Below are 286,241 nucleotides of genomic sequence, written 5' to 3'. Positions count from 1 at the left end.
GGAAGGAGGTGACAGGCAGTGGCTGGAGGAGTATGATGATGATGATGATGATGATGATGACGCAGCATAATAACTCCTGACAGATGAGAGCTGCTGTCATGGCTCAAATATGAATATATTTTATGTAACTCTTTACATCCATCGCTGCCATGATTTTTAATGACTTCTCATTTGAGCAAGCTTATTCACGCATAATTTTAATTTCAAAACACCGCCATTGCTCAATTCTCAATATTCTGTTCATGTAAAAAAAAAAAACAACTTAAACTTACAAACATTTGGAATGGAAATGCAGCCACTGTTAAAATAAAGCCTTGAAGTTTTTTTTCATAAATTGATGAAAAGTTTAATTACACACATGCTGCAGGACAACAAAGATGAATGAAGCAGATTAAACGTGCACAGCCTCTCCTGCTGGCCCTCCCTCTGTCCTGCATTAAGCAGAAGAAATTTTAAATTAAGTCCACGTAATCTCCTCAAACTCCGATATCTGTGCCTTAGCGTTTACAATTTAATATGTCCTCTGCCTCTGTTGGACCAGGACTTTAAAGCAGTGCTCCCAAGTTTGACACTGAGGGGGTTTAAACATGGCAGGGAAGTTGGCAGTGCCACGTAGTCCTTTTCCTAGAGCCTTGTTGCGAAGAGGCGAGTGTCAGAGGCTGAATAGTTAATTAGCAGGAGAGTCAGTTTGGGTACGAACGACAGGCCAGATTACGCTGGGAGACTGGAGGCAGGAGGAAGTGCCAAGGTTTGAACTCTGGTAGTCTGTCGAAGGAATGACGGCCAAAACCGCTGAAACACAACCTGAGACGGAGAAAATAACAACCCTACGTGAGAAAAGATCCGATTTTTTATGTTTGCAGCAATATCCTCCCTTCTGGTGTCAGTCTTAAATGATTCATATCAAACTAGTTTCAGTACAAGACGAAGATAATCTGAGAAACTATAAAGTTTAGTTTCAACATGATGACTTAATTTATTAAGAGACGGTGGCTCTCTGAACCAACCTGGTGCTACGTGAAATAGAACTGACTTCCTTTGTTAAATCTGGGATTAATCACAGTTTTTTTAGTTTAACTTTAATAAAACCAGACCTGTCGACTCAAGAGATTGGTCAAATATATCAAGTAGGCTAAAAGACGTAAATAAGCAAAATATCACTTTCTGATCTAAAGATATTCAAGCACAGATGAGCAACAAGGTCAGTAAACGTGTTTCCACCAACCTTCTTTTTGTCGCATTGAGGAAAGGTCGATGGAAACAGCTAAATTTTAAATGGCTTTTTCTGCAAAAAATGTTTTATGCTTGAAGTTTTGGGGTTTTTCAAAAAGGTGAATGTGCTAAAGAGGAGATGGAAAAACATTTGCTTAAAACGTTCTGACGTAGCGAGCCTTTTCCTCTCATGGCTCCTGAGCTGTTTACGGATGTATTTACTTTCTCTGCGTCTCCAAACAGCATCTGACATCACCGAAACTATTTGACATTAAAGAAAATGTACAACTTACCCGATAGCAACACTTTCCTGAAACTTCTCTCAGTTTTTCTGAGATGTGTCGTCTGTGCTAGTTAGCGATCGCTACTTCCTGTTTGCTGCAGCCATACATAACGTTAACATCTGATGAAATTACGCTTTATGTCCATTCACTCCAACCCTAGAGATGGAAACACACCCAAGTGGCTTTTTATTGGTTGCATTTAAAATTTTGCTCAAAATTCGCATGACAGTTTGATAGAATCTTAGATAGTGACATCTATCAGTGTGGAAAAACGCAGAACGCCATTTCTAAAGCTTTGAACGCAGTGAGAGCCAAAATCCACAAGTTTATGGAACCGAAGAAACAAAAGAATTTGATGAAGATTCATTGAAACTGGGCTGCTTTCTTCTTCGGCTTCTGTTTCTTCCTTCATGGCGGCTGACAAACAGCTTAACTCAGCATTACCGTTACCAACTGGTAACGCTGAATTACCAGCGTTACCAGTTGGTAACAGTAATGCTGGTAGGTTTATCATCACAAAATGTTATAAAATCCTATCGTTAAATAAATCCATATCCTATCATATAAATTAGACTATAGAATGTGACTTTACTTCCTGTAGCTCAACAGCCAGAAACTGAGACATTAAATAATTAACTACCTTTTGGTTGAGAAATATAATTATGAACTAATGTGTAATATTAGTGAGTCAGTCAAGATTATTATCAAATATCAATGCAAATAGACAAGATTTTCACCAGGAAAAAAAAGCACCTATCATTTTTCTTTCATAATTTTCTCCTTCGTCTTGTTGTTTCACATCAATTTCCAATGAGAAAAACAGCAAGACTTGTGATTGTAACCTGACAAAATATAATGAAGCTTAAAGCAGCATCATGTGAAACCTTTTCCTGTACCTCAGGAAAGAGAAAAACAAAGCGTCGTTAAAGTCAGCCCCATAATTTTACTTTGATTTATATTTATTTCATTACGTTGCGTCGTCTCCTTCGCTAACAAACTGGCAAATGCATCTTGCTACCAAGGTCAGTGCCTGCAATGTCCTGCTGTTGCTACGAGAAGGAAGGGAAAAATAATGCAGTCTGATGTCAGAACAAGCAGATATCAGTCCACATGTTGATTTGGCACGGCAAAAAAGAAAAAAGAAACAACGTTGGTCTCGTAATTGGCCAGCCTGGACCAGACCTTTTCAACAACAGACAACCTGATTTCTCACAGCGGGAGCATCTGAAGTGTAATGAATCTCATTAATTCCAGAGGAGTTCCTGACGCTGCCGGAGCAAATCTTGGAAATGAACTCGCTCGCGAATCAGCGGGACCTTCGTCCAATTAGATCACACCTGTGCACTTCCTGGGTGGACACGTCAAAAACACGTCGCATGAGAAAAATGTCATTTTCACAGCTCTGTTGCGCTGGGCTTGTAATCTAGATTTAGAGGTTACCTCCAGCTATTGTTTTTCAAGGCAGCCTCGTTTCATGTGTCCGAGTTCGCCGGAAGCAATATCCCTCTTTGGAGAGGGATCTTTGTGATAGTTTTGTTATCGTCGTTGTACACCTGAGACATACTTTTAAAATGACTAGCAGGGTTTTTTTTGTTTTGTTTTTGGGGGCGGGGGGCTAAGGGTTAACTACAAAGAATAGATTGCAATGTTAAAACCTGAGCTTTCTCCCTGAACACTTACGATGCTTAAAGCTACAATTTGTTTTTGGGATGTGTTCACTGGCTTTAAAGAAGTTGACTCTCTTGCCTTCATATCCTAGACCAGTGTTTCCAACCCTGGTCTTCAAGGCACACTGTCCTACATGTTTTAGAGGTTTCCCTGCTTTAATGTGCCTGATTCAACTGATTGCAGTTCAACAAACGCCTGATAATCAGTCATCAATTGAAATCAGCTGGACTGAAGCAAGGAAATACCTAAAACATGCAGGGCAGTGTGGCTTGAGGAACAGGGTTGGGAAACACTGTCCTAGACATTTGCATAAGAATTTAAGAAACAGGAAGTGAAAACATTTAAATTCCTGACAATCTAATATTGTTATTATGTTTCAATGGGTAGGCTGACCAGGCGATTTTGCCCCAGTATGCATTTCACCAAAGCCACATTTTCAATTTTGAAAAAACTCTTACTTTTTGCTATAAAGTTTTGGCACTGGGATGAAATGGTTTTCTTTTGGCCGTATCAAAATTAGCTGCTGAATATTAAGCAAAAGTTCACCAGCTAAAGCTAACACACCTGCAGTTTATATTGAGAGAAATTCCATCCATTATCTGGCAATCTGCTTCCATTCTGGTCCATAGTCTGGTCATTTCTCAAACTGATTACAATAATTCTCGCTTTCAAAAATTCCACCTTGTGTCCTTGTTTTAAAGGGGCAGTGTTATGTAAAATTAACTTGTTTGAGCTTTACGTCATGATGTAATGTTATTCCCTCACCAAAAGTTTACCTGGAGTGCTGCCTTGGGAACCATTCAGCTGTCCAAAACGCCTGGGTGGATTTAGCTCCGCCTTGAAGGACGAAGCTCCTCCTTCCTGAAGGCAGAGTTTCAGAAAGAGCAGGAGATTTTAAAGAGACAGGTCCAATTTCAAAGCATTAAATTACAAAGTCAAATTTCTTTTGAGTCATATTTGCTACATACAGTATAGCCTTTTTATAACAACTGATGTTAACATAGTGCTAAAAAATGATACCATGGAAAACACATAACGCTGGCCCTTTAAAGCTAAGAGTTACAGCTGGCCTCTCGTCCATCCCAAAAAAATATCTTCATTGCTGCTGTTTTTACTTAAACTGTGGGAGGAATGAAAACGACAAAAGTTTTGATTTCATGCTTTAACAACAGAACAGGAACACCCTGTTTGATCAGCGGTCCTCTGACACCAAGACAGACGGACACCAAGACAGACGGACACTGAGACAGAACTCCAGTGAACGAATGAGGCCTTCAGGGGAATGAGGAACGGATGAACACAAGAGTAGAAAAAGGAGGAGGAGATCGATGTTTTATCAGCGTTCCCAGACTCTAAAATCCCTTTGGCTCCACATCAAGATACCTCCGGCTTGGCTCTGTTGTTTTGGGGGTTTTTTAAGTCCTGTAACAATTGATTTTATTCTGCGATTAATTAATAGATTTTCTGGTTGTAATTGTCGACAGATTCCCACACACACACACACACACACGCTCTGTGGGTGTCTGTGCACAGAGTGAGGGGAGGAAGATATGAATGGAGGCAGGAATGCGGAGTCGTTTATAAAGTGATTAAGGAGTTTATTTTTTTCTGTTCTGTTTAAGAAAGAAGAAATTGCTAATGCAGATATCAAGAATGAGGGGAAACAATTAAAAAGAAGCTTGGGAAGAGGTTCTGCGTGTGTGAAATTTTGCTAATGACATTTCAGTGAAAGAGGCAAAATGTCATCAGCAGCTAATTGATTAATTAGCCATTTAATGATAGCAAATGTGTTGCTTACATATTCTTTCAGTACGAGAACCAACAGCTCATAGTTATCACATTCTGAGGCATCCAAGAAGAAGAAACTGATTTAATATTACCAATATGAGCCACTTAATGTTGCCAATTAAAGTAATTTTAATATCAGACAAAGATAAAAAAGTGCAGTTTTGAAATGATGGGTTGATATATTAAGGGAACTTATACATTTCCAATCATTTTGACGAGTGAAAGAGCTTCACGCTAGAGTCACATTCAGTCATTCACAAACACATTTATATGGTGGCAATGTGGGGTTAGGTGCCAGTGACATGTGGAAGCGAACCTACAATCTTCCGATCGCAAGACGACTACTCTACCCACAGAGCCACAGTTGCCTCTGACTTCTGACTTATTAACTTAACAAAACTATGAGAAAATGAGATGAACACATTAAAAGACTGTCAAGCTGAAAAAAAATGGCTTCATGGCAAACCCAGTGGCACTATGTTTACATGTGCCCAAGCAATAACTTGCACAAACAAACTATACTATAAGATAAAGATGGTCCAAAAGCTGGAGTCTGTTATTAAATCTGACATGTTTTTTGTTTTTTTTACCCTCTTCAAACACTGTTCTCATTTTTCATTTTAGACGATAGCAAAAGCTTTTACCTCTGCCACAGTCACCCCTGGGTGATGTTACCATAGAAGCCTTCAGAGCCAATAAGGCAGAAGGACTTTCATATCCTTCGCAAACAAACAACAGGGAAGTTGTCTCCAGTCTTTTTTGTTTTTTCCCTGAGTTTGTCCCCTGTGTTTACCTCCGCCTCCACAGTCATCTCACCCTTCCCTCCGAAGGCCTTCCTCCGCCCACTCCTCTCTCCAGACCCAGATCCTTTATTTCCTCTCTCTATCTGTCTGCGGCAGCTCCGACTGGACAGGCGGTGAGGCCCACCTCCTCACGCCTTACTCCCCCCCACGCTCAGGCACAAGCACGACTTTCTTTCAAGAGTTCCTTTTGTTAACCTGAGAGTATGAAATATAAATACGGCTCATAACAACGCGCTGATGTGAACTCCGTGACGCCGTAAAGCGTGCCGCGAAGAAGTTGGCGCCTTAACATCGAAGAGTCTGTGGGCGCCGGGAGAAAGGAAAGCAGGGAGCGAATCAATCAGAGGGACATCAGGTGAAACTAAACAGACGGGGCATAAAATTGGATTTTTCTCGAGTAAGCAAAATGGGGAGCTTTTACTTCTTCTTAATATCAAACTGTATGAAAACGTTCTGCTCGATAAGAGCATGTAAGTTTGTTCTGTGTCGCAAAACTACTCCTGGTTTAAAGAGAATCAGCTTTGCTGTACAGGAGATTTAATTAAATCTAAGCACAGCGGTGGAAAGCAAGTCCCATAAAATCACATTTCAATGCAGAATTTGAGATTTGGTTTATTATAAAGGTGGATAAGCTCTTGTCGAAAGTCTGTAGTTTCCCTCAAGAGATGAACATTTTATGCATTGGGGGGAAAAAAACAACACTGCAATTTTAAAATGTTAATGTATTCATGTTCAGTGTAGAATTATCCAAATGAAACTTTTTCAGTCTAAGTTTTTTTGTTTTTAATGGGATGATCACTAGCTGTACTAACTGTAAATTAGCCCTTTTAGCCTAGCGCTGTTGGGACATGCCAAGGCAGACGCTAACATTAGCATAATTAGCAGCTGACAGCTAACAAGTCTTGTTATTTTCACAACCTTTTACCCGCTATTTTATAAATATATGAAAAATCTTTGACATTAATCCGTGAACATTTCTTTTGAAAGACTTTAACATATAAACCTGATGTTCTAACATGGCCACACCTTTAAAATGTGCTTCACAGCAAAACAACTGTCCAGCGAACTCGGCCGTTTGACCTGCAGACCATCATGCGTGCTGCACGTTAACACGCCTTGCAACGGTAAAGCTCTAAGATGAAAATGTGCAGGATCGGCACTCTGGCTGGATGTTCGCAGCATCATTAATTAAACGCTGACAAATGATCAGACCACCGCTTCCAATTTGTCTTGCTGGTTTTCGAGTTAATGAGCCTTTTTTTTTTCTTTATATTGCTTAATTTACAACATAAAGCCCCACACACAGTGGAGTCATTCACATACACATGCATGCGTATATATACAGCACAAGCCATTAAGTTAATTAACCAATGCATCTTTTTTTTTTTTTTTTTTTAGAAAAGGCATATCCATCACTGTAGATATACATTTACTCACAAGAGTCAGCAGACAATGACTTCCAACCACAAAGGCTTTACAACAAGTCTATCATGTTTGTGAGACGAGAAATCTGGGGGGAAACACAACGAGCACGAGAAGCTGAATCTCTTGAAAGGGGCCGAGTCTTCTTGCCGTGGATTATTATGTCCGCCGTAGCGGTTTCACACCTCAACCGTTTATTGGAGTGGAGGTACAGATGGTACGGATGGTATGTGAGAAAGAGACTTTAAAAACGAGAGTTTAGGGAGCTGGAGAGGGAGCGTCGGCATCAGGGGGGATTTTTCTGGATCAATGGAGCTGCAGCTGTTGAAGAGGAGCGATCGATGGTTTAGCAAAAATGAACGGCAAGAGCAAACAGAAGAGGAGACGGAGAAATGATCAGAAAGATCATTTGGTAATTGGAGAGGTGGGAAGAAGCAAGCAAGCACTGGTATTAGAATATAAACTGCTCTCTTGTTTTTGCCCTTACCAAACCCAACAGATCATTGTCGTTATAGATTACATCAGGAAACCTTAAATTTCCCCAAAGTACAATCTACAAAGAGGAAGCCATTCTAACCATTCACGTTTCTTCCTGCAAAGCAATCAATATGTTGGGAGTTTGTTTGCTGTAAGGTAAATGTTCAGTACTGTCAAAAGGCCCATTGACAGTCATTTCATTTGGTATCAGGACTGTTAAGTCTAGAAAGCCTCTGTAGACTCTTAATGAAGAGACAGATGTTACAGTTCAGTAACATCTGTTGAGGGATGGGTGCGTTCCCAGAACTGCTTAGAATTTCATCCATTCATATTAGAATGGAAACTTGGTATATCAACCAAGTTTCAGCTGAAGAAAAGGAACCCAAGCGCACCATGCCTCCAGCACAATGTATCATTGCGGGTATTCGGATGTTTTGGTGATGCTATATGTTGTTTTGTGCCAGACAAGCCTATAGAGTTGCTGTCTTAAACTTGACGTTTCATCGTACCACAACACGCCCTCTCTCAAGGACCTGGGAGATTTTAGCTGGGCCTGAATATTTTCTTTGGAAGAAAATACTTTTGTCTTTCAGTTATTTTCCTTAGCCTAAGCATGAGGAGATTTATCACATAAACTTTCCTACAGGGTCCTACAGGGTTGCTTTCTGCCTCTTAGCAGCCTCCTTTACCTGATTAAGCATTGAGTTCTTGATCATTTTGAAACATGTCTAGTGTTTGTAATGTCTCTAAACTCTAATTTGGTGGTTAAGAACGTCTGGTTCGCTTGGGGAGGTGTGAATGTGAAATTGAACTCTGATGCGGAACAAAAAACTGAACACACTAGCGAACAAACCTTGGTCTTGGTTCAGTTAAAGTGAATTCTGATAAAGTTCGAATGCGTATGTGGATGGAAAAGCAGGAAGTAGAGTACTTCATCCTCGATTAATACAAGCAAAACAAACGCGAGAGTGTAATGCTAGTAGTTTCGCATGTTTGCCGAAGAGAAGAGAAACCCTGGCACCACTAAAATCTAAAGCTATTCCAATTTAACTCAGGTTTAGTGAAGAAGGAAGTTGCACTCATTTCTTCTTCAGAGCTTTTTGTGTCGTTTTGTGCTGTGGTTCTTGGTGCAGCACCACCACTGAAAATGTAACAAATGTTGCAAATTTGATTTCTAATCAAAGAGTCTACCGGACGTGTGAAAACACCCCTAGTGTGGCCAAGTCAAAACCTAGACTTACTATAAATCAAATTCATGTATAACCTAAAACACACTTGTCATATTCGAAAACCTCTCCAATGTAGTTGAATGACAATTCCTCAGTGCTTTAAGGCTCACATACTCTTGAAGTCAGTTGTTGCCGCTAATGGTGCCCTGACCGGCTAATACTGGCCAAGAAGTCTAGGGGGCAATTACTTGTTTGAACTTGGGTTCGCTTTTTCCGTAGGTGGATGAAATCGTCATTTGAAATCTGCTTTCTGTGTTTATTCAGGTGATCCCGCTCGGACATTAAAATGTTTTAAAATCACCCTAGAGACTCGCTTCTGTCGTTAGAAACTAAATGCTTTGTACTTTTTCAGAAGCTTCCTGCAGAGCTCCACTAAAGTGCAGCGATTCCACTCTGAGATGCGCTCACACCAGGTCAAACTTTCTCAAGTCTTTGCACTTCAAAGGTGATTGGTGCGCAGCAGTCAGATCTACGTATCAAAGTTTTAGAAAATGCCTCATGACGTGCTATTTCTGCTACCCCTTCGTCAGGATTTAAAAGCTGACTTAACGGAGATAAAGAAGCTGAGAAGGAAGGATTTTCACACAGGCGAAGGCCCTATATAGGCCGGGATCCGTAGTGAAACCCATTGAAGGAAGGTCAGCCAACAGTAAATATGATGGGATTAGATTTAGTAGCTTATCCTGCCAAGAAATGCTAAAGTAAACTCTAAAACACGACACAATTGCCTTCCGTTCATTCCCTGCATGCGGAGGGAGAAATGAGGTGTGGGTGTGCTCTACTGGGCAGGCAGCAGACGACATCTTTAGAAGTACGCAGATCCCCCCCATTCACTGCAGAGAGCTCAGAGAAAGGAAATTAGGATGTAACGTGATTAGAGCAGGTTGTAATACCGATGATCTCATTTGACGGCGAAGGATCAAACCAGCATGAGATGGAAGGGGGAAAAAAAAGTCTATTCTTCTCTGGGCTCCTGTACGCGGTGATGAGATCAGGCTTTTTGTCAGCGCCACGGTGACGACAGCTCTTACAATGCCGTCTGTTGGCGCGCCGACTAAACTGAAGCCAGGAGGTGAGAGCTTCAGTCGGGTACCTGCAGCTTCAGAGCCTCTCCCAGGCTCCTTCGTCCCGTCTCATTTGAAAGTGGATTAGAAAGGGAGAGATAAGACGATAAAGCAGGTGCCTTCTCTTCCTCCCGATCCCTTCTTATGTCATTCAACAGTCCTGCTGGTACATCCTCTGAACAGAGGCCTTCATTTTTCCATCCCTTTGTCCATCACTTTGATCCAGTAGAAGGGATAGGAGAAAATATTTGATTGATAGAATCTTATTCATTCTCTTTCATTGTTCTCCTTTTTGATGTAGAGGCTCTTATAAAACCTAAATGAAAGATATGTTCCTTCTTATAGTTTGACATTGTTTCACCAGGTCCTATTGAGAGGTTTGCATAATGTCTTATGCCAAGTTCACCCAGCAAGAATTTCATGCTTGATTTTTTTCCCCTTTTGACGGCCTTAAAGGCCTTATCATGTAAAATCAAGTGCGACGTAAACCAATTTCGATACGACCAAAAAAAGGACCTCATCCCAGAGACAAAACGTGAGTCTTTTTGGAATTGGTGTGAAAAACTGCTGTGCTACTGTATGAAAAAAATTGTTGTCATCAGAAATGTAGCTTCTTAAAGCATGTAATAGGGGAATGTAAGGCAAAACCAAACATTCAATATTTTTGACAAAATCATAGATGATCTTCAGGAATCAAATGTCCAGCGAGCTCAGAACATCCGGATGTAAAAGCACCGCAGGTTTATCTGGGATGCCTCAAATGGAGACAGATTTCTCTAGCGTTGTAAACATGGCAGGTGTGGAAAGTCCCTGTTGCTGCAACATTTATTTCATTCCTTTCTTCTCTCCTGTGACCAGATGTTTTCCAGTGGGCAGTGAAGGGATGATCTTAGGTTCAATCTGCCGTGACTTAGCCATCCTCCGGTCTCTGTCATCTGCTCCAGGCTGATTGCTGGTTGGTTTATGGCGGAACAGAAGTGAGAGCTGAGATTTTCACAAATCCCTACTTTTTACTTTTTCTTAGTGTTGCTTATGGATTCATGTTCAATGCAACAAATGACTTTAAAAAATGACACAGAAGAGCAAAATTGAGGAGTGCAATTAGACACATTTACCAGCTGTTGCACTGGTTAAAGCTAGTTTCCATCTTACAGGTTTTGATCAGTTATTGCCAATACCTTTTCACATGCCGCAATACTCCAATAAGCGTTTGCATTGTTCTGGCTGCTTCTCTGCTTTTCCCCCCCTGCATTCGGTCATGTTATTTCATGGCTTTTATACTCTTGACAGCTCAGTTTTACGACTTTGTCAGGCAGTATATCATAAGAAAAAATAGCATCCCCTCCGGTATCTAGCTGAAGTCAAAGAGCAGGTAAGTGCAGCTGAGAGACAAGAAGTATTTTATTTTAATGCTTAAGTTTGGAATGGGCTTTGAAAACGTGATGAAATACAGTGAAACACACAGTTCAACTGTTGTTCCTCACTTGTAAGCTGCTTCTGATAAAAGCGATTGCTATACAAGTAGCTGTGATATCAAAGGAACCCGCTTGTATACATTCACTCCCAGCTGTACGATAAATATCACATGAAGTTTGATGCTCACCAGAGGCTGATACAGTCATAGTGAGATTCCACTAAAGAAACAGTCTCGGTTTCCTATGTTATCTGTATTTTACAGCTGGTATTCATGTAACTGATACTATTATTATCCCCATCTGCCCAGTCAGAGTAGCGCTTGTTAACGCTCGGTTCTCTTTTAACTTACTGACAGGTGCTTCAGGAACTGCCAGACTCATGATGCAGCCACTTATGTTGCCTGTTGCTGTTTTCAACTTGCAGCCTGGTTCTGTTGGACTTCAATGCAGTATTGGACACTGTTGACCTTGACATATTACTCAAGTGACTGGAGAACTGGGTCGGACTCTCTGGTCCACTATATTACTGGTCCCAGTCTCACATAAAGAACCAGGACTTCTTTGTGCCAATCGGTAACTTTTCATCGGAGCGGACCAAAGTTCCAGGCGGAGTACCCCAAGGCTCAATCCTGGAGCACCTCTTATTTAATATCTACATGCTACTGCTAGCTCAGGTTATAAAATGAAATAAGATTAGCTACCATAACTACTCAGATGATACACAACTCCATATTACAATATTACCTGGTGACTCCAAACCTACCCAAGATTTTTTTCCTGTTATTTGCCATCTGGTATCAGGCGAGAGAATGGGAGACCTTTTTCTAAGAACCCAAACTCCATTTGACCTTTCAGTTATTTAATAGTCTCCTATAAAATTTCTTTATTATCTTCTCTAATAATGCTGAATCAAAGCTAATTGTCCTCTGTTGTTCGAGGATTAGGAGCGGGTAGAGAAAAAAGCCTGCTAATTAACTCTGTTATAAGATTGGACTTGAAATAAACAGATTTTTTATATATATATATATAAGAAAGTTACCAGTTCATCAGTTCAATACAGGGATCAGAAAACTGGATAATCATATTGCTCGGTTGCTTCACAGTTTTCCAACAAATGCTCTCAGAGCGATTAGTTTCTGTCGTAAGGTAACAGTTTATTCAGGCTGAATCGATGCAGAAATCAGCGCCTTCATTCCTTACGACAGCCATGTGAGTTAAATGTGTAAACGGCGTGACCTGGCTTCATCAGGCTCACACTGTGATACAGTGGTGCAGGGAGCATGAGACATCATTTTCACACAAGATCTCAGTGAGTAACGGATGAAACTCTGGCTTGAGATCATTGTTGTGACACTGAATCAGCCTAGGAAAACGATGCCACAGCAAATATCCACAGTATATTCATTATCAACGGTATCTAAGTGGGTTACTCACTTAGATCAGGAAGATCCAGTTTCTCTGAGCAGAATGAAAAATGCTGTTGACCATTGCCAATTTCAGACTATTTAAGCTAACAACAAACAACATGAGTAGTCTATGAAGTAAAATATAAACATAAATGTGTGTAACCCACATAAAATGAGGGTGCTTCCTTAAGGAACAGAAGTTAGAGAAGCGAGGTAGTCTACTTCTGAACAACCAATCAGAATGCAGACTGTCACTGTAGGTCCCGCCCTTCTTCCCCGTGTCTGCAGCAGTGTTGTGTGTGTCGTGAGGAGGAGACTGCTGAGCTGTGCAGTGTGAGAGTCCGTTAAGACGGAAAAACCACTCGATACAAACTTGCAACAAACCCTTTTGCAAATACTGTAGATTTGCCGTTTATCATCCAACTTCTGAGCCGGAAGTAGCTGAAGTGAGTAAACAGACCTTGTTTCAGTTTTTCTGCTGAGCATTGTTAGAGCTACCTCGCAAGCCTGGTTAGCTCTTATTGGTAGTGATGGGTAAATGAGGCGTCATGAAGCGTTTCGACCCAAAGCAAAACTGTATTGATACTGTGTCGATACTGCTTCACTGAATACTGACACCTGCTGGACATTAAAAATCCTTACAGGCAGCGTAGTATCTGTCAGTATCCCACTCTGTCCCTCTCTCACACTTCAACCCAACTTCACACAGAACTACCTTCCAACTTTGAGAGGTCATCTTGTTCCATCAAGTTACAAAAATAATTTAAAAACATAGATGTGAAACACAGAACTCCCACTGAACAACTCACAATTATTTTAAAAGTTAAGAGAAATATTAACAAAATAAAATTTTAGCAACCTTACAAAAAAACCAACATAAAAATAACACACAGAAAAACATTAACCCTGGTCCTCCAAACGGGATGGATCATCTTCCTCTGTAAAGGAGGGATCAGTCTGGTTGGAAGCATCTTTTTGCTCTGAAAGATTTTAGAAAAAATAAAATAAAATTTTAAGACGAAGACAAAGGGGCAGCTACTAAATACTTACTCTTTTTTTTCTTATTGTAATTGGTTTATAAAAAAAAATAAAAACAATAAGCCATCCAAGATCTAAAAATACTTTTTATACACACTAAAACTACCACATGATGCGAATGAACATGTTAACGGAAGACATAAATAAAACCTATAACCAACATTCTTTAAGATTCACACACCTACCATCAGCATAAAATGCCAGGGTAGACTGAATATTATCTCCGGTGCAGCTGAAAGGTTTGTTCAGTTGTTGTTGGAGGAACCGAGTCTTTTGTTTTAAGGGCTTCAGCTGCTGCTCCTTCCATGACATCAAGCGCCAGTTTGAAAGCCTGGCATGATTTTTGGAAAATGTTCTCCCCGGACACCCCGACATCAGTACAAAGGTACTGCAAATAAAAAACATTATTCCTTGTTATTAAGTTGGTGTTAAGAGATTAGTGGGGGTTTTCTGGTAACGAACTGCTACTTAGTATAAATCAGATTTTTGCATTTGTGTTGAATGTCTGTTTAATAATATATTTACTATTAATGACAAAAAAAATCACTTTTCTGCAAAATTCACCAACTGCATAATTCTTAAGTAGCATAGATAAGTAGTATTTCAAAAGAGATTATGTTTTGTAAAAAAAAAAAAATAGTATTTGTTATTAATTTGGTGTTAAGAGATTAGCTTTTCTTCTGGTAACGAATTGCCACAAAGTATAAATCAGATTTTTACTTTTGTGTTGAATGTCTGTTTTATGATATATTTACTACCGCACCAATGACACAAAAAAAACATTTTAATTTTACTGCAAAATTCACCAAATGCACAATTCTTAGGAAGTATAAGTAGTATTTCAAAAGAACAGAGGAAATCTTATGTTTTTTGAACAATAACAATATTTATTGTCAATCTGTTGCTAAGAGACGAGCACTTTTTCTGGCAACCAAGTGCCACGGAGTGAACATCTGATTTTTACTTTTGCAAAATTTACCAACTGTACATTTCTTGTCTAAGCAGATACATTGTATAGATAGCTGACCTGTTAACTGGTCTTCTATGTGAAGTTTAATGACTGTTGTTGCTCCCTGCCATCTGTCCTTCAATCCGTCCGTTCAGTGGAAACTCTGGTGCTTTGGTCCTTTGTCCTTAAATACTTTATAGGCTGGATAGCCTAAGCTCTCTCCAATCAGGCATGCCAATAGTCGCATTTTTGAAACCCAACGTCTGTGTTTATTTTCTGTGTTTTTTCTAAAATTTAAGGTTTTAAAACGCAGCCCGCTGTAATATACAGCTGAATACCCAAAAGAACCCGTTCTTTTGGGTATTCCTGTGTTGTCGTGGCGACTGTTTACTGTGTATTATTCAAAAAGAGTGCTCTGAGTCAAATTGTATCATGTGTGATTAGTTTGTTATTTTAAATTATACATTTTTATTTTTATGTGGCATAATAATGTCAAATATATGGATGGATTAAAAATGTTGCCCAAATAATAAGACATTCAATCAGAGTCACACAATGAAGACAAATGTGAATTATTTTTACATAAATAAGGCAGTAATAATATACAATATTTCTGATAAGTGATCAGATCAATCAGCTGCATACAAAACAACCTGTGAATATAGTTTAAGTTTACATTAGCATTTTGGCTCATTTTAGCTTATACACTAATTTTAACATACTGAATGGAGTAAGTCCATGTTACGCAACATGCTTGTGACTCTACATGCTATTGAGTACGCTGTAGCTTACTTTAGCACTGATGCTAATTTTTAGCATCAGAATGCTGCGATCCAACACTTTGGCAGGTCCCGTTTAAATTTCCTAGTTATTATTATTATCATATATAATAATAATATATTTATATCTAAATCATACATGCATCATCGTATTTGCACTAAACTTGTTAGGATTGATCTTTGTTAAGAGCCCAATAACTTGACATTTCAATTCAACTCCACCCTCTGGGTTTTTCCAACAGCTATGTCTCCTTAACGCACAGGTTTTGCCACAAGTACAAAACACTGGGATGAAATGGCTTAATTACCTCCTCCTTGTGTAGATCAGTTCTCCAGAGTCTTGCTAATGACCTAATTATTCTGTTCAGGTGTGGTGCAGCAGAGGCACATCTAAAAGTTGCAGGACTGCGGCCCTTGAGGACTGGAGTTTGAGACCCCTGCCTTAACTCATCACCCAATCTGCAGCAGATGTTTTGTGCATCGTCACATCGGTGTGTACCGCCTGGTGGACAGGTATGGGAACTGCGTGAGAGCATCACCGGTGGTGAGCGGGTGGCAATGCTGGAGCTCCCGCAGTCACCATGAGGCCGAAGCGGCGCTGAGCTCCGATGGCCTCCAACGCTGCTTGCAGCTTTAATCGGACTAGAAACTAGACCAAAATTAATTGGTAAGATTTCGTGTTTTTGCAGTGAAAGATTCCTGGATTTATTTTGGACAAAATAAACACAAATCTAAAGGGGAGGAAGGGACAGAGGGGTAAGGGGGGGCAGACTATGCCCATGTTGTTGCAAATATCTTTTCTTTCAGACGTTGATGATTATGTGCAAAAAGCTTTATTCCTCACTGATCTACCCATCCAAGCTACAGAACATGAACCACAGTGATCCTATAAAGCTGAAGAAGCTGCCTCCATCTTCATTAGGGGGCTGATGTTCAAGTCTGCATGAAGGTGGAAAAAGAAAAGATGAGATTTGGTGTGAACGCGAGTCCCTGACTGCAGGAGTCTCCGATTCCTGGCCATCATCTCCATCTCTTTCCCTCAGAATCCTTTAAGAAGCTTCCATGCCAATAACTTTGCTCTGCGACAGTCTGTCTTTCACCTCTGGAAAAAAACAAAAACAGCGGAGGAACACGCTTCTGCCACGGCGCGCACAACAACCAAAGCAGCTCTCAGAAACTCGTGTTAGACCGTTTTCCTGCTGCGTTTAAAGCAAATACCGAAAAAAAGAAAAGAGCAGCTGCAGCTACTTGTTGTAACAAGGACACAATGACAAACAGCCAGAGTTTTAGTGCTGCTTCACAGGTGGAGTCTGGCTCATGATTGCATGCAGCTGCACAATTCAGGAAAAGTGGTCAGAATATGATCCAAAACCTTTCTCTCTTTTTTTTTTTTTGCTAGCATAATTTGTTTCAAGAATTTAATTCAAGAAAAGGGGGAAACTGATTTCTGAGAAACCAAGAATATTGTGTAGGATTTGTGGAAACTGCAGGGCCGGATGAAGCCTATTTCAGGGCCTAAGCAAATTTTCACTTGCTTCATCCTTTAAGAAGCTTTCATGCCAATAACTTTGCTCTGCGACGGTCTGTCTTTCACCTCTGGAAAAAAAACAAAAAACAGCAGAGGAACACACAAAAAATGTGTGGTGCCATATATTTCGCACAAGTCGGCATGTATAAAAATGAATGGGAGCGTGAAAGTTTGCCTAAATTTTTTTTTACCTACTGTGAAAATGAGCGGCAGCCGCGGCGCTTGTTTACAACAAACTACAAAACGCCGAAATTCACCTAAACACACTGAAACCTGGATTCATTCAGCGTTATTTAGACCAGACATTCTTAACCACATTTGGGCCGCCAGCGCCACCTACAGATCAACACGTGGGGGATCGGTAGGTGGCCAAGAACTCCCAGGTTTTTGACCTGTTGGGCCGCGGTGTAGACATAGAACATTAATTTATAAATGCACAATTATCACACTTAATATAATAACATAATTACGTCGCATTAGAAACATGACACATTTTCACAATTACAACACTATTTAATAAAATAATAAAGCAAGGCTCTTTTAAAAAATCTTGCATTTAATACATTCACAACAGATGAAGGGAGTGGGCTCCATGTTTCATTCCTTTAAAAAAAAAAAACAGCCTTTTGTCCAGCATTCCTGTTACATGGTGTAAAACAACCTTTTGACGTATGCCTTGTATTAAAATTGTGTAAAGTTTGGCAAAATAAAAGTTGACTATATAAAACAATTGACATTTTAGATACTACAATGTTTCTAAAAAAGCTCAAGATGGTAATTTCTACCTTATTTTTAACCAATTGCCAACCTAATGCTATGTGCATTCTGGTAATATTTGTGTATTTTGAAACATTTCAGAGCGAGACGGGCTGCCCTATTGTGGACTGATTTTGGTTTGCAGGACCACACCATGGAGCAATATGACACAGTGTTAATGATTTGAGGGATTCATTTTAAAGGTATATAATGTAAACATATTTTTATAACACGCGGTCTGTGTTCAGTCTGCTGAGACCACGCCAGCCAGCCGTCCATAGTGACTCCCAGAGGTCTAGTTTCTAGGCGGCTCTAGGCCATTCTATGGTTAAGAATGGCTGGTCTAAATAACGCTGAATGAATCCAGGTTTGAGTAATGGCTGTTCCATTTATAAACAGGCCTTGTGGCTCAGTTTTTATTTTCAATTTGTTCTAAATGTGTTTAAAACAAATTTTTTTGTATGTGTCCAGTTTACAACATGCTGAATTTCACAGGCCAAGGTGCTGGACAGTGACTCAACAGATAGTTAATCACAGGCTTAATGAATCAGTATGGCAAAGTGATTCACATTTACAAAGTTAAGTGGGAACCCCCACACAGACTCCCTCATGGTCATGCACTGGATTATGGATTACAATCCCCCCTCACTTTTGACAATGATGCAAGAGGAACGCGCTGGCTTTAATCTGCAGTATTTCCCAGCAGATTAAAGACATAGCAGTTCAACAATAAGTGTATGAAACCTAAAAATATTCACATAGAAAGACTCCTGTGTGCTTTTTGATCTACGGGAGGAAATATAGCAGTTATTTGCCCGGATTAAAGTCAAACGTTAAGGAGTGGAAACTTGGATCTTACTGGAATAATGTGAGAACAGCAGAATGTCTAAAGCAAAAAGACGGTTTACACTGGATGGTGTCTTTTGTGCTTAGGTAACAGTGTCATCAGAATAACATTAACATAATCCATCAACTTTCCACTGGTTGCTGTGGAACTGCTATGGGCGGAGCTAACTCTAATCTGTTGACCAACCAATAGAGGAAATCATGTAATCTTTGAAAGTTGTGTAGTAAAGGAGACAATCTGGATGACAATCTTATGCTTTTCTCCAATAAGCTCAAGTGAATCCTCCAATTTTGGCCATCCATATCACCCAGTGCATCAGTGAAATGATCCAATGGACCTAGCTTTATGATCAGCTTTATGATCAGCTGTACAGTTAAGGGCTTTTTCAGCACTTCAGTCTAGCAGTACGTCGCTATGATTTGGTTATATTTTTCAGCATATGTTGGTTCTACCAGACACCCTGAGACACAGGTGATTAGACAAAAGTTGTTAGGTACAATTTGCACCATGAGGAGTAGTAAATGTCTCCCATAGGCAGCATCCGACTCTTTAATAATGTTCCAGGCATCACTTGGAATCAGCATGAGGAATTAGTTGAGAGCGTGTGTCTTCTGCCAGAAAGAAAAGATGGCTCCTTTAGAGTCTGAAGGCTGTCTGGTCAGAACACTCTGGTGGCAGATTGATGGGAACTGGATGGTTTGTTTCTAGGCCACAGAGACCATTCTAGTGATTGATCCTCAGATGTCTGTGGCCTACGCCAACCTAGAGATTTCAGCTTAGAGCTCCAGTTTCCTCAAGTTGCTTCCATTGTTGTCACGGGACACGTAAATCTCTGCGCTGTAAAATTTACAACGTTTGTCCTGAAGCATGGATGAAACTGTTTGAGTTGTTCTGGGTCTTGCTGAACTTTTTTGGTGTTCTGACACACACACACACACACCCCCACACACACCCACACACACACCCACCCACGCACACACACACACACACATTTGCATGGCTATCTTTGTGGGACTTTCCATTGACTTCCACTCATTTCTACCGACTAAACCTTACCTTTATTCTAATCCTAAACAAAACTCAATTCACACCCTAGTCCTAAATCTGACCCCTGACCCAAAACCAGCGTTTCCCCTCCTGGGGACCAGGCTTCGGTCCCCACAAGGAGCAGTGGGTCCCCACAACGTAGTATGTGTCAGAAAAATGGTCCCCACAAGGCATTACAAACAAATGCACACACACACGCCTGCATATATGAATTCTACTTTGAAAAAATAATTGAAAATACTAAATCTCAGAAAACATAATGTGATAAAAAGTATGGCAAAATATTTGGAAAAAATATGAAAAATAATTTGAAAATATTAAAGCTGAAAAAATAGCAAACAGCAGAAATGTAGGTTCAGTCATTGCATTGCACACTGTATTTGCACTTTTCCACTTTTTAAATGCATTTTTCCTAAATCTCAATTCTTTGGAAACATGTCCTTTATTTGCAACAACACTGGAACAAACATCTCTCAATAAGAAAGGCACAAACAGTCCGAAGGGGTATGGAGCAAATTTTTTTTTTTCACAGGTCAATTTGGAACGCTTAACAAATAAAAAACATTATTTAAAAACAATTTTTTGTGATTACTCAGGGTTATGTTGAAGATCTGAAACTGAAGTGTGAGAAAAAGAATAGCAAAAAACAGAATGATGACATAACGGGACAAGTTTTTTTCTTTTTTAGGAAGCACCTAGCGAAACTAAACGTGGAGAGCATAATTTGAGCAGGACTGCAACAGAACAGGGTAGAGGGAGAAACAGTGCTGCTGATTCTCAGGTACCATCATGACGAGCACGGTTTGGGGATTAGAGAGTAATTTCAGGGACGCCGCGTCCTCGGAGAAGTGAGAGCTGTGTGGGTGGAGGGGGTTTATTAACATTCAGGCGGAAAACAAATTTCTGACTGACACTCTTCTCTTTTTTTCCACCCAGAAAGTCATTTATATCAGTTCTCCTTCTGCATCTAAATTAGCAGCAAAAAAAGAAAAAAAAACTTAAATATTCTAGGTCATTTATGGGGTTGTGTTAAATATTCTTGTTTGAGCGAGAACCGAGTCTGATCAAACGTAGTGTCAAAAAGGAATTAGCTTCTTTCAAGTCAAGTCTAATAGAGTTTTTTTTTCTGTTTGCAACTGTGTGCAATAACATAATTGCAACTCCTGAGATTTGCTACAGAGGGCTAAAGTGGGAAGGATGGATGTAAGGAAGCCTGGATGTATTTAATCCAGAGCCACCAGGGGGGCTCAGAAAGAGCTTCACTGCAGCTCAAACTGTCCCAGATAAGGCTTGGTGCAATGGACGCCTGATCGTTACAGGAAGCTTCAAGTCATTGGTAAAAACGGAGGAAATAAACAGCTGACAGAAAGCCGCACCGGCTACCAGAAAGAAACGTTTCAGCGCGGCTATCGCTGTTAGCTAAGCAGTCAAGATAGCTAAAAGAAAACAGATGGAACACACCTTTACAAAAAAATCCCACGAAAATCACGTGACTTTCACGTTTTCACATGTGACTTTCACATGTGACTACATGAAAACCACAAATGTGGTTCACACAACTTTTTCATTTGAATGATGTCTGAAAGATGTGAATCATATGTGAAAGCACATGTATACGTGTGATTTTGGAACGTTTCGTGGTGAAATCACATGTGAATCACATATGATTCACATGTGAATCAGACAGTTCCACGTGTGATTTACACATTTTCACATGTGAAAATGTGTAAATCACATGTGGAAATGTGTGATTCACATGTGGAAATGTGTAAATCACATGTGGAAATGTGTGATTCACATGTGAAAATGTGTAAATCACATGTGGAAATGTGTGATTCACATGTGGAAATGTGTGAACCACGTGTGGTTTTCATGTGGTCACATGTGAAAGTCACATGTGATTTTCATGGGATTTTTTGTAAGGGTGACCCATGTATGGCGGCCTCTGTCGCATCTCTTTCCCGCTTTCACAACCCTCTTAGTGTAATATATATATATATATATATACATATATATATATATATATATATATATATGGAGCTAAACAAGGAACAGATTGCTGATTAGAAATAGGTTGTAGGTATGAGGGGAGAGAGAGACAGAGAGGGAAAGAGAAAATGGCACAGGGTCTAAGGGAGAGTACACAACCTGGGTATCTAGGAAAATGAATCTAACACCAACAAGTAATTAGCAAATAACATAATAAAACTACAGGACTGAACTAATGTAAAATACACTGCTCAAAAAAATAAAGGGAACACTTAAACAGGTGTTTAACACTTAAAGTGTTCCCTTTATATTTTTGAGCAGTATATAAACAAAGGTGATCTAATCAAAGAAAGAGACTAAGGAACACAGAAAAATGGAACTAGAATGAAATAAAAACACCTAAACAACCCAGGAGCCTGACAAGATTAGCTTCTGGCTATGTGAAGAGCTACGCATTATGTAGCTTGACTTGCTTAAACTCTGGCATCAATAACAATCGACTCTGATGTTCTTTGCTTATTAAGAGCATCAGATGGATTCAGTCTGCAAAACTAAACGCTGTTTCTTTTTTCCTTCAAAGTGGCATTGGCTCATTAGAGGCAGACTTACAGGCATGCAGATAAACTAACAGTCGCCCATATAACCTTATTAGCACATTTGATTGTATCCCATAACATTGTCCATTCTCTCCAGAGGCTCATTATGCGTGCTTAGTGTGCAATTAGCATTCCCAGAACTGACTGAGGCTTAACAAGGCTAGACCAGACTGCCGATCGTCACACTGGTGGAGATCCAGGATGAGGCAATGGAACGGGAACGGAGGCTTGTTGGAGTTCGAAACTTGGTTTACAATGGTGGAGATCAGAGTTTTATAGTCATAATAAATGTTATTGTCCATAAACAGGAACGTTTGCACCCTTAATCCAGAACCAGCTGTTTGTATAAATGTCCTTTAAACTTTAAATGGAAGAAAGTGTTTGTTAATGGGAAATAAGAACAACTAAAATGGTTATTTAGTGTTCTTCTAATTTTGTTGTCAATGCCGTTGCTTTTCGACATTCTGAACTCTGCAGGACCTTGGATGCAGCTCTTGGACTGAAGTTTGTCTAAGAAGTTTGCAGTCTGACTTTGACGGACCTTTCTATGAACATCCAATTCTGGGAAGAATGATTATTGTCTCTTTTCACTCTTGAAAATACTGGAGGCAAAACTAAAATTCAACTGATTTTCACATTACACTGAAAATAAAAACTCAAGGAAGAAGAGTTGTTTAAAGATGACAGAAGGTCACTTTGCTCTTGGTCTCTTTTGGACTAGCCGTTAGCTTCAGCCTCCTGGACCAACTAAAATAGTTGGTCATGCTAACCGAAAATAGTCTGAATCAGTCTGTTGATTTTTGTATGGCAAGTTGAATGCTGGTAAATTAAATGCCCAAATGATAAGAATGTCATAGGCTGCCATTTGTAAAGTTACACAGTCAAAAATTAGCAGCAATAATTTGGGCTATTTATCCAGCGAGGAAGGAAAAAATGGGGTTCATTCTTCAGTCCTACTTTCACCATGTTATTCATTCATTTATAAATTTCACAGTTTCAAACTATTTAAATAGCTAGCTAAATATGTAGCGATGCAGCATTAAAGGGGACGTAGGTTACACGGATTTGATGAGAAAATGTTTAAAGGATTGAGATTTGACTCTGATTTAGAAAAAAAATAGTCACTGTGGACATTTCTGTTTAAAGGTCCAGTTGAAAAGGAAATTATGATTTCCCTCCAGGCGTCTTTAGGAATATATTTGTGCTACATTAACACTTGGATCATTGGAGATGAGTTACTGTTTTCTAAATGAGGTGAAAGCTAAGGGTCAAAAAAACATGTGCATTTTGATGACTGTTAAAATCACAGTGCCATCTAGTGGCCTGGTATGACAACTACAGCGGACTTAAGGTGTCTTGGCAATGCCGTCTAAATGTACAACTTTTTTCCAGTTAACAACATTCTTGAGTAAACATAGCTTTAATTTCCACTGTATAGAAGCCGACAATATTGTAGAAATTCGGCATGAGGGTGTGAAGTATTCCCCTTTCTGCTTGGTCAGCAACATAATCCCTCGAGTCACAAGTGAAGGCATAATTTACTTTTCTGAGGAAAGGGGATGAGTTTACAGTTTGCATGATTGTTGATGGAATTAGAGCCATTACTCTCCGGGGAAAGTAAAAAGTGAGTTACGGCCGAGCGCAGCTCTCTCGGATCCGTCTTCACAGGCTGAAACTATTTACTCTCTCCGGTTGGAATGTATGGACCCGCTGTCAGACATCCAGCAAATATGTATCAGCATGTCGCCACGACCGCGCCGCACATCAACAACATTCTACAGCAAGAAAGCAATCCGTTCCTGTCTGTCTTCTTGTTTTGAACCTAAAGTGATTTCTCTGCTTCTCTAGGCCCTCAGTTCTGCTTCCCAAATCCAAGTGTTCCACCCAGAATGGATTTCTATGGATCTTAGTGCTAAGACATAAAGCATATCCCTTCATTCCTTCTGGCTCTGGTGTCTCTCAATATAGGAAATCAGCGGCTTGTGCTCCGAGGATAGATTTTTAAAATGTATTGAGTTCACATTTCAGCAAACCGCCGATCGTTGCGATCACCGAGGCTGAAAAACGATGAGAAACACCTCAAAAGTTTCATCTTTTAGATCAGGAAAAAATGCATCAGAACAAGTCTGAACATCTCCACACGTCTTCTTGCTTTCAGTCAGTCCCTAAGTAGAAAAGTTTTCAGTTCTCTGTATGAACCCCGCTACCCCTACTGCACTCTTTGTTCATTCACTGAACACACACAGCGTTAATTAGACGGAGGCCCAGTATGTTCCCCAGTCCCAGGGCTCGGGCTTCATCATGCGGCTTCTTTGTGTGTCTGTGAACATAAATCTCATCTCCTGAGATTGTTTTATTTTAATATGGCCTGAACTGAACTGAGCTACACGTGTCAGAGCAGTGATGCGAACCTCTGAAACATTAAACCATTCAGATCTAAGGTAGACATGGGGAAATGAGGAGTTTCTTCTGTCATGGCTCAGAATGGACATGAAACTGGAGTTGAACACTTCATTTAAAGGGAAACTTATTATGTAAAATTCACTTTCTACGTGCTTTTGTACTTACATTTAGGTCTCTACTACTTATAGAAACAGTCCAGACACTTAAAGGGGCAGCGTTATGTGTTTTCCAGGCAGATAGCATCATTTTATTCCACAATCAAGTAGCTATGTTAACTTCCATTGTCAAATAAATACTCTTTATATCAAATATGACTTAAAAGAAATTTGATTTTGTAATTTAGTGTCTACTTAAAAACTTCTGCTCTTCCTGAAACTGCGCCTTCAGGAAGTCATCACAACATGGCTATTGTTTCCGTTTACAGCCTGAAGTGACGGATGCTTGCCACCAATCTGAGCTGGGATCTGCTCAGGCATAACTCATCGCTTGCCGACAGCCGTGGCCTTCCATTGTTCTCAGAACCAATTAAAAGCAGCTCGCAGAGAGAAAGGCTGCCTCATCTGATATCATCCGTCATGGTAAACATTACCTGCGCTGTACCGCCGAACGCCACTGTATCTGAGCCGGGGAACTGATGACCGCGTCTCCGGAAGACGTTTTGTTCCCACCGCCGCATACAACGGGACAAACAGGAACAACAAACAGCACTCAGACAGCCGCCAATTAGCCAGATTCGACGGGTTTGTTGGGGTTTTTGATGACAACGTTGATGGATTAAACGTGGCGGCGTTTGTGCGGCGGCGCGTCTCCGTTGGTGTTTAATGGGTTGTAAAAGCACAGTGGAGATCTGTCTCTTCACACCAGAACCAGAGCAGAATATTAAAACTCTGTTAGAATCTGTGGCACATTCGCCTCCGCCTTCTCAAGCATGAATGATTTAGAAGTGAGGGAAAAATATATGCATGTAACCTTGTACAGTTGCAGCTCAAGCTTGTCTCTCTACAGTCAGCGAGTGCTGCATTGAGACGCTGCAAATATATACAGAACACCTTCCAGCCTGCTGTTTTAGGTTATGAACATGTTTTTCCAGAGAAAGAGGAAATGTTTCCTGGAGTTTAAGTTACCTCTGCATGTTACCCTCACAGTTGACATTCATTCTGCTAATTAGACCCAACTGTGTTCACTCCAGTCGTCACATCTCGGTAGCTGTGTTTCCATTACAAATGTGCGCAAAACTTTGTCAATATTCGGCTAATGTTATAAAAAACACAATTTCACAATTGCAGTCTCACCACTAAATAAGAAACGCAATTAAAATCACATGTGAAGAAGTTTGTTCAAGCGATAAGTCAATAAAAAAACATGCAGCGCTATCATCCTCCCACTACTTCCTGTTGTTGTCTTCTTCGTGGGTTTTGCCAGTGGCAACATCCGGTTGTTGATCATGTGACCTGTGTGACGCAGAAGATGTATTTCCATTGCAACTTTGCAAAATAAACCATACGGTCAAAAAAAAAATATATATATATATAAATAAGCACCTCATCGTAGCGCAAAAACTTTTCATCAAAATTTTTTTTTTTTTTTAAATTGGCGCGTTTTCATTCAACTAATTTATTTTCAAAATTATCTAGTCAATGAAAATGCAGCTGGTTTCTGTCATTCTCTGCTGGATTTTACTGTTGCAGAGAGAGTCTTCAGTCTGAGGCTTTTTCTACTTTCATATTTGCCATGTTATGTAAATTTTGGGAAAACTTTTAAAAAGTCGCAAAAAACAATTAGGCGAATTAGGCGTGTTTCCATCTACTGGTTTGAAGCGAATCAACCAGGCCATCCGAAGTGTTATTTAATCAGATGTTGACGCCAAGCAAGGCTGTTAAAAATGCATGATGTCAAATTTTTTCAGAGTTTCATGCCTCTGGTAAAGTACAGACCAACCAGTGATTGAGAGCGTCCCACCCAGAGGTTCCACTAGCCTTCTTCCATTTTCCGTCATTTTGACATACGCTATGAAAGAAAAAAAATTAACTACATCATAATTTATTTTTACCTGTCATTTTATAAAATAGAAGCAGTGACATATTCGAATGGATTTCATTTTCATTAGGTTTTATAAACATTCAACAAGCTGAACAGAGAATCTACATGGTGAATTCACGGATCAGGCAGATGAATACGTGCAAGTTACAGTTAAATTATGCCATTTCATCAACTTTTTCTAAAGCAGTACCTCCTAAATGCGCATTAATAAAAAAAACATGGCTACAGACCGCCACAGGAAGTCCTTCCTGCTTACAGCAACAAAAGAAAACTCTATAGTGAGTTACAACAACATTTAATTTCCCTCTTGGATTAGTGACATATTTTTGATTTGAATTTGAGTGTAATTGAATACTCATTGTTTACTACTGCAGCAACAAGCAGATGCAGCATCCTGAATCACCATGAACAGTCTGGAACTCAAGACATGAGTCAGTAGAAGTCAAAGGAGGACTTGTTATCCTCCTCACCAAAGACGGAGCAGTCTGCTGGTTTTTAAGCCTCTTTCTGCAGCACTTTGATGCATCTGAGGGGAAGTTTGGCCTTGTTTTAATGATGCTGACATGTTAGTTCAAAGGAATCGAGAGTAGGAAGAGATCTGACTGAGAAGTTCTACGAATCTTGCTTTCATGTTAATGCGGTGCCAAATTTTAAAAACGCTAATACAAAAAGTTCTGAATCATCAACAGGCACACTGCTTAAACTCAGGTAGGTCAGACACAGAGTTTCATCTCGTCTGCTGGAGTTCAACATGGCAGGAAGCTGGTGTGGGGTTACTGGGATGTACATCTGGAAAATCATTTGCATAGAGAAGAAATGGTGAGTCCCCAATGTCCACAAAGAAGGGTGTGTTGATGCATAGCAGAAAAGTGAAGGAGTTATTTAATCTGAAGTACAGTATTAAAAACCCCTAAAATTAAATACTTGATTTGGGAACATTGAATTAAGATGGAGACGACTTTCAGATCCCTCCCTGCTATGACTGGCTCTAATCAGGAATCTGGTGTCAGCGGCATTAACCATCCACCAGAGATCTCATTAGAGAAAAACCCCGTCAAGATGGACCTTCGCTGAGGAGGATCTTGTGTGGACAGCAGAGGTCCAGAACTTTAGAAATAAAGCGCTGCCTATTTGTGGGTCAGTATTTTCCATATTCTGATTTTTCTGTGGAACGTAACTCTAAAGGTTTAGAGTAAAATTTGTGGTTAGCTGACTTTTTCATAGTACACATGTAAAATATTTTAAAGAAAACCCAGCTCGGGAAGCTGAAATACTGAGACACAATGCTACTTGGCACACAATGGACTGGCATATGCGAAAAGGCCAATCCAGGTGCTGATTGGTTGCACCTCTTAGGGTGGAGATAGACTGTGGATGTTAGCTCCTGCAGTAGCGCTGAAAGGGAAGACTATCGATATCAGCATTAGCAGTAAGACTGTAGATGTTAGCTTCTGCGGTAGCGCCAAGACAGTTTAAACGTATTAAAGCATAAGGTTTAAGTTTGGAACATTAAAATTGGCAGTTTTACGCGTTTTGAGCTAGCTTTGTGCCAAGCTAGCTAAAAATTCTAGATTGGTGGATTTTAGTTACTTGCTATGGTCGCTAGCCCCAGTGAATACACTCCACTGTTTTCCAATGAAGATTGCACCAGTTGTGTCTGAATAAATTATTCAAGAATTGTTCTCTAGCATTAGCCTCCATAGAAAGTGCTGAAGGTTAATGACCCAGCATTTGGTAACCAGCTATAGCCATATAGCCCTGATTGCTAACATGTATCTTAGCTGAAACGTTGCTAGCAATGCAGCTGTGTCAGAGCCAGTGAGAGAAACTCTGCTCCACTTGTGCGTGGCAGTGAAACCCCGAGGTGACTGAGTGGAAGAATGCCTCAGTTTGCCACCTGACTGTGCTGAGACACACCATCTGCTACCATAATATGCGCGCGTTGCGTGGAGCAGAGACGATACTGAACGTGTTTGCCCACATTCGAATATTACATATTCAGATAATGTGCTGCATGCCGCATCTGTGTAGGTGTGTGTGGAATGTGTGGCTTTAGGGAAGTCGTGTCTTTTTTTTCCCTGTTTCCGGGGAAGAAACACGGAGTACTACAGAAGTTTCCACTGACCTTGCAGATTGGCAGAGGAGACGAAGGAGCAATGGTATTTAGGAACTCAACAATGCCTGAGGGGCAGTCATTTGTGATGTGTGTGTGTGCGGGTGCGGCTGTGTGTGTGTCAGCTCACACCATCTGTTGTGTTCACTCTGGGGACCGTAGCAGCAGACACTTCTGATTCTCCACACATACTCCTGTAGAGGTGGGGGTGTAGGTGGAGGGGAGGAGGGTGCTGCTCTCAATAACAAAAGCACAGATGTGTTTATCAAAATCGGTGATAATTGAATATCTCGGAAGAAACTTGAGACAGTAAATACGATGCAAGAAAAAATAAACCCAGGAGCTCGTACAGTACTCAAAAACATTTCTGTTTGTTTGTGCCAAGCAGATGTAACGACGCCTCATCCTCTCCCAGGATTAATTTCTTCAATATTTAAGTTAATATAAACACTGCAAGAGAAGACAGGCAGCATGCTTCCCGACAAACAAGATGGCTGACTTGTTTGTTCAATTTAACAAGAAGCCAGAGGATTGTTTCTCTGGATTTTAGCGCGACCCGAGGAGCAGGGCTCACAGAACGCTCACAGGGCGCCTGCAGGGACCGCAAGGTGCTAAAGATAATTATCCCACAGTCAGACATCCCTCTGCACTAATAACAAGCCGGGTCTCACACTTCCTCCATGTGTCTGCATACCCAAACAGACTGCTGTCGTTATGCACTCTGCATTGGCCTCTCTGTCCCTCCGGGTTCAGAACAAACAGCTTCTCAGTGATGTCATTCACAGAGAAAGAGCGTTTACTTCAGGTTCAGACCTTCATTCATTCACGTCCCGATAGGCAATTAACTTTACAGCATAACAACAACACACCAACAATTAATGTTTAGCCATGGGGCGCACTGCAAAAACACAAAACCTCACTAAGTATTTTTGGTTCAGTTTCTACTGCAAATATCTTAGTACACTTGAAATTAGATTAAACTAACATAGAAGTGACATTTCAGCAAGAAATAGGGGCTTGTTGTAAGTCAATAATTTATTGATGAAAACATACCAGTAGCACTGGCAGATTATGTCACTTATAACATTGGTCATAAGTGAAATAATCTCCTAAGTAAATCTCCTATTTAATCAATATTGCAGTTTTTTTATACTTAAAATAAGCTCCTATTTCTGGCTGAAAAGTTACTTCTAAATTAGTTTTGTACTATGATATTTGCATTAGAAACTGAATGAAAAATACTTTGTGAGGTTTTGTGTTTTTGCAGTGTATATGCTCCTGCTTCAACAAAATGTTTGCGTTTCGCTCATATTAGGTTGTAAGGAAGGAATATTAGAAAAGAAATAAGAAATGTTAGCTTTCCAAGATGGTTTTCATGATGTGTATTACGGGTCAGATTTGGTGTTTACCTTATTAAAATAAGGTAAACACATTAAAATAAGGTATTTCAGAGGTTCACTATATCACTGTATTCACTGTTCACCAGCTAAGATATTAGATAAAATTACTAACATTACTTTATCTAATCATTTCACATTTCTCATGTGCATCACTCATTTCGGCATGCTTAGTGCTTGAAACTGAAAGGGAGACTGACGACAAAACTTACAATGTGATTAACTGAAATTATAATTATCTGACCACTTGGAATCACTGTTAGAGAATGGAAATCTAATTCCCAGATGGTTGCTTACTCGTGTAATACAGATTCTTCAGAAAACATAAAGAGACATTGATGTAACTGAAAGTAATACACCCGCTAATGACGCAGCAGAATGATACATCTTCCACACCAGTAGATGTGGACACTACTGTGCAAAATGTAAATTGGGAAGAAAAGTCTGAAATGTATGTCATATTACTTTTGCCGTGTTATATATTCTCAAATTGAATAATCACCTGACCATCAGAGAATGATAGTTTAGTGCTCTATACCACAGGTGTCAAACTCAAGGCCTGGGGGCCATAAACTGAACTCTGATAACAGTTGTGTGTTAAGAAATTATTTTATCAGTCAAATCAAATAATTTTTTATTTGGGATTCATTTTTATAGGACCAAATTACATCAATGTATAAAGATGTTACAAATTGTTACAAATTTAAGACGCACAAATTGAACACGTAGAAATTAAAAGTGTCTTTTTATCGATACATCCCATCATAACCAGACCTTTATAGACATTCATAATCTTCAATGGCTTAAAATGAAAATGAGTTTGACACCCCCCGCTCGATAAAGTCTATCCCTGTCTTTCTGCTGGGGTCTCTCACAGCGTTCGGCATGACGAGGTGAGCAAACCTTCATCGGCGTAGACGGAGCACACGCACAGTGTAAAGAGAGATTAAGTAAAACTACTGGGTGTTTGTTGTAACTTTATGCTGTGATGTTGCATTTTATATCGGGTGACAATATTAAGAAAATATGTGACTGCTATTTTAATGTTGCCTATTCCAGTGATCATATCAATTATGATTAACTCTCAGTTTCCTAACTCTTTCCATTCCTAACTCTAACCAGCCAGAATACTGTTGTTATGCAGAAACTGAATGCATATCAGTTGAAATATAGCCAAGTTTTCAATAAAGGCAGACCTTTGTCATTGCAGTACTGAACACACTAGTATTGAAGTGACTATGGTAAATTAATGTATTGTGTGAATATAATGTAACAATGAAATACATGAGCTGGCCCATAGTTTCCTTTGAAAAAGTACCTTCCAGTATATCTGGAAACCATCTAGCCGTCGCAATGTGGTGTTTACGTTTAATTCAACCCCTCGCTGCTTGGAAGATGCTTTAAAATAAAAACAGATTTGAAAAAGAAAATCTATCAGAGCAGAAAGTTAGTTTCCTGTAAGCCAGACTTTGTTGTCTTTCAGGAGGATGGTGTTTATGTGCTGCGTGTCGACGGATCATTAGATGTGTTGTCCCCGAGTTGAGCTGGGTCACGATGAACTCTGCAAGGGGAAAACACATCAGCTCCAAATTCTGGATTGCTTCCCAGAAAGTGAATGAAGAAGGGGGCCAGTGGAATTTAAACGTTTTGAAGCCGTTGTGTGTCAGGGATTGAGATTCCGATGGACCCAAGTTTGCTCGATATTCTGTGGAATTTGGTACGGATGTGAAATTAATTTTAGATTTTCGGGTCTGTTTGGTAGAGTTTTTATTTAACTGCACCGCTTTGCAAAAGTATCTACACCTCTTAGACTTTTCCCACATACTGTCACATTACAAATTAGAGTTTAGATCAGACCTAAAAAATAAGATCTGACCTTAATGCATAGGCTGCCCCATGACTTCTCCACTCAGCTCCTCCAGACTAGCCAGGAACAATTAGCAAACAACTGGTGGGACTGCGCATCTGCTGAGCTCATTATAGGAACTATTTATCAATGAAATGTTGGTAAAAATTTTGTTAAAGTGTAAGAATAGAGGAGCCATCCATGTTGTGATGACTTACTGAAGGTGGGGTTTCAGAAAGAGCAGGAGCTTCTTAAAGAGACAGAGACCCAATTTCAAGGTGCTAAATTACAAAGTCAAATTTCTTTTGTCATAGTCATTTTTATAACTGAAGGCAACAGGTACTTGAATCTGCTAAAAGATGGCACGAGACTCACAGTCTACCTTTAAAAGATCAGACCACTTTTACAGGTAGACCTGCGGCGATCAAAACAACAAATACAGTAAGTGAAGCACTAAAAACAGAAGCTCGCGCACACAAATGGATTCAAAGACATATATACAAGCAAATACATGTTTAATTCATAGCTCTAACTGAGTGGGACTCATCTGTTTTGAGAGAGGCGGCTTTTGCTGTAGGACCCCTACGCTGACAGAGAGCCAAAACAATCTTCAAAATGAATGTTAGCACAAATGCACGAGTACACAGAGACAACGTTTCAGCAGCGCCACACACAGAAAGAGGAGCTGAGATCTTCCCATTCTGGGAGAGCTGCAATAACACAACTCAGAGACGAGGGATCAGGGGGGCCAAGGAGGCGTAAGATAATGATTTAACTGGATTGGGCTGGTGTCGGGGGACTGCATTCAATTCAGAACACCACAAAAAAAAGACCCAAACGAAGATCTGGGCTACATGTCATGTGATTGAAGTGTTTTTATGGCTCAAAGTGCTCCGGAGTACACACATGATGATTTATACATGGCTGCTTTTTAATGTAGTATTCCTGCTGCTATTGTTCCTTAAACTCCCTCAGTGATGCTCTCTGGTTCACATTGAGCTGCTGTCAACAAGCAGTGATAGCATCTAAAGTCTTTCAGTAACTCAGTAACTTCTGACCTGTTTCCTGTGTCTGGAGGGAGTCGAATCAATTCACTCATCACTTGCAGTTCCTCCTCTTGCTTCTCAGCTGATTTTTAACAATCAGCCAATTAGCACAAACGGCATTTCATGATAAATGTTACTCCTTTGTTGTCATTGTTAGCCTGGATACTTGCTCATCGTTGCTCAGCCTTCCACCATGTTAAAATGGCTAAATATGCAGGAAGCAACTTGCTGAAATGAGTTTCATTTTAGGGTACATGTTCAGTGTTGCCAGATTTGGTGTGTTTCCACCCAATTGGGCAGCTTTTGAACACATTGGGCTGGGAAAAAAACAAACAGTTTTGGATGGGTTGTTAAAATTTGGGCTGCTTTTTACAACATTTGGCGTAGTTTTTATAAAGTGTTCAGAGAAAAAATTCTTTCCAAATAGTTCTTATTACGTGGCAGAAAAGCACAAGACTTTTAATGAATTCAATTTCTTGCACTTGTCTTAAATACTTTGTTTTGAAATCTCTAGAATGTGTCAAACATGACATCATCCATGATTAGTTATTGGTTAATCAGGTGTAACTACGTCGTAGCATTGTAAAACAGAAACCCCAGGGCAACTTCCTGATTTTAAAGGACTTGGAACAGAGTTCAGTCCTTTATAGATTGGTTCTGGTCAGAATGTAATAAAGGATGACCAAGCATGTTGTGAATTGTCACAACTCTATGAAAGCAACCAATGACCTAAAGGACATATAAGATTGGACATTTATATATGCATAAAAATATATGTTTGTTGTTATTAACATGAGTTTTTGGGGGGATTTGGGTGGGTTTTACATTATGCTTGGGCTGGACACTGTCAATCAGACCTGGCAACCCTTAGGATGTTCTCAGCCTGAACAGGAAACATGTTGGAATGACACACAACTTTTTATGAACTGTGTGACGCTCAGAGACATCTGGAGGAGCCAGCTCCTCCTACCACTTCCTGTCGTCTTTTTGTCATTTATGCCTGTAGTAACATCCGGCTGTTCATCACGCGACTCGTGTGACGCAAAAATTGTTTATATATAAACAAAAACCACAATAGTGCAAAAACATTTGATGAAAAAAAAAGTTTTTTGTTTTTTTTTACGTTGGCGTGTTTCCATTGAGCAGATTTACTTTCAAAATTTCAATTTGCAAAATTCTACACTTAATGGAAATGCAGCTAGTTGGTGTCAAGCAAACTGTTGTTGAAATTTCCTACAACTTTCTACAAGAGTTGTGTTGTTAACGCCATCAGCTAACAGTCAAAGTACCTGAAAAGCACAGCCGTTTGACAAACTGCAATGCCCTTCCATCCAAAACGTAGGCACCCAACAATCTCGTCAATCATCGGAAAATGTCCTTCGGCGCCTTAGAGGAAATCCCCGGCTTAGTGAGCAAAAGTCCAAGCTAATTCCACTCAGTTCTGCTGCTGGGGAGGTGACCAGCACTGAAAATATTCCCAGCGGAGATAATCACAAACCCTGGTTTACACGTAAGCCCTTAAATAGAGGCTGCCTTATTTGAATGGGAGTCTGAGATTACACTAGGTCATCTCCTGCTGGAAACCAGAAATCACACACAACCTATAAATGCATCGGATTGGTCCGTCAAAGTGTCCGGGCCGAGCCGTCTGCCTCTGAGGGAATGTGTACAGATAACAGTTTGGGAAATCGTGTGCCAGTCCACGAATGTGGCGACTCAGTGAGCGTTCTCCAGCATCATCTCATCGCAGCCAGTATTCCCTCACCTCCATCACCCCACACAGCAGTGGAAATGGAGGCTGCCGCCTGGCTTCCCTCATCGATTTACGGTTCAGACAAAGTGCCAGAGATTCAGACTGCGGTGCATCAGCAATTCCACTGCCAGGAGAAGGAATTAGAAATAAGCCGTCGCCCTGCATCGCTGCACTGCACGGACACAGTCTGGAGAGAAAAGAACACTTAATGCAGCGTCCAGTCGTGAGAAAATGTAAGTACAGAACATCGATGAAAAGCTCTCATTTCAAAGTCGGTGTCTATTTTTAGTTTAATACCTTTTTATCTCGCCGATAAGGTAAGATGTTTAAAGCAAAGAGTTGGTTGGCTCTCTTCAATATGAATCCCAGAACCTTTAAGTTTCTGATAAATGCTTATATCACCCTTAATTAAGAGTTTTAATAGACTGTTTCAGTTTTTCCATATATACTACACCTAGTAAGTTAAGTTCAAGAATAACTTACACCACCAACCTCTTAAAGCAGTTGTATATAAACCACACAGTATGAGTTTTATTGAAGTTTTCATCATCAAATTATGTAATATACAGGAAAACTAATCAAAAATGTGGTGAAAATGTACACTCACTTGAACACGTGATTATGTGCACCTCTCTACTACCATCTTGCCTTCAAAACTGCCTTAATTCATTGGTAGCTGTAAATTTGCTTGCTAAACACAACCACATTTACAAAAAATTAATTTGTTTAGCAGAAACACGTCAGTTTAAAAGAAACTCCCATTTTTACATAAAAGGTTTTTGCGCTAGGACCAGGTGTGTCAAAGTTTGTGTATTTCACAAAACTGCGAGGGAAACACTTTTTTTGCATCACTCATGTCACATTATCAACAACCGGATGTTACCACGGAAACGATGGAGATGACAACAGGAAGTGGTAGGAGGAGGATGGCGCAGCATGGCTTTTAATGACATCATGCGAATAAACTTATTCACATGTAATTTTAATTTTGTTTATTTAAGGGAAACGCCACAAGTACAAAATTGTATTTTTTCCGTACACATTCTGACCAGTGATACAGTATATTTGTAAAGAATTCAGTTTGTAAAGAGCCTGAACTTTTTAAACTGGTAATGGTTGTTATAGATAGTGGTAACAAGTGGAGAAATATGCAACTGGTTATTATTGGCGTCATGCTGATGGCCATAAAGGCAGGTGTGTATATATGGTTGCTACAATGACCAGCTGTGAATTACTGAGCGAGGGGAAAAACATGAACAGATTGTTCTGTGGAAGTCTCCGAGTAGGCTTTCCACTGGACATTGCAGTAAAATAAGTTGTTAGAAACATAGAGGATGTTAATTCAAATCTGTCAATACATAAACAAGAAATATATCTCGAGTCCTGGAGAATGAAGAAACATCTGATTACCGTCACCGTAAACGTCCATAATCTGGCAAAGACAGTGAGCCGGTCTGGTGTTCTGTACATTAAGCACCGATTAAATGGTTGAGTTCTGCAGAGCTGCATGGAGAATGAGGAGCAGACTGTGGCCAGCGTGCAGCGTAGCATCAGCAGACATGAAGTGTAGATGGATAAAGTAAAGAAAAGCAACAAATAGGAGAAAAATACCCAGCAATCATGACAACTGGAAACTCCAAAAGTCAGTGACATCAGAAAGCAAAGATCACCAAACAAAAGGGATGTCTTACAGACCTGCTAGACACAATCGCTGGCATTTGTTGGAGTCTAACAGGGTTGCTATGTGAATTGGCATCCGGCAGGGTAGTTGTGTTGTCCAATTGTCTAATATAAGTGAAGCCCCCAGAAAACAGAGTGTTGAAACCAGTGGGTAAACAGAGGGACTTGAAGGTTACGCTCACTCAGTAGTCTGAAGTAATAAAAAAAAATTATTTTTTTTTTGCCTAAATGCTTCCGGTATCTGATTTTTTCGCTATACAGTGCGACTGGTGATATCTGTGGCTGTGGTACCATCGTTCTATGCAGGCGACAAGGCAATGGGTCTTCTGTCAGGTTTCCTGATACTGTGATGAATGTCTGATTCAAAACCCAACGCACTGAGGGAAGTGGTGGAAACTACCACCACTAGTCAGCCTGAACACAAACTAGTGGACAGACATTATTGCCAACCGAACAGTTATGCTGACCTCTTAAGGGTAACTCACACCAGCAGTGTCAGACATGAAAAAATAGACCCTTATTTGTACTGAACAACCAGCACTGGCGGACTTTAGCATGATGCTACTACCAATGCAAGCTAAAGGCACAGGCTGAAGCACATTGACTGACGAGAGGCAATGCTAGCAAGTTGCTCAGCTAAAGAAACATCCTGCTCATCTCCCAAGTGATGCTTATTCTCCTGAATCAGAGGGAACACTCAGACTGCATCATCAGGCAAGAGAAACACAATTTTATTTTTTGTTCAGGGCTAAGCTAAGCTAAAAGTATGTTGTTTGACTTGTATGCTCTGTACAACCCTCAGCAGCTTTAATGGCTTTACTATTACTATTACTCAGTCCTTAATTAAATGAGAACCTTTTGAGTACACACCAAAAAAAACTGTTAGTTTCTGTGTTTTCAGATTACAGAAACCTCTAAAGCTAAATTCGCTGGCAAACATATGCAGATGTGGACACAATTCGTTTTATGTTTTTTGCCTCATAATGACTGTTAAAAAATTAGCACAAATTTAGTGGTGTGTTTAAGTGTCTCTACTCATTAACAGCAGATGAACTGTGGGGCATGACTGCTGAATTATTTTGACGGTCAAAAGGGCTGTAACTTGTGCCACTATAATTTAAAAATAATGACAAAATTATGTGGGTTGCTCAGCTTCGGGGTTCTTATATAGTAGTGGCTGAAGGATCAGGGCGCGTGTAATCTGTTTTTTTTTTTTTTTTTTTTGCCTGGCATTTGAGTCTAATTACTTCTCAAAAAACTAATTAGTAGCTATTTATTGAATGAGCGTACACGCTCTATATTTAGCCCGGGTTTGTCCCTCGTTCGCTGGGTTTTGTCGGTGGAGAACACCTCCGGCTCGGCTGGCAGCTCGCGCGGCTCCACCTGGCTCATTGCTTTGACGCCAGTGCTCTCGTGTGGCAGCGGCGCGCGACTGCGGCCCGACGAAGCGACGAGTCTTAGAAGTGTTTGCGTCTCGCGGGGATGTTCGGCACCGCAGAACAAAGCCGAGGGATCACTCCGCGTCTTGACAAGTTCGAGTGAGCGCCGGAGCGGCTCGGCAGCAAAGCCAATCATTCTGAGGTTGTTGTTTTTTGACAACTCCAGAGACGATCAACGACTTTCTCCATCACTGCGGTTCAGCACCTTTCCTCTTCTTTTTCTCTCCTCACTTTCTCTGTCAGCCGAGCTACGGCTGCTGCTTCCTCCCGCGGTCATTCCGGAAGACCAAAGAAGCGGCTGGGGATGCCAGCGTGTTTAACACATACAGTATACACACCTACACACACGACTCTGAACCCAGATGTCGTCTTATTTGATTGGACTGATATTGTGTGATCAAATGCCTTTTGGGGAAAGGCGGAATGCAGAAAAATCACTTTCTGGGGTTTAGCTGTGTGGATGCAAAACCATCTTTCTTTTTTTTTCTGACAAATGCGACATGACACGAGACTGACGGAAAGAGCAGGATGCAGAGGAGGCGGGTGAAGTGAAAGTGAGAGAGGAGATGAAAGAGAGCAGAAATGGCTTCAGAGAGGGAGAAGGGAGGAAAAGCAAAACGCTGGAAATGAAGCCTGAAGACGAGGAATGCTGCATCAGAACAGGAAACAATGGAACAATGGAGAATCTGATGTTTATCTTCACATGTTCCGGTTGTAGGGACGCTCCTCTGGTAAATAAACCATGACAGACTCAATTTCAGGTTTTCTAGTTGAAGTCAGCTGCATAGAGGAGTGAGATACTCCGTGTTTCGGTATTAATCCGATACCAAGTAAATACAGGAACCGTATTGCCAATACTGATGCCGATATCAATACCGATACTTTTTATTTAAGCATGATATATAATCAAACTCCTGCCTTTAGGTTTTTCTTTTGTTTAGTTTTTTTTCCATTGTAATATTTTGATCAAACATCAGAATATAGACAAAGTTAAAGTACAAAATACTTTATTAACATATTAACATGATGTCTGTGAAATTTTTCCTAAATAAATTAAATGCAAAACAAAGGGGGGAACAAAAAGTTAATTTAAGAGCAGATCAAAGCAAAATCTGTTTTGAGGTAGAGTTGAGAAACTATGACAGAAAAGTAAAATGAAGTGTCAAAAAGGAATCAGAAACTGAACATATCAATCTTACCATGCAAATATCAATCTGATATTGGGTTGGTATCGATATTACCCATATTATCACCTCTATTGACTAAAGTGTTCACACAACGAGGAAACTAGTGCTAAACATGGAGCTACATGCAGATAAAAATGAGCAATCCACAGATAGTCTATATTTACTGCTGGTTTTGTTGTCAGACCATCTCTGACAGACTACAAACACAGATGAAGAGAACAATAAAAGCTTTTAAAGGCTTCTTCTTTTGTCAAGTCTTTTTTTTTTTTTTTAATATTAATGTGTGTTTGATGTTTGTGGAAATTACTTCTTGGAACCTTTTTATCTTTCTCCGTCTGAAAGTTTCTCCAGCTTGTTCTTTCAACTGTTGGACCTTTAAAGGTTTCCTTACATGACTTAGTAGATTTTAGCTCTCATAACTTCACAGGACAGCTTTGCGTTCCTCAGACATTCCTAAATGTCTTCTCTGTGCCACTGCACCGGGGAGCGTCGTCCTGTTGAAAGGCCAGCGCCAAATCATCCTTAGTCTTCTCCACAAGTTCAAACTAGGGGCAAATACATCCACAGTTTTATGAGGTCTCTACAGGAAAACATAGTGATTAAACAAAACGAGCATTAAAGAACATTTCTACCAGATTGCAATCAGTGCAGTTTAATGAGCAAATGAGTAAAATGTGCATTTTGTCCCAAACTGTTTTCCTTCCTTATAGCTCAAAACGTCTTCCTCTGCTTTGTTTTCTTCTGTTATTGCCACTGTTTCAATTATTATTATTAAATATAGTAAGATGTTTCAATTGACCTTAAAATACGCTGTTGCATTAACAATTGACAGAATTATCTAAATGACTCGCAATAATGAGAGAAAGAACATGTCAGAGGTTTATTTATTTACTAATGTCTTCAAAATCAGAATCAAAATCATGTTCATCTCTTCAAGCAATTATATGCAAGACAAACAGGTTTTGGTCCAAAATGTGCAGATTGACTTCAGAACAGAAGCTAAATTTGTGGTGAAATGTGTCCGGTACCGAAATGGGCTGAAAGGCTGCTCAGCGAGGAGGAGGAAGAAGTAACAATGGTACTTGACTAAATGTAATGTTTTTTTAATTGTTGACTTTGTTGGTGTCTTTTATAAATTTGTATTTTTGTTGTTTTTATGATGCAGTTTCCCCCAGAAAACTTGTTAAGCCCGGCGGTCGGGGCGCCGAGGCGGTCCACCGGTGGTCCATCATGTTTTTGTATTAAAAGATGTTAAATGGGCAGGAAATGCAAAAAATATAACTTGGTAATTATATGTTAGGGAAAACATCGCCAGTGAAATTATATCTAAACCCAAATTTTGTCTTAAAAACAACAAATCAAAAAATACAATTAAAATAAATATCAATTATTTGCACTTCTGTTTAATCCAAATTAAGTCAGCGGCTCCATCAGACCTTCAGGGGCCCCATAAATACTAATATTTTAACACAGACCACAGACACATAAATGTAACATTTGTTTATTGAGATGATCAATGCTGCTAAATTTGATTATAATGGTTTCAAGATTTTAATTTGTTTAACATTTAAATGTTAGATTTTAAGGAGCTGGCAAGTTTACTCTGTTAAAGTTCAAAGAACAATATTCATAATTAAATTGTTTTGTTACCATAGCAACAATCTGATGCTGTGAGTTTAATCTTTAAGTTTGAGCTCTGTTTGTTCACAAATACAAATTAGTAAACTACAATTATAACTGATTGTTTTTAGGTCGGCCATTTAAACTACTCCCCCTGTTCCAGATTTAGGGTTAAGCTGTTAGAGGTGCTGATGTTTTTAGCAGCAAGAGGGGCCCCTAAGTCAGATTCTGCTTAAGGCCTCATACAGCCTTGGACCGGCCCTGCATGAGTTAAATTCGCTACACTGAGCAGAGACGTGCAACAAACAGGAGATTTAATTTAATGCTGCTAATGTGACTTTAGTAGCTCTTCCATTTCGTGTCTGTTGAGGTTTTAATAAGAGTCACAGAAACTATTTTGGCTGGTCGAGTTTATGGGACGAGTTTCTCAGATCTCCCCTCTGCCGCGCACATTAACTCTGTCTGACTAAGTAGACAAAGCATTTAGCATGGTTTGATGCTAAGTGTAATCGGAAAAATAATAGTAACAATAGTGATAAAATAACATAAAATCAGCCTGATGCGTGACTACGAGTTGAGCGCGAAACCTTCTCACTGGCCTGAACCTGCATGATGAGGTTAGCGCTGGTTCTGGTTCGTTAGCCGCGAACACACCGGACAACCGGGACCACAGACATGAACTTTATCAGCGCAGTCAGAGCCTGGCGCTGGGCAGCGTGTTGAGATGGAAAAGCCACACAATGTTTTGTTCACAAATATAAATCATTCTCACTGCTCGCTCAACGCTCCTCTGAATTTGCCACTACAAGTTATTCCTGCGGTTCACGTAGCGCTGCGCAACCAGAGCTAACACGGTTCATTTTAAACTCTTACCTTGATCAAAAACTCTGGAAAGAAACATAATTCCTCACAGGGGGTTGATGTAAATAACCATACAGGTCAGCCTGTGTCCAGTTTGAGTGAAAGGAGGCGAGCGGGATCCATGCTGAGGTAAACTTCACACATCCAGCTGCTGCAGCGCGCGAGGCGCCTGCAGCTGTGTGGTTGGTTCGGCTTTAAATGAATAAACTATAAACATATATTTTAGGAATAAATCTGTTCCACTAGTGAAACGCTCAGAGCAACAGAAACGCTTGCAATCCGACTTAAAGAAATAAATAAAAGAAATTGCGATTTTAAAAAAAAAAATTTTTTCCTAATAACATAAACAAGAAAGGCTTAGCCTGGCGGTGGGGCTAGTAAAGCATTGCAGGCCGCCAGGCCTATAATACCCTGGGGGAAACCCTGTGATGTAAAGCACTTTGAGCTGCCTTGTTGCTGAAATACGTTATGAAAATAAACATGAGGGACTGATTAAGAATAAACATGAAAAGCCAGCTTGCAGTTTGCAAAGGCACACAAAGACAAAAATATTCACTTTTACATTGAATGTAGATTAAATAGTCCTGCCACAGCAAAATTTAAGACCTGCGATTGGCATATTTAAGACCAGCTTGCAATTTCTTGACTTAATGTATGATATTTTAATGCCTTAATTTCGGAATTAAGACATTTTCAGGATGTGTCGACACCTTGTGTTAAATCAGCAACCAGGTCAGCAACGCTAAATCAGCAACCAGCGCCACCACAGGACAGTAAACGGTAAAGACATAACAAAAAAGCATTTTTAATTTAGCAGCACCAAAATGTGGTGAAAGTATAGACTCGGGTGTTAAATATTTATTTTTTAACATCAATTTTATGATCATTTTGTTGGGAAAAACTGGTGAAAATCAGGTTTCTATGTGATACTGGTGTTGATTTACCAATTGAAATGTCAGTACCGCTTAGCCTGGAGCAATAAGCAATAAACCAATTTATCGCATGCTAAATAAATATGAGCTTGGTAAGTTTCTTTCTAATGATTAATATTTGAATATTTTTTGAAGGGCAGTTTTGTTTGCAGAGACATCATAATCCATTTCATTGATGGTTTCAGTTTTTCTCTCCGTTTTATTTATTGTTTTTGTTTATTGCGTTATATTCTGCTTATTTAAAACATCTTCCAGTTCCAGTGTTAACTGTTCTTTACAAAGTTCAAGTTTATTGGCCTTTGGTGAACTTGAAGTATTTTTGCCATTGTCAATGTATACTGCTCAAAAATGGTCTCAAAATAACAATATTATCGTTTATCACAATCGTTACTGGGGCATTTTATCGTCTAGCTAAATCTGCCATCGTGACAGACCTACCACACATTTTTGTAGTGGTTGTGCAAAAAGAAAATAAAAATAGATGCACATACGTGTATATATATATACTCCATTACTGCATTAATCTATTGCCGTGTGAAACCAGATAAGTGGTGCTAGGTTTAAGCTATATACTGAAGTGAATGACGCTGAGGGTCATGAAGCTTCTTTAGCTCCAGAAATCCCACATCAGAACTAAAACGGCAGAGGATGCAGGATTATATTCCCTCTAAAGCGTCCATCAGTATTGTGTGCACTCTGAGGGAATCCCTTCTTACTGGATAAGTCTTAACTCCGTGTGGAACAGATTACAGCCTGCTCTTCTGTAAGACCCTCGCTAGGAAGTCAGCACAACCGGAGACATTTTTGACAGGATTACTTTACATGCAAATGCTTTGTACACTGACCCATAATGCAATTTCAGACAAGAAAAAGCAGGATTTACTGGAGAGCCGCGGCTGCGGAGGAACTCTATTCTACCGAGGAAGCTTTCTAGCTGATATGAACGTCGCCTGAGTGCTTTGTGTCCATCAAGTTTTGTTTTTTTTCTTTCTAAAAGTACGTGAATAAGTGGAGAAAAAAAAAACTCAATTAACTCATCAATGCCTGCGGGAAATCCAAAGTTTGCCAGGAAGCCGGTTATCTGTTTGGCTTATTAGATTGCTCGCTGTCATCAGCTTCAGTGAGGTTGGCTGGCTGTCGTCAACTACGGCGAGTCTGTTGGGCGCTGATTAAGAGTCCCTGTTTAATCTGTTGTAGCAGGACGGCCAGTGGTATCCCTGAAAAGTTAGATTGGGAAAGGCGTTTTAGTCGGGCGCATCGGCTTTTTAATAGATAAGTTCCTGCAATCAAATCACATCGAACATTTCGTTAAGGATGTTCAACCGGGTGGCCGTGAACGCACGACATAGAGACGGTGCAACTTTAGACTTAAAGTTGCCGAGACGCAAGACTGCACAGAGTTTTCTTATCACCTGATTTTCTGACGTTACACAAAGTCCTGAGAGAAATGTTTTCATGTCCCTCACACCAGCAGAGTATTAAATATTAATACGAATATTAAAATGCCACAATGTTTGTTGTCAGAGTGAAGGCTGCGAAGTTAGCAGCATGTGATTTCCTCCGGAGAAGTCAGTCTGAGGTAAGATTATGGGCTTCAGATGTGGAGGTGAGTGCTTGAATCTATTGTAAGGCTCTTACTTTGAAGTAACTGAGGAAGTACTTGCTGAGTTGTAGTCAACAACACTGGATTGTAAAGAAGAGAAAAATCATCCACCACTTGTAAGTTTAGTGTTTTCATGTGGCTGGTTTTAGAATATTCAGAAAAAAAATTAAGAAGGACGATGACAGACATGATCTAATCCAAATCTATTTTGTTTATAAAGCATGTTTAAAAAGCTACTTGCTTGACCAAAGTTCTGTAAGCATTAAACAGATCAAATAATAGAAATAATAAAATAGAACCAATAAAAACAATAACAGAGTTTCTGCAGGTCTCACCAACTCAAATTCAAGACTTTTAAGACCATTTAAGACCTGAAGTCTCAAACGTCGTCCAGCCAACTGGCGACAAATTTCCACTTACTGACAATAGATGCAAAAAAAGCTACCTAGCTAGCAAGGTTATAGCTAGCATGAACGGGTATATTAGCAGTGAGTCAGTGGTCAAATGCCTCCAGTCACAGAACACAATGAAGTTGTTTGAATGCAACTCAAACTCAGAAAAAAAACAACAAAATATACAATATACGAGATGAAATATTCTAGTCAAGACAACATTTAACATCTGTGATTGACATAAAGAAGACTATCTTACTTTTTTTTAAATGCATTTAAGACATTTTAAGACTTTAATTTTAGATACACAAATTTAAGAATTTTTAAGGATTGGTACACAACCTGGGTAAAATGTAGAATAAAAGAGGAAACAACATCAAACTAACTCACATTATGTCAAAACTCACTGGAAACAAATTTGTTTTTGTAAGAGAGAGAAAAAAACCACAGGAAAATAAGTGCGTCTAATGTTCCATGGCAACATAACTCCAGGGCTAGGTTGTAAAATCTAGATCTTCAAAAGCTAGGTTTTACAACTATCGCTGTAAAACAACTTAAGTTTTACCACTTTAGTTGTAAAACTAGTATAGTGGTTGTTTTACTTATAGTTGGGCAGTAAAGCAACTAAAAGGTTGTTTTACTGAGTTTCTTCACACTGGTCCTTCCTGGGCTGGAAAATTATTTTAAAAACACAGCTGGAAATGCATTAAAATCATAAATACAGCATTGAGAAACACTTTTTGGCATTGGGACCATCGTAGGATTAGACTACTTCTACTGGTTTCAAGGTTTGTAAACATCTAAGATGCCATCTTGTTTGTTCTTATGAATCCATTATTGTGTATTCTCTTGTTTAGTTTGTAAGATGTATTATTAGACCAATAATAACCTCTGAATAAGAATCAGATTGATGTTTATTCATGTATTAAATTACCTTAACAGGTACCAGGTATGACACTCGATGCTACCATGTCACCACAGAGCAGTTAGCTTCTCATTTCATTTCCTTCATTTTGCCATAAATTATTATATGAAATTATACACAAGAAAAAGGAAAATGAACAGAATTCCTCAAAGATTTATTTAAACTTTGTCTTATATATATATATATATATATATATATATATATATATATATATATATATATATATATATATATATATTTGGGGGGGGGGTTGGCATTGCTAACGTAGCATATGTTAGCATATGCTATCATTTACTTATGGTCTAAGTGCCACAATTCGACTTCTTGCAGCTATTTTTCCTCAAGCTAAAGAGAGAAAAAAATGTTCCTGACAGGAGTTTTCTCTAAAGAGATTCTCTCAGTAACATCTTCTGCTTTCTTCCTTTTTTCTTCTGCCTTGTTGTTTCCCTCCTTATGGTCCCTCGGGTCAAACCACAGCAGATGAGCTAAGCTTGAGAAAATTCTGGTTAAGGGCTTGTGTTGGCAGCATCTCCCCGTCCCTGCCTCGCTCTGGCATAGATCTTTCCTCTCCTGCAGTGTAAGGAGTTTGCCCTGGCTAATTGGATTTTTGGGAGAAAGAGAGTGGAGGCTGAAAAGGAGGTGAAGGAGAGGGAGATGGACAGAGGGAGACAAAAGGAAAGTTGCAGATGGACACACGTGTGGATGGTGACAGAGCGACTCGTTAGGGTTTTGTTTTTCCTTTTTTTTTTAAACTAAGAAAAACAGCGAAGGGAGTCGGTGGCTGTGTTTCCATTGATTACATAGCTGCAAAATTGGACATTTCACAAATAAATTTAGCTTATTGGAAACAGGCAAATTTTGAAAAAAACACATTTATCCATAAGTTTTGACGCTAGATGAGGTACTTCTTCAGCCATATCAAAATTGGTTTATTTTGCAAAACTGCAATGGAAACACATTTTTAACATCACACAAGTCACATGATCAACAACAAGATGTTGCTACTGGCATAAACCACGAAGAAGAATACAACAGGAAGTAGTTGGAAGATGATGGACAGTATGTTTTTAATGACTTATCACCTGGGTGAACTTATTCACGTCTGATTTTAATTGTGTTTTTTTTATTTAACTTAAACACAGTAATTGTGAAATTGTGTTTTTTCAAAATAAGAGGGATATTTAGAAAGTTCTGAGTTTCCATTTGTAATGGAAATGCAGCTAATGCATCAAGAAGACAACTATCTCTGAAATCTTAAACCGACTTTCTGTTTTAATGGACGGTAAGATGGTCAGTCGACTTCAGAAACTAAAGTATTCCATGTCCTCTTGGTGGCTGAGCTAATGCAAGCTAATTTAATGATGTAACTAAAATAGAAATGGGAGCATTGCGGAGTTAGGAAAGTTAGGAAGCAAACTGGAAACAGGAAAAGACCTGAAAGTTGGTTAGATGTACTATTATCCAAATAATTTTCCTACACCAAAAAAACCCCAATAATAATAACAGTTATTATTATTATATGGTAACCAGTTATGAAACAAGTTATAAACATTTGAATTATAAAGTTATAAACATTTTGTCAAACGCCATTATCAAAATCATAAAGCAAATATACATTAAATCTGTTCCAGTTATTAAGAATCCAAGGCAGATCTAATCAGGTTTGTTTTTAGCCTTGATTTAAAGGAACTCTGCGTTTTGGCAGTTTTTCAGTTTTCTGGAATTTTGTTTGTGTTCAGATGCTGGTTTTCTGAATGAGAAGGCCGCATTAGGAGGTTCTGCTGAAGCCGGCCGTCTCTCTGTGACTCCAATCAGAGCTGCAGCAAACGTCGCACGAGGATCCGCGTTTCATCTACTCAGGTTGTTACAATTGGACATTTAGTGACAAAAGATAATAATAATAATAATAATAATAGAGCAGCGGCGCAGATGTTTTCCACAGTATAATGACCCCTCTGGCACCCATTTGGAACAATCACACAAACAAACACAGTCACAACGTTTTCCGTATTAGATGCCTCATTATCTGTCGCCTCGCTTAATTTTGTCTGACTGCAGCAGGTCAAATACGCAAAACACAGAGAGAGGACGCTCCGACACGGATCCCCCTTTCTCACGCCGTTTACACAACTCACACAGAATCTGCATGAGTGCTGCGCATAATGAAGCCGTTGCTTAAACGACAGAAAGGAAGTCAGCTGACGCTCATCTGGATTGACAGCCTGCAGCTGTCGCCACGTTGTCTTGCAACATGTAAAATCAAAGCCATGAAAACGGAGTTGGATTTACATTTCTGTGGAAAAAGTAGCTGCTTCCTTACAAGACACGTCTGATTTAGCTGCTTTGTTGTTGTTGTTTTTCTTTGTCACACTTAAACACACTGAAAATATAATCAAACCATTGAATCGGTGGGTTTAGTAAAGAAAAGGAAAGACAGAAGAAGTCTATAAATCGGGGAAATACATTTTTCAGGGTGATGTATGAGCTAGGACGTGACAAATCGGGCGCCTGGTATTATCCTAATTAATATAATTAATACTATATGTTGTTATGTTTGGCACACAGGCTGTAAAGTGAGTTGGTCTTTCTGCTGATTAAGTCTATTAGGGCAGAAACACTGCAGGCTGCAAATATTGAAGCATTATATGAAATCTCAACAGCTTTCTCCACAACTAAAATAAATGTCTTTTCTCTGTTTTTCTCATCCTTTGTGTCCTAAATGCGTCTAAAGAAGCTCAAACGCACTTTACTGTCCCACAGTGAGGAAACTCCATTGGATGTAGAAACCAGAATGTTTGCCGGTTTCTACTTTCCGTTCCGTATACCAGAGTGATGGGCGGGTTTCTTCTGCGTCTTTCCACCGCCAGCCTTTCACACCGTAAACTTGTCCTTTTTAAGGAAACCCTAAATGACTGCCAGCTCTATTCGCCTCGCTGATTCCAATGCAAGACTTGCAGGAAGGTGACGAAGAAGTGCGTTTCTCCTCACGGGGAATGATTTCAGCAGCATTCACTCAAACGGAATACGTTCCAGCCGGCTGTCCTTTGTGGTGAGCTGGTACTAGCTGAATTTGGCTTTAAGTTTGAATAAAAAATAAATAAATCAAAAAAAATGTTTTGCTCAGAGGATGTTGGAATGTGGAGACGCTCCATATAAAATGTACGACTGCATTAAGAGTTTTCTGTTTCTGGTGAAGGAACGGGAGACGGAGCAAAGACAACAGAGAGGCTGAGATCCCGAAACAGCTCACTGACGATGACAATCATTGGTGTTAGCTGTGAGGCTGCCAACATAACACGCTAAATTGGAAATATAAAAAGAAAAAGTGTTTTGCTACTGATTAGCACGAGGACAACTAGATAACAAGGTCTAAGGGTATCACCTTTCACAGGTCAGGAAAAAGTCTTAACTTAAAAAAAATATTGTGGAAGAGGGAAGTAGGTCAGTTATGCTAGCCTGACTTTGACAATCTTAACATGTAGATGTGATGCAGGATTCAGCGCGTTTCTGTTCAGCTAAAAAAAATTTTTTATAAAACCCACACACTACTCTCTGATAGATCGTTAGCAGCAGGTGTTTAAATGAGCTAATCAACCACCGCTGTGTTCAGACGATCACTTATTAATAATCACAAAATAAAAACCTGAAAATATATTACTGAAATGGACTGAATGTTCTCTTCTTGGTGTGTGAAATGTTTTTTGGTGTTGAATCCACACACTAGTGGAGCTGTTGTCAGTCAGTTGCTATGGCAACCATCTCTGCGTTACGTAGCCGACAGAGAGTGAGGAAAAATAATATTAACGGATTTGAATTGTTCGTCAATGTTTTGTTTGTGTTCTTTCGCACTGCACTGAATTAATAACACCGATATATCTCCAGGTTTCATTTAGTGAACAGAACTTTTCTACTGAGGCAGTGCGGCTACAGATGACATGTAAAAGAATCGTCTTCTAGCACTCCGCTGTTCTGTGCAAAGTTTCCAGATACAAACAATAACATGAAACCTGTCTATATGGAAGACTTGAATTTATTTTGACTTTATAGTGGTGAATTGTCCAAGACAATGTCTTCAACTGACCGAGGTTGCCAAGTCCAACTTTGCGGCTGGATGGACAAAAAGCAGGAAAAAGAAAAAGAGCCTGCTCACAGAACTGAGGCCCTCTGACCACCCACACAGTCTTTCCTTTATTGCCACCTTCTGTAGTTCCAACCATATTTCTTTGGACTGTCTGTGGTGTTACCTTTGCTCGTCTTTTATAATGAGGACAGTGATTCCATGGCAACCAGGAGCGATTGATTGTCTAGAGTGTGCTGACATCAGCTGCAATCTTTCTTTTTTTTTCCAACAGTTCATCTGAGGAGTCGGGGCAAATGCATTGGTGGAGTGGTTTCTAACAAACAGGTGCGCCGCAATCTGCTCACCCGCCGTCAAAAGACAGAACAAACCAAAGAGAGGACGACTGCTGAAAGATAAGAGACATGAAAGAGAACGGAGTTTAACAAAGTCTGCAAACTTCCCCCCTGACTGTGGCGGGGTGGAACACAAAACATTAAAATCACACACAGCTCCATGGGGAACACCAGATATGTTAGATACCAAGAGCTTGTTTTATAGATGTGGTGTGTTTGAGGAAAATGGTTGGTGCAAATGACGGGAAGAAAACATGATTAGACAGAGCTAACTCTTCCCTGGAAGGGCCACCGTACTGACCTCAGCTTATTTATGCAGCAACAATTTATAATCTGAACTGCCATGTACGGTGGCCCAAAAGAATCAGCAAAACGCAAAAGCCACAATGCAGTAACAAAAGCAACAATGGAAGCTACGCTAAAGCTAAATTTATGCTAAGCTAAAAGCATAATTTCAGTAGGTGTGTTTCCATCACAAATGTGAGCTAAACTTTAGCCTATATTCCGCTAACATTTTAAAAACACAATTTTGCAATTGAGGCGTTTCCATTAAATAAGAAACGCAATTAAAATCTCATGTAAGTACGTTTGTTCACGTGATAAGTCATTAAACATGCCGCATCATCATCCTACAACTACTTCCTTTTCCTTTTCTTCTTCAAGGTCTGTGCTCATGTTGCACATGGGACGTGAAAAACGTGTTTCAATCACAAGTTTTACAAAAAAAACAACTATTTCAATATGGCCAAAAAACACCAAGACTTTTTTTTGTAACTTTTTTTTTTTAATTAATGTTTTCATTAGATGAATTTATTTTTAAAATGTAAAATTGTGCGATCATGTGGTCAGTGGAAAAACAGCTAGTTAGTTTTTGTTGACCTTTCTGAGCCACCGTAGCCACGACTGACTTTACTAGTAACTTGACATTTTACACACTTTAATATCTCATGTAAGTGACTAACACAATTAGTGCAGCTAGTCCTGGTAACTCTAAACAGCAGTTACCGTGAATCCGCAAATACTTGAGACCCGATGTAAGAGCGCTTAGTGTAACTGCTTATTTTAATGGTTCAAACACCAAATATATTTTTATATGAATAAATACGCACAATGGAACTCGTCTTAGCGCTACCGCCGAAAGTAGTCTTCCTTATTTCCGCTCTTGGCCAATCAGCGCCAAGGAAAATAAATGGCGCTCCTGGATTTGTTTGTTTGCAAATGGCATTAAATGAAGGGTGAAGTAGCCTTTTGTCTGGGTAGCTCAGCTTCCCCAAGCTGAGAAAAATCTTACTTCTAAAAAGTAAAGAAAAATCAGGAGTCCAAATATATGGACTTCTGGAAAATATTGAGAGTTTACAGATTGCCAGTGTATCAGATGCTCAATGTTATTTACTTAAACACTGAATCTCTGCACACCACTGAAACCCACAGCAGGTACACAACACTATAGAGGATATATTTGTCTTTTGGGGCATTGCATTATTATTTTATACAATTTGAAGTCCTTAAATTAAGAATATTGCCAGACTCCACTCGGCTGAATTTGTTTTCATTGAAGAAAACCAGTTGATGGACTTGTTGCTCTTCACTTCACCATCTGTGCTACAAAGTGTCTATGTGAAGGCTCAGTAGCCTCAGGCTGGTTTGCCTTCTTTATGCTTTTCTAATTAAAATGTCAGTAGTTCTGTTCTGGCTTCACACTGAAGTGCTCATCGATTCTGTAGACTCTGAAATGAAGTCAGAGCCATTTCTGTGGAGCATTTTTAGATCTGTTTCAATTGTCTCAATTACAGTCTTGCCGTTACATCCTACTCCACCAGTTGTACTCTGTTCCTCTGAGGCATTTGACAGAATTCAGCCAATCTTCACGATACATAAGCTTAATTATAAGACCAGCTGCAACAACAAAACATCAAACATGATTATTACAGTTCAAGCCTCCATTCAGTTTTTCATTGCTGGTTTTGAGTTTAGAACGATTCCAGAGATTAACCTGACCATCAACACGAAGCCTGGTGGCTTTTCTTTCACATTCACATCAAAAAGAGTCTTTCAGTTCCTGCTCCTCTTTGTATGAAAGATATTGATTTTTGACAGATTTCTCCTATGTGTGTCTACGTTCCAGTGATCTTCATAAAACAGCTCAAATGTAGCCCGGCCATTGCTTTCCAAGTAATTCCACTCGATTCAAATCTCTCTCCATTGGGCTTTGTCCTGTTGAGCCAGTTAAGATTTAGAATTTCAACCGGGCCAATCGACAAGCAGAAGAAGAAGTAGTGAACGACGACGTCCATTTTCTGCACTGTTTTAGAGTCGTACTCTGCCTGTAGCTTTAGCAATGACAGCGGAGGAAGCTAACGAAGCTGTTCAGTTCATGTTGGCCACGCCTCAAAATATTGAGCTAACATTAACCGCCGCCTCATTCGCCTCAGCTATTGTCTCTTTGAAACGGAGGATGGTTTGTTTACAGCACAGCCTATTTCCACTGAGCTTGAAACGCCACGTTAGCGACTGGTTAAAATGTAAAACTTCAACACAACCCACGGCTCCTGGAAGCCATCGTTTCTTGATGAAGCAAAGTTTGGTACAAGAGGCTGCTTTCTACCAGGCTACCCAATGACAGATAAAACAGAGGAAGTTATCTGCTAAAGAATTGCTCTCTCTCACTCTTTCACAGCCTGAAAGCATTACAATAATGTCTCAAAATGTTGTAGAAAGAATGATTAATGATTTCTTACACCTTTTGAGGACTCTCTGACATTATTTGGAACGCCCCACTGATGCAGAGAAAATAAAAATAAAAAATTACAAACTGGGTCAAATTTAAAACGTCATCGCCTCCAGGAAGCAATCGTTCCTCAACAACCGAGAACCCAGACCCTCTGAACGAAGCGAAGCGTAGAATAAGAGTCGGGTTTTTAGCTAGCTAAAATGTACTCTGATCTTTCAATCGGTTGCTGTATTTGTGCTCAGGATGGGAAAATATTTCAACACCAATATGGTTGGTTCAAACTTTCTCAGGCTGATATACTGATGTTACCAGTCGCACTTAGATGGAGGCTTTATTAATTTGTCAACATGTAATATGAAATGACATATGCTTTCATTTTGGGCTATCAGAGTAAAGGAGGTTTTTAGCTGTAATTGTTCAGTGATGCATAAGCAGGTTTTCACAGTATTTATGTTCCTTCCACTTTCATGGGCCAGAAAAGTAAATAAAAGTCAGATGGAAATATTATTTTTGACAACCTACATGCTATTTCAACAAAAAAAATTATAAATAAAAAAGCTAAGATTGCAGTTTCATTGAGGTTGTCTTCTTGCTCTGTTTTAATCTGTTTAGCCGTTTTCGTGCCATTTCTCTCTCTCTAAGCGTGAATATGTTCGTTTTCTATCTGATTACTGATTTTCTGCTTGATAGCGTCTTATTTGAAACCAAGCCATTGTAATTATACTTATTATAGAAATGTAGTGTTTGTCAATTCAAGAGATTTTTTTTCCTCCCCTTCTGTGTCCTTCAGGGTTGTGTGTGCTGGATGTTCCAGACACAGTGGATAATTCCAAAATACTTTGTTATGAACAAAAAAAAAAAAGAAGTCTTACACAACCAGGCAATTTAACAATGACAGAAAGAGACAGCAGTGTGTACTGAATACTGATGGAGCTGATAGAAACATAACGGCGCATTAAAACGCCTCAGACGGACAGGAGAACAGAGCTATGACAACTGCAGACCAGGCTCAGGTGGTTAAAGAGAAACCACAACGGTGTCATAATTATGCACTAATTTACTGGTGAAATATCAGCAGGATGCACTGGAATGCACAACAAAATTTAAGAACAAGATCCCACTTGGTTTAGATTGACTGGCAACACATGATCATCTTTGTTTACATATTAAAACTGCCATACAGCGTTATTAAGATGAGCTGGCATTTTGAGAAACAGGTTATTTGATGTCTAAACATGAAGAAAAAGGGGAATGTTGTGGAACATCGAGTCCCGTCGCGTCTTTTAAGTGTCTCTGCTGCTTTTGATGTGTTTTTTGTTCTGATTAGTGCGTGTATGCTGGGATCAAGGGCGTGGCATTCACACTGAGGCACACGAAGCAGAAAACTGTTTCAGCATCCTTCTTTGTTAAACAAACGTTAGCTTCACACTCATTTATCTCCGTTAAAAAATCAAAAATCAAGATAAAAAATAAATAAAATTACAAGAATCAAATCGTAGTAGTACAACTTTATTCTCATAATTTTATTTATTTTGTATTATCACATTATTTTTCTAACATTATGATAGCAAACTAATTATTTTGGTTATATATGCGTGTTTTCTCTTGTAATACTGGTTTAATTGTTTTTAAAAACCCATTTGAAATGCAAAAATACAAAAACTTTTGTCTTGCAATATTATGACTTTTTTCTCATATTTTTTTTCCTTTGTCCTATAAAACTGGTCAGTAACTAAATCAAGAGTTTTGATTGCCATTGATTTTTCTAGAAGGGTATAATTAATTTTCAATATGACAATTCTTCATAAAGAGAGTGTCTTCAGTCAGAGGCTTCTTCAAATTCACATTTTGTCCTTGTCGCTGGGACTCTTACATTTGAAACCTTCCAGTGTGTGTCTTAGTGAGCTTCTTAGCTGCACTGCCCATTCTCTCTGTCCTCACTCCACCAATGATTCCATTCAATCCTATAATTAGTCGAAGCGCAACAAGCTGCACTGGCAGAAGAAAAATGTGCTCCTCATTTCCACGAGGTTCCGACGTTCCCGAAGTTAAATGAACTAATTGAGGAGAGCCAGGAGCTCCTTTTGCTTGGGAGATCCAGGATTTAATCAGCTCCCATCAAAGCGGCTAACTAGACGGTTCCAGCTCAGTTCACTCCAATCACAACAGCATTCAAATGGAATGACTAATTTCTCTTTTCAGCTGGTGTTTCTTCTTCTGAATCCAACATTATCCACAAACTTGAGTACAGAATGACAAGTATGTGATTTGGGAATCTTCACGGTTCGGGGCATAGAGGAAGCCAGCCAGGAAATTTTTTGTGGTTTCCATTTTTGGAAACCACTAGCATACAACACTATTCAGCCCCAACAAACACATGTTTGAATAAAACAATATATCAGCTCCATTTAAAACATTGGCACTTAATTTGGTAACTTTGTAAACTGAACTAAGAGTGGCTTTCTTTAGGCTGGAGTAAAACTCCAGGTATGTTTTTGATGAGGGAATAACATTAGAACAAGACATAAAGCTCTAAGTCAACTTTACGTAATATTTAATACAATTTTATTTTGTTATTATAGTTCATCATTTAAAAAGGTATATTTATATATTTAATGGAATGTGTATTAGTACATTTATTGATTTCATATTACATTCACATTTAAACATCTTATGATCTGATTATTCACTTAGTTCTTTTTTTTTATTTTGCCACTACATACACCTCAGGGGTCAAATCATGATGAATCTTTTGACCCTCCACATGGTGTCTCGTGACCTCCCGAGGGGTCCCGACCCCCTACTTTGGGAAACCACTAGTTTAAAGGATGGATGGATGTTCATGTTTCTGATAAGTTGTGTTCATTTAGCTTTTCTGTTGCCTGTGTTCTAACTTTGCTACACCACATTACATTCAAACTAACAAAACTGTTTTTCTAATTTTGCATTTATTTTTATTTAAAAAAAAAAAAAGATTTATGATAACTAGATTATCACTCATATTACCAGAGCAGCAATTCTCTCAGGGGTTGGGTTAATAATAAAGCAGGAGTGTGATATTATCACAGAGGACGCTTCCTCTGACCCGTGCCTCTGCTGTGTCAGCTTAGTTCCTGCGCGTTTGTTTCTAATACCTTGTGGAAACATTTTCCTGACATATTCTACATTGTGGGGACACACTGCTCCTTGTGGGGACTGAAGCCTGGTCCCCACAAGGGGAAACACTGTTTTTGGGTCAGGGGTCAGATTTAAGACTAAGGTGTGAATTGAGTTTTGGTTAGGGTTAGGATAAGGGTAAGGGTAAAGTTTAGGCTGTAGAAATGAATGGAAGTCAATGGAAAGTCCCCGCAAAGATAGCTGCGCAAACATGCGTGCGTGGGTGTGTGTATGGGTAGATGCTAAGTGTCCTTAGTCTAAGGTCCTAGCCTAAAAGCATAATTACTGCATAGTTGGCAAAAAAATACTTTATTTAGATAATAAATCATCTGGGACCATTATGGAGAATAAAACAATTGCTAGGCCGAGAACATTTTGATTGGTTAGAAAAAGGTTTTTAACTTTTTGCCAAGTCATGCATCTTGTCTATAGCTAACCATTTTGTTCTTTACTTCTGTAATTTTGGCCAAAAAACAAAGTGACTGTGAATTTTTTTTTTTACATTTTATTAAGAGTGTTACCATTTTGTTAAAGTTTAATATATGAGACAGAATCTGTGAAAGGTTTGAACGCCTTCAGCTCCTCCCAGAGCTACTATTGTCATCTGAAGAAATGCTCCGCTTCCGTTCAGAAACAACCAATCAGAGCCAGGAGGCTTAACGCTGTCAACCAGTCTCATGTTCTCGTTGCTAAATATGCTAATGGCAGAGAAACACCTTACTGTTCCAGGAAAACCGTCGTCATCAGTGCCTATGCTAACTAGCCTTAGCATTTGTGGCAGGCTGTGTTGAAGCAAAGGCTTCAAATCAAACTGGACCTTTACCACTCTAAAGAGATTTCAACCTTAACAAATGTAAAGATATTTATGTAAATGTTATGTTATAAACCATTAAAATAAAAGCAGAGTTGGAAATATTATGCTTACAGTTTGTACACCTAAATATTATACTTGGTTTTTAGAGCTTAGAAATACAAAAGGAGGTAGAGATTCTGAGAACAAACAGAAGATAACATTGTTAAGTATGGAAGGAAATGATACAAAAGAAGGGTGAAATGGGTGAAAAGTGGAGTTTCAGGAGCTCAGTGACTAATACAGGTTATCTGTCCTCTAATCTGTCCTGCCTGACCTGAGAGGGTGGGAATCGGCTGAGAGAGCTTATAAGGAACAGGAGGAAAGTTCGCACCCTCATTGCTGAGAGCAGAGAGGGAGATACTCAGACATCCACTTTCAAAAGCCAAGCCGGGAGGATATGGTTTGAGCTGTTAGAGGAGGATTTGAGTCTTTGAAAATGTAATGGAAAAGGGAAGAGGGGTACTTACAGTTTCATTTGAACTGAGGGAGAAAAAAAAGCTCAGCAGAGGGGAACAGAAAAGCTACACATAGAAACAAATTCAGTTTGGTTAGATTTGAGCTGTTCTTTTTCTCAGGGTGGAATGATTACGCAATTTGTACAATGAATTTTAAAGGTTTGAGTAAATTTATTACGGACATTCTCTGAAATTAGCCACAAATACACACATCTACTCAGTAATATTTGAAGCCTTCTGGCATACAAATGGCTGGACCTAACTTTTAAGAGTGCTTTCACACCTAATAGTCTGGTAGAGTCGGTTTGATTGGGGATCAAATTTGCAACATTTGTTAAAACATTTTCAGTTGCTGTGGCTTTCTTTCACATTCCACAGGGTTAAACGATCCAAACTAATTGAAAAACCTGTTCACCCCTCACCTGTGGTGGCGCTGCACCAACAACCAGAGATACAAAAACCTCAGAAGAAGACACTGAACACAACTTGTTCCTTTAAAAACGCAAACAAAAATGGCATTAAATTTTAGCAGTTACAGGATTTTTTTATGTCTTTGGTAAAAGACCACAATAATTTTCTTCCTCCACTGCTAGAATAGCACGTTTGTTTTGGTTATACTTACCCAGAATGCCCTGTGCTATAGAACACTTTCTAATTTTGGAGTGGTCTCGAGTTCACTTGCATCCACACCAGAGTTCAACTAACTAGAGTTTGATTAAAGCGGACTTAGCAGGGCTGGTGTGAATGCAGCGTAATACATTTACCAACAGGACTGAAGTTGGGATTTAATGGTAGTAACATATTTTTGAGATCACTGTCCCAGTTTTGTCCATATTTTAAAAAAATAATCTGATTTGAGCCCCTTTCACAAAACATTTCAAGGCAGAATTAAGTTTCTGTTCTCCTGATTGCAAGTGTTGAGTAAACAGAACGATCCGGCAACGGCTGTTGAGGTCAACCCACCGCTGTTACGCCATAAGCAGACTGAGATGTACAGAGAAGGCAGAGGGAGAGATTGTAGCGATGATGTGAAGACTTATGCATAGTGTGACCAGCCCATTGTAGGATTTAAAATAACATAAAGGAATTTGGAAGGGAAGGGACGAGTAAGAACATCCATCATCTCCAGCAGTCACTAGAGACAAGGCAGGGTAAGTCCTGGACAGGTCGCCACTCCATCACAGGGCAACACAGACACACTCAGGACAAACAACTGTGCACACGCGCTCACACACAAGGACAATTAAGCCAACAGTCATGTTTTTGGACTGTACGAGGAAGCTGGAGCACTTGGAAAGGATATTGCTTTGAAAAGATTGCCGTGGATGGACTTCCAGCACAGATTTCATGTGTAGTCCATACTACGCAACACCTCTCGTCATTCCCAAATTCATATGCGAAGTTGGGAAAGAAGAATATACATATTGCCATTTGTGCTTCTGTCAGCAACTTCTTAAGCTTCTTATAAAAGAGTCTTCACTGTTGACCGGCGTTTCAAGTTCAGGGAAGCTTGATCTTTGCTTGTTCCTCTTTTGTTTCTCAACTTCCTGGCCAATTCCATTTTATCCGAGAGGGATGGTCTTACAAAAAAGCTTTTAAAAGTGGTAACGCTGGAATCTGCAGTGGCTTAGAAATAGTTCCAAAATCTATAATCGTCTTTTTTTAGTTCATTTTAGATGTCTCTTGGACTTGTCCATTACCCTGTGTAGTTGTAAACCAAAGCAACGAGAGATTAACATCCTCACTAATTCAACATTTTTGTCAAGTTCATTGGACTTAACCATGTCAAACACCATCAGCCCATAATCTGTCGTTCACGTCTTTCCCATCTTCCATTTCCATATGTTAAACCAGTTCATTTCATAGTGCAACACTAACTTTGACAAAGATAAATTAAAAAATTTTAAAAAAATAAAAGAGCAGTCACATATGTGACTGCTCTTGTTTCACCTTGGTATTATAAATCACTGCTTTAATCTTCTTGCCAGTATTACTTCTTATCTCTGCAAAACCAGAGCTGATTCCATCACTGATTCTGACTTCTCTCTCTACTGTCTGACTACAACTTATAATTGCAAACCTTACATCTGGTTCTACTTCCAATGCAAGCCTTGAAAATACACATTATTCAGATTTTAAACTGTCTCAGAAAACATTCCTGGCTATTGGAGTGAATGATTCGGGGGGGGTTCCATTAGGAATCTCGCTTTTCATAGTCAAACCCTTCAAAATCATGAATACAGAACAGAAGCGAGTGTACCAGGCAGGATGCTGCTCCTGAGTGAAAAATGAGATGCTCCTGTTTCCCGCGTTTGGCTCTCTCTCTCTCCTACATATTGTTCATTGGCGTTCCCTCGCCCTGTGTTGATGCGGTGCACCACAGTGGAAATGAGCCCCTGATTGTTCTGGAGTTTTAATCCTCCAGATTTATGTAGCCCTGAACAGCTGCACACATGGAGGAGCCGCGCTCATTGTGTTGCATCTGTTCGACGGATCAGACTGGGAAGGGGAAAGATGCGCCAGGGATCAGCTTGACGGCCAATCGGAAACCGGAACGTTTTTAAGAAAACTGGAGTTTTCACCAAAGACACTCTGCTGCCAGTTGACTCTTGTGCTTATTCCCATACAGCTCTGGGTGCTTTGCTAAATGTGTGTCTAATTAATTCTTGACATTCAGAAGCAAAGGAATAAAACGATTGTGGGCAACATAAAGGCTGTGACACGGATTGATGAATCAGTTGACTCTAATCTCTGGGTTTAAACAGCTCGTAAGGGGCTAAAAATACAAAACAAAACAAACAGAGATTGCTCTAACAATATACAGTTTAGAACACAGCAACCATTCTAAACTGTAGAACGGTTGCTGGCTTACCAACAGCTGTGTCGAAATACTCTATCTTGGCAAAGAGGGTCTGCTGAGTCACCTTATTCTGTTCCCAGAATAAGGTGACTTTGCATAAATGAGCCATCAGTGCGCCACCTGTTTTTCTTTGGACCACTTTGAGGAGGTGCACATATACAACTAGCCGCTCTAAACAACAAATCCCCCACAAGATTTGAGATTTTGGAGATACTCAGAGTCAATCATGTCTTTGTCAAAGCCATTTCTCAATGAAATACAACTTCAAGAACTAATTGTTCACTCAACACCAAGACTGCCCCGTCCTATGGCACCTGTGGTTATATGAGCAGCTTTAATTATCCATGCCGTAACTTACCAGATGTAAGGTAATTCATGTTGATATGATGTTCTCACTTTGAGCTGCCCAGGAAGCTACTGTGGCACAAACTTCAGCTGTAAGAAGACTACTTATGGGCCCACAGCGACTTCAAACACTTGATTGATGGAAACCTCTTCAACTGTCCCATAGTTAGCATCCAAGTACGAGCAATGGCAGTTTGTAAAAACCAGTGGGATTCTCCAAAGACAGCTTTGTCTACTCTACACAAAGCTCTGTCACAGCACACCGGCTCGCCATGTTTCTACTGAGGCGTCTTCAGATAAAGTTTCCAATAAAGAGTGTCTCCCTTGGGTAGAGCTCAGGGAGGCTGTAATTACCTTCAGCTCTTCAAACTCTGTTGTTGGGAATTTACCGGGGGGGGGGGGGACAGACACACCGAGAAAAAGTGAGAAAGCTGACACTTTGCTTCTCTTCGTACCACTTCGGCTAATGAAAGACTGCAGAGGAGGACTTTGTTCATCAAGCTGGAAAAGGGCTGTCTGTTTATGTGGCGCGCATTAAGGCAAACATGCCGCCTACTCATCAAACCTGAAAAGATCCGCTCTTCAGTTTCATTTCATATTGTGTCGACTCGCAGACTCCCAGATCTGCTCAGATGTCAGATCGTGTCACTGCCTTAGAATAAAATGTCAAAACGTATCGGCTTCACGGAAAGTCTCGGATGCATTTATTTTGCATAAGTCGTGTTGTTTAAAGCAGCACTGCATGCGTCTTTTGGAATTACCTTACAACATAATTTTATGCCTTTCACTGTTTATCATAACTGTTTTTTATAGCTGCATGTGTTCTTATTGAGGAAATAAGAACAGATGCTGTGTTTTACAAAACAAGCAGAAAGTTACAAAGAACGTAGAGTGAAAAGTCTTCACTGATTCGATTAGTACAAAAGTTTTAGTGTCTTTTTATTATCGTTTTTGCATACACAAACCTAGAAACGTACAATTGGGTTGAAAAAGATAGCAAAACCCAGAAAGTGAAAAGAATTTATCCCCCAGGGACTTTTTCTTACCAGAACAAATTTCAGATCAATGTTTGGTGGAAAACTAACTCTGGACATTAACATATACAAACTACCCCCCACCTTGAAACATGGTGATGGCAGAATCATGGTGTTGGAATACATTTCTTCTGCAGGGACAGAAGGTCAGATGGAAGATGGATGCAGGATGATCCTGAAGGAAAACGTTTTGGAGACTTCAACAAACTTTATAGACATTCAACAGAGCTACAATGGGTTGGTTAAGAGACAAGCACATGTACAGTATGTGTCAGAGTGACCCAGTCAAAGTCCAAACCTACTCTCCATTTTGCCTGAGCATGAGCTTTTATGTCTAAGAATGGGCAAAAGAAATCAGTTTCTAGACTGAAAGCAGGTAGAGACATGCCCCTACAGGCTTATGCCTGCCACTGCAGCGTAAGATGGTTCTGTAAGGTATTGACTTAAATTCTTAATACAAACAGACGATACTTTTATTATAATACGTAAATAACTTTCCACCATTACATCTAAATTATGTTTTGCTTGGTCTTAATAGATATTAGTCATGTGAAATCTCTGACATTTTTCCCAGGTCAAAGCAGTTCCTGTCCTCCAGGACTGAAGTTCACAAGAAACCTGCTGCACTTCCAGATCTCTCTTCTCCTCAGTTTAGTTTGGGTCTTGTAATATGTTTGTTTCAGGAAGCTAGTTCCACCTTCAATTTGGCTCTGGTTGGTAGTAGATGCAATAAAAAGAGTTTTATATGGATTTCTTGCCCGATAAAGGGTTGACCACAAAAAGAGCAGCCAGCTGAATCATTTCCCAGACTTACATGCTAATCAATGCACATCACTCCGTATACTCAATGCTATGATGATGCAAAACTGAAACTGATGGTGACGGAACATATTTATAAGGAAGTGAGTCTGCAGATTTTAAGAAAATATTAAAATGAATATGTGATGCAAGCAAATGGTTATGTAGGAGATTTAGTCCCAATCTGGTGTATAAGGGGCCTTATAAGGTAATTATTTGTAGCTTTTATACATTTTACCATTGGCTGTAGCCGATTCCCAGCCACATCTAAACCCAGGAGACCTAAAACACCAAGTGCTGTTAAATATTTGGGACCTAAAATGCTAAAATCTCATCATGCTGAAATCTGACACCTTGAGCAAAGAGCAGCCCACATTTTCACACATTTAAAGTTCACCCTCTTTAACAAATGGCACGTACCAAACAGCAGAACAGTGACTGTCAGCTTCAGCTGTGAGTCATTACATTTACAAACCAGGCTGCCTCACCTTTCAGATAAAGCTTTGTATCCGAGATCCTTCTGAATGCTAAAGTGTATTCTGAGAGGTGAATCTCCATCTAGATAGAGATTACCAGTCAATCAAACACACACACACAAGCATACACAGAATAACTGTGATGGTTCATTCCTCTGAGTTTTGTCAGAAGAAAGACTTCCTCAGTCTCTTATATCAATACCTGAAATTGACATACCTCATGTCAATACCTGAAATACTATAATTGCCTGTTTGGTGCTTCACCAACAAGGAAATCCTGTCAGCAATTAGAAAAAAAAAAAAAAAAAATGTTTTACTCATATAAGCAAAAATGTTCAATTATGACTGATCGACAGAAAGCAGCTGCATGTTTGAACAGATTTTGTCTGGGTGGATCTGAAGCTTGATCCTTAAACGGGTAATCTAGTGTAGGAAGAATAGATCCAGGCTCCACTGCAGTATCTGACCAACTTAGACCTCTTCTATATGTCATATGGGAAGGAAGGAACAGCTTTCCCTATCTGTTCCAAGGCAAAGATACACACCATGTTTGTGACAGAAGCTGATACACTGGACAACAGACCCTCCTGTCGGCGGTCCTGTATGTACAGGTAAGTCAATCTCCAACAGTAAAGGCATCATCAGAATCAGATCAGTAACACTTGATCATATTCGTAGCACTGGCACTGATATGTGATCTACATAGTGTCCCTTCATTTCTAAGCTTTTGCCATTGAATGTTTTTGACATGTTCAAAATATCTATTGTAGCCTGACTTAGCTAGTGATCAAATTGCTTGAATTGTTACTTAGACCAGTGGTTCCCAAAGTGTGGGGTGCGCCCCAGTGCCATTGCATGGAATTAACGGGAAGTAGCAGTGTTGTATAAAGTACTGAAATCTCAGAGTCAAGTAAAAGTATAAGTACCTCTCCAAAATATGACTTTGGTAAAAGTCCAAGTCACTGACTGAAATGTTACTTGAGTTAAAGTCTTAAAGTATCTGAAACTTCTTGTACTTAAGTATGGAAATTACTGTAAAAATGGATGTACTCAAGTCATGTAATGAAAAGTACAAGTAAAAAGTAAAACAAGGCAAATGCAGTTTGAATGACATTTTTTATATTTTGGTAAACTTGTCAAATACACTTAAAATAATGTACCCAACCAAGTGCAGGCAAAATTAAACCTGCTAATAGATATACCTGCAGGCATCATTTAGTTAAGAAAATTAGGTGCTTTACCTATAGCACAAGGTTAACTTAACCTGCTTTACAACTGAACCAGCTTCTTAGTATACCCTCCAGGACAGAAAATACAAAGTTTTTGTAAGCCTTAAGTTTTCCCTTCAAGTAAGGTCAGTGCTGAAAATGAGAAAAATAAATAGTACAGAAAATGCGGCCAACATGAAGAAAAAGAGCTGTTACGATTACTCTACTTCACAAATCACTGAATCAGTCAATCCTACAGTCAGTAGGTGGTGCACACAACTGGTCATTATGCAAAGGAAAAAAAGAATTGGGAGGGAAATGCAGCTTATTGGCATCTGAAGAGGGAGACCTTTTTTGTAAACCTGGTTTTGAACTTGCATGCCTTTCCTATATTCGTTAAATTTAGTCTAAATTGCTATCGCTATGGCTTCTGCCCCCCCTTGAACAGAGGAGTCTAGGTAGCTTGCTACAGTCAACATTAGGCCTAAGCTAAATACACCACGTGTGGAACTGAAACAATGCCAAACAAAGTTCATTTATACAGGTAACGTTATGGTCAAGATTTCACAGTAGTGCCTAGTGACCAAGCTATAGTTACTGAAACAGGAGGATTATAACCATTTCATAAGAAGTTACCTCGATGTGTTTCTTCAAGTTGGACGGGGAGTTTTTGTAAGATAGAATTTCCACATCTTCGGGCAGGAATAACATAAACTGCATGCGGTACGACGAATCTTTAACACCCACGAAAGAGTGTATTGTGTTTAAATAAGGCCATGGGCTCTCATCACCAGCTGGTGGTTCCCCTGGAGCCGTGTCCGACGTAGTTGCAGTCGTTGTGGTCTCTGTCTCCTCCTCCATGTGGCTGCTGCTGATTGCGAGACTTGCTTTGTGTTTAATGGGAGAAGCGAAACAGGTGTATCCTATTGGTGGTGATGAACAAGCCCAGGCAAGTAGGCTACCGACTTTGTTCGGTAGCCTACTTGCTACTTGCTAATCAGTAGGTGGGGTCAAAACACTTTGTTTCTCTCTCTCGCTTTTTTGTAACGAGTAACTAAACCACACATTGAAAATGTATCACAGTAAAAGTATGCAATTAAGTTCGGAAATATAGTGAAGTAAAAGTGAAAGTTATCAAAAATTTTCATACTCGAGGAAAGTATGAAGTACTCCAAAATATACTTAAGTAAAGTAGTGAAGTATTTTTACTTCGTTACTATACAACACTGGGAAGTAGTATGGATGAATGAAAAAAAATAACAGTTACACAAAAGTGTTTCACTGTAAAGATGGTTTGTAGTTTGTTTTGTTGCAGCCAGAAGTGTGAAATAAACTTCAGTGGAATTTGAGAACAAAATATGTGTATAGGTTTATGTCTGGTTGAACGATGTGTGAGCCCAATTGATTTTTTTTTTCTTTTTTGGGAGGGATTTTATTGTAATCCATAGGGGGGGGTCAGAAAATCTTTGGGAACCACTGACTTAGACAAAGCAGCATTTACTCTAACACTTAAAACACGAGGCAGGAAGTAAGGAATGAACAGATGGAAGGACAATGGCTGAAAGAGCAAATGGGCCATAAGAAGGACCGTCAGAGGATTAGAACTGTTACGTCTTCTCCTAAACCCAAGTTAAGAAGTTAACCTCAACTATAGCCCTAATTTGTTGAAAATTTCACCAACACACACACACATTCTCTCAGACAGAGACAAACACATGTGTCCACAGAGATTTGTATTTGAAGGTTACAGGTCAGCTTTGCTTGTCTTTGTTTTTGCCTGTTTTGTCATTGGATGTAGTGCCACGTGCAGTTTGAGGTAACACCTCTTTTTGTCCTCTGACTACAGTTAAGCTCCATTGCACTCATTCATTATGATTAGCCCCCAAGGTTTCCAAATCTCCCCACTTGAAGCGTTTTGCAAACTCATTCAGCATTAAAACCCTTTCAGAGCTCCACTATAGTTCTTTTCCAATGTAAGCAGCAATAGATACAAGTGCCTGCTAATTCAACATAATGTCCTAAACCCGTGCACACACAGGGAGGCTGTGTGACTCTCCACACACCGCAGCAGTAGATGGCTGATTAGACTTGAATGAGTACCATCTGCAGTGCAAAATGAAGCAGGGAAGACCCACACTGAGTCCAGCTGTACTGTTCAGTGCTACAGAATGGGCTCTTCGGTCAAAACGCTAACAGTTTTGTCACGATCCGGCCGCTCATTCACGTGCCAGTGACCGGAGTCTCTCACACCAACATTTTTTGAAATCTGGCCTCAGAGTTCAACTTTTCTGTAACACTCCCTGTGGATGTGTGAAGACTCTGCAGGTGTGAAAGCGAACATGACCACAACGCAGGCTGTAGTGGTTATTGTATGAATTCACAGGCAGCTAACCACAAAAACAATGGCGGATGGCATTGTGATGCGTTTTGCTACTTAACCTGTTCAGATTAGCCCAATTTCTGCTAAGGAATACATGTCTTACATAAACACTTTGGTCATGAGACAGAGATGAGTTACTGTATACAGTAGTTGTGTTTCCATTCACCATAAAATTGTGCAAATTGAAATCAAGAAAATAAACCAGCTTAATGGAAACAAGCCAATTTTGAAGAAAACTCATGTTTTTCATTAAAAGGTTTTTGCGCTACGATGAGGCGGTTTTTCAGCTGTAACACAGAACAGAACTCCAATGGAAACAGTTTTTTCGCATCACGAGTCACGTGATCAACAACCGGATGTTACCACTGGCGAAAACCATGAAGAAGACGACAGGAAGTGGTGGGAGGATGACGGTTTGTTCGTTTTTTGTTTTTTTTTTAACAATGTGCAGCTGGCTCCACCAGAGCTCTCACAGCATCACATATTCATAAAATGTTATGCGTCATTCCAATGTGCTGAATCCATATCTATTCTGTAAAATGGCCGACTACAATTTCCCCCAAACGCTACATAAGTAGTCACTCCTAAGTATTGTCGCTCGAACGCCTAAATAAGTCTCCTCTGATTGGCTGTTAGATGACGAGCGCTAGCTCCATGACTGAATTATAAACATATCTCATGTAACTGTTTACATTCATTACTGCCAGGAGTTTTACTGAGTAATCACGTAAACGGTCTGTGATTTTAAATTAATTTCTTATTCATTTCAAATCATGAAATTGTGTTTCTTCAACATTAACAGAAAACAGACAAAGATTTGTGCACATTTATAATGGGAATGCAGCTAGTGAGATGGAAGCCAAGGGTCAAAAGCGCATGATTGTTGGATGACATGCTAAAATCACAGCACCATCTAGTGGCCTGGCCTGAGAACTACAGCTGACTATAAATGCCTTGGTGGTGCCTGGATTTTCTAAACAAGGAGCTTTTTCCCCCAACTAACATCTGAAAATACCTGCAGCGATGTTGCGTAAATGTAGCCTAAAAAACCCCACAAAAACATTCACAAATCGTCATTGTTCATAGCTAACAGGAAGGTCACTATACAAATTATTTTAGACTAAATGCACAATACTGTCATTGTAGAGTTTTCAGCAACCATATTATCTAATGTTTTGGAGATCACTTTTATGAAAAGGAATAAAAACACACTCTACCTCAGTCACCAGGAGACCACTAAGGTATTTGTTATGTTTTGGGAAGAAGTACCCCCAGCTCAGTTAATACTGGATTCTCCAGGCAACCCTCAAAAACTGGACTGGGATTTTCAGGAAGATTCAAATAAAAACAAATATTATTTTTACCATTACAGACAAACTAGTGATACCAGTACCAAAGGTTGAGAACCAATAATAATTTAAACACTGATAAACGTTTTTGGTTTTTTACTGGCGTTAGCACCTTCCAACCTTTAAAACCTTCTCCATCACAGCAGTGGGTGAAAACAAATTCAATCCAACTTCATAAATTATGGGGTTTTTTATGAATAGTGAGATTAAAAGGAAGGATTAAGAGGATATATTCCAGCCTCGGGTGCAGGTAGCCTTGGCTAAGAAGCTCTTAGAAGAATAAGGTGTTATCCATAAATTAATAAGAGATTATTAGTGTAAGCACATGAGGGTGCAAACAAGCTTTACATAATGGAGGAGTGGGAGGACACGGACTTACAAAGCAACACTGTCGGTGTTAAATTCTTCAGAAAATGACGACCGAAGGAGAAACTTTAGGAGAGGGATCGCTAATGAGGAGATGAGTGGATGGCGTGACACGCCTCAGCGCTTCTTCGCCTTGCGTCTCCGGGAGGTTTCAGACCCGACGCCATGATTTCAGCATTATCAGGCACAGGCGCTGCGCCTGCCTTACAAAACACAAACAAAGTACCGCCATGAATTATGAATCAGCATGAATAAACATGAGCAAACGTGACGACAGCAGAGGTTTAAAGTGAGCCACAGGTAAAGGGCAGGCGGCGTGAATCCCCACTACAGCTGATGACGTTTGAACTGGTTTTCATTTGCACATTTGTTCTCCATTTGCTGTCTGAAAAACAAGCTATGCTTGATTCTATAATGGGTTTGAAAGCCGCTCTAATAGAGGCTGTTTTATTTTTGTTTTTTTTACATTATTCTAAAAAGTAAACATATACATACCATATAAACTTTGGTATATTACATGAGCAAAATATAGTTAGTTGATGCAAATGAGTGTTTTTCATAATGGACTATTAAAATAGACTTATGCCTCTCACATTAAATTATTACCTTAACGATACATAAAATATTCACATGTAAAGATGTCTAAACTGACAAAAGTTTCAGCACAACAGATCAGAACCGGTTCTGGTTCTGGTCTGCACTCAGGACTGTTACTCCGGGCCTCACCAAAGCAAGCTCTGACATTATTTTTTCCCGTTTTGTCACTTTGACATGACAAATGCAGTTTTTCTAAAAGCGCTTTGCATTCAGCACTCTTTACTGCAACACACCTGCTGCTTCGAGGAGCCACAAATCGAGTGTGATCGTGTGTAATTTAATCTCAGCTCCGCTCTGGAAAAACCTCAGATGTTTTTTTGGAGAACATTAAAGAACAAACAGCACCATGAACACAAAGTAACACAACACACATACTGTAGGTCAGGGAGAGTTTTAAACAGGGTTAGATTATAAAACACACAGCTGCACACTTACCAAGACATGTTCGTCCTCCTCAACCAGGATAGTCCAAAGAGTCTCCCAAAGCCCATTTGCGACGCCTGCGTTGATTTTGTGTGGCCTCAACCAAAGCTAAAGTATGGAACATATTTGGCCCAGAGAGACTTTTTTTTTTAAAGAGCAAATTTTTACATAAAAACTTAAATCTTCTTCAAATGGAATCTTTTAATGACAGTGCTTTTTGCTTTTTTAACTTCATTGCTAACTTGACCTCTAATACCTAGTAACTCTTACTCAAAAGGTAAACCTGGGAGCACTCAAATCTGCCTTTAATTTACTAATTAACTTGACCAAAAATAATCTATATTTTTAATGAAGAGTCTCGCAAATACAGTTGTTGTTGAGACAAGAAAATAAATGTTTCCTCAGACGAGGCACTGCTTAGAGTAGACCATGAGAAGCTTACATCTGATTGTAACGGCACGATCTGTTGCGGAAGCACGAGCCGTACCGTTAGCTCATCTGCGCATGTGCTAAAAGAAACACTTCCGCATCATTCTTAGAACGTATATCAACAAAGTGTAAACATTGTATTTATACGAATTAGAATACAACTTGTTATAAGAGGGCTTATTCTATAGTCAATGTTGTAATTCTCTTGATGAATGATGATTGTAATAATTCAGTTCAAAGATTAAAATTCAGTAGAAAATTGTGTATTTGACTTGCGGCTTTTACGCTGTCAGTGCGCCCTCTGGTGGACTCGTCACGGACAAAAACACTTCTTGTTAAAAAAAAATAAAAATCACATCTTTTAAGAGATTAACTAAACTGTATCCCATGTATAAATGGGAAGCACTAATTTATTACTCCATTTTTCCCTCATGTTTGATTATTGTACAGGGGCACATACATCTACATGTTTTTGTTTTCTTCATAATAGAAAAGAAATAAAAAAACAGAAAGTAATTCTTTTAGCACATATGCAAATGATCTGATGGTACAGATAGCACTTCCTGGACACATGGGTGGAGTGATGTAGATTTGTAGGTGTAATTGTTGCTAAGGCTGAATCCTCTTTATTGATTCAGAGACGCTGAACACAAATGCACCCCACACTAGAGATTTTTAATACAAAAACCATTGAATGCCATGTATCAAAAACACACTACTTTCTCTATTGCATTGGCTGAATTTTGCTGTAATTCATGGGTTGTGAAAGCAGTTTTAATGCTCTATTTGGCTCTCTATTTACACGTCTATTGATACTTCCAGCAGCTTCCAAGTCGGTTTTACATGAAGAAACAGAAAATGTGAAAAACAAGCCTGGAACTGACCCATCTGGAGCAACCATGAAGGACATCCATTGTGTTAATGTGCCTGACCACACTCCAGTTTGTTTACATGTGTGCATTTTTGTCCGCGCCATGTAAGGCCTTGTCCCAGCACTGCGTCCAAACGTGGGGACGGACGCTGCAGAGGCAGCATAATTTAGAAGTGATCATGCAAGAGGCAGTAGCAGGACCTCGGGTTCAGAGAGCCGTGGGACACACGTGCAAACGCCCCATGCTTTATAGTGCAGGACGGGACAGTGAAATTAAATTCATTTGTGTGTCTAAAAGTCATAACAAACATTTTACAGCTCCACAAAAACCACTCGTGACCTGCGTTCACAACCCCAACACACACACCTGAGTCATTACATCCTGAGCCAATAAGACGCCACGCGAGTTAATGAGGCAACTAGGTTTACAGCCAAAGTACGCAGACGTCTGAGCACACACATACACACAGCTGGGTGTGTGATATACCAGCTGCCGTTGGCTTAAACACACAGCGTGCTGAAGAGGAAGGGAGCCGAATTTTGCCCAGCGGCATAATTGTAATTAATGGTGCCCATTCTGTCCAGAACTATATTTGAACACGGGGATTTTCTGATGGACCAGCAGGCCTGTGTACGACCGCAGTCCCCGGCACTCACTCTGCATGCAATGTGACGAATCAATACTGCAGACCTCTCAGGACCGCAGGGCCGTAAATAAAGGTGAAGAGCTGCCAGCGGGTCAAGACATCTGAGGAGAAAACTTTACTCCTTCAACTCGTCTGCTTTGGTTTGGTTCTATTAGGAGAAAAAAGGGGTTGATATAGTTAAAAGGTTTACACCAAAAATATAGGGGTTCTTTTTTCATACAGCCAAAAAGAATGGTAGTAAATGAGGAAGAAACTAAAAAAAAAAACTTCTTCACATGACAACCTCCTCTTTGTTGGTGACAGAAATGACTGATGTGGAACATCTGCTTTGCTAACACATCGACTTGGTGAATTCATCCATGCGTATTGCTTGTATTGACGTAAAGAGAGACAGAAAACAACTGATGGCATGAATATTAATTCAATACCAGTCGATGATACTAAATTGAGAGAAACAGGGAAACAAGAAGATGTCTTGCATACTGAAAATATCATCTCTCATTAAATCCAAGCACAGCTGAAACCGGATATTTATAATTTAACTATTCTATAATGCCCACACGTAAACTAAAAAAAGACCAATTTTGTAGTGTCTGTATGGGCATTATAGAATAGTTAAATCATAATGCCAAAATTAAATGGGTGCTTATGGATTGTTGTCTTTCAAAGGCAGATATAAGTTAAATTGACATTTGCGCTTTAGTACTTTAGCATTAGCTTCGGCTAAGTACCATGTTAGTGTAGCGCTTTAGCGTTAGCAGAACTAATGTTCATGATTAGTGCTTTAGGGTTAGCACAATGAACCTTTTAGCTAGCAGTGACCACCACTGCGCTTTGAAGAACAAATTTGATTTAGCTAGGACAAAGTCTTTCATTTGGAAGTTGTAACAGAAGTACCAAATGCAAATGAAACACGTTATAACTGAGGTCAAAATGACTGCCCATATCTGAAAGCTTCCTTTACAGGAATTTCATTTGGATTTGTCATCAAAGAAAATGTAACTCTGAAAGTGAAACACAAAATTGTTTTCTTTAAGCACGTCAAGTTTTCTTTTCTTTTTTTTTATGGTTTCAGAGACTATACATGCTGCTTACAGATGTAAGTAGCTTCTTCTATTTCTTACAATAAATCAAGCTTTTTGCTTAATTGACATCAAATTCGTCCTTGATTCTCCAAGTTGAAAACTAATTTTATTTTTTCTCGTTTCTCAGTTAAATGAAGAGTAGGATCTGCTTCGACTAAGGAGCCCATCATTTACTCATTAAAGCACATGTAGAGGTAATGGATATATTATGCTTTCTCTGTGCAATTTGGAGCAATCAAGTAGTTTTGAGTGTTGATTTTGCATTTCCAGTGACAGAAGCAGTGAGAGACGGTTTCTCACAAATCAACAGCCTCAGGAAGGCGTCTCTTTTTCTAAGACTACCAAAATGTCAGCAGAAATCAGAGGTTGAGAGAAGACAATAACACGGTGGAGGAAAAAGACTGAGAGGCTCAAGGTCGTAGGTGAGCCTTTCAGTCTCACCTGTAAGGTAAGGAAAAGATTATTTATTATGAAAATAATCTCTTTTTTCATAGATAAGTGAAATAAGATAAGTGAAATAATTTGCCAATGGAGCTAGTACTTCTTTTCCAATTTTAAGTAATTATTTACTCCAAACAAGCTCCTATATCTTGCTGAAAAGTTACTTTTAAGTTAGTTTTGTCTCATTTCAAATGTTTTAAGAAATTTGTACTAGCAACTAGGCTGAAAGTACTTGGTAGGATTTTGTGTTTTTGCATTGTAGGCAAGAACTTATAGTGGTTTCCTAACTTTTAAAGAGCAACACGATTTTCAACTAAAGAAAACTTTTTTTAATTAACTTTCCCATTTTGAAGCCATATTTCTACACCGGGGACCCAGGAAGTCAGTCGTTTCTGACTAAATCCTACAAAATGGTAAAGAATCTACTGCACCATATCGGGGCTATTGTAGATAGAACAAAGAGGAGTCCATTTCCACAAAAACACTCACAAAATTTGCGATTAATCTCAGAGATTTTCTAGAAAGAACAGGAAAGTTTCAAAAGTCTAAAAGTTGCTAGGAAAAAAAAACTCAGAAATTTCGAACTCAATCTCAGAAATTTTCAAGAAGTAAAAGTCTGAGTTCCAGAAGTTGAAAATTTCAAAGTTTTTCTAGAACATTTCAGAGATTGTTTTGGTAGAATTTTTTTTTTTTTTTTAACCTAAATGTAAGTGACCCTAATATACCGTCATAAGAATCAGTTGGGGCAAAGCCTCAGCTATGTATTTTGTTGGTGTGGATAAAGGTGCTGGCAACCATGGCAACACTGATTTTTAACCATTATTTGTTTTCCCAAGCTAAATAAATTCACTCAAACTAACAGCTGGAGTTCTCCCATTTCTCAGTGAAAGATTAAGCCACTAATTTAGGATGAGTTCATTTAAACGCTTTTTACTCATCTCTACCGGGGAGCCAGCGCCCTGTGCTGCTGCTGCTGCTGCTGCTGCTGCTGCTGCTGCTGCTGCTGCTGCATAGTTGATATTGACTCTGGCTCTTACTCCTGCCAAACAGAGCAGTTGATGTGCTTCATTTTTTTTTTAAATGCAGCCTTATTTTGGTATTTTCAACATGTTTTCTTCTCAGAACATGTTCTTATTGTACAGTGGGATCCTTTTAAAGGCCTGAGATGAAGGCAAGAGAGACGGGCGACGTTAAAGTCCTTCAGTCAGTAAGAGAAAACAACATTCCTTACACAGCATCAGAAATTATAGAGCAAACAGCACAGCAAGAGAACAAATATAGAAATACATAGGAGAAGAGAAAATATTGCAAACAGCAGCGTGCTGCAGTAATAAAGTAAACTGGAATGAATCTGATCTCAGTTCTGTTTGTTCTATATTTAAATGAGCGACGAGGCAAATAAAGCTACTCTAATCACTCTTTGGCCACAGTCAGATTTTTATTTTATTTTTTTAAGCAAATTGATGTGATTGTTAGATTGAAGTGACTCAACCTGAGTGTATTTCACACACAGAGTAAACATGCAGCAGTTGCTATGTTATGAATCAGAACAGATGAAATGCTGTTTGGATTGAAGATGGTTGGTTGGTTGGTTGTAGTTTTCTGCTCACCTGCAGTTAAAATGTGGCTTTGTTTTAACGTATTGCTACCCTGTAAAAATGACTTCTGCAGGGTAGCAACTCTACTGCAGAGCAAAAGAAAAAAAAACTATGCTTGATAAATCCACAGCAGCACAAAAATCTGTCTTCTGCTCTTATTTAGTTAGAAAATATCTTGATTTCTCTCTTGTCCTGTTCTCTAGCTGTTCCCTCTTTCATCTCTCCTCCCTTCCCCTCATCCGTTGCTTTCTTATTTCACAGGCAGCTGGTTGCCAGGGTAACTGACATTAATTCATACGGTCATCGATTCGCTGCTCTGCTTATTACTATTTACCTCTGCAGGCCGCTGTGTACTTGTGCATTTGAAGCTTAACTGCGGCATGTGTGTGTGTGTGTGTGTTCCTCAGAAGTTTAATCAACCTTTATGAGCGTCGAGCTTCACTTCGCTACATGAAGACAGCAAGGTTTTTTATTTTTTTTATTTCCTTGAATGTAAGCTTGTTATAGGCAACTGGTGTTGCAGCAGAATTTCAAATGTTCCCGTTTTGTTCCCATTTGATTTTTGCTTTTCATCAAGAATAAGAAACATAGATTAGGTGAGTGGGACAACAGGAAGCAATCCGGACAAACCAGCTGTAAGCCGTGTGTGTGTGTGTGTGTGAACCAGGTTTTTATATTCTCGTGGGGACCTATGTCTGTCTACAATGTGGGATTATGGGGACCATTGCTCCTTGAGGGGACATTTTCTTGGTCCCCATGAGGGGAAATTATGTTTTAGGGTTAGGAGTCAGGTATGTGATTGTTAGAGGTAGGGTTAGGGTGAAGCTAAGGGTTGGACTGTAGAAAATTAATGGAAGTCAATGTATAGCTCCCACAAGTCATGAAAACATGTATGTGTGTGTATGTAAGGTCACTCTGTTTAACAACTTGGTGGGTTAAGGTTCAGTTATCTGCCTACAAAGTCCCATCTTCTGCATTTTTCCCCTCTTACACACACACACACACACATGCACCTGACTTCATTATCTGCAATCGGGATGTCAGCAGCAGCAGCAGCAACCATGGTAACAAGTAGCAAGAAGAAGACTGTTGAGATTCGCAGCCACTTCACACCAACGCAGCATCATTAATGTCATTTAACTCACCCCTTGGTGACACTTTCTATCTACCCGTCTGTTTTCCACCGTCGCTTCCCCTCAGCGCCCCATCTTCCTCCCCTTCCTCCTCCTCCTGTGTTTCACTTTCTCTCACCCATCTGTGTCACACTGTCTCCCTCTGAGTCAGGCTTTTTACACCAGGCTTCGCCGGCCGGTGACTCACCATACCTGGTGATTTCCTAAATTGTGTGTGTGTGGGGTTTTTTTGTTTTTTCTTTTGTGCAGCACAGTTTCAGCGGAGTCACCACCACGGGGGTCAATTAGTGACATTTCCACCTTTCTTTTCCAAACGACGGCACAGCTTTCTCGCAGCGCAACACTTTCGCTGCAATGCAGTGGTGTAGTCCAAGGATGCTCCGCTCTGGGAAAAAATGAAAAAGCTTCCAATGTAGAAATGGATACGGGTCGTCTTTTGTTTGAGTTTTTTTTTTTCCTGAAGTTTTCTGACAGAGATTTGCAGAGTTTTCAGGTTTCATCAGAATGCATCTTAAAAATGTGCAATCTGAACAACTGCTACTGAATCACAGCACTCTCTTGGCAGACTGAAGATTTCTGTGCAAAATCAAACGGACTTTAATATAAATAATAAACATCAACAATGAGAATTGCTTAGTTATTCTATAAAAAAACATAACGCGTGGGAGTTTAAAGTCAGATAATGCATGTTTACGGCAGATATGTTGAAAGAGAGAGAGCAAAGGCAGACGATTAAAAAAAAGGACGTGTGGCTCCTGCTGATAAATGGAGCAACAGTGCCATCTGCTGGCCGTAAGTAGAAAACTCAGCATTAGGAGGGTAAAATCATTACTGCTTTACTTCAAGATGTTTTTTCAGCCAGTGGGGAAAAAAAGCACACTGCAGATAAAAGTTTAAAAAAAACCAACAACATATGTTTATATATCAATAGGAATAGAATCTGGTAAGATTGCATTCAACAGATGTATCTTTGCTTCAATCATGTCCTGTCTGTTGAAATCAAAGCTTTTAGGAAAGAAGGAAGAGGAATTTGGAAGAAATGTTCCTTCATTGGAGCTCTTTTGATGCTTCAGGTTTACTGACTTCATATTCATAAGGCTTCTGGTTTTCGGTACAAAAACTGAAAGCCAGTTGATCTTATTTATGATCGAAGGTATAAATAAGAAATATGCTTTCATTTTACATGGTAAAAAAAATATCCCAGACCAGCACAGGCTTGTCTTTTATCAGGCTCAATGTTCCGAGGTTCCCCAATAAGTTCATTTAACAAACAAAGCTCCACCAATCAGTCACCAAAACAGAAACAGAACAGGTAAACTAAAAAATATTCTATTCTGTCTTGGACCAAAATAAAAGGAACAAAACAAACGGAATAAGTTTTTAAAGGGAATTCTCACTCCATCTTATGTGTGTTTGTCGGCTTGCTTTTCAAACAAAACTTCACAGAAAACTGAATTTACAAAGACACGGACACGGTGATGTAAGCTTATCTGAATAGTGTCAAATAAGGTAAGGTTAAAGAACTAAAGAAAACAACATTAAAACCAGACATGTTTTCAGAGAGGAATGAAAAAATGCAAGCATCCAAATTTTAAATCAATATTTAAGATGTGATCAAAATGAACTGATAAGCTGCAGTAAATTATAACAATGTTAGTGGTGTTAAACTCCAAAGTTGAGCATTATCAGCATACAGGCATTAAGAGATGTTGTGATGCTCCATAATCTGAGCTAGAGGGAGCATGAAGCTGTTAAATAAATAAAAGTGGCCCAAGAACGGAGCCTTGAGGAACCCCACATGGGAGCTTTGCTTGCTTTGATTAATGTGCCAAAATTAGTCTTGGTCTGAGCATATCTGACCATCTCACCAACGTTTACAGTTTGTTTTGATCAAAACAAACATGGGAATCAAAACCTGACTGGGCAGCAGTAAAGTAACTTTTAAAATAAGAAATTATAAAATTACCTGAATCGCTATTTTTACAATCTTTGCCAAAAATGTTAGGTTATATATGGGCTTGTATTAGTTGATAATAAGGCAGGTTTTTTTATCAGATAAATCACTCAATAATTTATTTTCTTATCCACCTCTGATAACCAAGTAATCAGAGGTGGAGCCACAAGTCGCTCTTATCGTCTTCTGAGTTTTGTTTGTGAATAAATCTGAAAGGTCGTACACGCTTTGCTTGTAAAAGACTTCAGGATGGACTAAACAAAGTAAATGTGAAAATAGGAATCTGCTGCTGCATTCTCCTGTTGAGACATGAGAAATATACAGTCCTGTTGGCGCGGCGCAAGCCAATTTAGATCAGCAGTAATAGCTTCACGTCTTTTTCTTGTTAATGTGGTGGGAACAGCTTAAATTACTGCAAATTGGTTTGAAAATGTGAACTATTAAAACATAGCTAGAGGAAGGCCCTGAAGGTATACATTACTTTAACTTTGTAATGAGAGACCGAGTTTTTTCTTTTCTTTTCTTCTGCTGCAGTAGAACAGAGAAGGACAGTGACGGCTTTACAGAAACTGGATGAACTCTACAGAATCAGGTTTGCTTCCTTATGAGCAAATGGAACCATGACAAATCATTATTTATACAGTGGTGACTCCCAATAAATACTGTCTAAAGAGACGGGTTAACATTCTAGTTACTTATAGTTGAAACCTGAAGTTTACATACTCTAAATTAAAAAAAAAACAGATTCTCAAATCAGAACAAACTTCTCGTTTTAGGTTCTTGTTTGGTGTTTTTGGTTAGAATCACCAAAATGATTTCCGTTTGCTGCATGCCACAATAGCGAGAGAAATTAGCCTGTCACTGTTTTAGACCATACACTACACACTGCATCAAATTGATCTGCTGAAGTCAAGCAGACTGAGGACATGATCCCTGGAACCAAGTCCTGTGGTCTGTTGAGACCAACATAAACTCATTTGGTTCAGAGAGAAACATTGTTATCCACCAATCTCGTCTGTCTCCAAAAAGGACTGAAAATCAGTCACTGTCCCCGTTTACTCTGCCATGAGAGGACTGACTGACAGACTCCTTTATATTTGGCAACCTTTCAGACACAAAAAAGAAACTTGTATAAGCCAAGATCAGAATCTGGATCTTTTTAAAGCTCAATGATCATCCAGAAAACTACAATTGGTGTTGTCCCATGAAAAGATCGGATGAAAGATTTACAAAAGTGTTAGGGACGTACTCTCTGTAAGTATTTTCATTTAAATTGTGGAATGGGGTGGAAAACCGTGGGTGAAGCCGGCAGGATGGTGTCTATGAATTTTAGATTTTTTTTTCCACATACCTGCCTTACTGAACACCTTGGATAAAGTTATTATAATGGTAGGCCAGTGGTTGTAATTCTAAATTTGGACATTAGATGGCAGCAGTGTAACATCTTTTTTGTTGTTTTTTAAATGCCGGTTTTATCCGTTTACTGTATTGGACTAAGATTTTTTTTTTTTTTTACTTAAAAGTTATGTTTTGACGTTTTTCCCGTAAAATTTTGTTTTTAACTAAATTTAGACACATGTTTGTAAATATGGCCACATTCTATAAAAAGATGCCACTATTTAAACAAACAAAACAACCATTTTAACTTGGGGGAAGGAGAACAATGAAGAAAAGGTTTTCCTATCAACTACACATTCAAATGAGAACACTTCGAGATTCCTGTCAACAATTCTGGAAGTCCAGATTAAGGTCTTGATGTATATCCTAAAGAAAACAACAACAAAAAAGCGGACATACTGATAGACTGTTTACTATGACTAATGGCATGTGGTTAGCAGTTGTCAAGGCAACTGGCCAGCCATCCGCTGGGGCCTGAGAAAAACAGGAAGCAGAGTGAGAACCGAGAAAAGCAACCGAAACTGAAACAGACGTTAGAGCTCTGGATAAACTGAATGAAGCGACTGTCTCTCTCTCTCTCTGTGTGTGTGTGTGTGTGTGTGTACAGAGCGAGGCCTCATCTGACAAATACCTGAACCACTCATACAGGTTACTCCAGTTTCAGTCATTACAGGTGCTAACTTGCACAGTTCAGCAGCAAAACCTTCAACCCTTATCTCAAAGTCGAGTCCCAGCCCAAGCCGCGGGAATGGTCAGCTTGCCAACAAAAAGGTCTCTAGTCGTCACTTTGTTTTTATCTTAACAGCCACAGATATACGAGCTCTCAGAGGCTCAGCGGCTATAAAAAAAAAAGAAAAAAAAAAGAAGTGGACTCTGCTCTTTCTGCCTATACTAGAGATTAAAAAAAAGAAAGAGTGCAATCTAACCCTGTTGTGACAGTCATAAAAATCCAACTGAACGCAGGATAAATACAAAAAACACTTTATTTTCAGTTGAACATGTTGATTCACATGTAGATTTCACAATGTTACAGACGGATGGCGGGATGAAAAGCAGAGCAAAGGTCATTTTTATTTTCATGGTTGTTTGTTTTCCTTTCAGCTAAATAGTTACATTATCCTTTAAAAGAGTGTGCTGCCGAACATAAAGAGGGACAACTCCTTCCTGATAAGAGATTTAATGGCTCTAAATTACTCTGGACAGCAGAAACAGCTCTGCAGCTTTCACTGCTCGTCTCTAACCGACATAAAGCGGAAGAAACTAAATCTGTGGAAAAGCGCACGCAGGATGTTGCTGTGATTCTACTGTTAAGGCAGTGGTTCCCAAAGATTTTCTGGGCCCCCCTATGAATTACAATTAAATCCCCCCACCCCAAAAAAATGTTTAAAAAATCAACTGGTTACACACATCGTTCAACCAGACATAAACCTATACACATTTTGTTTTCAAACTCCCCTGAAGTTTATTTTACACTTCAGGTTGCAACAAAATACACTACAAACCATCTTTGCAGTGAAACACTTAACTGTTTTGTTTTCTTCCATTCATCCATACAGCTTCCCGCGCCCCACACTTTGGGAACCACTGGGTTAAGGCAACGCAAATCGGTGGACTTTCAGAATGTTTTTGTCGTTACGCCAGCTCTTCTGATCAGCAATTTCCTCATATTTTTATTCCCCTTTTATATTCCAGGAAACACCTTGTGTATATTCCTGCGTCCACTCGAAGTAGCTACACTGATTCCAGAAACAAAACAACAAAAACAATTTAGAAAAAGCAGACGGCTCTTAGTTCAGTTACTAGCAGAATTTGCTTTAAATATTACATAATGCAGGCAGGATTCAGGAGCTGCATCTACAGACTGAAACGAGCTTTTTCCGTCATGGAGTAATAATAATAATAATAAAAAAGGCACAAGTATGAAAAGATTTTTGCAGTAAAGCAAGCAACAACCCCCTTTAATCCAGTGAGTCTTTATATTAAAAAAAAAAAAAAAATCACCATGACGACTGAGTGAATCCAGTGTTACACTCTGGAGGGATGGGGTTTGGTTCCCACAGTGACTCCACCGTCTTCCTGTTAGCTGCACTTTAGCCTGCTAGCTGTTAGCAACCCTTAATAATGGATCCTGTTTCCTCATAGCAGGGGCCGATGGCTCCTGAGCACTTACTTCCCGGCACTTTGTCAGTGCAGCTCAGTGTTTCTGTGCAGGGCAAATGGGAGACCTGTGCACTCAAGTTAAACTGCCCCTCCTGGGGCGTGCCGTGGTGGCGTAGGGCGTGACCCGTATTTAGAGGCCTTGAGTCCTCGACGCGGCCGTCGCGGGTTCGACTCCCGGACCCGACGACATTTGCCGCATGTCTTCCACCCTCTCCTTCCCCGTTTCCTGTCAGCCAACTATCATATAGGGGACACTAGAGCCCACAAAAGACCCCCTGGATGGGTAAAAAAAAACAAACAAAAAAACTGCCCCTCCCCCCAGGGGTGCTTTAAAAATAGAATAAAATCAAAGAAATAAAATCATATGCATATCTTATTTATAAAAAGGCACAAGAGCGACTTTCCGAGGTGTAGAGTTTGCCGCTAGCAGGCTAAAGCACAGCTAGCTTCAAGTAAGCATGGGCCGGTAACCGGTGTCGAGTTTTCATTACAAAGTTTGATAACTTAAATTTCATTTTTTTCATTATGTTCCGTCTTATTTCCCATCAGAAACAAACTTCTTGGTGCTTGAAGTAAAATGGTTTAGATAATATTGAACATAACTCATGTTTTTTTCCCCATTTTGTCAAAATTTTAGGATCTCATTGTATCAGGATTAAGAATCTCATACAGGCCCATGCCTAGTTTGAATCCGGCCACATCGAAAGGCACATATCAGCAAGTAAAGCTTTGCTCCCCGTTTCTCTCAGACTCACAAACACACACCCATACACACACACACGCACGCCAACCAGTGGGCTGCCTGTAAGGTGCTAAAGCAATCAAAAACCCACATACAAAAGAGTTATGTACATTGTGGACACCAGGAGGGCGGTGTTAGTCCCCCCGCTGTAGTAATGGTGAGTCCTGAGGAGACAGATCCACACGGCCTGCTGTCCACTGTGGGGCCAGTGATTGAGAGTATAAATAGATGATAATTAATCTGCTGACCAGAACTGATTGGGATGGCGACGCCACATACCGGTTCCGTGTGTCTCCAGCAAAGCATTTAACTTGGTAGTTAGGTGCTTGCGTTGGTTAAACGTGGCGATGAGGAACATGATTGCAAACAGGCTGCATTTACTACATTTAGCTTGTCGAAACTAACGGACTGAATTAAACTAATCTTTGGTAAGCCGAACTATTAAAAACGCTGAGAACCTCTCACTACTAAAAAGGCGTGTGAAGCTACTTAAGCTGCACATAAATGTTCCACCGGTGGCACACGGAGGGCGTCGGTATGGTCCTCCTGTCCCCACTCAGGTGGAAGTGGTCTGCAGATCGTAAACCCAGTCGCCACGCTGACGGTCAAATGCTCACAGCTTGGCGGACCGGTACATCCAGCTGAGTGTCAGTCGGTCAAAAGGGAAAACTAAGAGAACTGAAAATCCACACAGGTGTTTTAGGCTCCGACGTAGCCCACATGTTCTCCGGAAGAGACTGTTCTTCCCCCTAGCCCCTTCATCCGAGGTCAGGGGTCAGGAGGAAGTGACGTCCGAGGTTTTCCTAATGACGCTTGCACGCACCTCGTGAGCGTGGCTGCTCGACGGCGGTGTGTGAGAGTTTTGGCCGCAGGCCGGCGTCCAGCTGTCAATGTGGTAGCTGATGAGGGGCGTGGGGTCCTTCAGGCTGGTGACCCGGAAGTTGGGTTTGCTTGGGTTGACGAACGAAGCCATGCCGGGGAGAGAGCACGGCGGGATTCTGAGGACCGACGGGTATTCCCGCTTCCACGTCGGACTGAGAGCCTGTCGGTGGGAACAAGGAGAAGAAGGAACATTTAAAAAGTTATGTACATATTGTGGACCATTTCTGATGCAAACTGTTGTGAACCTGGGGCTGAGCTGCATAGCAACGTGTTCATAACCCTTGGACTTTCTCACATTTTGTCATGTATTGTACGGAGACTTTATGGGAAGGAATAAAAAGTCGGCCATTATTGTGAAGTGGCACCGTAACGTGGTTTTCAAAGTTTATTTTATAAATGAAATGTATTCTACTGTGGGAATAGAGTTCATGGTCCAACTTTGCTCCCATGATTATCATTTTGCGCACAAAAGTTAGATTTGGTCTCATTTGAACCGAAGCAAGGGAGCACCAATCACAGCTTTCAAACCTGACCTGCCCTTTCCAACTTTGGCCGATACCAATTTTTTTTGTCTGAAACTTTGCTAAATATAGCGACAAGTTGCTAAGTTAGGGTGAGGTGACTATTGTTAACCGGGCACGTGCAGACCTGACCTGGTGGGCGGGTCAGCTCTCTCTCACAGCAGAACAAAAGGAGACAGTGGCTGATTTTCAGACCTTTTGTAGACAGATAAGATCGGTAGATAAGATCAGTTTCTCATGTAAGATAATTAAAGTGTAAATAACCTCCCCTGGGAGAGCATTACTTCACCTCTGACAAATTTTGAAAAGTCCCAGCGAAGGGGGTGGATGTCTGCTGTAAGTTTGGAATGAATCTTTCTCTGAGTTAGTCTGTCACGATAAGCAATAGATCAAATAATCGCATGATCAATTAAAATGAGATTGATCATTTTTCTCGTGGGCAGTAATCGTCAAAGAGATGCTCCCCATTAAAATTGTTGAAAAGCCGCCATTTTGAGAAACATTTGGTGGTTTGCATTACCTGGCCCTTTTACCTGTTTTCCCTGTCAAAGCTGAATGATATCTTTTGAAAATCACTTTTGGTAACAGAGACTTCATAATCCATTTTAATTATTGTTTTGGTTATTTTGTTTATTTATTTTGGATGTTTAAGCTGTTTACCAGATCCAGTGTTAAAGGTTTCTTTAGAAATTAAAGTGGTTTGATCTCTGACAGGTTGTACTTGCATTAATATAAATCCATTACTGTAGAAATTGAGCATGGTATCAAAAATGACAATATTGTTGTTTATCGCAAAATGTGTTATTGTGACAGGCCCATCTGTGAGACGATAAAACCTTGGGATACATTACTGTGCTGAATTTTAGTTTGCTGTAAAGAGGGCTAAGTACACTTTTTAGATTTTTGTTTATTTCCTCATAAAGTGCCACCTTGTTTTGTTCCACTGAAATAAGAATGTGCTGAAACATAGTGCAGGAAAGTCCAAGGTGTGGTAATATTATTACAACACCAAACATAAAGCAGCTAAACGGTCCTTGTGTGTGTGTGACTCAGTGTAAATATTTAGCCATCAGTAGTGTGTGCAAAATTAGCTAAAAGAGCATCTCCTCTTTTAGTGCACATGAATTCCTGTGTTGTGGCTCAGGACAGGACATGTGGTGACAGACAAAAGGACAAGCAGAGATCAAACTGTTAATGTTTGACTGCAATGGTTCCTGACAGAGCCCTCCCTTTTCTCACTCTTTTGCAACCTTACAGGAAGGAACACACACACACACACACAGACACACACCTAACTCAACACGTAATAATAAAACAACGCTTTGAGCCTCTGAGATGCACCACAAACTCTCGTCACAGTCAGGGCCAAGGCTCCAAAACTTTATGATGCACACACACACCCTGTTTGAGCAGGTAAAAACCTGTTTCTCTGAAAACTGGTCCAGCTGCTGATTCATTCAGCGCTCTTTGGTGTGTGTGTGTGTGTGTGTGTGTGTTAAGTGTGAGACCCACCTCTTTGTTGTCTTCTGTGTCACTCTCTGTGTCGCTGCCTGCAGTCGGAGGAGACAGGAAAACGGAGGTAAAACCACACATGCAGGCCTGACAATTACCCCCCTCCCCAACACACACACGCGCACACACTGTTGCTCCTGCTACACTCAACTCTGAATGTTAGCTATGCAAACAAACACACAAGCAAGCAGAGCTGACACCCATAGATCGAGCTGGGCCTGAATGACGGGTCACGAACACATGAGATAAACCAGCTAGTAGCTAGAAGAGAGGAGCAGTTACCTGCTTTTACATAAGCAGAGATAAAAAAAATAAATAAGCTACCAAAATGTTCTGGCAGGTGTTGGGTTGATAAAGAGGTCTATCCCTCCGTTTTCACCCACCCAGCTGGTTTGGACAGACTGATGCTAACAGTTTAGCATCTAAACCACAGGGGTTTTTTTTTATTGCTCAGGCAGAACATAAACAGCCGATCAGATAGAGTTGAGGAAAGCCAATCCTCTGTATTGAAACCACAATGATGTAAAAGAGGTTCCCATGTGGTCAGGAGCCTGTAGGTGCATTATTTGGGCTTTTTTTTTTTTTGTTCCTCGTAACATGCTGCGGTTAAGAGGATGTGTTTGTGTGTGTGTGTGTGGTGTCTCACCGCAGCATGAAGATACAGGAGAGATCTGCAGCGGGTACGAGTGGGAAGAGCTAACGGTCTGCTCCTCGTTCTCGGTGGTCACCTCGATGGTCTGGCACACGTCTGGCAGCTGCTCGCACTGGATCAGGTGGTCCCCGGCCGGACTGTGGAGCGCTGCGGGTCACACACACACAACACACGGAGAGTGAACACGAGGGAATCCGGCGCACTCCTGCGGCGCAGGGCGACACAAAACACAACGGCAGTACCTGATCCGCTGTTGGTCACTGTGAGCTCCCGGGCCTCTGCTTTGAGCGCGAGCTGCTTGGAACAGTCGACAGGTCCGGGCTGGACTTCAGAAAAAGTCGTGTTTGGAGACAGAGCGGCTCCCTGAGGGGCAAAGGAAGAGGAGAGGTTGGATGTAGCTAAACATAACTGACAATGCAGTATATAAAGATTAGGGATGCACTGATCCACTTTTATCTGACACAGATACCGGTGTAAATAACCCCAGGTTAAGCTCCTTATTTGTTGTGCTCCTTTTTAGGGCCTATCGCCTTTATTTTGTTAGTTGACTTCCGGTTTTTGAATTTAATGCTTTTATTTTGATGAGAGACCTTCCACTGTTTATGTTGTGCAGCAGCAGCTTGGCAACAGAAAGGGAAGATAAGTTGGAACAGTGTTATGAATGTATCTTGTTATTAGCTGCCCCCTTAACAGAGGCACAAGGTGCATTTATTTTGTAAGCAGGATATTTCTAATATTGATCAAGTGGAATTGTGATCTTTGGTTTATTGTAATCAAATACGGTATGGCTTTTTTAATCGGTTGATGTTAGTAGTGAACGTTGTTTTCAATTTTCAGACATTACGGTTGTAAGAGCGTGTTTTGTATCTTATACTTTTGTGTTTGTGCAACAACTCTTACGGTGAAACTTATGGTTTACTTCAATAAACCTGGCCGTTCATCAGTAAAGCCAAAACCCTTCATTTGGGGGCTCTGCTACAACCGATATCTGAGGTTTAGCATCGGCTGATACCGATCCAACATAGAAAAACAGTGCTGAATTGACTAAAAACCGATTCTTGTTTGTTTTTTTAAATGCAGACATAAATGTACAGAATTATAAATGTAACCCTAACTCTGTACCTGTACAGCCCAATTAAATACACCAACAGCTTCACAAACATGTAAAAAAACAACACAATTTTCATTTTGCAATTAGGAGTACAACAACTAATGCAACACAAATGTCAGGAATCGATCGATATCGATCGATGCACTCCTAATATCTAGGCCTGACACAATAAGCACCAAATCAATTAATTGCGTGATAAATGAAAACTGGCTCATTAATTTCCATTTGCATGATTTCTCGTTTCTCTCTTTTTCAACCAAAAACTGGATGACAAAAGTCTTCAGTCAGTTGCTTTGATCTCAACCAGGCATTTTTATGAAGGACAATTTTGTTTACAGAGACTAAATAATTCATTTTATTTGGTGTTTTTGTTTTGTTGATACGTTCCTGTTCCAATGCAAGACGGTCCTTATCTTTGATCTTTGAGAATGTGTTCTGCAGTCAGCCTATGACATAAAATGTAAATAGAAAATGAAGTTATATAAAAGTGAAGTTTGTTTTGAGCCGGTACTGTGCTGCAGGCTGTAATATTCTCCGACTGGAGCGATGAACACGGACGACTTCCAGACACCTCTCCAGTGACTCCACTCAACACCTTTTGAGTCCTGCATCTGCAGGAGAAACAGCTGGATTTCTGCACCTCCAGCTGGGAGCTACAACAACAAAGCAGGCATGCCTCGACCATCACCCACCCAGACAGAGCAGTCGATCCCTCCCACTGTGAGCCTCTCTCTTATCTGATCCAACACAGATGCAATTCTGCATTATGTGGGAACAGGAAGGAGACCTGATTGTTCCAACTCAGCCGTTCCCTCCCTCCCTCCACCTTCATCTCTCCCACTTCACTCTGACCTGACAAAGCTTTCTAGAAGTGTGGGGGTGGCCACAAACGCTTCTAGGTAAGGCATTTCGGCAATGCCGCCAAACTGGACTGTGAAGACCGGGTTTTTATCAGGCCTGGGTTAAAGTTTACATAGAGCCTGGATGGAAAACCCAGAGGTTTTCCTACCTCTTTGCTTCCCTTGGACTTTCCCTCCTTGTCGGCCTTCTTCTTTCCTACGAGGAGACACGGATCGGAGGGAGGATTCAGAAAACGTGTTTTGAGTCGAATCCAGGAGTAAAACAGCAGAGGAGGAACGAGCGCAGCTCACCTTTCTTCAAGCTCCTCTCTGTGGACGAGAGCATCTTGTACACTCTGAAGGCGTTGGTTCCTTTCTTGATACTTTTGTCCTTCACCTCCTCGATGTCAGGCAGGCTGTTCATGGCGCAGCGGAAGTTAGCCTTCCAGGTCTTTGGGTCGGGCCGGTCCACGCCGGGCTGGTATTTACCTGCAGAAGAACATTAAGAGAAATGTACAGAAGTACATCCTTTTCTCTTTTTAAAGAGAAAAGGATGTAGGCCTTCCGCTGACTCCAACAAACGAGTTGGCGCTAACGTCAGGAGCTCTAGACCTGTGTCACCTGGATACCATCCTAGAGGGCTGCAATCAGGCTGCCATGCCACCCAGCAGCAGGCAAGGTTGTTGGGCTCTCTGTTCTCCTATGTACCTAAGAACAAGGATCTTTTGCAAGATGTCATCATCTTGCAAAAGATGACATCCTTTTCTCTTTTTAAAGAGAAAAGGATGTAACTACAGCATTATGTGTTCAGAATGCTTTGAATACTTTTCATGGAATTATGAAATTTGTCATATTATTACGTTAAAACCAGAGGTACATATATTCAGCGGGATTTTATGTGACGGACGAGGACAGAATTTGTCAAATTGGAAGAAGAAGAAAAAATATACACAATTCCCAGCATTTTTTGTTTACCGAAATAAACCTGAAAAGTGTGGCGTGCATGTGTATTCAGAACTTCTGATTTAATAGTGCGAAGAAAAGCATCAGAGCCACAGTATTTCATTGAGTGCATAGGGTGTTGCACTGTCTATTTCTGTTATATTTAAATAAAACACACTGGGTTGGACTTTAGAAAAGGTTTACAGGGTAGTAAACCAGGGCTGCAATTTTTTGGCCACAAATTTTAATTTTTTTTAAATTTTTTATATAATGAATGCATGTTTTACAAAGATTCTACTTTATGTAACAATCATACTCCTATATGAAGTGAGCTGTAATGTTTTTAGGATTTTTATAATACTCATGTATTTGAAAATGAAGTGAAAATATTTTTATTTTTTTATTTGGAAACAGAATGGAGAAACTGGCCAAGTGATATGTTACACCTACCATCACCAGCTGGTATCGTCAGTCCATATCCGGTTTATGGATAGGACCAACTTAATTTATTGTAATTTGCATTAATGAAACAACTTTTCTTTAGTGAATAGGACATCAAAACGGTTTCCAGGCCACGGAACCAAATATCTGTACATCTGGCCCTGAACACACAATGATGCTTGAGGTTATAATTTAACAAATTCTGAAAAGTTTCTAGGGTTAGAAATACTTCTGCAAGGTGCTGTATGGTTATTTTGTATTCAAAAAGAATGTGAAGAGAACCTTGTTCATTTGTGGCAATTAATGTAAAACTTCAGTTCATGTTTCAAAATATATAGTCTGGAAGCAAAGATCCATTTTTTTCTCCATTCCTTGCTTATCCAGACCCAGAAAGCACTGAAAATTCTATTCTATTCTTTTCAGGACCGAGTAGGAAACCCATTTCACTCTTGCGAAACTACAGCCTGAAGGAGGCACCTCCCTCCACAGTTTGGAGTCCAAAACTGATTGGCTTTTACTTAGTTTTTTTTTTTTTCTTCTTTCTAAACCAATAAACATTGCCTAACCATAAAGTTTCTCAGATTTGTGACAGAAAACTAAGAGCGCTGTTTGGTCAGACAAACTGAAAGCCACAGGAAAGGAGAAGCAGTGAGAGTGTGCTCCAGCTACCAGTGTGTATGGCCCATCGCATGAAGAGCGGCGCGTCTTTCTCCAGGTCCCAGCCGTGACGCGCCGCATGCATCCATGGGATCTGGAAGATTCTCTTTTCCTAAAAATCAACGCGGCCTGTCAGCATCGTACTTCACAGAATGAGTCGACGTCAGGATATTAAAAACACCAACTCACTTTGTTGACCCATTTCAGTCCTGGGATCTGACAAGAGTTGATCTGTTCCTCCAGCCACGGCCGCATCCTCATCCTTTCTACAGGCATGGTGACCTAAGAGACACAAACAATAACAGGTGTTAACAGGCAGCAGCTGGAACTGACCGAAATCTAAATTATTCTTCTCAAATAATAAGACAGCGTACCATGATTATTACTGGGGGTGCACCAATCAAATCAGGCAGAGATTATAAATCAGCCAATCGTCCTTTAAGTAGCTCTAAATGCCTGCTTAAGTATGTAAACGAGGGTAATCTTGCAATCCTGTCATTTCCCGTTTGATCCAAAGCTATAAATTATATCAAAAAGCCTGGAACACTTTTTGTTTTCCCCCCATCAAATATTGGAACTGGTCACAATCAGAGCTGGCTGCTCACCTAAAAGAAAACCACAAATCAATAACGGCCAGAAAAATCCTCATCAGTGCATTTCAAATTACCGACTCACAACAATAGGTTTTATTTCTAACGGCAGACTAAACACAGTTTGTCACATGGACGAATAAAAACATATTTCTGTTTCATTTAGTTTGGAAATGAGAGATGCCATTAAATAAAGAAATACAACTTTACTCAGGTTTAAACTTTTGCTAAAGAAAATCTGGTCCTAGAAAAAAAAACAAAAAAACACTTGGAACTATTACAACAGGAAGCTGGACAAAAATTCAAGCGGCAATCCAACAAATGCAGAATGTTTCCTTAAACAAACAAAACAAAAAAACAGAGGAGGAAAATTTCCCCCAGCCTGAAGCTCATGTTGGTTCCTGGCATGATCAAAGTCCAGCAGGCCCTGGTGATCCCAGCTGCACATTAATGTGGCCCTTCTGGTAACAGACAGCTCCCTAAAAGGTCAAACCAGGTAACATGGCACAACACCAGGCTGTTTTAACCAGCAGCAGGCCTGGAACATCCAGCTGAGTCCCTCTCTGTGTGTGGGTGGGTGTGTGTGTGGGTGTGCGTGTGTGTGTTACTCTGATCCTTATTGGTTTTAACACTTACAATTATTGTGCATCACTTTTCTTTCTGATCAAACATGTGAGACGCACTTCTAAAAACTCTCAGATGTTTTAGTAAAATTTTAACTCTGCTGAAACGACCTTTGTTCCACTGGCTTGCAAATGCGGCTGAAACACACCATCAGGTTCTACACTCTCCTCCCAGGCAATGTATAAAATACAATAATGCAGTGAAAATATAACAACCTATCAACATAACGAAGCAAAATTCAACATGGCACTCTCATAAGTAACGCTATTACTATTCAGAAGTAATTTTTATTTCTCACAACTCAAACTCTGTGAAAAAAAACACACACAATTAGATAAAGGAAAACTGACAAAATAACAAGGAGAACATTTAAGTCATAATATGTTCAAAATTACAGCACACACTAGCTTTCCGAGCGCTAACTCTGTGCGGCTGTAGACACGTTTATTGAAGTAAAGTTGAATTTAGCAGCGGAGGTCAGGTCAAAAGTTTACCGCGCTCTGTTTGTCTACTGCCTGCCAGCGAGCTGACCCAAAAACAACGAAGCCAAAAGTGAAAATAAATCCAGTACCTCGCCGGCGAACGAAGACCAAAAAACTACAGGGGTACTTTCACTTACAGAGCGAGCTAAGGAGCTGTCATGTCGTCCCGTAGGAAGTCGCTGCGTATGACTGTGTGTACGCAGCCCAACGGCTTTTAATATGCGGAAATAAAAACTGTTACCGTCTCAGTTTGGACGGCCTGTGGCTCCTCAGCGCCGCTGTCGGAGAATAACACGCTGGGCTCGAGGTGGACAACGTAGCAGCTTCGAGGCTTTAAAATGCACATAGAAAAAAAAAAAAAGAAAGATGGTGTCGGTGGTTTATTTCTGTTTCTGCATTCAGACCGAAAGCAAAACAACGACTGCTTCGGGAAGTCAGGGCGCGTGCTGGAAATCCCCCTGCAAGCTCTCGTGCTCTCGCTTCAGCTCGGTCTCGAGCGGAGTCGCGGAAGATCCTTTGCGCGCTCCCCAGAAGCACACGAAGAGCGCTCACTCCGACTTATATTTCCGCCGTTGTTGTCGTCGTCGAAGTCGAAAATAGCTTCACGTGAACATTTGTACTTTGTTTAAAGGGCTCTTACATGTTTCAAGAGTAAATTGTCAAAAACTACTAGCACAAGAAATATGTTACTGTAATAAAACAAATACACATGTATTTATTTCGACTGGCTTAGCCATCATCAAATGCATAGACGATCTTTGAACTGGATTTCATTTTCGCTTCCTCAATTCTCCCTCCTCCCACACGTACCCACCGCAGCCCTTTTTTTTTTTTTTAACGCGCCCGGTGCCAGAAACGAAACTAGAAACTTCTCACAACCGTGCATATACGTTTGTGCAAGGCCAAGCAGCTGCAGCAGTTATTGAGAAAATGCATTTTCGCTTTATTTTCCAGAGTGCGCAACTGAAAATGATCTGTGGTTGCTGCTGTTGGAAAGGGCCAAAACCATACCAGAAGGTTTCATGCATCTTTCTTAACCGAAACCAAATGCAGATGAAGCGTACAGCTGAAGAAAAATTAATCTGTTAAAAAAATAATAACATTAAGGTACACATAAAAAAAAAAAATAATTTAAAAACAAAAGACATGGGTATAAAATAAATGCATAAAATAAAATGTGAATGTTTAGATTTCAATTTTAAATGTCTTAAATGTTGTCAATGAGCAGTTTATGCAAACATTGAAACATTACAAAAGCAGTTTTGCAAAATTCCTAAATAAATATAAAACATTTAGATTTACTGATGAAGCTGTTAGCATCCCTGATAAAAAATACATCTAAAATAGCTTCGTATTTTATTCCAGTAGTCTTACACAAATATTGCTCCCTAATATATTAGGAGATTCTAACAACAATCTGATCAGTATCCCTCTCATCAACAGTTTATACATGCAGGATGGTATTTGTTTACCCATGACATTTCACAAAGTCGGAGAACATACAGAGATATTAATTGTCATTCCTTTTTGCATATTTAGATCCTGGATCCTCTTTTATGCTCTCCTCTCTTCAGTTTACACCAAAACATTTTGATTTAGGTTTAAGGACTGAGATTGCTACTGAAGAAAGACCATGTTGTATGATGAACCATTTTAATTCCTGATTTGGCTTATGGATCATTACCTTGTTGAAACACATTTTTGGTTTTTAAACAAAGAAGCAGGCCCTGAGCACCACAGGTCCTCTACTCTACTTACTAGCGTTTCCTTTTTTGTTGTTGTTGTTGTTGTTGTTGTTTTTCCATTTTTATCTTCTTTTTAATGCCAAAACCGATTTCCACAGGAAAGCTCAATTACAATCTCGCCAGGTGCAAATGTAACTTTTGAAGTCCAAGCAGATTTTGAGTAAACTCTTGGGAAATTTTATGTGGATTGTAGATGATACACATCATTTCTGTTTACAGAGAAAACAACATGATGCATTGAGGAACAGAAAATCACTGTGTCGAGAAGTGTCAGGTACCAACTCTGTGTTGCTTTACCCCTTCAGTTCGCCACAGGCAGAGATTATCCGTTTGTGCCACGCGTGTTCTGCAGGCGATACTCGGGTGCGGCAAACAGACGGGCACAATTTAAACATCAACAGGGAAAGTTTGGTCATACAAAGCCGCGCAGGATTTAGGAGCGGAGGGGCGCCAAGTATTTGGCAGCTGCAGAATTTTACAGGGCGTGTTGATGTGTGCGAAGAGGATTCTGAAAGTATATATAAAAAAAAAAACTCTTTTGAGGGTTACATTTAACAACAGGTTGAGTTCCCGAAACAAGTGAAGATCTGCTTTAAAACTTCCAATAGCTTCCTCTAGTGGCTGCAGGCTCACATTGGTTATTCATTTATTTATTTACGATTTCTCCTGGATGCAAATTACACCCGTCTTGTTAATCACATTTCATGCAAGTATTAACAAGTACAGAGCAGTGGTGTAAAAAAAAAAAAAGAAAAAAAAGTGGGGTATGACCTACCCATGGGGGCGCTGTGTGAGAAGGGGCGCCAGAACGATGATGGCGGAAAATTTTTTTTTAGTCAAGAACGAGCTGGCGCGCTATTTATTTATTTACTTCTTCATTTGATGCGTGTTGTTGTCTGGCGACAAGGAGTTAAAGATGGAGAGGCTGAAAACAAACAAAAAAAAGGATAGAGATGTTGTGGGGATGTAAAAAGATTTTCAAAGTGGTAGACGGACAGCAGGTAAGTTACATCAGTCTATCAAGAGGTGGCTTCCAAATATTCATGTTACCTTAAGTTACTAGGAAAATGACATGACGTCTTCCAACGGTGTTCTGTGGTTATGTAACGTGTTCCTATACACCTCAGAAAGTATCTAGCTGCGCCCGTACAGTGCCAATTCACATACGGACATTTTACAACAGGAACTATGTGGGTTTGGATAAAGACAGCCAAGCAGTCTAAGACTATACCATATAGCTCTGTGAATTGTTTTTACCCAGCACCCCAGACAAAAACAGCAACAACAAATAAAGAAACATTTTCCCACAAAGTGTTTCTTGTAAATGTGGGTCTCAGAACACATTACAGCGTCCTCTGGTTCAGAAACACAGCAAGTAAAGAAAAACTAGCTAACAGCGTTAGTTGATTCACTGATTATCTTAAATGATCCACCTCGTTCCTACAGGGAGTTGCAAGATCTCCTCAACAATGGAAAAAAGTATTCATTTGATTAAAGTGAAAGGCAGTTGATACACCATGCTACATGCTAATGGAGTCATATTTCTGGAACAACTCAGAGCTGAAATATTTGTTATCAGAACAAGTCCGTTCCAGGAAGACAAACAGGGTAAGTGCAACAGCTGGAGTTCTCAGAAACCGTGTTCCGGGACGCAGCAGGTCCCGACAGGTTTTGGGGGAAAACTAGATGCTTCTGAAATGTGTTATGAGCTAACTTATTAGGAATTGTGTTTATGCAATTGGGAGTTGAAAGTAAATTCCTGTAGTGAGATTTGTGCTGCACTTATTCAAAGGACAACTATCTGATTTAGACATGATGGAATAACCTCTGCTCTCTAAACATCTCAAGAAAAACAGTTGCCTATGACTCCATCCAACAGTATTTATCTAATAATCTAGAGTTTAAGGGATATTCTTTCTGTTTATAACAGTGTTACAATCAGTAGTAGGATCATTAAGTGGCTGTTTCTATCGTTCTAATAATACTGTCTGAAAAAGAAAAAAAGCTGAAGTAGAGAGAACATTAATCCTAAAAGTCAGAGTGAAATTGTAATCAAAGCAGGATGAATGTGTCTTTAAGGACCTGGAACGTCGCGGCAGGCTGTAATAAACCTCATTGGAAACCATAACAAGTTCATCCTGGAAGCCTGGGCTGCTAAAGCCCATAACCGTCTCCCTCTTGTGTTCAGTAATCAAAGTGAAAGCAATTCTACAATAATTTGGAGAAAACAAACACATTTTAATGACAAAGATAACCCGAGTAAAAACAAAATACAGGTATTCAAATTCTTTTATTTATTAAGAGGGGGAAAAAAACTACAATGACCAAACTCTGTGTGATAGATGTGGAAAAAGTTATTGCGCCCCAACTCCAGGACCTGAACGTACAACATCATTTTCCTCATTGTCCTGCTACATAATAGCGTCCGTAAGAACTGATGGTCAGACAATCTCCTAGGATGTTTTGGTAGAGAGCAAAAATTCAGGATTCGGCGTGCCGTGGTGGCGTAGTGGTTAGCGCGACCCGTATTTGGAGGCCTTGAGTCCTCGACGCGGCCGTCACGGGTTCGACTCCCTGACCCGACGACATTTGCTGCATGTCTTCCACCCTCTCCTTTCCCGTTTCCTGTCAGCCTACTATCATATAAGGGACACTAGAGCCCACAAAAGACCCCCTGGAGGGGTAAAAAAATAAATAAATTCAGGATTCTATCAAATTCTGGAAGTTGTCCTGGTTCTGAAGAAGCAAAACTGCCCCGTACCGTCACACACTGTTAATCTGATGTTCTTTTGCTGTGTTAGTTTTATCCCTGATGGTGAACCGCCTCTGAACAATAGGCCTAATAGTTTATAAAAAAAAAAAATACATTGTTGATGTGATTTTTCTGAAATCTGAAAACAACAGTTTCCTTTACAAGAACATAGTCTAATTCTGTTTCTACTCTAAATAAAATAATAAATGCTCTGAAAGTACTTTCTGAATCCCAAAGGTGAACACTTTATGAACTCATTTAGTAGAGAAGTAAAAGTCTTTGGTCAGCATTGACACAATGCAGGGGATTTGCTTTTTTCCACTAAATCCAGGCAAGTTGGAAGAAGATTCAAAGTGGAACGCCACCTTGTGGTTGACTCGCGTCATGATCTGCATCAGCTCCAGCTGTCCACTGAACTTAGCCAGATTTTCACACAGTGACTGTATGAACCAGGAGCCGTTACTGGTGTTTCTCCAGGAGTAAAAGCCTGCCAGGTGGAGCGACGAGTTAGAGAGGAGATTCAGGTAAGAACAAACCAGATGAAAGTTGAAGAGAAATCCAACCAGAGTAAGTTACCTGGAGCAGTAGAGTACGCGTACATAAAGTCTGCCTCCACGGGAATCTTCGCAGACGTTTCGTCTACTGCAGCATCCGTCTCTACGCCATGGTCAAACTCTGAACCTCTGCACGCCTGGGACGCGAAGAACGACGAGGTGACATAAAGAAGGAGATGAAAAACAAACCAATTCACTCGATTCCCCCTCCACACACCCAACGATCACACCCAGAAAGCTTAGAATGAACCGGCATTTTCAGCTAATGAACTGTAGCTGACCTGTATGAAGAAGAGCTTTGGTTTCCCCACCAGACTCATGCAACGACGTCCTTTAATGCATGCGATCAGCGTTTCAAGCTTTTCGAACCGATCCGTGCCGTAAATCACCTCCTGGTCTCCATGGCTGAGCAGCACACACACAAACGAGGCGTTCTGGCTGTGGTCCTCCTTCGCCACTGCACACAGAGCGACACAAGCCCTTACACCAGGGCATTTCTGGATATTTGTGAACCAAATGATATTAATAATATAATTTGCAAGCCACACCTCTGTTGATTGTTACAAATTCATCTGTGTGAAGGTCTGGTAAAATGAGAGTTTGAGCTTCTTCCTACCACCGACTATAGTTAGCGTTGATCGTAGCACGGGCCACATTTTGGCGTTGCTGGCAGGATGAGGTGGCCTGGCTATACCAGTAAGGTGGAGTTATGCTGCTAGTCAATAGACTAACAGCATAATAATAGACTAATAGCAAACTATTCTTGTTCTGCCATTTTAGTTCTTCGTCAGTGCATCAGTGTTGTTGTTATGGCATTAGCATGAACTATTGACAGCGTCTGACAGAAGTTTAACACTTATCAGTGTGTTTAAGACTGTATTTCTTTAAGCGTCAATTATCAATTTCAAGCGCCAATTTCTATTATCAGTAGCCATATGTTGTCTGATGCAGATGTTTAATTTTGTTCAGTACTTTACATGTTGGAAACAACAGAACAGAAAAATATGACCATAAGAAGAATCCTCTACAGTGTTCTTGTGCATGTAGTCAATGTGACAGATGACAGAAACTGTCCTTAGATTCTTAGATGAATACCTACAAGCTCTGAGAAGTGATATCAAATTTATGTTGGACAGAATTACAAGAATGTGTGGCACTGGTAAGGATTTCAAAGTTTTTAAATCCAGAAACGATACTGTGGGTACTGTACATTGTAAATAATAACAAAAACAGAAATGAAAACTGTTTTTGTCCAGAGGAAAAAGAGGCAGGTCTCTAGGAGACTTTGAAGCAAATGATCAGTCATGATCAGGATGGGTAACCATCAGTCTGAATTTGATTCATAAGTTGATATCCACCACGTTAGAGTGAATTACTGACTAATAAACACTGTAAATATTGACTCTACACCATAAGCAGATCTGTTGCAAACTTCTAGAAGGTTTAGTTGCTCTTCATTCTACCATAACTTAAGCTGTGCTTGTAAAACAAATCATGTTTCTAAGTCAGCCAGCAGCTCCATGTGGTGCATAAGGTTCTCTTTTTTCCCACTTGACCGCCCCAACATGTCTGTGCATGCCACTGCCCCCCCGCTTTTTAAAACCTGACCTCAGGTTCCCAGTGGGGTTGAGATCTGGGAGGTCAAGAATGTCTGCGTTCTGCTCTTTGAGTCACTCTGCTGTCATTCTTAACTTGTGACACGGTGCTTCATCACGCTGGAAAATCCACTGTTCTTCACCAAAGTGCTCCAGGGATTGTGGGTGAAGCTGATCATGGGGGCTGTTCTGATCCAGCTCCTTGTTCAGAACCCTCCCTACACACTGATCGATGAGAGATTTACCAGAATAAACAACATTGCAGCAGTTTTGTAAATCATCCAGAACATTAGTCTGTCATGTTTGCCGTAGGGAGAAGTAGCTTCTTTGTGGCTGTTTTTGTAACAAGGCCACAATCCAAAATGTTCCCACCAACTCAGCACCAACCTGTGAGGCAGAGTTGACAAAACTCGGCACCACAGGTGGTAAAACGATGCTGTAGTACAGACCTCAGAGTCCAAGGAGGACTAAACAATGTCAAAGCACTTTCATATATCTTAAAAAGCAATCATTAGCGTAAACTCTAAATGTTTAGCAACCTCTGGGACAGACGGTCTGATAATGAATCACCTAAATTTGAGAATGACCAGGTAAGACTCAGTTGAACATGTAGGACACTTTGGTCAGACAGCACAAAACGTCTGAGCCACAAGAGTATACCCCGATGAAAACACTTCCTCTTGTGAGGTACGAGGACGGTGCCGGAGTCTCAGTGATTTAAACGAATCCGAGTTGATCAGTTGGGGTTCTGTAGTTACCTGTATCCATCTGTTTCATCATGTTATCCATGGTCTGGTCATTCAACACTCTGACCTTGTAACCCAGTTTAGTGAATGTCTTAGCAACATTAGCAGCATCAACATCGGTTCCATTTCGGATGTTCATTCCTGAAGGAAGACAAAGAGGAAAATCCGCTTAGCATCTGGATGGTAGCTCGATGAAACCAGCGTGAGATCTGTGGCCTGGATTTCCTGACCGATGAAATCTAACATTTTAAAAATCGCAGAATTTCCAAACACACCACAACAGGGTGAGTTCACACACACACACACACACACACATCGCGTTTTAATGGATTGAAGGCTTCTTTTGTTAGAGCAAAGGATGAAAAAAAAAAAAAATTAATGAATCCAAGCAAGAGTAAATATCTATGAATATAAAATAAGATTAGATTTTTAACACATCTTTAACTACTTTTTCCATCTTCTTCCAAGAAAGCAGATTTTTTTCAAAGTGAACATCTTAAAGAGAAGTTGTTCTTTAGTCATATTTCTGGCTCGATTCATACATTAAATGAATCGGACTGGTAAATCGGATCCCCTTGTCTTCCTGGTTTGACTCCCGGACCTGACGATATTTGCCGCATGTCTTCCCCCGTTTCCTGTCAGCCTACTGTCATATAAGGGACACTAGAGCCCACAAAAGACCCCCTGGAGGGGTTATAAAAAAAATAAACATAGCTCAATATTTTTGTTTTTGGGATTTAATCCAACCAAAATAAAAAATTAAAATTAAGGTAAAATCTGATTACTTAAGAAATAGTATCCTTTTTAGTGACAAACGTGTTCTATAGCACGCTGATGTGAAATCTTACCAGTGTTTTTGTGGAAGTTCTTGTTGTTGATAATGAGGCAGATTCCCATGCAGGGGTAGTCCGTTCGGTAGCAGTAAAGGTCAGAGGGAGTACCTTGACCCCCTGAGCTGTTCTTCACCTTCTCATCATCATCATCATCAGCTGGTGGAGCTTTGCTGCTGCTGCACACATGGGAACACACAGAGACTCCTGAGGCTATTTCACTCAAACCAGAAGTACTTGTTCATCACCTAAACACTGAGTAATAATGATATGACAAAAGTCGAAATGGCTTTCAACCTAGTTTAACATGTGAACAGAAGCTGGATGTAACAGGTTCAGTCGAAACTTGGTTTCTGTGGAAAGGAAGAGGAACTTTCTTGTTTGACAAGCCACTAGCAGCAGTTTACGTTCATAAAGGGGAGAGAGGCCTGGAAAAAAAACAACAAAAACCAAACAAAGAAACAGTCACTACCTTTTGAGAGAGAATTTTGAGGTGTCCACAGTGACTTCAGCCCGACCTTTGTCTTTGCCATTCTCTGCCATGTTCCTACAGACATTAGCAGATAAAAAACAGCAAAGCAGAAATCAGAGCAGAAGATAAGGGACAATAGTCTTATTTCCTGCTGAGAAGCAGCGTCTTTCAAAATCACTCGAGTCGAACTATCTTGGAAACGGAGAAAATTCCTCTTGTAGCTTTTGAAGCAGAATGTTCCAGACAAACTTCACTGGGTTTCATCTGACAGAGCAGCACAAAGTAAAGGACCATTATATTACACATAGCGGAAACAAGTTTAACATAAATCTGGTGCAAATAATATTTCATTAATTATTTAATGAACTAATACAATGAACATTTAAAACAGATTAGTAATATCCATTATGTGTTTATTCCCTTTCGCTTTGAAACACCTCAATAAAACCCCAGAGTAGCTACCGGTTTAATGTCTAAAGGTCAAAGTCCATCTGTGTGTTACACTATTGTAAATGCAGCCAGCAAGTCCTCAAGATTCCCGCTAGACACACGTGGACTTTAAGACCTCTAACAACATACTCTTGTGTTAGAATGGTCAAAGCTCAGATCTAGATCCAGTAGAGACAAGACTTGAAAAATACTGTTCACAGAAGTTCTCCATCCAGTTTAAACTTGAGAGAAATAAACAAAAACAAAAAAAGGAGAAGAAGACGCTACTAGAAGTATACCCCAGAAAACTTTAGACGTAAATGTTCTTACAGCAAAAAGGTGCTTTTACAAAAGACCGACTTGGGAGGGGTCCGAATACAAGCTCATGCCACACTTTTCAGATGTTTTCCATGCCAACAATGTGTTTGAAAACTGTATCTTTCTCATTCTGCTTCACAATTAGGCCCTATTTTGTGTTTGTCAATCATATAAAAAGAATACAGTTTGTGTTTGTAGGGAAGCAAACAGGAAGATGTTAACTGACAGCTTTTGAGCCTCTTTTTGCCTTTAACCTGCTTAGATCAGCGTCACACCGTGTTCAAATGTGTCTGTACAGAGTTGAACATGGATCACTCAGCCAGGTATGCGGAGTGATCTGTAAAAGATAACTACCTAATTGTTTTTTTTTTTTTTATGTCACTCGGTGTTTTTGTATGAACCTGACTCACTGACGTGACAAGGAATTTCCTTCTGTAATCCGCAGATCAGCTGCAAAATTTCAGTTCAGGAACATTAAGCTTTAAAACCAGACACAAGGCTACAGAAACAGTGTAGTTCCTCTGTCGGGCTGTCCGCTGTATTCCGGCCCAAAGCAGAATTTTATCACACATTTGTTTAGGTGAAACAAATGGCTCAGACTTGGCATATCGAATGTGTTGCTCTGAATTTCATTAAGGCTCAAAACCAAAGTACTATTTAAACACTAGCCATTTACAGCTCTATATAAACAGCTTAAGTAAAAGACGAAAATGAAAATAAGTTATCCAACAGGTATGAATCACTTTGTAGCTGCCTAATCACGTCCGACCCAGTTTACAGTAAACGATTGTACAAGACATGGGGAATCACTAACATGACTATATTTGGGCGTCATACTGGTACAAGCTAAAACAAATAAGGAATTAACAGGTAATTGTCAATTCCTCGCGAGGACCCGGTCACATATTACAAGAAGTCTTTACCGTGAACAGCAGCAACAAACTCACTATAGTCACCTTGAACCTACCTTTTGTAGAGACCTGTGGTAGAAATGCTTAACAAAATGTGTGTGAACTTCAAGACATTGTAGGGTTTTTGTATCCCTCGAGGGTATAAACCTGACACTTTCAGCCAATCAGAGACGCTGCATCAGTTGTGGGCGGATCAGTAAAAACGAAGGACCGGCAGCCGGAAGCTGGTTGGCTGAGAACGCGCTCGTGGTTAACCTTGATTTAACCGAGTAGTTTCAAGTAATTTTACCTCTACATACTTATATTACAACCAATATGATTAATAATACTAAATCCACAGAAACATATTGAAAAGCCGCATTTATTGAATATGTTTATCTTACATTACAGTTACATACACGAATGCTAAGGAAAATCTCGTTATTTTTGAGCCATCTTCTTAGCCTGGACTTCACTGGGAGGATGAACTGGTCTTTGAATGAGCTTTGTTTCCAACAACAGAGCCGGTAAACTGGATGCTCCAAACTGCAACAATAGAAATAAAATGTCACCGTCACTTATGCTTCAGATATGAACATGCATTATGAGATAAATGGCAACTAAACATAAAATTGTTCCTTCTGATGGACATAAAAATCTAGTGAATGCTCCACTTTTTGGCAACCGGCCTTAATGAGTAAAAACGCCCTCTATTTTTAAAAAAATTATTATTACAGAAGTATAATCCAAAACTGAATGTTTCAGTAGGACAAGGGTGAAAAAGAAAACAAAGAAAAGATGCATTATAGATGCATACTAAACATTTCAGAGTGAGAATACGACACTGTGCTGACAGCTGACGTCTTCACCACAGGTGATAAAAATGTGGCCGTCACCGTTTTCTCAGAAAGTATCTATAAATCTCGCCGTCTATCATCAGCATCCAGCTGTGTTTCTACCGTCTCTTTCTCAGCGGGGTGCTTGCGTCGGTGGGCCAGGTAACGCGCGGTCAGCTCCCTGACGTCGTGGAGGAACGCCCGGCCTCTTCTGAGATCGTCCAGTCTCTGCTGGAGCTTCGCTTTCTCCTTCTCCAGGAGCCACAGCTGCCTCTCCGCCCTGCATGACCAAACCCCGACAAGAGGAATTCACAAACTCTAACACTGTGCATAACGTCCCTTCAAAAATGACACACGGGGAAAACATCGGATTATTACAAGTTTGTGGAAAAGGGGCCACAAGTTGTTTTCATTTTTCCTCACCTCATTAGCTCGTTTTTGGCGTCCAACAGTTTCTGGGTCTTCCTTCGAATCAAAGAGCCCACCTGCCCAAACAGAAACCGCAGAGAACCGATCAGCTCGTCACCAGCGAGCCTGCCTCTAGATGCTAGCCACTAGCCGGAGCTGCTGGACTTCACACTGGAGAAGCATGAATGTTACCTTTATGTTCTCTCTTTTCAAAGACTTGAAGTCCTTCAGAGATGAGATCTGAGGAAGAAAAGAAACTCAAAGAATGCATCTGATATTTAAAAAAAAACAAAGTCACGTTTTCAGATTTATTGGGCAGATTTAGATTCATTTTAGCATCTGAGTACAGCTTTGCAGATGTGTTTTTAAAAAACTAAGAACATGTTAAATTCTGACTATGACAAGCTAACATGAGTGTACGTCTCCACTGATTCAGTTATACTTCCCATAATCCTGTGCTGCATCAGCATCACTGTCATATAACCTCCAGAGACAAACAGCAATAACATAAAAATAAATATCGGTTGTGAACAGATACTGATATCGGTTCACTAAATTACTATTTGTAATTTTAAAAAAATTACAAATACTCATTCTGGTCACCCAGAGTAAACTTTAGTGTTGCCATGGAGAGGGTTGCTAGGCTTCCTACTAGAACCGCCTTGAATAAGCAATAGAAAGTGGCAGTCATTGTCACGAATAATTTTGCTGGACGATAAATTGTCCCAGAAATGATTGGGATAAACGATAAAATTATAATTTTGAGACCATTTTCAGCTAATATCTTGATAACTGCATAAGAATGAAAGTACACCAAGGTATGTCACGATTACATACGTTGCTGAATGAATGTTGCCTTTATGTTACAACGTGATAACATTGTCGTTTCGACACCATTTTCAACTAATCTGCTGATAGTGGCAGACTAATGCAAACTCGCCTGCTCAAACACTAAGAAACTTTAACTTTGTGTAGAGCACTCCCATCTGCAACTAAAAGACATTTTAAATATCCAAAATATTAAAAGAGAAACAACCAAAAACAATAAATAAGAACCACACACAACCAAGACCATGAAAAAAATCGATTATGTCTCTAAACAAAATTGCCCTACAAAAAAAATAATCGTCACAGTGGAAAATTATGAGCTCATTTTAACTTATGCGATTAATTGTGACATCGGGTTTAGTCTTGATTCGTTTTCAGACTGCGTGGCGAAGTGTTTGAGCGTGTAACAGAGAAGCGGTGTCGCCGGGCGAACCTGTTCCTCTAGCTGAGCCTCCACGTTGTTGGCGAAGCAACCGACGGACTCTCTGACTGCCGCCGACTCCACCGTCTCCCTGGAAACGAGCGCACAAAAGAAGCGAAAGTGGCTTTTGACGCAAAGTGAAAGAGTTGGTTTGCAGGATGCTCCATGTGGGCGATTTTACCCGTACTGCTGGCAGAAATCCAGCACAGCATCCAGAACCACCTCTAACTGGGATGCTCCCCGGCCGGCGCGCTTCTTCTGCCCAACGCCGCCGTCGGCTTTAGCATCTTTAGCTGCAAATATTCACATCTAGAGCTCAATACAAGCACATTGGAGCTTGGAAACATTTTTGTTTTTACTTGAAAATCTTCAACATATACTCTTATCTGATGAGGACTTTCTTCCCAAATGGAGGCATTTAGTCAGGTGTTTAGTCATCATTGGAGTCGGAGTCTGGAAAATGACAAACAGAAAATGGAAACGGTCATACGAACGTCATGCTGCTGCTTTCAGGCAGAACATGGGTTCATACCCAAACGCTGCCTTCATCGTCTTCCTCGTCGGACGAAGGGAGCTTCCTGCGGTTCTTCCGGGCTCCATCCGAGTCAGACTCCTCCTGTAGAGAGAGAGAGACAAAAAAAAAAAGTTGTGTGAACAGCATTTTTTCTCCAGACTCTGTCATTTTTAATGCACCAACACAAAACCTCTGTAGAAATTTGGAGAGGTTCTGTGTTTGTCAGGGTTTTCCCCCTGTGCATCATAAGCCTGGCGGGCCACCAGGCTTTATTTGTGCCCCCCCACCAGGCTCAGCATTGCTTATTTTTTAAAAGTCTTTTTAAAATGCTAGCATTATAGCTTTATAGTTGCTGTTCAGGTATTAATCTTCCAATCTTTCAATAACATACAATTATCAAGTGATATTTTGAAATTTCCTGTCAACTTTAAACGGTTTATTTAACTCAAAAACACAACAAGCCACTGGATGAATGGGCCCAACCACCGGGCTTAGCAAGTTTTCTGCTGGGAAACCTTGTTTGTACGTTCAATATCGTCTTCTAACAATCTTTACCTCAGACTCTGAAGTCTTCTCATCAGCTGATTCGCTCGCCGCCTCGCCCTCCAGCTGCTGCCTCTGTGCCGGTCTGGAAGGGAATCAGAAAAAAAATGCAGAAACACCTACAAAAAATTGCCATATCATGAAAACATTTTTTTTTATATCATTCATTTCAGAGAGTGAAACTCATATTACATAGATTCATTACTTCAGTATTTGGTTGGACATCCAAGTACTGAGAGAATAGAAATTGACATTTTTTTCCCCGAGAAATCTGACATTTCTGTGTAAAGAAATGTCAGATGTATTTTTTTTAAGTTGAGCTTATGTAATATTCAAATTTTCTGAGACACACAATTTTGGGTTCTTATTACATGTAAGCTATAAACATCAAAATTATAAGAAATAAAAGCTTAAAGGGGCAGTGTTATTTGTTTTCCAGGCACAGAGTGCCATTTTTTAGCATACACAGGTAATTATGTTACCAGCAGTTATAAAAATGCTATATATGTATATATGACTTCAGAAATTTGACTTCCTGATTTAGAACCTTGACATTGGGCCTCTGTCTCTTTAAGAAGTTCATACTTCTTCTGAAACTCCGCCTTCAGGAAGTCATCACAACATGGCTCCTCTATTAACCCTTTAACAATGTTTTTACCAGCGTTGCACTGAGAAGCAGCTCATATAAAAAGCCCAGCAGATGCTCAGTTCCACCAGGTGTTTGCTATTTGCTGCTGGCTAGTCTGAAGGAGCTGAATGGGGGCGTCACAGGGGAGAGCTATTCTGTACGGTTGAAGCTTGGTAGCTTGAAAACTGCCCCTAAGCTTCGTAGCTAGCTCCACCCAGCCGTTTTGCACAGCTGAATGGTTGCCATGGAGATTAATGGATTTCTCAAACATGGATGAAAGAATCAAGGCAACACTCCAGCTATGTTCCTGATGAGGGAATAACATTATAACATGATGTAAAGCTCAAAAAAGTCAATTTTACACGATAATGCCCCTTTAAAATATTTCAATCCACCTGTTATGAATCTATATGATACGATTTACATTATAAAATGGGTGACAAAAAAAAATAAATAAAACTTTTCACCCAATATTATATTTTTTTCAGTTGTCTGAAGTATTGACTGCCTCTTTAAAAATGGAGCAAATTTGTTTTTGTTACATTTTTCCTCCTGCTATCATGATGAACTCTGAGCAGCGTCTCTCCGTTAGCGCGCTGACCTTCCAGCAGCCGTCCTTCCCGGGGCCTTCCTCATCCCGACAGGCTTCTTCCCACTCAGTCGCCGGCTGATCGTCGCCGTGGACCGGGTCGTTTTGGACCTCTGCGCTGTCTCGTCCGGTTGCCTTTCTGCTGCTCCCTTTTGTTGCCTGATTGTTGGCCGATAAGCATCGGATCTGAACTGTTGCCGAAATGATGTGGAATACAGGAACAAAGCGCTGAACCTTACCTGGCTCTTCCCTTCCCTCCTCTATCTGTCCTGCTCTTCTTCTTCCTCTCCTCTTCCTCGCCTCCTCCTGAGCCCTTTCTCTTCGCTGCAGCTCCCTGCTTTTTGACAGGAGCAATCTTCCTTCTCTGTCCTCGGTTTTTGTCCAACTGTCCCTCCTCCTGGACATCCAAGTGCTCCTCCAAGGCAGTGCTGTGAAGAGGGTTGCCTAGGGAACAGATCCAATAAAGGTTTGGCTTTCAATAGGTAAACGAAACTAATTTAACACACGAATTTGGGAAAATGGGTTGAATTTGTTGGTGCAGTAACACGGGGAGACACTCACTGTCGTTCTGCTCCAGTCCTTTTAAGAAGCTGACTTGGTCCACAGCAGACAGACTGGTAGACTGCTCCATCTATTTAGGACACAAACGACAGGTTTACAGTTCAGGACTTACTGATTTTTCCAGCACAGAGTCGATAAGACAGCGTTTAGAGACAAACTCACCTGGTTCTTGTGCACCTGGCCCGGAGGCACTTTGGTCCCTCGGCCCTTTCTGATGGAAACAGAGACAGGCCTTTATTTTACAGCTTAAACAATCTGCCGTGATATATATTTATTTCTTAATGGTGCTTTTTAAGGTTACAGAGTGCTTCATATTTACTTGTTGCGCCAATGAAATGGACACGTTTCCAAGTCAAACACCAAAGAATCTGATTTTTTCTAATCATTAAATGTAGCAAAACAGAGTTATCATTTTTCACTTCAAACACCAATTGAAAGTATCTTCATAGAGCCATTTAAAAAAAAAAAAAAAAATCAGCAAATAACTGAAGACATGCTTAGGTTTATCATCTAATTTCTTAATTTTCTGTTGGACTGTAACCTATTGGAAAAGTTTCAGCAAAATCAATGAAATGCAAATAGAAATGAAGGAATTTTAAAACAGGCCTATGAAATCTAAGACATTTTTGGAGGAAAATAAATTGTTTCCAATGATGCCTTAAAAGTGAAAATAATAATAATAATAATAATAATAATAATAATAATAATAATAATAATAATAATAATAAATGATAGAAAAGGCAGCTGCTTTCAGTTTTAAAAGGTCATCAACCGAAAAAATGTCTGTTTCTCTGCTTTATATGGATCTGAGCTGCATTTTATCATCTCTAGGTTAATTTTAAGTGACCTGGACTGGATTACTATGACGCCATTTTAGAGCAGCATTGTTGTGAAATATTTTGTTACCCATATTAGTTATGATAAATAGACATTTAAAAGCTAAATATTTTCACTTTTTATGAATCCTAACTTCCAGACCAAGGAGCTGGTTGGAGACTGACAGCCTTTTCTTTAACCGCTTGTGATTTAGAGCGCCCTCTAACGGTGCTAATAGATATCGAAATTTCAGCTTACTAAATAAATGTGACTCCGTAATGGGTAGAATAACCCAATTCAGCTTTAACTACTCGAAACACTTAAGTTACATATTACATGCCAACCTTAATGTCGTCACGTTCTGTAACAAAACAGAACGTCACGACATTCAAACCTGTTACGAGCGAAAACAGAGAAATTTTTCCATTAACTGCTACAGTATTTTTTATTACTGAGCTTTCGAACAACAAAATGTGGATATATTATGACATAAAACAAAAAAAACCAAACTGCTTAGACGGGCTAGTGTAATTTCCTCACCTCATTTTCCTCAGTGTTTTGTTGACACCGTTAGCTCGACCTGAAACAGCTGCTTCCCGCAAAACAGTTCGAGTTCCGGACGGAACCATTCCGCAAACACCGAGGGGGTGAGAGAAATATTTGAAAGGTGGGGAAGAGAGGGAAACTCTTGAAATTCAAGGTTTAAATAAAGCAGCATATATTTTAAAAACTAATGTGCAGTCAAGCCTTAAAAGATGTTTTGAAAACAGGAGTGATTTAGGAAATTCCTTTAAATATAGGAGTCTGTCGCTCGAAATGTGAATATGGAATGGTCTAGTCCTACGGAAAGCGGGAGGTCATCTTGCCTTTCTTCGCCATTTCAGAGCAATGCACTAGAACCATTGCGTGTGGTGATATTTTTGTTGAAATCTTTTAAAATCTAATTCTTCATAATTTTATTGGATCTAATCTGGAAACATTACATCTTTTAATTACCCCCTCAATTCTTAAAAACTACCAGAAGTTTAAAAGTCAACATGATTTTATTCATATTTTTTATAACAGAAGTAGAATAAATTTTAACTGCAACTAATCAAAGTCAATTTTGATGGAATGAGATATGATTTGGGGTTAATTTTTCCCTTCCAGCTGATTGTTAATAACCATCAAGATTGATGAAGTTTGCAGGGAGGGTTGAATGTTTCCAGTTAAATTTCTTCTAATAAAGCTAATGCTGCCCCGAACTGATCAGCCAGAACTAGAATTTGGTCCAAATTAATTAAAAAGAAGGAAGCAGTCAATTGAAAAACTATTTATGAACAAATATGCTACACTAGGGTGTTTTAAGCCTCTTCAAGTATGAGACTGCATTTAATAAAAACGTAAGACTGTTTAAGATCTTACAGAAACTAATCAGATTTGAAAGGAACCCACAGTTTTACTGTTTGCCAGTTTTTCTTAATCTTATCAAAGCAACAAATAAAAGCAGCAAAGATGAATCACAAAATGTACAAATGCCACTCAGTAAACAGTTTACACAGATCTTTTAATATTTCTTTAATGAAATCTTTTACAAAATGAAAACCTACTGATTAACATTCATTAGGAAAGCTCCTTTAGCCAGGAACCTTTTCTCATCATTATTATAAATAAATTAATACATTACAAAGATTTCCCATGTTGTTCCCATAGGTACCCGAGTTCCCCAAACACACCTAGATCAGACTGCGTTGTCCTCAGTGTCTGAACTAGTTCATGAGGCACCAAGCTTATTCATACATTAACAGTGAAAACAGTTTAAAATGTACATCTAATGTACAGAGATGACCATGCTGATCTAAAAATGGCTGAGACTCTTGTGGTCCTTTTCCACTAGTACCTAGCAGTGTAGCTCTACGTGTGGCTTTTTGTCAGACTTTGTCTCTGTTGGGAGTTTTAATGAATGGCGGTTGGATTATCGTAAGAGCATCACTCCTGTGATGCAAACAGAGGCTCCACCCTAAACAACAAGTGACTAATAGTCTCCTGACGTTAGTCAGGACCCCCAGCAAAATCAAAGGGTCCGAATGTTTCCCAACCCTGGTCCGCAAGGCACACTGTCCTACATGTGTTAGAGGTTTCCCTGCTTTAATGTGCCTGATTCAACTGATTGCAGTTCAACAAACGCCTGTTAATCAGTCATCAATTGAAATCAGCTGGACTGAAGCAAGGGAATACCTAAAACATGTAGGGCAGTGTGGCTTGAGGACCAGGGTTGGGAAACACATGTGGCTGGTCACGCTGAGTCCGTGCTAATAGAAAAGGACCATTAGCTTAAATATATGGCTTGTAATCAGTTTGTACATGTGGCTATTCACACCGTGATTCCTGATGGAGCAGGAGAGACTGTTTCCCTTTAAATTTTTCACATAAGAGCTGATTGGAATCATCTTAAAAAATATTTTAAAAATCATGTTTGTATTGTAGTGAGGTTTGATCATAGAAAGCACTTCATGTGTGAAAACTCCTCTGGACTGTGAGGTTTAGTGTTCCACAGATCCCGTCTTGGAAATGCTTGACAAACACTAAAAGCTGCGTGTCGGCCTGCTCTGCTCGTTTCTTGTGTTCCAGCTCGACACCTTGGAGCTTCCTGTTCAGACTTGCCGCCTCTTTCTCTCTTCACAACACAAACGGAGCTCCTGAGTCCTCCTACATGCTGATCCCAGCGTACAGCTCATCTATCTGGGATCTGAAGTACTGGCGCATTTCGTTCCTCTTGGCCTTCAGTGTTGGGGTGAGCAGGCCGTTCTCGATGGAGAACATCTCTGTATGGATGTGGATGGCCTTAACCTGCAGGACACCGGTTGTGTTAGAGGAGAATAATGCTTCGTCAGCAACTCATCTCAGCTTTGTTACATTTCTACAGGATTCACAGTCTTGCGAATCTCGTCTAGAAGCCAGTGCTGCACCTGCTCAAAGGACTTGAGGCCGCCCTCTTTGCCAAGCCGCAGGATGTCCTCCAAGATGGCTGCCTTGACCTCCTATAAAGAAAAGTAAAATTGTAAACATGATGTCCTCAAGAAGTTGATTTCAAGCCAATTAAAACATTTTACAGTTAAAAAAAGAAGAGGGTTGAAACGATTATTTGGATTTCTTGTGATTAATCGATTATTAAAATAATGGTCAACTATTTAGAAATCGATTTATCGTCAAATTGAGTATACAGACTCAAAAAACATTTGCTGAAATAACAACACAGAGCAGCAATTAAGTCAAAACTGTACAAAATATATATACATATAGACTTTGTCAGTTCTACCAAAACTCCTCAAGTGGCAGTTTTAGCTTCACCTGGTTCAAATTATTTTTTTTAAAAAAAGGAAAAGAGTCCTAAACACCTTTCACTATCCAATTATTAATTGGTTAATTGGAAAATTAATCAACAGATCAGCCCTACACTGTATTGATGTTGAGCCCAGTTGATGTTAGAAGTATTATTTTAGCTGTGGATGCTGACAAAAGATCAAGCGTTGAGGTAAAGAAATGCTATATTAAGGCATTTTAGGCAATAAAGTGCTTATTTTCTTATTTAGATGCATCTTTTAATGGAATTCTAATATTACATAAAAATATTCAATGAACGTTTTGCAGAATGTGTAATTTTTTCATCTGATTAATCGATTACTAAAATAATCATTAGTTGAGGGCTAAAAAAGTATGTGCATAGTAAAGCTCTGAAAATTGGCTTTGCCATTAAGTGATCGTAGAAATTTTGTGCACAGTTTGCTGGGATTACCGCTTTCCCACACAGCTCCTGGTAGCTTCCCTGCAGCCTCAGCGTCTTCTTGGCCCAGCTACACAGGAAGTCGGGGTCAGGGACCACCACTGCTACCAGACAAGCCTGGAGACAACAGTCACACCCGTCTCAACACGGTAGGCGGCCTGAGATGAGTTTGAGAGAAACCAAAACAGTTTGGCTTCAAGATGGCTGACCTGCAGACTGTCTCCATGCACAAACACCTGCACCACTGCATCACTCCTCGTGTAGATGTTCTCGATCTTCTCAGGAGCGATGTACTCCCCCTGGGCCAGCTTGAAAATGTGCTTCTTCCTGTCGACGATCTTCAGCGTGCCGTTCTGTGGAGAGATGTGTGCACCGTGTTACCATTCCCTGCAACATCGAGGCTTCTGATAAGAAGGACGCAGTGAGAAGCAGCAGGAACAAAGTCAGATTCACATTAGGGGCCGATGATTAATCGATAAAGATTTAATTTTTGGAAAATGTGTATTTTTTCGCCCCCAAACAATGCACTCCTTGGGTTCTCATAATTCAGAGTGATGTCGGCTTGCTCAAGGCTGCCATCTTGTTTGACAAGCGTAGTTTAAAGCTTCTGTTTATGTGGACTTGGAATTTAGGTCAACTCTACAATGGAATATTAGGGCCAAACTTTATTTTAAAGTACAAGAATAAAGTCATAATATTACCAGAATGAATCTCGATAAGTCTAGAAACTTCCTCATAATTTCAGTACATTCTTCTGGTAAAAATACATCTTCACTCTGCTAATATTGTGACTATATTCTGATAATTTAACAGAAATTCTTGTAACCTTGCCCTAATACTCTATTGTACAACCCACAGAAGGATGACTGAAATAAAAGACACTTTTTGAAAATATTTCCTGTCAGTGAGAACATTTTTAAAAAATCAATTAAAATTGAATCTGGTATCTTTAAGCAATATCGCTATAATTCACATAGCAAAAAATGTGAGAATAAATGAAGCTGGATGAACATACAGGAAGCCACTTCCCGATGTCTCCGGTGTGCAGCCATCCGTCTGCATCTATAGTCTCTGCGGTCTTCTCCGGGTCTTTCAGGTAGCCCTGGAAGACGTTTGGACCCTTCACACACACCTAAAAAACAAAAACACACACCTGCATGTAGAAGGGAGAGAAGGCTAAACAAAACCACGTGATTCCATCGGCTGGTGTTGGTGTCCCACCTCCCCTTCCCCGTTTACGGCCAGGTAGTTCATCTCAGCGACATCCACCAGTTTGATGGCGTTGCAGGGCAGAGGAGGTCCGACGTGACCTGCTGAGCAGAGGTCGCTCTCAGTTCACGTCTCACTGGCCGATTAGACGGCTTCGTGAGGCAAAACGTTACCTGCACTACAGTCGCCGGGAAGGGTCATCGTGCATCCGGCGGTGCACTCCGTCTGCCCGTAGCCTTCGTAGAACTGCAGAGCAACAAGATTGGATTAACGTGGACCTGATTTATGAAGCAGCAGAGAGCAAACTTTCAGCTGAACCGTTACCTGACAGCCGATAGCAACTCTGAGGAAGCAGAGGACTGTAGGGGAGATAGGGGCCGCTCCTGTCACCATGAGACGCACGCGGCCTCCGAGGCTGGCCTGTAGGGGGCACCGTGGGATACTACTGAGAAATCTAAAACAATGTCAGTCAAAGTAAGCAACAAGCTCTTGCACCTGATCAGCAAAGTCTGATTCAGGGGCGGGGGCCCGGATGGGAGGCAGAATATGACTTCAGGGATCCAAACCTTTATCACGTTTGATGAGAGCTGGAGAAGAGCTGGCCCTCTCCTGTTGAGTATTGTGCATGTAGGATTATATAATATGGTGCCCCAGTCATTGCTGACTCATGGTTGCTAAAAACTTTACAAGACCGACTGATTTTAGTGACATAGTGGGTGTAAAATATTGAATAAAATGTTGTGCTATACATGACTGGCTTTATTTACATTTAACTTTATGACACACAAAATTACAAGTGGACCAACCTTATTGTCTCCAAGTGTATTCTGGGTAAAGCTTGTCACCAGCCGTCCACCAACGTCATCATCAGCCACTTGGTAACAGATGGCAAACTAGCTAGAGCATTTCTATGGACTAAGTTAACAAGAGTGGAGCTCCATGGAGCGGCAAAGTGAAAAGGATGGAAAAAAGTGAGCAAGGACAAACCAAAAACTGGACGCATATTTGGTTCCTCGACTTGGAGATGAACCGGACTTTTTTGTTGGCAGCGATTCAGACCCGCCAAAATCAGCCCAGCAAAGGAGCCGGACTAGTTACAGGTAGCAACTCTGACATTATTCACAAAGTGTGAGTTAACTGTAGACTGATTGTAAACTGTATCAGCCCAGCCGCCGAGCTTACATCCCCTTTTCTCTGCATCAGTGGTACAGCGTGCCGCTGCGTTCCCACTTCAAAGCGTTGCTGCGTGCTCGGTTCAATGCGTCAACAATAAACGTAGCTTCAGTTTAGTAACTACTTCAGCTACTCCAGCTTCAGTAACTACTGAAGCTGGAGTAGCTTCAGTAGTTACTGAAGCTACTCCAGGCTCTGAGTTGAAATTGATAAAGTATCAAAATGATCCGAACCCATCCATGGTTCTGAACTGATTTCATCATTAGTGACCAGTAGCCTGATGTTTCTGTTGTTCTCTTGGTTTGTTGGACTTCATGTCAGATGGATTTCAGAATGACATAGTCGCTCTCTGTGGTGGTGAAACTTGTAAGCTCCGCTGTTGCGGGCATGTCTATGTTGTAAAGTTAAATTATCATGAGCTTCATTATTTGGGTATAAAGGGCCCGGTCATTAGCCCCGCCCCCCCGCCGACTTGTTCCGCTAGTGGACAGATTATCATTATTATTACAATGATGTTTATATCTTACAGTCTTTCAGCACAAACAATGCCTTACATCACAGTCTTGATGGGTTTAATCTACTTTGTAGTAATGTATTTTTATGCAGCATGGAGATAAAAAAAAATCACAGAAATGCTCAAACGTCGCATAATTTAATTGCATATCCGTTTTTGGAACTTCAAATTATGTCATATTATAATTAATTTTAGTTCTGATCCACATTTGGGCCAAATGACTTTCATAAAATATGACTAATGGATAAAGGGCTCATTATCAAACATAATTATGTTGAAGTGATTTCCTTGCAGAATATATTAGTTACAAAACAATACATCTATAAAACAAACAAAAAAGCAATAATTAAAATGGAAGTAAACTTTCCCCAAGAAGACTAGGTAGTAGATTGCAGAGAATTATTTTTGCATCATTGCCACTCAGTGAATCCAACTAATCCATGTTTCAGCTGCAGACGGCTCCGTTTTGTTAAAGTCGGGTACAACAACCAGAACCGAAACACGACGAGGAGAAAAATGACCAGCAGCTACTGCTGCCACTTATTCAATGAAAAATTAAAAACGTGCTGAGAAAATGTTTTGTTTCCTTTGAGTTGAGGAACAATGTGACCAGTAGGACTTCCTGTCCCCAGCAGAGGATTGTGCGGTAGAAAAGAAGTGATGGGTGCGCTGGTTCTGCGTACCTGGACCTTCCTGAAGATGAGTCGATCCCAGATGCTGTCTGTCCGCACGATGCCTTTCATGACCTCTGCCTGCTTCCTCCTGTACGCCAAGTCCAGCAGCCAGCGCTTCAAAGAGGTGTTGGCCTGCCCAAAGATCTGAGTGTGTACACACACACACATACACGCACACGCACACACACGTAAACAGTCAGTGAAAACAAGGTGAACCTCATCATTCCCAACCCCCTTTTGGTAGATCTAAAACTCCTAGAGCTGACACGATTAACCGTGATTAATCAATTATTGAAATCGGTTCATCAATAACTGGAGTATTCAGACTCTAAAAGTGGCCAGTAATTAAACCAAAGCCTTTACAAAAATCTTTACATTTTGCATTTAAGATGAAAGAACCTTCTTTGCATGTACACATCTACTACCCAGAACTCAAGTGGGAATTTTAACTTCACTTCAAATTATGTATTAAAGCTAATCTCATATTAAGCACCTTCTGCTATCCAGGTATTAATCCAAAAAAACAAACAATAGCTTAGTAGACTGTATGATTTTTTTAGCTGCGGATGAATCCTGTTGCTCCAGATGATCAAACGTACACTAAAGAAATGCTGTTGTTGCATTTTAGACAATAAAATATTTACTTTCTTACTGGAATTATCTTTAACAGAAATTTTATGCTTATTTGCATTTTTATTGTATTTCTAATAGTGTAAAAATGTCTAAAGTGAAACATCTGTGGAACGTGTCAGTTTCTTAACAGATTAATTATCAGAACAATTGATAGAATAATCGATTACTAAAATAATCGTTAGTTGCAGACCTATCATAGTGCTACCAGTAGACGTTAAGGTGGCTCACTCACCTTATCATACATTCTGTTGAGAAGTCTGGGTACGACTGGGAACACCGTAGGCCTCAGTGCAATCAGATCATCAGATAACCGGCGGACGTCTCCCTGGAAAAAGCCGATTCTGGCTCCGTGCACCAGCATGACACCCTGTCAGACAAAGATGGCACCGAAAACATTTTTTTGCAGCGTGTTCCTGCAGTGGAGAAGATGGAGCGACAAAAAAGGTGGCAACCTGAGACGTACCTGGACTATCCTCTCAAACATATGAGCCAAGGGGAGGTAGGAAATATGGACGTCGCTGGAATTCAGCGGACAGCGCAGCTACAGGAAATGACAGCAAGGAAGGTAGAAACACCAGGGTGAGGGATTTTATACCACAGGCAGAAAAGATAACATCAAGTCTCCTAATGTTGTCCAAATGTACGACTGGACAGGTGAGGAAGTGGATCATAAAAACCTCCTACTCTGTGTCTTAAACCAGCTGACTCAGCAGCGTCGCAGGAAAGCTAAACAATCCAACATGCCAACACTAAATGAAATATGAAAGTGAAAGCCGTTTTCTCCCCAAACCATTTGTCGCTTTCTGAGTGACGGATGGAACAGAAATAACTCAATAAAGAAACATTGCATGCAGAGCTTCATGTTTGTTTTGGGTGTGGTTCCTCTGTGAGTCAGCTGCCTGAATGCTGCCAAAAAACAAAACATAAATCTGACGTAGGAGCTGCAGTTTCTCATGGCGAAGGCTCCTCTCTGCCATATTTGTATGCATTTGTTTTGGTACATACCTGTGGTCTTTTTTTCACATGTTTGATGCTACATCATTTCACATTTGATTTGTTCTGTTGTTTCTTTCCCACTCAAAGAGCAAAAATACAAAATCCTACCAAATATTTTCACTCTAGTTTCTGGGGCAAATATCTTTGTACACTTGAAATAAGATAAAATTTACAAGCAACTTTTCAACAAGATAGATTTGATTTAAGTCAATAATTTCTTAATAGAACTAGAACTTTTTCATCAATAAGTGAATTAATCTGCCAGTGGAAGAAGATACTTTTCCCATTTTATAAGTTAAAATATCTTTTTGCTTCCCCAAATTTCCTAGATAAAAATCAGAGCAAATCTTAGAAGCTGAATTTAAAGACGTGGAAAAATAAGTGTTTTTATCTGGATTGTACGTCCAGATAAAAGCTCTCACCTGTGTTAGTTTGATGAAGGAAGAGTAGTTGGACACAATGTTGCCATGTGTTAACATCGCTCCTTTCGGGCTTCCTAAAAATGAACAGCAGCATGGAGGCTTTGGTCATGAATGAAGGTGTTTAGTGTGCGGTTCAGACGGCGTGTGTTACCTGTGGTTCCACTGGTGAAGCAGATGACTGCCATGTCATCAGGCTGAGGGGGCTGACGGGGGTCAAACAGATGAGTTTAAGGTCACGTTTGTTAGCGTTGGAAAGTTCTGGGCAGAGTTGGTGCTACTTACAATCGGCTGCTTGTAGTTGGCCTGACCGAGAGCCTGAGGAACAGGAAGGTAAAACAAAATGGTAAAAGAGGGGAGAAAAGGACATTTGATTCCTTCAAAGTGAAAATGGTTTAGGAAAAATGATGACATAAAGATTGGAAACAACTCAGCAGAGAGAAAAATAAAAGTTACCCAACAAGTAAAATCCATTACATGATTAAAAAACAGTCTTGAAATCCACCAGTCAGACATGATGTAGAGCACAGGTGTCAAACCCCAGTCCTCAAAAGCCGCTCTCCTGCAGTTTTTAGATGTGCCATAGGTACGGAACACTGGAATGAAATGGCTTAATTATCTCCTCCTTGTGTAGATCAGTTCTCCAGAGCCTTAATGACCTAATTATTCTATTCAGCTGTGGTGCAGCAGAGGCACATCTAAAAGTTGCAGGACACCGGCCCGTGAGGTCTGGAGTTTGACACTGATGTAGAGGTTAAGAAGTGTCTCCAGACCTCGGTCTCCTGCAGGCTCAGGATGTGGACTCCGGCCTGCTGGGCCCGCTCCACCAGGCTGGTGCTGGGCGTCTCCATCAGAACGATGGTCTTCACCGAGTGCTTCATGTCTGTAAGGCAGTCCAGCACCATGCTGGCTTTGTCCGTCACGTCACACACGATGGTAGAGATGGAAGCTGCACAAACACAACCCCGACGTACGAAAGAGGTTTGAGTCGAGGACAGGATAAAAAACGGTAACTTATAGGAGCATGCGTAACTTTTGAACCTTTTCCACATTTCCTAGCATCACAAGGACAAACCTTTATGTATTTTAATGGGATAAAGTACAACATAAAGTAGTAAGATTGGGAAGGTAAATGTGAACATGGCTTTCAAAGGTTGGATGACGTAAAATCAGAAAAGTGTTTTTTTTATTATTATTACTTTACATTTTATTTACGCATATCAGACTAAAGAAGGCCAAATACAAAAACACAAAATATAAATGACCTATGAAGTGAAAACCATTTCAGGTGACTACCTCTTGAAGCTCATCAAGAAAATGCAGAGTGTGTGCAAAGCAGTGATCACAGCAAAAGGTTGCTACTTTGAAGAAACTAGAATATAAGGGGTATTTTCAGTTGTTTTACACTTTTTTGTTTAGTGCATATTTCCACATGTGTTATTCATAGTTTTGATGCCTTCAGTGTGAATCTACAATGTCAATAGTCATGAAAATGAAGGAAACTCATTGAATTAAAAGGTGTGTCCAAACTTTTGGTCTGTACTGTATATACATATATATGCTTTTACAGTTAGATGCTAGTTGTGTTGGTTTCCATATGACATACATTGAGGTTTGTGTTTGTAACTCATTTAAATGTGAAAAAAACTGAATGGATGTGAATAATTTAGCAAAACATTCTGCTGTTGCAGGGTTTCACCTTTGTCTATGATGTAGGAAATGGCCTCTGTTCCCAGCGTGTCATAAAGAGGGACGGACACCAGGGAGTAGGTGTAGCACGCCAGCTCACTGATGGTCCACTAGACATTACAGCGTCAAAACAAAACATATTTAATGTTAGATTGGAATTCTACATCCCCCCCGTAAAAAAGCAACTAAAGAAACAAATTGAAGGGTAAAGAGAAAAGTTTGTACCTCTGGTCTGTTCTGAGAGAAAATACCAATGTGGGGGTTGGTGGTTTTTGAATGTCCTTTGTGAAGAAATGCAGAACCCAGATTTTCTGCTCGCTTCATTACCTACCAAACACACACACACACACCCACACCCACAAACACACACACACAGGGGATCTTAAGGCAGCACAGATAAGCTGAGACACTAAATTAGTAGACACTAACATAAAAGTAACTTTGTGGTAAGAAATAGGAGTTTGTTTTAAGTTCCTTAACATTAATTAAAAAGCAGTTTTTTTTACTCAATGGCAGATTATTTCACTTATAACTCATACTTTTTCATCAATATTAAGGAATTATTGATTCCTATATCTTACTGAACAGTTACTCCTGAGTTCATTTTGAATTAATTCAAATATAATAATATATTTGCTCTAGAAAGTAGACAAAAAAAGATTTTGTGTTTTTGCAGTGCAACAGGCACCTCTTTGTAAGACATCCACTCGTACGGCTGTTTTGGTTCCCTGAAGCCCAAACAGGGACCGTTATCTGGCAGGAGAGAGGAGAGGTGAAGGGTCAAAGTGTGAGGAAGAAGAAAAAAAAACAAGAGACAGCTTGAGAAGGGCTTTATACCTGCAAAACGTTCATTTCTACTTCAAAACTGTAAAAATGAAATAATCAAGAGACTGATGATCTGCTGAACTTAAACCTAAATGAAAACTGTGCTGTGGGTCAGAGGGCATATCCCAGGTTAAAGCTTTAAGCTCTTCATCGTCTCACTTACTGGAGACTCTTGCTCCTCTGATGAAGGACTCGTACATAGTTCTGGCGTCTTCATAGACGTGAGTCAGGTAACCGTCTTCTTTCTGTAGCGCTGAGCGGTGCACAAAATCACTGCCCTGAAAAACACAACGCATGTTATGAAAGCTAATAAAAGAGATTTCAGGCACTGAAGAAGGCTTTTGTCTAGGATGTAATTCAGCTTGTTTTTGTGAGGGATCATGTGGCTACAATGTAGCTGCACCAGTGTGTGAATGATAGTTTGAAGCATTTTGGAGTCCTTGGACTGTACTAGACCAGACCATCCAGCCTTTGTCACAGTTTCATCATCCGTCTTCAGTAAACTGTATTTTTCCGGCAATAGAGAGATTGATTTTCTCGGATTGCTCACATCTTTAGGAAAAATCATTTCTTTTCCCAGAGGTGGAAACATTTATCCAGGAATGGATGAGAACGTTTGACACATTGCAGTCTGTTCAAGGCGTCTTGTAAAGAAACCTCGAGGTGACATTTGTTATGAGTTGATGCCATGCAAACAGCTGCACTGAATTATATTTAGTATTAAACTTTATTTTGTAGTAGACAACAACTTATCCATGTCATTTGAAAAAAAAAAGTTTTCTTGGCTTGTTCTTGAGTTTGTCCAACCTTCACTTTGCCATACAAGTGTGTTCATTTTCCCCCAGGACTTAAACTCACCGGAACCTCGACTGACTGCGTGTGCAGGTCCCAGAGCGGTGGGAGGGCTTTGGGTCGCGTAGTCAGATAGTAGGTGGTGGCAGCGGCCACTGCTCCCATGCTGACCAACATGGGGGTGGAGATGCTCCTGATGTACTGGTTCACGTCTTCCAGGTCCAAGGACTTCATCTTCTCTAGGAACTCCTGGCTCAGCATGCTGCTGTGGCACTGGAAAAACAGAGGTGGGCTTGGGGGCTCAGGAAAGGTCACAGGTCAGATGTTGCAGGTGCTGGACAGATGCTGGTCAGGAGGCGACCTAGAATTGAACAAAGCAGGAATATTCAGGTGTGACAGCAGCATCGAAGCATGTAGGTTCATACCAGCTCCGCCTCCAGACGAGTTTAACAAGGGGGGCATCGGCTTATTTTGGGCGAACAAAATGAATCTACGTAGCAATAATAATAATATTACTCAAGTAAAAGAAAAAGGTACAGTGCAGTAAAACTACTCTTATAAGTACCTTTTTTCCAAAATAGTTACTCAAGTGAATATAACAAGTACTACTCACTTTTAAACAAAGACAACATCAGTAGCCTGTACTTAAACTTATAGTGCTGTACTGGTATTAGCTAGTCATCATTTAGCTAACATTGTCTGGATCCAACAGCTTTACTCAACTCAGTCGGTTAGTTTGGGGGAAAAACTGTGCAAGGTTTGTTGCGTTTTGCTGGTTTGCTGCCATGATTCTAATACACACCTGTACAGCTCTGCACAGCAACTGCAGCACAGGTGTAAACCCAGAGCGAGCATCTTAGCGCTCATGTTGCGTTTAAAGGCGGCTCGGAAAAACAGGTGACGACGTGTTAACGGATTAACCAATTTTAACCTCTGAAAAAAGTGACAGAGAACACAGATATGGGAAGTACGGAGGCCCGTGCTGTATCAAATCGATATAGGAATAACAGAGAGTTGGCCACAGCCTCCAATCCATGGGGGGCACAGCTGATTCCGCCTGCCTGCCGGGCCTGGTTCACACAAAGATAAAGTATTTAAAAAGTACACGAAAACTATACTAAAGATAATACAGACATACTTGCACATTACTGCAAGTGTCTGTATTAAATCCAGAATTTTACGCATACGCAAAATGCTGAAGGGCAAAAAGACGAATCTTTTAGAACCCATAACAATTCTGTTAACTAAATGAAACCTGGAGATGTAGGTATTATACACTTAGTGCAGTGCGAGACAGCAAAGGCAAAACCATTGAAGAACAAGTCAAAACCACTAATGTTCTTTTTTTTCCTCGCTCTCTGTGTCGGCTATTCTACGCACAGACTTGTTGCCACAGCAACTGATAATAATGCCACTAAATGTAACACCAAAAAACACTCAAACATTTCTCACACAAAGAACAGAACATTCAGTCCGTTACAGTATCATGTTTATTTTGCTGTTATTAATAAGTGATCATCTGAACACAGTTGTGGTTTATTAGCTCATTTAAATACCCGAGGTACTGAGGTTCTGTCAGAGAGTTGGTATTTAGGTCGCCTTATATTTTTGGCTTTTTAACTGAACCAAAACACTCAATTCTGCAGCACATAAACTGTACATGTTAAGTTGTCAAAGTCAAGCTAGCATAGCTGAGCTACTTCCAGGGTTTCCTCCAGAAAACTTTCTAAACCCGGTGGTAGGCTGCTGGATGACCGCCATTTTGTTTTTTTTATTAAAAATATTTCAAGCTGACAGAAAATATCACTTGATAAGTATGTTATTGGAAGATTAATACCTGCACACCAACTATAAAGTCTTTAAAAAGGGGAAAACATTAAAACAAACTAAAATAAACAAACAATGCTTAAGCGTGGTGTGGACACAAGTAAAGCCTGGCGGCCCGCCAGGCTTATAGTCATTGGGATGACACTGAAGAGTCAGTTTTAAGGTTCCGGAAAAGTGCATCTAATTAGCTACTCCCGTCTTTTATTTACCCTATTAATACTTGGAAGAAGGTTGTATGTATCAACATGGATTTTTTTCAGTCTGGAAGATCAGATAGTACTTTCCTATTCCGCTATTTTTTTTCTTTTTAATCAAAACTTTTTCCTGACTTTGTTATCTAGAAAGGACTCAGGGTAAAACTGTTTGTTTTTTTTTAAGTTTTTTTTTTTTTTGGCTCTAGTGGCCTTTATTTGAAAGTGTTCAGACAGGAAAGTAGGTAATGAGAGAGAGGGAAGACATGCAGCAAAGATCAGCAGGCCGGGATTTGAACCCTCGACGGCCATGTTGAGGCCTAAGGTCTCCTTAAGTGGGTTGTACTTTACCCTTTTGCCACCTCGGCATGCCAGGATAAAACTGTTTGAGTAATATTTAGTCTTAACATCCGGAACCTTAAAACTGACTCTTCAGTGTCATCCCTGTTCATTTCCTGTGAAAAGGAGACAGCTTCCATAGGAAATAAAGGTGCCGTTTGCTCTTCCTGCACTCATATTCACACTGTTTGAACATCAGCTTTGCATCAATGATTGTCCCGAGGTATTTATAAGACTGCACCTGCTCAATGGTTTACCCATTAATTAAGGTGGACTCTGGAGTTGGGATTACTCTTCTGACATAAACAGCCTTCGTTTTTGAGGTGTTGATTTGCAGATGTGAGTCTTCACACCACCTCAGAGTCAATGACTGAGCTGGCTTGCTTTTACACAGGCAGTCATATGTGATCAGCTGACAAAGTGCATCTAATTAGCAGCTCCCGTCTTTTATTTACCCTATTAATACTTGGAAGAAGGTTGTATGTATCAATATGGATTTTTTCAATCTGGAAGATTAGATAGTATTCAGCACAGATGAGTTAGCAATCAGTAAAATTTAAATCAAAGGGCTCCACTGTCATCTTATATCACATTCTGAACAGAATTTCAGGTTGAGCCGCCGGAGGTGGAATTAACCCATCCATCATAGTGCGCAGGGAAAAGACTCTCGGATTAACGACACATTTAAAAACAGCACAGGGTGGAGCCTGATTCCTTCACTACAGGTGAGAAAGTGAGAGGAAAAAATTACGCTCGATTAAACTGGACTCAAGTTCATGCCATTTGGCCACGAAATGAACACAAAGGATATCAGATTATCAGATCAAATTATCATCGTTATTGGAAGTTATGAGGCTCGGTGGCAAAACCTGAAGCTGCTGCTGTGCAAGTTGCTCAACAGGTTGTTGCTAGGTAACCAAAGAGTAAGTGGGTTAATTGATGCCGCTCACCTTGCTTAGCTAGTGGTGAGAAGTTGAGAGGCTATAGTTGTATGCCTACAACTTGGGGGTGTAGGCATATTCCTCTGCCTACATCCCCCAGAATGCCGTGGAGTTCTGGATCAGAGTTCAGTGGAATTGTTGAAGACCAGTGGCGGAGAATTAGTGGCAGTCAAATTGGGCAGTCCCATCGTTACCTCGGTACATGTCTCGTCGCCTAGCAACCATGGCGGTGCTAAATACGAGCTGCTAAAAATCATGCAGGTATTTTTTTCATTAGCTCTTTTTTTTTAAGAACATTGTATTAAAAAACATGTCTTTGCAAAATGACAAAAACATAACACAACCTAGTTTAAGCTGTTAAAGCTAACATTTGGATATACTTCCATTTAAAGGTGTGCTCCTCTCTTGCACAAGAACAAAAATCTCCTGTTCAGTTTTCAGTGAATCTTGGGACAGAGTGCCATACGGGAAAAGAGGGAACACATTTGGAGGAACCTTCGTCGCATCGCCATGCAAGGAATTTAAACACATCGAAAGACTACAGATTGTAAATATGCTACAACAGTCTGATAGGTACACCTGTAGCGTTTAATAACTCATTAATTTAATAAGCATTTTTGGTAAACAACTGAGTCCATGTGGCTTTTGGAGTCAAAGGAGCCGTTCAGTGAAGATGGTGGGAAAAACTGAGTCGTATTGCTGTTGAGGAAACAATGGAGAGCTCATTTTAAAGATGAATGACAAAAAGAAAACCTGAATATGCAGAATTTAAGAACGGTGCTTAGGCTTGAGGACAACATTCCCCTTCATGCTCTTTACTCTGTAATTGTCCAAGGAGGAGCTGTGTATTCGGTTTCACTGTTTCTCCTTCAGCAAGAACACACAAAGTTCTGAGGCATGTTGCTACTGAACATGACGGAGGCTGAGAAACGGCCAAACAAACCCAGACTGGCTCACTCACTCTATACAGAAATATGGGTAATATAACAGGAGAAACTAAACTACGTAGATATAGAGAGTCTGGTCAGTAGACTTTAAAAGTAAAAGAACTAAACCGATTTCACAGACTACTGAAACTAGACAATGATGCATAAAATGGAAAAACAAGTATATAAGGAAAAGAAGACAAAACAAGAATCTTTATCTACTACCAAAAGTACAACTCTATCGTTCTATCCAATGTTTGCCACTAACCTGGAACAGAAAGCAGCGGATGCTTAATCTCTGCTGATCATCCACGGACAGCGACCCCGGCAACGCTGCTGCTTCCACGAGGAGGAAGTGACACTAAAAACCCACAGGAACCTGTTAATACACGGTTAGCCAGAGTTAGCCCTCCAATCACACATCACACAGGCATCAGGAAGCCCTCTGATAGGCCCACGGCTCCAAGACAGTTGGCCTGATTGTTTACATTTGGCCTTTGAGACGGTCAATGAGCAAGATAGGAACAGAGACAAGAGAGAAGCAACTTGTACTATTTTATTACTTTTACAGAAGCTCATAAAACACTTGTTTAGCGCTCACAGTTCTGTTCAATTAAAACACCACTGGAGTGAACGAAAGTTTCCCACAGAGTGTTTCGAAAAGTGGGAAGAAGGAGCAGCTCAGTGTTCTCACCTCTGCCTCAGTGACCTATGACCCCCCCTGCATGATTTCATGGGTCGAGATAAAAACTGATCAAAGTGGAACGGCTGCGGAGGACATTAAAACGTGTTGCACAACGAACTCCATTCATTCGTCTAATTTGTAAAATTTGAAGCTGTCCCTTCGGTCCTCCTCAGAAACGAAAGAAAAGCTGCAAATCATCTCAACCGATGATAAGTCTGATTATTTAAATATTAAAGCAAATGTTGATTTCCAGAAACAGGGATGATTTTTGTTTAGGCAAAATGTAAATGTAGAATAATGAAGTTACAAAAATAAAGAAGACTCCAATTCAGGTCTGGAACATTATGTACAAACAATCATTGGTACATTTTTATGGATTTTCATTAAACAGTCAGCTGATGGGAATGAGAGCAAGAGATAAAAACTGAAGAAATCATTTCACCGCCTTGTGCAAGGCTGGATTATCAAGTAGGTGAAAGGTGAAGTGGAGCGGGTCCCTTAACCCCCCGCTGGGTTGCTAGATATTCTATTCCTTTATTTTCCTAGTCACAAGCAGAAACGCCTTAAATATCCCCAGAATACTTATGGTTCTTTATAAAAATGATGTCTGGTAAAAACTGCACTTCACCCTGAACACAAAGTGCCCACAGTGGAACATGGTGGTGGCAGCATCGTGCTTTGGGGAAGCTCCTTTGAAGCAGAGATAGGGAAGCTGTTGTGAGATGATGAAAAGATGTTAAGTTTCAAAATCGTCTCTAAATGATCACAAAAACAACACAACAATTTTTGTACGATATTATTTTTTTGGCGTATTCCAGCTTGCTAGTACTTTCTGCTAATGTGACTGATGCACACTTTCCATATTCCACTTTCTGCCCCTGGAACAGATCACATTTTAGTAAACTAACTAAACTAACTAACTAAACTAATTGCAATACAAACTGCAAGTCAATTTGTATGGTTGAAATATTTCAAATTATTTATAATTATTACTTTTCTTATTTTATTTACTAATTAGATTTTTTTCTTTCACATTTATTTTCATGCTTTTTATTTCTTTCCACTTTTTTCCCCCAGCAGTCTTTTGAATGGCACCAAAAAAAACTGATTTCGTTTTCATTTAATTTGATCTATTTGGTCAGTTATTGTAACAAATTAAGACATATTTAAGTTTCTGGTAAAAAAGCCACATTAAAGGCTCTTATCAAAAACAAAAACAAGGGTCAAAACCTCATCACCTCCTGTGACCTCTCAGGAATTGGCCGCTCTGACAGGAAGGGAAAACGTAGAAAAAGCAGAAATATTTCTTTGAGCTTTTTTTTTTTTGCCACAGTGGGCTTATTTTACTGGTCCAGTATGTTAAAATGTGCTTGCTACCCGTCCTGTTGTGAATTCACCAGGTATAAAATTTTGTTATCATTTAGATGAGCTTTTGCCCTTTACATAGATTTGCAATATGCCTATATTGGTTATTGTATAGCACGTGCTTAGATTGATCTTGTGCTGCAGGACCCAAAATTGAGTCTGTTTTGGACCATAGTGAAAAACATTGCACAAATGCTTTTAACTACAGTTAATAATGACTAAAAACTAGATGTTAAGAAAAACTCATTTTTTTTCTTCGAAAAGCTGCTTAACCAGAGAATGGACGCCGCGAAACTCTTCTTTTTGCTCCACTTTATGCAAATTACAAATTACAGGCCAGACTTAACGCGGAACAATAAAAACGGAGAAAGACACGCTGGCCATACAAGTAAACAATACTTATTACAAACAGCTGCTTTAAAGCCGATAAGTGCTTGAAACACCTTCACGCTGTTCAACCTGAAATGTAATTAAATATTTTGCCAACTGAATTACTGAGTGCTCCTTCAGATGGATAAAACTTCTAGTACGCTTTGTGTGAGCTACGTAGTATCAAGGTCAGCAGTACCTGTGATAATTCAGTAACATAAGTCTGACATTTCTTACCTGTTGCTCGCCGCCGCTTCACGCTCTCCACCACTCGCACCTGAAGTTGGAGCTGCTTCGTTCGTGAATGCGACTTCCGGGTTTGCCCTTCAAAGTAAAGGACACAATACTGACCTGAAGCTAAAACTGAAGAACGCGCAAGGCACAATTTTCAATTTTTCGTTAATGACGGAGATAACTTCCACCGGCGGCTGTTTTATTTTAAAGTTACTAACCAGACTTCCATAAAACAACTCAGAGCCATCCTAACTGTTTGTTCCTGTTTTCCAGCATATTCACATTTACTTAAGGTAAGATCTAACCTGCCTAAACCAGCTTCCTCTTGTATGTGCAGTTCCGCTGATGACATCACACCAGGCATATAGGACCATCAGATCTCTTTTTTTTCTCTTGTTGTGTCTGCATGTTTTGTGAAATAAATTTTCCAGTGGGGGGGTTTGTTTTATGCTGTACAGCTGCAGCAAAAATATTTTATTTCTGGGAAACAAAAACCTCATCCATCTTAGTGCCAAACCGAATGCAGCTATTTATTGCTACACTCTTATCTCCACTGGGAATTTACTGCCCAGTTACAGAGAGAGAATTACAAAGGCCTGGGCTGTGCCTGGGACAGCATGTTGCCAGGAAGCTCATAAAAGCTAATATTTAACCAGGAGTGTCCTGGCCTGTGTGCATACGACTGCACACCCTCAGATCTTGTGCAATGTGAACCGATTGTAGCACCTTTAATGTGAGGTTTGGAGCTTATAAACATCACCAGGTCATTAGCTATTTTTGACTGAAGAAGCAGTCAGATTTGGTAGGATTTCTTAGCTGCTGGACATCACAGATGTTATAACCTAATATTACACAGTAGTGGTATAAAATGTAGGTCATACGCTGGTTGAGGTGTGAATTAACTGGTGGGTGTGTTTTGGATGTCCATTACTCAAACACATGAATTAAATGTACAGGAACCAAACAAAAAGAATCCAGTTGGTTTAGGACAAATAAACCAGACTAGTATTTTTCTACATATTTTATTTCTTTGTGAAATCAACACAAAATGATTTTATACACCAAAAACATAATATTTAACAACAAATAACTCTGTTTATTAAAAACAAAATAAAACCTTTCATGTGTGTTCTCACACACCTGAAAATTGCAATATTTGAATGGCGAACAGCTTTCACAACATAAAAATAAATTATCTGAAATTATGCTTCAAATATCTGTCAGGAAATCTGAAATGGAAGTATAAATTATGACCATAATACCATAAAATCTCTTAGTTCTTCTTTGTCCTATGCTCGTGCATTTCAGCAAAGTGAAAGTGCAGTGAAATACCTTCAGGATGGGGTCAGCTGGAGCAGAAGGAGCAGTGGATTCCTCCGGTCAGGTCGCTAACGACCCCCTCTCTCACCAGTCTGTGCAGGAACTGAGTTTCTTTGTCCACGTTGTGCATGTTCTGCTGCTGCATGAGGCTCGTGGGCAGGCTGTCGTAGTAGTGCAGCGGCGCCCCCTGCTGGGACAGGTTGTAGCCGAATCCCGCCAGGCTGACCTCGTCACACAGCAGGCTGGCTAAGCTCAGTGCGGTCACGCCCAGCGTCGGAACATTCTGCGAGGAAGTTAAGATTCTTCAGGTTTTATCCACCCTGTGCTTTCAACTTTAAGCACGCTCAAATTAAAAAATGTGAAACGCGATTTACAGAACTGACCTCGACTCTAGTGAATTATCTTTATGGGTTTATCACTAGTAGCTCTGACACTGATGTATGTATGTGCATAAGCCACAACTCCTTTGTAGTGAGAAACTAAAGGTCTGTTTCAGGTTTAACTTGAAATACTTGATGTTCTGTAGCAGGATATAGAGCTGAAGACAGGACTTCCTCCACAGTTTATAATTTATTACCTTTAAATGGCCTTTTGGGGAATTATACAAAAGCATAACATTAGGCTTGAAACAATTAATCGTGATTAATCGACCGCTATAAAATATTCTCAACTAATTTTGTAATCGATTAATCGTTAAACTACTCAAATATATACATTGCATTCAAGAAAGAAAAAAAACTGCTACAGATGATCAAACATTCACAAGAGGAATGCTACGTAATTGCATTTTAGGCAATAAAATATTCTCTTAATTCATATATTTAATAATGTGTAAAAATGCTTAACTGGATAAATGAAAAATCCACAAATTATTTTTTGTCCAATTAATCGGTTTTCAGAGTAATCAGTTACTAAAAAAATGTTAGTTGCGGTCCAAGTATTACATTTGGAGATAAAGTTAAATGAAAACTACATTTCATATTGTGTTTGTGTCTCTCAGCACGTCAATAATTTGTTGAGATACTGTAGCTTTAAAATCAAAAGAAATTTGGCTTTTAGCAGCACCTTTGACTCGTTCCTGATGTCATTTCTTTTGCTGAGCTCACTTTGTCCCCCCCCCTGTCTGCTAGAAGTGGCCAGGACGCACCGTTTAATGAGTGACGTCATTTTTGTGCACTGACTTTGATTTAAATGCCGCAGTTCACAAAACATAACACAAGGGGGCGATACGTCTTCATTTAAAAAGAAAGCATGAGGTCTGCAGAGACAAAATGTTGAGACAGATGAGGCCTTTTGATTTCATCTTTGCAGTGTTGGAACGGTACATCTAAAGCCTCCTCTTAAAACTAAATTGCACTCCAACTTTCTCTGTGAACATCAGATTGAAGAGCTTCACCAACCTACAGCTGGTGATCCTGAGTGGATCAGATATTACTACTAATGTTTTGATCACTTTAAGTTTTTTTCCAGAATGTTTTAGAGCTATTAAAAATGAAAAGAAATTTTAAAAATCCAATTGTCTAAATGTTGTCCCGTTTTTCCTCCACCCTGATTCCTCAGGAAATGGTTTGAACTGAGCAGTACCTGGTCCCAGCCCCACAGGCGCCACCTGGGTTTAGGGTATTCCAGGAAGTCCAAGGCAGTCTGCCTGAGGACGTCGGGATTCAGAAGTCGGAACCTTGAGGGATCTAGAGGAATTTCCTGTGGAACCCTCTGCCAGAAGAAGAACCAGTCCCAAAACGTCTGCAACACAAAGCAGCACTTTGATTGCTAAAGAGGAAACGCTGTCCTCGTCGCACGTTGGCAAAACGTCACTCGACTGGGTCGGCTCAAAAGACAAAACCTATGCATGTTGGGTTAGCACTATAGAACACTCAGAAACCTCTTGCAGATCTACGTTAGACGTGCCAGAACTTATATGACTGGGAAAAAAGAAAACATTTTTAAAAATCAATGCCTACGTTTAGTCATTTATCTAACAAAACCAAATGTTTGTCGGTCAGATTTACGGAGCCCTCTAGGGGACATGGGGAATTTTTTTTCTTTTGCGTTCCCTCGCAAAACTTTTGCGTTCCCTCGCAATACTGTACTGGTCAGTTATGCAGCATAATTGAATACTGCAAGCCTTTCTTACGGTGGGCGCCGTACTTTATGCTTTAATATAAGGTTATGTGAGGTATTTCCATGAATGTTAGTATCTTTTTGTGAAATATCTGAAGTTTTATATCTTTCTTTAGGATAGAAAGGCGCCACATACCTACGATATAAACAGAAACTTTCCGTAAGTAGGAAAGAAATAAAAAAACACCCTAATTTGGACTATTTCTGAGTTATTATCGCGGGTAATAAATCATCTGACAGTTTTGATTGTGTCTCTGTTGTGTTCGTAGTCTGAATGGTTTAAAGAGCTGCTTTCAGTGCCGCTCCATCTTAGCTTTAACAGACATAAACATACAGTAAAAAATAAATCGATTTTCAATCAGTGTTTTGCACCAAACAGTTAATAATAATAAACAAGTTTTCACGGAGGCTCTGTAAGAGCCATATGAATGAAATAAGTAATTATTGATATGACAGGAGCAGGAGGCTTTGACACTTAGGTGTGTCGACGTGGGAGTGACGTCACCAGGTATGAATGGGAAGGATACTGGCTTTGTGTGTATGAGGAAGCGGTGAGCGGGGCGGTCAGTCCTTGCAAAGTTTGGAGCCTGATCATCAAAATGGAATAAATCGATAATTGTGACAGAACAAAGAAAACGTTTGGAGTTGATTGATACACGGACAGATGAGATTCCCCAAGTTAACCCAGTGCGGCCCTTTACCATCATTAGTTTGTCGTGTTTTTAATAATAAAAACTTGTTAATAGTAAAAACTGTTTGGTGCAAAAAACAAATTGAAAATCGATTTTTTCCTGCATGTTTATGTCTGTTAAGGCTAAGATGGAGCGGCACTGAAAGCCCTTTAAACCATTCAGACTAGAACACAACAGAGACACAATCAAAACTGTCAGATGATTTATTACCCGCAATAATAACTCAGAAATAGTCCAAATTATAATGTATTTTTATTTCTTTCCTACTTACGGAAAGTTTCTGTTTATATTGTAGGTTTGTGGTGCCTTTCTATCCTAAAGAAAGATATAAAACTTCAGATATTTCACAAAAAGATACTAATATTCATGGAAAAACCTCACATAACCTTATATTAAAGCAGAAAGTACAGCGCCCACCATAAAAAAGGCTTGCAGTGTTCAATTATGCTGCATAACTGACCAGTACAGTATTGCGAGGTAACGCAAAAGTTTTGCGAGGTAACGCAAAAGTATTGCGAGGGAACGCAAAAGAAAAAAAATTCCCCATGTCCCCTAGAGGGCTCCGTACAGATTTGCGTACAGCAGATGAATATGAAAACAAAATACGGATTTTATCTTGCTGGCTCACAACAGAGAACAAGATAACGACCACGGTGAAGCAAACGCTCCAGCCACTCACCACGCCGAGCTTCCTGATCATGCCTGAGATCCAGCTGAGGTCAACGCCTTTGTAGATCACAGCCACGAACACGGAATGAGGGTCTGTGTCCGCCCAGCGGAGGGGCGTGCCCTCGGGATAACTCATCCTGATGCTGGTTCGATTCCCCACGTCGCCCGTGTGCTTTCCCAGAGGGCCGCTGTTCAACCTGACAGACACAGAGAGAGGAGAAGAAAGTCAAAATGTTTCATAAAACAGGAGCAAGATTGGAGTTTGTTACCATTAGAGGCGCAACTAATGATTATTTTACCAGTTATTCTGACGATTAATCGATTAATCAGACAAAAAAATGTGCCAATTTATTTGGCCACATTTATTATACATTAAGCGATGCAACTCATCCATCCATCTCCTTCCACTTTATCTGGGGTCGGGTCGCGGGGGTAGCAGCTTCAGGAGGGAGGTCCAGACTTCCCTCTCTGCAGCCACTTGTTCCAGCTCCACTGGGGGAATCCCAAGGTTTTCCCAGGCCAGCCGAGAGACATAGTCCCTCCAGCGTGTCCTGGGTCTTCCCCGGGGTCTTCTCCTGGTGGGACGTGTCCAGAACACCTCACCAGGGAAGCATTCAGGAGGCATCCTGACCAGATGCCCGAGCCACTTCAACTGGCTCCTCTCGATGTGAAGGAGCAGCTGCTCTGCTCTGAGTCCTTCCCGGATGACTGAGCTTCTCACCCTATCTCTAAGGGAGAGCCCAGCCACCCTACGGAGAAAACCCATTTCGGCCGCTTCTATCCACGATCTCGTTCTTTCGGTCATGACCCAAAGCTCATGACCATAGATGAGGGTGGGAACGTAGATCGACCGGTAAATCAAGAGCTTCGCTTAAGTGATTCAACTAAACTATTTAATTTCTTTTTGAAATAATAAACATTTTATTGCATAAAATGCAATACCACAGCATTCCTTTGGTGTGCACTTGATCATTTTATACTTCTAACATCAATGTGAAAAAGTTTGCTTAACTAAAAATCATTACAATGTAGCAAAAGTAGCTTAATAGCAGATATTTATTTATTTTTTTTACAAAAAAAGTTTTTTTCTAAATCTTAAATGCAAAATGTTTTTGATTTAATTACTGCTCTGTGTTTTTCCAGCAAATGGCCTTTTTTTAGTCTGTATTCTCCAGATAATGAATGGATTACTAAATTAGTTGACAAAGCGAAGCCGGACCTGATTACGGTGTGGAAACGGTCGATCTGCTGACCGAGCTCCAGGCCCTTCAGCACGCCCCCGTTCCCCACCACCACACAGCGGCGACACTTCCTGGAAGCCTCCTCCGGTCCCGGGTCAGGGTGGGCCGCTGGCAGCTGGAAGCACAGAGAGCTGATCAGGTCCGACGTTCTGAGAGACTTTGTGGCTTTAACCAGAATCCACTGAGGCTGCAGACAGCAAAACCCAAGATGACCCAATCAACCAATAGCAGAAACGCTATGGTTGGTTGTATGGTTTCTTGTGAGTTTTTGCTTTTTAATGTGCCTGTCCTCCTCAGTAGTTGACATATAACGATCTGATATTATCTGTATTTGCCTTGATATTGAAAAAAACAAACTCAGTTTCAGTTTATCTTTTATTTTTACATTGGCTGTTCTACTCCTAATTGAACTGACTGAACAAATTAAAGTTGTCTTGTTTTTACATGGCGACCACAGCTTCTGAAGTCATTGGTGTATTTAAGTGAGCTGCACTTGTGCAGATTTAGCAAATAAATGCATAATTTAGTACATTTATGTCTGTGTTTTTTAAAAAAAGGAAATGTTTTCAGTCAATTCAGCATTGGTTTTCTGTATCGGCTGATGCTAATGCTCAGATATCTGTAGCTTCCTTTGTAGAAAGTGCATTGTGTGAACAGAGATTAAATCTTACTACGCAACTTCAGGTGTTGCACTAACAACTGAAACCATGCAAGTTGGACTGTGGCTCTTCTGAGTTAACAGTAAAACCTCCCAAGATGGTATTTTCATTCACCAGCGTCAGCAGGTTCTCTACTTTGCCTTTAAACCCTTTGAAGCCAAACGGCGGTGGGTAGAGGAAGAGCCGGGCGGGGATCGGCTGGTCCCTCCACAGGAAGGGCTGGACGGCGCCACTGGCAGACGGGAACAGAGCGAGCAGCTTCTCTCTGCTGCCTCTGGGGCGGCACCCGCCCTCCAGAACTCGCCGTGCGTTCTCATGCACCAGCTGCAGGGCGAAACAAAGAGTCCATCAATGCAACCTGCACAAGTATCTGCCTTGTTGTTACATAACCTGCAGAATGTTGTGGCGTAAGACATCTCCAGGGAGGTGTCGTGTGTCAGAAGGATAAACAATATGCTTCACGTCCTTTGCAGTCCAGGAACATCGCGCTTTGTGTCTTATTACAACTCAAACTGTAGCAAAACCGGAACGTCTATCTGACTTGGTTTATTTTGTGTTTGTTGTGGTTTCACATGCCAGTAAAACGTAAAGTCACGAGCTCAAGCTAATGGTTTTTAGTGTTTGCTGACTTTTCCATTTTGATGTAGGAAAGTGAAGGAGTGGTGAGTGAAGTTTAAAAGGAGCTTAACCTGAATTGGCTCTGTGTGTACTTTATGACATTTTAAATGCAGATGCAGTTCTTCATGTCAACACCTCCATTGATGCAGCAGATTACAGGACAACCAGGACAACTGACGGATGAACAGACAAGTGTCATTTAGTCACGACTCAACTATCACCCAACAATAGCCACAAACAATAACTTCCGCCTCATCTTCAAACAGAAATATCGCCACGATTTAGCAAAAAAGCCCAAATAGTTAAAGGTGCAGAGGGGAAGTATTATGCATTTTCCAATACATAATAAAATAGCACAGTCGTTTCACAGGTGTTTTGCAAAGCTGAATGGTTGCCATGGAGACTTTCATGCATATTTGATTTCTTAAATATGCATGAAGGAATAGAGGCTGGTATATTTTTGATGAGGGAAATGTTGATTTTACATAGTACTGCCCCTTTAAGACATCACCTCACCTCTAAAGCTTCAGTATTACTGAGCTTAACTTAATACAATCAAGCAGCAAAAGATAACTGACTCCATAATTATTCTATGCTGCTAGGATTGCATTGACACGACTGATCATCTATTTTTAATAAATGATTCCTTCCAGAACTGTTCCTCACACGGTGGCAGCATGTTGGATTAGATGCGTTACGTTAGTTCTAACTTGTTCAATATTTCACGGACTCAGGCAATATTGTTTTGAATAAATTACTGTGCAGCTGGAAGAATGTTTTTTCTTTTTTTTTCTTTGTTAACTTTCCGACAGTTACGATGCGTAACCGGGGCAACAAGGCATTGTTCTTACAACTGGGAGCAGCTGATTAGCATCTCTCTGTTGTGGCTTGCTAACCACACAGATAAAAATATTTTAAAAAAGGAGCGACAAAAGCAAATGAGGTGGATTATCGGCTCGTACAAACAACTGATGGAGTCATCCGGACACAGAAATTGATTTTCAGTCAGAGGCCTCTTCAGATTCGTTACAAGACCAGTGTTGTACAGTACAGTGAGTGAACCAAACACACCAACGATAAGCTAACAAGAAAGATGAAGCAAGTTTTCTTTGGCTGCTAAATGTTCTTTCTAAGAAGATGCTTTTCTGCTACATTTTCCCTTTAAATAAACATTTGAGCTAACCTGGTTAGCATGTCAAATGGATGAATGCCGTACCTGCCTATGCTATACAGTAATGTTGAGTCATATAAATCAGGGGTGTCCAAACTTTGTCACATGGGCCAAAATTATTTAGTACTTGCAGGCCAAGATGATGAAAAAACAACAACTGAAATCAAGCAAATAAAGCAGTAAAATAGTCTGTATTTGAAGGGAAGGGATGTTATTTAAGTAAGAGAATACTTACTTATACTTATCTACCAACCATGAATAGGAGTATCGAGTTGGATCAACATTATTACCTTTTTCTTCTTTTGCTCTTTCCTTTGGCTTGTTATTTTGTTTGTATTTCCTTTTAAATCCCGTAAAGCACTTTGTATTGCCTTGTTGCTGAAAATGTGCTATATAATTAAAATTACCTTTAATCCAAAACTTAAGAAGGATTTTGATGACGTTGCTTCATTGAAAGAGAAGCGTCTAGTTTTTTGGTTTTTTTTACGCAACCATTCTAATTTACTCTCAGTTATGAAAACGGGATTTGGGTCACTTTCTTTCGAAACACTTGCTATAATGAGCCAAGTTTGATAAATCGGATAAAAGCTGATTTCCGAGCACCAAAGTCCGTTTTTCAGTCAAGGCCTCAGGATAGTCGCGGTTCTACTCATCATAAAAGATCGGTTACAGAAATACGAATACTCTGTGTCGTAATTGACATTTTCCATTGTAGGAAAATCACGTTGGAAATAATTTTACACTGATTACAAATAATAATAAAAAGGTCTCCAACTGCATCCACCACTTGTGCTGGACGGGCCATATTTGTGTCATTCTTGAGCTGCACTTGAGCACTTTGGAAAACTCTCATAGAAAGCCTACTAAAACTGCTTCATATTTACATAAAAAAAAGGTATTTTTGAACAACAGATGGAAAATCCAGACAACTCTCGTGGTGAAAAGCCTGAAGTGGTTCCAGTGCGCTCCGTTGAGCTTCCCTCACCTGTTTATGTGCAGAGTTGACATGAAACTGAAATGGTTCCTCTGTCCTCGTCTGCATCAGCAGCAGGGAGGATATCACCAAAACCAGCAAAGCCAAAACAATAAGCACCGACCACACCTGCCTGCAGAGAAATGGAAAAAGAAAATCCAACAGTTAGGCTTAAAAAATGAAGCCAAAGACAAACATGAAAAGTGATAGCAGGGAGGAAGTACGTTCACGTTTCTGATGTCTTTCACATTGGAGACGTTACAGAGTCGAGCATTTTGACTGAGATCCTATTAGAGGTTTTTATCTGCTGATGCAGCAACATCAGCATCTTATTCAGGCGTAGGAGCAACAACCCCCTTTTTTTTTGCGTTTGTGTAATTTTAAAGCTCAGATAAGTTAAAGGGACAGTTTTATGTAAAATTGCCTTTTTGAAATTTACATCATGTTACAATGTTATTCCCTATTTAAAACATACCTGGGGTGTTGCTTTGATTCTTTCATGGACGTTTCAGAAAACCTTTCAGCAACCATTCAGCTGTCCAAAACACCTAGCTGGACCCAGCCCATCCTTTGAGGATGAAGCTCCTCCTCTGATCTGCAGTTTTCAAGCTTCCACCTCACAGAGGAGCCTTCCTCGCCAATCCCCCACTGAGTTCCTTCAGACTAGCCAGCAGCAATTAGCAAACACCTGGTGGAACTGAGCATCAGCTGAGCTCATTATATGAGATGCTTCTCAGTAGAACGCTGGTAAAAAATGTTAAAGCGTTAATAGAGGAGCCATGTTGCGATGACTTCTCAAAGAGCAGAAGCTTCTTAAAGAGACAAAGGCCCAATTTCAAGGCGTTAAATTACAACGTCAACGTGAGGGGAATGTCTGGAGGCTCCCTCCTGGACCTGTTGCCCCAGCAACCAAGTCTTGGACAAGTAGAAAAATCTGATGATTTGCATTTTTTGTCCTTGAACCCGCATTTCTTGTCATGCTGACATGCATGAATTGAATGTGCAGGTCTGGGAACGTGTGATGACATACAAATTATGGGGATGGCATATTGCTCTGTTTGGATCCAACTGACCCGCATGCAAGGACCAGTGATACTGCCAACAATAATTGTGTTTTTTTTCTAATGTTCCACACCAAAGAGAGGAGTTCTCAGCCACAGGCACCTACACAATGTGAATGGGTGAGTAGTGATCACCTGTGTGCTGGACAGCGCAAGGAAAGCTTCATGTTGTCATCCGCCGTGGATCCAGCGATCACCTCGGGTCTCCCGGCTGAAGCTCGGAGCCCTCTGGCTCTCAGGCATCCTGTCCTGGACACACACACACACACACACAATATTTCTCTTCGTCCACACAGACTACCAGAATAGAGGAGCTTCTGTGGCTAATGTGAGATAATTCAAAGGGTTGGTGGTTGGATACATTTTCTGCTTCCCCAGTGTCTGGGATCAGATGATTGTCAGCTTACACATTCTGTTCGGTTTGACTGTCCATGAACACACAGCAGAGAAAAGGCAATGATTATCATCTAAGGCATTAAATTACTTACCCAGTTTAGAGCTGTGACTAACAGGTAATTGGTTACTTGTGTTAATTATTCTGCTGATTTTTCATTAAACTACTCAAGCCTTTTATTATACAATATTAGAAATACATTAAACATCAAAATAAACAAATAATTCAATTAACATTTTACAAAAGAAAGACATTTTATTGCCTAAAATGCAATTAATATTGGCCAATATTTTGACTTAAGATTAATAACTGGGTGGCAAAAAGGTGCTAGGAGATTTTTTAAAAACTGAATCTGAACTGGGTGAAGCTAAAACTGTAATAAGAATATTTTTCATCTTAAACTCAATATAAGTTCTGTCTTAATTCGTGCTCCAGCCTCTGGTGGTTGGCAATGGTTTCACCCGTGCCTTAAGAATTTGCCATTGAATTTTCTAGAATTCTTATTACTGAAGTTCAATATGCGATAAACCCCTGAGAAAAATATGCGACAAAGCTGAAACAGTAATCAGATTTCCGTCAGCCTCAAACCGGCTGGCTGAAGGCTAAAACGCAGGTTGTGATCTGCACAACAGATATTGTCCTTGTCCCAAATACGACAATCACATTTATTTTATTTTATTTTTTTCTGCACCAAATTCGATCTCTTAAGTTCAGAACCAGTAACATGTACACAACAGTGAACGTTACTTTAAGTGACCATTTCTATAAATCATAGATAAGCGTACAACGCATAACGATTCAATTTTTACTAAAAATGAGGTTTAGCATCATAAAAAATATATTTTACAAAACCCTTACTGAAGGCCTGACCTGAATGCTAACTCGAGCTTCGTCCTGTTGCCCACTTTTAAATGACTAAGATGATAACATAACGGAGTAAAAGACCTCCGCCTGATTCTGTTTAATGAAATAACTCCGGACCGTAATATACCAATAAAATGAGTTCAGTAATGGCTTTAATTTTTTATAAATTAGCCGCCAGTGTCGTGGGGTCTATAAGCAGGCAGGGGGACAAACTGCGTGTTGTTCGGGGACCATAATGGCGCAGTCTCTAACGGTCGTTCTGCTGCGTTTCGGGCTCCGTTTAAATAGCGAGAGGCTCGCGTGCGAGTGACAGCGGGCCGAGCTCAAACCGCGGCACCGGCAGCGGCCACGATCCGAGCCCGCTGGTTCTCCGGGCGTTTTAGGACACTAGCTATCGCTACATTATTACCCTACACGAAATCCCTCAGTTTCTTTACGTCTTCCCTTTCCATCCGAGTAAAACATAAGCTAGATATTTTTTTGACTATCGAGTTTGTTTACCGCAGCGTCCAGAGGTGGTAAAAGCTCTCGTTTTGAAAATGTTTAAACATTAATCCAGCCACATTAAAAATGAGCTGCTGTTCGGTTACAATAGCCATAATTACCGTTTACGAAAATCGTCCGCTACGGGCCTTTATCTACTTATAAGCGTCCTACGTCTCATAGTGTTTGCTCCTTTATTCTGTTACTTAAAAGTGCCCTTACCCTCGCATGGACCCCGGTGACTCTTCATGGCTCCATTCAGTGAAATAAAACGAGCTGCTCTCCAGTTCTGACAGAGTTTAGCCTGGAGATGACTTCATCTGTAACGTTCTTGAAGGAGCAGTGAAGCAGCCAGCCAATCAGCGACAGGGTAACACACCCATCACTTCCGCTTTTTTTCAGATTACATTACATTATAGTTACAAACCAACCTGCACACACAAAACCGCTAAACAATTAAGATTTATTGTCACTTTGTACATCATTAGATAGAGGAAACAATGGAGATGTAGGCTGCCTTCTAAACAATTCTGTATTTATGACAGTAAAGTCTCAGTTTAAAAAGTTTTGAACAGGAACTTTTTACTTATTTACTGTATCATACAATATATGCTTAAAGGCATACATATTATCCTGTAAAAAACTGAAAGGCTTTAATGGGTTACATTAATCTCCACATCAAACCTTTTCTAACAGGACATTTGGTTTGCAAAGTACTCTTAAAAAACATATTGAACATAACATTCCTGTCTGCATTCCAGACAAATGGCGCTTCAGCTGCAGGATAGAGAACAACAAACACGCAAACAGTTGCCAGCGGCTCGCCCTACTGCAGAGGCTGCTTCAGTTCAAACAGGCCTGTTCCACCTTTGACCACCTTCCCCACAACCAAGCAGGCTGAGGGAGAAACCAGCTGATCACGTGACCCTGAGTAGGAATGAATAGCAGTTAGTGAAAGAAAAAAAAAAGAGTAAAGATATCAATGAGTAAGAAAGAAACTGAGCATGCTGGTTTCTGCAAACCACTGTATGTTACTGAATGCACTGTGGTTGAAGCGAGTGAACCAAAGCTGGACGAATGTCATTTACATGCTCAAACACAGGAGCCATTTTCATCCCATAAGTATGAAAATCATATTAGACTCTATTTCCACTGTTGAATCGTCGGCGTTTCCCTCCATTTCTTACCCAGCATGGTGGCCTGTTTGAGGAACTTGAAGCTGGTCTCGAAGGTCATCTGCTGCAGAGGGGAAGAGTTCGACATGATGGCGTGTCGGTTTAACGGCTTGTAGACGCCTTCGAAACACATGTAGTCTGCCACCAACGACAGATGCCGGGGGTCAACCTCAATCCCTGCAGACGGGGGTCAGAGATACCGGGTCACAATCTGAGAGCAGGGTGCTCTAAGAGTTCTGCACGTTTTGTTGAACGCTACAGAGTTTTCTACACTCAAATTTCCCGACGTAACTGGGGGTTCTTTCAGGATAAATATGACAGATGTGGGTGTAGAGATCAGACTTTACACATTAAATCTGCAAAATAAAGAAATAAGGCACAAAAGAAAAGAAGGCAATAAGAAGGAAGGATGGTAATAGAAAGAAAGGAAGGAATGCAATAGTATGGAAGGAAAAGAAGAAGACAAAAAGGAAGGAACAAGGAGGAATACAAAAGGAAGTAACACAGAAAGGAAGGAAAGAAGGCAATAGGAAAGAGAAAGACAAGACAAAAGGAAGGAAGAAGTGAAAGAAAGGTAAAAGGAGGGAAGGAAGAATCGAAGGAAGAGGGAAAAAAGGGAATCAGATAATAGACAAATGGATGTGTGGATGGATGGAAAAAGTCAGATAAAACAAATTAATTCCATCATACCTGATCCAGACTACAAAATAATTAAATTCCAGACCTTTTTAAACACTGTAGTAATACTGTGAGTTAGACCATAGCTGCGCGTGTGTGTGTGTGTGTGTGTGTGTGTACGTACCATAAACTGCAAAGACGTCTTTGATCTCCTTCTCTATGACTTTCAGAGCCACTTCGATCCCGTAGGTGCTGGCCATGGCGTGGACCTCATTGGAGTACAGTTTGTTGACATCCAGGATCTGGAGACACAAGCTGATCATGTGACAACTAAACACATCCCTGCAAAGATGTGTTTAGTTGTTCCAGCCTGATTTAATTCCAACAATCAGGTTGGACTTAAACCAGTTCTGTTCAGCTGGTGGAACTGGAACATGAGGATATCAGCTGAGGTTAAAATGCTAAACCGTGTTCATCAAGTCTTGAACGATGGCTGAACTTGTAAATGCAACAACTAATCAGATTATAATATTAATATAGACATGTTGCAATGTGACGTCGTGCACGGAAGATCCCTGCCCCCATCGCCCTGCTGGAGGGCAACAAAGTGCTAGCTTACCGTTCGCTTTAGCTGTTAAGTTGTCAACATAACATGCTAAATATTAAATGTAGCATCACGTATAAAAGAAAAGGGATGCAGTTCTTTGCTACCAACTGTCAACACTACAACATTTTAATTAAACAATAGTTATTAAATCTAGCATAACTGATCTAGCCAAGCTGTTGAATCGTCCACAGAAATATACAAACAAAACTGATGTTTATACAACATCAGTTATGTTGAATATGCTGAAATATACAAACATAACCGAACATAACTGATCTAGCCAAGCTACATCAGTTATGCTAACTTGACTTTGACAACCTTAACATATAGATTTGCTGTGGAATTTGTTGCGTTTCGGTTCAATTTGAAAAAAAGATGATGAGCTCTGACAGCTCATCGGCAGAGCAGGTATAGAGCGAGGTAATAGAAGAACGAGTGGTTCTGAACAACGGTTTTTCTGCATTATTTATGCCTTTGTTGTGACTCACTGCACTAAATTAATAATGCTACATTTCCAGGTTTAATTTAGTTAATGCTGCAGCATCTCAATCATCTCATCGCCCTTCAGCGTTGTGCGCATGTGTAAAATTTCCGATTGTAAACAATAACATGCAACCTGTCTGTACATGGAGAGAAATGTCTGAAAAAGTTGAAGCTTTACATCACATTATTGATAATCAATAACAGAACATGCCACTAATAAACCAATATGATTGAGCTGGAATTTCAGGTTCTTTCATTGATATATATCCCTCGACATATGCTTCTTAGATTACTGTGTAATTTCTTGTTATTCAGTGCAAGAGTGAGTCAAAGTGTGGCATAAATTATGGAACAAGTGTGTTACAGGTTGTGTGGAATGCGGCCGACGTACATCGTTGTACTTAAAGATTTCGTGCATGTTGATGCCCTCTGTGTTGAGAACCGTCTGCTTTTCCCCAGACTTGGTTGTGGTCTCGCTCAGCAGGCACCGCGTCAGGCCTCGGGTCTCCATGATGACGGCGTTCTGGGCCAGAGTCGACAGGACCGAGGTCAGGTCGAAGTGGACCCTGTTCAAAGGGAATTCCAGCTCCACCTGTGTGAAAGGTCACGTTTCATACAAGTTGTTAGCACATCGGAGTTGACGGGTGGAAACAATGACAGAACAGCGGGGGTGTTTAAAGTCTGAGCAAACTTTGGGCCTAACCCACACCAGGCACCTTTCACTACATTCAGTATGTTGACAGCCTTTATGGATTTAAAACTTACAGTTTCTAGGCAGGCAAGTTCCAATATTTCCAGCTGGAAATCTGACTTCAGGGGGTGTTTCTTGTTTTCCCCCCGAATGTCTCAGATTTAAGACTTCTAAAGCCGAATTTAAAACAGTTTTCAAGACCACAATGAATAACAGTTCTCCACAGAAATATACGAATTTTGTCCAGCCAACTGGCTTACAACAGATGCAGAAAACTAACTAGCTAATATATAATTGTTAGCTAGCTAAATACTTTAAAATACTTAAATATCTAGTATCTAGAATACTATTCGATTCTTTTCACCAGTTAAAAGACTCATTGATTCCACCTTACATGCTAGCTAGATAAACCCTTGCTAAGTAGCAATACCCTGAACCCTTTCTATGTACAAAGGGTATAGCTAGCTAGCATTAAAATTGTAGCTAGCTATACCCTTGCTACTTAGCGAGGGTATGCTAGCAGTGAGTTACAGTAACCTGAACTGTCTCAAATCACAGAATGCAATGAAGATGTCTGAGTGCGATTCAAACTTCTGCTTGACAGAAAAGTCCCCCCAGAAAAAAAAATACATTTAATACAAGATTAAATAGTTCTGTCAAGACAAAATTTAAGACTTGCAATTAAGGCCAATTTTCTTTTAAAAAAAAACTATATTTAAGACATTTTAATACCTTCATTTTAGCTACATGAATTTAAGACTTTTAAAGGATGCATTAACACCCTGTTTCACTGACTTATGTTAGAAAATCTGACATACGAGCGATAAGAGAATGCACCCAAAATCTCCTGTTAGTGTAGTTTATAGCAGATTCTCAAAGTAACTTATTAAAGAAAAGTCATTAATCAAGTATAACAATAAACATATTGATTGAACTCCTATGTAGGTATACCATTTTGCACAAATATGGACCAATAGCCTAGTTGTAGTTTACTGTAACTCTCTAAAGTGCAACCTGGCTCACCTCACACCAGAGTTCTTCCTGCTGATCGAAGGAGTATCTCTGTATGGCCGAGTTAGACGACAGAACCGAGTTCACCCTCATCTGGACCGAGGACTCTCCCCCTTGGACCGAGGACTCTCCCCCTTGGACCGAGGACTTTCCTCCTTGGACCGAGGACTCTCCCCCTTGCCCCACTCTCGTGTCTTTCTTCTGCTGCTGCTGCTCTCCAGTGTCTGCTGACTCAGGCTGGGTCTCCTCCGCAGCGTTTGCCTGGCTGTTCTCCTCCTCGCCCTGATCCTCTTCAGCATCGCCGCCTTCGCCCTCGTCTTCGCTTTCGTAGTCTACCTACAAGTAGAGGTGAATTATCAGCTTGGACATCCATGACGCCAGGATTTTTGTCTCCAACTACACTGACTAAATTCTCTGGAAATTTTTTTTCCCCCAGTTTTAAATGAAAGCAATCAGATTAACACTGGTATTAACACTGGTTCTTCTGCTGAGTTATTATACAGTGAGAATTTCATCATACAAAATGGTCAAAGTGTTCATCTAGATCCTTAGTCGGAACAGTGAGCGAAATCTCATTAAGCAAGTGTTTCAAACACATTTCTATAAGAAGTACCGCTTTAACCAGCTGTGGTTCTTTGGTTTCAGCCTTACTGAACAGACATTTTGCCATGTTTTTACCTCCCTCAGTCATGCTGCATTCAGGTTTTAGCTTAGCTTACCGAGTTTCAGTTTCAGTTTCATTCGATTCACAACCACTTTACTGATCTCAAAGGGAAATTAAATGTTGCAACTCAGAGAAACTGCCAACAGTTTTAGCTTTAGTGCTTTCACTTCAATTCTTGTTTCAGCTTCCACTCTTTGGCCTGGTATTTTATTTTTCTTTTAATGTGGAGTCTTATAATTTTTTACAAAAATTTTACTTATTGCCAAGTTTGTGCACACAGACAAGGAATTTCACTTTGGTTCCGATTTACTTTCAATTAAGACATTTAAAATCTAAATATATGAGAAAGAGAAAATAAAAAGCACAATTACCTTTATGTCTTTTAATAATAATAATAATAAAAAGAACATTAATAGTGGAGTTCTCCAAGGCGCAATTCCTGGTCCAGTACTTTATTTTCTGTAAATTCTCCCAATAGTTTGGATTTTTAGCAAACAAACCAGATCAAATTGGACGATGTAGACCAGAGGTGGCAAACCTGCGGCTCTTCGACGTATCATGTGGGGGTCTTTGATACCAAAATTTCCCACACTCATTGAAGGCAGCACTGCAAAAACAGCATAACGTGCAGCGCAGAATGTGAAATTTTAAGCTAGCGCTACAAGTCTGCAGTAGTTGTCGGTCTAGGAGGAGAGACTTTAGGTAATAGATGGAAGCTAAATCATTTAGGAATAAAAGCTACCCGTGGTATGCAACTGGTAGAGGTCACCACAATACCCTCAAATAGGAACAAATCTGGGCCACGTGAGTAAATTGTCCTACATGTTTTAAAAATGTTCTGCATGAGACACTTCCACATCTGCCAGTTAGGCAGACGGAGCTCGAAGGTTTTCTGTATGTCTGTGAATGAATTTTTACTACACTTAAACAAATCTAATCACCATCTTGTTGTCACTGACACATGTGGAAGAGTTGCTTTGAGTAGCTATAACAGAGTACAAACCAAATCTAAAGACACTTGTAAAAAAAAAAAAAGAGAAAAAGAACGCTGTTATGTGTCCCACTAAAGCAGTGGTTCCCAAAGTGTGGGGCGCGCCCCATAAGGGGGCCGTGGGAAACGATATGAATGAATGAAAAAAAAAACTGTTACACAAAAGTGTTTCACTGTAAAGATGGTTTGTAGTTTGTTTTGTTGCAACCTAAAGTGTGAAATAAACTTCAGTGGAGTGTGAAAACAAAATATGTGTAAAGGTTTATGTCTGGTTGAACGATGTGTGGGCCCAGTTGATTTTTTTTTCTTTTTGGGGGGGCTATGTTATTGTAGTCCAGAGGGGGACCCAGAAAATCTTAGGGAACCACTGCACTAAAGCCTCCGGGATGAAGAAAAAAGCTTTTTCAGCAGCAATGTGGTATGAAGCTAATCTTGAAATTGTTGTGTGGCTCTTTACGGTGATGATGAGCTTCATTTGGCTCTTGATGCTGAACTGGTTCGCCACCCCTGGTCTAGACCATTTAAAGTTGCAAAAAAATAACTAAATAAAATAGAGGAACTTTGAATTAACAATCCACGAACTGGTGCAGAGGCCATTTCCTTTTAGACACTTTTGAAAATGGGGAAGACAGGAAAATGCTCCATTTAGGTAAGCTAGCTCTTTAGGTGAGCTAAAGAGCTAGCTTTAGCTCTTTAGCTCTCCTAAACCTCCTAAACCTACTAAACAGGTTAAGTAGCACACCTAAACCTGTTCATACCTACAGTGAGAGCAATAATCAAAATGTTTCAAACAAATAGAGCGGTGACTGATACGGCTGGATGAGGACTCAAAAAAAGTGAGCAGAAGCATAATAGTAACAATGACCTTTGCTTTCAAAGGTCATTGTTGGCGTTTCTGAGTCTCCATATATTGTTCATATAATATCTTTATTGTGGGCGCCAGTAACTGTTGCAACCAAAGTCCCTCCATGATTCTACAGCTACAATGTCCCTCAGTAAGCTTTTGTGTTTTTGGAGTAAAACCGCTTCAAGTGTTTTTGTTCTTGTTTCTACTGGAAATATCTCAGTACACTTAAATAAGACAAGACTAGCAAGTCACTTTTCAGCAAGAAATAGGAGCTTGTTTTTAAGTCGATAATTCCTTAATGTTAATGGAAATGTTCTTGTTGCATTGGCAGATTATTTCACAAGATATTTTAAAAGTGAAATAATCCGCCATTGGAAGTAGTAATTTATCATCAATATTAAGGAAATATTGACTCAAAACAAGCTGCTATATCTTGCTGAAAAGCTACTTGTAAGTTAGTTTTGTCCTATTTAAAGTGCACTAATATACAGTACAGACCAAAAGTTTGGACACACCTTCTAATTCAATGGGTTTTCTTTATTTTCATGACTATGTATAAGGCAAGAAATCCCACTTATTAACCTGACAGGGCTCACCTATGAAGTGAAAACCATTTCAGGTGACTACCTCTTGAAGCTCATCAAGAAAATGCAGAGTGTGTGCAAAGCAGTAATCACAGCAAAAGGTTGCTACTTTGAAGAAACTAGAATATAAGGGGTATTTTCTGTTGTTTTACACTTTTTTGTTTAGTGCATATTTCCACATGTGTTATTCATAGTTTTGATGCCTTCAGTGTGAATCTACAATGTCAATAGTCATGAAAATAAAGGAAACTCATTGAATTAAAAGGTGTGTCCAAACTTTTGGTCTGTACTGTATTTGCACAAGAAACTAGACTGAAAACACTTGGTAAGACTTTGTGTGTTTTTGAAGTGTACTGCTCGTATGCTGATTGAGTAAGAGTTTCTGGGAGTACATTCCATTCCAACCAAGTTGAAACTCGTGTTGGCGACCATGAGAAAATGTTACAGGAAGTCTGACATTGGGGAAGACACCTCAATTCGTGGAATTACGTTTCAGAAAGGAACACGCCCTGTTTCAGCCTCAGCCCTACCTCCTCCACCTGTTTGCTTTTCCTCTTGGCGTCTGACGCATCAGCGTCTCCTTCATCCCCCTGGTCATCAACTATCTCTCCTTCCTCCTCCTCTTCTCCACCGCCATCCTGCGGAACGTCAAGGTGAATGAAAAAAAAAGCTCGAGCACGTCTGAGGCTGATGGAGAGCACTGAAAAATAATGACAAAACTAAATTGAAACCTGGACCCCTGCGGTCCCATCCTCGTCCATGTTTTTATCTCCAGGGGTGGCCTTCCTCGTCTCCACGGCGATGGAGGCCAGCTTGGCTGAGCGCTTTTTAATGGCTTCCAGGAGGAGACGGAAAAACCTGAAAGTAGATGTGGAGATGGATGAGAGCAGGTGGGGTTAAAGACAAACAGGTTAGCTCTGACTGTTTCCTGACATGCAAACACACACCTCGTCTCCATGTAGTGGAGGATCTGATGGGGAGTTAACAGCTTGTCGTCACGGTAACGCTCGGGAGGCAGGAAGTGAAAGGTGACTTTAAACGATTGCAGTCTTTGATAAGCTTCGATCCGAAGCGTCTCGACAACGTCCACCTTCTGCAGCACCTACACACACACACACACACACACACACACACATCATTTATCTGTAACCCTGATAAATGAAAGGGGCGGTAAAGTTTGCCCTTCCACCTTCTTCAAATCAGACAAAATTGGTGTCAAACGTTTGTGCAGCAAAGATTTTTGTTTGTGTTGCTTTGGTTTTGAAGATATTAATGAAAGGTTAGAGGTCATAAGGTCAACCAGCCCCCCCCACACTTTTATAAAATCAAGCAAAATAGGTGTCAATCACCTCGGCTATGCTTGTGCTGGTTTGTGCAGCAAAAATCTTTGTTTGTGCTGCTATCATTCTAAAGATATTAAGAAAAATGTTCTCCAGGGGTCATCAGAGGTCAACCACTCCCGTAGCCCTGCTCACATTTGCAAAAATAAATAAATTTGGTATCAATCAACTGTGCTACGTTTGTGCAGGTATTTTTTTTTAATATATATATATATTTTTGTACCCCACCAAGGGGTCTTTTTGTGGGCTCTAGTGTCCCTTATTTTTTGAAAGTAGGCTGACAGGAAAGGGGGAAGAAGACATGCGGCAAATGTCGCCGGATCCGGGAGTCGAACCCGCGACGAGGACTCAAGGCCTCCAAACACGGGTCGACCTATCCCCTACGCCACCACGGCACGCCCGTGAAGGAAAAATTTTAATTTGTACTGCTATCATTTTAATGATATTAATAACAGGTTGTAGAGGTCATCAAAGGTCAGTGAACATCTGCTCATGCTGAAACTTTGAATTTCATTTAATTTATAAGTTGCTAACCTATGAACATGAATAATTTAATTTTAACCTGGAAGAAATTCAATTCAAACTAGGTCTTATTTAGAATGAACAACACCACCTCCCAAAACAATCTCGGTGACCTGTGTCTTAGCTTCTGATCACTAGAGGGTGCTATTAGACAAACTGTACTTTTGAAATACAAAAAATAAGAATAAAACCAAACATGTGCTTGGCATCTACTTTTGAGGTCAATGTTATGATCGACAGCAATCATCAACTCTTCTTTTCAATACTTCACACCAAGTTTATTTATTTTTGCAATTGTGAGCAGGGCTACAGGAGTGGTTGACCTCTGATGACCCCTGGAGAACATTTTTCTTAATATCTTTAGAATGATGGCAGCACAAACAAAAAAATTTTGCTGCACAAACCAGCACAAACACAGCCGAGGTGGTTGTCACCTACTTTGTTTGATTTTATAAAAGTGGGGGTGCTGGTTGACCTTTAACCTTTCATTAATATCTTCAAAACCAAAGCAGCACAAACGACAATTTTTGCTGCACAAACGGAGTCGAGTTAATTGACACCCATTTCGGCTGATTTGAAGAAGGTGGGGGGGCTGGTTGACCTTTGATGACCTCTAGAAACATTTCTTTATATCTTCAAATGATAGCAGCAGAAATAAAAAATTTTGCTGCACAAAGCAGCATAAACGTTTGACACCAATTTTGTCTGATTTGAAGAAGATGGGGGGGGGCAAACTCAGGTGTATTACCCCAGGTATACAGTGCAGTTTTGTAATTATAAAAATGCTCTATATATCAAACATGACTTTAAAAAAAATCTGAAGTTTTATTTTAACACCTTAAAATTGGGCCTCTGTCTCTTTAAGAACAGCTCTTTCTGACACTCCGCCTTCAAGAAGTCATCACAACATGGCCCCTCTACTAACCCTTTAGAAACATTTTTATCAGCGTTGCACTGAGAAGTAGCTCCTATAATGAGCTCAGCTGTTCCACCAGATGTTTGCTAAATGCTGCTGGCTAGTCTGAAGGAGCTGAGTGGGGAAGTGGCGGGGAGGGGGGCTGCTCTGTGAGGCAGAAGTTCGGTAGCTTGGAAACTGCAGCTCTGAGAGGAGCTTTGTCCTCGAAGGAGGGGCTAGATTCACCCAGGTGTTTTAGCACAGCTTAACGGTTGCCATGAAGATTAAAGGTTTTCTGAAACATGCATGAAAGAATCAAGGAAACACTCCAGGTATGCTTTTGATGAGGGAATAGCATTACAACATGGTGTAATGCAAAAAAAAAAAGTTGTTTTTACACTATCCTGCCAGATACTTCTAGTCATTCCTAAGTGTAATCTCAAGCTAAACTGAAGGCATGTCTTAGTTCTGAGCCTAAAAGCGATAGGCTGCTGCATTAAGACTGGGCTTTGATGAAGGAGAAACAGCTAAGCTCAGAAAGAGCCTACAGCGGAGGAGATGAGTAAAGCACCATGTAACAGAGGAAGAGAAACTGGTAAGAAAACCAAACTGTGACGGCCTCAGACCTCAGCCAGGCAGACTCTGGTGAGCTGCTTCCGCAGCGTTTTGGCCCTCTTCAAGGCCTTCTTGTTGTTCAGCACCGGGACGCTCATCATGGGGGTTTTAATGTTGGAACTGGCCACCATCAGGATCTCCCTCAGTCTGGAAGATTGGTGTTGGCTCTCGTTAAAATGAGACGTCGACGATAACGATGGACACAAGCGTTGTGAGTGTGAGGGGTTGTTACCGGGGGATTCCCAGAGTGACGTTCATCTCTCCTCTGCCCGCGAAGTGGAAGGTGTTGAGGGTCATCTGGGTGGAGGGCTCGCCTATGGACTGAGCTGCCAGCAGGCCCACAGCTTCCCCCGGGTCGCACAGGGAGCGCTGCCACTTATAGTGAAGCAGCTGCCGCAGCCTGCAATCATTCATTACTGTACGTCACTCAGCTGCTTTTACAGCAGAGGAGAAACAATCAAACAGGAATCTAATTCTAGCTGTACAGAACAGAGTGGGAGGTTGTGCCAAAAAAACATAATTCTTATTTACTAACCATTCAAAATGTCCCAAAAATCTATTTAAAATGCCCTAAAAACTTAATTAAAATGTCCAAAAATCATTTTAATTGCAAATATTTTTGAAATGTCCCCTCACGTACCAAAAAAGAAGAAAAGTCCCCAAAATGATGCACGTAAATTGTATACCAGTGCCATACTGTTACTGTAATATGTGCAATGTACTGAATTTAATGTAAATTACTCTTTGCCAACCAGATAGGTTTATATTTACACTTTTGTTTGTGTTTGTTCTGTTCATAAATGAAAAATTAGTAAAAATTTAATTACAAACAAAAATCCCAAATACTGATTAAAAATAGCCCCAAATTGACAACAATTATCTCTAAAATCAATTCAGTGACCCAAAACCAATTAAAAACAACCTCAAAAGATCGACTTCAAATGACCCAAAAATCAATCAAAATGTACTCAGAATGAATTGAAAATGTCCCAAAAACTGATTCAAATTGAAAAAAACAATCTGCCATCTGTCAGCCTGCATTGTGTAACTCAGCTTGACATTCCAGCTACAAAAACATATCAGATGGCTAAAAACTCCATCTGATAACTGGAACTTGCAACGCCATCGTCCATGGAGGAACCTGTCTGCGGAAACGTGATGCTTCGCTGAAGCAAAACAGAAATACACGCAGGGAGAGAGAGAGTACTTCCGTTTAATCACGGATTCATATTTAAAACTTTATAAATGTGAGAAAAAAAACCCACTTCAATATTTCCATTTGTCATTCTGCCTTGCAGAGGCAGACAGGATTCTTTGCACACTGATGGATTAAGGCAGAAATCACCAATACGAGTTGAAAATTGATTTTGAATCTAATTATTAGATGGTAAAATATTCCCACCTCTGGTATTTTGGTGTACGTATGAGGCAGAAATGTCATAAAGCTCAAAAGGAAAATCAAGAAAAATGCTGAACATTTAAAGCAATTCGAAGAGTAAAATATTGTGATAAAGATTGCTTCACTGACTGCAACAGACAACATGAAAACAAGGTGGGACTTAAGGATATTTTCAGCGATTTGGAAACGCAACATATTTTTACCCCACTTCCTCACCACTTACCATAAAGCAGGAACCTAGAAGTTGAACTAAGCTTGATTATGTGTTCCAACGCCTCTGATGGTGACAGATCTGACCACAGTTCAACTACAGACTTTATTTTCATCTTTATAGCAGCACTCAGATTAGTGCACGGCTACAAAGTGGAAGGAAAAGGATGCGAGGTTCAATCGTCCACAAAAAAAGTTGTGTTTTTATTGCTTTTCAGTACCTCTGTGTCTCCATGCCGTCCTCCGTGGCGTTGCCTCTGTTCTGAAGGTACTTCTCGGTGATGTCATGGAAGTTTTCCGACACCGACCCGAAGCAGACGTCGGGCCTGAACAGGCCCAGGGTCGGCTCGGGGCAGCGGGACGACCGCCTGGTGTATTTGGCTCTGCCGGCTTCGTCCAGAGAGTGCCAGTCCTTCACCAACTGATGAGACAAAGAGAGAGAGAGAGGGAAAAGGGTTCAGACGACACTGTATATGCGGGAAGTCAAACTAAAACAGACTTTTACCTGCAGCACTGCGGGATCTTGAGCGGGCAGCGGCTCAGTTGACGGCATGGCCTCTCGCAGTTTCGCTAACTTCTTCTGGGAAAACAGCAGAAAGGCTCCTGGCACGGAAAACACGGTCAAATCAAAATTTATGGAAAAAAAAATTAAAATAGAGCAGCAATCCAAACATTTTTTTGTTTTAGATATATATACCTCTGCGAGGACACGCCAGCTCCCTCTTTGCTTTCCAACGCTGGATGGCTGTGAAGTGGCGGGCTGCAGTGTGAGGGTCCAAACGGGCCAGAACGCTGTCCAGGTCCTGTGACCTCCTGATGACCTGAGGAGGAACAGGACGCGCAGGCAAAGGAAGTTTTAAATGATTCTTCAAATTAAAACTGTATGCTCAACTGTGACAATAGCAACAGGAGAAGAAGAAAGAACAGAAAACATATTTTACAGCCGTAAGAAAGAAGAAGCCAAATTTAAAGTTCTGAAAACATTTGTATGGTATTCTGATTCTGGATATTCCATCAATAAATCTTTTCTTTGTTTTTCTTCCTTCTTTCTTTTCCTTCTTTGCACCTTTTTCTTCATCCTCTCTTTATTGTATGTTTCTTTCAAAACTGTGGAGTTTATTGGTCTAAACTTGCCCTTGCATTCAGTGCAGGTTGTCCAAAAAACAAAGCTGGCGAGTGGAAATTGTTACGTTTTTGTCATAAGACAGGCATTTATATTAGTAGAAGAAAGAAGAACAATGTAGCAGTTAAATACAGAATTAAAGTTGAGTTTTAATGACGCCGTGTGTTCTGTGGTTGATGGACGGTTCGTTTTTAACTCTGCGTTTATGTGAATGCTTCTTTAAAAATAAAATAAAAAATTGATTTACTTCTCTTTTATTTCCCTCCTTCCTTTCAACAAGCAGAGTGAATGTTCTTGTGGTTTGTAGAGATGTGCGTTTTCTCTGCATCAACAGAAACTGAACCACTGGGGAAAAGACACGAAGTAAACGGAGCGCAGCCGTGAAAACGCTCCGACTGTATCAGTATCTGCATCAGTGAAGGTGTGGGAGGAAACCGTCACTCACGTTAAACATGTTAGAAACTTGGACTGAACCATAAGCAGCTGCTTTGGCAGCTGTGTGCATCAAATATTTATCCCCAGGCGACCATGCTGAATCACCGTGGGGCCCATCGGCTACACCGTTACTATAGCAACCACTTTGGCCAGTGACATCCAGGGAGAAGGAAGCACTGAATTTGACAAGGTCGCCTTATCGCGACTGAAATGTATTTACTAGAAGATCTGCCTGTTGATAAACTGAACACAGTGGAACAAAACAAGGTTTTCAGTAAAGTTATTTATAGCTTGGTTATTTCTCTGACTGGAACATTAATTAAATTCAAGACCGAAATCACAACAGAAATGTACAAATACTGCTTTTTGTTCATCTTTGCATGATTCAGATCGCTACGCTCGCAGCTTAACTTATTTCAGCTATGCTTTAGATGGCTAAATTATTCATTTGTTGGAAGGATAAAAGTGCTTTATGTAGCATTGGCTGGACTGATCATCAACTATTTATGCTAAGAGCAGAGGAAACATCACGCTGTGTGTGAGAGAGACGTCTCTATTACACGGCTCTGCAATAAGGCAGGATGTCACCATTATTTTTAATAAATACAAAAATGACCAGAGAGTTCTTTCTTCTTACGTTAGCTATTAGCACAGTTAGCACGGTTAGCATTGCCTCCTGTTATCTTCTGATTTCCGAGTCCCTGATAAAGTGAGAGCTTGAATAAAAGGTCAACATATCTCAGTAGAAAAGACGCCTCCATAGCTGCGTTTACGTTGACCACGTCATTGCACAATTTGACAGGCAATAAAATAAATTGAAATAAACACGCAATTTTGAAAAAAACTTGTTTTCCTATTAAAACCTTTAGCGCTAGCATGAGGTGACTTTTGTTTTTGGCCATTATAAAAATTTGTTAATTTCACAAAATTGCAATGGAGACACTTTTTTCACACAAGTCACCTGATCAACAAGCGGATGTTGCCCGCTGCTGCAAACCACGAAGAAGATGGCAGGAAGTAGTTGGAAGATCATTAAATTTTTTTATTTTTTTTGCGGCGCTAGTGGCTAGGAATTTTTCAACAGTAGGCAGACAGGAAGGAGGGTGAGGAGAGGGGGAAGACATGCGGCAAAGGTCGTCGGGACCGGGAGTCGAACCCGCGACGTCCGCGTCGAGGACTAAGGCCTCCAAACGTGGGGCGTGCTAACCCGCTGCGCCACCACAGCACGCCCCGGAAGATCATTAATGACTTATCGCGTGAACAAACTTATTCAACTTCAAGTGTGATTTTTAATTGCGTTTGATATCTAATAAAAACACTGCAATTGAGAGCCCATGTTGTTTCAACATCAGCAAAATATTGACAAAGCTTTGTGCAGATTTGTAATTTAAACGCAGCTATTTATGGTGAAAATAGCCGACTTTGACCCCTTCTTTTGATAACTTCACCATAGAAGAGAATTGTTGTCAGCCTTTAGTGATTAGATACGGTGCATTCACTGACAAGAAAAAAGATGCGATTATTCATTTTCAACCATTTGATCAGCGATCAGGGATGTTTGGAAGTAAAAATCTCTTTTTGCAGACCCCAGTTGGTTTTGCGGTACATCTCTAAGTATAACATCAACGAGATGGAATTTAATTATGCTAGCAAATTATGACAAATATTTCCAAAAAGTAGCAACTTTTTAAAATAAAATCAGTCTAGCCTCCCCACAGAAAGCCAGTCAGTGTCTGTGTTTATTGCGACACCTCGTGGTTGTTCTCGATGAACGGGAACTGCCTTGGCTGCAGGAACTGGGTCTTGGGGATGTCCAGCCCATCCTCGCCGTACAGGAACTGGACCACGGAGCCGTCGCTGTCTCTGACGGTCAGGTCGTACTGCACCACCAGACCCTCCAGGTGCTTTATGATGCATCTGGGGAGCAGAAGGCAGCAGATGAAGAGAAGAGGAAGCACAGCAATCCCACACATTTACAACCACTTCAACTTCCCAACACCGGCTGATGATGAGGCTAAAATTTGCTCCGTTTCCATCAGGAAAAGTTTTGTGTAAAGGTGAGTTACCTCTGGAGATATCCTGATCGGGACGTTTTCACAGCCGTGTCCACCAGTCCTTCTCTACCAGCCATGCAGTGGAAGAAAAACTCCTGGTGACACATCACAATCATCAGGGTTTCTGCAGGTTTCACCAACTCAAAGTTAAGACTTTTTAAGAACATTAATTAAATTAAAGACCGAAATCACAACAGAAATGTACAAAACAAAATAGCATATTTTATACAGTAGTAGTGCCAAGCCTTTTTTTTCACAGACAACACCTAGACTTGTGTCAGGTGTAGTGGAGCCAAGTGGTGATAAATTTGCAACCACGATGAACTCAAAAAAGCTGGCTAGCTAGTTAGCAAAGGTATATTAGCAGCTAGTTAACGGTGGCCTCAACCGTCTCGAGTCACAGAACGCAAAAAAAATATTTGAATGCAACTCAAATGTCTGCCTGACAGAAAAATCCCACGAGGAAAACAAACTACATAGCTAGCTAGTAAGGCTATATTAGCAGCTAGTTCAACAGCCTCAATCACAGAACACGATGAAGATGTCAGAGTGCGACTCAAAAGTTTGCCTGACAGAAAAGCTCCAAGAAAAAATAAACTACAGAGAAAATTTCATTAACTAGAAAACAAAAATTTTAAAACCTATGGTTAACATATTTAAGGCCATCTTAATTTTTTCTAATGAATTGAAGACATTTTAATGCTTTAACTTTAGCTTCATGAATTTAAGACTTTACAGATGCAGACACCTTGATCATGGAGTAACAAAGTTTTTTATTAATGCGAAGGCGCCAAAGTCCAAGCAGGGACATAAGTAATAAAAATAATCAACATGTGGTTGGAAAACCCAATGATTTATGCTTCAATTTAATATTAGAGCTCATTCTATTTTTTATGGGACAAAGATAATATAGTATATGTTATAGAACTAAAATCCTATTAGTCTTAGGAATATAAGTAGCACAACTTCCCAAATAATTTCACTTTATTACTAACGAGTTTATTTATGACACGTTTAGTAAGCAACTGTTTTATCTGCTGCTGCATGTGCAACTTAACCTGCACGTATCTGACAGTCTGCCTGTCATAATGTCCTTCTGTAGCCAAACACAAACCGCCCTCCACCTCCACAGCCGAGTGGACGAACCTGTGGTTTGATTCCTGTGAGGAAGCGTCCAGAAACGAAGCCCCCCGCGCCGGGTGAAGGGTCGTATGGCTGGAAGCAAGGCAGAAACTTTCCTGAAGGCATCAGGGGCGGCCTACGGCCCTCCAGCTCGATCTGACCCAGCAGGCAGGAGATCTGGAACGAGCAGCAACAAACGGGATCAGAACTAGGAGTGCGCTGAAAAGAGGGTTGACATTTTTTTCCTTCACAATCCATATAAAATGGAGGACAGGACGCTGTGGGAAGATGAGGGTGAACTTGCATCACCTGCATGGTGTTGACGGTGGAGCCTTTAGCTCCAGACTGCACCATGAGCTGGAGGTTGTTGTCTGGGAACGGGGTGTGCAGTCCGACCGGCATACACACCTGCACACCAACACATGGTCACTGAAACACACTTTGATACACACAAAGTGGTGATGCTTCATCCTGTTAGAGCGTCAAACTACAAACTGCCGTTACAGTTTGTTGGTATCATGAAATCCATCAGTTTTAAAGACATTATTAGCATCTGAGTACATGAACTCGTTGGATTTCATCTGGGTTTTTTTCCCCTCTGCAAAGACTTCTGATTTTTTAGCATATGGGCAATAAGTTGCAAACTGATATCTCCAAAATAAACCAAGAAAATAAATGTTGAAAAATATCTCGAGAGGATAATCCACAAAGAAATACAGATTTAATAAAAGTTGTGAAGAGTAGTACCTTTATTTTAAAAACTATCATTTCAGTTTGTTTTTTGCATCTAAACTGAATCTAAAAAAATTTTCAATGTCTGTTTATCTGTTAGTAATGCAAAAACTAGAAATGATAAGTGAAACATAGGCCTGTCACGATAACAAATTTTTCTGAACAATCAATTGTCTCAAAAATTATTGCGATAAACGATAATATTATATTGAAGACCTTTTGACACTGATGTAATGGAATTGATGTAATAATGCATGCGATTTCCTGCCAAAGATAGATACACTTTATTTTCAAAAGAACACCTAACACCGGAACTGATAAACAAAATAAACAAAACAACCAAAAACAAAAATAAAATGGATTCTCAGTCTCCATTAACAAAAAATTTACTTGGAAAAAAAACTAAACAACATAAAGCCAAAGTGTAAATAAATACTGCATTCAACCAAAAGAGTGCAGATTATGAAGTCTGTATATTATGTTGCCCTTCAGTAATAATTAGATTTAAATAGAGAAAATGGGCACATCGACTACCTGATGCAATAATTCACACTACAAGGTTTTTTTGCCCCTATTTTTCCCCTTAAGACAATGTTAGAACGCCGGCTGTTCTAACATTGTCGCTTACGATTTTGTAACCGATCATCCTGTAGTGTTTGGTGTGTTACGGTAGATCAGGAGGCTCAATACGTCGATCACTGGAAGGTTTTGAGTTGTTCTCTGCAGTAGGTGACAAACTGAACGCCGCCAGGACGATGAGACCAGAACTTCCTCTTCTGACGAGCTTATCAAAATATTCACTAAGATCCTAAACGTTTGTAGCTTCATTAAAGAATAATATATATATATATATATACACAGTATATACAGTATATAGATCTATATATAGATCTATATACAGTACATATACATATATGTGATACTTTTCTATTCAATTATTATTTGTTTAAGATCTGAGTTTAATCAATCCCAATATTAGTTGTTCAACAAATTACATCATTATTCATAATTTCAGAACAAGGTAGTATAAAATATTGTGAAGAAAACTCGAGCTCATCCCACTTCCCCATGCTGGAGATTTAAGTTTAACAGTAATAATAAATAAAGTTATCTTTAAAATGAATCACTCAAGTGACATCAAGTGACAACAGTAGACTTAAACATCAATAAAATAAATCTGGTGTGTTGTTTTTGTCTCCTGCAAACTTTGCTTTAATTCTATTCCTTTTTTCTATCTAATCATAATAAATCATAGTCAGTCAGAGAGAGTCATGAAACAGGAAGAGCAGGTTTCCTGGAAAAAGAGGAAGTAAGTTTCCAGCCTGCAAATTTATAAAAATAGTTAAGACTATTCCTTATTTTAAAGCATGAACGTTTTAAAGAATGAAAGTCTAAACATTTTGAGTAATTGGATAAGATTCAAAGTAAAATACTTATATTAATATTGGTTTACTTATAATAACACTTACACTTACAATTGTGGGAATGCTTGCAAGTAAAACAAGTAACTGTAACTTTGGTATCAAATAATTAGAATAATAGATTATTCTTGGTTTCTGTTCAGAAAAACATCTGTAATAACTCACATTAAGACTATAATAAGAGTAATTAATAAGTTATGGTTATAAAATTATAAATGAAAGCTAAATCAGAGAAGCTAAAGAAGTTATAAATGTGATTTTGACATTGAGCTTGAAATGGTGTAAAATGTGTAACTGCAATTAAACATCACTGATATGTTGGAGGTAGATGGTAGGTGAAAGGTGAAAGGTTAAGGAAAAAAGGAGAACTAACAGGAGAGCAGAGATGATCAGCGCCTTATTTGGAAACAGGTTGTTGAACAATTTAAATTTGGATCCTCCAGGCAGCTTCGAGCCAAGATCGAGACGGACAAAGAGCTCTGCAGCTGAAGAAGAGCCGGGGTCACAGAGCCGAAGACTGTCCTGCGCATGGGGACCAACCCGTCAGGCCCACAACATCTGGCCTCAAATCGCACTTCTCTCATCAGCTGGGTTCAGACCCCAAAGACAAAGATGAAGACAAAGGCAAAGACAAAAGCAAAGACCAAAGGCAAAGAAGAAGAACTGGTGCCTTCCTTCCTGCCAGCACCCAAGTTCTGTCACCATCCATGCGGAGAAGAAGCTCATCAGACCTACAGAGATCCCGGCCTTCGTCGATCAACTTCCTCCTCCTGCTGCAGCATCTTCTTCATCATCAGGCCAGGTCTGGGGTTTGAAAAGCCATGCTCCGTCCGTCTCTCTCAAAGGTTCCCTTTTTTAGTTCTCAGTGTCAGCAGTAGGGAAAGATAGACTAGATGATTGATTTTACTTATTTGATTATTTCTGCTACTGAATTAAGCTGTACTGACCCTTGCAAAACTGCCTTACTAATAAAATACTTAGCATAAAGAAAATCTAAAAGATGTTGTGGACATTCAGTTAATGAGTCACCTTAAGGTTCTTTGATGGTTGTAAAATAGCTCTGATGTTTGATTCTGGAGAGGAAAAAGTGGAAAATGTTTTATAGGTTGCTGGTAGCCCATATGTAAAACAACATCCTTGGGACTCGCCAAGTCACTAAAACCAACCTGGTTCTGTACCAAGTGCAAGTTGTCATAAAGAGAAGAGCGGCCGTTAACAGGTGAGCTCTGTGAAACTAGTTGGCTGCAGGCTGCTCAGTCTAAATGACAGGGGGAAGAAGGTTGGGACACCTGGATGTAGTTCGTCAGGAACCAGGCGACTCTTTTCTCGATGCCAGCTTAAACAGAGTTTACTTCAGTTCTGGACAGGATAAAACCCAGCAGATTTAGGAAACTCAATTAACCCGATAGACGGAGAGCTGTTAGCACATCTCCTCTCTCAGAAGAGGAAGTAGAGTGAGAGAGGAGAGAGACTGAAGAGGGGGGAGATGTTGCGCAACAACAAATTAAATTTGATCATTAACATAGAGTTAACAAAGATTAGAGAAAATTTTGTTTTGCAAATGTTTATAAAATCTGAACAATTTCCTCCCAGAACGAAATTAATAATGGATAAAGACAATTTATATGGCAGCAGGTACAGAAAACCAAGGTAGAAATCTATTGTTAATCAATTCATGTTAAATAAATGGGAAAAAAAATTACTTATTAAATATTTGGTCATAATTTCAGTTTGAGTCGGGCAGAACTTATCTGTTCGTTCCCATAGCAACGATCAGAAGCAGGACCCTCCCCAGAGCCACAGTGACCTCACTGATGAGGTCACAGACGACATCATGAACATCACAACAGATCAAAGAAGTTCTGAGGCTTTAACTGCTTGAATCTCAACACACCAGTTAGAATCCAAACGTTTCAGTGAGAATTAAGTTTTTGTGTCTAGTGAGAATTTTTGTGTTTCCAAAATGCCATACCCTTTAATTTTCCCAATTGGTTTTGGACTAGGATATCTGGTGACGACAGGGATGAGGAAAGTATTTGACCGTTTCTTTCCTGGAAATGACTCAGACATAAGTACCTCCAAGTATCTCCGACGACCTCCAGTACCTGTTGAGAGAGATTTGTTTTGGGACGGGCTTCCATCGGATCCCAGACATAGAGCTGACCCGGCTGGGGAAGTTTCTTCTGCCCAGAATCTAAGTCCTTTCTCAAGCTCCCAGGATGATGAGAAAGATTTGTTTTGGGACGGGTTTCCATTGGTTCCCAGACATAGAGCTGACCCGGCTGGGGAAGTTTCTTCTGCCCAAAATCTAAGTCATCTCTCAAGCTCCCAGGATGATGAGAGAGATTTGTTTTGGGACGGGTTAACAGACACGAGCAGGAGTGAAGGCCCAGGCGGTAAGACTGTTCGCAAACACAAAACCGCCATGAAAAAGGGCAGGAGGGAGTCAAAAGATGAAGAAAGATTTTTGGAACGTTCAGAACAGTTTGTAGAGATTTCAACCTCAGAAGAAGAGGAACAACTTTGGAACCGGATGTTACTGCTTCCCCAAAAGGAAAACTACCCCGAATGGAACAGTTCAAGCTTAGAAGAAGAGGAGAAACTTTGGAACAGTATTTTACTGATTCCCCCCCCAAAAAAATACCCCGAATGGGACAGTTCAAGCTCAGTAGAAGAGGATTCATGAGAAGCAAACACATGAAGAGAAACGCCACACTCCACAGAAAATCCCACCTAATGGTTTCTCCTGCCACTAATCTCCAAAACAACAAAGCTGTTTTTTTAGAGGAGGAAGAAACATTGAATTTTGTGAATAAACTATCAAAAGTTAACATCCTGTTTGCAGGTTTCTCTCCGGGTGCTCCGGCTTCCTGCCACAATCTAAAGTCATCACTGTTTTGTTCATTAGTTTCTAAATTCTCCTTTGGTGTGAATAAAACATCAGGGCTGCACAGTGGCTCAGTGGGTAACACTGCTGCCTTGCAGTAAGAAAGTCCTGGATTTGAATCCCAGCCTGGTTCTGTCTGCATGGGATTTTCTGGTTCTCCATGTCCATATGTGGGTTCTCTCCGGGTGCTCCGGCTTCCTCCCACAGTCCAAAAAGATTTAGTGCGCTTCATAATGGATTGATATTATTATTAATAATAATAATAATAATATTATTAATATTACTATTACTATATATAAATAGATATATCCATATCTCTAAATATATATATCTATTAATCTAACTATCTCTCTCTCGCTATATATATATATATATATATATATATATATATATATATATATATATATATATATATATATATATATATATACATATATATATATATATATATATAAAGATTGATCTATAGATGTACAGTACAGACCAAAAGTTTGGACACACCTTCTAATTCAATGGGTTTTCTTTATTTTCATGACTATTTATAAGGCAAGAAATCCCACTTATTAACCTGACAGGGCACACCTATGAAGTGAAAACCATTTCAGGTGACTACCTCTTGAAGCTCATCAAGAAAATGCAGAGTGTGTGCAAAGCAGTAATCACAGCAAAAGGTTGCTACTTTGTAGAAACTAGAATCTAAGGGGTATTTTCAGTTGTTTTACACTTTTTGTTTAGTGCATATTTCCACATGTGTTATTCATAGTTTTGATGCCTTCAGTGTGAATCTACAATGTCAATAGTCATGAAAATAAAGGAAACTCATTGAATAAAAAGGTGTGTCCAAACTTTTGGTCTGTACTGTATATATAGATCTATCTTTATATACACTGCCTGGCCAAAAAAAAGTCGCCACCTGGATTTAACTATGCAAATAGGTACAAGCCTCCTATTGGATAAGTACTGCATAGGCGATTATCTTTCAGCTGGCAACAAGTTATTTAACCCCAGCTGATGCAATGAGTAACTCCTCATTTCTTAAACAACCATGGCAAAAGACACATCCTGTGGTCGTGGAAAAGACGTTAGTCTGTTTAGAAGGGTCAAATCATTGGCATGCATCAAGCAGAGAAAACATCTAAGGAGATTGCAGAAACTACTAGAATTGGGTTAAGAACTGTCCAACGCATCATTAAAAACTGGAAGGATGGTGGGGAACCATCGTCTTCCAGGAAGAAATGTGGTCGGAAAAAAATCCTGAATGATCGTGATCGGCGATTACTTAACGTTTGGTCAAATCAAATCGAAGAAAAACAACAGCAGAACTCAGGAGTATGTTTAATTGTAAACGCAAAAGCATTTCCACACGCACAATGCGAAGGGAACTCAAGGGGTTGTGTTACGGAGTAAAGCTTCTTCTCAAACAAGACGGAGGCTCGTATTTCTTTTACTGAACCTTTCTGTTCAGTATTTATTGAAGAGAAAAAGAACGGCGTCAGCTGATAACGGGCAACAGCTGTTCGTAACCAATGGCAATCAAAAGTCAACAAAGCAAGATAGTGACAAACAGTAACAGATCCTTAAGCATTCTTCAAAATAAAAGACTTCCTCTATTCAAATAAATCATGTCTTGCACTTAAATATATTTCACTTCACCTTTGTAATTACATACAATCATGTTCAATACAATTAATAATAATCATCATGTAAATTATGCTTAACATATAATTGTAAATCAGTCACTTATCATGCAAATATACCGAACAACATAAGTGTAAAAAAGTCACAACAGGTTGGGATTGAACAGCTGTGTAGCCGTAAGAAAACCTCTAATCAGTAAGGCTAACCAGAAAAAAGGCTTCAGTTTGCTAGGGAGCATAAAGATTGGACTCTGGAGGAATGGAAGAGGGTCATGTGGTCTGATGAGTCCAGATTTACCCTGTTCCAGAGTGATGGGCGCATCAGGGTAAGAAGAGAGGCAGGTAAAGTGATGCACCCATCATGCCTAGTGCCTACTGTACAAGCCTGTGGGGGCAGTGCTATGATCTGGGGTTGCTGCAGTTGGTCAGGTCTAGGTTCAGCAACATTGTGTGCCCAAAGAATGAGGTCAGCTGACTACCTGAATATACTGAATGACCAGGTTATTCCATCAATGGATTTTGTCTTCCCAAATGGAACGGGCATATTCCAAGATGACAATGCCAGGATTCATCGGGCTCACATTGTGAAAGAGTGGTTCAGGGAGCATGAGACATCTTTTTCACACATGGATTGGCCACCACAGAGTCCAGACCTTAACCCCATTGAGAATCTTTGGGATGTGCTGGAGAAGGCTTTGCGCAGTGGTCAGACTCTCCCATCATCAATACAAGATCTTGGTGAAAGATTAATGCAACACTGGATGGAAAAAAATCTTGTGACACTGCAGAAGCTTATTGAAACAATGCCACAGCGAATGCGGGCTGTAATCAAAGCTAAAGGCGGTCCAACAAAATATTAGAGAGTGACCATTCTTTGGTGGCGACTTTTTATTTGGCCAGGCAGTGTATATACATATATATATATATATATATAGGCCTGTCACGATAGCAAATTTTGCTCAACGATTAATTGTCTCAAAAATTATTGCGATAAACGATAATATTGTTTGAAGACTTTTTTACACTGATTTAATGTAAATGACGTAATAATGCATGCGATTTCCTGCCAAAGATAAATACACTTTATTTTCAAAAGAACACTAAACACTGGAGCTGATAAACAAAACAACCAAAAACAAAGATAAAATGGATTCTCAGTCTCCATTAACAAAAAACTCACTTGAAAAAAAAAAACTAAACAACATAAAGCCAAAGTGGAAATAAATACTGCATTCAACCAAAAGAGGGCAGATTATGAAGTCTGTATATTATGTTGCCCTTCAGTAATAATGAGATTTAAATAGAGAAAATGGGCACATCGACTACCTGATGCAATAGTTCACACTACAGATTTTTTGCTCCTTTTTTCCTCTTACAACAATCTTAGAACGTTGGTCTTTCTAACATTGTGTGGTGTGTTACGGTAGATCGTCGTTGCCGCTCCGATCTAAATCAGGGATTTTCCCCGACTGGAGGCTTTAACGCAGCCTGTTGAATGTGACAGGTAGCCAATCAGAAAGCGTGGATCCTCCTCCACTCTTTCTGAGTGGAAATTACAGAGGGGAATCCCAAACAGCTGACAAGGCAACGCGAAGTCCAGCGGACATTGGAGATGATGTGTGGAAACAACATTAATGTTTATTCAACATGCAAAGAATACAGAAATGACAAGAGGAGGAGTTGGAGTGAAATTGCTACCGCAGTTGATAAACCCGGTAACTTTTCAGCTGTTCTTCGTTAACGTGACGTAAATAGGTTATAATGATTTTCAGTCAGTAAGGACTGACACTAGCCACATGCATTGCAGGTAGATTGTAGTAAAGAATTGATTAATGCCTGGTTTTAAAATTAGTTCACTGGACTTGTAGCCATTATTTTGTGTACATTGTTGGACACCACATGGCAGGACCGAACCCAATCGAACCGTTATACCTAGGATTTCTGTCGGCTCATGTGTGGTCTGTCAGGTTTTGAAAATGGGCCGACAGCTCTTAGATCGGGTCTTGTGCGCTGGGCTTTACACTAAGGAAATGAGGAAGGGAGGGTCAGTGGAGAGCACCGGAGTTGAGTCTTTTTTCATTTGGTGTCATCAACAGAAAGAGAAAAGGGCCGGAAGAGACGATAATGCCGATGATTGAAATGACGTCGACAGTTTTGATTTATCGTACGATTAATTGATTTACTGTTTATCGCGACAGGCCTATATATATATATATATATATATATATATATATATATATATATATATATATATATATATATATATATATATATACACATCAGGTACGGAAAACCAAGGTAGAAATCTATTGTTAATCAATTCATGTTAAATAAATGGGAAAAAAAATTACTTATTAAATATTTGGTCATAATTTCAGTTTGAGTCAGGCAGAACTTATCTGTTCGTTCCCATAGCAACGATCAGAAGCAGGACCCTCCCCAGAACCACAGTGACCTCACTGATGAGGTCACAGACGACATCATGAACATCACAACAGATCAAAGAAGTTCTGAGGCTTTAACTGCTTGAATCTCAACACACCAGTTAGAATCCAAACGTTTCAGTGAGAATTAAGTTTTTGTGTCTAGTGAGAATTTTTGTGTTTCCAAAATGCCATACCCTTTAATTTTCCCAATTGGTTTTGGACTAGGATATCTGGTGACGACAGGGATGAGGAAAGTATTCGACCATTTCTTTCCTGGAAACGATTCAGACATAAGTACCTCCAAGTACCTCCGAGTACCTCCAGTACCTGTTGAGAGAGATTTGTTTTGGGACGGGCTTCCATCGGATCCCAGACATAGAGCTGACCCGGCTGGGGAAGTTTCTTCTGCCCAGAATCTAAGTCCTTTCTCAAGCTCCCAGGATGATGAGAAAGATTTGTTTTGGGACGGGTTTCCATTGGTTCCCAGACATAGAGCTGATCCGGCTGGGGAAGTTTCTTCTGCCCAAAATCTAAGTCATCTCTCAAGCTCCCAGGATGATGAGAGAGATTTGTTTTGGGACGGGTTAACAGACAGGAGCAGGAGTGAAGGCCCAGGCGGTAAGACTGGTGTTCGCAAACACAAAACCGCCATGAAAAAGGGCAGGAGGGAGTCAAAAGATGAAGAAAGATTTTTGGAACGTTCAGAACAGTTTGTAGAGATTTCAACCTCAGAAGAAGAGGAACAACTTTGGAACCGGATGTTACTGCTTCCCCAAAAGGAAAACTACCCCGAATGGAACAGTTCAAGCTTAGAAGAAGAGGAGAAACTTTGGAACAGTATTTTACTGAATCCCCCCCCAAAAAAATACCCCGAATGGGACAGTTCAAGCTCAGTAGAAGAGGATTCATGAGAAGCAAACACATAAAGAGAAACGCCACACTCCACACTCCACAGAAAATCCCACCTAATGGTTTCTCCTGCCACTAATCTCCAAAACAACAAAGCTGTTTTTTAGAGGAGGAAGAAACATTGAATTTTGTGAATAAACTATCAAAAGTTAACATCCTGTTTGCAGGTTTCTCTCCGGGTGCTCCGGCTTCCTGCCACAATCTAAAAAGATTTAATGCGTTTATGATGGATGGATGTTAATAATAATTATTATTATTATTAATTATTATTATCATTACTATATATAAATTGATATATGTATCCATCTAGCAATCAAAATATATATATATATATATATATATATATATATATATATATATATATATATATATATATATATATATATATATATATATATATACAGTACAGACCAAAAGTTTGGACACACAGTTGTGTCCAAACTTTTGGTCCAAATCTTTTTGCAAGAGGAAGGAACATGATGAACAAGTAATCAGTTAAATACAGAACAAGGCAAAGACAAATAAAATGAACACAGACACAAACACACGCACACACTTATTCCTAAAGAGAACTTAGACCAATAAACCTAAGATTTTACAGATAGAGAGAGAAGGCTGAAGTACCCAGAGAGCACCTGCGCAAACATACAAAAGAGCCTGAAAATTCAATGTATAAACATCCCAGTCCAGGATTCAAACCCAGCATCTTTTTGATGCAAGACAGCAGTGCTAACAATTAATATATTCACTTTAGGTTTTACTAGAAAACAGTTACATTTGTTGACCTCATATTCTGAGCAAATGTTTTCTTTAATAGTCATTTGCAGGGGCTGCACAGTTAACAAGTCAATAAAATGTTCATACTCTGAAAAGCCCAGACTTAAACCTAAAGTTACTTCACCAAGCTGCTGGTCTTACATCATCCTCCACTCCCCTGTGCTGCATCTATAAACACCACTGTTATTGACTTCCCACACAGTGGATGATATCTACCTTAAATCTTCAATGTTAAATATTAAATGAAATGTTTACCTCTGCACACAGCATTTCTTTTGATGTCATCTTCCTTTTGCCATATGAGTATATTATATATTTATATGCTATTATATAAATGGTATCAAGACAATGACCATTACGGTTTTGTAGAATCTCTGTTCAGTGTTAAATATTCTCATTATAGTTTGCCCAGAAAAAAGTGCTGTGGGTTTAGAGCTGACCAAAAGCACTTCAAATTCTTTGAACAAAAGAATCTCTAAATCAGATAGGAATGTCATTAGCCAGCTGCAGCGAACCTCCATGTGATTTCTTTCACTGCTTACACTGTCCATTACACTCCAAATTAAATATACTTGCAAATAAGCAATAGATAGCTCACTGTGGGTGCAAATAGCATATCTTTTTCTTCTTCTCCATTGTTCTTGCAGTACCCCATCTGGAAGCCCCTCTGAGAGCCACGTCACTTATATTAGGAACTGACTGGCAAGCTGATTTCCTAATGATGCAACCACACCAACCGTTTCTGGTGTGTTACAGTAAGGAATTCTAGGAAAACAGCTCAATGAAGACTAAAAGGATTTATAGACTGCATAAGTGCATGAAAGAATCAAAGCAATGCCCCAGGTAAGTTTTTGATGAGGGAATAGCTATAACATGATATAAAGCTCATTAAATATTTTGTGCCACCCAACTTGAAAGCAAAAACTTCTTAAATTAAAAAAAATTTAAAAGCTTGCATGGCTTCTGACAACACTGGAACCTCTAAGATGGACTTTAATATCCAAGTGGGAGGACTTGTTAAGCTTGTTCCTGCTGTATTCTCCTTCACCCCAAATCAAATTTAAATCAGTTTCACTCCCCCTCCCCCAGTAGATGTGGCTGCACCACTTCGCTGTCACTGTTTGTTGGGTTGACGCGGACCACTGTGGGTACCATTCAACAACTCTCAGCTCAGAGACTCTGGGATTTACTCTAGCATAATATGCATCCCTTGGTTATTCTCATGCAATAAATGGCAATTACAGATCATTAGATCCTTTACTTCCCCCCTCCCAACAATGTACAATAAGAATCCTTCGTCATATTTCCATTTTGTTGCTTCTTAAAAGTTTCAGGACCATGTCAGGGGGGATTTCCTTGAGCAGAGCTTTCTGAATTATCTCTCCTGACATGTTCGTCCTGAATTAGAGATGATATAGTGACTCGGGAATGTGTGGAGTAAATAGCAAGATCTTCGTGTGTTGGGTGGTAGTTAGGCCTGTCACGACAGCAAATTTTGCTGAGCAATTAATTGTCTCAAAAAATTATTGCGATAAACGATAATATTGTCTGAAGACCTTTTTACACTGATTTAATGGAAATGACGTAATAATGCATGTGATTTCCTGCCAAAGTTAGATACACTTTATTTTCAAAAGAATATTTAACACTGGAACTGATAAACAAAATAAACAAAACAACCAAAAACAAAATGGATTCTCAGTCTCCATTAACAAAAAATGTACTTGATAAAAACTAAACAACATAAAGCCAAAGTGGAAATAAATACTGCATTCAACCAAAAGAGTGCAGATTATGAAGTCTGTATATTATGTTGCCCTTCAGTAATAATTAGATTTAAATAGAGAAGATGGGCACATCGACTACCTGATGCAATAGTTCACACTACATGATTTTTTGCTCCTATTTTTCCCCTTATGACAATCTTAAAACGTTGGTCTTTCTAAGATTGTGTGGTGTGTTACGGTAGATTATCGTGGCCACTCCGATCTAAATCAGGGTTTTTCCCCGACTGGGAGCTTAACTACACCTGTTGAATGCGACAGGTAACCAATCAGAAAGCGCGGATTCTCCTCCGTGTTTTCTGAGGGGAAATTACGTCGGGGAATCCCAAACAGCTGACACATGCAACCCGAAGTCCAGCGGACATTGGAGATGATGTGTGGAAACAACATTAATGTTTATTCAACATGCAAAGAATATAGAAATGACAAGGGGAGGAGTTGGAGCGAAATTGCTACCGCATTTGATAAACCCGGTAACTTTTCAGCTGTTCTTCGTTAACGTGACGTAAATAGGTTATAATGATTTTCATTCAGTCAGGACTTTACGCTGACACTAGCCACATGCATTGCAGGTAGATTGTAGTAAAGAATTGATTAATGCCTGGTTTTAAAATTAGTTCACTGAACTTGTAGCCATTATTTTGTGCCCATTGTTGGACACCACACGGCACGATCGAACACGATCGAACCGTTATACCTAGGACTTCTGTCGGCTCATGTGTGGTCTGTCAGGTTTTAAAAATGGGCCGACAGCTCTAAGATCGTGTAGTGTGCGCTGGGCTTTACACTAAGGAAATGAGGAAGGGAGGAGTCAGTGGAGAGCACCGGAGTTGAGCCTTTTTTCATTCGGTGTCATCAACAGAAAGAGAAAAAGGCCGGAAGAGACGATAATGCCGATAATTGAAATGACGTCGATAGTTTTAATTTACCGTACGATTAATCGATTTATCGTTTATCGCGACAGGCCTAGTGAAACACAACTTTCCATATGGCAAACCAATAGTAAAAAAGTTAACATTTAAATGATTAAACACTGGAATAATTTATATGCTGTGAACGTATGGGTCATTAATGATCCCGGTGACGGAGAGTGAAACCTTGTTGATGTCGTTGTTCACTTGGTTGGCCACTTCCTTGAATTTGTGATCGGCCATGCTGAAGTCTCTCTGGTCGGGGCTGAGGTGAGCGTCCTGCCACCGACTGGCGGCTTCAGCCGGAGTCACGGTGGGAGGCAGGTTGTAGGCAGCCTGCAGGGCCTGAGGGGGGACACACACACACACGCACACACACACACAACTGTTTGAAAATTACTTACCAACAAGAACCAAAGGAGATTTCATGAGCACACTTTGCTGGTGGCTTGAAGAAATATCAGCTAAATATTTGAAACTAAGTTGCACATTAGCAGACAAGTTCTCCAGTTATGTAAATGAATCATTATTTCTACATGTTACCTGTCCCAGAGCTCCTGTTGCTATGCTGCGCCATAATAATAACCTTGATGTAACTTGTTAGCTTTAAGGGGCGGGTCTTAAATTTTCCGCTAATATCCTAAACGATACAGCAAAGTTGAAGGCGGCAAAATTGAGCCTAAAGCTATTGGAGAGATACAGGATTGTCCAAACCAAGATGGCGAAAAGTACCGACGGTCAGCAGTCTGCTAGCTCAACACAAAATGTTCAACATGAAATATACAAAGATTGGTCTTAAAAAAAAAAAACTGTGAGAATCCCTCATTCACATCAGAAATTAGCGATTAATCAATTGTCAATTATTCGATTATATCTTGGAGGCTTGGAAGATTTTTGGTTTCATCTTTGGAAAATTTGGATTTCCCCCTCCCACCAATGCACGTCTTTGGTTTCCGCAGTTCAGAGTGATGTCAGTGCGGCCATCTTTGTTTAACAAATGTGTTTCACAGCAGACTTTGAATTCTATTTAACTCTGCGCAGTAATGGGGCCGTTCAACCATTTTGTTTTATTGCAATTACGAGAATAAAGTGTCAATTTTACCTGAATAAAGGAGAATAAATTTACTACTTCATTAGAAGAATGAAGTAATAATTTTATGAGAATTCCTACATGAAAATAACCTAAACATTAAAATGAGCATATTCTGAAGTTACACAGGAAATGCATCTTTTAACACACCAGCATCAAATTAAAAAAACTCTTTTTTAAATTTTAAGACGTTTTTTTCTAGTAAAATTGCACCTTCATTCTGCTACTATTACACAAATAAGAAGAATTATTCTCACCTAATCCTAATAATCTGTCGTACAACTAACAGAAGGGATGATTAAAATAAAAAACACTTTTTGAAAATATCTTTCTGTCATTTCTAATTTCTTTTTTATAGAAAAGATAGTGAGAAAAACAATGTTTAAATCGCATTTCAAATCCAACGCTGTTCAGTGTTCAGCCTTCCCGAGTGTTTGTGTGCAGTACATGTTTGTCCCCAGTGGGCATGTGGAGCACCGTGGGGCCCATAAACTGCACCGTTACTGTGGCAGCCATTTTGGCCAGTGGCATCCAGGAAGAAGGAAGCACTGAATTTGACAAGGCTGCAGGATTTCATGAGCGCATTAAGCACAAACCGGGGAGCTTCGCTCACTTTGGTGCCGATTTTCAGAGACTCTTGGATGATTTGTTTCCTCCGCATATTGGCTCCAGGTTTCACCAGAATGTCTTCCACTCCTAGGTAGACACAGACGGGTAACCCAGATTTAAGGCTCGACAGAAGTATGACTCAATCTAACGCGTTTGTAACTATTACCTATAGCGTCCCTATCGAGGCCATTACAGTTAACTAAAACTAGCGAAACGACAAAAATTGAAATTGAAAAAACATTTTTGTTCACTGAAATAAATAAAAACAGTTTGAATGGGGAAAAACAACAGCTAACAGGAACTATATTGTGCGTTTACAAAACTAAAACATACTGAAAAGACAGATATAATATCCATTATTCTTATGTTTATTAATCTATTTATTAGCTTTCTGAACTCATGTAAAATGTATTTTTTCCCCCACAGGAAAAAAGCAATTTAATTCAGCTGTCGGCAAATTACTGCGCTGGGACTAGTCCACAAAATGGTGACAGCAAAAGTTGGAAGAAAACGCCAAAGTCAGTTGATTTAATAAATGTTTTGAAAATGGTTTGCTCTGATGTGGATTCGTTACCCAATCAGTGTATACATCATCACAAAACAATACTTTGACCTTTTTGAATTCTACACTAAAATCTAAAAAAAGAAAAGAAAAAGATTACTATAACTTCTAAAAACTAAACTAAAAAATATTTAGCTAATAAAAATGAGCAAACCCACTCTTAAAACTAACTGAATTTGAAAGTATTTTTATTAGCTTTTGGGGAAAATGTGTTGGATATGTAAGAGGTTCTCCTACCAGAGCTGTTGTACAAATGATCCTATTTGTGTTTTCTTCGTGTGTACGTGTGTTTTATTTTTGCATAAATAATACACATGTATATACTGATATCCAAAAGCTTTCTTTTTTGTTTGTTTGTTTCTTTCACACCACAAATCTGAAACAAAACGTCCAGAAAACCGCAAAACAACCTAAACACAGAGTTCCTTTAAATCTAGACTAGGAGTAAAAAACCCACCTGTTTAGAGTTGCTTTGGAACCATAATTACTGGTTTAACATATTTGATGTGTATTTATGTTTTTCGATAAAATGTAATTCTAGTCACTGGTTTCTCAATTGGTGACTGTATGATGTTTTTTATGACGTTGTATTTTTGTGTTTTTATGATGGAAAGCATTGTGAACTACCTTGATGCTGAAATGTGCTCTACAAATAAACTTGATCGATTGATTAATAAAGACTAAACTGAAACTAAACAATGTTTAGCCAATAAAAACCGATAGAAACCCAGAGCTGTTGAAAGGCAGGACCGTACCCAGAGTGAAGCCCCTGTAGAGCTGCAGGTAGGCGGTGAAGAGACGAGCCAGGCAGCTGAGCAGCTTCCCGCTGGTCTCCCCTCCGTACAGCTCGTAGCAGCAGTGGACCAACCCGTAGGCCGACGAGCCGTAGTGCGCTTTGTCCAGGACGCCGACCAGCAGCTCGCCCTGACGGATCACCACCTGCAGGACGACGCCGTGAAGCAGCCGGTTCAACCCGCCGATAAGCTCCAGAATGTCTCCTCTAGTGTGTGTGTGTGTGTGTGTGTGTGTGTGTGCATGTTCCTACCTGTGACTCACACATGCTCTCCGGGTTGTACCCCGGAGAAGATCGAGGCGGGAGCTGGATCCAAGCCTTGCCGGGGATTTTGGCTTTGCCGGTGAGGTTAAGCGGGACGGCTTTGTCTGGGAGGATGTTCAGCAATAAAGTGGAGACGACCTGTGGAGGAGGAAGAGGAGGATGGATGAGGTAGCAAATACAGGTCTGGAAAAAAAATGAAGAGCTCACTGCACTGAAAACCTCCTGGTTATTCCACCAAATACTGATTTCTGAACTCTTCTTCAGTTAAAACATAACTGATTTAAAGGAGCGGAATACAAATATACACCACACCTTCAATACCTTCAAACAAATCAAATAGCCTCAAATGAGGTTTATTGTTAATAAGTAAATATATCCTAGAAATGTATTGAGGTTAAAATAATTGAAGCAGAAATTAATGTTTTGCAGTGTGATTCTGTAGTAAATGCAAAATACGTCATGGTTTTCCAGGTTTTGTTTCAAAGTATTTGAGGTACTCAGTTGTCACAAATATTTTATGTTCTGTGCCAGAATATCTGGGTAGTAAAAAGTTAACATTTTGGACTTTTCTGTACTTAAAGCAAAAAAAAGAACTCCTTCAGACTAGCCAGCAACAATTAGCAAACATCTAGGAGCACTGTGTATCTGCTAAGTTCATAACATGAGCTATTTAGTGAAACGCTGGTTAAAAAAAAGAAAAAAAAAAAAAGAAGTTGTTGAAGGGTTAATAGAGGAGCCATGTTGTCTTGACCTCCTGGAGTCGGAGTTTCAGAAAGAGCAGGAACTTCTTAAAGAGACAGAGCCCCAAATTTAAAGTGCTAAAATGGGAGGTCAAATTTCTTTTAAGTAATATTTGATATATAAACAATTTTGAAACTATAAAATGGCACAATGTACTTGGAAAACACATAACACTGCCCCTTCAATAATTGCTCACTTCGTGGCTTAATAGAAGTAAGAACATCTGTTCTATTTTCATCCCTATTAAAATAAATTATCCTCCAAAATGAGAAAAAGGATGTTATGAGTTAGATTAAAATGACTTAATTTAAGCATTTATTGCTTAAAATAAGATTGCTAGGAAAATGGCGACTTTTTGATGAGCTCTCATATCAAATCCCAGTCCAGTTTGTGGAAATGTGAAAGCCAAGTTAAATGTGTGTGAATATTCTTTATATTTTTCCCTCTGTGGTTACAGAAAGAGTTGTGTGCAGCGGTCACCTGCTTCCCGGTCCACAGCTGCTGAGGTTTGAGGACGGCGGGGGCCAGCAGCCTGACCCGGCCCGTCTTGTCGGTCAGCCCTCGGTACACCAGCTCGGTGTACTGGTCCTTGGTGAGGAAGCAGCCTCTGATGGTCATCTTGGTTCCTGACACCATGTGGTCCTGGATGAGGCCCGCTAAAGGTTTACCGTCCTGACCACAAACAGGGAAGGAAACCAACAACTCATTCACATCCCTCTGATTCAAGGAGTTCAGGGTCTGAGAGTGGAAAAGTGGGCGGGGCTAAATGTGTGTGTGCTGAAGGGGTTCTGTGGGGGTCCACCTTGGGGACGAGGTACTGCTGGTTGGTGCTGACCAGCGTGTAGGCCTCGGCTCGGCCCAGTTCGGTCTGAGGGAAGTGGGCGTTCATCTCGTCGCCGTCAAAGTCGGCGTTGTACGCCTTGCAGTTGGCGTAGTGAAGCCGCAGGACCTGAGGAGCAGAGGACAGAGAGAGATGACTGGTCATGTGATCTACAGGGTTACTACGGTAACCAGGTTTCACTACGATGGAGTTCTGAAATTTACTGAATTTATTGATAGATATTTACACAGCAGGTGGGATCTGACTAGAACGAGAAACGATTAAGGAAGACAATAGGAAGTCAAGGAAGGAAGGAAGGAAAGAAAGATGGAAGGAAGAAAGGCAAAGGGAGGGAAAGTAAAAATGAAGAAAGGAAGAAAGTCAATAAGAAGGAAGGAAAGGAGCAAGAGAGAAAGAAAGGAAGGTAGGAAGAAAAAATAAGGAAGGAAGAAAGGCAATGTGAGTGAAGGAAAGTAAAAATGAGGGAAGGAAGAAAGGAAAGAAGGAAGCAAAAAAGAAGGTTGGAATTAAAAAATAAAGAAGGAAGGCAATGCGAAAGAAGGAAAGAAGGAGGAAAGAAAAGAAGACAATAGGAAGAAGGAAGGAAAAGGGAAGGTAGGAAGGAAGACAACAGGAAGAAAGGAAACAGAAAGGAAGTCGGGCAATATGAAGGAAGCAAGGACTCCACATTTATAAAGAAGGATAAGGAATAATGTGTAGGAACCTTTTCCTTCATGGATCCTTAATAGAGCAATGAGAGCAGAAGGAGAGAAGAGGTGTTACCTTCTCTCCGGGTAAGATGCGAGCGCAGTGGGCTTGTATGGAGGGTCTGTGGAGGGTGGGCTGTCTGTTGAGCAGCAGAACGTCTCCGTTCTTTATGTGTCGATTCACCTGAGGCAACGACAACACAGCATGACGGAGTGACAACCCAGCCACAGCTCTCAGTGGGTCCGCTTCCAGTCAGACTTACAATCTTCATGGGCATCTTTTGTGGACCGGGACAGGGCGTCAGCAGTTGCTTGGCGACCGCCTCCCTCTGCGCGGCGCTGCTGGGCGACAGGATGGTCTTCCTGCCGTCCTCGTTAATCACCATGGAGGCGCCGGGGTGGACGTTGGGCCCGTTGAGGACGGCCTGCCGGAGCTCCTTCACGTTCCAGGGTGTGACGGGCTGAGGGTAGGTCAGCTTGGTGGCAAACACCTCAACACACACACACACACACACCGTCAACACATCAATAATCAACTGGTTGACAACTCTGTTGCTACTCTCCACCTAGATTTAGTTACCATGGGGATCCCGATCTCGTTGGTTCCGATGTACATGTCGGGACAGATGACGGACCGGGCAGCGTAGTCCACCCGCTTCCCCATCATGTGCTTCCGGAACAATCCATCCTTCTTCTCCAGGATCTGCCGGACGGAACAGAAAAGTCTTTGGTTTTATCTTAAAAAGAGAATTGACTTTTTTTATTTGCATCCTTTAATGTTTTTTCTAATACTGTATAGAAAGCGGCTTCAGTAATTAAATAAAAAATCTGCAGAATGTTGCAATTTTTTTACCCAATTGTCAGAAAAAAGAAAAAAATCACTCCCTAAAAATGACCCCTAGCTGCAGCCGTATTTTAAACATGTCCTAGTTCATGCCCCATTTTTCCCCCTACATGCCATGACTGTATCCCAGTCTGTCACACCTGTCTGATCCCGGGGTATTTATCTGTTATCAGTTTGTCCATGTCACTGTCGAAGACGATGTTGACGTGGCTCTGCAGGCGGATCCACGTGTTATAGAGCTTATCCGGTAACGTCGCTCCGCTGATTCCCGACAGGAACGTCTGATCCTCTGGCTCCAACGTCTGGGGGTGCGAGGGGAGACAAACGGTAGGATAAATAAAGAGCTGAGATAAAGTATTCCCAAAAGGAAGGCGCGACGTTCCCTCACCACTTCCTCCTCCTCCTCAGTTTGCTTCTCTCCTGCAATGAGAGCCAGAAGCTTCCTGATGACGCCGCAGTCCTTCATCACAGCCTGCATGTTGACCGTCTGGCCGTTGGTGAACATCTGGTCGCCTAGGCGATTGATGGGGCGATATCTGGAACAGAGGGCGGGTCAGGTGCGTGTACGGCTGCAGTCAGCCTTCGTGCCGGCGCGTTGTGCTGCCAGCGTACCTGCAGGGTGGAACCACCAGCAGCTCCAGGAAGAACAGGTCCGGGTAGAAACCCTTCTGTCCCTCAGACCCTGAGCTCTCCTCCAGACCAGGAAACAGGAACTTCAGGAAGAAACCTGGAATCAAAGGCGTTGCGATGACTCAAGATTTCCCCGCGCTGGACATTTTGGTTTAGCAGTAACAATACATAAAATTACCTGTAAAATTAATCATATAAAGTAACATCTAGACCTAACAGTAACTCTAATTCTTTGTGTATTTAATCATAAGAAATCAAAGTCATAATCATAGGCAGAGAGAGAGTGCTGTCAAGCCATGGAAAAGGAACAGCAGGCTTCCTGCAGGCTGGAAGGGAGTTTTCAGCCTGCAGAGAGTTTTAAAGAATGAAGTCTAAACATTTTGAGTAATCGAATAAGAACCAGTGCAAAATACTTGGATTAATGTTGTTTTGATGTTGAGTTGGAGAAGCTAAAAGAGATTATAGATGTGATTTTTGACAATGCACTTGGAATGCAAATGTGTAACTGCAATCAAAGATCACTGATGTTGTGTGTTGGAGGTAGATACTAGGTGAAAGGTTAGGAAAAGGATGATCAGTAATAATCATGTTTCATGTGTTTGACCTGTAACCTCAGTAAAAGTTGATCAGAGTTTCATACTGGTTGCTGACATGTAGTGAATCAGCAAACAGGTGGGCAGCCCAAAAGAGGAACTGAAACTGCTGGAGGGAAGGAAAGTCTGCAGGGTAAAGGCCTGTGACCCTTGAGCAGGCCCAGGACAAGAACACAGACATGACATGATGGTGCGAAGCGAAGGTGGATCTGAGATCATCTGTTCAAGCAGGCAGTCAATGGGAAAGGGCAGCCTGCGACATGAGAGTGACCTTTGAGCGTTCTCAGGGTGCTTAAAAGTCTGCTGCAAAAGGAGAGGAGTGGGTTTTTCCTTCCATAAGGTCCGCTCTGATCAACAAGGCCATGGATCTACACTGAACAAAAATATAGACACCTCATGTCAAATTTAAGAGTTTTATGAACATTTGGGTTGAACAATATATAGAGAAACTCAAAGTATATTGTCATTAATCACTGATCTTCATATCAGCATTCATAACATCGTGCTATGGCCATTTGAAGCGGTTTGACAGTCCTTTAAATATAATAGGGGTCAGTTTGAGGAACTTGATTTTGACCACTTGGCTTCTGGTAGGCGGTTACGGACAGTCTGAGGTGCGATGCTGTTGTGCAGACCAATAGACTCATCAGCTGTGTGTGCCGCTGGTCTTAGCCGATCCCACAGATGGACGAGCCGGATGTGGCGATCTTATGCTGAAGTGGTCACACGAGGATGAGGTCGATTTGGAGTCGTGCCAGTCTGTTGGAAACCAACTCTTAACCGACCAATGGTCCGACAATGGACATAGACTCAGGCAGTTACTGCTCTGGTGGACATCCCTGCATCCAACATGCCAATGGCACGCTCCAGCATAACTTGAGACATCTGAGGCATTATGACTTGTGATAAAATTTGATATTTTGGGGGGGCCTTTTATTGTCCCCAGTCCAAGGATTGTCCAGCTGTTGCTCATTTTGTCTGATCACCCAGTGGACATGCCCCACCCATGCACTGAGTAAAAAAAACAACTCACTGAGTAATACTCCCTGACAACAGGTTGGATTTAATATTATAACAAATCAAGAGAAATATTACCTTTGTACAATAAAATGCTCATTTACAGTTGCTAACTCCCCATGGCAACAATATTTGACATGGGGCGTTTATATGTTTTATTCAGTTTACGTGGAAGAGACCCACAAGCTGATGGACTGCAGCAGAGCACCTGTACGCGCATGAGGAAATTTTCCCAAGATCCAACAGCTGCTGCGTTGAATCTGGACTCTTCCAGCATCCAGGCCTTCAGGCCAACAGACCTCGGCTCCCCGGGGACAGGGGCCCCCTCACTCTGCCGGGACAGATCCTATGCCAACGGATTGGGCTAGAGTTTGTGGTTCAGCTCTCCGTCTTGCAAATAGATTTTATTACACATCTCTTTGATTTGATGTTTGCATCTGTTCTCTGCTACTGCTAAATGCTGTATAATCCCCCTCATCCCAAGCCATAATTAAGTGAGCAGACAAAGACACACACATGGTGGACATTCTTTCTGTGCATCACTCTAGAGTCCCCTGATGGGTGTAATTAATTGTGGTGTTAAAACTAAACCGACAAGATGTAACTACCGGTGGCTTAGCAAACAAATAAAAGATAAAAAAATCTCCTTTGCGACTTCTAACTCAAGATGCAAAAACCTAAACTGGGCAAACTTTAAGAGCACGTTGTGAAAAAGAGGAGAACGACCGTTAACGGGTGTGATCTGTTGGACCTAATTCAACTCCGGCAGCTGGTAAGTTAACCCACAGGAGGAAGCGAGAAGGAACATTCTGGAAGAATGTTCCAGGATGTTCCAGACACAGGCAAATGTCCTCCAGTGAATCCAGCTGAAATGTTTTGCGTGAACTCGGCCAGAGGCTGCAGCTGGATGGAGCACTGATTCTCCTCCAGAGAAAAGCGCCGACTTAGACAAATGAAACAGGAATCACTTCCCTGCAAAGTCTGACGGATCAAGTGGTTCAGTTAAAATATGTCTAGCAGGTAGAAAGAAGAAAAAAAAAAAAGGAAAACATCTATACAAGATTAGTTCTGGCATCACGATTTAGTTCCACCAAACCAGGACCTTCAGATTTCTCCGACTCATCTCTGTGCATTAAAATAATGTTCTTTATGCTCATATATTGTCTAATTTCAGCTCTCAGGGTTTGGATTTTACCTTCTTTCTCCCAGACTTTACTGATGTGCTCCCTGGCGGTGCTGGCAGTGAGGAACACTCTCTTTCCAGTCAGAAGATCTTCTGCAATACCGATCAAAAGGACATGTAAGCAGAGAGAAATATTCTCATCCAACACATCCCACGCAAAATAAGAGCGGAAATCTGGAAAGGATATCTTCACAATAAGCGACAGACTCCTTCCTCTTGTATTAATTCTTTGTTCTAAATGCTTATTTCTTTGGTTTGCTTTATTGAACACTTTACTAATTCTTACTCCACTGAAATGTCTCAGCTACTTCTGGACCACAGCAAACTAAGTCTGAAATCAGTTAGGCTGAAGAGTTTAATCGGTTTCCGTCTTTTGGGTTTTGTTGATTAAACACTCTTTATTTAGTAAAAACTTTTAGTTCATTTTAAGTTTCTCTAGATCTTGCAGGGACATTAAAACGTAGGAACGTTGGGAATGTTCTTCAGGTGACAGAAGGCTGATTTTGTAACTATCTTTATGTGACTCTGAAGCCTCAGGTCTGATGCTGGTTTCTCGCTGTAATAACTGAAGCTGAAGTTAACGAAAACTAACAAAATAACAAAAAACAGAAATTGAGAAACCAATTTTGTTAAATAAAAACGGTAATTAATGGGGGAAAAAATTTACTAACTTCAAGAATATTTGTTATAAAACTAAGTAAAACATACTGAAATTAGAGACATAATAGCCATAGTTTTCGTGTTTATGAATCTATTTATTAGCCTTTTGAATTATTTTTTTTCCCCCCACACATGCACTTTACATCAGCTGTCGGCAAATTACAGCGCTCCATACTCCAACTGGTGGTGCTTATGCTCACGGCAGTGGCGACAGCAAAAAGTTGGGAGAAAACACCAGAGTCAGCTGGTCGTTCAATAATTATTAAAAATGTTTTTTTGAAAATTGTATAATCTGTTGAGTACTCATTACCAAATCGATGTATAAATAATCACAATACAATACTTTTACCTTTTTGAATTCTGCACCTAAAAATAAACCAAACTAGTATGTAAAAACTAAAATTACCACTATAACCAGTATAAACTAAATTAAAACTAAACATTTACTAATAATAACTAATAAAAACTCAATTAGACAAAAAGTCAATAATACTATTATAACCCTGGTTTGAATCAAAAGCAAAGGCTAAACCTTTTATCTTTTTTAAGTTGAGAAAAATATCATCTTGTTCATGGCTTTAGTCAGTTGGTATGAATTTGGATTATATTTATTTGGAAACAAAAAGCTACAAATGAAAGCTACCATGAATAATGAATTACTTACTAATTAGATTAACAGGAGTGATTTCAGCAGGACTGTTCCACAGCTTCGTTTAGGTTGTACTGAAATCTTCCCCCCTTTAACTACAAGCCCCTGAACTTCACAAAACACCCTGCAAATCCAGACATTATGCACTGCCAAACTCCCCCACCTGTGTTTTCAGCAGTTTGTCCTCCCGTTGGCATGGTGACGATCAGCTTGCTGTTGTGTTCGCGACGCACTGTTGACCTGCCACCTCTTCCCCCGGATAAAACACAAACATATAGCACGAGGTGAACTTTGCGTCACCGTTCAGAACGTCATGCTTCACGTTCAGGCTGGGTCTCTGTTGGCCTACCTGCAGTACGGACACTTCCTGGTGTTCAACTGGACCCTCCAGAAGTTATTTATCAGGCTGCTCTTCTTCTCAACCAGATGTTTAATCTAACAAACAGAAGCAAAGCGGAGTCGGTGCGTGACGCAGGAAGATGTCATCAGTGAAACCACTTGTCCGGTTGGGTTTGTGATTATGTGGCGGTGTAAACTCACGGGACTGGAGTTCTGTGAGGCCTCGGCGTTCGCTCCAACGACCATGGTGGTGAACTCCCTCAGCACCTGCTCGATCTCGTCTCCTGTGGCTTTGGGGTTCTCTTCAAGGTGCTAACATAAACAGAACAATAATCAAACTGATTTTTAATTGTTTTTGTCTGATCACAAATCTCCACGGTTTCCTATGGTTACTAGTTAACTACACACTAAAAGTACAAGTAAGGTCCCAGTTCATCTTTAGAAATGAACTTATCGGTATCAATTCATCAACAGATTCAAATTTGAATCGGTGGAAATTCTGATGTTGATGCTTCACAGCAGCTGCAGATGTGATCGGATTGATGTTCCTTTAACCCACCTGATTAAGAACACTCTCCACAAGATGGACCTCCTCCATGGCTCCATGCTCCAGTAACCGGAGCTGGTTCACCAGCAGGTGGATGGTGGCGCGGGGACACGTCAACATGTGACACGACAGGCACGTGCCGCGGATCAACAGGTAGAGTTTCTGAAGGGGAACAACACGTCAGAGACAGACACAAAATGAAATTAATGAATTAAAAATTGGACTATTTAAAGCTAGAAGCATATCGGAAGCTGATGGGATGCGCCGAGAGCAACACTCTTTAGTGTAGAAGCTCTAAGTGTAGAAAACTATTATCTATTAGCTATTTCTTCTGTCAGTAACATGACAGCAAAAAACCTAGAAGACAATGTTTAAAAGGGGCGTATAGTTTGTATGATATATTGAAATATGTCTCCATTTTCTTCAGGCTAATGAAGAGAGTGAGAGTTGCAGGAAATAACAAGAAGGCTAAACGTGAAAAACCAAAGTTACGCTCCTTTATCTTGTTCAACTTTTTTCTGTCTATCTATAATGAAGTCAGGTTACTGCAGTTTTTTTTTTTATTATTATTACTAATTCTGCTTAAATTTTGATTTTCACTTGAATGGCACAGAAGAAATGTCACATTTCTTGGGGAAACATTTCTAAATTATTCATAAATATTATCTTTGTGTGTTACAAAACTCTTAGACTTTAATAGCTGTGTGTACTTTAGAGAACAACAGTACAGTCTTGTGCTAATCACCAATATAAAAATCCTAAGGAACGCTGAAAATGTTCCCTCAATTAATAATAATAATATGTCAATGTTTTTAAAATGTTAAAACTGTATTTTGCATAAATGGTAAGACTCTTTTCGGCAGTATTATGAGTAATTATCAATTGCTCATTGTAGGAAAGAGGAAAAAAATACATATTTTCAACACTATGTATTTTTTTTATCAAAATATTGAAAGAAAATTTGTAAAAACAGCATGATGTGAAATAAATAAATACATGAAATAAGCAACTGAACTCAATTTTCATATTCTTCAACTGAATATTCTTATATTTGTGAAAACTGTTAATCTGTTTTTTTTTCTGCTGTGGCAGCTGAAGGAGGAACAACTTATCCTGCTCTCTCTCGTTCTTACTGATAACTTTGCCTGTGAGTTATTTTTAAAGTCACAGTTTGCTTTAACTATGCAGATGACACACAGCTCTACATTACAATGTCACCAGGTGACCTTTGACCCCATCCAATCACTGAACAGATGCTTAGAACAGATAAATGTGTGGATGTGCCAAAACTTTCTCCAGCTGAACAGAAACAAAACTCAAGTTATTATTTTTGGACCTAAAGAGGAACGATGTAGAGTCGATGCACAGCTTCAGTTATTACAACTGAAAACCAGCGATCAGCCCCAAACCTGGGAGTAGTGATGGACTCTGACCTGAACCTCCAGAACCACATAAAGACAGTCACAAAGTCGGCCTTCTATCACCTGAAGAACATTTCCAGGATTAAAGGACTAATGTCTCAGCCAGATCTAGAGAAACTCATCCATGCGTTCATCTTCAGTCATATTGATTATTGCAACAGCGTCTTCACAGGTCTGTCCAGCAAATCAATCAAACAGCTGCAGCTGATCCAGAATGCTGCTGCTCGCGTTCTCAGTAAAACCAGGAAGATAGAGCACATAACACCAGTTTTAAAGTCCCTCCACTGGCTCCCTGTAGCTCAAAGAATAGACTTTAAAATACTGTTGTTAGTTTACAAATCACTGAACGGCTTAGCACCACAATACATTAAAGATCTGCTGTTGTTGTATCAACCTTCCAGACTTCTCAGGTATTCTGGTTCTGGTCTGCTTTGCATCCCCAGAACCAGAACCAAACGAGAAGAAGCAGCTTTCAGCATCTATGCACCACAAATTTGGAACAAACTTCCAGAAAACTGTAAAACAGCTGAAACACTGACTTCCTTTAAATCTCAACTAAAAACCCACCTGTTTAGAATTGTATTTGAAATGTAATCAATTACAAATTTATTGATGGAACTTGACTTAATGCTGTGTTTTGATTGTTGATTCTATGTTGCATTGTGTTTCTGTGTTTGTAATGATGTAAAGCACTTTGAAATGCCTTGCTGCTGAAATGTGCTATACAAATAAAATTTGATTGATTGATTGACATATGTTTGTGTATTGAATGATGCTCACATCAAAGAACAGTGGGTTGTAGACTGGTAGAGGCAGCTCTATGTGTCCAAAGTGTCCTGGACAGTTGTTGAAATCCTGACAGCAGGTGGAACAGACCTGGGAAAACCCAACAATATTAAGCAAAGTAACATTATTCATTTAAATGCAAAATTTGATTCATTCAAAAGATTCAGCTATAAGGTCCAAACACTGAGCATATATAATGTTTCAGTAAAGCACCTCTTTGATGTCTGCAGGCCCCAGAGCCAAGTCATACAAACTGTTCTGGGCCACATTTCCAACAGAGTCCAGAAGCTTGGAGTTGGTGATGGTTTTCACGCTCAACTTCCTGAAAAAGAGATGGAAAAATGTTGCAACTTATCCTCAGTTACTTTTTAATTAGTTTGTCACTGGTTCTGAGCTTTTTGGATCAGAAAGTAAAACAGGTGTGAAGTTTTTTGGGACTTATTATTTGACAAGCATGCTCAGCTGCTACAAGTAATGAGTCTCCCCACAGCAGCTCCGATGCCACAGACTTTCAGGGAGGTAGAAGCCACGAGCTTCTACGTTGTTTTGAACTGTGACTCGCCAGAAGCTAACATGCTAAACCTGCCTCACCTTATTTCTTCGGTTGAGTACAAGCCAAACGACATGCCCTCCAGCCGCCGCCATGGCACTTCTTTGGAAAACAACATTTTTGGATGCTAGCTGAAACTTTGTGTTGCTTATAGTTGTAAATTCATGGCGCTGAGCTTGAAGCCCACGAGTCGCACTTTCCTCCTGTTAACGCACGTGGGACCGCGAAACCACAGCTGAGACTGGAGGGGAGCACGCGCACATACATTACAAGACATTTACACGAAATTACTCTTTACTTTCACTTTATATTTCAATGTTCTCTACGAAAAGGTTGTTAATGCAGATTTAAATCAGATATTCTTTGGCATTAACTTTTGAAAACCCTGTGAGTATTATTTATCCCCCCCTCTTTCACTGGACATGGTTTATCCCTTTCCCACAAGCCTTCAGTTTTTAACAATATGGCGGCTCCCTGTAGGCACGTAGGACATCATATTCAGAAAAATGGAAGATTTCTGCGGATTAACATCGACCAGCTGTTTGCTAGCAGGTAGGTCGTGCTTGTGAATGTTTTTCTGTCATATTCTACTGTCACTTACTTGTAACGTCGTGTGTGTTATTAGTTTAACAGCAGTAGCATCCCCCTGCAGGAGAGGTCACGTCTCTGACTTTCTACTTACATCACTACTACTATGAGTCGGCTAAATCTGTTTGAATTAAACATACGCAGCTTAAGGTCAGACTACTGTGTACTCAGAAAGCGGAAAAATACTTCTAGTTGTAAAAAAAAAAATCAAGTCTTGCAGCAGTTCCACAGTAAACTGTAGACTAACTACAGATGCTTTCCTGTGTTAAGTAAATGTAAGTGCAGCATTAAATTAAATTCTGTTTCCCATTTATTCGTTGGAAATATTGGTTTATTGGTTCGTCTATGGTGGCGCAGTTGATGGCGTTTCTTGTATTTGCAATACGAAGGTTATGTGTTCGAGTCCCGGTTAGGGTCTTTCTAAATTGTGCGCCTTATTGGTTGGGTCCAGATAATTAAAGCTTAGTTCTGTCTCCCCTCAGGAGTTTCGGGCGGACTTCAGCTCTTCAACAACAAGCTACCGACCTTCATAAAGGTAAACCAATCAAAGCAGTATGGACGTTTGATCTGGAGTTTATGGAAAGACTCATGTCTCTAAAAACCTGCTGGAAACTGAAAACCCTTCACCTTCCAGCAACATAAACATGGACATAAAACAAATGTGAAATACAGTTAAGATAATGCACCGTAACCATAGCAAATCAGTCTTGATTTCCTGTTGCCTCTTGATGTTAAATTGCTTATTTTACTGTATTCCAGAATCAAAAGAAGCGATAGTCATCCCCAGAAAGAAATCATGGTATGTCTAATGTATCATAAACAGCATAAAAAGTTTTATTCTGATCACCGATGACTACATTCTTTAGCACAGTCAGTATTGTGTTTTTCTCTTGACAGGAACAAGGAGGCAGTGCTGGAGGCCCTGGCTTCTACTGTCCAACGAGTAAGAGTTCTCTCAGGCTAAGATTTTGGTTTCTCTGCGTGGTTCTGTTTGTTATTTTGGTTGTTTACCATGTTTCCTGTTTGGACATTTCTCCCTGCAGGACCCAACAGCGTATCCCTACCAGTTCCAGGACGACTCGTACCTCTCACCCAGGACGTCCACTGAGTTTGTAGGAGCTCTAGCATGATATATCGACTTTTAAATCTGTGTTACCATAGTGATTTCTCAAAAATGAATGGGGACAGTACCTGACAGTGAGTTGTTTGTTTTTCTTCTTTCCCTTTGCAGAAGCTGTTCTCCCTCTCTCAGGAGTCCGGCAGAGCTGCAGCCAAGTACTTTGTCAACAGCAACCCCAAGTTATTCACCAAAGACTTCGCAGAACCGCATATACCAGTAAGAACCGCAGGGACGCAAATAATTAATCGACTTCCGGTTAATTGTCAATTGGTGGTTTATTAGATTAAAACTAGTTCCAATAATGTCTGCTTAAACCTTCTTTCAGTGATGTAGTTTGACCGCCGTACAAAAGAGGGCGCCATTGATCATTCTTATGCACAGCCAATTGATACAGAAACGATCCAAACAGAAACCTGTTGGGATGTAAAATGCACTTTATGCGGGTTTTTTGTTGTGAGTTAAAGCTCTTCATGGAGCAAAGAGAACTTCTGCCTGTAGATGTCTCCGTTTATGGGGGAATTAAGTGTTTCACACAGTTTATTCTTTTCATCTTTTATTTTTCTGTTCAGCAACCAATGAGCTTCCTCTTTTGTTGTATTCGATGTCTAAATTTAATAATATATGTAAACCACAATTTTCTTTGTATTTGATAAGTATTTAATAAAGCGGAGACCAAATAATTTTGTCTCAGCTTTTTTATTCAGCATAGTCTGTAAAATATAGCTCTTTTGTTATGGAAAGACAGCCGAGCATTTTGATACTAGAGAAAACCGAGGGTTTTAGAAAAAGGCCGCTTATCGATTAATCATTAGTCGATCGATGATGGGGTTTTTGGTTTGTTTTTGCAACCCCACATGTCTCCTGCAGGGACCCAGTGTGAGATATAATTTCTTTTCCATCATCTACATGATGGCCTGCAGCCTCAGGCATCTGTCTACCCATGTCTTATGTTTTTTTTTTTATTCTTCTTTATGCTTTGGGTGGGCTGTACTGAAGCAAATTTTGTTGTTCTGATTTTGATAGCAATCAGCTGTAGATTAACTTATTAATCAACGACTTGCACACTTTTTTAGTTTGTTTTGTGTGCATTTGTAGTGTTTGATGCCAGAGAGCGTGGCGCTGCGTCTGGAGGAGGTGAGCCAGGAGGCGCTGGAGGAACGGATCAGCCTGAGGAAGGTCTCGGCTGCAGTGGAGATGTACGATCAGCTGCTGCAGTCCGGTGAGGTCGCATGCAAGAAAGGCTATGTTTCTTTAAAAAAAAACACACAAAAAAACGCCACCGATGTGCCGCTTCATTTCTGGTGAATATTGCTCCTTCCAGGCACAGCAGTCTCCATGGAGACAACCCACAAGTTGTTGGACCTCATCTGTCTGTACTGTGACAGGGACCCAGTACAGGAGGGGGCGCCGCAGACTGAGGACAGAGTGAGTCAACCTTAACCAGGATGACGTGGTCAGCTCTACGGAGCGCGGGTGCTGAGGTTTGTTTCTGTGTTCGATTCAGGAGGAGGCAAGAGAGGAGGAGGGCGGGAGGCGGAAACCCATGGGGCGCCGAGCGATGGACTTACCGAAGTTCACCTGGAAGGAGAACAACAACGCGGAGAGGATCTTCAACCTGCTGCCGGAGAAAGACGCGCGGTGTTACTCCGCTCTGATCAGAGGCATGGTGAAAGTAAGGCCTTGCTCACATCCGTCATGCTGAACAAACAGCCGCGTTTCATCACCGGAGCGTTCCTTCATTGTTTATGTCTCCCCGCAGCATGGAGCATACGCAAAGGCTTTCAACCTGTACACAGACCTGCTCAACAACAGACTGTCAGGTGAGGATCATTACACACAGCGAGCAGGAAGCAGCGCATTGCTAATACTGGACGAATATCTGCTTAGATCCAGGATAGCTCAGATGTGGGGTTCCCCAAGGTTCAACCCTGGGACTCCTTCTATTTGATTTCATACCCCACCTCTACTTTATCAGGTATTAACAAGAAATAAGATTAATTACCATTAGGGATGTCGCAATAAACCAATTTATAGCAACATGACTTACTTTTAATACTTCTTAGCACCAGGGTTTCCCCCAGAAAACTTTCCAAACCCGGTGGTAGGCCGCTGGATGACCGCCACTTTTTTTAGTTAAAAAATATTTCAAGTTGACAGGAAATTTGAAAATATCACTTGATGATTATGTTATTGGAAGATTGATACCTGCAGACCAATTATAAAGTCTTAAAAAAAGGGGGCAAACATTAAAACAAACTAAAATAAATAAACAATGCTTAGCCTGGTGGGCTAATTCAGCCAGGAAAGTCGCGTAGCACCAAAAAACTGACGGTTTTCTGACGGTTTTCTCGCATTCACAGCTGACATCCACGTCTTCAACGCGCTGATCTCAGCCGTTCCTGATGTCAGGGAGAAGTTCAATGAGAGATGGGACCTTATCGCTGTAAGTACTTCTCAACTCTGGAACGTTATTCAGATTCCCTTTAATTAGAAAAAATCAATTTTTAACATCAGAATGACTGAAGGAAGCAGTAAGACCAGGTGTTCAATGTTAAACTATGTGTGTGTGGGTGTGTGTAGGAGTTGCTGAACCAGATGAATGAACAGAAAGTTCGTCCCAACCTGCTCACCTTCAACAGTGTTCTCAAAGCTCTGAGGCGATGCGGCTTCCTGGCTAAAACCTTCTCGCCCCAGACTCTGAACGAGATGAAAGCCCTGGGAATCGGTAAGCTACAGGCTTTGTCGCCTCTGCCGTTTACCTCCAGGGGTCACGGGGTCATGTTGTTTCCTCACCCATGTTTTCCGCTGTGTAACCTTCAGCTCCAAGCTTGGCCACCTACGAACACATCCTGGCAGTCTTCTACAAGTCAGGTAGGTCTGGCTCTCGCTGAGGCAGGTGTTTATGAGCTACTTCCTGTTTATGAGCTACTTCCTGTACGCTAACTGAGCGGTGGACATTTCCTTCGCAGCCTCCTCCGGGCCCAGCAACACGGAGGTCTTACAGGATGTGTTGACAGAGCTGGAGGGAACCAGCTTTACCTGCCAGGACCCTAATGACGGTGAGCGACAGAGAGAGGAAATGATGTCATCTGTACTGATATGATGGCAGGAAACCTTTCTAAACTTTTATTTTTCTTTTCTTCCCAGTTTTGTTCTTCACCACTGCAATGAAAATGGTAAGTTTTAAAACTTTCTCATTCTTTTTTTAATATCTTTCTTTTTTTTCTGTTTCAATTTAAAAAAAATTTTTTTTTTAGCTTTGACTTGACTTTTTTAGAGTAGAATCAGAATTCGGTTTTATTCACCAAGTTTGAGCAATCAAACAAGAAAATTACATTTAGGGCTGTAACTCTGTTCCTGCTACATTAACCTCACCTCCAATGTCTCCAAGTGTTTGGACGGTAAAGATCTGGAGCTGGGTTACAAAGTTCACAGTCTGGTGGAAGTTGGAGAGAACTGGAGGCTGCTGGGAGATTCTTATCAACAGGGTCTCTATTAGTAAGTTCCCAGAAATGGCTCTTCTGATGCAGTCTATCTTCGTTTTTGTTTTTTCCTACTTCCTAACCCTCCCCGTTTCCTCGGCAGCGGTCGCTTCTTCAACCTGCTGTGCATGATGGAGCACATCGATGTGGTGCTGAAGTGGTACAGCCGGATCGTCCCCTCGGTCAGTGCGCCCCCATCCGGCTGCGTTTCCATTACAGACGTGCACCAAACTTTGTCAAGGTTCTGCTAATGTTGGGGAGGGGAAGCACAATTTTGCATATGCGGTGTTTCCATTATTTAAGAAATGCGATAAAATCACGTGAATAAGTTTTTCCTCGTGAAAAGTCATTAAAAAACATGCAGCGCCGTCGTCTTCCAGCTACTTCCTGTCATCTTCTTCTTTGTGATTTTCTCCAGTAGTGACATCCGGTCGTTGATCATGTGACTCGTCTGATGTGGGGAAAAAATGTGCTTTTGTGTTTTGTGAATTTGACCAACCCTGGTTGATGAGGCCCATCAGACACCATCTTCCTGTTTTTAGATAATTGTTGATATAAAAGCTTTTTTTTTTTTTTACTATCAAGAGGTAAATTTAATTTATTTGTTTGGAAAAAATTTTAAACATTTAAAATACGATCATATTTGCCCTTTAATAGTCTTTTGTTTTGTTTATTTTATCATAAATGATGTAAAAGATAAAGAAGAGCGTGTGAAATAAACCACCTGTGATGTGGCCAAAAAAACCCCCACGTTATCCTAGCAGCAAAGCTTTTTATAGAAAAACAAGTTTTTTCGAAATTGCCTCGTTTCTATTCCTCTTTAAAATGTCAAATTGCGCAATTACACGGTCAATGGAAGCGCAGCTACTGTTTGCAGATTCCTGCCGTCTGTGGACGGTAGCTCACTCTTCAGTCTGCTGCTTGCAGTTGCACTACCTCAACCCTCAGGGAATGAAGAACCTGCTGCAGGCTCTGGACACGGACAGCCGCCTGGACCTGCTGCCCACCATATGGAAAGGTCCGTCCCACACCGCCAGGAGCGCTCCACCTGCCTTTGTTTCTATTAATATGGTTCATTTCCCTTTATTGTCTGCAGACATTAAGGCTTTGGGTCATGATAACAAGGTGGATCTGGTGGAGGAGCTGCTGAGTCTCATGGCCAGAGAGGAGCACAGTGTGGAGGTCTGTTTTCGTCCCTCACTGATTCACTTTTTTCACGTCCAATACAGAAAAAAATTGGCTGGATTGACTGAAAACATGTATTTAAAAAAACAACACAGACATAAATGTGCTGAATTAAAATTCATTTGATAACTCTTCACCAGTACGGCACACTTAAATACACAAATAGCTTCATGAGTTTGGTCAAACATGTAAAAACAACACAATTTTAATTTGTTCAGTCAACGCAATTAGGAGTATAATAGCTATTATAAAATAATAATAAAGTGAAACTGACTATCTTGGTCAAACATGGAAAAGTACTGCAGCAAACTTTCTTTCAAATGGTTCAAAGAGTCCATTTAGGAATTCTAAATATAATGTACAATGAATAATAAAGCATGACATCACTCGGACACAAAGCGTAGAATTAGACTGAATAGATCTGCCCTTATGAATCGGGCCCATCGTCACGTATACCTGAACTAGGATTTTCTCTTTTCAATATTGGCACCGATACAGATATTAACATTGGGTCATGTGTCTTTAAAAGGCTCTCTTTCATTGCGTCATTTATCATTTGGAGGGATTTTCTATTATAGCAATAAATTCTACTTTTGGGGTGTTTAAAACACCCCAAAAACTGACTATTGTCAGATTTTCCACTATTTTCTCCTGTTTGTTCCATAAAAGCATCAATAAATCCCAGTAACGTGAAGTGAGGTGCAAAGCTGGTGAGGCACTGACTTAATTATAATCAGATATACAAATGTGCATGGAGGGCAAAAAGACAATTCTTCAACATGTCATCCATAGCCTCGCTGCCGCAGTAGAATAACTCCGTTAACTCAATCAAACTTGGTAATGTAGATATTATTAATTTCGTGCTGTGCTCCACAGCAAAGGGAGAAACGGTTTAAGTGCAACTCAAAACCACGTCTTTCTTTCTCGCTCTTTGAGTTGGCCTGGCTAAGCGCGGACTCGTTGCCATAACAACTGATAACAACGCCCCTAAAAATACTGAAATATTTTACACACAAAGAGCAGAACATTCAGTCTGTTGCAGTCGTATGTTTTTAGGCTTAATGTTTATTTTGTGATTATTAATAAGTGATTGCTGTGGTACAAGGAGAAAACTATAAATATATCGCTGCACTTTACTTTATGGCTAGCTCCATGGCTAGCTCGCTGTTACTGTCTCTTACTCTGTAGTTGTGGAGTCACAGTGTCTGGGATCATGGGATTATAGTTATCCTAACAGTACCACAAGATCTAGTGATAAAATGTCTGTGTGACCATGTCGTCTGCAGGTCCAGGAGTCTTTTGCTGCATGTGCTCTGGATGTTAAAAGCGTGTTTGACAGGAGGCCCAGCATGGAGTGGAGCACCTCGTCGCTGTCGCACATCTCCACCCTGCTGCTGCGAGCCAACAAGCTCCAAAAGGCCTGGTGAGAGAGGGATTCACACCGCTTACAGGCTGGCAGTGCATCCTTAAAAAGTCTTCTGCTCAATTATGTAAAATGAAGGCAATAAAATGTCTTAATTTATTTATTTTTTTAAGTGGGCCTTCAATATATTAATCACAGGTATTACATTTTGTCTTGACAAGACTATTTGATCTCTTCTATTATATGTATTTTTATTTCTGGCAGGACTTTTAAGTCAGGCAAAAGTTTGAGTCACACTCAGACACCTTGACGTTCTGTTACTGGAGACTGTTGAAGTTTTCCTTTAATTGGTTTCTTACTGACGTTGAGCTGTTCTTTCTGTCGCTATAAAGCTGTAAATCAAGGAAAATGTGTAAAGATATCTCTCAACTCTTAATTTTTTAAATTTATTTCATCTCCAGTGGAATAAAGCCTTAAAAAGTTTTTAAGAAACTTTTAATTACCCTAATTAAAAACCCTAATTAAAAAAAAAGAAAAAAGACGGTTGAGGTTATCGGTAACTCACAGCTAGCTAACAAGCTTTTTGCATCCATCATGGGTAAAGGCAGTTGTTTGAACAAAGGTCGTACGTTTCTAGGCAATAAGTCTTGAATTCCTTTCATAATAGTGGTAAAAAGTCTTAAGCTCTCTTTATCGCATTACACACACACTACAATAGAATGATGCGTGGTTTTGAAAAACTGATCAATCTAAAAAGCACGTCTATTCTGCCTTCTCGTATACCTTCACATAAATTGTTATTCAACTCATTTTATTTAAGTAAAATGCGTTGAAATTTTTTGGTTATGTTGAGAGAAAATATGGAATGGTTTAGGAGGTTGGACTGCCTAATGGTTTCTGACCTCGTTGTGTCTCTTCCGGTTCCCTCTGCAGGGACATGCTGCAGCTCTTCAAAGACAAAAACAGAGTTCCTTCGTAAGTTTGCGCACCATTCTTTTTTGTTCTTTTTTTTTTTTTAGCGTGTAATGACCCCTTGTTTCCCTGTGGTCTTTTTTCTCCACAGTGGGGCGCTGTTGAGCAGCTTCCTGACCGCGTGTCGATGCAGCGCTTCCCCTCAGAGAGCCGTGGAGCTGGTCCAGCTGTCTGCCGCTTTCGGTCTCCCAACAACCCCGGAGCTAGCGAAGAGGACACAGGCTGAGTTTGAGCTGAACGACAAGCAAAGGTGACTCACTTAGTTACCTGGAATCGACCAACCGATTGGCAAATCAATTTTACTAAATCGTTCTATTCTTCTGGGGAGTTAGAAAAATGTGTGAGGCACTGTGCAAAAGTTTTAAACCGCCAGACCAGCGAGCAGAATAATAATGAAAACACTCCCACGGTAGACTGCGAAGCACTATCGGGTGGCCTGGTCATGAATTATTTGCAGACACTACTTGGAACTGACTTGGAACATTTAAAGTCCTGACAGCAGCATCTGAATAAATTGGAGAGGTACATTACAGGCCTTGTCTGACTGCAGAGGAAGAGTGTGGAGGTGGGATGGTTATGGTTTGGGCCGGTGCAGCATCTGACCTGAAAGCTTTGAACGTCAAAAAGAATCTACTTCAAAATCTTAAGAGACTAAAATCTTAAGAAAAATCCAGCATATCTCCTTAAAAAAAAAATACCGGAGACCCGTCTCAGAGCATCAATTTAGCTGTGCAAACTACTAAATGTATAAAGAATTACAATGTTTTTTCTCACTTTTATTCACTATTTAATAAATATTACGTTCATTTGGCATAAAAGCTGCCTCATGCCTTCTGATTTTAGTCAGCCCTGAGTTCTTAGGGTTTTGTCGTTTTGTAGCCAGGGTTACTGTTGCTTCTGTCTTTTTTTGTCAGAAACTTCTCCATTTTTTTTGATAACTATGCTAGCTTGAAGAGCAAAGCAGCTTGATAAATCTGACTATCAAGCCAGATGAGTATGCCAAATAAGTTATTTTAATTTATTTTATAATAATGATTGACCATTAGGGCCATTACTAATTAAACATAAAATTATGAAAATAGTCATGAAATTATGGGAATAAAGTTGTAACAGAACTTTATTCTATAATTCTACAAATGTATTATATTTTTTCGACTTTATGAGTGAATGCGTGTACTCTCATATCATTATGACTTTATTCTAGAAAGACTTCTTGTAACATTGTGACTTTATTTTTGTAACTTTATGTTTTATTATTATTTTTTAACATGGCCCTAATACTCCATTAAAAAAACAGATTCGTTTTTATAATGACATTTTTTAAAATTAATTTTTATTATTTTTGCAGTTGTTTTTTTACTTTTTTCCCATTGTTTATGAGGTTCCCATTAGCGCCCCCTGGTGGACTCCCCGGGATCTGTGGGCCTCCCACTTAGAAAAACACTGGGTAGAGAAACCAATCTGTTTTTTTTGTTTTGTTTTTTACTCTGAAGAAAATCAAAGTAACTTTCTACATGAGGCTCACTGAGTAGTTTGTAACCTTATCTGATTATTAATCACCATTTATTTACTAATCAGTGGCAGAAATTAGTAATATAAAATGGATGCACTTTCTTTGCCTTTAATGCGATTTTGTTTTGTGTTTGAAAAGAAAAACATGAATCCTCTGTTATTAAAGCCGACCTCTTCCTGCACACATTAACTCAGTGTTTCCCTCCTTCTCTTCCAGATCCATTGTGTCTGAATTCGAAGCTGCACCAGAGAAAGAAGACTAAATAAAAATCAGTGTAACTATAAAAGCCCTTATTGTTAAAGTCCTACTGCTTATTATTGTAAGGAACACTTGTCTCCACTCGTCTGTGTAATAAAACATTTTAACAAATGCAGCCGCTTTTCTTTTCTTTTCTTTCTGTCCACTAGAGGTCAGTGTTTCTCATGTAACCTTTTTTTTTTTTTGCTCCTCTGGAGTTTTTAATCCTTTTCTTTCCTTTTATGGTCGACATTTGAAGATCTTAGACTCGCGCTGGGTTTCTTGGTGTGAAATGGACCGTCCCAGTCTTAAATGGTTGTTTTTCTGTATAATCCAACAAAATTGACTTTACCCTCGAGGGCTGGGGGGGGGGGAGACACAGGCACGCATTTCTCTCTGTGATAATTTACCAGCTTCCTGAAACTGCTGATAAGCTCCTTCCTCAACATGCTGCCTGCGGATTACATTGCAGGGGGGTCTGGAATGTTGTGCTGAACTTGAGATCTAAACAGACTGGAGTACCTATAGGTGGCGGTACGCAGGACGTGCTCGTTGCAACGAGGCAGGTCAGCGGATTGTGTGAAAATGTCTGTCAAAACTTTAAAAACCAAGCAGGACAAATGTTTCAGCACAGTGGATGAGGTGAAGACATTAGATTAATAGTTACATTTGTGGAGCAATAGTGTCGACCCAAGTATTCTCTCATGTCTCTACCTGTCCACACTCAGGGGAGATGCAGGGTGGGAGTGGGCAAGCCGGCACAGGTGAGTTCGTCCTAATCAAATCCCCTCCACCAATCATCAGCTGAGCTGCCAAGTGTGACCAAATAAGGATAAGTGGGCAGAAGAGTGAAGGGGAGGGAAGGACAGGCTGGTGAGTCGGGATGGGTGTGGTCCGAGACGGAGCTTCACACACTCATTAAGCACACACACACACACACTACCTCAATCGGACCCATGGCTTTGCATGGAATACGAAATGCTGCCCTTTCGTTTCATGCAGCCTCCTGATTTGGTTGATGCCACGCGGTTTTGCCTGTGGATGTAACCAAGGTGTAGAAATCCTTAAATAGACACACAGAGGGTTGAATTAATGGAGGGTGTTTTATTTCATCCATCCATTTTCTAACACCCTTGTCCCCTAGTGGGTCAGGAGGTGCTGGTGTCTGTCTCCAGCTAACGTTCCGGGTGAGAGGCGGGGTTCACCCTGGACAGGTCCCCAGTCTGTCACAGGTTTTATTTGCCTTAATTGTTTTTAAAAAGCCAGAAGTAGGTGGAGGGAGACATCCCTTACTCGTATCTGAAGCGGCGAGGGTCAGAGGTCGAATTTGCTGCTTATATGCAGCAGGCCGAGTATTCTGGATTTTTCATAAAAAATGTTTAATCTATTGGGGCTTAGATTTAAAAAAAAAAAAAAAAGCAATGTCAGGCAGGAAAAAGAAGAGCAGAAGGAATAAATAGACTAAAACATTAGCTTCTGACACAACAGTAAAGAAGAATTCCTGAATTCATTCGACTTTTTATCAAAAGACATTGCTGAAAGAAAGCTCTACTGTGGCAGCAGTACACCTTCAGCGTTTTTACATTCTGAGCCACTGCAACCACAAATTTGAGTATGTTGTGACTTTACGTGGCAGGCCAACACAAAGTACAGTAGTTCACAGTTCTGGAGTGGAGGGAAAATGATATGTGGTTTCTGTATTCAGATGTTTCAGCATTTAAAGAGACAGAGGACAGGCTTCAGGTACGTCACCAGTTTCTGCACATTTGCTTCTGCGTGAGCAAATGCGTGTCCCACACGGCCGTCTGTTTTCCATTCATTCCCTTTTTCACACTGCTGAACAATGGTGAATTGAGCTGCAGTTTGTTTGGCTCTGCTGTCTCCGGTGTTAGCACACAAGCTGCCTGTCATCATGCAGGTCAGGGAAAAAAATCCCAAGGTTTTTCAGCAGCTGTGTTTCTAGATCAGGGGTCTGCGACCTGCAGCTGCGGAGCCACAAGTGGCTCTTTGGACCTTCAACAATGGCCCTTAATCATTTGAACCAACAAACTTTTTTTATATAATATAGATATAATAAGTTATGACGGAGTATTGGGTCCATGCTAAGAACAGATAAATTATGAGGATAAAGTCGTATGAGAAAAGTTCAAATAATATGAGAATAAAGTTGTATTTTGAGAATAAAAACAATATTATTAGAAGGACATTGTACAAAAATGATAATAAATTTTTTTTAAAATAGACTTTTACAAACTCAGAAAATTTCCACGTTTTTTTCTAGAAAATTCAAAACTTCATCTCAAAATTTCTTCTTTTCTTTTTCTTGCAAATTTTCAACTTATGGAGTTAAGAAATGTCCCAATTTTTTTCTAGAACATTGCTGAGACTGATCTCAGAGTTTCCTATTTTTTTGGCAGAAAGCCACTCTGCCGTCTTTTTCCCGTCTATCTACCGTGCTCCTACTACGCCGTCGCACCAGAACGGCTCGCATCACGCTGGTTTCATATCAAACTCGCTTGATGTGAAAAAAGTGTTTCCCCTGCAGTTTTGAGAAAAACACCAAACTTGATCCGGCTGAAAAGCCACCTCATCCCAACACAAACACTTCTTATCAAAAAAAAACAAAAAAAACTTGACTTTTTTCAAATTTGGTGTGTTTCCATTAAGCAAATTTATCCTGCGTAATTCCAACTCGCTCTGGTCAGTGGAAACACAGACACTGACTGTCACCCAGGGTAGTGGAGGGCTGATGATGTGGGCTTGTTTTCAACCGAAGGCCCTTGGCGCCTTGCAGTCACTGAGTCAATTCTGTGTACCGAAGTATTCTAGAGTCAAACTCGGGGCCTTCTGTCCGACAGCTCAAGTCTCAACTGGGTCATGCAACCTGACCTGAAAGCACAGCGGCGCGTCTGCAACAGACTGGCTGAAAAAGAAAGGAAACTATTGTGGAGAAATGGGACTAATTTAGTGGATATGTGTTTCTCTTTAGTTTATTAGCAATGCAGGGGAGGATTTCAGTTTGTTTCAAGTATCAAACATGTCTCAATAAGTCAGATATTATTATCTGTCTCAAATCTTTACATATCTCTCCATCTGTATGAAGGATATTCCTGAATGTAGGGGATGAACTGTAAGTTTCTGTTGATTCCCAGTTTCCTTGTGTGGAAAATCACAGTTTAAGACTCCCTAACACTCTTCATGCAATGACTAAAATGTACTTAGATCAAAGGTTGGATAGCTTAATGACAGTAGAGTAAAATGACTAAATGAATCTAATTGAAGGCTTTTTACTAGCTTAAAAATAGTGAATGCCTCTCTATGGTTTTTCATGTAATTTCAGATATTATTCTGAGTAAAATATATAAATATACATATATATTTTCTTCAGATCCTGTTTATATTTTGACAAACAGTACTGAGTTAATCCATTCTGGGTTCTCCTAAATATATTTCTATAAGCAGCCTTTATGATCGGCGTGGTATTATGTGTTTTCTAGCCCCGTAGTGCCACTTAACTGTTAGTGGCACTACTAACAGTTAAGTGTTAGTAGTGCTAACAGTTAGCACTTAAGTTAGCACTTAAGTGATGTGATGTTGTGATGATGTTGTCATCACAACATTGTCAGTTGTGATGACAATGCTACACATATAAATTATGACTTAAAAGAAATTTGACTCTGTAATTTAACTCCTTGAAATTGGGCCTCCGTCTCTTTAAGAAGAAGCTCCTGCTCTTGCTGAAACTGCGCCTTCAGGGAGTCGTTACAACATGGCTCCTCTATTTACCCTTTAGCAACGATCTTTTTACCATTGTTTCACTGGGAAGTAGCTCCTATAATGAGCTCAGCAGAAGTGCAGTTCCACCAGGTGTTTGCTAATTGCTGCTGGCTAGTCTGAAGGAGCTGAATGGGAAAGATTAAAAGATTTTTCAAATATTTCTCAAATATTAAGTGGACACTCTAGGTATGTTTTCTATGAGGAAATAACATTATAACATGTCATAAATCTAAAAAAAAAAAAGATTTTACGTAATACTGCTCCTTTAACAAAACAATGTTGCAAAAGTATTCACACGCCCTTTCAATTTTCCTCATTTCCGTTCCAATCCATCGGTGGTGGTGGTGGCATCATGCTCTGGGAAGGGTTTACCATCCCCCCCGGCCCCCCGACACACTCATTTGATTTTCACACAGTTCAATGTGACACCAACTGAATTTGTTGCGGTGGTTGCGTGACAAAATCTCACGAGACGGTTTATCTGCCAAACACAATGTGGCTCTCAGTCCCGATCCACACGTTTGTTTCTCAGAAAGACGAGTTCTAGAAAAGCCCCCTAAAGAAGTGCTCTCTCTGGTTCATATTCAAGGTATTCACTCTGACAAGATTCAGCACATCGCTTCAGGAAGACGGGGTGAGAGATAACAGGAGGACGGGGAGAACGAATGGAGGAGAGAGAGGAGGAATTCCTGCATGTACGGGCTAGCCGCGCTAACAGCTTGGATGCAAAATGACACTTACTGCTACAGCATGCTTCCACTGAGGAATGTCAAACAATTACAACATCAACACGTCTGCATTTCCGCAAGAAGATGACAATGGTACATCTACTAATCGGAAGGTTCTAGTTGATGCCTACGTTAGGGTGCAGCAGCTGTCAATGCAGTGGCATGCGTGACTAACTGTGAGTGGGTTAGTGTATAACGAGAAGGTCTTACTTATCTTCTGATTCTCATAGGATGTGGCAATAATCCTGGAACGGGGGAGGCGAGCTCTCAAGGGGGAATAACAGAACCTGAACCGAACATTGTTCGAAGAGAAAATAACAGAGGCTAAAAGTGATTCTCAGAAAAACGTTAAAAAGGTTGCTCTAAGATATGTAAAATTATATTTTCACAGTTCACTTTTTAAAAAAAATCTTATTGGGGTTTTAAATGATGGATGCACGCAAAGCAGTGCATGATCTTGAAATGGAAGATCAGTGTTTGGTGGATTTCATTTTTTCACTAATTAAAATCAGAAAAATTTGTATCATGTATTCACATTTGGCATGCTTGTCCAGCGTTGTGTCCTGTTAACACAGACCATACATCTAAAATGCACATATTGAGAATGCAGATACATTTGATTTAGACAAATTAGAATATTTTAAATGATTAATTATTCAAAGCTGAGACTTAGGAATTGGAAGATTTACTTTATAAAAATACAAATAACCGTCATCGTCCGATTGTTGTGTTTACTTTGTGTTTGACCTCTTTGTTGTACATTTCGGAAAATAATAATTATCAGTGATTGTTTTTGTCTTAGCCAATTAAATTTGGATTCCATCAAATCCACATTGAAACGCTGTTATTGGTGGTGTTTTAACTGAAAAGGGGTAACTTAGCAAAATTCTGCTTAAGGCCCCATTCAACCTGCGGCCGGCCCTGCTTAACCTTTCACGTTACAATTGTGTTGTTCTGTCACATAAAACCCCAATAAAATGCAAAAGTGTGCCGGTCTATGGGACAAAATGTGGAACTATTCCGAGGTAAGGACTTTTACAGGTCACTGAATGAATAATTTTAAATGCTATAATTTGGAAAAAGCTCAATATCTTCTCAGAATATTTGTTGAACAGCGGCCCGAACATTAGCATTAGCATTAGCATATTCTGCCGTGAGTTAGTGATAGGTAGGCTATATTACCGCCTGTTCTCGGTAAGACTGTAAAAATGTGGAATTTTTGCCCATAACACATGACACAAAATATTAAATATTATAGCTTTGTGAAACATACCTCAGAAAATAAAATGGCATTTTAAATCAAATATGTGATGTATAATTTAATTTGATTTTATTTTAGCAACAAGTTTTAAAAAAAGAAGAAAGAAAGAAACTTCCGGGGGAAACTAGCATTCTCCCAGAAACCGTAATTTATTGATACCTTTGGGTGTGCGGTCTGTGGAGGCGGGATGTGCCCCGGAGGAGAAGGGGTGGCGCGGCGGAGGGCGGAGCGGCTCCGCTTACCGGGCGGTGTCAGCCGTGAAAACGGGACGGAGCGGCAGAGGCAGGCCGACAGAGGGTTCCGTTCCTCCGGGTGCTTCCACCGAACTGCTCCAGCGGACTTCAGGTAAGGACGTGATGTTTCTTAAGGGCGTTTGAATGTTATAGCCCACAGCTTTTATTACTGCGCCACATCTCTTTAAAACAACATTACTGCAGCTTGAAGTTTAAAATTATGTAACATTTTAACAATGTCACAAATGTAGTTTAGAATGATTTTTTTTTAAAAAAAGACTATTACGTGAACGTTCAGCATAAACACCCAACCGAAATGTTAATATTATGGTTTTATGTGATATGGTAGCGTCTCTCTTTCTGTAATTTTTGGTCCCAGCAGCAGCCATGACCCATAATCAAGAAAGTCATGAGCATCGCTGCTGCTGCTGCTGAGGCTGGATGGATGGATGGATGGATGATAATGTGCCAACAACATCTAGACTGACTCGGTGTTTCCTCTGGACACGCTGTTTTTAATTGTCCTGGTGACCATGTTGCCCTGGGTAACCTCAGTGGTGACCTTTTGTTATCGGTGGACCAGTGTGGTCAGACTCAGTCAGATAAATGAATCTCTTGCGGTACTGCTGTCACTGATGCCGGTGAAGTGAAAGACAATACCGCCTATAAACAGTGACATCTTGTGGCAGTAAAATGCACATCTTTTCCGAGTGCACCCATGAAACAAGTTTTCATGAACTCAATAATAATAATAATAATAATAATAATAATAATAATAATAATAATAATACATTTAATACCAGAGATGAACAAATCCATCAGAGAGGGATTGGAATAAGCAAAATAAGCAGATTTTCTCGTGCAAACATATTCACATTCACAATTCAAACACCAATTATTTAGCAATTTGTTTGAAAAGAAGGTTGGCAGAAGTGTAAACATATTTGTTCCTGCCAGCTTTCTTTTTCTTGTCTTACTTTGCATCATTCTTTATTTAAAGATTTCATTAAACTAAGAGCTCCTCATAATTTTTTTTTGTCTGTAAATGCAGCAACGATGCAGTCTGATGTGTGTTTATGGTCTCAATTAAAATCAAAGGAAATATGCTCTGATGATTAAATGAGAGGATTTTGTCATTTCCTCATCACTTCTTACTCTATCAAATAACATTCAATATTTATTTCTTCTTCTAGCCATGATCAAGCCGCTCAGTTTTTCCTTTGATTGGCTCTGTTTATTCCACTGCTCATTTTGGCTTGCTAAGGCAGTAGTTTGTAGCTGCCATGCAGGAGTAACATACTCACTGCTGTCTGTATGGTATTTGCGGTGGTAAAAATTCTCCGGTACCCATTATTCAAATAGTCTGGGAAACAGCATAACTGCGCTACACAACCCCCAGGGTTTCACAGTCCCATAATGCATTTGTCACAAGTGGTTTGCGAAATGATCCCATGCCTTTCACCACTGGCACGTTCGTCCATTATAATGCGCTCCTTTTTGACTATTCAACCATCAGGTTTGCATACTTCCCCTCAAACTGAAATCTCTCGTTTGTTTGTCGGGCTGTGGTTTCATTAAAGCATGCAAACGAGGACCTTGCAGATTTAGACGTGGACAGGTTGACTGCAGTTGACATGCTTTGGACTAAAACAGCAAAGAGACGTCACAACACAGCTCCCTTTTCTCCAAAAAGTCTTCACAGATCTGTTAAGAGCAGCTGGTTTAGGGGGTGGGGCCATTTTAGGTGACCACACCCACCTAAAATGGGTGACCACTCCCATTTTAGGTGGGCGTCCTTTGAGATTGATGGTGAAGCTTTGTGTTACAAAGCTAGCACACGTTCAAAACACACTGTCCGACAGTTCATGTATTAACCCATTTTTATACTAAAATAAAAATATTGGAGTTAAAATTTCATGTAATCATGAAAATGTAAATACATACACACAATAAACCCATCATTTGTGTACAGAACAACAACAAGATGAATGGCAAGAGAAATTGGTTGTCTTTGTATCTGTTAGCCATACACGTTAGATAAAGGAATAAAACATTGTAAGTTCATCTAACTTTAATGCCAGTGGTAAAGAAAACACCTTGAGGTGAGTTTGGCTCAATATGAGGTTAAAATTGAATATAAAGGAGGTCAGATGGTGATGATTGGAGGTCATAATTGTGACCCGCCCGCAGACATTATTGAAGGCTGTTGGTCATTTCACTCCTTCTCCATGTTGACCTCTGAATGTTTTGTAGTACAATTATTGAGTTTCACTTGGCGTCACAAATTTGACACCGTGTGAGAGGCTGACATTAGCTTCTGCTTATTTTACTTTTATTGCATGGCTGGGAATGCCCTGGGTAGAAATTTTCTATTTCTGAATGTTATGGTTTTGTGTCATGTTGGCATTTGTGTTGTTTTAAATGTTTTTGATGTGTTCTGTACAACACTTTGGTCCCTTTGGTAATTTAAAGTGCTTTATGAATAAAGTTAGATTGGACTGGATAGGAAATGGTGCTGTCCCCAACAAGTGTTTCATAACAGTGCATTACTGACAGACCATGTAATTTTATGATTCGGATCAAAGGAATCTACAATTAAGAAGTAGAGTGCACCGATTGCAGTTTTCTGGTTCGTCACTGATACCAATTTATTTGTCTAAAAAGCTGCAACGGTGTCGCTAAGTTGGCAATACAGGGGTGACTATTGAGGGCTAGTCTTTTAGTCAGCCATTTTCAGGCCTTTTGTGGAGGCAGATAAGATTGGTGGGTAGGATCGGTTTCTTATTTAAGTACCATCCAATATTAAGAAAGTCTGGGACAGTTTGTTGGTGTGTGCACAGTAAGAAGTCAGTTGGATTTCTTGGTTTGATATCATGTCTATCAGATTTGATAAAAGTCGACTGGTTTAAAAGATCTCAGTCAATTCACCCATTAATACTTACACATTCCTATCTCATCCCATACATAGGAAAGGAATAAACTTTGTACAAACTGAAGCACGGTTGGTAGAAAACTTTATGTTTGTTATGAAAACAAGCCGAATTGCAAAGGTTTGGTGGAAAGATGATAGGACGAAAGCCATCTAAACAAACATCAGAAATACAATTAACAGGCAGAGAAAGAGAAACAAAGTTCATGGATAGCGTTCAATTGAACTGAATTCAATCATCCAATGGTGACCTTTTAGCCAATTTGCAATGGTTTAAGGTCGTATAAAAATGTTTGTTAATGGCTGCACGTCAAAAACACAAAATCTTACCAACTACTTTTGGTTTAGTTTCTAGTGCAACTATCTTAGCATCCTTGACATAAGACAAAACTTATAAGATCCAAGAGCTTATTTTAAGTCACTAATTCCTTAATATTAAAGTACTGGTTCCACTGGATGATTATTTCACTCATAACTAGTACTTTTTCATCAATATTAAGGAATTATTGACTTAAACAAGCACCTATATCTTATTGTTATACTACTATAATAATAGTAACATTTCTTATTTTGAACAGTGACAAACTGTGTCTGTGAGATATTTTCTTTTGCTAACAGGCAGTGTTTGTTATCAGGGAAATCTCAGTCCATCTGCTCTCTGCAGCTAACAGCTCTCAAATCAAACACCAGCTAAATCAAATTCAGGACGGGGCCATCTCACTACCCTTCTGTTTCTGGAACTGGGCATCCACAGTAATTCTTTCTGGAGCATTGTCTAGGCTTTCATGCAATGTAATAAGATAGCTCTTAGCTCAGTAAGAGTGAATATCTTGCAGTAGTGGATGCATCAAAACAGCTCAGTCTACAATGATCAAATATCAATGAGATCAGATGGAGCTAATAAGTAACCTAGCAGAAGAACAATGATAGATAAACCCTAATATAAGCTATAATAATCCATTTCTGTAACTTCCATTGGAAAGCTTCTGATAAAGGCTGTATTAAAACAGTAGAATATCAGGGAATCAGTTCCGTCCGGCTTTGTCACAGATGAATTTGCGCCGCCATGAAGTGATGCACTAACAGGAAGAGAAGTCAGAGTGCGGCAGTCAGCTTCATGAACATCTGTCTCTCCCTCAGGTCAGCATGTCTGGGAAGGTGAGCGCCGAGCAGCTGGAGGAGATCAGGCAGTGCTTCCAGAAAGTCGGTGAGTTCTCGCTCAGATCCTGCAGATACGATGGCATTTATCGTATCGTTTATCATTTATCATGGGAAATTGTTTCTCACAATAAGAATTTATCGTTGTCATGATACATTTCAGTTATTGATGTTAAGTTAAAAAAATCAAAACAAAACTGACTATATGCTGTCTTTGCTACTTTCTCCACTGTTTGTTCCACAGAAGCATTAATTAATATCAGTAAATTTAAAAATATGACTAAATGTTGTTACTGTGCAGCTTAGTGATAAAAGTCACTTTTTAAAGTATGTTGCGTCCTGAAGAAGCCTAGTGTAAATGGAAATAATTTTTAAGAACATTATGTGTTTATGGCGCTATGAATGCTGTGCCATGCAGTTAAGAGTCATACAGTTACTTAAAAAAAGAGCAAGAAATAGTTTTTTTTAACAGAATCTTTATCGTTATTATAATAGTACCACAAAATATCACGATATGATCCTAAGTTCATATCGCCCAGCCCTACATCATCATGTTACAGAATCAATCGTTGATTTTACTCTGATAAAAATGGGTTGGAACCCTGAAATAATTTTCCACTTACTGGGACTTTCTAGCACATTTGTATTAAAAATCTCCCAGTACATTCAAGAGGTGAGGATGCAGTGTGGTCCAACAGGATTTCCAGAGGGAATCTGGAGGACAAAAAGGCATGAATATCTCAATCTTTAACTCATCTGATCACAGCACACAGTTCCAGTTAAAGTCTCGGTTGACTTCATACATTTCCAGTGGAAAGAAAAACCTCTTTCTTAGAGGACCGGTATGCATGTAAATACAGTGTAATGGTTGTCATAGAGATCTAGGTTTTACCTTCGTCATTGTGGGTAGTAGCAAGATAAGTACAAGATAATACCACTGGCCATTGGCTACAAGAATTTATCCTTTGGGTTTGTATGAAGTTGTAATCTACCGTTCGATGCTGACAACTTTATTGAGTTCTCATCTTTTGACAAACACATCGACTGCCGTCATTTTATCTAGAAGGTTCACAGCACTTGTTAGAAATAGAGAGCAGCTGCATTAAACCTCCGTTTCCTCCCCTGACCCCATCCCTGTCTAGATGCAGACCACAGCGGCTACATCTGCGCCTCAGAACTGGGCGACCTGTTCCGGGAGGTGGGCTGTCCGTTGCCTGGATACCAGATCCGGGAGCTGCTCCAGAAACTGGACCGGGACAAAGACAGCCGCATCAACTTTGAGGAGTTCACGGCTGTAGGTAACGCTAACTAACTAACCAACTAACTAACTAAACAACTAACTAACTAACTAACTCACTCACTCACTCACTCACTCACTCACTCACTCACTCACTCACTCACTCACTCACTCACTCACTCACTCACTCAACTTAGTGGTTTTATTCTCTTTAAATTTGATTGCTAATGGGCTGAAAATTCACCGGTTTTTCTCTTTTGTTGCCATATTTAATTTATTGTTAAATTTGTCATGGATGTAAAAGTTAATAAGTACTAAATGATGGCTTATCTACACTTCTCTTTTTATCATTCATATTCTATTTAATTACTATGAGTACCCATACTGAACTATTTATTATAAGCAAAGCTACGCCAGACCATCATACTACCACCACCATGTTTGAGCTTTGGTATGTCCTCTTTCTGAAACGCTGGATATGCTCTAAGCTAGGTGTAACGGGACACTCAGCTTCCAAAAAGTTTCAAATTTGTCTCGTCTGACCACTGAATATTTTAGTTGGGGATCATCAAGACGTTTTTATTTTTGGCAAATATAAAAACCCTTTGTGTTTTATTTTGGTTTTGCTCCAAAATCTTCCCACGGAGGTAGATTCTACAAAAATAATAAAATGGATGACCATCTATCCTTTTCTGCTTCTTAAATATAACTTGGATTAAATAATCATCTTCGACAGATTTTTACCTGGGTCTTGTTACATGACGCTTAGTTTTTTTTTTGCTTTTTTTAAGAGATGTATACAAATATCCTCACCATTGCCCTCCTACGCAATTCTGCTTGATTCTCGTCTCTCTTCAGTACACTGTCTCCAATTTCTCTCATTGAACTCAATTTCTCTGGTAGAATTTCAACTGGGCCCATCAGTGAGCAGAAGGAAACATGAATTATGTTATGCAACATTTTAGAGTTGTAGTAGAGCAAGAGGAAGATGTTGTGACCTTACTCCCTACGTGGTTGTTTACAGCACATGCGTTTTCTGGTAAGCTTGTGCGTTACAGACATCACGGCCAAACGTTAGTCACTGGGTAAGAGCCAATTGTCTCTTGCCTCCAGTAAGTAATCCTTTCTCAGTAGCTACAGGTCCAGACCCTCTGTACGAAGCAAAACTTAGAACAAAGCACTGGGTTTTTACCAAGCTAGAAAACAACTAATCTGGGTCAAACGTTGAAGATATAAGTAGGTGTTGTGAGTAGAGCTGGAAGGTGCTGTGTTATACCTGGTATTTTGTCACACTTACTGATGGATTGATATGTTGATGTACGTTTCTGCCCTCACTCTAACTTGCTGGACCCGACTTTCCCCTGACCTTTCAGATCTTCCTGGAGATGAAGGACGACAAACTGGCTCAGGGTTTCAGGAAGGCTCTCAGCAAGAAAGAGGGTGTCGTAGCCATCAAAGGCACCAGTGAGCTCTCCAGTGAGGGAACTACGCACTCCATCTCTGGTTAGTAGCTGCTTGAAACGATCTGAGCCTGTATCTCGTTAGGTTTGACAGTATTTCAGGTGATGTGACGTAGCACTTGACTTTCATTTCAGAGCAGGAGCGCTTCGCCTTCGCCAACTACATCAACTCATCTTTGGAGAAGGACCCGGACTGTAAGCATGTCTTGCCCATTGACCCTAACACCGGACATCTGTTTAAAGCTGTGGCAGACGGCGTTTTGCTTTGGTAAACCTTATCCATCACTTCCTTTTCCCCCTTATTGAACCTTCGTTTTCATATTCTAAACCCTGGTGTCGTTTCCTCTCATTTTTTGCCACAGTAAACTCATCAACTTGTCTGTTCCTGACACCATCGATGAGAGGACTATCAACAAAAAGAAACTCACAGCCTTCACCACACAGGTAAGACTCATACGGATGCATATTCACCCAAATCTGGTTGAGTAACGCAGTAAGTTCCCTCTGACTTTGGACCAACAGGAGAACCTGAACTTGGCTCTGAACTCAGCTTCAGCCATCGGCTGCCAAGTGGTCAACATCGGCGCTCAGGACCTAAAGGAGGGCAAGCCTCACCTGGTGCTCGGCCTCCTCTGGCAGATCATCAAGATAGGACTGTTTGCCGATATAAAACTGAGCCGCAACGAAGGTGCAGTACACTCAACTGCACCTACTGCGCTGGACTCTGTTGATACAAAGTTTTGTTTCCATGTCTTGTTCCGGTCTGAACATCTTTGCATTCGCAGCCCTGGCAGCGCTGCTGCAGGATGGGGAAAGTCTGGAGGAGCTGATGAAGCTCAGTCCTGAAGAACTGCTGCTGCGGTGGGCCAATTTCCACTTAAAGAATTCGGGCATGACCATATCGAACTTTTCTGGAGACATTAAGGTGAGGAGACGTCACAGTGGGGGCTGTGGTTATTTTATGTATCGACACTCATGTTGGGTTGGTAAAGGAATATGTAAAAGTTTTGCACCAATTTTCTACTTTCTGTGTTGGTCTTCTTAAAATAGAGTCTGTTTTAGCTGCACAGTTGGTAGAACTATCTGTGTTTCCATTCCAAATGTGTGAGGAAACTTTGTTGATATTCTGCTAATGTTGAAAAAACACAAGTTTCCATTAAGCAGATTTATTTTCATAATTCCAATTTGTGCAATTTTTTTGGTCACTGGAAATGCAGCTGCGGTTGCCTTGGTTAATTGCTCTCCAAATTGCCCCTAGGTATGGGTAGGTTGTTTGTTCTGTGTTTCTCTATGTTGCCATGTGATGGACTGGTGACCTGTCCTGGGTGTACCCCTTCTCTCACCCAATGGCTGCTGGATTCCAGTCTCCACAGGATATTCCCATGTTAACAATGTGAAACTCTGTGTGTTTTCTTTGCAGGACTCCAGGGCATATTTCCACCTGCTGCAGCAGATCGCTCCAGATGGCAGCAAAGAGGACGTTCCTCGGATTGAGATCGACATGACTGGTCTCTACGTGAGTCTGCAGCTTCAGCAGCCTGCTCTCATTTTCCTCGGGGCATCCACGCATCCTTAAAATGTCTTCAATTCGTGAAAAAAATAAGTTGGCCTTAAATACGTTCACCTTGATCTCACATTTTGTTGTAAGCCCTTGCGATTTATTTATAAGCATTTTTTGTACATTTCTTTTATGTTACAGGCCTTGAATTCCATTCATAATGGTCTTAAAAAATTTTTTAAAAGTCTTACATTTGTGTTGGTGAGCTCTACAGACACCCTGTTCCTTTACTTTAGTGATATCACAACATCAATCACCCTACACTGGTGAACACAACAGAAAATGGTGGTCACGTCACGGGAGTCAATCTTGAATCTATTTGCGGTTCAGACTAAACCCAGTTAAGGATGTTTATTGACGTGGCCGTTCAGGCCGCATGGAAGCTGTTTATCTTCTTCCTGCTTCCTGTGGGTTATTTTAAGCTCAGGATATCATTCCGACTGGAGCGCATGTTATACGCTGACTTTGTTTTTTTGAGTGGGATTTTAGTATCTTCTTCACCCTCAGGTTCCCACAGGAGACCTGGGAAACAATTTGAAAAAACAAAATTAAAATGGGGGGGATTTCAAACTTAATTCCACGAGGGCAGGAAAAAGGCAGAGTTTCCTTCATTTCAAATCAATCAGCATTTTGCTGACTTATTTTTTTCTTCCAATCTTTGCAGTCAGATTCAACAACAACTTAAAAGATCATTAGAGTCATCTTTCTTAAGTTATTTGTCATACATAAAGGATGTAATTCACACCCAATAAGATCAGGAAAAATGTTGATTGGCATGTTGGAAAGAAACATCTATACTTTTTGTAGTCATCAACAAACTTCTGGCATAATTCTTGTTTCTTTTTTCAACAGAAATATCAGAATTTATTTTAGCTTGTTAGTTTGCTAGCATTGACTTCACTTGTAGTTGTAGTTTGTACATTTTCACTTGGGTCAAACTTAAACAGATATAATATCACAGCTGTAGCCATGGGGGACTTTTGGCCCTTTTGAGCTAATAGCTAACCATCCTATTAGCTGAATAGGACGGTTAGCTATTCAGCCAACAACCTGCGATTAACTAAAATCCCAAAATACTTGAGCCTCTTTCTAGAAACATTTAGAACTGTCTATTTTAATCATTCATACACCAAATATACCCTCATATGCATCAATTTGCACAATGAAAACCGTCCTAGCACTACCGCAGGAGCTAACATTCACAGACTCGCTTATTTTCACTGTTAGGATACAGCCACTCAGTGCAAAGGAAATTAAATGGGCCTTCTACATTGACTGCGTTACCAACGACACCCAATAGCGTATCAAGAAGCATTGGTCCTAGGTATGCTAGCTTCCTAAGCTACATTTATTGTCAGTCCACCCCGAAAGAAATGGTTCAAATGTACCAATAAAAGGCCAAAATTTCTGACTGAAAATGATAATACATATAATTGCGCCGCAACAAGTATTTTTTTTCTTCTTGTGTCAATCTTAATAAATTGTCATAATTGTCACAATAAACGAACCTAAAACAAATGGAAATGTTGTTTTTTATCTTAAAACGTTCTTGATCTGTGTAGTGGTCATTTGTTCAGGGTTATTGATGAACCTGATGAATGTCAGGTTTCTTGCTCTCAAACCTGACATTGTGTTTGCGTCTCCAGGAGCAAGACCTAAAAAAGAGAGCCGAGTGTCTGCTGAAGCAGGCCGAGCGGCTGGGCTGCCGTCAGTTTGTGACTGCCACCGACATCGTGACAGGAAACGCCAAACTCAATCTGGCCTTCATGGCCACGCTCTTCAACAAGCACCCGGCGCTCACCAAACCCGAAAACCAGGAGTGGAATCTTGAGAGTAAAGCACGGATACGACTTTCTTGAAACTTTATTTTTCCCACCTGTGTCCAGATTTGCGTGGGCTTTATCATCCTCCTTGACTTTGTTTTAGGTGAGACGAGAGAGGAGAGAACCTTCAGGAACTGGATGAACTCGCTGGGAGTCAGTCCACACGTTCACTACATCTATGGGTCAGTGGCTCTCTTTCTGCCGCGGGGACGTTATTCTGTTCACTGGCTCATCGACGTGTTTGTGTTTGCATGCAGAGACCTGCAGGACGCCGTGGTGATTCTGCAGCTGTATGAAAAGATTAAAGTGAAGGTGGACTGGGACCACAGAGTCAACCTTCCTCCCTTCAAGGGAGTAGGAGGAGGTCACTTAAAGAAGGTCAGTTTGGAAACACAGAAAGACTTGAGACTGTGAATCGGAGTAGATCTGAATGTGTTTGCATCTTCCTCTTCCAACAGATTGAAAACTGCAACTACGCTGTGGAGCTGGGGAAGAACAAAGCCGGCTTTTCCCTGGTGGGAATCGGAGGTCAGGACCTGAACGAGGGGAACGAGACTCTCACCCTGGCCTTGGTGTGGCAGCTGATGAGGAGGTTATTTGACTTTTCACTTTCTGGCTCACAGAGTCAACGTCTGCTGAGGATGCTAGGTTGCTATGCAGTTCTGGAGAGGGAGGGGGTGCTGTTTGTCCAGCTTTGAGTCTGAGTAATTAGCATTTTCAGAGGCTTCCTCAACTCTGACAACATATGAACTTTATGGGAAATTTGAGTTTCACTTTGAATATGTGTCACTTTTATTTTTAAAACATTGCAATGTTGGTTATACTGAAGGCTAATAATAATGACCGACATGGTGCAGGTACACTTTAAACGTGCTGGAGGACCTCGGACATGGAGAAGTTGCTGGAGACGATTTGATCATCGCGTGGGTCAATAAGGCTCTGAAGGAAGCCGGCAAGAGTTCCTCCATCAAAAGCTTTAAGGCAAGTGACACAAACCCATACAGTCCCTTTCCCAGTTTTTTATTGGGATTTTATGTGAGAGATGAAACTTAAATAGGACATCAGTTCGAAGTGAAATCAAGAAAAAAAAGCACCAACCAGGGAAGCCTTGTGTCATTCTTTAGAAGTTGTATAATTATTAATTAGACTCAACCTGTGTCTAATTTCCTCAAAGGTTTGGTTCAAAGATCCATTGGCAGCGTTAGCATGTCCCAAAAGTTTGTCAAAAGTTTTTAGAGGGATTCAACAAGTGGTGGGCACCACTAACTAAAACGTTAGCTATGCTAACCCTGAAGCACGAGTCAAAACACTAGTTCCGCTAATGCTAAAGTGCTACCCCAACATAGGACTTAGTAGAAGCTAATGCCAAACATCATGTTGACTTCTATTTGGTGTACCAAATATCATGTTGGTACACCAACATGATATTGGTACATCAACATGGTATTTAGTAGACGCTAATGCTGAAGCGCTAAAACCAACCATGTTGATAGAATGTAAGGGGGCTTTCAAAACAATTCACATAATGAATTTTGGCATGTATTTGTTTAATTAGCACCTCTGTTTGCTCATTTCAGTGTTTTCTTTTGTATACTTCATATATTTGTTACTTGCCATTTGCTCAATAAAGTTTCTTGAAATAAATACAAAGTGAAGAGAGGAAACAGAACTGTCTTCTCCCACTTCAAAATAAGAGCATGAATATAAACATCTACCTGAAGAATTCTTAACAGTGGATAACCAAAGCGTCAACATACTGTAGATGTCAAACTTTATTCAACTGAAAGTTTACAAATCATACAAGTAAATTAATGCTTTCGTAGTTAAAATAAAAATAGAAAAACTAATTTAGAGGAAGCTAAGTGCGCTAAATACTTTCAAAGTTAGCAAAATCACTAAGTCGCTAAGCAAAAAATTTGCTCCGTTATTAGCGCAGTAGTGGATTAGCGGAAGTGTCAACAATAGTAAATAAGCAGCCGGATGTTCATGTATTAGGACGGCCTGAAGCTAATGTTAGAAGTTTTGCTAATTTGCTGTGTCTGTCTGTCTGTTTAGGACAAAGCCATTAGCACCAGCCTTCCAGTGCTGGACCTGATTGATGCCATTCAGCCGAAGAGCGTGAACTTTGACCTGGTGAAAAGAGACAATCTCTCAGATGAAGATAAACTGGACAATGCCAAGTAATCACCTCTAACAAACCTGAACATGCAGCGGGGCTAAGAAGCTTTGCTTTTCGCCTCGTCGGAGATTAACAAATAGTTACTTTTACTTAGCAAGATGTTACCATAGTAATCCTATGTTTAAACCTTTCTTGCCCCAGGTATGCCATCTCCATGGCGAGGAAGATCGGCGCTAAAGTCTACGCCCTGCCTGAGGACTTGGTAGAAGTCAACCCTAAAATGGTGATGACCATCTTTGCCTGCCTGATGGGGCGGGGCATGAAGAAGGCTTAAAGAGCAGCGCGTACACATCTACACACACATGCACACCCCCCACACACGCACACATACACAGGGACTGTCTTCACCTGCTGAAACATAAAGGCAGTGAACACGGTGTAGAAGTTTGTTCTGACTTTCTGTCTTTAAACAGAAAGAGGAAGCTAAAGCTAAAATGTCAAAGGTTCAAACATCATTCTTCCTGACTTTAGCATTTAGGTTTAAAATTAATTGTTCATTTCAGAGACCGCTCGCTCACATGTAGAGAAAAGTAGAAATAGTGTCTTTAAATCTGAAAGTTGCAACACATGGGGAACATCGGGGTGATTCTTTTTCCAGTTTCCGGTTGTGTGATGGGTTTTTTCTCCTCTCTCGTCTTATCTTTATATTTTCCGGGGTTTTTTCCATGATATCCTCCTGTGTCACGGCTTTCTCAGTTCTGCTGTGTGCCAGCCTGTTCACAGGATAAGCGTTTATCACAATTAAGCCATATTGCTCTTCACAGAATGCCTTTTATTGTGAAATTTGCAGTCTGACAGAAGCCTTGTTATGTCATAGATGGTCTGTAAGCTGAAAGTCATTTATTAGTAAACCTGATTTTACTGGGATAAGAGCTGGATGCAGCGATTCTGCATGATGACTGAAACTATCCAACAAAATCCATCCAAAAGTTTTACTTTATTGTGTATTTTAAAAGACAGGATGATCACATAAAAAAAAAAAATCAAGTTTGGGTATTTTCTGTTGACTTCTAAATAAAAAGAAAAATCTTGTTGATAACTGAAAAGTGTTGCACTTATAGCGAAAGATTATTTCATGCTGATTGATTTCTAAGTGATGCTGTTTTCATAGAATATTACAACAATACAGTTAATAAATAAGAGCTGCAGGTCAGTCTAAGCAGAATTTATTGTTCATTTTAAATCTGTGTTTATATTCTCACCCTTATTAACACACTGTAGCTGTAATATCGACAAGGGAAAATGATTCACAACCAAATTACGAACGAATGGTGAAACTCATCATGTTGTTACGTCTTCATACATTCCACTGCTGCTGTAGCTCCACTAATATTCACTAGTTTCCTGCCTTACACTCATTTCATTGTAATGTAAATTGCTTTCAAATACACTCTACTGAGAATGACTGTACAATCAGATCTCTTGTCTCAAATAAATACCTTTTTTTCATTTGTCTTCGCAGTCTGCTTTGCATTATTGTGGATAAATGTCCCACTAGAATATGTTATATGCCCAGTGCATACTAAAGCTGTTATTGTTTGTTTGAAAAATGACCACAATTCACTGCATTTATCAGGCACAGGTATCACATTTTTTCTCTATTCACTGTACATATTTGATAGGTTTCTACGCGTCCAGCATCAGTTTCAGCCATGTTGATTTGGTTTTTGTCCAGAACATGCAGATTGATGCCAAAATGTTACCATGTTCAGCTAATCAACAGATAGCATGAGACAAACTTCCACTGCTGTACTGATGATCTATACATCTTGATGAATTCTGATGGGTTTCCTTAGTAAACCTTTTAAGCCAATTTGAATAAATTGAACTTTACAGCACTGTTTGATAACCATGATCGAGTTGGACGTACAGTACAGACCAAAGGTTTGGACACAACTGTGTGTCCAAACCTTTGGTCTGTACTGTGTATGTATGATTGGATCAAAATAACTTTTATAATGAAGTACTTTGAGACGACGTGTTATGAACTGGCGCATAACAAATAAAATTAATTGAATTGAATTGAGTAGTCTTAGACCTGTATTAAAGGGGCGGTATTATCTGATTTCCAGGCAAAATATTCTAGGCAGTATGAACTCTAACCTTTTCATTTGATGTTGTTCTGCTCTAGAAAGCAGGATGTGTGACGTTTCCAGTCGCTGGTACCCACAGATCACCTCTTCCTTCCTTTTGGTCTATGCTTCTATTATTTACAACTAAACATAATCTGCTGAGCGTTACCTTTTGAACGGTCAAATTAACCCTTTAATGCACAGTGGTCAATACAGTGGACAGCTATCTAAAAGCCATTTTCTTGTTCTTCCTGTGGATTTTTATGCTATAAATGCACTCAGACCACTGAAGTGGACACTAATGCCTCGTAAAATACACCATCAACTACTGTCCATCAGCTGCAAATGCAAGAAATTATTTTTGTTAAATCCAATATGGCCGACAGACAAAAAAGCATGCCGACCGACCCTGTCCCTCCTTCTACTGCAGAAGACTCTTTCGGGTAAAAAAAAAAAAAGACATCAAATAACCCCTAAGGAACAATACTACTGATGTATTTTTCAAATAACAACTTTGTATTTGGAGAAAATTACAATTGATCACCTAAAAAATAAAAAAAAAAACATTTTTTTTTACAAAAATGTTTTCCTACCTTTTTTTTATGCCTTAAGAAAATTCTTTTTAAAAATTGGAAAAAAATCTTGACAGAAAGGATCATAATTCATGCATGAAAGGGTTAAAGGTAGAAAAATGTTTCTCTTCCACATGGAGCATAAATGATGTTTCCTGACAGAAATAATCAGATGTGGGCATCAAGACATTTGTCAGCTTCAGAAACCTCGTGGAGATAACACGAAGACACAATCGCAGCCCAGAGGCCACTTCAAACAGGGTCCTTGAATTCAGATGAGCTTGGTGGTTTAAAAGGAACACGCACATACACACACATATGTACAATTTACAATTTAAATTATGCTTTTTCAAGTGCACCATGTGATCATCCCTTTTATTGGTTACGTTTGCCCGCTTCATCCATTTCAGCCGTCCTCTGTGTATTCGTCTGTCCATTATGCCGACTGTAATGAGAGGCTTGAAAAAAGCTGCACACACAGAACCAGGTGGAAACAGATCAACTGAACATGAGGATTGATTTGGAGATTTGACCGCAGGAAACGTCTGGAGGACAGAGGATCGATCAGGTTAGTGAACTTGTGCCATGTTACTCTCTCTTCATTTCCTGCCCATCAGCTTGTTGCTAAGCCGTTTCTGTGGCGATGCCTGGTGCAGCATGACCTCATCATGACCTTCTTTTGCTGATTCCTGTATTTTTTATTTTTTTAAATTATTTTTTATGTGACTGTGAAGCTTGTTTTGAACATGTTCATATATGACCCAGTGTCTGTTTGGTGTCACCGTTCTAACACAACAGATAAAAGAGCAGAACCACGTTGTGTTTTTGTGTGAGCAGCATGACGGGTCCGCTGCACGATTCCCACAGGTTGTCTGTGAAAACATGGACGGAGGAGGATAGTGATCGTGCTGAGAGCACACTTAGCAGGTACACCCCCCCCCCCCCCCCCCCCCCCACACACACACACACACGGACTTTTAAAAGGATGTGTGCTTTTTATGTATTTTTTAAATAAGTGTGGCTTGGTGCTATGGTTAACTAAGCAGCCAAAATCACCTGCTGCTGCTTGAATTAAAGTGTAAGGATTTGAGTTCTTCTGTGTGTGTGTGGTTTTTTTTAGGATTCTGTGTCAGTTGAGTCTCTGTGTTGTCCCGTCTCCCCCTTGATTAATCCCAGCTGTGTCTAGTTCCCTTGATTACCCCCTGTGTATTTATACCCACCTGTGTTTCTTGTTCTCTGTCAGGTCCTTGTCTACTCTGTGTCTTCAAGTCGAGTCCAGTTACTACCAGTGTGAGTAGTAACTGGTAGTATTATTGAGACTTTCATCATTAAATCATCATTGCCTCCACTTTAACATGGGTCTACCGCTTTTCTCCTCACCATCTACACCCCACTTCATGACATAAAGTATAATTTTACTATTAATCAAAGTAATCTGAATTTACAAGTAGGGATGAACCAAAAAAAATTTAGGCTGATATCGATATCCGATATTAACGTTGCTCTTGTGGCCCATACCCAGTACTTACTGATATTGTATGTATAAGGGCTGAAACAACGGATCAGATTAATGGTAATGAATCAATCCTTGAAATAATCGTTAACTAATTTGGTAATCGATTAATCGCTAACTAGAGCGTACAGGCTCCAAAAAAAGGCCATTTGCTGAAAGAACAACTCACACTGGGCAGCAATTCAGTCAAAACTGTACAAAAAAAGAGAAAAAAATAAGTTCAAATCACTTTGAAGCTGCAGCAACTAATGGCAATGGAAAATTTTACAGTTAAAATAATTAGCCAATTAGAAACAAGAAACGGGCAGCGAGAGAGGCTGGACCTAAGTGCAACTGAGGACCCCAAGAGGCCGACAGATGAACTGCAAAAATAAAACAAGAAATGATGCAACTGAAAGCTGTTAGACATGGAGACGGGTCAATGTTTGAACCACAAAAAAAAAATCCATAAAAACGTTGAAATATCATTGCGGCCTCACAAGAACTTAATGCAGTTATGATAATTATAAAAAAGTAAATGGTCTGTTGTTATACAGATGAGCTCCAGTCATTTGGGAATGTGTGTTGAGTCAATGTTTCAGACATTGAAACATTGACTCGGGATAAGTCAATATCCTGTGAGTTATTCCAGTATTTTCTGTGTTTCTGGATGAATAGGGGACAGTCGATATGTGATGACACTTCTTCAGAGCTGCAGCGAATGGCCGCCATCGAAAGGAATTCCCAGAGTTCCTTTCGAGGCCGAGGGGCGCTGTCCAGGTACGACTAAAGGCTTTTAGTAGAATATCCATGAGTAGTGTTCACGTAAGCAGTAGGTACAGTCTTCAATCTATTTTCTATTTCAGAATCAATAGTCAACAGTCCAGACGTTGACTAATGTTGATCTGTAAAGACTACTTCAGAAGTATTCCTGTACTTTGTCTCTGTAGAATAGTGAGTATGGTGATGACTCTGAGGGAATGGGCCCAGAAGAGTCTGGCCGAGGGGACGGAGCGGCCCGACTCCTTTTTGGAGCGCTTCAGGGGCCCGGCCAACACGGACCTACAGGCCCCGCCCAGCAGGTTTAGCCACACCCACACTGGTTCCGAGACAGAGAATGAAGTCCGACGCTCCCGACGCACGTAAGACGCCAAACGACCGTCCAACTCAGCTTGCTCTCAACGTGCCGACCCTGATTTGATTCACTCTGCGTTTCTGACTCTTTCTGTCAGGAGGAGGAAGTGGAAGGTTGTGGTTTTATCGCCGTCTGATGATGCCTACTACAACTGGCTGATAGTGATTGGAGCGGCGGTGTTTTATAACTTCACCCTATTAGTTGTGAGGTAGGGAGCTGTTATTGCAATAAATATTAAAATAACTGCATTCCAATTGCGCAAATTAGAATTATTTAATGGAAACACGCCACTTTCTAGCGCAATGTTTTTGTGCTTCAACTTCAACCTTTTCGAAAATGTTTTATTGCGCAGCTACAACGGAAACACTTTTTTCTTGTCACGAGTAACCGGATGTTACTCCTGACCGAAAAGACGACGAAGAAGAAGACAGGAAGTGGTAGGAGGAGGGTGACGCAGCATGTTTTTTGAGTGTTTTTTTTTTTTTTTTTTTTTTTTTTACCCCTCCAGCGGGTCTTTTGTGGGCTCTAGTGTCCCTTAAATGATAGTGGGCTGACAGGAAACAGGGAAGGAGAGGGGGGAAGACATGCGGCAAATGTCCGGGAGTCGAACCCGCGACGGCCGCGTCGAGGACTCAAGGGCTCCAAATATGGGTCGCGCTAACCACTTCGCCACCATGGCACACCCATGAGTGTTCTTTTAATGACTTATTCAGGTGTGATTTTAATTGCGTTTTTGTGGGAGATCTTGTTGTTTTCAGTTATGTGTATTCACTCTATCCCTGTTTTACTGAAGGGCCTGTTTTGATGAGCTTCAGATGAAAAATGTTCAGGTGTGGTTAGTCCTGGACTACATCTGTGATGGAGTCTACATCCTGGATATTGCTGTCCGTCTCCACACAGGTACCCAGTTAGTAATCTGACAGAAGCAATAGTCTCTGTGTTGCTGTCAGAATAGAAATCCTTATTCAGTGATGTAGATTTTCATTTACATGGTTTGTTTGGTCCACATCCTTTCGCCTGGGCATTGTTTGTCTATATGTCAAGGTTTTCTAGATCAAGGCTTGTTGGTGAAGGACGTGCGTCGTCTGAGAGAAACCTACATCCGAACGCTACAGTGCACCCTGGACATCTGCTCCATCCTCCCCACGGACCTCCTGTACCTCATAGCCGGGATGAGCTACACGCCTCTTCTCCGGTTCAACCGTCTGCTGCGGCTGTCGCGGCTCTTCGAGTTCTTTGAACGAACAGAAACACGCACGAGTTATCCCAACGCATTCCGCATCTGCAAGCTAGTCCTGTATATCCTGGTCATCATCCACTGGAACGCCTGTGTGTACTACAGTTTCTCCAAAGTCCTGGGTCTGGGTTCCGACTCGTGGGTGTATCCCAATGCTTCCGACCCCGAGTTTGGCTCGCTCTCCAGAAGCTACATATACTGTCTGTACTGGTCCACTCTGACACTTACCACCATCGGCGAGACCCCTCCGCCTGTCAGAGACGAGGAGTACCTGTTCTTGATATTTGACTTTCTGGTAAGATCGTCATCCCCAAACATGCCGTCCATTGAGTGAACCTGTCCACTGAAGACCGGTCTGTTGGTGTTTCTGTCCCAGGTTGGCGTTCTGATTTTTGCCTCCATTGTTGGCAACGTTGGATCCATGATCTCCAACATGAATGCAACGCGAGCGGGCTTTCAAACCCGTGTGGACGCCCTCAAACATTACATGCACTTTAGGCATGTGAGCAAGGTCCTGGAGCAACGCGTCATTCGCTGGTTTGACTACCTCTGGACCAATCAGAAGACAGTTGACGAGCAAGAAGTGCTGAGGAGTTTGCCAAACAAACTGCGAGCAGAGATCGCTATTAATGTCCACCTGGACACACTGAAGAAGGTAAACTCCCCTAAACTCCTCTGACATCAGCTTATTCAAGTCTTCGATGCCTTATATTTGGGTAACTATCTACATATCATCATTTTGCTCTGTCTATAACAGAGCAAAATGTTATAGACAAAATGTTGCTCTGTCTAGTCGTCAAGGGCCGGTGTCCTTCAACTTTTAGATGACCTGTCTCCAATGGTAACTCATTATCAGAGCTCCGTAGCATTTGACTCCGTACTAGTGAAGCAGTTTTGCTACTAAATTTAAGTGTTTACGACAAGGGAGGCATCTACAAGTTGAAGGACTTTGGCTTTTGGCTGGAGTTTGAGTCCACTGATCTGGAATGTTCTTTAACGTTCATAAAAACGCTCATCAGTACCTGAATTGTGAATCCCATTTGTCCATAAACTGCCGTGTCTTAAATATTGTCTGTATCTGTGAATGTGTGCGTGGATCCAGGTGCGTATTTTCCAGGATTGCGAGGCCGGTCTCCTCGTAGAGTTGGTGTTAAAACTTCGGCCCCAGGTGTTCAGTCCTGGTGACTACATCTGCAGAAAGGTCTGTACTTCCTCTGAAGATGTTATCATTTGTTGGTCTTGGAAGAATTGCTAGTATCTGTTGAACTGTGATGGTTGACAGAATAGCCAAAACACACTAAAACAGTCCAGTTATTTTACAACATGGGTCTCTAATACCGCTGCTTTGTATCCTAAAGCGTTTTGCATTGCTAGCTCCTTCTCGTGAACAACATGTCTACTACATAAATAACAGAAAGAGAATTTTCTACCATATTTTCTGGACAATAAGTCACACTTTTCTTATAGCATCTTCAAATTACTACTCATAGCCTAGAAAATACGGCACATTGTTTTCTAGTGATGGACACAACACCATATCTATTTACAAAATGCTCCTGTAACATAGACAAGGGTAAATATTGGATTTATACAGTATGATAATACACTTAAATGTTTCAGATAATTATATAAATTTTAATATTAGATTATTTCAATTGTTAAGGAAGATAGTTAAGTCGAGTATATTTCTATAATACACTTCAGCGACAAGGCAGTTGAAAGTGCTTTAAATCATAAAAACATTGTACAATCATCAATTATAAAATAAGCAAAAAACATTATATTTTGTCAAACGGCATTATCAAATATGTTCATCAGTGTTCCTGTTACTGCTAATCAAATCACCTTTTATCAAATAGGCTTTCCAAACCCATCTGGCATGGTTTTAAATTTTTTTCATCTTTTTGTTTAGATGGAAAAATCAATTATTTTCCAATACATCTTTACGATAATACATTATTGTAGAGAAATAACACATTATTTTATAGATGTAAACCAACAGTATTTCATTTTTCTCTATTTGGTGCTGCGTGGTTATGATAGTGTGAGTTAGATTTCTGCCGCTGGGCGTTTTTACCTTCAAACTCAAAATGAGTTTCAAGATATGCGTTTCTTCTCATCAGACGTAAGTCTTAACGTTTATTTGCTCCAACTCAGCTATGTTTGCGTTGTGGCTAAAAATTATAGCTGGGGGTAGTTTGTCTCTTAATTATTAATGATTGTTTTCGCAGGTTTTTAAGCATATCTTCGTTCTTTTGCAACTTTAAAATAGCTTACGGAGGAACCTTTGTGAAATTGTCTCTGCTTTTTCCGAGGGCGATGTGGGCAAGGAGATGTACATCATCAAAGAGGGCCACCTGGCGGTGGTGGGGGACGACGGAGTCACCCAGTTCGCTGTGCTGACCGCAGGGAGCTGCTTCGGAGAAATCAGCATCCTGAACATCAGCGGCAGCAAGATGGGGAACAGGCGCACCGCTAACATAAGGAGCCTGGGCTACTCTGACCTCTTCTGCCTCTCCAAACAAGAGCTGATGGAGGCTCTGCAGGAGTTCCCCCACGCCAGGGCGCAGCTGGAGCAGAGGGGGCGGGACATCCTGCAGAAGGAGGGGCTTCTGGAGGAAGTAAACGTGTTGGCCGGAGAAGAGCTGGAGGAGAAGATGGAGAGGCTGGAAACCAGTCTGGACCGTCTGCAGGTCAGTGTAGCGGCTTTTTATGAAACTTTATCAGTTTTTTAAAATTTGATCTTTTTCTAATTTCCATGATGGTTTTTATTTTTATTAAAACAAAACTGACTCCTGAAAGCCTGTCAATAACTGTAACGAATTATTTTCAGACGTGTTTGGCGCGCCTGCAGAGTGAGTTCAACTCCTCCCAGCTCCGGCTGAAAAAGAGACTCACGGCCCTCGAGCGCAGCATCACCACGGCAACCACCGGCAGCGGCTTCCTGTCGGACGCCGACGGCAGCGAGAGCGTCTCCGGCTGCGACTTCGTACGAAGCGAAATCAACATCCGGCTCTGAATGGGGGCGTGTCGCGGTGGCGTAGTGGTTAGCGCGACCCATGTTTGGAGGCCTTGAGTCCTCGACGTGGCCGTCGCGGGTTCGACTCCCGGACCCAGCGATATTGGCCGCATGTTGTCCCTCCTCTCCTTCCACCTTTCCTGTCAGCCTACTTTCATATAAGGGACACTAGAGCCCACAAAAGAAAAACAAAAAAACATCCGGCTCTGAAGACTCACCTCACGCAGCTGTCGGCAAATATTGTTATTTTTTTTGGTTTGTTTTATTTTCAACAGTTCGATATGTAGACTCAAAATAAAGTAAATTCCAATACGGACCACAATTTTTGGATTTTTATTTGCTGAAGACAAACAGAAAAGCGCACAGTGTTTCATTTTACGCTTGTTTTTCTGTGCGACATAAAATACTTTGTAAAGTGGAAGGATTGTTGGGTATAAAAACGTTTTTTTTTTCTAAACTAACTTCTACTCTTCCGGATTAAACCATCTTGCAGATAAAATTACAAATGTAAACTAACATGCAGCATAAATAAATCTTTATAATGAATTGAGTAGAAATAAAATCCCATCATGCTTTTAGTTAGAACTACGAATAAATACTTTAGTTAATAGGGATCTTTTTTTGTTTGATCTTGTTTTACTCTTTTGTATTTGTCCTAATGACGACGTTATTGCCTTAAGAATCCCACATAAACCTTGTATATAATTTAAGATCATAACTTAATATGTTTCAGCATGAAGGCTGTGTGAAAGTGTTCGTTAAGGACACTGACACCTGTGTAATGTGGTAACTCTGTAACCTGGAGTCAATGTTAGCAAGCAAGTGGCTTCTGATCAAAGTCCAACAGCACAAGTCTGCAAGGTAAGAGGAAGTGACTTCAGCAGACAGAGAACTCTCCAGGTTGAAAAGGTAAAATAATTCATTTGCTGTTTGTTCAACTCAGTTTTTCAACCTGCTTCCAATCCAACATGCTGCTGTTCTGTGCAGTGAAGCTTGTTTTCTCGCTAGCTGACGCATTCTGCAGAGAAAAGCTTCAGTTTGGATCACCTAGTTTGGCCTCATGTACACACACATGCAGGTAGATTTCCTCCGTGCTTTGAAATAATTTTCCACTCCATTTTCTGTTTGTTTGTGGGGTTTTTTTTTTAGCAATGCAGTTAATATCTCTGGTGCTGGGTGTGATGCTGGTGTCTGCGGTGTCTGCTGCAAGCCAGGTAAGAGTTTATCTTTGTGTGTGCATTCATTTTCTTTTCATTTGCATCAGTAAAATCATCAACTATGAGCAGACACATTCAAACGTGGGCAGAGTAGAGAGAAATTGTACTCAAGTAAGTGTTTCACATGATTGTGAAATCTAATGAAAATGATTCACGATTTTCAGCTTATTTTTAACTAATAAAAATCTGAAAACATTACAAGCTGGGCTAAATGTTAGAAAGAGTTTACAGGGGCAGTAGCCCAGGGCACCAATTATTGGGAGGCAGGCCACAAAATATTTTTTTATATACAGTATATATACAGTACAGACCAAAAGTTTGGACACACAGTTGTGTCCAAACTTTTGGTCTGTACTGTATATATATATATTTATATATATATATATATATATATATAGATAGATATATTTTTATATGGATGCATGTTTTGAAAACATTGCACTTTATTTTAGAGTTACAGGTCCACATCAGGTGAGTTGCAATAATATTCTGGGATTTTTAAGAATATAAACAACACTCAAGTATTTCAAAAGTTATTTAGTGATTTTTGTTGGGGGGGGGGGGGTTGGGTAACAACGTGAAGCTATTGGGACGTATTAAACTCACCATAATCAGTTGGTATAATCAACTCAGACCCGGTTTATTTATCGAACTACCTATTAATGTATTGTAAATTGCATTAGGGAAGTAAAGTTTCTTTAGAGGATAGGGCACCAAGACGGTTTCCAGCCCATGGGCCTACATGGTTGTAAATCCGGCCCTGCATATGTTTGTAATCAACACTGTATTCATCCATCTATGTTGCAGCCTGGTTTCTTAGAGTCCATCATGCTGTCCATCCAGCAGCGTCCCTGGCTCATGGGTGTCTACGTCTTCGTCGTTGGACTTCCCCTCGTTCTCTTCGTCAGCTTCATGTGGCCTGACAAGGTACGTTATGACTACATTGTTGATATTCTCTGGGTAAGTAGCACAGCTGCAAACCTTGGAACTGTGTGTCGTGTTTTAAACGTAGAGGTTCGGCCCACCCGACCAACCGTATTACTACAAGAAAACGGATGATGCCCAACCAGACGACCCTGAGGTCTCCCCGCGGAGGAAATCGGCAAAAACCAAAAGTAACAAAGTCTCTCAGAATTTTTTTTTAAAATCACGTTTGTCATAGTTTCCAAACTGAAGCAAATTGATAATTATTAGCTTTTATGAAGGTGTAGTTATTTATGATTATTTTAGCTGAACATACATTCACCGCCTGAGAAAACAAACATTTTGTGTGTGTGTGTGTGTGTGTGTGTGTGTGTGTGCGTGTGTGTGCGTGGGGGTGTGTGTGTGTGTGTGTGTGTGTGTCTGTGTTTGCGTAGGATCGCAGATCAGTGAACAGAGCTCCGCAGAGGAAACATCAACTCACAAGAGATTGCTGAGCAAACAGTAATGCTCTCAGTGTGACTAACCTTACTGTTATTGTAAAACTACTGCTGGGGCTGGAGCGGCGCTGTCAGGACTCAGTCTTGTATAACTTAAGCTTCTGACTGTAATGAGGACAAATTAGAAGCTGCTCTGAACCTCACATACGTGAATAGATCTGCAGCTTACATTTCTTTTAGTAATCGATTAAACTGTCGATTTTTCTGACAATTAGTTGGTTATTCTGACGATTAATCGCATAAATAAAATTGCACATTTTGCTGATTTTTCTCTTCTTTTTTTTTTTTTTTACACAATATTAGGAATACATGAAAAATGCAAACATTGCAATTCCTTTTTCTAAATAAGAAAATAAATCTTTCATTGCCTAAAATGCAACAGCGGCTTTACTTTTTACTACAAATGATCATTTGTAGTAAAAAAAAAAAAAACATCAACATGTGAGAAGCTCAGCCCTTTCTGCTCAACTTAACATCAATAGAGAATTAAGCTAATCTGTTGACTGTTTTAGGCTAACGGAGTAAAAACTGAACAGCAAAAGGAGCTGATTGTTTATTTTAACAGTTTTGAGTCAGTTACTACCCTGAGTGTGTTGTTCTTTCAGCAAATGGCCTTTTATTGAGATTGTATTTAGTTAGTACGTAGTTAGCGATTAATCGATGACTCGACTTGTTGATGATTATTTCAATAATCGATTAATCACAATTAATCTGATTAATCGTTTCAGCCCTAGACGTGACTACGACGTATGCTGTCTGATTGCTAAATCTGAATAATATCCAGCATGCTGTTTATCCTCATTAAAATGTAAATGAAAACACATAAATGTGAGATTTCAAAGTTAATTATAGATTTACATATTTTATTTTATGTAAACATCTCATTTCCTGTCAGAAACATATGTGTTGGTTGGGTAAAAATATCATTTTTATACTTTATAAATTAATATTTCCTAGGTTAATTGCAGTTTTTCAACCACACATTTAGATTCACCAGTCTAAATTCACCTTCAGCATCCATTACAACGTTTCAGTTTATGGTAATATTCTTCATTAATCACAAGACAAGATGCTTTCTGTATCAGATACTAAGTTCTATTTTTCTAATACTTGTTTCATGCAATAAAATGCTAATTATTTTCAAAATCATTCATTGTTTTTTCTGTATTTTTTCATTTTTTATTAACATTCTCTCTTTTTGCCTCTCACCGTTCAGATGCTGCTATGATAATAAAAAAACCTTTCCATTTGATACAATCAGCAGTGTATTAAATACTTAATTTCCGCACTGTATGTATAAAATGAGGCTGTCTGACTGCAATCAGTCACAGAACAATTATGCAACCAAATAATGGAGGCAAATGGCCTCCTTCCGTCCTCCATCCTCCTACAAACGCTGGCCTTCAGCCGCATTTAGCCACTCCAAACCATTATTTCAAATGGCACAAAGCTGCTAATCAGAAAGATGATGACCACTCAAGTCTCTCAACGACACTCACAGAGGACGGGGTAGACAGGAGCCACGGTGCGTTGGCCAAGAAGAATCAAAGATTCACGGTACGACTACTACCAAGCGACACTAAGCGTGTTTTTAACAACAGGTGTAATATTAGAAACTTGTTTTTAACATGAAGTTGGTCTTGGCAGGTTCTGGGTACATCTGTTCTGAACATTTGGTGTGTTTTATCACCGTGGAGAATCAGGCATTTCTCCAGGTGCTCCTCCTTTTTGCTGTGCCTTTGCTTTCACTCAGTTGTAGGAAGATTTTTCCTTTTTCCAGAACAAGAATCAAGCAGATAAACCCAAACTCTTTGAAGAATCAGTCTGCTTTACTGACTTCCTGCTTGGTTGTGCTGCAATTTTTCAACAAGAAGAGAAAAAGAGGCCCCACCATGGCCCTGCTGACAGGACTGATAATGCTGGCAACCTGCACCCAGTTTGTCAAGGTGAATACTTTGAATAATCCACATGCTGTTCTGTTTTGACTATTGTTGTATGATAGCAACACACTGTTTCACGTGAGAGAAAAAAATAATAGGAGTGTTATTCTTATGGCTTCCTAAATGATCGTTTTCCAAGAGAAACAGGAGCTAGCTAAACTTGGCATCAGCGTGTCAAAGCCTTACAGAAACACGAGATTGAAAATTTGTCCCAAAATTTCCACATTTTTTAAAGCTGCACGTATACAAAGTTTATGGAAAAAGTATGTTTTTTACATATTTGTTCAAACTATCACCATGTCGTATAATGACGTGGCAATGTAACACGAAACAGATAATCATCTTCTCCCATGTGCTGCTGTTGCCGTCTGGAAAAAAAGTCAGAAACAACCAATCAGAACCAGGAGGAGTGTCTTTACGCTGTCAATCAACCTTGTGAATGCGCTCCCTAATATTCTAATGGAATAGAAACAACTCACTGTTACAAAAAATCCATTTATCCACCATCATCAGAGGCCATGCTAGCTAGCCTTAGCATTCACGAGAGGCTGCGCTGACGAAGAGAGGCTGTATAGAGGAGGGCAAGACAGAGGCATATGTAGGGGGAGGAGGCACGCACATGGGCATGATTGACAGACCTAAGACCCTCCTCCTGGCACTGATTGGTTGCTTCTAGTTAGTACTGGGACAAAGTACAGGAGCTTGATTTTTCTCGCAGATTACCTGCCTCAAACCGTACCGTCACGACACAGTGACATTTTTATATATTTCCTACAAAAGCTGATATTTCTGCAGACTTGCTTGTCTATTTTAAAGGCTACATAATTTCAGTGTGTTTTATTTTCCACATATTTTCTACATTTTGCTTTCTAACAGGCAAAATGTGTCCCTAACAGGCATATTTGAAACCAAATGAGATAATGGAAGGGAATAGATGTGAACATTTCAGGGACAACACATATGTGTGGATGTGTCTGCGTAGGCGTCAGACGGCTGCGGCGGGGAGCTGGCTCGGTTGCGGCAGCAGGAGCAGCTTTTGAAGAGACAGCTACAGAAACAGGAGCTCCTCCTACGCAGCTTACAGCTGATGACCCAACAGGGCAACAACAACGATGCCAGATCTGACCAGGTCCAGGACACCCAGCACGCAGGTCAGCGCCCACTGCCTCGCGCCCTGAGGAAACCCTGAGGAAACCATGCTGAAACTGTATTTGATTATCCCGTATGTTGGATAAACGGACTTGTGTTTCTGTGTGTCAGACTGCTCCCAGGTCTACAGTTCTGGGTTCAAATCCAGCGGTCTGTATCGGATCAGGCCCAGCGGGAGCCCCTCAGCGGTCAAGGTCTACTGTGATATGACTGAAGGAGGAGGATGGACTGTCCTGCAGAGACGGGTCAATGGCACAGAGGCATTTAACAGGTGTGTCTGCAACATGCTGCGTCAACGGCATTGGTTCAGACTCAATATCTGTATAAAAAAATAAGAATCTCAACTATCAATCCATCAGGTCGTGGACAGAGTATAAGGACGGCTTTGGAGACCTGAATGCAGAATTTTGGCTTGGAAACGACAACCTGCATTTTCTCACAACACAAGGTTAATACTGTTTAGCTTTGTAGACTGGAAACTAACACATGCAAATGCTGTTTTAAGTGTCCACTTTGTGGAAAAAGCCATTCGTAGCCTTTTCTGTAGCCTTTGTTTGTCTGCTGCCATCAAGTGGTCAAAAATAACAACTATTAGTGCTTTTGGAGAACACTTGTGTTGTCCAGAAATGTCATCTGCTCATCAATTTTCCTACATATGGCTGCAAAATTCTCGCAGGGTTGCTGGTGTCTATCTCCGGTGGTCTTGCTGGGATTCCACCACCAGGACATCCTTGTATCAACGCAACAGTGCTTCAATTTCTACAGGCCACGTTGTATGTTGCATAAACGTATCATTTTTCTTGTGCCTCCTTCTTTTGCAGGGAATTATTCAGTGAAGATCAACTTGGAAGACTTTGATGGCCACCAGCGCTATGCTGAGTACAAGAACTTCCAAGTAGCAAATGAAAAGGTCCAAGTCCTAAAAGTTAATGAAATGCATTATATGTAGCACTGTGTAGTTGTTTGAAGATTAAAAGAAATATATATTTTTTTAAGAAAAACAGATTAAGTAACATTATATCTTAATTTCAGCTGGCTAGCTACCTAAGAGTCCTAGCTAGCTACTAAGTTAGCTAGTTATGTCTAACTAGCTATTAAGCTAGCTAGTAATAACTACATAGCTATTAAGCTAGCTAGTTATAACTAGGTAGCCATTAAGCTAGCTATTTAGCTGGAAAGACAGCTAGACAGATTGAACCAAAGACAAAGTGGACCTCCACTGTCTTAAAACCACTCCAGTTTTAAGAAATATAATAGTGGTTTTATGCAAAGCTCATTTTATCTAGTTGTAACTGTTGTCACGATTGGAAGGTTATTTACAGAGAAAATGATTATTTCCATGGAAAATAAAAGTAGGAGTTGGTGCTCTAATCTGATCTGTCAGTGTGAAACGAACTGGGAAAGAATACACTAAAGAAATTTAAGGTCAGGTATGAAGTACGTTTTAGCAGGATCATTATTGCTGCATTGCTTAATACCTGAGGATCCTGTTTAAAAGAAACATTGACTTTTGTAGAAATAAACACCTACCTCAAATGTGACAACATCTTGAAAGGTTTCCGTTGACAATACAAAGTTTTAAAAACTGGAAATGATAGAAGTCCACTTCAGTCTTGGATGTCTGGATGTTGGCAACTAAATTTGATTTATTCAGTGTGAAAAATGCTAAGAGTCAAGAGTTATTAACGTTATTCATTTTAAAAAAACATCTCAAACTCTGTCTTTAACCTCATGCAAGTTTTTACTTCCGTCAGTAGGAGAACTACCGCCTTTCCTTTGGAGACTATGTTGGTACCGCTGGAGATGCTTTGACTGGAAGCTATCAGGCTCCTGAGGTCAAATGGGCCAGTCACCAGGGCATGAAATTCAGCACCTACGACCGGGACAATGACAACTACAGAGGGAACTGCGCTCAGGAAGACAAAGGGGGCTGGTGGTTCAATAAGTACGACCCCAAACAAAAATCCACATTTATGTCTTACAATGACATTAACAAATAAAATGCTCTGTTCGACTCTTATTTTCCGTAGATGCCACTCGGCCAATCTCAATGGTGTGTACTATCCCAACGGACACTACAGTGCTTCCACGGATGACGGTGTGGTCTGGTATCCTTGGAAAGGGTGGTGGTACTCGCTGAAGACCAGCGCCATGAAGCTGAGACCTGTAGACCACAAAACCCGTCTCGCTGACGACCAGGTGGCAGTTTCTCTCAAGCCACCTTTCTAGGTTATGCTTGCTTTGGCAAATGGAGTAAAAATACTTTGCAATCACCCATATCTTTGTAGTACTTACAACTGCATTGACCATTTCCTGTTAACATATAAGAATCCTGTATTGTGTCGGGGCAAAGCTGAGTTGCATACACAATACAGCGCAAACAAAGGCACAAAATTGAGAACGTGTGAAAGTTTTGGTCAGTTCTACAGACTTGAATGTTGCAAGAGGAAGTTGCATCCAGCTGTCTGGTTTGAAGACATAAGAGAAAGTCTGATGTCAGCGTTATTGAGAAATAATGAAACATTGGATTGACATGAGATATTATCACACAGCTATAGTTGACTGAACACATGTATTTTATCTGAACAACGGAGTGACATATCCTTTCAAAACTACCCTGTCAAGCATTGTGCTGGTTCAAAACTCATCATCAAATGTGCTTGCAAATAAATCCATTGCTTTTACTGAAGGACAGGGTGGTACGTTGTCTTACTTTTGATTCATTTCACAACTTGAAACACCACATTGCTAGTCCATGGAGAATTTCATGTGGTCCATGTTCTAGTAGTGTAACATGTGACTTTGTAATCACATTAGCAGGGGACAGAGTCCAAGGTGAAACACAAGCATGAGTCCATCTGATTTCCAGTTATTTTCATCTTATTTCTAAACCCATCTTGTAGTTTGTTGTTGCTTCTAGGAAGCAAATCTTATCTTGGGTTGGTCTATAGACGTGGATGTTTGTGATTACTCCTAGAGTATAAATAACCAGAATAGAATATACAAAATACAAACAACTTTTACTCATGTCCGATTATGCTGTTGTAAGATAAGAAAATTCACCTCCTATCTCTAATTACCATACTAATATAGCACTTTTGTACTCTAAATTGCTACATAGTCTAGATTTAAAGTAAAAGGTTTTCATTTTGAACATCTAAAATCCATAAACAAAAGGACTGTGTGTCCATGCCCAATATGGCAGATTATTCTGCATAGATAGATTTAATAGGATATTCAGAATGTTTATTCCAGAAAGGAAGCATGAACTTGTGAATATCTGGAAATGCAGACCCAATGCTCCAAAGTCAAATTAAATTTTTTTTTACACTTGCATGTCTGTCTTCCAGCCTGTCCTTAAAAACGAAATACTGCTCTTTTTACTCAATAAAACACTTTAAATATTCCAAGAAAGTAATATCCGTGTTAATATCTAATTTAGATATAGCTGAAAAATGATTTATCATCGCTCCGTGTGAAAATATTCACTGCTGTTGACGTTGAATGGCGCCTTTGTTGTGAACGGCTGTCTGAGGCAAAAATCTGTCGTCACACAAGCGAGGCACGAGCCTTTATCTTTTGGTACGCTTGATTAAATGATACGGGAAGTCGCTTTACTGGGCGGCGCTTCTACCAGTGAATAGGTTGCTGTGTTCAGGGTTGAACTCTCCGCCCTTTCAAACTGTACGGAGGTTAAAAACGGGCGAGACGTCAGCGCTTAACGCTAACGCTCATTGGCTGACACCGCTTCACGTTGAGAGAGATTGTCAGTCAGCTGGAGGTTTAAGGAGAATAACAATTACTTGTTTTTGTCTGGCGGCCCTTGACGAGATAGTGGTAATGCTTAGAAGCTTGCTAAGCCCGTTGAAACGACTTGGTATAGCTGTTCGGAAAACAGAATTGTAAGGTTCTTGTCAGAAACTCTTCAGCGCGAGGTGAGTAAGCTAACCTTAGCTGATGTTCAACTGGTTACTAAGCGAACAAGCTAGTAGGCTACCGTCCGTCAGTGTGCTTCCTAGTCAATTGCACACCTTTTTGGGGTATATTTAAGAGCAACAGTATTGCCCTCCATTGTTATTTTTCAGGTAAATTTCTTCCTAGTTCAGTTTAGTTAGCAGTCGCTCAGCTTCTCTTCCGCCTATTTGTCTCCAAGGTGACGGCTTTTATCGCTCCATCCATCATCTCATCACCCTGGGTCTTTCTGTCTGTTCTCCGGGAGGCTGCTACCAAAACCTTAGACAAGCGCGGTGCGTTTCCTGTCTGGATTGTTGTTGCAGGCGGAGCTCAGTGCCTGTTGCCACCGGGTGGCCCGATGCTAGGAGCGGGCAAGACATAGCGGCGCGGCTCGAGGAGGAGATGTCAGAGCGGGGATGCCTCTTCTTGGAGACAGTGCTGTAGTCGATGGAATACCGGAGTGCGCACCGTACACCTGCCGCTGGCACTTGCGGAGCTTCAGCCTAACAAGCAGTGACAGATATATGGATGGTGAGGTCGCAGCATGCCCACCCCCGCAACTACCACTACGCCGCTGGCTGGAGGGAGCAGCAGTACCGGAGGAGAAGAGGAGCCCATGGCTGCCAGTCCCGACTCCACCGGCGGTTCCTCTTTCCGGGTCGTCCCGGCTTTCTGCCTGGGCGTGGTGGCGGCTGTTGCGTTTCAGCTGGCCTGGGGAGGCCTGACTCTCACCTCTGTCCTGCTGAAGCTCTTCATCTACGTCTCATTCGCCTTACTGTGCTTCCTGGCCGGGAGCTTCGTGCTGCTGGTCAGGAAGAGTCCTCTGAAAGTCAGCTGCTTTGACCGAAACAGGAGGCAGTCAGCTGCTCGTCTGGAGTTCTTCAATAGGCTGATGGTAGGAAGATTACTCTGTCGAATAATATGTCTGTATATAAATATATTCATAGAGAACACATTTTAGTACATCTAACAATGGGGAAAAAAAGAAAACACTTAGCTAGTAGCAGTGCTTACATGACTGATTCCCTGGGCACCCTCCTACCAGATAAAAAAAAACAAAACAAACAAACATTTTTAGTTTGTAGCTTAAGAATTAAACATATATCGATCATTTTGACCAATGACATGGTTCAAATTTGTAAAGACTAAAACATTTTCTTCTGAAAATGCTGAAATGTAAACATCTATCTATCTATCTATCTATCTATCTATCTATCTATCTATCTATCTATCTATCTATCTATCTATCTGTAGTTCAACAATAAACTAAATGTACAATCATTTTAATTAAACCAGTGCATAATAAAAATAAAATTGTGGCGAAGAGATGTTTGCACATCTTTATAGAAAGACATTAATTATTCAAATTATTTTGAGCTCAGCAACAATTTTCAGAAAATATATATTAGATTCAGTCCATTTTCAGCAATAAGAGCAAAGTTAAGTTGCTATCTCTTTGAAACACCTGCTGCACATTTTTAAAAGTTGAATAAATGAATTAAAATCAGATTTGGTCTGTTTCAGACTAAAGTATCAGTGGATAGACGTGGACCTGTTTACTACAAAATTAAAGAGAAACAACCCTGTTATTAAACGATGACTACATTGTGTTCTTCCTAAATTATTTCCATTCTAATTTGTAATAATTTAAATCTGATAAAGTCTCCATCTACACCAACCCCCTTTGTTATCATACCTGCATGCTCTTAGTTTTATTCTATTATAATTCTGTATTTCTCATGTTTTCTCTTTGTTCTTGCAATTAAAAAAAAAAATCTTGAACTTATAGGCTGAATCTTGAACTCTCGCATTCATGCCATCCTGCTTAATTTGTGCTCAGCACCCAGTAAATGACTGTCCATTTCTTCAGAAAAACAATGCTGCGTTTGCAGCTGGCTGCTGGCCTGTTTTTCAGCTGCGTCGTTTGCTGCTGTGTGCTGATGACTTATTGACGTTGACGATGGAGGAAGATTGGCGCAGACATCTGTCTTGTTGACATGTTGCGCCAGCTCTGACAGATTGTTTATTAGGGATACAGTTCTCCTCTTTCAGTTGTATAAAAATGCTAACTGCTAATCTCTTCTGCTTTCCCGAATGTGAGGTTGAAAGTGAAGTGACCTGGTGCTCTGGTTGTCCCTCAGGGTCGGTTTTCAGTGCCTGCGCAGGAGTCCTTCCTGAGCAGAAGAGTAGTGGTGTCGCATAATGTGGACAAAGCCCTGAAAGAAGGTAATTCATCAGAGATGCTTTGACGTATAAAAAAACTTGAGCGAGCCGTACAAGTTTTGCTGTTCTGGGTGAAAACGTCCTGCCTGGGGTTGAGCAGTGATTTTCTAGTTTTTGTGAAGCTTTGCTTTGTCAATACTGAATTCAGATGTTTTGGATTTCTCTTTATGACCTGTAAATGTACAATATCAAACTGTGTATTTTTAATAATCCAGGCACAATGTGTCCGCACATCCTTAACAAGTCTTAAATTCTTGTATTTAAGGGTTGGTTTCTAACGTAAAGGCCTTAAAATGTCTTAAATCCATTAAAAAAGTAAGTATGTTTTTCCCAAGTCTTACATTTTGTCTTTATGGAACTATTTAATGTTGTTTATTTGATGTTTTTTAGTTTTCCCCTCCTGGGGACTTTTTTGTCAGGCAAAAAAAAGACATCTTCAGTGCGCTTTGTGACACGAGACCACTGATGCTACCGCTAACTAGTGCTAATACACCTTTGCAAGCTAGCAGGAGAAGTTGCAAAAAACTACCCATGATTGTTTTTTGTGACTTGTCATGAATAAGTGTAAATTTTTCGCCAGTTGGCTTGGCGGAGTTTGTTCATTTCTGTTATGACACAAGTCTTAAATTTCATTCATAGTGGTCTTAAAAGGTCTTAAATATGAGGTTTTGAAACCCTGTGCAATGCCGTTCGCCTTTCAGTAAATTCTTAAATGTCTCTGATTCCTCTGAGTGAAACCTGAAACATCTCACTAATCCTGAAATTTAGTAACTGAGGTTTATTATGTTTCCAGTCAGCGAGTGAAAAGTCATCACCAGTCAAGCTTAAAAATGTCTGAATCTGGTTACCAGCTCATTTCCCGACACGTTTCTCTGAGAGAGACTTCATACGGAGATTTGAATCTTTTGTGCCACGTAGAGCAAATGAGGAGAAAATGCAAAAGGATTAGTTGGTGAGAGATTTAAAACATTTCAATTTGCTCTTTAGACCACAGTGGAGCAAATGCTTTTCTAACATGTTAATTAAAGTTTCCTGCCTAGATTTTTATTTCTGGGGAGCTTTCTTTATTTTGTACAGTGAAAGACTCGATCTACGACTTGTTTGTTTCTTTGCTGTTGAGAATTGTCAGTTCATGGAGCTTCAGGGTGAAAATGTACTGAGCTGTGTCATTTCCATGGAGGCTTGTGTGTCGTTTCCAGCATCTTTCGTCACAAAAACATTCTGTTAGTAAAAATCTCTTTCTCTTTAAAAAAAACCCCCCAAAACAATAAGAATGCTGAGTGATGGCACTGTTCTGCTGCCACTCATCACTGCTTCTCAGTGACCCACTGTTGCACCAGTAAAAGGCCTGGTGAGGGAGACGCACAAGCATTTGCACAAACGCACATCTACACAATGAGAGGAGCTGTTTGTGTGTGTGTGTGCGTACGGGTGTGTGTGTGTGTGTGCGTCTGCCAAGCAGCAGATGGCTCCAGGATTTGTACTGAGTTAACAAACGCCTACACAGTAGAAGGGGATTTGTACATGCTCCACTGTGACTGGCAGGTGGAGTAGGTTGATGACTTTGGATTCAGAGTCGTCTTCTGCTCTCGGTGATCTGATGACTCGGTCTGAGTTTCTGTCCAGTCCAAGGCCTTCTGGTTGGATCAGGAAATCGTGGACAGAAATAATGTTCAAAGTAGTAAAAATGTTGCCATTTTGGAAACACCGTACGATGAAGTGTGTTCAGAAGTGTATGTTGAAATTCAATTTGTAGCACTGATTTATGTATCAAAAAACTGGCTATGATTGCATCAATGTAATCTTGCAATAATCGATTTTCTAACTTGCCCCAAAAATGCAATATTATACGATCAGCACGTTTTACAGCTTCTATTTATGTCAACTTTGAATTCAGGTTAACTCACTGAAGGAAAAATTTAAATAAAACCCCTTTTTAAAAAATATTTTCTGTCATTTGTAAGGCTTAAAAAAACCCAACTAAGATTGGAAATTTAACTTGGTATGGTTTGGAAAACACATATTTTATTTTTAAGCCAAATTGCCCATCCGTAATTGAGCTGTATTTGAATACTGTACAGTTGTTCAAAAACATATTGGCAAAGTCTTATCTGAGCAGTAACAGCAACAATAAAATAATAAATATACTAAGATTGTAAGCTTGGAGAGTCTGTTTCAGTCTTAAAGTGCCTGGTGTATCTAATTAGCATCATACCTACATTATAATCTCTAAGTTATTTAAAAGATAATTGACAACAAAAACACAACCATTTTTTTGTACAATTGGATATACATTCAGGCTTTCAGGGGTTAAAGTTATTATTATTAATCTAATTATAATATTTACACTAGAAGAATAGGTGACATCACACTGTCAACAGCACAACCCTTAACTTCCTCTAAACTGTGAAGAAAGCCTCGTCACTTGTGTGTTTGTTTTAGTTTTTTTTCTTTTTTATTATTTCTCTGCTACATTCGTCCTGTCCTGGGACTCGGTCTTTGTGTTTGGTTTCTCTGCATATCTTTGCTGCTCAGATGACAAAGTCCACTTTGGCTATATTGATCAGACGAGGGACTCTCTCCATGTTTTCCAAAACAACTTCACCATTAGCTAAGACTGAAAAAGAGCAAGGTGGTGACATGAGATCATAAGAGCCCTCACAATCACCAAAGTTTGCTTTTGATATTCCTCATTAATTCTAATTGGCGCTTCTAATAGACGCCGACAATGAGGCGTCCTGTGTATTTTTAGATTAGCATCACGCGAGCGTATGTTCCGAATGAGCCGAACACGGTTGTGTCCTGCTCCTCTGGTTTCCTCCTACAGTTAGTCACGTCAGTCTCTGCTGCTATGAGTCATCGATGTGATAAACTAACCCGTCCCTTTTTTTTTTTTATACCTCGCCACCTCTGATGCACCTGGCCTTTGAGGAAATGAAACCTGTTGGACTAACTTTGCAGCAGTTTAATTCGTGGTTTAGTTACCGAAAAAAAAAATAAAAGAAATCAGGCACCAGCGCTGGCAAATAAAACTCTATTTAACTGAACCGTTCATCTTCTCATCTCTCCTAAACAAAGCCAACCTGCATTGGAATCCTCTCTCTATCTCTGTCTCCTCCCAGTGTTTGACTTGGCCTACAGAGACTACATCCTGTCCTGGTACTTCTCCCTGAGTCACGATGAGGGCCAGCTGTACTCCATGCTGCTGGAGGACTGGTGGCAGATGATTGGCCAGTTGCGAACCAGACTCGCAGACATAGACGTCGTCAACGTGGTGTGCTACGACAGCGTCCGCATCCTTCACTCCCACTTCACCGACCTCAAGGCCGCGTCTGGAAGGTACGCACTCAGTCACGTTTCCGTCCAGTCTTCGGGCGAGTTTCGAGCGAGCTTTGAGAATGCGAATTATGCGTGCTCCAGTCTGGAGCGACTTGACCATGCTGCGCAAAGCGCTCCGCTTGGCTGTAAAAGAAACAACAAACAAGATGTAGAATTTTTATTTATTTTTTTTCCAAAGGTTTGTTTACAGACCCACCAGTGGATGTGGAAAGTTGGTTACGTCAGAATTTATTCGGTATTTACGTTATCCGTATTTAAATTTTTTTTATTCAGAATTTTGGTATTTCACATGCAATACTTCAAAACGTACGTTAAAAAAAAAAACCTCGATGGAAACACGTCTGGTTTGTTATTTGCATGCAGTTGTAGCAGACAACCACATGTAGTGGACTTAAACTTTTCTCACCATATTTTGCGGTACCATTGCGATTATGATAAAAGTTACAGTAAGATCCGTTTATTACTACTTTATTAGGAAACTGTCTGGCTGTGACTGCCACTAAACTGCACACATATTATAAATTGTTTAGATATTTATTGATACTTTAATTGAATAAACAGTCAAGAAATTAGTAAAAAAAACAAACAAACTATTTTGTCAGGTTTTAAACATCTTGAATTGGAATTTATTGTGGCAAAGATCAATCCAAATTTTGATAAGACATTTATCATGATAAATGATACGATAAGTAAATTGCCCCAGATTTTCTTAATTTTTGGGAGTTACTAATATGTGAGACCAATTTTATCTACCTTCACAAAGGTTGCTGTATTTCGAAACTTTTCAGATGGGAAAAAAAAAATCAGCATCCTTCGAAATCTGTGTCGGTGATCGAAAACTGTAATCGGTCCACCCCTACAAATTGAAACGGCAAGAACACATTAATTTTAGTGCCGGTTATCGGCCTTCTTCATTCTGACGTTATGACTCATTGTTGGTGTTCAGAGGAGTCGTGTTCCACTTTTGAGTTGCTGCCAAAGACCTCCACACCCACCAGTGTCACCCCCCTGTAATTTCACGCGTCCTGACGGAATGAAATCCCATCAGTCTGATACAGCGTGAATGACATTAAAAGCTCACTTCCCCCTCAGCGATACGCACAAAAGACGACCGAGGGGACAGGCGGAGCGGTGCTTCACGCTTCATCTGCTTTTATTATCCTGGCACGTCGGGCGAAGTTCATGATTTGACTTCGCCACAGTGACGTCTGTCGTCGACAGGTCGGCGGCGGCGGCGTGTCTTGTTCTGTCAAGTTTAGGAAAAATGGAATAACAACTCGGCATTGGATGAGTCATAGCAACCTCACCCTGTTTGAGGTGGTCTGACATGATGCTCGGACTGAAAAATGTGTCTGTGTTTCAGAAGTTAACATGCGCTCACCACGAGCGTCGAATTTCAACAGATGATGGAGCTCAATTTAGCTTTAGAAACCATTATAGTTTATATGATAAGATTCTTCCATCCTGCAGTCCAAAAGCTCCAAATGAATATGACGGTGCATGTAACACTATCCCTCAGCCTAATCTGTTTCTATATTTACTTTGTGTGCGTGTGTGTGTGTGTGTACAAAGATCAGAGGAAGCTGCTCGTCCATTTCCTCTCCATCCCTGCTTGGTCTGTCCCGACTCGGAGATGGCCTTCCTCCGTTGTGTAGCGAGAATCCTGCTGCTGTGTCTGCTGCCTCAGAAGGACGCCAAGTCTCACACGCTCCGCTGCTGCCTCACAGAAGTTATAACGACCAAAGGTGCTGACGTCCTTCTACGTCTCTACGAGCTTTGTTTTATTTCTTTTTTATCTGATCTTTTTATTGGAATTGAACAAATGAGGAAATGAAACTGACTCACTTTCCATTAGAGCTGGATGATGTGCCTTAAAAATAAAATCTCAGTTTTTTGTCATACCAGATCCAATTTTCGATTTTTTTTTTTCCCATTGCTTTCTTTTCTGAGAATTTTTTTTTTTACAAATGACAGAAAATATTTTCAAAAAGTGGCTTTTACATCGATCTTTGCTTCTGGCGGTTGAACGACAGAGTTTTGGGGCCAAGTTACGAGAATTTTTGACTAGCTGTGAGAATACAGACCTAATATTGGTAGAATAAAAACACAATTTTAACAGGAGAATGTTTTAAAATTAGGAGAGAAAAAAAAGTCGTTTTAATGAGGGGAAAAAAGCTTGGATAATTTTTAATTTGGCATGTTGGAGTTTGGATAAAATTACTTTATTCTGGTATTATTTCAACTTTGCCATGTGATTTTTATTATCTTATTACTGTTATTGTATCCTGGTAATTTCAGAACTTTGTTCTCATAAAAAACAAAAACAAAGAAATCTTAGCTTGACCTTTACATTTTGTTGACCTTAATTCCAAGTCCAACTAAATAGAAACCGTAAAAAAAAGAAAAGCTTTTCTAACCAGATGTCCATCCTGGGCGTACTGTTAGTGAATGTGTGATATAGGAAACAAAGAGGTTGGTGGGGAAAAAAGTCCAGAGTTTCCACAAATGAAATATTCAAAAACCAAAAAATTTAACTAATCGCAAAAACTGATTTGTCAGCCTCTCGCAAAAGAAATGAGGAGAAAAGTATCCATAAAAACCTGCTGTTTTAGCCAGCAGCAACTAAAAACAACAATTCCTACAGCACCTACTACTGCTTTTACAACTAATGTAGTCACTCATCACCATGTCTTTCCCGTCTTTAACAACCTGTGATCAACCCCAACAGATGTTTTTTTTCTTCTCTTCCCGGCGCTGAATTGTGATTGTGTTTTGTGTTGCTTGTTGCTGCAGTGTTGAAGCCTCTGGTGGAGGTGCTGAGTGACCCGGACTCCATCAACAGGATGCTGCTGTCTCAGCTGGAGCAGAGGGAGCAGCAGGCCGAGCAGCAGAAAAAGGCCTACACCTACGCTGCCTCTTACGAAGACTTCATCAAGCTGATATCAACTTCCACTGATGTCAATTTCCTCAAACAACTCAGGCATGTCAGGCGCACACATACACACACACACACACACACATATGGTTTCATTAAACGCAGAATGTTTTGTATCTGCACAGATGTTCTTTGAATGCACCACTCTGCCTGTATAAACTCAATAACAGACGGCTTAATCACTAATATTTTTTGTGCTCCTGCTGCTGCTGTGGGGGGTTTCCATGGGAACAGAGCTCATCTCTAAAGCAGCGTGGCGGATCTACAAAGGGGTGTTAGACATGATACTGCTACGTGTGGGTCATTAGTGGAAGAAATAATGGTGACACACAGACTTTCATGGCGTTTTGTCAAGTAAAGAATCTTCGTAATTATGTTTTATTTAGTCTTTTCATGTTTTTTGGTCTCTCCATCTCCATCCCAGGTATCAAATAGTGGTAGAAATTATCCACGCCACCACCATCGGCAGCTTGCCTCAGCTCAAGAAGCAAAAAGGTAAAAGGAAATCGGCAGAATGTGACGGCAGTAATTGGTGTGCCTCAGCACAGTCTGCTGCTGCGTCCCTGTTCTTTGAAGCCGAGAGAACAGTGTGTTGAACGGGGTGTGTTCAGCATGTTCCCAAAATTTAGCAAGCAGTTTGGCTTGTTAGACCGATGCATCATTGTTCCTATTAAACTGAGCTAGCTTGATTTTTTTTAGAGGACTTTACAGTGTTTTGTTTTCTCTTACTAAACGCTGCACATGAGGGTTTTGTTATTTTCTAGTTTTCCTGAGACACCCTATCTAATTCCAGACAAACAAGCTCATAGTTTCTACTTATTCAGGGATGTTTGGGAGTCCCAATCCCTGCAGGTAATACAAATAAATATAAATACATGTATGTTCAATGTCGTTAGGGGAAAACACAACTACAGGACAGTATTTAACAGTGTTCTTCTACCTGTTTTACGTTACTGAAGGCATTTTCTATCTTTTATTTTACGCATATTCAATCACATAACATGTCAATAAACGTTGACATGTTGTTCTGAGTCAGTTTGTTTAAGATTCTTCTTGCTATATGTTTGTATGGCAGATATTGGTCACACACAAGCCTGTGGTGACACAAATTTTACTGGACGATAAATTGTCCCAGAAGTTATCGCGATAACGATAATATTGTTGTTTTTAAACCATTTTCAAGCAATCTAATATGGTAATGGCATAATAATGCAAGAACACATTTTCATAGATCAATAAAGATTAAATTTGAACGTTAAATTGTAACTGGAAGACATTTTACATATTCAAAACAAATCAGCAAAAATAAAATTAATTATGAAATCTCTGTAATCAAAATTGTCGTTCAAAAAAGGGGCTGGTTGATACCGATGCACCAGTCTGATTACTTTTGTCAATAAATTATACAAATGGAAATATTGTCGCTTATTGCGACAGAACTAGTCACACATGCCCATGCCTATAAACAATAACTGAAATATGGAAGAATAAGCAAACGGTAAAAAATATGAAGCCCTGTTGTTTCAGAAAGACTCTGTGTTATTTAATATTGCAGTACTTTTGCATATTTTTCCTCTTTATGAATTCATTATGAGGTTTCCAATGAGGAATAGAGAATCCCTCCTAAAACTTTAATTTGCCTTTCTGACTATCTGTGAAACACTGTTTTTATTCACGTTATAGATGATGCCGTCTGTAATAATTATAAAGTCAAAGCAGAAGTTTGTCAACTGTAAACAAATAAAACAAAAAAAAGTTTATATATCAAAATAGATATAGATATATATATAGAGAGAGAGAGATATATTGGGTCCAAAACACACAGCCTGGTGGGATCCCGCATTCGATTTTTGAAACTGATACCTCAGTAATAAACCAATTATTCACACTATTTTCTGCTAGCCACCAGAACTACTCTGCTTAGTATCAAATACCTTTTCAATCAAATATCATGTAAAGATATGGACAATAAATAATACCATCTTCATGCTAACTAAAAATATATATTTTTTACAATCCCAGCTTTTGCATGTATTGGGATTATTTTAGTTCTGTGGTTTAATCTTATCACCGCTCTCGGTAACTTCGTCACCTTCCTCTTCGTTTCCCTCATTCAGAGCGCAAAGGCAAAGAGTCGGCAGCCATGAAGGCGGACCTGCTGAGGGCCAGGGACATGAAGCGCTACATCAACCAGCTGACCGTCGCCAAGAAACAGTGCGAGAAACGCATCCGCCTGCTCGGTGGACCCAACTACGAGAACAGCGAGGAAGGAGGAGCCGACGACGGCGACGAACCGCAGAGCCAGAAGGTCAGAGGCACGGGAACGCCGGAGGGAGCGTTTCAGTTCTGAAAACCAAAGCCGTTCTGTTTAAGTCGTTTGACGTTAAAGCGCTTTTGGTCTCATTGTGTTCTCTACCTCCTTTCAGATCCTCCACTTTGATGATATTTTGTGTAACCCGGGCTACAGAGAACACTTTCGAGCGTACATGGAGAGGGTTGATAAGAGAACTCTGATAAGCTTCTGGGAACTGGTGGAAATGCTGAAAACTGCCAATAAGGTATTCAGGACTCACATTCATCAGAGTTCAACCCAGCCGTTCCAAACTAAAGTAAAAAACAGTGCAGGGAAATTTACACCTAATGAACTAACTTCAATCTTAGCTAAAGTTGAGGAATATGATCCTATAAAGAAATCCAGGTAGATTTTGTACAGTTAAATAGGTTAAAGATTTTACAGTTATCAGATAAAAAAACTTTCATTAATACCAGCTGCTTTTTCTGTTAGCGTTTACGTAAATATTTGCTTTTAGGAGTATCTCTGAATTTTCTGTTTACATGGCGGTGGGTGGGTGATGTTGATGTGAAGGCGACGCCAAGCCTTTGTGAACTGGTTTCCGTTTGTTTTGGCAGAATGAAGTGCCCCAAATCGTGGGAGAAATCTACCAGAAGTTCTTTGTGGAGAGCAAAGAGATTCAAGTGGAGAAGTTTCTCCTGAAGGAGATCCAGCAGAGTCTGGTGGGGAACAGAGGGACCGAGGTGTTCGTCAGACTGCAGGAGCAGGTAAAATGGGATTTAAGATGCAGATGATTAATCGTGAAGAATCAATTATCGAAATAACCGTCAACTAATTTTGTAAGAGATCAATCATTAGGTTGAGTATAAAGACTCAAAAAAGGCCATTTGCTGAACAAACGATACACTCACAGATGTAATTGAGCCAAAACTGTACAAAAAAATGTTACATGTAAGATGAAAAGACATTTTTTTGTAAAAATGTCTGACCCAGAACTCCTCATCTGACCCAGTTTTAGCTTCACCGGGTTCAATTTCTGCAAAAAAAGCAAGTTTTTCTATTCTATTATTAATTGAAAAATAAGCAACCATATCAGGTTTACTTATTGATGTTGGCCTGAGCGTTTCACGTGTTGATGTTGGAAGTATTTTGTGGTTTTTGCTATAAATAATGAAGTATGCGCTAAAGGGACGCTACATTAGCGCATTTTAGTCTAGCTTAACAGTCCTTTGGTCTGGTGTGGGGTAGAAGAACTTCTTTAGCTTTTTTTTTTCTCCAAAATGTCCGCTTAGGTTGGAGCTTTTTGAGCAGCTCTTGCAGCAAGAATAAAACATATTGAAATGTTCTCCAGGTGGCCGAGACCATGAGGGAGCGCTACTACCCGTCCTTCCTGGTGTCCGACCTCTACGAGCGGCTGATCAGAAGAGACGAGTCCCACAGCCAATCACAGTGCAGCCCAGAGGAGAAGGGCAACGGGGTCAGATACACACACACAAAAAAGAAGATGCGTCTGCGTCACATGGATTTTACTGTATGAGATTGACTTCTTTGTGTGTGTGAGCTGTCCTCGTGTTGTTTCCGTGTCCCTCTGTGTGCAGTGCCAGGGTCTGGACGCAGGGGAGGAAGTGTGCGACGAGGGAACTAAAGGAATCAACGAGCAAGCTAGCTACGCTGCTACTAAACTACGGCAGCTGTATGACAAACTGGAGTATAAGAGGCAGGCGCTGGGCTCCATCCAGAACGCCCCAAAACCAGACAAAAAGGTAGCAGATGAGAACCACACTGTCTTAGCTCTTCAGGTTTCCATCTACCTACAGCTGGATGATTAATAGAGTTTATCCATTAATCAAATCTTTGGTTTTTCAAGATTACATTTTTTGAAAATTTGGATTTTTCTTTTTTCTATCCATGCACTTCTTGTGTTTCCATAGTTCAGAGTAATGTCAGCACGCTCAAGCCCGCCATCTTGTTTTAAAGCATCTATTTATTTGGAGTATGAATTCAGATCAAATCCACGTCAAAATATAAGTTTGTTTTTAGTTTTTTTAAAACTATTTTTAATGATGAGAATAAGGTCAAGTGACAAAGTCAAAATAATATGATAATAAAGTTGTAATATTATTTTCTTTTGTCGTTTAAATGACTTTTCCTCTTTAAAAGGTGTACTTCTGGTAGAATTTTGTTTTTCTCAGCTAATATTAGAACTATATTCTAGAATTAAACAGAAGTTCTCGTAGCCTGACCCTCGTCGCTGCCACCGTACAGCTCACAGAAGGGATGATGGAAATAAAAGCCACTTTTAGAAAATACTCTGTCATTTGTAATTTCTTTTTTTTTTTTTAAATGAGAGAGAAAAATAAATTGATTAAAACTGGATCTGATGTGAAACAAAAAATCTGAGATTTTAATTTCAATCAAGTATTCTGACGTCAGATATTTACTTTTATTTTTTCCCTATTCTCGAAGGTTGTCTCTGTGTGTTTCTGCAGATTGTGAGCAAACTAAAAGAAGAGATCGGCGCCATGGAGAAGGAGCACAGCGAGCTGCAGCAGCACATCACCAGGACCGACTGGTGGTGTGAGAACCTGGGCCACTGGAGGGCCAGCATCACCGCTGCCGAGGTAACCGCGCCCACTTTCCTCACCGCGGCTAATGCAGTGTGGAGTCCCTCTGAACCACGATTTCTATTTTTTAATTTTTTAACGGTTCCAGGCGGCAGAAGAAGGCGGCGAGACCACAGCTTGCTACAGCGTGTCTGTTAGCCTGACGGAAGGAGAGGAGACGGCCAACAGCTGCTGGAGCGTCCAGAGGAAACTCACCGAGTTCCAGATGTTACACCGCAAACTCACCGAGGTACAGCTGCTGCACTCTTCTTCTATCCCTGTTCTTTTTTGTTTTCTCTCCTATAATTTCCGCTGCATTTTAATCGATTTGGAAATCAGAACTGTTTTGTGAAAATCAGATAAATATTAGGCTCATATTCTTTCACTGCCACATTATTTTGTGTTGCATTTGTGATGAGGTCTTGTCTGACTCTCACTGGGCAGTTCTGGTAAAAAATTCTTATGAGAAGTTATGCATGAAACATGAAAATGCATTAAGCCGTTATTAATATTATTAACAGTCTATATTAATTACAATCATATTTTAAAGGCTCATATTATACGGCTGTCATAAACAATAATAATTTCTCATTTGGCCTCCTCAGTGTTTTCCATGTCTGAAGAAACTCCAGCTGCCGTCGCTCAGTAAACTTCCCTTCAAATCCATCGACCAGAAGTTCCTGGAGAAGAGTAAGACTCAGCTCAATGCCTTCCTGCAGGTAAAGCTCACTGTGTGTGTGTGTGTGTGTGTGTGTGTGTGTGTGGGTGGGTGTGTGTGTGTGTGTGTGTGTTTAGAGTGAGCATCAGGCTCCCACTGTATAAACATACATCAGGGCAGTTCCTGAGGGTTATGTTAGTAAGCGATTAACCTGACAACTAATCTGGTGGGGGTTTTTTTGTTTTTTGTTTTAATCTGATGATTCATTGATTAATTGGATAAAAAAACAATCGTCCCATTCTTAACCACTGACTTATACAATATTAGAAATGCATTAAAAATGAAAATCATTTAATTTTCAGCTAATTTACTTTTTTAAATAAGAAATCAAACTTTTTTTTTTGTCTAAAATGCATCAGCAGCCTTCCTTTAGAAAACACTTGATTATTTGTAGCAAAGGATTCATCTGCAGCTCAAATAATATTTCCAACATCACCATGTGAAAAGTTGATCTGCCAGGCATTGTACTTCTAATCCGTCTGTTTTTATTGATTAGCTGATTAATAACTGGATGGCAAAATATGCTTAGCGGGAGATTTTCTTTATCCCAGAATTTGAACATTGTGAAGCTAAATTTGCCACTTGAGGATTTTTATTTATTTATTTTTTTTTCATCTTGAATGCAAAATAAATACATATATCATACATACATAGAGTTTTGGCTTAATTACTGCTCTCAATATGTTGTTCTTTCAGTAAATTGACCTTTTTTGGAGTCTATATACTCCAGTCAACGATTACTTGTTTATTAAATTAGTTGATTATTTCAATAATCAGTTTGTCACAATTACTCCGATTAATTGTTCCAGCCCTAGTAAAAATACAATAGGTTAGCCTTATTTACACATAAATAGCAGAAAATGTATAACATGATCTAGTTTCCTTAATTCTAAATGGAACATAATTCTTAGTGTTGCAAAATATTCTAACATTAATGTAATAATATGAAATCAATTGTTTTGTTGTTTCTTGTTTTGATTTGCTAAAACAAAAACATTTTACTCTATTTAGTGATAGTTATCAAGTAAGTGACTGTATTGTGTGTGTTAGCCTGTCACAATAAGGAATAAATCAATTAATCGCGTGATGACAATCATCAAAGTGATGCGCCGCTTTAATATCGCTGAAAAGCCGCCATTTTGATAAGTGCAGCAACCATTTGACAGTCAGTATGAAGCTGTTAGTTTGCACTTTTTATTTTCTCTTTATCTTAGTTTTTACAAAAGTGGGACTGGCCCTTTTACCTGTCTTCCCTGTCTTTAGATGAACTGTAACTATTATGAAATGCAGTTTTGGTTACAGAGAATTCATAATCCATTTGAATTTTTGTTGTTTTGTTTATTTGCTTTGGATATTTAAAATGTTAAATGAATGTTAGAAATTAAAGTTTGTAATTCTTATTATTTTAGTTGAAAATGGTCTGAAAATGACATTTATTGTCCTGCAGAGTTTGTCATGGTGATGGGCCTAATTATTTGAAATATTTAGTCTCACTGTGCTGCCCTGTATATAGTAACAAATAAATCTGATTTTAGCCAGCTGGTTAGTTGGACTATTGACTCATGAAGCCTGTTTTTAAACGGGTTTACCGTAGTAAGACTGATGGATGGCGCTTGTTAATTTTCCACACCTTGTACATCTGGGTTTTTATATGACAAGACACATTAGCGAACAACCAAATGTCTCCTTCATGCAACCGTGGGAAACCAGATCTTGAATCTGAACCACTGAAGCGCTGTTGATGATAACTCTGGCGTTTTCTGTTGCAGCGGTTGTTGACAGATGAACGACTGTGCCAGTCGGAGGCACTCTACGCCTTCCTCAGCCCGTCTCCAGAGTACCTCAAAGTAACATGGTCTCTTCATCCAAATTGAAATCAAAACCACATTTTTGTTGTTTTTCAAACCGTGGCTTCCTGTGCCGCTCTGCGTTTCAGGTGATGTCTATTCAGAAGAAGTCCTCCTTCTCTTTGGCCTCCTTTCTGGAGAGGTTACCTGGAGATTTCTTCTCCCACACTGAGGTAGACGCCGGCTTCTCGCTTTTCCCAGCAGGTCGGATGAGAACTTGAGATGCTTAGCTTCACCCTGCGTGTCGCGGCTGTGATTGGTTGTCCGCAGGAGGACGGGGACGATGACAGCGACCTGTCGGACTACGGCGACGAAGCGGACGGGCGCAGAAACGCCCTGGCTGAGCCCTGCTTCATGCTGATCGGGGAAATCTTTGAACTCAGAGGAAGTGAGCGGCTAACGCTAACAGAATCATGACCTGAAATTACATCAGAGTGGATTCATCTAACTGCTTTTCTGTCTCGTTTCCCTGCTCAGTGTTTAAGTGGGTGAGGAAAACTCTAATTGCACTAGTCCAGGTTACATTTGGACGAACTATCAACAAGTAAATACCGGCTTTTTTTCGCGGGGTTCTTTCCGGGTTTTCGTCTGTCTGTGATCAGCGCTAACGCGACACGTTCTTTCCCTCAGACAGATCCGGGACACTGTAAACTGGATCTTCTGCGAGCAGATGCTGGTGTGCTACATCAGCGTGTTCAGGGACACCTTCTGGCCTAACGGGAAGCTGGCGCCTCACGCCAAGGTCCGGACCGACTCGGAACGCAGCGAAACCAAGGAGCGGGCTCAGCAGAAACTCCTGGACAACATTCCAGGTAACACTCCTGGACAACATTCCGGTACACAGGAAGTCTGGAAACTTCCTGTGTACCGCTTTGACTTCCTCAAATTACAGCTGCTGACTTCACAAACCTCTGTTGATGTCCAGTATGGAAAACCATCACAAATTTATTCACAACTGCAAGATAAAAGATAAATTTCATTATTATTAAACTGATTTGTTACACCTCACAATTAAACACTTCTTTCTTTTAGTTTATCACAACATCATTGTGTTTGGAACATGAGAAAATCTGGTTAAGTCCGAGGTGGAGCTGGGCAATAAATCAATTTTATTGATTCATTAAACTTTAGATTTTTGAAGATTGAATTATTGGAACATCTCTATTTTTCATTCTTCTTTTTTTTTAAACTAGTGCACTCCAGGGTTTCCCCCAGTGTATTATAAGCCTGGCAGGCCACCAGGCTTTACTTGTTCACCCACCAGGCTAATCATTACTTATTTTTTAAAATCTTTTTAAAATGTTTTGGATTTTTTTAAAGACTTTATAGATTAATACCTGATCACCTGGCCTGGTGATCTGGTATTAATCTTCCAAGCTTTGGTTAGCTCATAATTATCAAGTGATATTTTCAAATTTCCTGTCAGCTTTAAACATTTTTTAACTCAAAAACATGGTGGGGCCGCTGGATGAATGACTGCCCTAGGGCCCAACCACAGGGCTTGGCACGTTTTCTGGGCCTAATTCTAGGACTATGAAAACTTTTGCTAGACTTTGTATTCAGTAATTTGTTGTTTACTCATTACACATATGGACAGATATGTATGTGGATTTGTTTCAATCAGATGCACTAGCAAACCTCGTCGGCCAGCAGAACGCTCGCTTCGGAATCATCAAGATCTTCAACGCCCTGCAGGAAGCCAACGCCAACAAACATCTCATCTACGTAAGACGGACACGCGAAGCGTCACAACCAGATTCGGGTATTTTTATTATCCAGAGCCAAAGAGCTGTGTGTAACGACTCAGTCTGTGTTTCTGTGTCAGGTGTTGATGGAAATGCTGCTGAAGGAGCTCTGTCCTGAACTGAGAGCAGCAGCAGAGAACAGCTGAGCACGAACACAGAACATCCCTGGTTCACCAAGCGGAACGGGGGGCAAGGTGGTTCCACCGCCGGCCTCTGTTCCTCACCCTTTCTGTAGCTGACCAATCACAGAGTGCCAAGCGAGAGACAGGAAGTGAGGCGTTGTGGGGTAAATGTCTGAGCTTGGGTGGTGAAGGCTGTGAAATGACGGCAAACCGAGCTCACAGCGGCCTGAACCGAGGGGCACTTCATTTTGTTCAACGAGAACACTAGTTGTATCTGTAATAGAGAGCCACGTTCACTAAAGAACAAGTCTTAATTTGTGAGATTATGTGACACGTTTTTTTTTTTTTTTTTTATGTTTCTTTAGTTGTTTTCTGGAGACACAGACATTCCAAATCGATACTAAAACCAAAATGTTTTGGAGTAAATCTCTTAAGTTGAAGTGGAAATCTTAATGTTTGCACATGGCAGGAGGTGATTTGGGGAAAAAAAAGAAAGAAAAACGCGGACCGGATGGATGACGGAGTCCGGGTCTTCCGTTCCCCAGGAAAAGTCTCGGCTCTGACCTCTGAACATTCCTACGCACAGCCTGAGCAACAACACTTGTTTTCTGTGATTCTTGTTGAGACTTGGAATTGTGCAATATAATTTCATGTGAACGTCATTGTGATGATTTTATTTATGATTATTGATAGATTTTATTTTTACCAAAAGAAAAAATTGTTTAGAGAGCGTTTATATGAGCAATAAATGACAAACAAAAGCTGATGACTTGCATTCTTTTTATTATATTTTGAAAAGGGACTAAAATGTTGTTTTTCTTATTTCCTTTAATGTATAACTAACAATCTGATAAATTCTTTAAAATATTACAAATTAAGTTTTCAGTATTTGTAACTATATTTCTGTGTTATGGTAATTCTGAAACTATAACAAGTGGTGAAAAAGTGGATACATAAAAGTACATTTCTGCTAAAATTAATAAGTTACTAGGAAAAACAAGGACATTTATGAGCTCCAAAATGTTAAAATTTCCAGTATATTTTTCTAGAAAATTTTAGATTAATCTGAAATTTTGTAAGTTTCTTTTTCTGGCAAATTTTCTACTCTTGAAACTCAGAAATTTTCTTTTTTTATTATTATTTTTTTATAGAAAACGTATGAATAATCTCAAAATGTAAGTTTTTTTTCTAGCAAATTTCCAGCTTTGGATACTCCACATTTTTTCTCGTCAATTTTTGATATTAATCTAACATTTTCTGAGCTTTTTTGATGGAAGTTTATAAAAAAAAGTTTTATCTGCAATAGCTCTAATGCCATCGTAAATACGGCATTAGAGCTAATGTTGCTAAATTTCAGAAATTGCTCAAGTTAGCTAATTTAAGCCATAAACTTCCACACCTTGTGAAGGTGATGGTGTGTGATGGTGGGGACAAAAACACGTGGAACAATAAAGATAATCAGATGTGTTGAGAACAATATTGTATAAGTGAAGCAACTATTTGCTGAAAATCAAACTACTCAATATTACTACTTTTACGGTGAATTTTTAAAAACATTTGGGCTGCACTGATATTGATTACAATCCACATCTTGACATGAATAGCAATATTCAATAACTGTCAAGTTATTCATATTCTGAACCAAAAACGCAACAATATTTTTTTTATTCTATTCAGAATTTTATTCGGAGGCAGTTGGATGTGCTATGTATTTACTGCCTATCTTGTGTGTGTGTGTGTGTGTTTTTTTATGTGTATTATGTTTATGTGGGTTATCTTTCACGTTGTATTTTATTTTTTAACAAAATAAGCTTTTTTTAAATATATTTGGGAAAGTACAAGTGGATTTAAAGAATGGGCTTTTATTTTGACAGTCAAGAGAACCTAAACCGGTAGTACTTCAATTTCCAAAACTGTTGTGCTACAGCGTAAAAGTGCAAAAGCGGCGCTAATTCGGTGAGCCTCTTGAGTTCAGGGGCCGCTAAAGGTAAGCTTGTTTAAGTTTCTGGCGGTAGAAAGGCAATTCTAAAAGGGACTAAAGTAAGTTTATATTTACGGAGAATAACTTGTTGATTTATTTACCGTACAGTTCACGCTGACTCGCTTTGCTTTTGAATAAAGCTAACGGGTTAGCTAGGATAACCTTAAGCTAATTTTAAACAAACGTTCTCTTCATTGTTATTGTTTGATACTTTAACATGTAGCTGATAATGTAGGACAGAAGAAACGACGAGCCTCGCCGTTAGACCAGGCGGCTGAACTAGCTGCTTCTCTCTGTGAAGAATGTGACGCTGTCCATTGTCGTTGCCTGACAACGGAGATTTAAAGAGACAGTAACCTCCTGAGCGCTTAAGCCCATGTAAATGCCACTAACAAGCTCTCTTTCCATATTCAGTTTAGATCGTTATGTGAACCGAAGTGGGTGGTTGATATCCTGGCTTTCTTGAGTACTTTCTACTGAAGGAAATGGATGACGAGCTGGAGAACTTCATCAGAGAACGCAAGGCGCGAGTGGCCGAGGATAAGGCCAGTCTAGAAAAAGACCCTCCCTACATGGAAATGAGGGTATGTCTGCTACAATTGTTCCTATAAACCTGTCTCTTACATACTCTGTTGGGACATATAAAGGTTAAATTATTTAAAGGTGACGAGGACACATTTGTAACAGTACAATCGTAAATAATAGATGCTTGTTTGTGAAACACATATAGTCATGGCCAAACCTGGCAGCAACACAAATGTTGTAATTTTTGGCTTCAAAATAGTTTAACTGCTAACAATAGCTGTTTAAAAACCGATTGAAGTGCTAATATGTATCTGAGCCCTTCGCAGAACAAGCTGACATTATAAACCATCACAACAAACACTAATGCTGCAGATTTTATTTTTACTACGTGGCCATGGCTGTTCTGCCCTTCCATGGGGTTGTTTTATTTTTGACGGGTTTTTTAGGTCCGTGTGGAAAATCACTACAAGATGACGATATTGATATGTGTTCCTCCACCCCCCCACCCCCCAAGAAAAGTCAAACAAAAACTTTAAAGTTCCTTCACATCTTCCATGGTGAAATTTCACTCTTGAATTTCCCAGAATTCTCTGCTGTTTTAAGACGCTATTAAGTATATTAAATGATTATTAAATTCTGAATGCTACTTAAATCAAATTCTATGTTATGCTTGTAAAACTTCAGCTTTAATCCAAAAGCTTCCTCTGGTTTTGACTGACAGGCAAAACCCTGCAGAGCATACGGGTCCACCGTAAAAGAGAACATCCCTCCAAGGATTACCATCCAAGGAAAAGGTATATTTTTATTGTTATTGTACACAAAATAATAGAAAAAAAAATAATGGAAACATTCAGAGAATTTAAAGGAGCAGTACTATATAAAATCGACTTTTTGAGCTTAATATCATGTTACAATGTTATTCCCTAATCAAAAACATACCTGGAGTGTTGCCTTGATTCTTTCATGCAAGTTTGAGAAGTCTTTTAATCTCCATGGCAACCATTCAGCTGCGCAAAATGCCTAGGTGGGCCTAGCTCCGCCTTCTCGGTGCTTCAGTTTCCAAGCTACTGAGCTTCTGCCTCACAGAGCATTTCTTCCTCGCAACCCCTCCACTCAGCTCCTTCAGACTAGCCAGCAGCAATTAGCAAACACCTGGTGGAACTGCTGAGTGACTTTATTCAAGCTACTTTTCAGTGCAACAATGGTAAAAACATTGTTAAATTAGAGGAGCCATGTTGTGATGACTTCCTGAAGGCGGAGCTTCAGAAAGAGCAGGAGCTTCTTAAAGAGACAGAGGCCCAATTTCAAGGCGATAAATTATGAAGTCAAATTTCCTTTAAGTCATGTTTGATATATAAAGCATTTTCTATAACAACTGAAGGCAACATAGTTGCTTGACTGTGTTATAAAAGAGCACTATGTGCCTGGAAGACACATAATACTGCCCTTAAAAAAGACAGGAAATCTGTCAAGTTTCTTTGGAGTTATCTCTCCTGTTTGATGAAAAAACAGTTTATATTTTTTCTAAATGGGTGAGTGGGTTGTGTTTTCAGCATAAAACCTTGCCCACAATTTGTCTCTGCTTCAAATTGCTGGGTGTGTTTGACAGACGAGAGCTGCAGCGTTGGTCTGCCGCTTGGTGCCGAGTATGAGAAGAAGAAACACCGGCTGCAACATGAACTGCGGATGGACTACAGACGCTACATGGCTCAGGTTACTGCCTCTCTCAGTCACTCACTCACAGGTCATCCATTCATTTTCTTACATCCTTGTCCCTAGTGGGGTCAAAAGGGGTGCTGGTACCTATTTCCAGCGAACATTTTGGGCGAGAGGCAGGGGTCACCCTGGACATGTCGCCAGTCTGTCACAGGGCAACACAGAAACAGACAGGACACACAACTATGCACACACACACACACACACCTAGGGAGAATTTAGAGAGACCAATTAACCTGACAGTCATGTTTTTGGAGTGTGGGAGGAAGCCGGAGAACCCGGAGAGAACCCACCATGCACAGGGAGAACATGCAAACTCCATGCAGAATCGAACCCAGGACCTTCTTGCTACAGTGCTACCTACTGTGCAGCCCCGCACACAGGTCATGTGTCTGGGGAAAAAAATGTTACAGGATTTAGTGAATAGATTTACCTTAATGCTTCTCAAACTGGGAGTCACCTGTTTTGTCTGGTATTCTTATTATTTCTGTTTGGTGAATTCTAACGACGTGGTTTCTCCTGTAGCTCCAACCTGACCTCCGAAAAAACGGGAACAGTCACTTTGTGACTGGACTTGTAATAGGTAACGAGGCTTTTCTGCTCTTTTTTTTTTTTTAAAGCAGTAACTGTAAATTGTAAACTGTAAAGGCATTTTTTCCAAAATAAAAATGTAAAATCCAATATTTCAGATATTAAATCTTGTGACTTGTTCCCTAAGAATAAAGAGTTGAGCTTGCTCTCTCTATGCGTCCAGGAGCGGCCGACACAAATGAGGCTTTGCAGAGAAAGAAGGAGCGCTACAGGCAGGAGCTGCAAGAGCAGATAGCTGAGCAGCTCCGCAACAAGAAGAGGTACATCGCCCCGCAGAAGTATTCACACCTCCTCAAGTCCGTAGCATTTTATCAACCACTAGCGCTTGATACAATAACACAATGCAGTATCAAATTACGAAATAAACAATGAACATTACATTTTGTCAAATCGTTAAGAATAATCATCATATGCATATACATCAATATAGAGATTTTTCTCTATTTAGCTCTAAGGTTCTTCTGCAAAGTATTGAACCAAATGGACTCAGTATGAATGCATTAAGATCCATAGAAGTTTGTGGTTGTAAAGTGACAAAATGAACAGAATGTTTGTGTGTGGATATATTTGCATGGTGTATCCTCAGAGAATAACTGTGTGTTTGTTGAAACATAATGTGTTTGCATGTGTCGTCATTGCAGGGAAAAGGATCTGGAGCTGAAGGTTGCTGCGACAGGAGCGAACGACCCTGAGAAACTGGTCAGCTGTCACATGATGTACAGTCTGTAGTGGCGCCCCCAAGTGGGGGGCCATTGGGGGCCATGGTCCCCCCACTTGAAAAATGCTGGCCATCCCAGAGACTCATGTTTATGTCATAGAAAGTAATACAAAGTCATCTTCTTCAACTAAGACGTAAATGTAAAACCAAACCATTATTATATAATACAATACAACACATAATTATATATAAGTAATTTTTAAGCTGTGTCCTGCTAAAAAAATTTCTGGCCACCTCTATTAACATTTTCTGGTGGCGCCACTAACAGTCTGGGTTCAAATCACTCAAATCACTGCATGTTTCTTTTGAATCATTTTTGATAAATTTGTTGTCCGGCCCGCTGCAGCCGGACCGAATCAGACAGTTGGGTCTGAGCAGGAGGGAAGGTCCTGTTATGACTGAGCCTTCAGCAACCGCAGAGAGCGGCTCGTCATCCAGAACCACAGCCAGTGTGGAGGGAGCTGCCGTCAGAGGGAGGGACATCCCAGACGCTGCCTTCCAGTCCCCTCTGCTGGAGTACAGCTCCGCTCTGGGCCTGGGGGAAGGACATCTGTCTCCCAGCAGCCAGCACAGCAGCCTGACACACAGGTATAACAGGAACTTCATTGGACTCCTTCACAATAAAAGCTTGGTCTTTATCAATGTTTCTTGTTATGATGCTCTAACTCACTGTCTGTCTGGGTTCTTCCAGAAACAACGCCTTCCTCCCTCAGCCGCCCTCTTCACTAAGGGAAGCTTACAGAACCCCATACGGAGAACCCCATCAGTACTACGGAAACAGGAACCTGCTTGACCCAAATATGGGCTATTGTAAGTGCTGCTCTCTCTTTCTGCACTGCAGGACACTTAAAGGGGCAGTATTATGTTAAATCAACTTTTTTGAGCTTTATATCATGTTATAATATTAATCCCTCATCAAAAACATTCCTGGAGTGTTACCTAGATTCTTACATGCATGTTTGAAAAATCCTTTAATGCAAAAGGATTTCTCAAAGTTCAACTGTGCAAAATCCTCAAACAGGATTTTTCACAGTTGAATGGAAACTATTCAACTGTGTGAAACGCCTGTGTGGACCTGGCTCCGCCTATCAGGGCCAAGCTCCTCCTCTGAGCCTTTTACTTTTATGTCTTTGCCACTCCTATTTGCCAATATACTGCAATATGTTGAATATATTTTGAGTAATTATTTGATTTTTTTTAACATTTTAATTTAAGAAAACCAAGTTATAATACAGATAATTTAAGTTACAGAATTTTATGCACAAACCTATTTTTAACTATAAAGGGATAGAATTTGATACAGAATGGAACCTTATAGAACTGTTTTAAATAGATAATCTATTTGTTTGTCTGTTCCTCCTGTCAGTCACATCATTTAAACAGAATCTCTGAACCTTTGGAATAAAACAAATTGGTTTCTGAATTGAAAATCATTTCTGAATTGAATCGTGACCCTAAAAATCTGAATCAAGTCGACACTGAAAGACTCTGGTTATCTCTAGTTATAGGCTCAACCCAGCATCTCCAATCTCTTCCCAGATGGACATTTTCCTTCTCCTAATGCTAAGATCCCCACGTCCTACTGGAATGTGCCACCAGGGGGAGCTGTGCCCAGCCAGTTGGGGAACCACAGTCCTCAAAGCCAGCATAGTGGCTACAGTTTTCCAGAGCCTCCGTTACAGTAAGTGCATTAAGGTGTGATAGAACCTCAGAAAGAACACAATCCCCGACTCTAGTCATTGTTTTTGTGAAACGGTTCTGGCAGGTGCCGCAGTGAATCTGCTGTTGCAGACTTTCCCTCAGAGAGGTCCAGGTGCTCCAGGGAAAGGATTCTGAGCTACAGAGATGCTCTGAAACAACAGGTAGGGGGAAATCTATCCGAAATATACTACAGAGTCCATTTTTTTTCTCTCTGATTAGGATGGTGCGTTAGTGTCACCATCACCCAGTTGGATCATCTTGATTGGGATGTTTATGTGCTCATTACATAGTGTGTGATATGTTGACAGGAAGATTGCAGGATTGGGAGCAACATTCCTTCCACCAAGGTAAAATGGATTTAGATAAGGATAGATGACAGAGGAAAGTTGTCTCCTTAGAGCCTGTTTTATTAGCCAATAGAAATATTTGAGATCTTTTCCCTCATTTGGATGTTTAATATCCCAGATCCACTTCAATCCTATCTTCATACCGCTTACGTTCCCTAGACATGACGTACTGGTCCATGCTCTTCCAGTTTACTTCTCAGATCAGATTTATTGTTGCCTGACCTGTTTGGTGGAGCAAATTCCCTTTTAGATAGAAAAGATGTTTGTTCCATTACCCTTAAGTGCAAACAATGAAATCTGTTGGATCAGATCAACTGCCAGGAATGGTGGTGGCTTAAACTAGCATGTAGGGTAGCATTACCTTAATCCACTCAGTAGGTTAACATTAGTCAAAATCAGCTAAAAATCTGGCATTAGCTAAAAAGCTACCACTATCATGTTGGCTTACAATAGCATGTTGGGAAACATTAACTTAGATCAGTGGTCCCCAACCGCCGGGCTGCGGACCGGTACCAGTCCGTGGACCAATTGGTACCGGTCCGGTCTGTATCTTATTTTGAAGGGATATGTAAACGTTACCATAGCGACCAGAGTCAGAGAGCGTTAGGGCAGTGGAGAGACGAGACCAGAGGAGTAGATCTTGTGAGTTTTAGGTCTGGTTCACGGCAGGATTTAAGGATTATCGGCCGATTTTCCAAACCTGTGACCACAGAGCCGATAAAAGTCCAACAGGTTTGATTGGTTCGTGTGTCCAGCCACACGGCAGGAGCAACACACCACAGAACCGATTCCACTGATGAACGTCCAGATTCCAGAAGAAAACCCAGTAAAACCCCCAACATACCAAACGTGAATTTAGAATAATCAAACACGGATGACGATGTAGAAGCAGCAGTGATAGTTTGTGGCTCATTTTAAGCTATAAAAGACGTAACAAAAAGAAAAGGCGTTTGATAAAAGACGGTGGGATCAGCCGCTCTATTTGCTGCACTATGATTTGGAGGTGAGTTATGTTTATTCGTAGTTAACATTTTTAACTGAATAAACATAACCACATATGATAAACATGTATAAAAATGACCTTTATATATAGTAATAAACATTTCCATATATTACCTCCAATGTCCACCGGATTCTCAGTTGCCATGCCAACTGTTTGGGATTCCCTCCGTTCTTACATCACCACACTTTCTGATTGGCTACCTGTCACATTCAACAGGCTGCGATAAAAAGGCCAAGACAATGTTGAATATGCCTGATTTTAGTTCAGACATATTCAACACACCACCACGTAACACACCACACACTGCAGGACGTTGTAAGATTGTTGTAAAGGGAAAATTGGGGCAAAAAAAAAAAAAAAAAAAAAAAGGTTTTATCTTTTTTTTAGCTGGAACACCAACATGCAGAAGCATTATCTGACGGTCCCGGGCCGCAGCAAAATTGCAAAGTCTTGACCGGTCCGCGGTAATAAAAAGGTTGGGGACCACTGCAATATTTGGTAACCTAACCCAACCTATGACCCAACAGCTTCTACCCAGAAATTGGGTTATGAAAATAACCCAAACATTTAGTTTTACTTTTAAGATATTTTTAAGTCAAGTATGATTCAAAATTGTAAACCTGATAGAATAATAAAAACCTACTTAAATTAATGGTTTTAATATTCTATTGTCAATATAAACTTAATATTTAACTATTAAAATCCCTGTTTTAATCCCCAGCCTCCTGAAATATAAACCTCCGACGTCCGTCATGATTAATCATTTCTGTGATATAGATCTATATCATAGATAAAAGATCATCTGAGATTATGAATGCTTCAATCTCAAAGCATCAGGTATTCAACAAGCAATTCTTTGACCGTTAGCACTTTGACCTTAGGACTCTCTTTTGCAACAATTTTTAAGATGGAAAAGCTTTTAGCAGCCACCCTGTTTTTTCCCTTATCTTTTGGTACCGGATACCTGATAACCACCGGAGTGAGGAAAGTTGTCACGACACTATTTCCTGGTGTCGAATTTGATATAAGTAGTTCTCAAGACGACAGCAAACGACACTGGTTGGAGAAAACTCAGAGAAAACGGAGTTTTCAGAAGAAGATACTCTTGAAGATACGACTGTAGTACAGAACATCTCCAATCTTTCTAAATGCTGTGACTTATCAGGCCATACTGGGAGTTTTCAAAGAGTTCAGTCTGAAAACTCAACTTTGGAGAAAAAGGCATTTGAAGACAAGACGCATGTAGAGACTGCCCTCTTAGGGAACAATTTATCTAATTTTCCCAAAGAAGAAACTTCCCCGGCTGGGGAAGTTTACAATGAAAAGACGGTCGAGTCTAACAAGTCAACCACGACCCCAGGGATCGATTTCTCTGAGCCCAAAGAACAAACTTCCATGGCTGGGGAAGTTAGCAGTGAAAAGAAGCAGACTTCAGAGGTTGAGTCTTTGGATCTAACAAAATCGCCATTTAAAGACATGACCCATATTGTAAGAGAAAATTATCGCAAATCTCACAAGGTCCAAAGAACCATCTTACCCGGGTGCAACATTTGTAACGAGGAGGAAAGACGTCGCGCAGAAATGAGGAAACGTTCGCGCAGACGTCACACAAAAAAATCTTGTTGCAGCACATTTTGAACAACTGCTTGTTACATCTGTCACGCTCCTCCTGATTTCGTCTTGGTCCAGTCTGTTGTCCAGATGAACACTGAGGTGTTCATATTGTTCAACAACCATCACCCATCTAAAAACTCAACCTCTGCTTTAACAAAAGCAGCTTTAGAAAACTGGACCCATGAAGAGAAATCTGACCCAGGAAACCATTTCTCTAATCCCAAAGAACAAACTTCCCTGGCTGGGGAAGTTTGCAGTGAAAAGAAGCAAACTTCAGAGGTTGAGTCCAAAGACTCAGCCTCTTTAACAAAAGCAGAGGTTGAGTTTTTAGATGGGAGAAGAAGTGATGGTTGTTGAACAATATGAATCCCTCAGTGTTCATCTGGACAACAGACTGGACCAAGATACGTCTTTGGATCTTGGGAGATTTGATGGAAATTGGGTTTAATTTAATCTTGTTCCTCCTGAAATCAGCAATCATCTCCTTTGTTCTCTGGTGCTCAACCTCTGCTTTGTGATTGCATTGTTGCCTTGCAGCAAATAAAGTCTTGGGTTTGAATCCCGGCCTGGTTCTTTATGCATGGGGTTTGCATGTTCTCCATGTGCATTAATGGGTTCTCTCCGGGTGCTCCGGCTTCCTCCCACAGTACAAAAAGGTTTTGTGCACATTAGATAATAAATGGATGATGGAAAAAAAAGATTTAACTAGTTTATATTAATAATTATTATTATTAGAGGTAATAATAATAATAATAGCAATATTAATATGAATATATTAGTATGTAAATCAATATACAATTAATTATATAAAATATAATTAATATGATACTTAGTAATTTAGTAATTATTATATTGCTAAGTACTATACTAAAATGATTCTAATAAATTATAATAATTATTGTTAATAACAATGAGAAATAATTATCAGTATAATAAATAATAATAATTAGTATTATTTATATAGATAATTATTATTACTATTGATAATGATAGTAGTAATAACATAACATAAAGTTATTATAATTTAATATTGTTATTATTGTTACTGTTTTTTAATAATAATAGTAATATTAATATTGCCACACACACAAAAAACAGAATATCCAGTCCATTACAGTTTTATGTTTTTATGGCTTGATGTTTATTTCCTATTATTAATAAGTGATCAATGTGGTAGATTAGCTACCGCTCTACTGATGATCTGTCAGAGTTTAAGTTGCCTTTTTTATTTTCTAACTGAACTAAAACTCACAGGACTGACATGACGCCCCCATGTGGAAGTAGCTCAGTCCTCCAACAACCACACTGATATTAGCTGTGTCCGAGTTCAGGGTCTGCAGCCTTTTTATTATTATTTTTATTTATTTATTTATTATTGCATCAAAATGTCAATACAATGTATAGAATGGGGGAAACGAATAAAAATGCCTGGGGTTACAAGGAATAAAAACAATAGAAAGTATAATACAAGGAGCACAAACGGAGATAATACAGTTAAAGAGTTTTAGGGCTTCTTTACAGCTTTGGGATTGGTAGAGATCTGTATAGTTACTGGATAGCAGAGGTGTGACCAAGTCACTGTGTTGCAAGTCTCAAGTAAGTCTCAAGTCTTTGTCCTCAAGTCCGAGTCAAGTCTCAAGTAAAGACAGGCAAAAGTCGAGTCAAGTCTCAAGTCAGGAACCTTTAATTTCAAGTCATTTCGAGTCGTTTTTATTTTTTTTATATAATTTGCAATTATACAAAAAATTCAAATAGACCATTTGTTCGTTTTAAAATATGTATTTATCTCAAATGATAGAACATGTGTAGCTGAACACAAAGTATAAAAAACATTTTTAAATTGGACCACTTTATTGCCCAGTTCTGTTAAACTTGATATTCAATAAAAAAAGACGAAAATGCTGACATTTCCACAGCACAATACAAAGAACCATAACAGCAGTTTTTTCCTCTTTTCTCTGACCTGTCAAAACAATATATTGTCAATATAATTTCCCAACGTAGATGTCTTCAAATACACCAACTATCCTTAGATGATACTAGACCCGGCTCATCATCATGATGGGACAGAGAGACTCTGTTCCCTGTGTTCAGGTCCAGAATCTGCTTTCTGTTCCGGAGCCCCGCTCACTATCCACCGGCTTCCTGAGCTAACACGGTGCGCATTATTTGTGGAGGCATTTGAAGGACCGGATTTATGGTAAATAATCACCAATTTAACCCGGAGTACACATGCTAACACGAAGTTAGCTAAAGTCAACTATCTTACAGCAAAAGAAAAGTGCCACCTACCGATCTTTGTGAAGCTTCAAATGCCGGACAAAGTTGGACGTCGTGGCATCTCCATCCGATATTCTCTTCTTGCATGTTTTACAAGTTGCAGTTCGTTTTTTAGTCGAAAGTTCATAACCTACATAGCCAAAAGAAATTACTCGCGGAAGCATATTCGAGCGGTTATTTCGTATTTCGTTCCCTGAGCTCTGTAGCTTTGCCGCGTTTTTTTAAACGTCCAAATCCTGTTAATTTGATTGGTTGTGCTGCAGCTACGTACACATACATACATAAGGAGAGAGGAAAAACATAGTGACTGTCTGCGCATATTGATACGGAATGAGTGAAATTAATTAATGACGCCACTTTATAAATAATGTGTTTTAAATTTTAAGACTTTGAGTAAAAAATATCAAGTCTTTTCAAGTAAACAGCTTCAAGTCGAGTCAAGTCCCAAGTCAATGGCATGAAAGTCAAAGTCAAGTCCGAGTCTTTGAGCATTTTTTCAAGTCAAGTCTCAAGTCGTGATTTTAACGACTCGAGTCCAAGTCATGTGACTCGAGTCCCCACCTCTGCTGCATAGTGTTGTAATTCAGATAAAAACAGATCAAATAGAGGCTTTTTGCCAGAAAATTTGCATTTATGAATATGAAATTTAACTAGAATTAACAATAGATTAATTATATAAAATTGATTCTTATTAGGCCGATTACGTCATAGTGTGGCGACAAGGCCTGTCCGAATGGACCTTACCAGAGGAGCCGCTTTTCATTGGCTGACGCCCATTCTACGTGGTCACGTGCGAGGCCGCCTCACAAACACACTTAGCTTCCCGTTAGCTAAGAACAGCATAATAGCAGAACTGATACAACTTCTTGAAGCCTGTCTGCTACACAGTCTTACGTTAGCTAAACAGATCAATATCCAATGTGTCTGTATCTGACATACACTAAAGATTTTATTTGAGCAGAAAAGGCTTTGGACTAAACTGTTACTCGTGTTAGCCACGTTAGCACCAAGTACAGCTAGTCAATCAACCATCGCTGTGTTCAGGGAAGCGCTGATTAATAATCGAGAAATAAATATCAAGCCTGGAAACTTGATATCGTAACGGACTGAATGTCATGTTTTTACCGTAATCTTTGCTCGTCTTGCGCGGCGCAGGCGGTTGCCACGGTAACAGGTGTGCTTAAACTACAAAGAGAGAGAGAGAGTAAAAAGGTAGGAGTGGTTTTGAGTTGTGAATTCTGTCTTATAATAGTCTCTCAATTGCAGGTACCTGTAAAATTCATGTGTATCTAAATTATACTTCTCCCTCATTTTTTGAAAACTCTCCAGCTGCCCGTCTGTCTGAAGGGTAAACCATCCTGTTTCCCAGTCAGGGAAATAAAAGGGTAATAAAAAGGTTGGAGACCACTGACTTGGATCATTCCCTAAGTCAACTTGAACTTTTGAGTCAAAATTAGCTAACAATCTAATGTTAGCTTAAATGTTATCACTATCATGTTTAGTTAAGTAATTGTAATCCAGTCATTAAGTCAACTTTAGCTTTTAAGTCAAAATTAGCTAATGCTAGCACAAGTGCTATCACTATCCTGTCGTTGTACACTAGCATAATGGTTAATATTAACTTAATCCTTTCAGAAATCAACTTTAGGTTACGAGTCAAAATTAGCCAAAGGTTAACATAGCCTTAAATGCTATTTTATCAAATTGCCGAGTCAATTTTCTGTCAAGTCATGTTTGCTATATACAGCATTACAACAACTGAAGATAACAGTTTCTTGATTGAGCTATAAAATTGCAACATGTGCCTGAAGAATACACAATATCCCCTAATTCAGAGGTAGCCTATAGTAGCATCTTAAAATACTCTGACTTTGTCTTTCCTGCTAACCCACCAACATGGAACTGAAATAGTCAAGCTGTGTAGAAACTAAAGAAAATGGAGTAAAAAAACCATATATATACATTTCTTTTTAGATTGTTCTCCAATATCCAACCAGTAATAATCCAAATTTATCGTATTCAATTGTTGGTGTATAGACGATGGACACAGTGTCAGAGGTGGTTTGAAAGCTGACTTCAGATGTTTGACTGTCTGAAATGGAAGAAGTGTTAAGTGTTGGAGGAAAGACCCAACATGTTTCATCCTACAATACATTTCATGACAGATTTTAGTGTTGGTTTTTTTTTAACGCTCAAAAACATCAGACGATTGTTCCGTCTAAATTCTGCGTGAGACTTGAGGAAGACGAAAGAAGTGTGTGACGCTGCCCTTTGTCGTGTTGCGTAACGGAGTCGTGCCGTGCTGCAGATCCAGGAGCAACAGGAGCGCCGGCGTCTGGAGAGGGAGGAGAGGGAGCGCTTGGAGGCCCAGCTGGAGGCTGACATGAAAAACCACGAGCCCTGGGGGAGAGGCGGGGGAGGAGCTCCTCTGAGGGACACCATGGGCAATCTCATCGGTGGGTCCTGATTTCTTCTCTTTGTTTTTGTGAAAAAAAAAAAAAGTATGAGGAAGTTCCCATTGATCCTCACCTGGGTTTTCCATCGGCCCAGCCGACCTCAAGCAGATGCACAAGCTGAACGAAGAGGCTTACAGCAACCCGGAGCTGTGGCAGAGGAGAGCCACGGCTGCCATGACGACCCGCCTCGCAGAGCAGCCTCACCCTGCCGCCAGGGTCACACAGAGCAGCAGCTACGACTCTGCTGACAGGCTGCCTGGTAGATATACTCCTTCCTGTTTACCTGCTTTTCTAACCGATTCCTTTAACACACCAGGATTCTCTGAGTCTCAAGTTGTAGTAAGGCGTATGACATTAAATGATATTATTCCAATTGATGAAAATCAGTGCTTTATTATTTTGTTTTCCATAGATCTCTGAGATGTTTTTCCCCAGTTTAGCTTTTGGTTTACATCGATGTCAACTCAGATTCCTAGTATCTGTGTTTCTGTGACAAATATGTGCAAAACTGTGTTTATATAATGTTGGAAAAACATAATTTTGCTATTGCGGTGTTTCTGTTAAATAAGAAACTAACCGCAACTAATTGTCCACGCGACAAGTAATAGTCACACATCATCCTCCAACTACTTCCTGTCGACTTCTTCTTCGTGGTTTGTGCCAGTGGCAGCATCCGGCTGTTGATCATGTGACACGTGTGAAAAATCTTGTTTTCGTTGCAGATTTGAGAAGCAAAACAATGTTGATATGGCCAAAAAACCCCCAAAAAAACAGCTCACTGTAGCGGCAAAACTTTTTATTGAAAAATTACAGTTTCTTTTCCAAATTTGAAAGCTAATTTATTTTGTAACGTCAAATTGTGCAATTATATGATGAATGAAAATGTTGTTAATGTAGCACAGATTGACAACCGTGTTGAAAGAGGGAAAACCTTTTTTGCCATCAGGAGGTCACGACAGAAAATGACTCTGGATCCAGATTTTTGCGAAAAGTCAGGCTTTTAAATTCTGCCGTCTTAAAATATTTGATCAGCTGATGAATGGCCTATTTCAGTTTGTTTGGTTTTTTTTGCAACAAAAAGGTTACTCAGATTTTGTTTCACTCCCATTTCTGCCTTTTGCGTTTTGAAGCTCTTCCTAGAACCATCGTAAGGTTCATAAAGTGACTTCTTGCTCATTTTCAACACTTCTCTACTCAATCCAATCATAAAGTCAATTGGACTAATTCTTGTATACTGTAAGTTTTAGATTGGTAAAACATTGGGTATCTAAGGAAATCCAGACGACTGATTGTTGGTTCATAAATGTTAAAAGAAAAGAGGGGCCTAGTTTTAGTACAGTGTGTGTATACCATGTTGATAGTAAAGTAAGAGCAGGCTTTACAGAAAGTAAAATCTAAGCAAGAAAGTTCCAAAACCTCATAATGAAGGTTCAAATTATATTCAAAAAAGTATTTGGTGAAATCATGCTGTTGCAACGTTTACCAGCTAAACTCTGATCTTTAAACTCTGTACTGCTGTGACATTTCTTTGTCCTCTGGTCTGCGTTTAGAACATAAACTATCTTCATTCTTCGCCTTGTTTTTCCCAGGCTTCACTCATGTCCAGACCTCCCAGTTTGCCAGAGGTAAAGTTTTTGCCAGCCAGCCCAGTGAGCTCCAGCTCCAGGAACAGGACAAGTACAAAGCTTATCTCAAGCAGCAGGTAACGGCTTTCTGAAATGCTAAAATAAATAAAATACTCCAACACAGTTGGAAAAGTAGTCCTGCCCTTTCTAAAAACCAAAACCAGCAAACTGAGCAGTTTACGTCCTGTGGATCTCACTGGTGGTACGCCGTTACTCTTAGATTGACGAGAAAATGCGTAAAAAAGCAGAGGAGAGGGAACGGATGAGACTGGAGGAGGAGAAGGAGGAGAGGAGGCTGGCGGAGCAGAGGGCCCACATCCAGCGGGAGTACGAGGAGGAGCAGGAGAGGAAGAAACGGAAAGAAATGGAGGTGAGGGGCCCCGCGGTGTCCGTCCTGTCCGTCCGTCCTGTCCTGGCACGTCTCTCTCTAAATGTGACGCTGTCTCACAGCAAAAGGCCAAGAACGAGGAGCTGATCCAGCTGGCTGAACAGAGGAGGAAGGAAGCGGAGAGGAAGAAGAAGGAGGCGGAAGAGAAGGAGCGCGCCGATCTGAGGAGGCAGTATGAGCGAGAGAGGCAGGCCAGAGTGGCCGAGGTCAGTTTGTGTCATTCAGCCCATCAACTTCCTGCACCTCTAAAGCTAAACGCTCTTACGGTTTCAGCAAGGAGGAGGAAATATGGATGTGTTTCATCGTTTCCATGATGTCTCTGAGCATTCCTCTGCTGTAGCAAGGAAAGGATAACACTGGCTTATAAAAAACTATTTTTTGGAAGTCGTCTATGTTTTTTTCAACTGAATTATTTTGCTCCGCTGAATCCAAAAACGACATCCATTTTCCTCCATCAGGTCAGATTTTTATTCTAATTTGATTTACAGAAATTCAATCTTCTGACTAAATTGATGACATTTTTGTGACATTATCAGTTCATTTCCATTAAATTTGCTCGTCCAAAACGGTTTTAGGAGAAACAAAATTGTTTTCTAGCAAAATGTATTAATTAAATGCTACAAACTTGGGTTTCTGTAAATTGAATAATAAACACTGATAAGAGTAAGTCCATGTGAATTGAACATTACGTCTCCATTTCCTCTCTGGAGTCTCTCCTCCTGCTCGTCACTCATTGATCCAGATTGGCAGGAAACCGATCCAGATGTGAGAACAAGTCGTGAATTTTGATGCTCATGTTGCTCCATAGTTCAGAAAGTCGACCTGATGGAGCAAAACCAATGTGGTTTTTGGATTCAGCTCATCAACATGACCCTGAAACAGTTGGAAAACCCTTGACCAGTGTAATCCAGTGGACGATCTGAGCGTGTCAGTCAGAATTCAGGCTAGTTCTCATCTGAATGCGTTTAGGTGCAGAGAGAGCCTTCTCCTCCTATCCCGACCCTGCAGAGGAAACACGGGCGATGCCTGCAGCACGCCTCCCGACCCGCCACTGTCCACTCCCACACCCCCACTTCTCCCCTGTCTGTGAGTAACACACAGAGGACCATTTCCTATATAAAGAAGAGTTAAACGGGGTTTTCTTATTTCTACTTTTGTATTTATTTTTTTACAGGAGCGATTGTCATCAGGTCTTCAGTCCCCTCCTGTTCCCGCTCGTAGGAACCAGCTCAGAGCTGCAGGTGCGGTAACCCTTTGGAAACCCGTTCAGCTCCAGCAGAGACCTGGTTTGTTTGCTGGGTTCACTCTACCTCCACTGTCTTACTTTTCTTCAAACACCCACTCAGTGTGTGGTTTTTATCCAGAGATCCTGAGATGAGTTAGTTAGACAGAATGTTCTGGGTTTCAGGAGACCACCGCGACCTGTTCAGTGAGCTGTCGGCGTTGCGTCGGCAGCTCCGCAGCGAACAGAAACGCCTGGAGAGCGATCTGCAGCGGGGGAACTTGGAGGAGCCGGACTCGCCCGTGAATATCAGGTCAGACCCAATCAGAGCCGCTGCTTCTTCTGCCGAGACCAAAGGATGTTCACTCGGTCATCTGAAAACTGAGACGGTGCCGTCCCACAACTGCAGTCCCTTGTGTATTGCTGTGTGGGAGTCCCGCAATCTAGAAAATTTAGCTGCGCAAACCCTAAGAGCAAATCATAAACATTTATTCTGCTAACGCTATATATGCTAAGTTTGGTTATGCACTGCATAAGTCTTAAGTCTTTCTGATGACCTTGTGACCATTTACTAACCATTCTCTGAACCATTCGTTCAGAGACAAAGTTAGTGTGCAGATCCTTTTAGTTGCTCAACATTTCCAGAATAATAGAACTGGACTGGAATTGAATGTTGACAACTTCTCTTCATCTGTCCAGAGATCGGGAGCGTCCGGCGGTGGACGTGTTCGACATGGCTCGGCTCAGGCTCCAGGCTCCGGTCCGAAGGCCAAACTCCCGAAACACAGAGCCTAGAAATCTACTGCGTATCCATGACTCCCTTCAGCTGAAATACACAGGTACTACATGGTCATGGCTGATGTGTGGCAGTGGTGGGCACCGCTAGCTAAAAAGTTAGCTGCACTAAACCCAAAACACTAATCATTAGTTCTGCTATTGCTACACCAACAAGGTATTTAGTTGAAGCTAATGCTAAAGTAAAACACGTAAATTTCCCGATTTTATTGTATTCAGTTATTTTCTTAGATAATGTATTTGTGTTTTACATGTTGCTCTCTACTGTTGAAATAAATGGCGTGAAGAGAGGAAGTGGAACTGCTGCATAAATTGTTTTCACCCATTTCAAAATAAGAGAATGAATATAAACATCGTTCATCAAAGCTTCAACACAAATGTCAAACTTTATCCAACTGAAAGCATATAAAACAGACGAGTAAATTAATGCTTTAGAATTTGTCCAGAAAAGTAAATTTAGGGTAAGCTAAGTGTGCTAAACATTTGCAACGTTAGCTAAAGCACTAAACAAAAAAATTAGCTCTGCTTTTAGCAGATTAGTGGAAGTGTGCCCACCACTGTCCTAGTGGAAACCACAGTAACTGGTCTGCGTGTCTGAGGCAGACAGAGAGTCGAGGGCGGGTTCTGGAGAGGATGCCAAACTGGAGGAAGTGGGCGTGGCCAGTACGAGGAGGCGGGACTACAGAGACTCCTATCATCACCACAGCAGCCACAGATCTACTGTCCAGGATGGTATCAACGTTTACATTATGATTTCATTTCCTCGCCAGTCATTTCCTGGGAACATAATTGAGGCCTTACCTCTTCAGAAAATCACTGCCGTAGAAACGCATCACTCAGCTTTAATTCAGTAAAGTTTGTCTGAAGGTGAAAATCTAACCTACATGTTTCATTTCCAGATTATTTAGACCTGTCTCCACCTGAGCAAAACGACTATCTGGTGAGAAATTATGCTTTTTAAAATAAATTATGAAACTTTGTAGCATTTTTGGAGGTGATTTGTGACCAATGGTGTGTGTTTGTGTGTGTTACAGAGGAGTGTGAGCGGTGCATCCAGAAGAGGTTTCCTGCTCGAGTCTGAGAGCGCTTTCATGGGTAGGACAATGCAGCAGACTGTTAATGAATGCCGTCTCTAGTGTTTGTTTGCAGCAATTCTCTCATTTTAAACAGCTTTTTCTTCTCCTCTTTGTTCTGAATTGATACTTAAACGCTATTAAGTGTCTATTTCTGAAGCGTTAACTATCAAAACTATCACATATAGACTCAATCAACCAGAATATACGTTAAATCTAATTTTTTTTCATACCAGATCTGATTTTCCATTTTTATAGATTTGTTATTATTGCTTTCTGTAAAAAAAAATTACAAATCACAAAAACTACAATTTTTCAAAAAAACAAAAATTCAATTCAATTGGTAAAATCGATTTATCATCTCACCCTAATAACACGTCTGTCAAGCACAGGAAAGCAAAGCTAATATTTACCCTGTAAGGTTTTGGTACAGAATTCCATTTGCTTTTTTCCGTTTTTATTCCGATCCTGCTTGTTGTGTCCAGACCCCCTGGGCGGGGCTTCTCCGGTGCCCCCAACTCCAGAGCAGGACAGGATCTGTCAGCTGTCGGCCAGGGAGAGGAGGAGACTGGCCAAGCAGGCACAGCGCCCCCAGGTGACCATCATCTGCACCTGCATGACTCTTCGCTTTACAGTCCGTCTCTTGACTTTTCTGCTCGTCTTGTAACCTCTAGGAACGAGCTGCTTCCGTTCAGAGGAGTTACACCAACCCTTCAGGTGGCAGGCTGAACCTGGAGGAGGCAGGAAGTGAGGTCAGGAGCCGGAACAGGACAGGTCAGCTGATGCAGGGTGTCTGCGCATCCTTAAAAAGTCTTAAATTCATGAATCTAAAAGTAAGGCCTTAAAATGCCTCAAATGTTTGTGGCAGGACTATTTCATCTCATATATTTCATGTATCTGATTTCTCTAGAACAAACACCTTCATTTACCTTTTCAGGTAGACGTTTGAGATGCGTGCAGACATCTTTATTATGTTCTTTGATTTGAGGCTAATACTAACTAGATATAAAATAGATTAAGAATTTAACGATGGCACTTGACTAAATGTAATGTTTCAATTGTTGATTCTATGTTAATTCTTTGTGTTTTGGTGTTTTTATGATGTAAAGCCCTTTGAAATGCCTTGTTGCTGAAATTGGCTATACAAATAAAATTTGATTGATTTAATAATATACCCCTACTAGGTAGCGTGCTAGCTAGCTAGCTTGTTTTGTATCTATCATGCGTATGTGTAAATTTATTGACGGTGCCTGGACTACGTTTGTTTTCACCATCAACCCATACGAGACTAGGTGCGTTCTGTGAAAAAAATTAAGAATTATGGTGCTATGGAGGTTAAGGCTACCAATATACAGTGTAACACAGCAGGATCCTCCAACTGTCCCCTGTATTTACAGATCTTTTGGTCTTAAATTTAATTCACGGTGGCATTAAAAAGTCTTATATTAAAAGTCTGACATTTTTTAACAAACCAAAAAGTATTTTTGAAAGTTTTCAGAGAATGTTGAACAAACATTTCCACCATACTAAAAAAAAAAAAAAAAGTCAAACATACATTCTGGGACGTTGTGTTGTAACAGGAACTGTGTTTTCCTGCCCGTTTCTTGAGCCGCTGCCTGCTTGTTTCTCTCTGCAGAACCTCTGGACGGGTCGGGCGACGAGTCCTCCCCTCTTCAGTCGTCTCCTCTCAGTCTGAACCGCGAGAGCTCCGAGGAAACCGTCACCACAGACTCCTGGATCGGACCAGGAAAATCGGACGCACTGAAAAGTTTGGACCTAGCATCCAGGAGAAAGCGGCAGGCTACATAGGATCGTGTCCTGGACGTGGCCGCTTCATGGTCTCATTTATTTATTTTTTTTACATAGTTTTATTTTAATGTTTTGCTTTTTGACCAGAGGATGTGCTTGTCTGAAACCTCCTGTCAGATTCACCTCTGAATCTGACAGGCCAGCGTTTTGCTGTTTGGATCAAACATTACGTGTTGGTCCGTGTTTTAAACGTTTTTACTGGATAAATTATGCTTGAAATTAAATCTATTTTATATATTACCCTGTTTTCACTATTTCTTTTTTTAGGAATAATCATGTCATGCAACATTTAAATTTTCATGTGCTCATTTCCCCGCCAGTTCCCAAAATCACGGAGAAAAAAAAAAACTTGTCAAAGCGCACGCGGGGTTGGGTTTGCGCCGCGGACAGGGTAGAAAGCTCATGCGCGTCCAGTCGACCCCTTTAAGGACTGCGGGACAATTACAGAGAGCATCCATTTAGATTATCTGAGATTTCTCTCCAAATATAGACTGCATTGCATACATGCTGTACACAAACGGAAGTAAGTATATTTTCTTGTGCATGATTTAAAAAAAAAAAAAATCCTAATCTAATTAACAGTCTCTGAATTTTATAGTTTTATATTAATAGTGACAGACAGAATACCAGCCATGATTGTCATTGTTTTTCATTACATGACACTCAAAAACTTTTTTTCCCACGTTGTCTTAATGGGATATTTGTGTGTGGAATTTTGAAGAAAGAAATTTACTTCATACAATTTTTGTAAAATGCAGGAATAATGTCGCACTGTGAATATTTGTGAAAGGAAAAAAAAAGAAAACCAGATCATTAAACTGGACCTTTGCTGTTCAACTAATCAAGTTTCTGATATGGTTCAGGATTATTAAATGTATTAAGCTCTTTAACGTGAGACTTGAAATGCAACCCACTGCTAACGTGGCGATAGATTTTTAAAAAATGATTTATTTACCTGAGGCCTCCGTTTGTGCTGAATCATTCCCTTTCCCCCGGGAGCGGCGTCAGGACCTGACTTTAAATTACAACCTGAATAATATTTGCTCTTTTCTGTGCTGCATACCTTAAAACACACCCCGGGGACTGACCACTTCACCTGCTGAACCAGAACAAAGAAGAAGAAGTAAAACCGTCCAACATAAAAAAGCTGCTCTGCCTGTGGCAAAGTCACAGTAACGGTTCAGAGCTGAGCCTGTGCTCCGGTGAATCACAGTGTCAGCATAATAAAACATTCATTTAAAATGTATTGTAAAAATACATGAATAACACTTTTAGTAGGATGTAGGAACCAGACTCGTACATTGGCTGCATTTTATTTGGTCTCATTCAAATGTTTCACATTGTCAAACAACTTTTTGTATCAGGCGAATTAAACCTGAGCCGAGACAAAATTCTGCTTTGAAATGATTATTTTAATATTTAATGAAGCTAGCAACCCAATGCAACGTGGTTCAATATAAAAAAAAAGCTAATTGACCTCCATGTTAAACCATGAATTAACTGTGGCCAAATTATTGGTGGTGATGAAGCAAGAGCAGAAGAAATCTTTTACATCCACCTTCTTTGTCTTCATCTTTGTGGGTTCTCATTTGTGCTGCGTCACTAGCGCTCAACGCTCATGGCCCATCTTCCCCTCCATTCCCTTGTCTTTCTCTCTCTCCGTCTGTATGAGTGATGACTTTCTCCAGCATGGGATGGGAAGCCAGATAGAAGCCATCCACACTCAGCTGTGGCCCCATTAGTCAAGCAGACACCCAGATGTCAATATACCTTCACTGCCTCCCACTCAGCATTACACTGACTCAGGAAGGCCTCAGCACTGTAGCATGACTGGAAACCTCATCCAGAAATTGATTGTCCCTGGCAAAAAAAAGAAAAAAAAAAATTCCCCCATGGCATGTTGAAACAATTTATGGCTCCAAACTAATTTAATGCGCTTTAACTTTTCCAGCGGTGTAAACCAAACCACAGGATCCTGTACAGTCTGCAAACATAATTCTGCTGAGATAAATCCTTCCTTTTACAGCCACAAAAAATATAACTGTAATTTAAATTTTACTAAGTGAACACATCCTCTGCGTCGTTAATATTTATGCCCTTTCAAGTTTTTAAGATTTTGTTTTAGAAATGCAAAAGCTGTACATTCCAGGTCATAGTTCATTACGCTGAAGATTTGAGTAAAGCGGGTAGTTCAAGATGTTCTTCTGGAAAACAACAACCTTTCAATCAGTTAATCAAATTTATTTCATAGTATATTTTAGCAACACTTCAAAGTGTTTTACATTGTGAAAACAAAAAAACAACAATAAAACTTTGATTAAAAAGGTCGAGAGGGGAAAATTTAAAACAAGTGCAGGAAACAATAAGATGCTCGGCTAAAATGACCTCCTAAGTTTTAAAATGGAAACCAAAACTCAGAGAGACAGTCCTACTGGACTGAAGAATAGCCAAAATGGCAGACTCAACCAATGGTTAGCTTAAGAGTGATCAAAGAAGTTCTACTCAAAGAGTCCTGTCCCTCATCCACGGGTGTGGCTTTAACCGTTTTTTCTTTTGTTGTTTTTTTGTAAATACCTCAGCTCTCAAGTGATTTGATTGGCAGCAGACTTAATTTGTGGATTTGCGTCGCTGGATGAACTAAGGCAACACTTCCAGAAGAGCGAATACAGCATCAACTGGACAGAGCAACCCGCAACGAACAAATGTTCTGAGAGATTTAATAGAAATGGGCAAAATGACACCATCAAAGAGTTGACCGCCGTTCCTACGGCCCACCCACGTTCAAACATTCTTGCCCACATTGTGAGGAACACAATGCGTTGGGAGACACACCCAATGCGTTAGGCTCTAACTTGGTTAGAACCTAACCAGGCATTAACCAGCTACAGTGAGACTTGACAACAGAGGAGAGGCTTTAGAAGACATTTCTGCCAAAATCTCAACCACACAACCTGACTGTGTCCCACTGTTGTAAGACCTGCATATATTGTAGAGGTTACAATTAACCAAAGAAGGTATGGACTGGCCAATGAGGAATGCTGCAACATGTTATGGACTGATGAAAGCAAAATTGTTCTGTTGGGTGGTTTTAGGTCCCCATGTCTGTGTGTCAGCCAGAAAACACCAAATAAGTTATTAAAACCACAGTACACCGGCACATAGTGGCTCAGGCTTCATGGTATGAACGTTTTTCATTTTATGTTGTTGGGCCTATTTTTTATGGATCATTTTAAATGCATTGAAATACTTTATCTGAAGAGAAAATAGCCTGGCATCAAATGAGTGTTTCAACATGACAACCAGATACTCATGAGGACCTTAATGCAATCTTAAGCTTGTGAGTTGACATCACACACAGCGTTTCTGAGCCAAAACTAAAAAACAGAGGCCAGAATCCTTCAACAAAGACGTGAAAACAGAAGTTATACAGCTACATATTAGTTCATATTAGTGGTCAAAGCATTTTTAGTACATTAATCTAAATGTTTGCATTAAGAAAAATGGCAATGCCTTACATTCTTTTCCTTCGCTTTCTGTAGAATAAAGGAGACTTGATTAATTTCTCCTTATGTTTTGATTGGGAATGGCATGTGCATCACACATGTTTATGATTTTATTTTGAGCACAAATGCATCTCAGTGAGTCTTCCACAAATTTTTAACACAAGGTGAACATTCAGCCGAATTAATTTTACGTCTGTATTGTTCACGTTTTCATTAACTTCCCTTTGAGTCCCCATGTTGGCTGAAAATTTTTTTTTTAGCAGCTCAAAGCAGAAGTTCTTGGTCTAAGTTACTTCATTAACATAACGATGCTAACATCGCCCATAGCATCGCAGGCACTGACACGTGTTGGTGTGTGTTTGTGTCAAGGAGAACCAAACCCTGCCTGTGTGCAGGACTTTAGTTATCCTGAACCGCGTTACAAGCGTCTCATCTATTTCAGTCAGAGTTATGAATCTATAATGAGGCTAATGAGCGCCATAGCTCACGTATGCTAATCAGTTTCTTGAATTAGATTGTCACTGGGGGACTGTTACAGGAAATCACAGAATAATGGATGAGGCCGGTGCCTAGCTAACCTCAGAGCGCGGTGAGATTTTGTAACGTTTTTAATAACTATTTTTCAACACTAGTTTATGTCTATATAAACTAGTAAAGTGGAACATTTAAAATGTAGTTCTTTACAAAGAAATGTTCTTTTATTTATGTCTGAAAACGGGAAGTGAAGAAATGTGCTTACAAAGACGCCCTACCCGCAGCAGCTAGCCTACCCGCAGCAGCTAGCCTACCCGCTACGTCAGCGAGACACTTTCTGCGACAGGATTTCTGGAATCTTCTTTTAAGCATCTCGTGGTCAACTTTTAGGAAAAATCAGCCTGAAGAGTCAGAACTGGGTAAGTTGGGAGTTGTTTTCTCGTTCTCTCCTCATAGACTGTTTTGACTATTATATGTTTGAGGTCTGACGACATCTATTTTAATTTCACGGTCGTGTTCATTCTCACTTTAACTGTTATAAAAACACCAAAGTAAATGTCTGAGGTTTAAACGGAGAACACCTCCTTCAAAACGCGTAGAAAATATGTTTTAATCCTATTGTTTTGGTCTGCATATAGCTCCAGCCATTTAAACTGAAAATGAATGTGGTAGGTGTCCTCAGTTTTTCCTGAACAGAAATTGCAGTTGTAAAAAAAAAAAAGTCTTCCCTTAATTTTCTAACTTGCGTTATTGGTAAGATGAATATTGACTAGAAATATGTTAGAAAAAAAACCCACGCGTTGCTGAGTGTCTTTGGTGACGCGACTGTATATTCAACACAACTGGAAAGTTCCTACGAGGCAAAGAGCAATTGCATCATCTCACCACTGGGTGGCAGTGTTGTTTCATGCAGCGCGGCTTTACAGCGGCAGTTTCTCTCCAGAGAATAAAGCTCGCGCTGTGACGACATATTCACACACACACGGGCTCGTTTCAGTAGCCACAGTGAGTATGATTATGAATACATTGAAATGTATTCAGCCTGAGACTGTGAACTCCGTTCAGCGTGCTCTACAATCAGGGTCTCCTTTGTATCTGTGTCTCCTCCGCATCTCTTTCCGTCTTTGCTCAGCTGCAGCTCAAACCTCTCTCCCTTCACTGCTCCTCAAGTTCAAGCCGGGAATCATCGAGCAAAGTTTTGGATCAATTTTTTGATCATTCCATGCAACATCTCTGCTACGCCCAATTAAGCTGACACACACACGCACTCAAACAAACACACAGTGATGCAGACTTGTGCTGCCTATCTCCTTATTTTACCTCTGGGATGCGGCTGACAAATGACAGCGCTGTTCATCTGCCAACCCGACGTCTCCTGCTAGGCAGGGTGTGTATGTGCTTGTTGCTGGAGGAGAAAAAAAAAAATCGTTGAGGGACATGGGGAAGCAGGGGTAGTAGGGTAGGAGTGGAGGAGTGCATGGGGGCACGCTGGTAAGATTCATGCTCTTTGATTGGCTGATGAGAACATCCTGCAGAGTTATGGATTTCTGACAGAAAAGATAGTTTGCTTCGACCATGTTGCCCAGCAGACTGAAAAACAGATTATGTTCAGTTTTTTTCTGACAATAAACCTAATCCATATGCAGGTATCACTTGCCCATTTATGGATTTCCTCCCGGGGTGTGGATGAGAAAGGTTAGACCTACAAGTGAAACTTTCAACTTTATAGGACTTTAAATGGAAAGCATGAGCTTGATACAAGGTTGCTGGTTCTAATCCATCTGGTGAGTCTCACACTTTCCCTGTTTCTCACTCTCTCACTCTACACAGGGAAATCTCACTCTGAGCAATGCTCTAGATGTGACCTGATTTCTCAATAGCGCGTCTAGCAAAATTTTGAAGTCCCAGTCATTTGAAGAAGGGGAAAAAAAAAGTTTCAAACACTGGACATCTCTCATTGGCCCATATTGCGGTCTAAACCAATCAGAAATAGTGAAGTGTGGGAATACCCTCTCTGATTGGCTGTTGTCCAGCTGTTCATGAACATGTTCACGTTCTGCATTGCGGTCGCTTGGCTAGTCGAATAAAAAAAGTGAATGAAGGAAGGTTGAGGAGAAAATTTCAAAAAGTTAAGGGTAAGTTAATTCAAGAATGGTTGAAAAGCATATTGACTGACATTCATCAGTTTGACGTACAGTCATCACATTGTTGTGTAGTTTGAGTTATACTAGTCAGCCAAAACACTCCCAAGTCTTTATTTTATTTTTAACAAGTAACACAGTCATATGCCGTCTTCCTACTATAGAAAGACAACTTCACTGAGCATCACTTGTTCTTTAAAGGGGTGTAACACTTTGGTCTCCCCACATTGGTCGATTGTGCACAAGGGGTTACAGAGGTTCAATGAGTCTTGCCAGGTTGTCCATCTTATCTAAACATAAGGTTTGCAGGGATGTGTGCATGTTTCTGGGCTTCCCATCATTCACCCATAGAAGCTTTGGAACATTTTTCACTTTGTGATGTGTGTCTGTCTTCCTTCCTGACCTTTATGAGGGGAATGTACCTTTAGTGCAAGCTCCTTTGTGATCACTTTGCCTCCCACAAGATGAAAGTCTCTGATAGCGTCTTGGATGTGAGGTGTGTTTTGTACTTTTAGCTGTTCTCGTGTTTTTATTATTGATGTCTGTTTTGACTGTATCACACTGAGAACTGACCTTCATTCAGAGTGCCGCTGCTTCCATCAGCTTGATTCAATTTAGTTTGAAACCTAAACGGCAGCCCGTTAGCTGTGTATCAATGTAAGGGCTGTATTTAAAGGCCTAATGTGTCACTGCAGCTGTGCCATTTAAAAGAGTGATGCAAATCTTTTCCTCAGCTGTGATCGATCCATCAGGTTGATGCTTCACAGCCCATTCCGACATCCACCAAGGCTCGCTATTAGCAGCACCCTCCCTTGCTGCAGAGCCCACACAGGCTTCTCAATCTGACTTATTTATCTCAGTGTGTTTCCTAAGTGTTGTCGCAGTAAGTGGTAGAGGAGTTTTGATGCTTCCACTTGCTGTTCAAGCTGAAAACAGTGGTTTGACCTCCTTTAAAAGCAACCAATTCTCTTGGTTTTGTTCATGTTGAAGTTCAGTGGATGACAGACGGTGATAATGAACTCAAAAAAACCCCATCAGGATTAAAATTCAAGAAATCTGGAAAACTGTTTCATCACATTCCTCTAGAAATGGAGAAGGATTTGAGAAAGTTTACCAAGGACTAGACTGGGATCGCTAGATCTCGAGGTCAAAGTATCTCCAAATCCGAAGTTCTTCTGGTGTGTTCCTGATTGGCGGCAGTCAGTATCAGAAGTGGTCCAAGGAAGCTTACAGTGGTGAGACTATATGAACTTCTGACGCCATGTTTATCCCTTATAGCACATGTGTCAATCTCCAGTCCTGAAGGCCCGGTGTCCTGCAACTTGTAAATGTGCCTCTGCTGCACCACAGCTGAATAGAATAATTAGGTCATTAGCAAGACTTTGGAGAACTGATCTACACAAGGAGGAGGTAATTAAGCCATTTCATTCCAGTGTTTTGTACCTGTGGCACATCTAAAAACTGCAGGACAAATTGAGGACTGGAGTTTGACACCCCTGCCTTATAGGAAGTTGTGCTTGTTTCGAAGCTATTTGATTAGCTGCAATAGGTCTTAGCTTTGCACTACACATCGCCCCCTATGAGTTTGGCATGTTTAAAACAACACTCAGGATAAGTGAAGTCTCAGATGAGTATCAGCCTCTTCAATAGCTATGGGAAGAGAAGATGTGCGTTTAAAAGGGGCATAGGGATGCTTATTGACTCTCCCAACTATAAGCCACGTCCACAGTGCAAATAAAAATGCTTCACCGGCTTGTAGCTGATCAAATGCACACATGCTAATGTCGGATTCTTGGGGCGATGGAGGGGCGGAATGGAAACGGAAAACATTCTGGGCCAAAGTAGCAGAGATCAGGCAGAAACAGATGCTTTAATTAGCAGCCGGCGAAGTGCCTGAAGCCGTGTGGCTATGTGTGCGTTTGATGGATTTAATTACTTGAGTGTAAGATGAAACACAGAGAAATCAACAAAGTGGCATCTTCATAAAGGTTAACAACCGGCAGCCCTCCTCTCTCCGCCTCTCCCCCCTCATTCCTTTCATCCTTTCTTCCCGAGTCGGTCACAGAAGGGAAGAGAAATGAAAGCGGGGCCCGGAATGAGAATTAGGGAGCAAAGATGGAGTAACTCTCTTTAATCAAACCAGTAGCTCCAAGTGCCATCAGCTTTATTAACTCCACAAACACACACACACACGAACTCGCGCAAGCCTGTCTGTTGTTCGAAAGCACACCGATGGAATTGTGCCCCGCAGAAAAAGAGGGAGACCTTCCCTTTCATGCCCGGCTCTCACTGTACAGATTACAGGTAGAAACTCAGAGATTACTGCAAAAGTGAAATTGAGTGTCTAGTTTCTGATGTGTCGCCTTTGGCCCTCCCCCCCCCCCCCCCCCCCCTTTTTTTCTCGTTCTCTTGTCTCTCTGTACCTCACTGCTGGGGCTGTTATAATATTATTTGGGTGAGGGGGGGGAGACAGAAAGATTGATGAGAAAGTTATGAGACAGGATGATGAGCAGCACGTTCCAGACTGCCTGAGCCTGTGGGCCAAAGATGAGATGTGGCACAGAGGTGACAGGAATTCGGGATGTTCTCTCTGATTGCGGTCTCCGGGAGCCGCGAGTCATTGGACGCTTTTACATTGATTTACGTCACATCTTGTTCTGCCTCACAGCTGGTGGCTGCGATCTCTCCCAAGTGATTTGGTTTCTGTTATGAAGATAAAGGTGCAAATGTAGACATTTTTCAAAATTTTTATATATATATTTTTTTCAGAACGCTCCAGTATTACTTACCCCAAGTGTGGCAGCTGCAACTTTTGTAAATAGGATTACAGTCGCAGGAAAACATGTCTTTCAGGCTAGATTCCAACTTGGAGAAATTCTGTTAAAGTATCTGATTTCATTTAATCATTTCCCCGGTCTGGTATGAGGGGATAAAAGTTGCATTCCAGACTTTGTTTTCTATAACTTAATATCTTGCTTGTACACTTACGTCCTTCTTTCGTCCATACCTGTCTATGTCCATTCCTTTTATTCCTACCTTGCTCCTGTTTTCTTTTCTTTCCTTCCTTAACCACATCCTTCTTTCCTATCTTCGTCTTGTCCCATTTTCCTTGGTTCCTTGCTTTTTTCCCTTTCTTTGTCCTTACGTCCTTCCTTTCTTCTATGCATTTCTAAATTCCTTGTGTTCTTCCCGTCTTCCAAATGCAAAGCTCAAACCCACTGAATCAATTTTTATTTGCGGCTTAACATTCATCAATAAGCTCTCTGCAAAGTGAAGGTGCTTCAGTCATCATCAATGCCAAAACCAAAGTCTAAAAGAAATGTTTACTTGTGCTGTCAGGCATCCAGATAAGCAAATGGGACAAAAACAACGTAGCAAGGTCACAGACTCCTCCTGATTTTAGATAACAGCCTGGTACCGGAGTGCATGGAAAGACAGGTTACCTCTGCTGCGTTTGTGCTGTTCGACATCCCGCTTCGCTAAATCGTGTCAGACCAGTCAGATTTGAACCGCATTCAGCAGTCAGTCGTCCAAGTGGGAAGGTCTTTCAATCATCATTTGTGCCAGAACATTTCTTGTTCTTGGCAGGTAAAAAATAGAAATTGCAAATCTCTACTTAGACTGTTGAATGCTGTTTGATGCATACCCTTTCGAGATAATCCTAGATGTCACCAATGGCGTATAAACCCAGTTCCTTATGCTGAAACCATCTCCACCATGTCTTCCAGGTTGTGGACCGGAGTAATAATGAGCAGGAAACCTCCCAATGTTAAAACATCATAAGATCTGTTCTCAGTCAAGTCTGTGTTGCAAAGTCCTATCTCAGTTGCTGTATGTCTTACACAATTCATTTAAATGTAAGCTTGATAACCTGTAGACTATGTTCAATTATAAGGAATGAAGTAGTTCCTAAGTTACTGTTATTTTAACAGAGTCTGCTAACAAAGGCTGCTTGTTGGGTCTTCAACAACATTTTAAAATAGAAGTATTGAAGAAGTCCCCAATGATTTTAAACTGTTTGTCACAGTTTTATTCCTACTGCATAGGCCTGTCGCGATAAACGGTAAATCAATTAATCGTACGATAAATCAAAACTATCGACGTCATTTCAATTATCGGCATTATCGTCTCTTCCGGCCCTTTTCTCTTTTGAGGAAACTGTTCTTACTGAAGTTGAGGCAGTTTTGAACTCTAGGCCTCTGTCCTATGTAACTAGTGATGCATTAGAGCCCCAGCCACTTACCCCATCTCATTTCCTAGTTGGTAAATGCTTAACTTCCTTGCCACCAAAGATTAGTCCTTCACCTCACCTAAATCAGGTTCTCACTGCAAACTGCGAACAGCTAGGTAGGAGGTGGAAATACCAACAGAAACTTTTGATAGGCCTTTGCAAACGCTGGCGCAGAGATTATTTGATGGACTTGAAATCAGCCCACAGGGTGAACAGTCGTACTCCAACACTACTTAAAGTAGGAGATGAAGTTCTTTTGGGGGAGGACAATACACCCAGACAGACATGGAAAATGGGTAGAATTGTAGAGGTCTTTCCAGGCAGGGATGGTCTCATACGTTCATGCAATGTTCGTACTTCGACTGGTGGCTTGTTACGCAGGCCCATTCAGTTATTGTACCCTTTAGAGATATCTTAAATGAAAGGTAAATCCTACACAGATGAACAGTTGTTCATCGGGCGGGAGGATGTTGTGACTTTTTTACACTTATGTTGTTCGGTATATTTGCATGATAAGTGACTGATTTACAATTATATGTTAAGCATAATTTACATGATGATTATTATTAATTGTATTGAACATGATTGTATATAATTACAAAGGTGAAGTGAAATATATTTAAGTGCAAGACATGATTTATTTGAATAGAGGAAGTCTTTTATTTTGAAGAATGCTTAAGGATCTGTTACTGTTTGTCACTATCTTGCTTTGTTGACTTTTGATTGCCATTGGTTACGAACAGCTGTTGCCCGTTATCAGCTGACGCCGTTCTTTTTCTCTTCAATAAATACTGAACAGAAAGGTTCAGTAAAAGAAATACGAGCCTCCGTCTTGTTTGAGAAGAAGCTTTACTCCGTAACACAACCCCTTGAGTTCCCTTCGCATTGTGCGTGTGGAAATGCTTTTGCGTTCACAATTAAACATACTCCTGAGTTCTGCTGTTGTTTTTCTTCGATTTGATTTGACCAAACGTTTAAGTAATCGCCGATCACGATCATTCAGGATTTTTTTCCGACCACATTTCTTCCTGGAAGACGATGGTTCCCCACCATCCTTCCAGTTTTTAATGATGCGTTGGACAGTTCTTAACCCAATTATAGTAGTTTCTGCAATCTCCTTAGATGTTTTCTCTGCTTGATGCATGCCAATGATTTGACCCTTCTTAAACAGACTAACGTCTTTTCCACGACCACAGGATGTGTCTTTTGCCATGGTTGTTTAAGAAATGAGGAGTTACTCATTGCATCAGCTGGGGTTAAATAACTTGTTGCCAGCTGAAAGATAATCGCCTATGCAGTACTTATCCAATAGGAGGCTTGTACCTATTTGCATAGTTAAATCCAGGTGGCGACTTTTTTTTGGCCAGGCAGTGTATATAAAGATAGATCTATATATACAGTACAGACCAAAAGTTTGGACACACCTTTTTATTCAATGAGTTTCCTTTATTTTCATGACTATTGACATTGTAGATTCACACTGAAGGCATCAAAACTATGAATAACACATGTGGAAATATGCACTAAACAAAAAGTGTAAAACAACTGAAAATACCCCTTAGATTCTAGTTTCTTCAAAGTAGCAACCTTTCGCTGTGATTACTGCTTTGCACACACTCTGCATTTTCTTGATGAGCTTCAAGAGGTAGTCACCTGAAATGGTTTTCACTTCATAGGTGTGCCCTGTCAGGTTAATAAGTGGGATTTCTTGCCTTATAAATAGTCATGAAAATAAAGAAAACCCATTGAATTAGAAGGTGTGTCCAAACTTTTGGTCTGTACTGTACATCTATAGATCAATCTTTATATATATATATATATATATATATATATATATATATATATATATATATATATATATATATAGCGAGAGAGAGATGGAGATAGAGTTAGATTAATAGATATATATATTTAGAGATATGGATATATCTATTTATATATAGTAATAATAATATTAATAATAATAATAATATTATTATTATTATTATTAATAATAATATCAATCCATTATGAAGCGCACTAAATCTTTTTGGACTGTGGGAGGAAGCCGGAGCGCCCGGAGAGAACCCACATATGGACATGGAGAACCAGAAAATCCCATGCAGACAGAACCAGGCTGGGATTCAAACCCAGGACTTTCTTACTGCAAGGCAGCAGTGTTATCCACTGAGCCACTGTGCAGCCCTGATGTTTTATTCACACCAAAGGAGAATTTAGAAACTAATTAACAAAACAGTGATGACTTTAGATTGTGGCAGGAAGCCGGAGCACCCGGAGAGAAACCTGCAAACAGGATGTTAACTTTTGATAGTTTATTCACAAAATTCAATGTTTCTTCCTCCTCTAAAAAAACAGCTTTGTTGTTTTGGAGATTAGTGGCAGGAGAAACCATTAGGTGGGATTTTCTGTGGAGTGTGGCGTTTCTCTTCATGTGTTTGCTTCTCATGAATCCTCTTCTTCTGAGCTTGAACTGTCCCATTCGGGGTATTTTTTGGGGGGGGGAATCAGTAAAATACTGTTCCAAAGTTTTTCCTCTTCTTCTAAGCTTGAATTGTCCGATTCGGGGTAGTTTTCCTTTTGGGGAAGCAGTAACATCCGGTTCCAAAGTTGTTCCTCTTCTTCTGAGGTTGAAATCTCTACAAACTGTTCTGAACGTTCCAAAAATCTTTCTTCATCTTTTGACTCCCTCCTGCCCTTTTTCAGGGCGGTTTTGTGTTTGCGAACAGTCTTACCGCCTGGGCCTTCACTCCTGCTCCTGTGCGTTAACCCGTCCCAAAACAAATCTCTCTCATCATCCTGGGAGCTTGAGAGACGACTCCGATTTTGGACAGAAGAAACTTCCCCAGCCGGGTCAGCTCTATGTCTGGGAACCAATGGAAACCCGTCCCAAAACAAATCTTTCTCATCATCCTGGGAGCTTGAGAAAGGACTCAGATTTTGGACAGAAGAAACTTCCCCAGCCGGGTCAGCTCTATGTCTGGGATCCGATGGAAGCCCGTCCCAAAACAAATCTCTCTCAACAGGTACTGGAGGTACTTGGAGGTACTTGGAGGTACTTTTGTCTGAATCGTTTCCAGGAAAGAAATGGTCGAATACTTTCCTCATCCCTGTCGTCACCAGATATCCTAGTCCAAAACCAATTGGGAAAATTAAAGGGTATGGCATTTTGGAAACACAAAAATCCTCACTAGACACAAAACCTGAATCTCACTGAAACGTTTGGATTCTAACTGATGTGTTGAGATTCAAGCAGTTAAAGCCTCAGAACTTCTTTGATCTGTTGTGATGTTCATGATGTCGTCTGTGACCTCATCAGTGAGGTCACTGTGGTTCTGGGGAGGGTCCTGCTTCTGATCGTTGCTATGGGAACGAACAGATAAGTTCTGCCCGACTCAAACTGAAATTATGACCAAATATTTAATAAGTAATTTTTTTTCCCATTTATTTAACATGAATTGATTAACAATAGATTTCGTCCTTGGTTTTCCGTACCTTATGTATGTATATATATATATATATATATATATATATATATATATATAT

The 286,241-nt window shown here is 40.2% G+C and overlaps 12 protein-coding genes, 2 long non-coding RNA genes and 2 other non-coding genes across 28 annotated transcripts; 8 read left to right on the top strand and 8 right to left on the bottom strand.

Moving 5' to 3' along the window:
* Positions 1–81,049: 81,049 nt before the first annotated feature.
* irf2b (interferon regulatory factor 2b) lies at positions 81,050–91,178 on the bottom strand. Of its 4 annotated transcripts, none has more exons than XM_032555302.1 (10): positions 90,931–91,041; positions 89,368–89,598; positions 89,183–89,275; positions 89,006–89,105; positions 87,266–87,442; positions 87,124–87,170; positions 85,246–85,366; positions 84,998–85,150; positions 84,352–84,389; positions 81,050–82,478 (listed from the first exon to the last, which is right to left on the bottom strand). In XM_032555302.1, exons 2-10 carry the CDS (start codon positions 89,368–89,370, stop codon positions 82,212–82,214), a joined length of 999 nt encoding a protein of 332 aa, XP_032411193.1. In that variant the 5' UTR covers positions 89,371–89,598; positions 90,931–91,041; the 3' UTR covers positions 81,050–82,211. The 4 variants fall into 4 exon arrangements, with proteins under 4 accessions (XP_032411193.1, XP_032411192.1, XP_032411191.1 ...); XM_032555301.1 differs by having other exon boundaries at positions 90,827–90,934; XM_032555300.1 differs by lacking the exon at positions 89,368–89,598 and having other exon boundaries at positions 90,931–91,178.
* A 4,040-nt stretch (positions 91,179–95,218) lies between these two features.
* Positions 95,219–101,213, bottom strand: casp3b (caspase 3, apoptosis-related cysteine peptidase b). Of its 2 annotated transcripts, none has more exons than XM_032555452.1 (7): positions 101,098–101,213; positions 99,384–99,458; positions 98,930–99,090; positions 98,094–98,222; positions 96,022–96,197; positions 95,763–95,877; positions 95,219–95,673 (listed from the first exon to the last, which is right to left on the bottom strand). In XM_032555452.1, exons 2-7 carry the CDS (start codon positions 99,452–99,454, stop codon positions 95,441–95,443), a joined length of 885 nt encoding a protein of 294 aa, XP_032411343.1. In that variant the 5' UTR covers positions 99,455–99,458; positions 101,098–101,213; the 3' UTR covers positions 95,219–95,440. The 2 variants fall into 2 exon arrangements, with proteins under 2 accessions (XP_032411343.1, XP_032411345.1); XM_032555454.1 differs by having other exon boundaries at positions 98,930–99,087.
* Positions 95,681–120,682, top strand: LOC116714724 (uncharacterized). The gene is made up of 3 exons (XR_004338112.1): positions 95,681–95,839; positions 118,894–118,900; positions 120,672–120,682. It is a non-coding gene; the product is annotated as an uncharacterized LOC116714724 (long non-coding RNA).
* On the bottom strand, positions 101,387–107,793 carry cenpu (centromere protein U). Its single transcript, XM_032555451.1, has 14 exons — positions 107,705–107,793; positions 106,511–106,559; positions 106,349–106,418; positions 106,027–106,231; positions 105,800–105,946; positions 104,583–104,655; positions 104,046–104,129; positions 103,894–103,966; positions 103,695–103,806; positions 103,526–103,604; positions 102,457–102,504; positions 102,280–102,341; positions 101,980–102,136; positions 101,387–101,566 (listed from the first exon to the last, which is right to left on the bottom strand). The coding sequence occupies exons 1-14, from the start codon at positions 107,791–107,793 to the stop codon at positions 101,462–101,464; spliced, it is 1,353 nt and encodes a 450-aa protein (XP_032411342.1). The 3' UTR covers positions 101,387–101,461.
* Positions 108,692–126,853, bottom strand: LOC116714721 (long-chain-fatty-acid--CoA ligase 1-like). 4 transcript variants are annotated; one of them, XM_032555447.1, is made up of 22 exons: positions 126,732–126,853; positions 124,344–124,454; positions 119,918–120,212; positions 119,223–119,337; positions 118,923–118,987; positions 118,460–118,561; positions 118,245–118,344; positions 117,319–117,494; positions 116,831–116,863; positions 116,700–116,751; positions 116,549–116,622; positions 115,594–115,671; positions 115,363–115,497; positions 114,507–114,641; positions 112,461–112,556; positions 112,310–112,382; positions 112,149–112,240; positions 111,943–112,059; positions 111,137–111,280; positions 110,940–111,044; positions 110,113–110,184; positions 108,692–109,993 (listed from the first exon to the last, which is right to left on the bottom strand). In XM_032555447.1, exons 3-22 carry the CDS (start codon positions 120,110–120,112, stop codon positions 109,853–109,855), a joined length of 2,100 nt encoding a protein of 699 aa, XP_032411338.1. In that variant the 5' UTR covers positions 120,113–120,212; positions 124,344–124,454; positions 126,732–126,853; the 3' UTR covers positions 108,692–109,852. The 4 variants fall into 4 exon arrangements, with proteins under 4 accessions (XP_032411338.1, XP_032411341.1, XP_032411339.1 ...); XM_032555450.1 differs by having other exon boundaries at positions 112,149–112,237; positions 126,732–126,852; XM_032555448.1 differs by having other exon boundaries at positions 124,344–124,436; positions 126,732–126,842.
* A 950-nt stretch (positions 126,854–127,803) lies between these two features.
* On the bottom strand, positions 127,804–139,342 carry st3gal5 (ST3 beta-galactoside alpha-2,3-sialyltransferase 5). Its single transcript, XM_032555446.1, has 8 exons — positions 139,217–139,342; positions 137,389–137,502; positions 136,205–136,325; positions 133,545–133,754; positions 132,750–132,886; positions 131,541–131,727; positions 129,633–129,791; positions 127,804–128,331 (listed from the first exon to the last, which is right to left on the bottom strand). Exons 1-8 carry the CDS (start codon positions 139,222–139,224, stop codon positions 128,074–128,076), a joined length of 1,194 nt encoding a protein of 397 aa, XP_032411337.1. The 5' UTR covers positions 139,225–139,342; the 3' UTR covers positions 127,804–128,073.
* Positions 139,343–139,441: 99 nt separating this feature from the next.
* On the bottom strand, positions 139,442–184,902 carry polr1a (RNA polymerase I subunit A). 2 transcript variants are annotated; one of them, XM_032555443.1, is made up of 38 exons: positions 184,711–184,902; positions 184,333–184,441; positions 184,114–184,209; positions 181,925–182,074; positions 181,567–181,677; positions 181,376–181,461; positions 181,190–181,275; positions 179,730–179,810; positions 176,907–177,021; positions 176,683–176,830; positions 176,435–176,596; positions 176,031–176,153; positions 175,714–175,941; positions 175,527–175,634; positions 174,726–174,872; positions 174,404–174,595; positions 173,171–173,320; positions 172,881–173,064; positions 171,568–171,650; positions 170,051–170,209; positions 156,690–156,788; positions 156,405–156,557; positions 155,271–155,353; positions 154,956–155,121; positions 152,344–152,467; positions 152,152–152,249; positions 151,868–152,067; positions 150,270–150,437; positions 150,049–150,184; positions 147,613–147,767; positions 147,397–147,523; positions 147,196–147,303; positions 143,756–143,915; positions 143,592–143,692; positions 142,269–142,469; positions 140,972–141,089; positions 140,182–140,346; positions 139,442–139,921 (listed from the first exon to the last, which is right to left on the bottom strand). In XM_032555443.1, the coding sequence occupies exons 1-38, from the start codon at positions 184,785–184,787 to the stop codon at positions 139,821–139,823; spliced, it is 5,058 nt and encodes a 1,685-aa protein (XP_032411334.1). In that variant the 5' UTR covers positions 184,788–184,902; the 3' UTR covers positions 139,442–139,820. The 2 variants fall into 2 exon arrangements, with proteins under 2 accessions (XP_032411334.1, XP_032411333.1); XM_032555442.1 differs by having other exon boundaries at positions 143,592–143,915.
* On the top strand, positions 148,367–149,143 carry LOC116714720 (uncharacterized). Its single transcript, XR_004338111.1, has 2 exons — positions 148,367–148,950; positions 149,077–149,143. It is a non-coding gene; the product is annotated as an uncharacterized LOC116714720 (long non-coding RNA).
* On the bottom strand, positions 153,263–153,400 carry LOC116715053 (small nucleolar RNA SNORA5). Its single transcript, XR_004338176.1, has one exon. It is a non-coding gene; the product is annotated as a small nucleolar RNA SNORA5 (small nucleolar RNA).
* LOC116715052 (small nucleolar RNA SNORA5) lies at positions 171,387–171,522 on the bottom strand. The gene has a single exon (XR_004338175.1). It is a non-coding gene; the product is annotated as a small nucleolar RNA SNORA5 (small nucleolar RNA).
* A 191-nt stretch (positions 184,903–185,093) lies between the features above and the next one.
* On the top strand, positions 185,094–195,265 carry ptcd3 (pentatricopeptide repeat domain 3). The gene is made up of 23 exons (XM_032555444.1): positions 185,094–185,221; positions 185,740–185,792; positions 186,017–186,056; positions 186,155–186,200; positions 186,301–186,369; positions 186,489–186,593; positions 187,473–187,596; positions 187,699–187,802; positions 187,882–188,049; positions 188,137–188,197; positions 188,738–188,820; positions 188,958–189,102; positions 189,198–189,248; positions 189,347–189,436; positions 189,525–189,553; positions 189,769–189,875; positions 189,963–190,041; positions 190,787–190,877; positions 190,956–191,041; positions 192,331–192,467; positions 193,341–193,382; positions 193,471–193,629; positions 195,109–195,265. The coding sequence occupies exons 1-23, from the start codon at positions 185,133–185,135 to the stop codon at positions 195,152–195,154; spliced, it is 2,004 nt and encodes a 667-aa protein (XP_032411335.1). The 5' UTR covers positions 185,094–185,132; the 3' UTR covers positions 195,155–195,265.
* A 5,865-nt stretch (positions 195,266–201,130) lies between these two features.
* LOC116714950 (plastin-2-like) lies at positions 201,131–214,926 on the top strand. Of its 2 annotated transcripts, XM_032555769.1 has the most exons (16): positions 201,131–201,240; positions 205,198–205,264; positions 206,358–206,509; positions 207,826–207,955; positions 208,048–208,180; positions 208,275–208,356; positions 208,435–208,600; positions 208,698–208,837; positions 209,333–209,428; positions 211,117–211,303; positions 211,397–211,475; positions 211,551–211,671; positions 211,752–211,885; positions 212,151–212,274; positions 213,349–213,473; positions 213,614–214,926. In XM_032555769.1, exons 2-16 carry the CDS (start codon positions 205,204–205,206, stop codon positions 213,744–213,746), a joined length of 1,863 nt encoding a protein of 620 aa, XP_032411660.1. In that variant the 5' UTR covers positions 201,131–201,240; positions 205,198–205,203; the 3' UTR covers positions 213,747–214,926. The 2 variants fall into 2 exon arrangements, with proteins under 2 accessions (XP_032411660.1, XP_032411661.1); XM_032555770.1 differs by lacking the exons at positions 201,131–201,240; positions 205,198–205,264 and having other exon boundaries at positions 206,381–206,513.
* A 1,586-nt stretch (positions 214,927–216,512) lies between these two features.
* On the top strand, positions 216,513–226,786 carry cnga2a (cyclic nucleotide gated channel subunit alpha 2a). The gene is made up of 15 exons (XM_032555768.1): positions 216,513–216,684; positions 216,954–217,043; positions 218,287–218,388; positions 218,559–218,751; positions 218,839–218,951; positions 219,537–219,643; positions 219,788–220,275; positions 220,357–220,635; positions 221,083–221,181; positions 222,296–222,673; positions 222,814–223,908; positions 224,149–224,213; positions 225,024–225,143; positions 225,229–225,331; positions 225,575–226,786. Exons 2-11 carry the CDS (start codon positions 216,955–216,957, stop codon positions 222,997–222,999), a joined length of 2,034 nt encoding a protein of 677 aa, XP_032411659.1. The 5' UTR covers positions 216,513–216,684; position 216,954; the 3' UTR covers positions 223,000–223,908; positions 224,149–224,213; positions 225,024–225,143; positions 225,229–225,331; positions 225,575–226,786.
* A 584-nt stretch (positions 226,787–227,370) lies between these two features.
* Positions 227,371–231,418, top strand: fgl1 (fibrinogen-like 1). The gene is made up of 7 exons (XM_032555771.1): positions 227,371–227,583; positions 228,560–228,728; positions 228,838–228,997; positions 229,086–229,174; positions 229,548–229,636; positions 230,484–230,671; positions 230,757–231,418. Exons 1-7 carry the CDS (start codon positions 227,530–227,532, stop codon positions 230,953–230,955), a joined length of 948 nt encoding a protein of 315 aa, XP_032411662.1. The 5' UTR covers positions 227,371–227,529; the 3' UTR covers positions 230,956–231,418.
* A 505-nt stretch (positions 231,419–231,923) lies between these two features.
* On the top strand, positions 231,924–251,271 carry snx25 (sorting nexin 25). 2 transcript variants are annotated; one of them, XM_032555767.1, is made up of 22 exons: positions 231,924–232,661; positions 233,004–233,575; positions 234,822–234,906; positions 238,026–238,242; positions 239,815–239,987; positions 241,036–241,222; positions 241,602–241,672; positions 243,295–243,485; positions 243,604–243,735; positions 244,088–244,237; positions 244,822–244,947; positions 245,069–245,233; positions 245,960–246,091; positions 246,183–246,323; positions 246,679–246,792; positions 248,561–248,638; positions 248,728–248,811; positions 248,909–249,026; positions 249,116–249,182; positions 249,269–249,450; positions 250,263–250,363; positions 250,464–251,271. In XM_032555767.1, the coding sequence occupies exons 2-22, from the start codon at positions 233,225–233,227 to the stop codon at positions 250,527–250,529; spliced, it is 2,931 nt and encodes a 976-aa protein (XP_032411658.1). In that variant the 5' UTR covers positions 231,924–232,661; positions 233,004–233,224; the 3' UTR covers positions 250,530–251,271. The 2 variants fall into 2 exon arrangements, with proteins under 2 accessions (XP_032411658.1, XP_032411657.1); XM_032555766.1 differs by having other exon boundaries at positions 232,880–233,575.
* A 1,123-nt stretch (positions 251,272–252,394) lies between these two features.
* On the top strand, positions 252,395–272,589 carry LOC116714771 (centrosome and spindle pole-associated protein 1-like). 3 transcript variants are annotated; one of them, XM_032555512.1, is made up of 27 exons: positions 252,395–252,492; positions 252,901–253,070; positions 253,733–253,805; positions 254,621–254,724; positions 255,253–255,310; positions 255,482–255,578; positions 255,960–256,017; positions 256,383–256,624; positions 256,728–256,846; positions 257,576–257,717; positions 257,802–257,898; positions 258,046–258,084; positions 265,290–265,437; positions 265,532–265,696; positions 267,027–267,139; positions 267,283–267,432; positions 267,513–267,656; positions 268,420–268,536; positions 268,625–268,691; positions 268,859–268,985; positions 269,372–269,511; positions 270,071–270,199; positions 270,367–270,407; positions 270,502–270,562; positions 271,026–271,135; positions 271,215–271,314; positions 272,177–272,589. In XM_032555512.1, exons 2-27 carry the CDS (start codon positions 252,972–252,974, stop codon positions 272,347–272,349), a joined length of 2,913 nt encoding a protein of 970 aa, XP_032411403.1. In that variant the 5' UTR covers positions 252,395–252,492; positions 252,901–252,971; the 3' UTR covers positions 272,350–272,589. The 3 variants fall into 3 exon arrangements, with proteins under 3 accessions (XP_032411403.1, XP_032411401.1, XP_032411402.1); XM_032555510.1 differs by lacking the exon at positions 258,046–258,084; XM_032555511.1 differs by lacking the exon at positions 258,046–258,084 and having other exon boundaries at positions 271,215–271,328.
* Positions 272,590–286,241: the final 13,652 nt, after the last annotated feature.

Source organism: Xiphophorus hellerii, chromosome 23, assembly GCF_003331165.1.
Source record: "Xiphophorus hellerii strain 12219 chromosome 23, Xiphophorus_hellerii-4.1, whole genome shotgun sequence".
Classification (NCBI taxonomy): Eukaryota; Metazoa; Chordata; class Actinopteri; order Cyprinodontiformes; family Poeciliidae; genus Xiphophorus; species Xiphophorus hellerii.
This window is presented reverse-complemented; position numbering and strand designations above follow the sequence as displayed.

Bases quoted from the DNA above. Each gene is read 5' to 3' on its own strand.
- irf2b (XM_032555300.1), bottom strand. From the start codon at position 91,035: ATGTGCATTTTAAAGCCTCGAAGCTGCTACGTTGTCCACCTCGAGCCC. The intron at 85,367-87,123 runs GTAGGAAAACCT...TTTGCCCCTCAG, and splicing joins AGTCCAAGGGAAGCAAAGAG to GGAGCCGCTCTGTCTCCAAA. The intron at 85,151-85,245 runs GTACTGCCGTTG...TGTGACCCGCAG, and splicing joins AGTGACCAACAGCGGATCAG to CGCTCCACAGTCCGGCCGGG.
- casp3b (XM_032555452.1), bottom strand. From the start codon at position 99,454: ATGGCAGAGAATGGCAAAGACAAAGGTCGGGCTGAAGTCACTGTGGAC. The intron at 99,091-99,383 runs GTAGTGACTGTT...CCATGTGTGCAG, and splicing joins TCAAAATTCTCTCTCAAAAG to CAGCAGCAAAGCTCCACCAG. The intron at 98,223-98,929 runs GTAAGATTTCAC...GTCTTCCTTCAG, and splicing joins GAACTTCCACAAAAACACTG to GAATGAACATCCGAAATGGA.
- cenpu (XM_032555451.1), bottom strand. From the start codon at position 107,793: ATGGTTCCGTCCGGAACTCGAACTGTTTTGCGGGAAGCAGCTGTTTCA. The intron at 103,967-104,045 runs GTATGAACCCAT...GTCATTTTCCAG, and splicing joins ACGATGAAGGCAGCGTTTGG to ACTCCGACTCCAATGATGAC. The intron at 103,807-103,893 runs GTATATGTTGAA...GAATATTTGCAG, and splicing joins AAAGTCCTCATCAGATAAGA to CTAAAGATGCTAAAGCCGAC.
- LOC116714721 (XM_032555447.1), bottom strand. From the start codon at position 120,112: ATGCTGAGCCAGGAGTTCCTAGAGAAGATGAAGTCCTTGGACCTGGAA. The intron at 119,338-119,917 runs GTGAGTTTAAGT...TGTGTTTTTCAG, and splicing joins CGCAGTCAGTCGAGGTTCCG to GGCAGTGATTTTGTGCACCG. The intron at 118,562-118,922 runs GTGCCTGTTGCA...TGTGTTTGGTAG, and splicing joins AGTGGATGTCTTACAAAGAG to GTAATGAAGCGAGCAGAAAA.
- st3gal5 (XM_032555446.1), bottom strand. The intron at 132,887-133,544 runs GTGAATGAAAAT...CTGTGCTTCCAG, and splicing joins TAGAGAACCTGCTGACGCTG to CTGCCAGCGGCCCACCCTGA. The intron at 129,792-131,540 runs GTGAGTGGCTGG...TTTGTGTTGCAG, and splicing joins TGATCAGGAAGCTCGGCGTG to ACGTTTTGGGACTGGTTCTT.
- polr1a (XM_032555442.1), bottom strand. From the start codon at position 184,787: ATGTTGTTTTCCAAAGAAGTGCCATGGCGGCGGCTGGAGGGCATGTCG. The intron at 156,789-170,050 runs GTTTCACTCTCC...GTTGGTGTGCAG, and splicing joins TGAACAACGACATCAACAAG to GTGTGTATGCCGGTCGGACT. The intron at 155,122-155,270 runs GTAACTCACCTT...TCTGCTCCCCAG, and splicing joins CGATCAGGATATCTCCAGAG to ATGCATCATAAAGCACCTGG.
- ptcd3 (XM_032555444.1), top strand. From the start codon at position 185,133: ATGGCGGCTCCCTGTAGGCACGTAGGACATCATATTCAGAAAAATGGA. The intron at 185,222-185,739 runs GTAGGTCGTGCT...GTCTCCCCTCAG, and splicing joins GACCAGCTGTTTGCTAGCAG to GAGTTTCGGGCGGACTTCAG. The intron at 190,042-190,786 runs GTCAGTGCGCCC...TGCTGCTTGCAG, and splicing joins ACAGCCGGATCGTCCCCTCG to TTGCACTACCTCAACCCTCA.
- LOC116714950 (XM_032555769.1), top strand. From the start codon at position 205,204: ATGTCTGGGAAGGTGAGCGCCGAGCAGCTGGAGGAGATCAGGCAGTGC. The intron at 208,357-208,434 runs GTAAGACTCATA...TTGGACCAACAG, and splicing joins TCACAGCCTTCACCACACAG to GAGAACCTGAACTTGGCTCT. The intron at 211,476-211,550 runs GTCAGTGGCTCT...GTTTGCATGCAG, and splicing joins CACGTTCACTACATCTATGG to AGACCTGCAGGACGCCGTGG.
- cnga2a (XM_032555768.1), top strand. From the start codon at position 216,955: ATGACGGGTCCGCTGCACGATTCCCACAGGTTGTCTGTGAAAACATGG. The intron at 218,952-219,536 runs GTAGGGAGCTGT...GTTTTACTGAAG, and splicing joins TTCACCCTATTAGTTGTGAG to GGCCTGTTTTGATGAGCTTC. The intron at 220,636-221,082 runs GTAAACTCCCCT...GCGTGGATCCAG, and splicing joins ACCTGGACACACTGAAGAAG to GTGCGTATTTTCCAGGATTG.
- fgl1 (XM_032555771.1), top strand. From the start codon at position 227,530: ATGGCCCTGCTGACAGGACTGATAATGCTGGCAACCTGCACCCAGTTT. The intron at 228,729-228,837 runs GTCAGCGCCCAC...TCTGTGTGTCAG, and splicing joins CCAGGACACCCAGCACGCAG to ACTGCTCCCAGGTCTACAGT. The intron at 230,672-230,756 runs GTACGACCCCAA...TATTTTCCGTAG, and splicing joins GGGGGCTGGTGGTTCAATAA to ATGCCACTCGGCCAATCTCA.
- snx25 (XM_032555767.1), top strand. From the start codon at position 233,225: ATGCCCACCCCCGCAACTACCACTACGCCGCTGGCTGGAGGGAGCAGC. The intron at 244,238-244,821 runs GTAAAATGGGAT...AATGTTCTCCAG, and splicing joins TCGTCAGACTGCAGGAGCAG to GTGGCCGAGACCATGAGGGA. The intron at 248,812-248,908 runs GTAGACGCCGGC...GGTTGTCCGCAG, and splicing joins ATTTCTTCTCCCACACTGAG to GAGGACGGGGACGATGACAG.
- LOC116714771 (XM_032555512.1), top strand. From the start codon at position 252,972: ATGGATGACGAGCTGGAGAACTTCATCAGAGAACGCAAGGCGCGAGTG. The intron at 258,085-265,289 runs GTAAAATGGATT...GCCGTGCTGCAG, and splicing joins GCAACATTCCTTCCACCAAG to ATCCAGGAGCAACAGGAGCG. The intron at 270,563-271,025 runs GTAGGACAATGC...TGTTGTGTCCAG, and splicing joins GTCTGAGAGCGCTTTCATGG to ACCCCCTGGGCGGGGCTTCT.